The following is a 288358-nucleotide window of genomic DNA, read 5'->3' as shown; positions in this document are numbered from 1 at the left end:
GCTTACTTGAGTATAAATGCACAATATCCTTCATGTTAAAATGTGATATCAGTGGGGCGTGGCCAAGATGGCGGCGAGAGCGGATGCATTTTCGCGAGCTCTGCCGCTCGGGCCTAATCAAAAGCATCGCAACCCTGGATCGCTGTCCTCTGGGCCTCCCCCCTGTTCGTCGGGGGAGGCGAGAGACCGAGAGCATCCCAGGGAGGGGGTCCGGAGACAAATCACGGATGCGGGGAACCTGCAGTATCAGGCCTTTTGGCCCTGGTCCGCGCTCGCCTCTGACGAGCGAGGAACGCAATGGTGACGGCCGCGTGGTGCAGCCCAGCAGATGCGGGTGCCGTGGGCAGCCCGACGCGGCCGATGGAGGTGCCTGGCGGGGTCCAGGTGAAGGAGATGGAGATCGGTGGTGCCGCTGGGCCTGAGGGCCGGGCCCCGGGACGCACCTGGTGGGGTCGGCCTCCGGAGCCCAGAGCGGCCATTCCTGGGCCCAGAGCGGCCATTCCTGGGCCCAGGACAGGTGGAGGTGCCCCGATATGAGATTGGGGCGTCAGGGAGGCTGCGCCGGCCTGCCTCTTTGCTCCCGGTGCGGGGGCCTTGCCCAGCACAGTGGAGTGGGGCTCCCGGTCGGCGGTGTGATCGGCACGCGGTGGAGTTGCCTGAGACGGGGCGTGGTACGTGTGGCCAGGTTGGGCCGTGTCTTGAGCGCAGTGGCCTGCAGCGAGGGTGCACTGACCCGATCGGCAGGTAAAGGCCTGAAAATTTCACTTTTGCTGCCCTGGTCGAGGCGAATAGTTGTAGGAGATCACTGGGTAGTGCAACCTGCTTGCAGCTCGGCGAGGCCTGCAACGAGGTGGATGAGACCTGAGACCGGGGCCAATAGTCAGTTGGTGCAGGAGCAGAAGGGCCATGGCGTCCTCTAAATCCAAGAGGGATCAGTCGGTGAGGGACATGCTGACCAGATCCCATCCGGCGAAGAGTGGATGGGTTGAGGGGTCGGTGGCGACAAGGGGCTTCGAGGATCGTGGAGAGGTGGAAGATGATGGGGAGGCCCCGGTAATGAAAGGATTTCTCACCTCCTTGTTTGATTCACTCAGGAGAGATCTGCAAGAGCTTCGGAGGGGCATTTCCCAAGAGATGAAGGAGCTGCGTACGGAGGTCACGTCCCTAGGCGATCGAGTGGCGAATGTAGGGGACGGTGAGATCGCTCGGGGTGAGGAGGTCGAACATATGCAGCAGGAGATAATACGTCTTCTTGAGCAGCAGGATCTTCTCCAGATTACGGAGGAGGACATGGAGAATCGGTTGCGGCGGCATAACATACGTATTAGGGGAGCCCCGACTGGAGCGGAGAAGGAAGATATTGGAGAGTTTGTTACATCGTTTTCCGCTCGATTCTGGGCCCTGACGACCTAAGAGAGATTGTGCTGGACCGAGTTCACCGTGTGGGCCGTCCCGGGGAGACCGGGGGTCGTCCGGCTGAGATCTTAGCGTGTGTCCATAATTATGGACTTAAAGAAAACATTTTGCAGAGAACGTGTAACCTTTCCCAGGTCCAGTTTCGTGGGCACGCACTGCAGCTGTTCCAGGACCTCTCGCTGCAGACTTTGCAAAGGCGGAGAGACTTTTAACCCATCACAGAGCACTTGGTCTTATTCCTGGGGTCACCCCTTCCGCCTTATGTTTCAGTGGGAGGACCTGTGGCATCAGTTGAAAACGGTGCTGGAGGCGAGGAGGATCCTGCACTTGGAGGAGGCCGAGCGGGATCCGGAGGCACGTTTGGAGGAAGCTGGACGGGGGTGCCGTCGGTGGCGGCGGAAGGAGAGGAAGAGAAAATAACAGCGGCCCACCGCGACGGAGCAGGCATTGGAAAGACAATCAGTATTGAGCAGCTTGGCTTCGGGACCATTACCTAGACAATGGGTGACTGGGTGCTGCTGCAGTGGTTTGGGGTTGTGTTGGTTTTACCTTAGGTCTTAGGACCATAGGAGAGGGGCTTGGGTGGTGGAGTCACTGGATCCCATGCTACGAACTCTGGTTGATCTACTGCCCCGACGAGACTTTACCTCTTTGGAGATGTGTGTCGGAGGACTTCTTTGTTGTACGTACCTGTTGTGCGCTAAGGTTGTGTCTTGGTGTGCTTCCTCTGGAACTCATATGGATGTTGAACATGCTGGTTCCCTGCGAGTGGGATTCGCCCCAGTGTTGGTTTGGCCCTTGCCCCTTTGTAGTGTCTCACGTCCTCAGAGCGTAGTCGGTTTAACTCCATATGTCCTTTAAGTGTTTAAGCTTAAATGTACGGGGACTTAACAGCCCAGCTAAGAGACTGGCGGTCTTGTCTAGTCTTGAGAGATTGGGAGGCCATGTCTGCCTTCTGCAAGAGACACACTTATTGTCCAAGGATACATATAGAATGCATTCAAAGTGGTTCCCCAAGCAGTTTTGGTCCTCAGCCCCTACGAAACATGCTGGGGTGGCGATACTCCTGTCAAGGGCCTTCCCTGGTGAGGTGGTAGCTAGGATACATGAGGTACAGGGTAGGTTCCTGGCTCTCAGGATGAGGGTGGGGCCTATTTTGGGCAGGGGAGAGTTTAACCTGGTCATGGACAATTAATTGGATAGGTCTGGGCATCCCTTTGGGCAGACTGGGGCACTGTCTGTGGCCGGGAGGCAGTGGTTGGCTGAATGTGGTCTGGAGGATGTTTGGAGGAGGGCACACCCTACACTTAGGGACTATTCATTTTATTCTCTGCCTCTAAGATGTATACACGTATTGATTTTTTTCTGGCCTCTGCGGAGTTCACCTCTCGAATTAGTGAGACCACAATCGAGCCCCGGGCCCTAACGGATCATGCACCTATTACTCTGGAGGCCAGTTTTGATATGGGGCATATGGGGAGTCCGAGTTGGAGCTTTAGAGATACCATATTGCAGAGCAGAGCTGCTGAGGAGGCGCTGAGGCGCGTGATAGTGGACTATCTTAGGTTTAATGAAGATGGGAGTACTAGTTTGGAGACACTGTGGGAGGCTCTCAAATCAGTAGTCCGAGGGGAAGTAATGTCGCTCTCAGCTAACGATAAGAAAGCAAAGAAGGAAAAAAGAGCAGTGCTTGAGCAAAAAGTGGCGGCCTTAGAACGCTCCCATAAATACACTTGTGCACCTAGAGTATGGAGAGAGCTGGAGAGAGCGTGCCAGCAGTTGAAACGGCTAGACTAGGATAGGGCAGAATATGCGAAAGTGCGGCTTAAACACAAATACTATATTGGGAGCAATAGATGTGGAAGGCTCCTTGCGCACCGGCTGAGAGCGCATCACCTTATTAGTCTTTATGCAGATGATGTGATCCTCACCCTTGCGGCGCCCATGATCTCGCTGCCAGCCCTTATGGGGGCCCTTGAGGCGTTTGGTCAGGTTTCTGGGTTTCGTGTGAATATGCTGAAGTCACAGGCTCTTAGTCTGTCCACTTCTCCCGACCATGTAGAAAGCTTGAAGGCCCGTTATCCCTTCATTTGGTTGACGTCCCAGGTACCCTATTTGGGTATTGAACTGGGGACTTCTGCGGCAAAGACAGCGAGTTTGAATTATGCCACGCTAACTAGGGAGGTTTTGCTGGACCTCGGGAACTGGGGGAAACATAAACTCTCTTGGTTGGGCAGGGTGGCGGCAGTGAAAATGACTGTGCTGCTGCGCATACTCTGTCTTTCAGGCGCTTCCTCTGACTCCACCGTCTCGAATGATTGCGACCCTCCAGTCTGCGGTTCTGAAATGTATTTGGGATGGATGACCGGCGCGGCTTCCGAGGAATGTACTTTATCGCCCCGGGGGGGGGGGTTGGCCGTTCCCTGTCTTCTGCGATATTTCCAGGCTGCTCAGCTGCGCTTTCTTTTAGAGTGGAGTAGGCCACTCTCTGAGAAACACTGGTGTTTTATTGGTCAGGCAGTGGCGGGGTCTCATATCTGGAAAGAGCCCTGGCTCCGACGTCGGCACAGGGCGCCCGGGCTCTACTCCTCCCCGATCACGGGAGCGACGTTCCGTGTATGGGACGTAGTGGCACGACGGCAAGGGTTGACAACGTTTCCATCCCCTATGTCACCGATTGGTGAAAACCCTGACTTTGCGCCTGGCTTACAGATAGAGAGTTTTCGCCGTTGGTATGATGGGGGCTGCAAGAGGGTGGGGAACCTTTTCGATGAGAATGGGGTGATTCCTTTTGATCAGATGCGGGAAACGTATCGATTAACCGAAGCGGATAGACTGTTGTACTACCAAGTGTGGCATTGGGCCCTCATGCCGGCGAATAGAGCTTTGATAGATAGGCCGCTTACCCCGTTTGAGAGGTGGATAATCACAAAGAAGGACGATAAGCGGGTGATATTGGAGCTTTACTGATTTCTTTAGGGTGGTGAACGCCCGCCGAAATCTAAGGGACAGCAGAGATGGGAGAAGGAACTGGGGAGGGAGTTCACAGAGGAGGAGTGGGACAATATAAACTATAGAACACACCATACGGCCTATTGTGTTGCAGGGACAGAGACGGCATATAAGTTAGCTTCCTATTGGTTCTATACTCCAGCAAGGATAAATGCATGGGACCCCGCTAAGTCAGGCCTTTGTTGGAGGGGGTGCGGTAACACGGGTACATTGGCGCATCTCCTTTGGCACTGCCCCAAGCTACAGAGATATTGGACGAGTGTCTCAGACGACATTGATAAGGTGTTCAAGACGGAGATTCCTAGATTCCCATCGTATGTATTGCTGGGTTTGCCCAATCCTGTCACCTTCCCCCTTCGTTCGTTGAGGGGGCGACAGATGGCTTTAGCTCTCAATGCTGCCTTGCAGGCGATTCTTGCCCTTTGGGGCTCGGACAGGCTACCGACGTATATGGATCTTGGCTACAGAAGTTGTGGTTCATTTTGGCGACGGAGAAGCTTACTCTGGCTTCCAAACAGAGAGTGAGTGACATTTGTACGCTGTGGAGACCTTTCGTTCAGATTTCATTGACAGAGTTTACTGAGCTGACGTGCCCAGCATATCTGAGAGTTTTGGGGCTGACCTGAGAGGCCTAGAAGAGTGACTTGATCCATGGGGCCATGGGAGGGGCAGGGACATTATGGTGAATGAAGCTGTGATGGTGGGGGATTATAGAAGGGTGAAGCATGCATGCGAGGAAGCACGGTTATTTTATGTTATTCTTTATGTGGTTGCTCTGTGAAATCCAGACTGTTGTGCTTTGCCTGCCCAGAGGTCAATGTGAGCCGCAGTAGGTTGGGAGGAAGTTCTTCCCCAGGGTGAGTGAGGATGCTGCTAAATAATTCTAAATGCACATTATGGGACCTTTGGGGCATGCCATTAATGAAATGATTGGAGGATTACTACAGAGCTGTATTGTTTTGTGTGTTAAAATTTCTAATAAACAGATTTGATCCATAAAATGTGATGGCAAATGCAATTGGAGGCGACATTATCCACCATAGTTTGAGCATGTACAATTTACATTTCCATATTAGTTTCTGTGTTAGGCCTTTAAATGAAGGTCTGTAAGTCACCAAATGCTATCTTCTATGCCACTAATGTATTATTAAATTTGATCAACTTTGCGTGTGTGGCTTGCATTAATCCAGTTCGGAAGACCACCACACTTCACAGCTGTTGTTGTCACAAGATAACTTGATACGGTCCTTTCCACCTTGGCGCTATGCAAGTCTTCCATATGTGTTTCTTTATAAGAAACCAATCTCCAGCTTTCAGACTGTGACACTGTTCTTGACCTGTTTGAACTGTTGCTGCTCAACCTGATGAAACAAAGAGTGAACCACATCAGCCAGTCCTTTGCAATAATCCAGCACTAAGTCATCTGTTGTGCTCACAAGAGCATTTGCAGGTACTGCTTTTAACCTCATTGCACGCCCCATAAGGATCTCGTGCGGTGACAGTCCTGTCTTCCTGTCAGGGGTGCTACGCATGCTCATCAGGACCAGTGGTAATGCATCAGGCCATTTCAATGCTGTGGAGGCACAAACCTTTGCCAGTTCTGCTTTCAGTGTTCCATTCATTTGTTCCACCAATCCAGATGCCTCTGGTCTGTAACTGTAGTGCAATTGTTGCTCAATGTTCAGTGCTGAGCACAAAAACTTTATGATCTAATTACTAAAATGAGTTCCTTGATCTGATTCCAAAGAAGTTGGGAAGCCAAACCTTGGTATTAGTTCCCCAAGCAACAATTTAGCTACAGTAAGACTGTCATTCCTACGTGTTGGATTTCCAGTGGGAAACCACCAATACATTCTTCAATCCATTGCAAACAGGCATCACAATGAAATCAATCTGCATTCTGTTAAATGAACCTCTTGATATGCCTATCTGGCTCAAATTAACCACTGAGCATTTCCCTACATTCATTTGTTGATATGTAACACATCTGTAACAAACCGTTTCTGTAATCAACCTAAATCTGGGGTTATAGCATGTCTGTTTGACTGTACGAATCATTGCATCTCTGCAGAGATGAACTTGACAATGGTAATATTTAGCCACTGAGGTCAACAATCTGGCAACACAACTCTCCCTTCATTTGAAATCCAGACATCATTTTCCTCCCTTTGTTCACTACCTACTCTACTCTAACCTCTGTGTTCTTCCGCTGATGCCTCTTCCTGCAATCTCTTAATTTCATCCCAGATAGCAACCACTGACATCCAGAAACTATGATTTGTCTCACCAGTGTCACTACCACCCCCCGCTTTTCATTTAACGTGATGCAATGGAGTGCACAATATCTGGCAATTCGGTCAGCATAGGCATTGACCAATGGTATATAATCATTTGATCTCTAATGGGCTCTGCACTTCACAACCCCAATCTTCTTAGGTAACTGCAATGCATTAATTAAACTATGAATTCTTGCACCATTCCGAATGAGTGATCCTGATGAGGTCATAAAACCTCTTTGGTGCCATTACTGCCCGAAGTCATGCACAACACCAAATCCATATTGACTATCTGTGAATATTGTCACTTAGAGCTGCTCAGATACTTAGCATGCTCTTGTAAGAGCAACCAGTTAAGCTACTCGGGCAGAAATGACTCCTTGAAGCCATGAAGCTTCAACTACTCCTGAGACAGTGCAAACTATATAACCAGCTCTCAGAGTACCTTTATTGTCTCTTAAACAGGAGGCATCAACAAATACAACTTGACCATGCTCTTCCAAAGGAGTATCCTGTATATTAGCTCTGGGTTTGGTGCACAGTTCAGTGACATCAGGGCAGTCATGTTCCATTTCATTACCATCATTTGAATCATTAACATTTACAGGCAATAATGTAGCTGGTTCAGCACAGAACACCTTTCGAATGAACTCTGTAATGGGGTTTACCAAATGGTGGTTTGCTACTACCACAACCTGAACTGTCCTTCCAGAAAGGGGCACATTAGGGACTTTGGCAGATCTGACAGTAGAACGTGTTGCTCCAGTGTCAACAAGAAATGAAATGTCATGATCCATAACTCTTGCGTTCCCATAAGGATAACGTTGATCTTCCTCCAGTGAGGCACCCAACACACATTCTTCCTCTTCCGAACTCTCACTCATATATTCTTCACTCATCTGGTCATCACTAAAATCTGTCAATGGGTAGTCTGTGATTAACTGATTTACATTTGCTCTTTGGTTTGCATTCTGCTGAGGAACCATTACCTGTTGCTGTGCCATCGGAGCCTGGGGAATCTGCATTTGCTGTGGGGCTTGAATTTACTGTTGGGGAAATTGTACTTGTTGCAGAACTTGCATTTATACCTCTCCAGTAGAACCCTTCATATTTGGATTTCTGGCCCTTTGAACTCTTTGATTTTGAAATTTACAAATGTCAATGATCTGCGCAACACCACCACCCTGCACCAGAATATTTACGTTATCATAGGGACACTCTCATTTCCAATATCCGATGTTGCCACACGCATGACACAGAAGTATTTTCTTCATATTTTGAACAATAGCCACATTTGTATTTGGATACACTCGAATTCCATGACCTCTACCCATAAATTGAGATACCATATTTCCCTGCTGTTGTGCTCCCTGCATTCCTCATGCGTTCACCACTCCTTGCGATCTCTGTATACCTGCTGCCTGGGAAGATTTGATTTGGATCACCATTGACTTTTTTTCTTAATCTTTTCTGCTTCAATTCAATTTTGTCACTACAGTATTTTGTGTATTGCAATACTTCATCAATTGGTTTTCCCTGCAAACAAATCAAATGATTCCAAATCATATTGATATTTCAGGCTTCAATTATTGAACAAATCTGAACACAAAATGAATTATATCTCTTGGTTCAATAATCTCTGTGCCACTGTGCTGTCCGAATGCTTGTAACAATCTCTCATAGTAAGCATGCACAGACTCCTTTGTCTCCTGAGCTGTCCTGTCAATTATTTGCCAATCAACATCTTTCGGGGAAACTCTAGTTTTAAACAACTCAATCACCTTGTAATAGGGTTTCATCACTTCTTCAGATGGTGCACCTGTTAACGCATCTCTTGGCGGCATTCGCGTAGGCCAATCACTACTCCGCTTACACTCAACCCACAAATCTTCTGGAACCACAACTTCAACTAAAGTGCTCAAATCTTCCCACAAACACTTTGCAAGCTTGACAAACCTCTCCATTTGCTGGTACCATTCCACTGGTTATTCCCTCAACTTTGGGTAATCATTTGTAAATGAAAGTATGTCACATCTGCTCCATGGGACATGGGCAAAATTCACTCACGGAATTTCTCTCATTAGCATCATTTTTACAGGTCCCTCAGCCTGCTGTACGTCATTTAAAGAAGCAGTTGCTTTTTCTTCTGATCTCTTTTCTGTGCCCATCTGCCTCCCCATTTATAAATTTGCTCCCCATGTTTGAATGCTCTGAATCAAATCTTTGATATGTATTTTGATTCCAGGTGATCGCAATGTCTCTCTAATCAAATTCTAATCTGTAACTCTTCTTTAACTGTTTGGATTTATTCATCTTGATTTCATTTGATTTCTTGATTTCATCTTTCTCTGCTAAATTAGAAAACTTCTCATAAACCTATCCTGCTCAAAGTCCTTGCACATAAAGTGCAACTCATTTTCACTGTAAGAATCCAATCTGTCCAATTAAAGTGTTCCCTCAATCAATTCATTTAATTCCAATTTTAGCCTAGCCATGTTCAATATCTTCTCTCTCTCAGGTGTGTTTCCTGCAACTGATGCTTTACTCAGATTGTCTAACCATTCAGTTAGTTGTTGAGCTGTCAATCATTGTAAAAGCATATCATGAGTTTTATATATATAAGGTATAAACTGTGGAATATTACATGGAGCCATTATAGCTTGCTCTTGAGCCATCACAGATGATCCCATTGAGCATGGGGGTATAGTCACCGCTCGCGGAGTTTGAAAGGGGCAGGCGGTGTAGTGAAATATGTGTTTTTGAGCACTGACTTTGTGTTGCACCACTTTGCACCTGGATTAGCTGTCTAGTGTTCACCAGTTGCAGACTACATTTTGTATTCAGTTTAGCTGCCTATTGACTTTATCGTAGCATTAGACACTGCGATGTTAAATGTGTTAGTATTATTCCACATTGTAAACTGTGCTTGTTTTCTTATTCTTTCTCACTGAAGAGCTGGGATATATTATCACCGAACAGCTAGTACATAATATGGAGGAGGTAGGCCTTCGGCAAGATAAGAATGTACTCAGATGGCAGGGAATGGATTTGTTTTGATTTAGCATCTTGGGACTGTGGCCAAATCCCAATGTAACCTAAACTAGCCAGCATGTTTTGATTTGCTAAATGAGAGTTTTTTCCAGAAATCCCTTCTACGGCTCTTTAAGAAATAAAAAGATGGCCCTGCTCAATAGAGGTGAAATTTCCGAGACCTCGGTCAGCATTAGATGTCAAATGCCTGACACCAGTCCCTTGAGGGTGGAGATCTCTTTCTCGCAGTTGAACAGGGTCATTTTCTTGCTGGCATGTGAAAGATGAAGAGCTTGGCAGGCCCTATGGTGATTAATTTTTACTTCATTATTTGCTTTGCAATTCTGATATAATATAACCACCTATATTTGCTGTGTACATTGCAGGTGGGAATCATTTTGGTATATTTTCCTTTCATTGCTGTGAATATTTTTAAACGTGTGCTTTTAACATGTTAACCTCCTTTTTTAGGAACCTCACGGTGAAATAATAATTAGGCCCTCATTACAACCCTGGCAGTCGGTGTTAAAGCGGCGGTAATACCGCCAACAGGCCGGCAGAAAACAAAATGGGATCACGACCATGGCGGAAACCACTAACGTAGACAGCCACTTTAACACTCCGACCGCCACGGCGGTATAAACAAACACCGCAGCGGTAACCACCAACAGACAGGCGGAGGACAAAGTACCGCCCACTGTATTTCAAGACGCCTATCCACCACCTTTTCCGGGGCGAAACCAACGCGATCAAAAGCACAGCAGAAACAGTACACAGAAGGGAAAACAATCACCTCTCGACACCCAACGAGGAACCAGGACGCCATGGAGCCCGAGTTACAGGTCCTGCCCATGTTGGTGTATCTTCTCATCTACCAGAAGTACGAACAGCGACAGCGACGACCAAGGTGAGTACTGCACCTACAACACAGGGGAAGAGGGGGAAAAGAGAGTGACACACACATGCAACACGCAATACTCCCACCCCTACCCTCACCCACAACAACATACACACAAATACATGCAGCAACATTACATATTCCCCCCCCCCCCACCTGGAAGAACGCAAGGACAAAAGGAAATGATTGTAACCAGTGTAATCATGAAAAATCAGATAGTCAAAATTCAAAATTCAGTATATACAAATATGTACACCTACTACACAAGTCCAGATAGTGCACCAATCATTGTCCTTGGACCACTGGGCCCAAAATGCATGGGTGAAGCCCACACTAGATACCTGACTAGAAACGGAGAGAACACTGCTGGGGCATCTGATCGAAAATATACAGACACCTCAGGGGGTGTGGGAGGGGGGCACCTCAGCCAGATGAACGCACAACGCCACTGCTGCACGAGGGGGCTCTATGCCCATTGCTGTATCCTGCGGAGTGCAAAGCTACAGTCTCTCAAGTCTCTCCAGTGGGTGGTTTGCCCACTGCATTATACTGGGGAGTGCAAAGCCACAGTCTCTCAAGTCCCTCCAGTGGGTGGTTTGACCACTGCATTATCCTAGGGAGTGCAAAACCACACTATCTGAAGTCTCTCCAGTGGGTGGTTTGCCCACTGCTGTATCCTGGGGAGTGCAAAGCCAGTCCCTCACGTCTCTCCAGTGGGTGGTTTGCCCACTGCATTATCCGGGGGAGTGCAAAGCCACAGTCTCTCAAGTCTCTCCAGTGGGTGGTTTGCCCACTGCATTATCCTGGGGAGTGCAAAGCCACAGTCTCTCAAGTCTCTCCAGTAGGTGGTTTGCCCACTACTGTATTCTGGGGAGTGCAAAGCCACAGTCTCTCAAGTGGATGTCATTCTCCACTGGTTCTGGAAGGGGCCTTGTGCCCAGAGTGCTTCATCCTGCTAAGGACTGAGGTAGTGGATGTCATTCTCCACTGGTTCTGGAGGGGGCATGGTGCCCAGAGTGCTCCACGTGCAGTGTCGTTGGTACAATTCCCTCTCCTGGGTGTGCGTGCCACGAGATTTGCGAGGTACAGGTAGCATGATACGCCATGAAAGCAGCGACAAAGGCCACACTGCTGCGGCTTCGCTTTCCACCTGCAGGTGCAAACAGTGATGGAAGTCATGCCTCATGGAAGCTGCCCGTGTCCAGGAACTCTCCTCCAGCCTTGGACGACTGACCTCTGGGGATGGTAGCCATGTCAGCGGTGGTGCCACTGTCCGTGTACGTCGTGGGGCCGGTGACGGTGCTTGCGGTGGTGTCTGTGGCGGCGGTGCTTGTGGCGGTGTCTGTGGTGGCGGTGCTGCCGGCGGTGCATGGGTCAGCACCTGCTGAGGGACACAGCAGGATGTCTCCTGCAGCCTCGGATGGCCGCCCACGGGGGAAGAGGCTGGGGACTGTCGCTGAGGCTGTAGACGTGCCGGTGGCGGTGCAGGTGGCGGTTGTGGTGGCAGGGCAGCTAGCGGTGTTTGCCGCCGTACAGGTTGGTGTGGTTGTGGACAGAAGGTGTGACACTGGTCCCTCAGTCAGTGCCACCATGCCCTCTCCTGACCTACTCTTCTGCTTTTGGCCCTTCCCCACCTTTGATGGTGCCGCAGTTGTCTTGCCACTATCCCCTTTTGTTTTTGCTGAGCCCTTGGTAGCTGGTAGTTTCGGCTTCTCCCTCCGGGATGTGGGCACATTTTTCACCTTGGCAGGTGGCAGAATGTCCTTGCCCTCGCTACATGGCACACTGGCAGCCCTGATGGGTGGCGCACTCGATGACTCCACAGTTGCTGGCACCACTGTGCCTGGTGATTTGGTGGCTGAGGTGCTGGGCTGGGACCTGGAAAGCCTGGCCCTAGGGAAAGGGGGGGATGTGTAGGGAAGAGGTCAATGTTAGCCAGGAAGAGTTTTTTAGACACACTGGGACGGGAAGATGGAGGGGGTTTGGGAGTGGAGGAAGAGGTAGTGGTTGTAGGAGGTGTAAGTCTGCTGAATTTTGGTGAAGGTGCATTGGCCAGAGGATGTTGTGAGGTGGATGGCTGTTGGGTTGGTGTGTGCCTGCGTTTGTGTACTTTGGGTGGAGGGCTCACAGGCACACTGGGAAAGGACACAGGGGATGTGTGAATGATAGTGGGGGTGGTGGTTGCACGTGAGCGGTGTGTGGTGATAGGTGTGCTGGTGATGGAGGTAGTGGCTGAGGATGTAGTGCATGCAGGTGTGAGTGGAGATGAGACAGGGAGGAAGGAAGAGGACGTGGAGGAGGGGGACACAGTGGATGTTGGTGTCGCTGCATGGGGATGGTGCTTGTGTGAGTACCTGTGGGATGTGTGGTGCTTATGTTTGCCTGAGCCACCCTTGTGTGCTGATGTGTGTGGGTGCTGGTCTGATGGTGTGCTTGGGAGAGGCTGAGGTACTGGGATTGGGTCTGGGTGAAGAAGTTGGAGGGGGGAGGCTAGACACAGGGACAATGGCTGCCATCAGTGCTGAGGACAGAGCCTGAAATGCTCTCTGTTGGGCCGCCTACCCAGGATGAATCCCCTCCAGGTATGTGTTTGTTTGTTGCAAATGCCTCTCAACACCCTGGATGGCATTCAAAATGGTAGATTGCCCAACAGTGAGGGATCTCAGGAGGTCAATAGCCTCCTCACTGAGGGCAGCAGGGCTGACTGGGGCAAGGCCTGAGGTGCCTGGGGCGAATGAGATGCCCACCCTCCTGGGTGAGCGGGCATGGGACACACGCTGAGGGGCTGCTGGGAGGGCGGTGCTGGTAGGGGGGGTGGTGGCTGTACCTGTTGATGCGGTGGGCATAGAGGTACCCGCCACCGCAAGGAAGCTCCCATCAGAGGAGGAGTCGCTGTCACTGGTGTATGCTCCTGTCCCCGCCATGGAGCTCCCCTCGCTCTCCGTCCCACTGGTGGCTTCAGACTTCGTTGTTTCACCCTCCAGGGCCAAGTGGGTTGCAGCTCCCTCCTGCTCCGGTGCCAATGCTCCTCCGCCTGATGATGCTATTGCACACAAGAACAGGGAGGCCACAAAAAGGGGGGGAAAGACAGAAGAAAAACAGGTTCAGTTCATACAACACCATTACCGTTGCGGACGCAACACACATGGAGCAGCCCTCTGCACTATGCCATGCACTAACAGTTCCTAGAAATTTCACCTGACCATGGGGTACGAGGCCTAAGCCCAATTGCTGCAAACCTGGAAGTCACCGGAGCCTGACTAGGTGTAGATGGCTCTTACCACTAGTGGGGTTGGGGTGCCACATAGCCTGCCTCACAAGGGACCTTGCCTACCAAGTTCACCCTGGCCTAGGGGAACCCACTGCGCACTTCCACCACCCAGAAACCTCGTTATGCACGCAGAGTCAGCTGAATGAGAGTGTACTCACCCCCTTGTGGCTGCTGTGATCCCCTCAAGTGCCCATCCAACTCCGGATATGCCACCGCCAGGATCTGGGACATCAGGGGGGTCATGGTGCGCCGGACACCCCTTCCACGTTGGGAGGCCATCTCCAGCTGGGCCTCCGGTGTCTTCTTGCTCCAGCGACGCAGGTCTCCCCATCTTTTACGGCAGTGGGTGCTCCGTCTGTGGTAGACCCCGAGGGTCCGGACTGTTGAAGTAAGCCTCAGCAAGGCCTACTAGTGCAAGGGGTTCACCCTTCTCTGCACAAAATCCTCAGACCATATAGAAAGAAGTTGGCACAGAAACTGAAATAAAAGACAAAGTTTATTAAACCTCATGAGGTGGTACTACAGTTCAAATAGAACCCTTTGGTAATGTTTGAAGTAGCACACTGAACTAAGAGAGCATGGTCTTTTTATACCCACGCAGGGGTAAAAGAAGATGGTTCAATTATAGAAGCAAGACTTACCTACATATAAGGTCATATGGAAATGCACAGTCGACAGGTAGGAGGGGCTAACAGTTTTCAAGGACTAGTTGACACATTACTGTCTGTTACTGATTACTAACAGCTGCAGATCTTACTGGGCATGTGCGAAAGTGGGAGATGCTAAATATAACTTGTCACTAGACAGATTTTCAAGAGTAGTTAACAGAAAGGTAGGACAGAGCACATGGCGAGCACATGGCAGAGAAAATGGCTGCCATGAATACAAAATGGATTCCGCGAAATGATCACAATAGTTGCTAAATACAAGATGTCTTCTGCTAATGCTTTATCTAATCGCTATTAAATTACAACAGACGACCCTTTCAGCATTAGCTGAAGACATTCGTCTTTCTGGGATAATCTAAATATTTATCTTGTATATTTATGCTCATTTCAGCTATTTCCTTATCTAACATGTGTTGTGCTTTCATTTCTGTAATATTTCTTTTGGTAGGCATACAAGCAGTAATACACATGGAGCAGAACATTGGACCACACTGAATACAGATAAAGCATGTGAAAAATATTGCAATAATTACACAGGATAGTCAGTAGTTTCCAGCCCCAAGCGGAAACAAGAGCCCAAAACCATCCAGAAAAAGTCCAAGTACCAGTCTCTGTATGGATTTCTGCAGCAACTTTATGCAATTTAGATATTGCATCATATGCAAGGTGAGTGATCTGGAATAAAAACGCAGCAACTACTACCGATGATGCAACATGCACCACCTCGATCAGCTAATATCACATCTAGTACCATACGATTTTGGAGCGCTACAATCCTCGCAATTTGGAGTTCCTCGGTAATATTCCCAAGTGCCAGAGCTGCCTGATTGGTAACAGCTTCCACAACCCTAGTCAATCGTCTCACTTTCTTACTGTTTAATGCAGCAACCACAAAGGAAAACAACCCTAAATTAAAGTCAACATATTGTTGCAGGCTAGTGTCCGTTTGGTCTACCTCATTTGTACTTATTGTCCTTTTATATCTATTTTTAATGATGTCATTGAACAGTTTAAAATCTCGGTGATATGATGCAGGGGCCAAAACCACAGGGGGTAATAGAAAAGATACATATCACACACCTGACCACCCAACAGGTAGCTGGTAATATCCATAGTTACCACAAACAAAATATGTATTATGTGAAGCTGTAAAACTACTATTATTTACACCCTCAATAGTTAAAATAAAGGTACAATCGCTTATCCCCACTGGAATTTGCCCGATGCTACGTATACATAAATCTGCTTTAGTTTTTGTAACAGAAATCACAAATTGTTCTTTCTTGTCAGAGTCTCTTATATTTGTGAAGACATATGGTATTGAAACATTGTCCAGTTGATACTCTTCCCATTCACATATAGTTCCTTTGGCTTGAGGATACCCATCTTTGTTTTGGTAGCATACTTTATTAAGGCGAAAAAGAAGTCCGCCCTCTGTACGTTTTCCAGATGCAAACAAAAGCGTATACCAAGTTTGACAAGAACCATTGTGTCAAAAAGGAAGAGGAATGAAAGGTGTTCCTCCTTTCTTTTGATGCGCAGGTATCATTTCACATACCCAACAGTTAGTAGTATTTGTAGCATTATGAGTATGATGCAACATCTGAATGAAAGTATTATTGAAGTACGATTGACTATGCTTCTGCTCCTGATAGGGAAGCGTAAAGTAATAGTGATCCTCTGGTACTGGAGTAGTGGCAACAAAAAACTCATGAGCAGGAGCCTTTTTTTCAACAAACCAGGTGATTATTGCTATAACCACCAAAACAACAACAAACCCTATAGTACTAATGATCAGTTTGTTATTCATTTTAGCAACAGTGATACTCGACCCTTTCAGAAATTAATTAAAAACAATCGTTGGAGCTCTTATCCCTGGGCAGCCGCTGATTTCTTCACCACGGGCCAAGATGGGTGTCACTACTCTAATCCATGGCTGATCCCCCCCCCCTTGCCACATTGGCTCTCCGTTTCACTAACCCAGGGCGGTACCTCAACCAGTTTTCTCCAGCACTACGGGGTCTTTCCTCGGTCTCAAATTATATCGCGACACTCCAGAAATCGTATGGTCCGGAAAGAACTCTGCAGATTCCTCAGGTGATATAGCACGGCCTTTCTCCGTAGTCAAAATCTCTCGATGATCGGTCAGCACAGCAGGTTCCACCAAGGTAGGTAGCACTCTCTTGCAGTGAGTACTATGGACCCAATTCTTTCGGTTCGTCACTCGAACTGCTGTCCTTGTCGCAAGGAGCACCTGCTCTGGGCCTCGCCACCTTGGTTCCAAGCTGCTTGATCTTTCAAAGGACTTAATCATCACCTGGTCACCAGGTCGGAGTTCATGGCCTTCACCTGTAGATCTGTCAGGAAGTGCTTCTTGAACCTGTTGATGAACAGAAATTAAATTGTCGGTTATCTGTGCCAAATAATCATTCATCAGGACACAAGGTATATCATATACAGAATTTGACTTAGGAACTCCCCAAATGTTAATTGGCCTTCCAAACACTATTTCATATGGAGTAAGGCCTATTCAAGAGGGTGGCACTGACCTAATAGACATTAATGCCAACAGTAATGCATCCGGACAAGTTAAGGATGTGGAAGCCTGTATCTTCGAAAACTTCAGCTTCAAAGTAGCATTATACCTTTCAACGAACCCTGCTGATTGTGGGTGGAAAACCGCATGAAACTTCTGTTTGATCCCTAATCCTTTCAGGACATACTTAATAACTTCCCCAACAAAAGGAGGTCCGTTATCATTCCATAAAAGTCTGCAAACACCAAATCTAGGGACAAATTCTTTCAAAAGCACCTTCGCTGTGGTAATGGCAGTATTATCCTTTGTGGGGTACGCCTCTATCCTTTTACTGAAGGCACATACCACCACCAAGACATACTTTAAATTGTTGCAGCGTTCAAGCTGAATATAATCCATTTGTAGAACTTCGAAAGGTGCAGTTGGTGTAGCAAACCCTCCCGCAGGAGTTCGTGTCCCTTTTCCAGGATTTTATTGTAAACAGATCAAACAAGACTGTACTACTCTCTTAGCTGTACTGGAAATTTCTGGATGCTCCCAAACTTGCGTAAGCAACTTCGTTATTGTTGAAGCTCCAACATGTGCCAGCCCATGTGCCATCTGAACCATAAGTTGTACAACAGCTATAGGCATTTTTTATTTATCCATCTGCTTATTCCGCCAACAGCCCTCATCATCCAATTCTCCTTCTTCAGACCATTGCTCACGTTCTTTCACAGAAGCAGATTTCTGTATATCTAATACGTCTTATCTAGCATTATGCGAACGTTCAGCTTGTGACTTCACTACATACATAGAAGTAGTACTTGGCTACATCGCAGTCTCACGTGCTACGCGGTCCGCAATCTTATCGGTAACTCTCTTGTGTGCACTACATTTCACAATAGCTGTTTTCCATGGATATGTCAATGCAGTCAAGGTTATGCACTAATTCTCCGTGCATTATCTGCATCCCGTGGTATGTGAGAAAGCCTCTCTCCTTACAAAGCAAACCAAAATCATGAGCCACTCCAAAAGCATAGCGACTGTCTGTATGAATGTTCACACATAAGTCAGTACTAAGCTCACCTGCTTGTGTCAAAGCTATTAGTTCAGCTGCTTGAGCTGACTTCTGTGGTATACGAGCTGTCTTCACTACAGTGTGTATTGTGGTGATTGCATATGCAGCTGAGGTCGTACCGTCTGGCAACTTCAAACAAGACCCATCAACCCACAATTCCCCGTCTACATCTGGAAGGGGCGTATCTTGTAAATCAATACGATCCTTTGTCTGTTCTTCGGTAAGGAATATACAATCAAGTGTTTCTTGTGACTGAGGCTGAGTCACCGGATATGGCAACAAAGTGGCTGGATTTAGTGTTGCACATCTCTTCAGTGTAATGTGAGGAGTCAGCAATGTCAATTCATATCCTGTCAGGCGAGCGCTAGTTAAATGTTGTGTCTTTGTTTGATTTAAAAGAGCATCAACCGCATGGGGTACTAACACCAACAGCTTATGTGACAAAACTATCCCTTCACTCTGATGTATTGACACAGCTGTTGCGGACACTGAACGAAAACACACAGGCAACGCTCAAGCAACAGGATCAAGTACTGCTGAAAAATATGCACAGGGACGCTGCTTATCGCCATGTGTCTGTACTAAAACTTACAATGCACATCCATCTTTCTCATGTACGTAAAGTGCAAAAGACTTCGTGTAATCTGGAGTACCTAACACTGGTGCTGAACAAAGGGCTTGTCGTAGCTGCCAGAAAGCAGTCTCACATTCATCTGTCCATGGGAGGGGCATTGGAGTATCTTTAGTCAAAAGTGCTAGCAAACGTTGACAATGTGTAAAAACCCTAATATCCATTGCCTACAAAAAGAAGTAAGGAATGCACGAACATCTTTCTGAGTAGAGGGTACTGGTGTGTCTAAAATTGCTTGAATACGATCTGATGTAAGGGCACGGCCCTCCTTAGACAAAAGGTGACCTAAATAGGTTACCTTTGGTCTACAATATTGCAATTTCTTTCGTGACACTTTATGATGGTGTGAAGCAAGAAAAGAAAGTAAGGACAAAGTGCACTTTTCACATTGCTCAGGGGTATCAGCTGCCAACAAAATATCATCAACATATTGTATGAGAGCCACACCTTCAGGCAAAACAAAAGAATCAAGTTGTCGTTTTAACGCTTGACTATAAATACTAGGACTCTCAGTATAGCCTTGAGGAACTCTGCAAAATCTATATGATCGTTTATTCAAAGTAAAACCAAACAAATATCGGCTGTCAGGATGAATAGGGATCGAAAAGAAAGCATTCTTCAAATCTATCACAGAGAACGTAATTGCTGTCGGGGGAACCAAAATAAGAAGTGTTGTGATGTCAGATACCACAGGATATTGTGGTATCACAATCTTATTGACTTCTCGTAAATCAATAATGAATCGGTAAATACTAGTATCAGTATCCTTTTTCGGAATAGGAAGAATCGGACTGTTACAAATATTATACAGAACTTCCTCAAAATTTCCAACTGCAATAATATCATGCACAATTCGTGTGAGTGCTTCTTCGCCCTCCTGTGAAATTTTGTATTGAGGCAAACGTGGCAATACAGCTCCCTCCTTGACACTAATATGTACCGGTGGAATAATCATTTGTCCCACATCAGTATCTGAAGTATCCCACAAAGTACTAGGGATTGAAGCTAATGCAATATCCTCTTTAACAAGACAAACTCTTTCCATCACAGGATGATTATCACTCAAAATAACACGCACCCCTTCAGGAGAGCATCGTATTGTAGCCCTGAAATACTTGAGCATATCAAGACCCACAATATTGTCTGGTGTATTTGGAGAAAGCAAAAATGGACATGAAGCAGTAAATTTATCAACATGGAATGCAAGTGGTTGTGACAATGGGCTAGAGGAAGGTGTTCCATCGAAACCTCGATGTAATGGTTAAGCCAGACAGGAGAGCCCTTGGAATCAATTGTTTAGACAACGCGCTACGAGTAGCTCCTGTATCAACCAGAAACTGTTCAGTAGAACCCAAAACAAGTGCTGTAACATAGGGACCCCTCTGATCTACTGGAACTTCAACTGATTCCTTACCCCATCCTACGCAATCCTATGCATAAGCAGAATCTTGGAAATCAGGCTGCACATAGTTAGACATCTGGTATTGGTTCCGTCTATCAAAAGTGTTAAACCCATCCTGCCCTCATACATTAGCATCAAACCCTAGCATGATCATTCGTGCTTCTTCTAGGCCCTGAATATCCTGAGTGATTTCTCATTTGTCCCCGACCACGTGAATACTGCTGAACGCGTAGTGCTGGACAATTGGCAGCCCAATGCCCAAATTTCTTACAATACGCACACTGATCAACAGACAAATTCGAACGAGTGTAAGAAGAACCATAAGATCCACGTCCACCTCTATCACTACCTTTAAAAGGTGGATCATAAGCTTGAGCCAACATAACCTTCGTCTTTAATTCTTTAATCTTTTTATCCTCGCTACCTTTTGCTTCTAATTCCTGACGTTCATAATACTGAGCCATAGTCAAAAGAGAAACCGGTGTAGAGGGTAGTCCATGAACTTTCACTAGCTTTTAGACGACTAGCTATTCCTGGTAACAGATTTGCGACATATTTATCGACAAATGTCTGCCCGTATCATCTGACAATAACTGGCCGCTAAAATCCTGAAATGCTTCTTCAAAGCGTGTAAAGAAACCAGAGACCAATTCATCTGCCTTTTGCTTACAAGACGCTAAAACAGTCCAATCTATTTTTTTATGGGGAATAATCGTTTTTTAAAGATGCGGGAAGATCTAGAATCAACTGATATGGCTTTTTCGCAGGTTCCCTATCCCCGTCCATCTGTTCTAATTCTTTCCATGACGCCCCAAAAACTTCACGATCATCAACTTTACGAACAGTTCTCCACATATCTGGCGGTAATATCAATCCGAAAAATAAATCAATGTCAGCCAAAGTCATAGTACAAGAACTAATTGATCCCTCAACTTCCTCATAAAAGGCGGCTGGATTTTTCCGCGGGTCAGGTAATGCTGTTTTAAGTGCCATTACATCTGCCCTATTCCAAGGAGTATACACCCAATTATAAATAAAATAACCCTTAGCATCAACAGAAGTTTTATCATCACTTGTACCCAATCCTTTAGGAGGAACATACAAAGGCGCGGCCTACCGCATTGATTTCGCGTGAACTATCATAGTCTTATCTGTTCCGAAGATGGAAGCTTACACCCCGCTGGTCTGAGATGTCCGTGCAACTGCGTCCACAGCCCTTTTCTCCTCTTGCAAACGGACTGCCACCACACATAATTTCACCAAACGCCTGATTGCATCAGCCACCTGGGAAAAAATAAAAAGACCATCACGCATTTGCTTATGATCAGCTGCTACATCATCGGGCTCTAACTCATCAGATTATTTCCGAAATAGTTCAATAACTTCTGTACCAAATGCCTCAGTAAAATATAGCTGCTCCTTTTCCGTCCACCCTTTCATGTTGTCTAAAAGTTCAGAAGCAGAGACAACGCTACGAATTGTTTTACGAGCAATAGATCTAAGCTCAGACGCACGGTCAGCAGGCAACATAGAGCGACTGTCTCGTATCTTCTGTTGCTCCAAACCGGAGACCTCAGCTAACTCATGAGGGGCAGAAGGAACGACATACGGAGGTGGAGGGCGATCTAGTAACAAAAAATCATTGTGTAGTTTATTAAGGATAGGATAGAGAGGTTGCCTAACAGTGTATTGGCCAGTTACCTGTAATTTACGTTCTTTCTCTTCTAGCTCCTTTAAGTCATTTATTTCTTTCTTTCTCATTTACAATGCTTTCACATATACATTCTTCCACTGCTCTTTCTCAACCAAGGCTTGCTCACGCTTTACTCGTCCACGCACTTCTTTCTCCCACATTCTTACACAGTCAAACATATCTTGCCTAGACCTTCGCTTACACATACATGGTTCCACATACTCAATCTTTCGCAAATCAAATGACCCATGCATAGTCCAACGTAACTCAGGATCCGCACAAGTGTATTTATTCCATAATGTGCTGTACATTATAGGAGAAAGACCATGTTTAACATACATATCTCTATTGGGCGTCTCCTCTGGGGGTGCCGGTTGCGATTCTTCCAGTCTCAAATTGGTACCATTACAAAAGCAACACATCCTACGAAGTGCGCTAAAAACAGGCATAACAAAAATAGTGCAAATTATGCAATATTATAATCAAAGTAGCACTTAAGGTGTTGTTCAAATCAAAATTAAATTGGAGAAAATTCTCCTCATTACCTGCCTATATAAATTGTAATTTATATATCAATTCAAAGGACACAAATTGACTAGTCACCCAAAGCACAAGGGCCACAGTAAGTGATGCTAAACTTCATTCCCAAACAAAGGCATCAAAACCCACAGCAAGTGCCGTAAAACTGCTCTTACCAATCACAGAGCGTCCAGGTTCCAACTGCCAAGTTCTAAAATCGACCAAATGGTCACTGCATGACGAATGAACAAAAAGGATCTCAGTCGAGGACTGACGCCACCTGGATGGTCAAATCAGAAAGAAGGGAAAAACGACGTGGTTGCCAAGACTCGGGTCTCCTCAGGTACTGATCGTCCGCAGCGAGATCCCAATCCTTCGTCTCGACCAATCCGTTGGGCGTCAGTCGCCGATGAGTCCCTGTTTGGGTGCCAATTTGTTGAAGTAAGCCTCAGCAAGGCCTACTAGTGCAAGGGGTTCGCCCTTCTCTGCACAAAATCCCCAGACCATATAGAAAGAAGTTGGCACAGAAACTGAAATAAAAGACAAAGTTTATTAAACCTCATGAGGTGGTAATACAGTTCAAACAGCACCCTTCGGTAATGTTTGAAGTAGCACACTGAACTAAGAGAGCATGTTCCTTTTATACCCACGCAGGGGCTAAAAGAAGGTGGTACAATTATAGAAGCAAGACTTACCTACATATAAGGTCATATGGAAATGCACCGTTGACAGGTAGAAGGGGCTAACAGTTTTCACGGACTAGTTGACACATTACTGTCTTTTACTGATTACTAACAGCTGCAGATCTTACTGGGCATGTGCAAAAGTGGGAGATGCTAAATATAACTTGTCACTAGACAGATTTTCAAGAGTAGTTAACAGAAAGGTAGGACAGAGCACATGGCGAGCACATGGCAGAGAAAATGGCTGCCATGAATACAAAATGGATTCCGCAAAATGTTCACAATAGTTGCTAAATACAAGATGTCTTCTGCTAATGGTTAATCTAATCGCTATTAAATTACAACAGGATGTCCTTGGCAATGGCACGCCAAATACCCTTCTTCTGGTGGGCGCTGACCTAGAGGAATGGTACAGGGGGAAGGAAATTACTCACTCGTCCGGACCGTCATACTCATTGCCCACCAGTTCCCACCCATGCTCTGACGCACATACACTCACCATCCGCACATGCAGGCCTCAGCCCCCCCCCATGTATCTTCCATCCACACCACTCAAAGCAGGCATTGCCCATGCAGCATGCTCACAGTGTACTCACCTGTTTGTCTGAAGGACCGTACAGTTGCGTGTACTGGGGGAGGACCCCATCCACTAGTTTCTCCAACTCCTCCAAAGTAAAGGCAGGGGCCCTTTCCCCAGACACTGTAGACATCGTCGCTTCCAGATACAGGTCACAGCAGCACTTGCAGTGTAGGTCCTCTCCTGTTGAAGGTCAGGTATCAAGAGAGTGAACAGACAGAAAATGGCGGTCACGTCCACGGCAGTGCATACCGTCACCGCCAGCATACATCGTCATTGGTTCCTGGGACCCATAGGGCCCAATGTTAACCAATGCAGAATTGCCCTGCCGTCTTCGAACGCCCACCGCGATGGTGTACAACGCCAGCGCAGTAACCTCATATCCCCTTGTCCCACCTTACAGGTCAGGCAGCCGCCATTTCAGGGGCCACATGGGATGGATAATAACTGAGTCACACCTATCTAGGCCGGGAATACAAACAGATACCGGGACATTGCGGATTAATAACATTTCTGCAACTAACACATTGTGATATCTCAGTGTTGGATGACTCTCTGCTTGATAGGGCACGTCTGCTGGGGCAGGTGATGAGATGGCGGCATCCTCCGGTGTACAGACCCCTGGTGGACCTGTCGACAATGGAAGAGAGACACATCATATTCACATACAGACTTGATCGTGCAACAATCCTGGAACTGTGTGCCCAGTTGGAGCCAGACCTGATGTCAGCTATCTGCCATCCCACAGGAATACCCCCTCTAGTGCAGGTCCTGTCTGTACTCCATTTCCTGGCCAGAGGGTCTTTTCAAACAACAGTGGCCATGGCATCAGGGATGTCCCAGCCAGTGTTCCCTAACGTTTTGTCCAGAGTGTTGTCTGCCCTGCTAAAACACATGCGCAGGTACATCGTTTTCCCTCAGGTGGAGGATTTGCCCACAGTGAAAGGTAACTTCTATGCCCTGGGACATATCCCCAACATCATTGGTGCCATTGATGGGACACATGTGGCATTTGTCCCCCCCTGCAGGAATGAACAGGTGTACAGAAACTGGAAGAGCTACCATTCGATGAATGTGCAGATGGTGTGTTTGGCAGACGAGTACATCTCCCAAGTCAATGCAAAGTATCCTAGCTCTGTGCATGGCGCTTACATTTTGAGAAATAGCAGCATCCCTTATGTGATGGGGCAACTCCTGAGGCACCGTGTGTGGATAGTAGGTGAGGCCAAGATCCCAATACAGTTGACATAGGTGTCTGGGTATGGGGTTGTCCTTAAGGGTTAGTGTGTGTCTAACAGTTGTCCCTCGACATTTGCAGGTGACTCTGGTTACCCCAACCTGTCATGGCTACTGACCCCAGTGAGGAATCCCAGGAGAAGGGCAGAGGAACGCTACAATAAGGCAGATGGGCGAACTAGGAGGATAATCAAACGCACCTTAGGCCTCCTGAAGGCCAGATTCTGGTGCCTCCATCTGACAAGTGATCCACTATACTACTCACCGAAGAAGGTGTGCCAGATAATCGTGGCCTGAAGAAGGTGTGCCAGATAATCGTGGCCTGCTTTATGCTGCACAACCTGGTTTTGCGACGCCAGGTGCCTTTTCTGCAGGAGGATGGCCCAGATGGTGGTCTTGTTGCAGCTGTGGAGCCTGTAGACAGTGAAGAAGAGGAGGCAGAAGAAGTTATCAACAACGGAAACAACATCATCATGCAATACTTCCAGTGAGACACAGGTAAGAAGATGTCACTGCTTCCCACATCTCATACTATTGTTGGAGCTAGCATAAGTCTGTCATTTTCACTCAGTGTATGGACACTGACTTGTCACTTTGACCTTCCATTTCACAGATCTGGGTCCCACTTTGTGCCCTCTGCTATGTTTACTCCTGGCCTACAGCTGTGTAACATTGGTATATGCACAAGTAAATTGACATTGCTATATTTCATGGATGTTGCATTTACACATTAGTGAAAGCACAGTCTGACTCCAGATTGTTTTGTGATTGAAGTGTGTTCATTCCTGTGCAAATAAGTGGAGGGGGTTGTAAAATGGGCTGGGGTGATGGTGGAGGTATGTCCATGGCAGAGTCCTGTCTATTTGTTTCACAGGTGCATTGTCCAAAGGGGCATAGGAAGTGGAGCAATGGCAGTTTAAGGATGGACAGGATGACATAGTGGGACAGAAGGGTGACATTCAGGGAGGCCTTATTTCCTGGCAGGGATCTTGGCAATGTTCTCTGTCTTGTTCCTGGATCTCAGGGACCGTTTGCGGGGTGGTTTTCCAGCTGCAGGGGGGTGGGTGCTGGTGTCCTGTTGTTCCTGTGGCAGTGAATCCTGTCCACTAGCGCCGGCGGAGGTGGAGGGCTGGTCATTGTCCAGGCTAGTGTCAGGGGCCAGTTGGTGTGCCAAGGTGTCCCTCCTGGTGTTGAGAAGGTCTGCAAGCACCCCTACAATGGTGACCAGGGTGGTGTTGATGGACTGCAAGTCCTCACTGATCCCCAGGTAGTGTTCCTCCTGCAGCCGCTGGGTCTCCTGAAACTTGGCCATTTACGTGCCCATGGTCTCCTGGGAATGGTGGTAAGCTCCCATGATGTTGGAGAGTGCCTCGTGGAGAGTGGGTTCCCTGGGCCTAGCCTCCCCGTCACACAGCAGTCCTCCCAGCTTCCCTGTTATCCTGTGCCTCTGTCCCCTGAACCGTGTGCCCACTGCCACTGCCCCCAGGTCCCTGATCGTCCTGTGTTAGTGGGGTTGCCTGGGTTCCCTGTAGTGGTGGACACACTGCTGATTGACTTGTGCTGGGGACAGAGGGATGGGCCCACTGGGTGGGTGCTGTGCTGGTGTTTCCTGAGGGGGAGGCTCTGTGGTGGTTTGTGACTTTGTCAGGGGAACCGACTGTCCCGAGGTCCCTGATGGGCCGGGCTGGGGGCATCTTGATCCAGGCGTGCAGAGCTTCTGTCATCACTGTGGGTCTCTCCTGTGGGGGGACTGGATATGTCTGGCACCTCCTGTCCGGTGACATTGGGTAGGGGTCCTGTTGGGGTGTAAATGCATGGATATTGTATCTGTGTGTGCCATCTTATGCAATGGGTGAGTGACCCTCTACTCCTGTGCTTGCATTATTGGCTTGGTCCTTGTGTGATTGGTGATTTTGGGACATGAGTGAGTCTCTGTACTGGACATGCTTTGGTGATGGGTGTCCATGCATTGGTGTTACATGCAGGGTTTGGTTTTGGGTTGTGTGGGTTGTGTTAGTGGGGTATCTGTGGGTTGTTGGGGTGATGGGTGTGAGGGTAAGGGTGGGGGTATGTAATGGCATGCAGGTGGGGTGTGGGGGATAGAGTAGTAAAGATATGTCTTACCAGAGTCCAGTCCTCCTGCTACTCCTACGAGGCCCTCAGGATGCATGATTGCCAAGACTTGCTCCTCCCATGTTGTTAGTTGTGGGGGAAGAGGTGGGGGTCCACCGCCAGTCCTCTATACAGCAATCTGGTGTCCGGATACCACAGAACGTACCTTCCCCCGTAGGTTGTTCCACCTCTTCCTGATGTCATCCTGTGTTCTTGGATGCTGTCCCACTGCATTAAACCTGTTGACAATTCTGCGCCATAGCTCCATCTTCCTAGCAATGGATGTCTGCTGCACCTGTGATCCGAATAGCTGTGGCTCTACCCGGACGATTTCCTCCACCATGACCCTGAGCTCCTCCTTCGAGAACCTGGGGTGTCTTTGAGGTGCCATGATGTGGTGTGGGTGATGGGTGAGGTGGTGTCTGTTATGATGTGTGAGGGGATGTGTTGGTGCGTGGTGTTTGAGGTGTGTGGATGTTGTGTAAGTGATGGTGTTGTGTGTCTGTGGATGCTGGTGTTGTTTTAAGTTGTCTCTCTCTCTGGCCTTCTTTCTAAATTTTGTTTGTAAGGGTTTGTGGGTGATGTGGGTGTGTGCTTTATATTGGATTGGGTGTGTGAGTGTGGTGTTTGTATGTGTATTAGGTGTGTGTATTTCGAATTCTCCAATGTGGTTGTGTTTTGTAAATGTGTGTGTATTTTGAGCGCAGCGGTGTGTACCGCCAATGGAATACCACGGTTGAAAGACTGCTGCGTTGATTCGTGGGTCGTGATACTTATTCCTGTTGGTGTGGGTTTAGTTATCACCAGTTTATCACTGACCTTTGGTGTGGCGGACTTGTGTGGGTGTCTGTATTGTGGCGGATTCCGAGCTGTGGGTTGTAATACCTGTAGCGGAATTCCGCGGCCGCAGCGGTATGTTGGCGGTCTTCTGCATGGCCGAAAGTGGGATTTAAAGCCAGGGTTGTAATGAGGGCCTAAATGTCTTCTTTGAACTAAGAATTGCATTCCAGAGATTTTTTTCAGCTTGGTCATTAGTGAAAGCAAAACAGGTGGCGTGTGGCTGGGGGAGGAGAATATTTATGATATAAAAAATACAAATAGTTTTTAAAAAGCTTACATGCCGTGTCCTTCCTCTGTTCCCTCAGCAGGCACAGGCTCCCAGCCTTCCCTGCGGCCCATCCTAACACTGCATGAAAGCTGTGTTAGGAGTGGCTGGAGTGCCTAGCCAGGGTGACTGGCAAACGGACAGGCAGACTGGGAGCCTGTGCCTGCTCTCTCCAGCCCGGCAACACAGTGCCGTGTTGGAGAGAGCACAGTGCACATGTGTGTTTGGCCTGCCCGAGAAGGAAGGCCAAACACACATGCTCAGTGAGGGGAGTGCACAGTGCACTGCCCCTTGTCCTCGTCATCCCCCATGGCCCTGCCCCTTTAACAACGAAACAATCATGAACATAGTTTATTATCATTTTGCTGTTAAAGGTATGCAGCGGCTGCTGCTGGCAGAGGGCAACGATCCTCTGCCATAGCGGAGAAGCCGCTGCTGATGGGGGACATGTTATATTAATCAACAGATCTACTCTATTATATGTCTGTATTATATGTCTGATTAGAACCAAAAGAATTAATAGGGATCATGGTTGTCATAGTAGTGCTTAGTCTCTCCATCTCTGCATTAGTTCCAAAAGGGGAATTAATTGCTGGTACTGGATTTGGAATCTGTGAACCGTTCTCATTATTACTCTAGGCATACAACAAGACAACTGGACTTATTGTCACAGGAACTGTCAAGGCAACTAGTCACGACAAATTTGTTTGACTTGGCGGGAACACTAAACTTTTACCTTGACTAGTTAATATTGTACCAAGAGCCTGATTTGACTGATTTGGTGCAGCATTCTGTGGTGTCGTTACTGTAGAATACATGGGCATTTTCTGTCTCTGATTCACAATTTGTGCAGGCGTATGTGCATTAGATGTGGACTCATTCCTGCATTTTGAATTGGCTGTGGCATAACTGGAACTGTGACATCCGGGGCTGTATTAACAATTGGACCTGTTGGATAAGCCATTAGCAACTGTGCAACATTAGTAGTAGGTACATTAGGAGTTATCTGAAACTGGCTCTGTGCAACTGGGACTGTGGTAATATTTGGGACTACGGGCCAGATGTATGAAAATATTTTGCACTCGCAAACGGTAAAATCGTCCGTTTGCGAGTGCAAAATAGTTGTCTGCAATGCATGAAAGGCATTCGCAGACCACAAAGTAGAAATCGCTAAAATTGTGATTTTTAGCGTTGCGACCTGGATTTTGCGAATCGCAATTTGCGAATTGCAAAATCCAGGTCGCAAGGCAATGCTGTAAAAAATCGCAAATTGCGATTTTTTGCAGAATGGCATTTTGCACATGCAAAATACCATGATCTGCAACCAGGTGGTAACCTGGTGCAAAATTTAAAAATGCAGCAAAACTGCATTTTTAAATTGAACATGTAAAGCACACATGCCCTTTTGGCATGTGTGTACCTTACATGTTAAAAAAAAACATTTTGGGGTGCAGGAGAGGGGGCCTTAGGACCCCAGCACCCTGGCCTTTTGCATTTCCAAAATTGCGATTTCTGTTTCAGAAATCGCAATTTTGGAGATGCAAAAAATTCGCAGCTATGGGCCAGCAGGCCCATAGCTGCGAATGGGGCCAGTATCGCAATTTGTGATTCGGTAATAGCATTTGCGATTTTTAAGAAATCGCTATTACCAATTCGCAAATGTGATACATGGCCCTTTGCGAGTCGGTAATAGCGATTTCTTAAAAATCGCTATTACCGAATCGCAATGGGCCGTGATGCTACATCTGGCCCTACATTCTGACTTACTGATTCAACTGCATTATATGGTGGGGGACGATTCTGTAACAACTGAATTATAAATTCATCCTCTGAATTACTTTCTGTGTCTTCTACCTTTTTGTGTTCTTCTTCTGCAGGTTTCCTTTTGGCTTTTGGTTTAACACTGCCATCACCTTCCTGTGTAATTGCTGGGCATAACTTCACTGCATGCAATATGTCTGCTCTCCACATTCTCCGCGACTCATCCTATCTAGAACTTTCATAACTTTCATAATTAGATTCTCTAATACTCAAGTTAAAACTTTCATAAGGAAAAGCTAAGTTACCTTCCTTCTCAGTTATTTTACACAACTGATTTACCCAAACACATGCCGAAACTCCTCTTTCCTCAATTACTTCAAATGCTGGTATACTCTTAGGTGGAGTAGCTTCAACCCCTCTAACTGGAATAAAATCATCCCCACTCAGTGCACTCCTTAAAGCTTTGAAAAACTTCATTTTTACATAAATTTAATTCACAAACACAAATTCTACGAAACCAATAAGAAATTTTCAATCCCACAATTCCTTTTCAGAAGCTGTTCTCAACCTATAGCAGCGCAGTCTTTCTCACCAGGTCAGACCAAATGACGAACACCCACTTCACTTAGCAGCTTTGACTCACTTCAGAGCCGTCTCATACACCTTTCATGTAAACACCTAAATGTGAATATTGTGAGCACAAAAATCAAACCTGTCTGCTCACTACAGGTAGGATTCAAACGCACAAAGCTGTACGGAACTTTTGACTGTGGCTTTTCACACAAACAGCTACTTTTCTGACTAGGGCTTTCTCACAAACGCAAGTAAGACTTGACCCGCAAATCTCACTCCGGTTGATACCAGTTCTCCCTGTGCACTCACAATTCACCAAATACCAACCAACAGCTCACACTCTCAAAGAATCTACTGGTATTGTCGACAGAGATCAACCGACCCACACTTCACTGCCGACAATAAACAAATAAAGTGTCTCCATATACTTATGCAGTACTCCGGAGTCAAAGGCCTCGCAGGACCCGTAAACAACAACAATCATGTTGGTAATTTTTAGCACAAAGTGCAACATTCATGCCGAATCCCCACTCTCTTCCTTGGAGTATGCAAACTTCCTACTCATTCCATGTAGGGGGGGCCCAAGTTAGGCCCCCCTCATGGCACTTTAAAAAAAATACTTACCTGGACTTTCTCACCAACCAACCTATCCCAGCTCGGACCAAATGACTTTGCACTCACTTCACTCGGCAGCTTTGACTCACTTCAGAGCCTTCTCATACACCTCTCACGTAAACACCTAAATGTGAATAATGTGAGAATAAAATTAAACCTGTCTGCTCACTACAGGTGGTACTCAAACACTTAGAAAGCTTACGGAACTTTTGACTGTGGCCTTTTGCCCAAACAGCTACTCTTCCAACTAGGGCTTTCTCACAAACGCAAGTAAGACTTGATCCACAAATCTCACTCCGGTTGATACCGATTCTCCCTGTGCACTCCCAATTCACCTAATACCAACCAACAGCTCACACTCTCAAAGAATCTACTGGTATTGTCAACAGCGATCAACCGACCAACACCTCACTGCAGACAATAAATAAACCAAGTGTCTACATTTACTTGTGCAGTACTCTGGAGTCAAAGGCCTCGCAGGACCCGTAAACAACAACAATCATGTTGGCGATTTTTAGCACAAAGCGCAACATTCATGCCGAATCCCCACTTTCTTACTTGGAGTATGCAAACTTCCTTCTCATGCCATGTAGAGGGCCCAAGTTATGCCCCCGTATGGCACTTTAAAAAAAAATACTTACCTGGACTTACCTGGGATGTGTCCCACCATCCTTAGATGTCCTCCAGGTGTGGGTTGGGGTTGGGTGGGGGTGTCCCTGGGGGGCAGGGAAGGGCACCTGTGGGCTGTTTCCATGGTCTCTGACCATGGAAAAAGGCCCACAGGTCCCCTAACGCCTGCCCCTACCCAGGCGTTAAATAATGGCGCTAAGCAGGCTTAGCGCCATTATTTAAGGCTCTCCTCCTCCCGTGCGTGATTTTTGCACAGGAGGTTAAATAAGGCGCTAGGGCCTTTGAGTAATTTTTTGCCCATGAATGCCTACGTTGCGTCTCATTGAAGCAAGGTAGTTTTCCACTGGCAAAAACTTTACGTTAACTCCAATATTTTGATGCTAGACATGTCTAGTGCCCAAATATAAATATGGAGTTAAGTTTGCATAGGATTTGCGTTAAAAAGAAATGACGCAAATCCGGCGGGAAGTATAAATATACCCCTAAGTCTACTAAACATCAATACCGTTAAACACTCCAAAAGAATAACGTAAATTAGCAAAACTTCACTATGCACATTTACTTTGGATTTCAAAGCAGATGATGATGACATAAGTAAATAATCAAAATTCAATTAATAACATTCAAAGTTTAGGGTTGGGCCATTCTTATCACTAACACGAATTTGGACTTGCATGTGTGGGAACGGACTAACAGATGCCGGCAAATTAAAAGGAGAGACAAAAATAATTTGGAAAAATCATCTAACTAGGGTTGTTTTCTATAAAAATATGCTGGTGTAATTATCTAAGCTGAAAAGGAAACAGCATCAGGACAGTGCAGAAGACGAGCTGCAAATAGGCAAGTCAGCAGTACATTTTCTAATTGACTGCTACGTAAGGATACTTTCTCACGGTACAGAGGATGAGCTAAACATTTCTCGCATGAAGTTAATAACATTTCCGGTCTTGTTCGACAGCTAGAACAAATATTGTTACTTTGTTTGTCACTAAAACATCTTCTTCGTCTTCAATACAATAGAACATTCAACATCGCATCAGCAACCTAGGAAACATTTTAGTTCAAACCAAACAGAATAAGCAAGTAATTTTTCTCCACTGCTGCAAAATGAATCTTAAGGCCTAGTTTAGAAAGAAAGCCTAAATACATTAATACAATTAATACACTTATAAAACCTATTGCACACCTTACAATTTAAACAAATATGAAAAGCAAATTATTTTACTGCAAGGATTATTTATGACATATTAGAGCAGTTTAAACATGCATTTAGTTTTCTGCACACATGTAACTCAGGTTAATAAATTCCATTTAAATCAATATAAGTACGATCAATTCATGTCCATTGAACACTTAAATTTTTTATATTCATCTAATACAAAATACTTGTAATATTAATTCATGCCAGTAGCTTACTTGAATATAAATGCACAATACCCTTCATGTTAAAAAGTGATATCAAATATGAATGGAGGCCACATTGTCCACCATAATTCAAACGTGCATAATTTACATTTACATGTTACTTTCTCTGTTAGGCCTTTAAATGAAGGTTTGTAAGTCATCATATGCTAACTTCTATACAACTAATGTATTAGTAAAATGTGATCTCTACCAATGGCCACTTGCCCATTAGTATTTTCTGCTATGTCAAGAAGATTAATGACCATCTGATATGGTCGGTGGTACCCTAGCCTGGAATAAATCTGTGTTGCCAGGGCGTCACCAGCCAGTCAATGACCCTCCCCAAGCACACTGCCAATATTTTAGAATACAATTTGGCATTGGCATTAATCAGAGAAATAGGCCTATACAAAGCTGGATTATCAGGGGACTTGGCTTTTTGGGGACAAATAATTGTCAGTGCCCTGCCATGATGGAGGGGGTGTCTCATTCTGCTGTACACCCAAAAATAAATCTAGGAGAAGCAGAGATACTTATACAACTCTAGGAGGATTCTGTCAGGTCCAACCGTTTTGCTGGCTGCCAGGGAAGCCAAAGCATCCAAGACTTTTTCCAAAGCAATGTCCACCTCTAGTTCCCTATTTACCTCCGGTGCTACTCTCCCCCCATTCAAGTTCCACCTTTCTGCTATTCTGCCCAAATCAGAACATGAAACATCTTTGTGATACAGTGCTCGATAAAAACCCTAAAAAATCTTAATGATCTCCCTGGTATCAGTTGCATATGACCCATCCACCTTTTAATTTTCTCGATACCCTTCCTTACTTCCTTTTGTCTGGTCCATAGTGCAAGCTGTCTCCCTACCAAATCCCCATACTCATGACTCTTGTTTCTGTACACCTGAAACCTTTTTGCCTCCCTTTACGTGTGGTAGTTATAAATCTCAGTTTTAACTGCCATAATTTGGACTGGAATCTGCCCCTCCTCCTGACCACTCACAATCCTCTCTGTGTGGCTCTCTTTCAGCCTAACACGTTTGTCATACAATCCCCTTATTTCTTCCACCACCTGTTTCCTATTAAAGGCAGTTAGGCAAATAACTTCCCCTCATAGTCTAACTTTAAAAGAATCCCAGACCATCCCCCTCGGAGCCCTATACCTATTATGTTCAGAGAATTCAACCACCTATTTTCTCTGGTGCTCGATAAATCCCTCGTTTACCTGCAGCTTTCTGTCAAACAACCATTTATGCGGTGATTTGAAATTAACCTGGTCAGTGATTTCTAAAATTAGAGGGTTGTAGTCTGAGAAAAGCCTTGGCAAATTCTTAGAGGCTGTCTTATTAATCAGACTGGATGAAACCATAAAGTAATCTAGTCTAACGAATTTCCTATGTGGAGCAGGGAAGTACAAGTAGCTGGGGTCAGGGTTCTTTTTTGCCTCCTTCTGGTTAGAACTGTAAATAAAGCAGACAACCATCCTCACCCCCAATTCCGCAATCGTCCACCTGCCCCATTTATCCAACCTTGTCCGTTTAACCAGCCCCATGCTGTTCTTGACAAATATTGCAACGCCCCTGATTGTTGTACTCCGACTTGTGTATGCCTCTAGAGTATAACCCCACAGGGTTAACAGGCCCCTCTTACCCCAAGGAATATGTGTTTCCTGCTGACATATTATATCAATGCCAAAGTATTCCATGATTGCGGCCACCTTCTGGTGTTTCGCTTTATCGTTTAGGCCCCCTACATTAACAAAGCAGATCACTAGTCTACCCATTTGGTATCCGATGCACTAATCTCGGTCTTATGCCCAAGTCATGCAGTTTAGATGCTATAAAAAACATAGCCCTATATCCTACACAACTTGCTTTGTTTTTCCCCCTTTGGGCCACCTTTGTATATTCTATGTTGTCTGCAACGCTATTGCTGTTAATGTCTGTACATCCCTTGTCTCGTTGGCTGCTGTTAGCCATGCTTTCTTAGTAGTGATCTCTTAAGAAATTCAAACATTCTCCTTCACTTATATTGGTGTCATTTGAAGACCCTGGGCCATTGTCAAGGTAGTTTATTAACTTCCAAAAGCCGTTTGTCCCATATGGTTTCAGCTTTGTCCTTCTTAAGCAGCCAGACCTCTTTGTTCAGTCTTCTGTGATCTTGGTGGAGAGACGTTAGCAGTGCATGCTTCTGCGGAGCTCGGAGCAACTGACAGTTGTATTAATCCACGAGCTGATGACTCCAATTGATTTTTGCCACATTATATTCCTAGTGGGCGTGATACTCTTGCAGTTAAGAGAGGAATTTGCTGGATGCCCAGCTGTAAGATACTCGGTAAGATGTTTCCAAGCTTTTATTATGTCTGGCTCGCTAGCTATGGATTCATTCAGTTTTTCCACTGCTTCAATTGCCAGCTCTTGGATGTTGTTCGAGCTCTATTTGAGGCGTTTTAAATTTTCAGTAAAGGCTTCTGCCTGAACTGTCTGGGCACGGTCCAAGTCTGTTTTTTTTGGCACAAAGGTAGATGTTTTGTGGATGGTTATCACTGTCTGATTTCTGGTCAATCTTGAAATAAGCTACCCTGCTAAACATGTTGGCACTTACTATGGAGTAATCGTGGTAGGAAGTTGTTGTATCAGTGCAAACTGAATTAAGTTTCAAAGCTTTATTACAAACCCAAAATCAATGTAATGAATACGGTGCACAAAACTAAGTTATAAACGTACATGAAAACTATAGGCTGACCAAAACGCCAAAAGAGATTAAGGCCCTCATTTAGTCATTGATGGTAAAAACCACCTACCGCCGTGGTGACGGGCGCCATAATACCGTCACCGTGGCTACCATCCGTACGCCATATTATGATTACTGCCGGACTTCCACCACAAGAAGAGCGGAAATCCGGCAGTGATCATACTGGCGGACGGTGGTAAGCTGGCGCTGCTACCACCAGCACTGCCACGCCAGTTGAATGCTGCCAGCCGTATCATGACTTGTGATATGACCTGGCGGTGTTCTGCTGGCGGGTGCTGCTGGCGGTAGCAGCGCCCCTTCTCATTCCCTGCTGGAAGACCTCCTAGAACAAGGTAAGTCAGGCTTCTGACGGGGGAGGGGGTGTTGTGTGTGTCTGGTTGTGTGCATGAATGTGTGAGTGTGTGTGTGAATGCGTTTGTGTGTAGTGTTGTTTGCGTGGGTGTATGCATGCGAGTGAATGCATGTAAGAATGGTATGTGAGTGCGTGCCTGACTGTCAGTAAGATTTTGTGTTAGAATGTGTGCGAGCATGTCTAGAAGTATGTGTGTGTGTATGTGTGTATGCCAGTGTGAGAGACTGGGTGTATATGTGGTTCATGTCTAAGGGTGTGTGTGTGTGTATGGGTGGTGGAGGGGAGTAAGAGGATCGTAGGGGTTGGGAGGAGTGAGAGGATAGGAGGGGGAGTTTGGATGTAGGGGGCGTCAGGTGGGTGTTGAGGGGGGTGGGGGAGCAACCTACCGGTTACAGGTAAGGAATTCCCTGTCACCGGTAGGGCCTTGTCCAAGATGGTGGAACGTACGCAGGGAGGCATCCATTTAACATTATCAGCCTGGCTGGTCCACAAGCTGTCACAAATTTCTTCCCAACTTTGTCTTCCCTTCTAATTTGTGGATAGCTTAGGGAGGGCTGGGTATATAGAACTTTGTCATCATCCATATTTGCATCTTGAAAAAGATTCTGGCTGAAGTCACCTGTGATTATCAGGTTCCCCATCTGGGGGTCCCCTTCCCACTCCTTGCATAGGTTGATCAACTTATCCACTATTTTTCTTTTCCACCTTGGGTTAATGTAGATGTTTATCAAAACTAATGGGCTTTTCTGATGGTTGTCCCATTTTTCTAGGGATATCACCAACATCCATGGTTTGTTAATGTCCAGCACCGTGACTTTTGGGGTGACCAGTGCCCATTCCTGTACCTACCCCGGCCTGCTGCCTTCATCTTTGCTGCTGACGTTTCTTTAACTATGAGTTCCTGCCCTTATTGACTGCTCTTGGTCAGAGTTGGGTTTATGTGCCACGGTCCTTAACCCCAAACCATGTCCTCTAGAAGTGCTGGTAATCACCTCTTACCATGAACGCCAGGCTATTGATCACCTCTTTTCATGAACACACTGTGAAGTCGTTATCATTCCTGGCTTGGGCCCTTTTTATTAGGATCTTTAACATCTCCACTTTCCGTCAATGCCTGACATGAAGATGGCTAACGTGTTAAGCAAATCAACTTGGATGTCCATCTTACTGGCAAAATGATTTAGGGCCATATGTACCAACGAATATTCCCATAGACACAGAATGGGTAAAACCCTTTGCTACATCTGGCCCTTAATGCCTTCACTGAGGCTTACATTGTATTTAGAACAGCACTCCAGAGCACAGTAGGGGCCTTATTAGGATTTGTTAATTTTACATCCTCCGTGCTTGGCCCTGCTGCTTTTGGCAAACTCAGTTGGGGTGCTCCTCCGAAGCTAAACAAACCCCCAGTAGACTTTGATGATTCAAATTGATTTCCAAACAGACCCCTAGCAATGGCCGTTGGTTGAGCGAAAGTGGTAGCATAATTATGAGTGTCCAGATAGGCTGGAAATGAATTATACATTAACTTGAAACTGGAACAAACACGTGTTATATCATCTGTTACATCATCTATTTTGGGCATTAGGAAAATTGGAGACAGCTCAGATTTCAAAATTTGCAGCATAGAATTTTGCTGGTTTAACACAGTGACCACTGGAGACAGAGGGAGGCACGGCCTTCGTGGAGGTTGCTGTAAAAGTAATTATTGTGGCGATAGTTGCTGTCCTCTACCTGTGACCTTCCCTGCAAGCGTTTCTTCCCCCTCCAGCTGCTCCTAGTGGGACTTAAGTCCAGGAGATGTGTCATTGGCGGTGCCTGCAGAGGAGACAAAACCCTGTTTTCTCTCCTCATACAAGGACCAGAAATAGTCAGAGATATTTGAGGGCTTCAAACCCTTGGGGACTTCACCCCCTGTTGTTCCTGTTTCTCTGTTGTCAGGGGGGCCCCCAAAGAACATCCATGTTTGCCTCTGACAGCTGTGCAGGCGAAGATAGAACACTATCCTTACCGGCAGATTTGGCTATCACCTTTCGCTTAGTGCTTATTGCACTCGGTGCCTTGAATGCTATGGTCTCACACTTCCTTTTCCTCTGACCCGCTTGCACACAAGACCTGGTTCTCCCCGATCTCATTTTGTACTCGGGGAACAGGGTGTGGTGGAGGAGCTAGTGATGAATTCCAAATTCTCCTTATTCACTTATCCGCTGCTTGTGCGAACTTAGGTTAGCTGTGGCCCCCTTTAATATTGCTTTTGTTTGCTCCCCTGCACCTCTTAACGTCTTGTCACCCTTGTATGGCCCTATTTATTGATTTCTGTTAAGATCCCTATGAAAGCACTGTAGTACAGCATGATCCGCTTGATATTTTTCTTCTGAAGTTAAAACTCGTTGGGACTCCTTGAGGCTGCTAGCGCTGACACACCTCCCACTCAAAAAAGTCCTGCAGGCGTGGTAGCTCTGGGAAGCATGCTAAACGCTAAGCTGTTAATGTGGCTGCTGGTGTAGCTTGTGGTACTTTGTAGTGCAAGCGCCCCACAAGCGATTTTCCTTTGTTGTATTAGTCTGGTCCAGTGTGCGCAGTCTGTATAACAGTGCAATTAGGAGGAAAAACAGGGGAGAGAATTGTTTTGAATTTTAAAGGGTGCAAGGCGCAAAGGCACAGGGGGCAGTGGGGCACAGGGCAAAGAAGACTGGAGGGCAGAGCAGAGCAGCCTAACCTGAGCAAACCGCACCGGCCAAATGCCGGACACCTCCGCCCAGTCCGAGCTACCTGCACCCTAAACTTCCTTTCCCACCACTGCCACCTGAGACCGTTGCCCCTTACCCTGCCCTTGCTCATCCGTGCCTTATTAAAGCCACTTCTGGGCTTTCAAATCCACATCCACTCCATGCTGAGCCACCCCTGGCTCCTTTGGTTTCTCTGGCTCCCAACAGCTACCTCCTGGGCCATATTCCCTCATCGCTGCCACCGCCTCCCAATTACTGCGTGGAGAAAACAGAACGGCCTGTCCATCCATACATGACCTTGCCTGAGGGTGAGGTGGTGGTAAGGTGGGGAAGACATGGTCCTACAAACTTTAGCTTGGGACGGGACCAGGGGTCGGGGGCCAGAGGCTCGATACCTCCACCACTCCATTAAACAGGGGATGCAGAGGACTCAAAGCTTCTTCCTCCTCTGCAGCGCACAACGTTTACATGTCTACGTATAAAGGTTTGCTGCATTTGGGAGGTCTGCTCCAATAATTTCCAGTGGTAATAATGGATCATTTTAATCTGTGTCTTTCTCCTGTTGTGGTTGATAGTCTTTATAAGAATATGTTTGAAGCTTTTGAGATCCCTGTTGCAATTTTCCCAGATTGTCTCCTACAGGGGAAGACACAGTCACTGCTTAAACAGCTAGGTGAGGCTAGTTTTATATGACTAAATGACCGATTTAAGGGTGACATTCCAGCTGTACAGACTTTTTTACATGGAGATCAGAAGCATCCATTACACTATATATATTTTTATTCAGGAATGTTTTTTTGATCTGTGTGTGAGAGTTTTAAACTGCTAGAAATCTGTGGAAGTGATCGCTGTACACTGAACGGAGCTGAACTTTGCTTTTGTGCACCGCAAAGACAGTGATCCCCTTAGAAAGTTTCTTACCGAATCGCACATCTAGATGATGAGTATGTTGAATTATTGACCCATTATCATACTACATTTAGGCTGGAAGACTTTGATAGCAATTTGATAGGGTATAAATCTGTTAACACTGGAAAGGTAAATTGCTTGACTCCTGTGATTGGGAAGTGTAATGTACATATTTTACATGAGGGGGGTCCATCTCTAAAATGCCAACCATGGTGTGATTCACAGTGTCAGGCTCTGAGAAAGAAGATACAAAAATTAAGACAGGAAAAGGGAGTCTTAAAATGCCCAGAGGGTAGGGAAACCTTTTGCCAGGCATGTAACAATAATAAAAGTAAAGAAAATGGTTATTATAGAGAGAAATGGGAGGAGATGGTAGACGTATTACCAAAAAAAAAGACAATAAAACATTTTAGAAACTAGTGAAGATGGGTCTAAAAAACAAAATGGAATTGACAGGTGCACGGTTCCCGAGGAAGGCTGCTCATATTCCAGGTGTTTGGGCCTGCCCCAAAGAGAGCATGGTAAACTGCTTAAAAGCAATCTCACTGAACAGGATAATATCTTCTTCGAACCTGACGAAGGCAGGAGGCTCTGATAACTTACCTGCAGTCATTTTAAAATCAAATCGTAGTTGGTAGGCAAACTGCTTTTCACGTTACTGACCAGAACTGGGATTTTTCTGGATAGCTGGGAAGGAGCAGTAATAAAACCCATTCTTAAGAACAATGATCTATCTGCTACTAGAAACTATGGCCCTCATTACAACCCTGGCGGTCGGTGTTAAAGCGGCGGTAATACCGCAAACAGGCCGGCGGAAAAAAAAATGGGATTACGACTGTGGCGGAAACCGCCTACATAGACAGGCACTTTAACACTCCGACCGCCACGGCGGTACAAACAACCAGCGCAGCGGACACCGCCAACAGACAGGCGGAAGACAATGTACCGCCCACCCTATCACAACACGGCTATCCGCCACCTTTTCCGGGGCGTAACCAATGCAAATAAAAACACAGCAGAAACAGTACACAGAAGGGAAAACACTCACCTCTCCACATTCCACGAGGAACCAGGACACCATGGAACCAGAACTGCAGATCCTGCCGGCGATGGTCTTCCTGCTCCTCTATCAGGAGCTCCAATGATAGCGACGACGACCACGGTGAGTACTGCACCTACAATACAGGGGAGGGGGAGGGAAAAGAGAGTGACACACACACGCAACACGCAACACCCCCACCCTCACCCACAACACCATACACACAAATACATGCTGCAACATTACATATATGCCCCCCCACCCCCCCCTTGAATAACGCAAGGACAAAAGGAAATGATTTGAACGATTGTAATAAAAGCAAATCCATTAGTCAAAACTCAAAATCCAGTATATACAATTATGTACACCAACTACACAAGTCCGGATAGTGCACCAATCATTGTCTGTGGACCACTGGGTCCAAAATGCATGGGCGAGGCCCACACTAGATACCTGACTCCAAACGGAGAGAACACTGGAGTGGCATTACATAGAAAATATACAGGCACCTCAGGGGGAGGGGGCTCCATGCCCATTGATGTATCCTGGGGAGTGCAAAGCCACAGTCTCTCAATTCTCTTCAGTGGGTGGTTTGTCCACTGCTTTATCCTGGGGAGCACAAAGCCACAGTCTCTCAAGTCTCTCCAGTGGGTGGTTTGCCACTGCTTAATCCTGGGGAGTGCAAAGTCACAGTCTCTCAATTCTGTCCAGTGGGTAGTTTGCCCACTGCTTTATCCTGGGGAGTGCAAAGCCACAGTCTCTCAAGTGGATAACAGTCGCCACTAGTTCTGGAGGGGGCTTTGTGCCCAGAGTGCTTCCTCCTGCCAAGGATTGAGGTAGTAGATGTCTTTCTCCACTGGTTCTGGAGGGGGCTTTGTGCCCAGAGTGCTTCATCCTGCCAAGGACTGAGGTAGTGGATGCCTTTCTCCACTGGTTCTTGAGGGGCCTTTGTGCCCAGAGTGATTCATCCAGCCAAGGACTGAGGTAGTGGATGCCTTTCTCCACTGGTTCTGGAGGGGGCTTTGTGCCCAGAGTGCTTCATCCTGCCAAGGAGTGAGGTTTTGGATGCCTTTCTCCACTGGTTCTGGAGGGGGCTTGGTGCCCAGAGTGCTTCATCCTGCCAAGGACTGAGGTAGTGGATGTATCTCTCCACTGGTTCTGGAGGGGGTTTGGTGCCCAGAGTGCTTCATCCTGCCAAGGACTGAGGTAGTGGATGCCTTTCTCCACTGAAAGTGATGCTTCATGGAAGCTGCCCAGGCTCCAGGACCTCACCACCAGCCTCGGAAGACTGACCACTGGGGATGGCAGCTATGTCTGTGGTGGTGCCACTGGCTCAGTATGTCGCGGGCCGCTGGCGGTGCTTGCGGCGGTGTCAGTCGCGGCAGTGCTTGCAGCGGGCTCTGTGGCGGCGGTGCTGGTTGTGGGCTCTGTGGCAGCGGTTGCTGGCGGCGGGCTCTGTGACAGTGGTGCTTGCGGCCGGCTCTGTGGTAGCGATGCTGGTTGTGGGCTCTGTGGCAGCGGTGCTGGTTGTGGGCTCTTTGGCAGCAGTGCTGGCAGCCGGCTCTGTGACAGCGGTGCTTGGGGCGGTGTCAGTCGCAGCGGTGCTGGTGGCGGGGTCTGTGGCAGCGGTGCTGACGGCGGGCTCTGTGACAGCGGTGCTAGCGGCGGGGTCTGTGGCGGCGGTGCTGGTGGCGGGGTCAGTGGCGGCGGTGCTGGTGGCGGGGTCTGTGACAGCGGTGCTGGCGGCGGGGTCTGTGGCGGTGCAGGTGGCGGTCTTCTCCACCGTACAGGTTGGCGTCGACGTGGAAAGAAGGTGTGACACTGGTCCCTCAGTCAGTGCCACCATTCCCTCTTCTGACCTGTCCTTCAGTTTCTGGCCCTTCCCCACCTTTGATGGTAGCACAGGTGTCTTGCCACTCTCCCCTTTAGTTTTCCCTGACCCCTTGGCGGAAGGTGTTTTCTGCTTCTCCCACCGGGATGTGGGCAACTTTTTTAGCTTGGCAGGTGGCTGAATGTCCTTGCCCTCGCTGCTTGGCACACTGGCAGCCCTGATGGTTGGCCCACTCCAATAGCTCGCAGTTGCTGGCACCACTGTGGCTGGGGATGTGGTGGCTGAGGTGCTGGGTTGGGACCTGCAAAGCCTGGCCCTAGGGGACTGACGGGGTGGAGGTGTAGGGAAGAGGTCAATATTAGCCAGGAAATGTTTTTTAGACACACTGGGACGGGTAGATGGAGGGGGTTTGGGAGTGGAGGAAGAGGTAGTGGTTGTAGGAGGTGTACGTCTGCTGAATTTGGGTGAAGGTGCATGAGCTGGAGGCTGGTGTGAGGTGGATGGCTGTTGGGTGGGTGTGTGCCTGCGTTTGTGTACTTTGGGAGGAGGGCTCACTGACACACTGGGAGAGGAGACAGGGGATGTGTGAATCGTAGTGGGGTGGTGAGTGCACATGAGCGGTGTGTGGTGAAGGGCGTGCTAGTGATGGAGGTAGTGGCTGAAGATGTAGTGCATGCAGGTGTGAGTGGAGACGAGACTGGGAGGGAGGAGGGAGACGTGGAGGAGGGGGACACAGTGGACGCAGTGGATGTTGGTATGTCTGCATGGGTATGATGCTTGTGTGAGTGCCTGTGGGATGTGTGGTGCTTACGTTTGCCTGAGCCACTTTTGTGTGTTGATGTGTGTGCATGCTGGTCTGATGTTGTACTTGGAGTAGGCTGAGGTACAGGGGATTGGGTCTGGGTGGAGGAAGTTGGAGGGGGGAGGCTGGACACAGGGACAATGGCTGCCATCAGTGCTGAGGCCAGAGCCTGAAATGCTCTCTGTTGGGCTGCCTGGCCAGAATGAATGCCCTCCAGGTATACATTTGTTTGTTGCAAATGCCTCTCAACACCCTGGATGGCATTCACAATGGTAGACTGCCCAACAGTGAGGCATCTCAGGAGGTCAATAGCCTCCTCACTGAGGGCAGCAGGGCTGACTGGGGCAGGGCCTGAGGTGCCTGGGGGGAAGGAGATGCCCACCCTCCTGGGTGAGCGGGCACGGGACACACGCTGAGGGGCTGCTGGGAGGGCGGTGCTGGTAGGTGGGGGTGGCGGCTGTACCTGTTGATGCGGGGGCACAGAGGGGCCCGCCACGCAAGGGAGCTCCCATCAGAGGAGGAGTCGCTGTCACTGCTGTCACCTCCTGTCCCTGCCGTGGAGCTCCCTTCGCCCTCCGTCCCACTGGTGCTTTCAGACTCCGTTGTTTCACCCTCCAGGGCCAAGTGGGATGCAGCTCCCTCCTGCTCCAGTGCCACTGCTCCTCCGCCTGATGATGCTATTGCACACAAGAAGGGTGGGGGGAGACAGAAGAAAGACATGTTCAGTACATGCAACACCACTACCGTTGGCGGACCCTGCTGACACAGCAGCTCTCTGCACTACGCCATGCACTTATAGTTCCTAGATTATTCACATGCCCATGGGGTACAAGGCCTAAGCCCGATTGCTGCACACATGGAAGTCACAGGAGCCTGACTAGGTGTAGATGGCACTAACCTCTGGTGGGGTTGGGGTTCCACGGAACCTGCCTCACAAGGGACCTTGCCTACCAAGCTCACCCTGGCCTAGGGGAACCCACTGCCCACCTCCCCCACCCAGACACCTCGTAATGCGCGCAGAGTCAGATGAATGTGACTGTACTCACCCCCTTGTGGCTACTGTGATGCCCTCAAGTGCCCATCCAACTCCGGATACGCCACCGCCAAAATCCGGAACATCAGGGGGGTCATGGTGCGACGGGTACCCCTCCCACGTTGGAAGGCCAACCCCAGCTGGGCCTTCGCCGTCTTCTGGCTCCAGTGGCAAAGGTCCTCCCATCTTTTCCGGCACTGGGTGCTCCGCCTGTGGTGGACCACCAGGGTCCGGACGTCCTTGGCGATGGCACGCCAAACATCCTTCTTTTGGTGGGCGCTGACCTAGAGGAATAGTACAGGGGAAAAGGAAAATCTTTACCCGTCCGGACCATCATACTCATTGGCCCACGTTCCCACCCTTGCACTGACGCACATACACTCACCGCCTGCTCATGCAGGCCTCAGTACCCCCCGCATGTATCTTCCATCCACACCACTCCAAACAGGCATTGCCCATGCAGCATGCTCACAGTGTACTCACCTGTTTGTCTGGAGGACCGTACAGTTGTGTGTTCTGGGGGAGGACCCATCCACTAATTTTGGCAACTCCTCCGAAGTGAAGGCAGGGGCCCTTTCCCCAGAAACAAGAGCCATCGTGGCTTCCAGACTGAGGTCACAGCAGCACTTGTAGTGTAGGTCCTCTCCTGTTGAAGGTCAGTTATCAAGTGAGTGAACAGACAGAAAATGGCGGTCACGTCTGCGGCGGTGCGTACCGTCACTGCCGGCGTACATCGTCATTGGCTCCTGGGACCCATAGGGTCCAATGTTAACCAATGCAGGATTGCGCCGCGGTCTCTGACCGCCTACTGCGACGGTGTAGAACGCCAGCGCAGTTACCTCATATCCCCTTGTCCCAAATTACAGGTCAGGCAGCCGCCATTTCAGGGGGCCACATGGCATTAATAATAACTGCGTCACACCTATCTAGGCCTTGCATACACACAGTAACAGGCACATTGAGGATTAATAAATGTATGCAAATGACATTTTGAGATACCTCAGTGTTGCCTAACTCTCTGCTCGCTGTTCTCCTCCATAGGGCACGACCGCTGGGGCAGGTGATGAGATGGCGGCATCCTCCGGTGTACAGACCGCTGGTGGACTGTCGACAATGGAAGAGAGACACATAATAGTCACCTACAGACTTGATCGTGCAACAATCCATGAACTGTGTGCCCAGTTGGAGCCAGACCTGATGTCAGCTATCTGCCATCCCACAGGGATACCCCCTCTAGTGCAGGTCCTGTCAGCACTCCATTTCCTGGCAAGTGGGTCTTTTCAAACAACAGTAGCCATTGCATCAGGGATGTTCTCTAATGTGCTGTCCAGAGTATTGTCTGCCCTGCTGAAACACATGCGCAGCTACATCGTTTTCCCTCAGGTGGAGGATTTGCCGACAGTGAAAGGTGACTTCTATGCCCTGGGACATATCCCCAACATCATAGGTGCCATTGATGGGACACATGTGGCCTTGGTACCCCCACGCAGGAGTGAACAGGTGTACAGAAACCGGAAGAGCTACCATTCGATGAATGTGCAGATGGTGTGTTTGGCCGACCAGTACATCTCCCATGTGAATGCCAAATTTCCAGGCTCAGTGCATGACGCTTACATTCTGAGGAATAGCAGCATCCATTATGTGATGGGGCAACTCCAGAGGCACCGTGTGTGGCTAATAGGTGAGGAAAAGGACCCTATACAGTGTGAATAGGTGTCTGGGTATAGGGTTGTCCCTATGGGTTAGTGTGTGTCTAACAGTTGTCCCTCAAAATTTGCAGGTGACTCTGGGTACCCCGACCTGTCATGGCTACTGACCCCAGTGAGAAATCCCAGGACAAGGGCAGAGGAACACTACAGTGAGGCACATGGGCGAACTAGGAGGGTGATCGAACGGACCTTCGTCCTCCTGAAGGCCAGGTTCCGGTGCCTCCATATGACAGGTGGTTCTTTCTACTACTCACCAAAAAAGGTGTGCCAGATCATCGTGGCCTGCTGTATGCTTCACAACCTGGCTTTGCGACGACAGGTGCCTGTTCTGCAGGAGGATGGTCCAGCTGGAGGTCTTGTGGCAGCTGTGGAGCCTGTGGACAGTGAAGGAGAGGAGGCAGAAGAAGAGGATATCGACAACAGAAACAACGTTATCCGGCAATACTTCAGTGAGACACAGGTAAGAAGATGTCACTGCCTCACACATCTCATACTATTGTTGGAGCTAGCATAAGTCTGTCATTTTCACTCACTGTATGGACTCAGACTTGTCATTTTGCCTTTCCATTTAACAGATGTGGGTCCCACTTTGTGACCTCTGCTATATTTCCTCCAGCCCTACAGCTGTTTTTCATCGGTATGTGGACAATTAAATTGACATTGCTATATTCCATAGTTATTGCAATTACACATTTGTGAAAGCACAGACTGACTCCAAATTGTTTTGTGATTGATGTGTGTTTGTTTCTGTGCAAATAAGTTGAGGGGGTTGTAAAATGGGCGGGGTGGTGGTGGAGGAATGTCCATGGCAGAGTCCAGTCTATTTGTTTCACAGGTGCATTGTCCAAAGGGCATAGGAAGTGGAGCAATGGCAGTTGAAGGATGGACAGGGTGACAAAGTGGGACAGAAGGGTGACATTCAGGGGGGTCTCATTTCCTGGCGGGGGTCTTCGCAATGTTTTCTGTCTTGTTCCTGGATCTCAGGAACCCTTTGCGGGTGGCTCTCCATCTGCAGGGGGTGGGGTGCTGGTGTCGTGTTCCTGTGGCGGTGCCTCCTGTCCACTAGCGCCGGTGAAGGTGGAGGGCTATTCATCATCCAGGCTAGTGTCAGGGGCCCCTTGTTGTGCCAGAGTGCCCCTCCTGGTGTTCACAAGGTCCTGCAGCACCCCCAGGGTGGTGTTGATGGACTTCAGTTCCTCCCTGATCCCCAGATAGTGTTCCTCCTGCAGCCGCTGGGTCTCCTGAAACTTGGCCAGTACCCTTGCCATCGTCTCCTGGGAATTATGGTACGCTCCCATGATGTTGGAGAGGGCATCGTGGAGAGTGGGTTCCCTAGGCCTGTCCTCCCCCTGTCGCACAGCAGTCCTCCCAGTTCCCATGTTTTCCTGTTCCTCTGTCCCACTGCCACTGCCCCCAGGTCCCTGATTTTCTTGGGGTGGTGGGTTTGCCTGGGTTCTCTGTGGTGGTGGACACACTGCTGCTTGACGTGTCCTGGGGACAGAGGGATGGGCTCGCTGGGTGGGTGCTGTGCTGGTGTTTCCTGAGGGGGGAGGCTCTGTGGTGGCTTGTGCCAGTGTCAGGGGAACTGACTGTCCCGCGGTCCCAGATGGGCCAGGCTGGTCATCTTGATCCAGTTGTGCAGAGCTGCTGTCATCACTGTGGGCCTCTTCTGTGGGGGGACTGGATATGTCTGGAACCTCCTGTCCGGTGACATTGGGTAGGGGTCCGGCAGGGGTGTGAAGGCATGATTATTGCATTTGTGTGTGCTATCCTGTGCAAAGGGTGAGTGACCTTGTACTCCAGTGCTTGAATTCTTGTCTAGGTCCTTGTGTGATATTTGGTTTGGGGTCTGTGTGAGTATCTGTAGTGGACATGCTTTGGTGATGGGTGTCCATGCTTTGGTGTTGCATGCAGGGCTTGGTGTTGGGATGGGTGGGTTGTGATAGTGGGACATATGTGAGGTGTTGGAGTGATGGGGGTGAGGGTGGGGGTATGTGATGGCATGCAGGTAGGGTGGGGGATATAATAGTTAAGAGTTGACTTACCAGAGTCTATTTCTCCTGCTAGTCCTGCGAGGCCCTCAGAATCCAGTATTGCCCAAAACTTGCTCCTCCAATGTTGTTAGTTGTGGGGGAGGAGGTGGGGGTCCACCGCCAGTCCTCTGTACTGCAATCTGGGGTCTGGAGACCACGGAACGCACCTTCCCCGTAGGTCGTTCCACCTCTTCCTGATGTCATCCCTAGTTCTTGGATGCTGTCCCACTGCGTTGACTCTGTCGACGATTCTGCGCCATAGCTCCATCTTCCTAGCAATGGAGGTGTGCTGCACCTGTGATCCGAATAGCTGTGGCTCTACCCGGACGATTTCCTCCACCATGACCCTGAGCTTCTCCTCAGAGAACCTGGGGTGTCGTTGAGGTGCCATGATGTGGTGTGGGTGATGTGGAGGTGGTGTGTGTTGTGATGTGTGATGGGATGTGTTGTGTGTTGTTTGAGGTGCGTGGATATTGTGTGAGTGATGATGTTGAGTGTTTGTGGATGCTCATGTTGTTTCTGGTGGTGTCTCTCTCTGGCCTTCTTTCGAAATTTTGGTAGTAAGGGTTTGTGGGTGATGTGGGTGTGTGTTTTATATTGGATTGGGTGTGTGGGAGTGGTGTGTGTGTATCAGGTGTGTGTATTTCGAATTGTCCAATGTAGTTGTGTTTTGTAAATGTGTGTGTATTTTGAGTGCGGCGGTGTGTACCGCCAATGGAATACTGCGGTTGAATGACCGCCGCGTGGATTTGTGGGTCGTGATAGTGTGGTCGTATTCCTGTAGCCGTGATGGTGGAGGTTTTGTTATCACCAGTTTATCACTGACCTTTGGTGTGGCGGACTTGTGTGGGCGTCTGGATTATGGCGGATTCCGGGCTGTGGGTTGTAATAGCTGTAGCGAAATTCTGCCGCCGCAGCGGTGTGTTGACAGTATTTTGCACGGCGGTAAGCAGGATTTACCGCCAATGTTGTAATGAGGGCCTATGATTAGTCTGTTAGATTTTGGGGCTAAACTCGATGATGAAGGATTGGTTTGAGAGTAATGACCTAGTCCTTGCTGAACAGGGAGGTTGCAAAGAGGGTCACTGTATGATGGACCATTCCTTCAGTTACTAAGCAATGAGACAGAAGCATATAAAAGCCACAGGTACTCTTCTTTGTTTCTTTGCAGACTTCCATGCAGCCTTCAATTTAGTTAATCGAAATCTATTATAGACTAGATTGAGGAAAATGGGAATACCTAAATGTCTTTGGCTATCCTTGAAAAACTTCACTCGGAAAATTGGGCGGGGGTGGAGATTGGATATGAAGAGTTGGAAATGAAGGGTCTTCATCAAGGAGGATTCCAATAATTAATGATCTAGATAAGAGTGTGTTCTGGCACCAACCATATTATCTTTGTATATTGCTGATGGCTTTGAGAAAGGCTCATGTCTTCCACCCAAAAATGGGAAGAAGGCATGTATCTTGTCTCCTTTATGTAGATGACAGTAGATGATTGACACAGGGGATTCTACAAAGGAAACTTGAGGTTTTTAATATATATTTTGTGGCAAATGATTTAATAATCAATATGGAAAAAATTAAAATGGCTGTCTCTGAGAAGAAACCCAAACATTACACTTCGGCACTTAAAGATAGAACAGTAGAAGCACTTACCTCATTTGAGCACTTGGGCATGACATTTAACGAAACATTGTCTTGGAATTTGCACATGAAAGCAACAGAATCTCATATTTAAACTGCTGTGAGAGGGCTAACACAGTTTTAAAAAGAGTTTGCACTGCCTTCCTTTATTCCAGTATTCACTGCTTATAGGGCAATGGTGCCCTGCAATGTTTGTATGGGGCAGAACTTACATCCCTGGGTACAAATAATAACTGGGATATGACTGAAGGCAAATGTGTAAAACAGTACTTTGCTTCCTATAGGTATAATGACAGAGACAGTCGGAAGTAAATCCAACCCACAGTCCTGGAACTTTTTGGCACTGGACATATTTGCACTTTTGGTATAAACTGTGAAGTGATTTAGGCCAAAAGGTTTCAGATTCAGGTGCCATGGAAATCTACAATAGTGATCTGAAATGGACAAAAAAATGTAACAGCGCAGCTTTTTAGAATTGCAGAAAATCTGTATACTGCAGGGTTTACGGTGGTCCAGTCCCAGTTCCTTTCTAAAAGATATCTAAATGAATAGTGTGCAATGAAGTCAAGGCTTGATGACATACGCTGTTTAGCCTCCAAGAAATCTACCTGTCTTCTAACGGAATACTGGAGACAGATTCAGCTTACCAATACCAGACGAACACACAATCGCGTATGTGAATGCTTTTTAAAAAAATGTAGCGTGCTTTTAACCTTTTGTATACAAGTCTGGACATGGTCCACAGTAGGCTGAACAGGGATGGTCAAAGTACTTAGGAGTGATAGAGTATAAAGAAAATAGATGTCCATGCTAATGGAAAATATATATATATATATATATATATATATATATATATATATATATACACAAGTGTTTGTTTAACTTAAACCGCTACAGGCCGGGGGGAAGGTGGGAAGGTGCATGTGAATCTGCAGCGGAACATGCCACGAACAGATGTATACTGGGTAAGTGACATTTTCCATTCAATGGCATGTGTAGCTGCAGATACACATGCTATGCATAGACTAGAAAGCAGTTATTCCTCCCATAAAAGCGGTGGTTAGCCTGTAGGAGTTGAAGTTGTTTGAAATAATGTTCTTAGTACAGCTTGACCTACTGTGGCTTGCTGTGCTGCTAAAACATCTACACAATAGTGTTTAGTAAATGTATGTAGTGTTGACCGAGTAGCTGCTTTACATATTTAAGCTATTGGTATATTTCCTAAGAAGGCCATTGTAGCACCTTTCTTCATTGTGGAATGTGCTTTAGGAGCAACTAAGAGTTGTCTTTTAGCTTTAAGGTAACATGTTTGGATGCATTTTACTATCCATCTTGCTAAGCCTTGTTTTGAACTGGGGTTACCAGTATGAGGTTTTTGAAAAGCTACAAATAGCTGTTTGGTTTTCCTGAATGGTTTTGTTCTATCTATGTAGTGCATTAGAGCTCTTTTAATGTCTAATGTAAGTAGAGCTCTTTCTGCCACAGAATCTGGCTGTAGGAAGAAGACCGGTAGTTCCACTGTTTGATTGATATGAAAAGGTGATACTACTTTAGGAAGAAACTTAGGGTTAGTTCGTAGTACGACTTTATGTTTGTGTACTTGTATGAAGGGTTCTTCAATAGTGAAAGCTTGAATTTCACTAACTGTTCGCAAGAATGTAATTGCGACTAGGAATGCAACCTTCCATGTTAAGAATTGCATTTGACATGAGTGCATAGGTTCAAATGGTGGGCCCGTACATCGCATAAGCACTATGTTTAGATTCAACGAAGGAACTGGAGGTGTTCTGGGTGGAATGATGCGTTTTAAGCCTTCCATGAAGGCTTTGAGAACAGGTACACTAAATAAAGAGCTGTGCTGTATATTTTGCAAATATACGGAAATCGTAGTGAGATGTATTTTTGTGGAAGAGAATGCTAAATTTGATTTTTGTAAATGAAGTAAATAGCATACAATATCTTGTACTGATGCTGGAAGAGGGGCAATTTGTTTAGATTGACAGTAATATACAAATGGTTTCTATTTGTTGGCATAGCACTGTCTGGTAGTGGGTTTTCTTGCTTGCTTAATTACTTCCATTCATTCAGTTGGTAGTTGTAAATACCCAAATTCTATGACTTCAGGAGCCAAATCGCTAGATTGAGTGTGTTGGGATTTGGATGCCTGATCTGCCCTTTGTTTTGTGTCAACAGATCTGGTCTGTTTGGGAGTTTGGAGTGTGGTACTACTGACAGGTTTAGTAGTGTTATCTACCATAGCTGACATGCCCACGTTGGCGCTATGAGTATCAGATTGAGCGTGTCTTGGTGCAATTTGTTGACTAGAAATGGAATGAGTGGGAGAGGGGAAAAAGCGTAAGCAAATATCCCTGACCAATTGATCCATAGAGCATTGCCCTTGGATAGGGGTTGTGGGTATCTGGATGTGAAGTTTTGGTGTTTTTTTCGCTGGTGGCGAACAGATCTATGTCTGGTGTTCCCCATTGTTGAAAGTATTTTTGAAGTACTTGAGGGTGAATCTCCCACTCGTGTGTCTGTTAATGATTTCTGCTGAGAACATCCACTAATTGGTTGTGTATCCCTGGAATGTATTGTGCTACCAGGTGAATTTGGTTGTGTATTGCCTATTTCCAACTTTTTTGAGCTAGGAGGGAGAGTTGGGACAAATGTGTCCCTCCTTTTAGGTAATACATGGTGGTCACGTTGTCTGTTTTGATCAGGACGTTTTTGTGAATAAGGAGAGGCTGAAACACTTTGAGTGCTAGGAAGACAGCTAACAGCTCTACGTGATTTATGTGCAGCTGTTTGTGTTGGGCATCCCATTGTCCTTGAATGTTGTAATTGTTGAGGTGAGCTCCCCAGCCAATAATTGATGCATCTGTTGTAATTATGGTCTGAGGCACAGGGTCTTGAAATGGCCGCCATTTGTTTAGATTTGTGGAATTCCACCACTGAAGGGACATGTATGTTTGGCGGTCTATCAACACTAGATCTTGAAGTTGACCCTGTGCTTGTGACCATTGTTGTGCAAGGCACTGTTGCAAGGGCCGCATGTTTAGTCTTGCATGTGGAACAATTGCAATACATGATGCCATCATACCTAATACTTTCATGACAAATTTTACAGTGTACTGGTGACCGGTCTGTATTTGTGCTAATATATTGTGGAATGCTTGTATTGCAAGCGCTTTTTGAGTATTTAGTATTGCCCCTAAATACTGTTGTATTTGCGCAGGCTGTAGTTGTGACCTTTGGTAGTTTATTGAGAACCCTAGCGTGTACAGGGTTTGTATTACATAATGCACATGGTTTTGACACTGCGTATGACTGTTTGATTTTATTAGGCAATCGTCTAGATATGGAAAGATATGTATGTGTTGTCTTCTTAGGTAGGATGTGACTACCGCTAGGCACTTTGTGAATACCCTTGGAGCTGTTGTTATTCCAAAGGGTAATACTTTGAACTGATAGTGTTTTCCTTGAATGACAACCCTGAGATATTTTCTGTGCGCAGGATGGATGGGTATATGAAAATACGCATCTTTGAGGTCTAATGTTGCCATGAAATCGTGTTGCTGAAGTAGTGAGATAACATCCTGCAGGGTTACCATATGAAAGTGTTCTGACAGGATGTAAAGATTGAGGGTTCTGAGATATAATATTGGCCTTAAGGTGCCATCCTTTTTGGGAATGAGGAAATACAGTGAGTAAACTCCCGTCCCTGCTTGATTTTGTGGCACGGCTTCTGTTGCTTGTTTGAGTAATAGTGATTTGACTTCTTGCTGTAGCAGAGTGATATGGTCTGTGGACAGCCTGTGTGGTTTTGGTGGAATGTTTGGTGGAGTTTGTATCAATTGTAGGCAATAGCCATTGCGGATAATTGATAATACCCAGTTGTCTGTGGTAATGTTTAGCCAATTGTTGTGGAACTTTTGCAGTCTTCCCCCCACAGGGGAGTTGTAGATTGGAAATGAATAGCACAAGTCACTGTTTACTTTGTTGTGAGGCTTGTTTTGGTGTTTGATATCTTCCCCTCCCTCTGGTGTACTGGCCTCTATAAGTGCTTTTGAAACCACCTTGTTGGTATTGAGGTTGGTAGGCCGACTTTGGCTGTGATGTGGATGCCTCCGCAGTTTGGGCTCTAAATCCACCTCTAAACTGGGGTTTACGAAAGGATCCGCTGTATTGTGTGGTGTATAGTGCACCCATGGCTTTTGCGGTGTCTGAGGGCCTTATTTATACTTTTTGGTGCAAAACTGCACTAACGCAGTTTAGCACCGAAATGTTTTGCACCGGCTTGCACCATTTTTTAGCACCAGCTGGGCACCATATTTATGGAATGGTGAAAGCTGGTGCAAAGGGTGCAAAGGGTAGGGTAGCGTAAAAAAAAAAGATGTTAGGCAGGTTAGAGTCAAAATAAATGACTCTAACCAGATTAGCGTCATTTTTTGACGCTAAGGGGCATATTTATACTCTGTTTGCACTGAATTAGCGTAATTTTATTTTACTCTAATTCAGTGCAAAACGAACTCCATATTTATACTTTGGTGCTAGACCCGTCTAGCGCAAAATTTATGGAGTTAAAGTAATTTTTTAGAAGTGGAAACCTACCTTGCCTTAATGAGATGCAAGGTAGGCGTTCCAGTGCAAAAAATGACTCTCTGGCCTTAACGCCATGTTTATACTTCCATGCAAAAATGGTGCAAGGGAGGGAGGAGGGGTCAAAAAATAGGGCAAAGCTTGCTTTGCCCCATTTTTTAAAGCCTGGGTCAGGGCAGGCGTTAATTCGGTGCAAAACTAACTCCATATTTATACTTTGGTGCTAGACCCATCTAGCGCCACATTTGTGGAGTTACAGTCATTTTTTGGAAGTGGAGACCTACCTTGTCTAGCACCAAAGTATAAATATGGAGTTAGTTTTGCACCGAATTAGAGTAAAAAAAAAATGTCACTAATTCGGTGCAAACAGAGTATAAATATGCCCCTGAATCTTTCCACATTTTTTCTATAGCAGTGTCGACCTCTGGGCCGTAAAGTTTGTTTTGGTTGAATGGCATATTCAACACTGCCTGTTGGATTTCAGGTTTGAATCCCGAGAACTTAAGCCATGCATATCTCCTTATGGTTACAGCAGTGTTTATGGTTCTGGCTGGTGTATCTGCTGAGTCTAGGGCCGACCTAATTTGATTGTTAGTGATGGCTTGCCCTTCCTCCACTATCTGCTGTGCCCTCTTTTGTTCTTCTTTGGGGAGATGCTGGATTATATCTTTCATCTCATCCCAGTGGGGCTTGTCATATCTAGCCAACAACGCCTGTGAGTTGGCTATTCTCCATTGGTTTGCTGCTTGAGATGCCACCCTCTTCCCTGCAGCATCAAACTTCCTACTCCCTTTGTCTGGTAGTGGTGCATCACCTGACGACTGTGAGTTTGCCCTCTTCCTGGCAGCGCTTACCACTACTGGGTCTGGAGGTAGTTGCTGGGTATTATAAACAGGATTGGAAGGAGGTGGTTTATATTTCTTCTCCACTCTAGGAGTAATTATTCTTGCCTTTTTTTAGGCTCACTAAATATCTGGTCAGCATGTTTTAGCATGCCGGGGAGCATAGGAAGCGACTGATATGTTGCATGCGTGGAGGATAGTGTATTAAGTAAGAAATCATCCTCTAATGGTTCAGTATGCATGGTGACATTCTGATATGTTGCCACCCTAGCTGTCACTTGAGTGTAGCCTGTACTATCCTCTGGTGGTGAAGTCTTAGACGGATAGCAATCTGGTTTATTGTCTGGAATGGGGTCTGGATCATAAAGATCTCACAGATCCACATTGTCCTGCTGCGAGATTAAGACTCAGAAGAACGGTGTTTGCTCGGTTCGGAGACAGAACTTCGGCTCGAGTCTGATGGCTTCGGAGGGGTGGCCTTTTTCGGTGCCGAGCTAGTGGGTTGGTCACCGAGCGTTTTCTTTTGGGTCAAGCCATGGCCTTCCGGCAGTGGCATCCCCAAGGCCTTATGTTTGGGCTTAGAGGACACAGGGGCAGGCGTACTCATGTGCTGTCCTGCTGTGACCGATCTGTCCTCCTCAGAATCCTGGTCAGAGTTGGATCCTCGAACGGAGACTGCGGTCTATATGATTTCTTGCTCTTCGATGTCAAGATGTTCGGTGCTTTTTGATGCCATCTTGAGTCTCTGTGCTGTTCTGTCCCGGAGTGTCTTTTTCAACCAGAAGGATCTGCAGGTCTTTCCGATGGTCGGGTGAAAGGCAGAGACTACAGACAATGTGTTGGTCCATATAAGGGAATTTAGCGTGGCACCGAGGACAGAATCGGAATGGAGTCCGATCCATGAGGCTTCCACGCGGTCGGCCCGATCAGGCTCGAGTTGGGCACGCACGCCCCGTAGGGTGCGTAAAGATGGTTGTGTCGACGATACGGAAGTGTCAATCGAAGGTGTGATGCGATCGAAACAATACCGACGAGAAATTAAGAGTTTTCGAGGTTTTCCGAATCGAACTATGGGAGCGAAAGGAATCACGTCCGAACCTGATGGCGGAAAGAAATCAATCTAACGTGGAGTCGATACCCATGTGCAATGGAGCCGAAGAGGAGGAGTCACTCGATCCCATGACTCGAAAACACTTCTTTGAAGAAAAACAACTTGTAACACTCCGAGCCCAACACTAGATGGCAGACGTATGCATAGCATGTGTATCTGCAGCTACACATGCCATCAAACATATATATATATATATATATACACTCATCCTGGCTAGGTGAAACCTCTTATCAAATAGCAGAGCTGAGGAGATGGATAAGGTGAAGGGACCCACAAACCCAACCATGTTCAGAGTAGTATGCATCAAGGTAGAAAAAATCAATGCCGAGCAAAGAGTGTTGTTTTGTCCCCAAGTGATGAAGATGCCACACCACACCTAGAATAAGTGGTGAAACTGTGGCCTAGAGCACAACCCCATGATCTGAACAAAGCAAAGCCCACTCAAAGTGAGGCCAAGACATTCATTTTGCCAGAGTGTGTGGTAGCGGAGAAAGGGATGAAGCCCAAGGGAAGCTCACACATCTCAACAGCCCTGAGGCAGTTGATGCTTGAGGATGGTCAAAAAGATGCAGTGTGTTAAGTATCCAAGGCAATATGTCAATGTCTTCATGATCTTGTATGCCAGGCAAAGAAGGAAAGGAAGAAGACTCCTACCATGTGACCCCTGCCATGTGTGCTATAACAATTATAGACATCCTAAGAACAGCCCTCCTTGATACAAGGGCATTGGTAAATGTCATGGGTATTAAACCATATCAAGCGATGAACCCCAAGCCACCCCCTTTATGCGCACCAGAACTTATTCATATGGAGGGCAACAACTGCTGTTGATGGCAGAAGTGAAGGAAGCGATAGTTAGAAAAGATAACATTGAGAAACATCCAAGATCGTAAGCTAGTATTCTTTGCCTGAAGGGTACATGACTGGCAGTTTGAGAAGATAGTTATAGACCTCCCATGGTCATTGAAAGGTCTGGGATGCCTTAAAACTTAGGTCCTGATTTAGTTCTCAGCAGACGGGTTACTCCGTCCCAACAATGACAGATATCCCATCCATCGAAATATAAATCCCACAGGAAATAATGGTATTTATATTACGGGGGCAGGTTATTTGTCACTGTTGTGATGTAGTGACCCATCCGCCGAGATCTAAATCAGGCCCTTAATGATAAAACGCCATATAAATAAGACAATCTGGCTGACATCTCTCATGCACCAGTGGGTGCCATTCCACCTGCATTCCCTGGTAGAACTTCAGGGACTAGAACAGCTGGTGGTGGTAGAAAAAGTCTCTGGACCCACCCCATGGGTGTCACCCATGGTTGTGGCTGGAAACCAAAACAACCAAGGGCCATTTGTTTATGTATCAATATGAGGCACCACAATGAAGCAACATTTTGAGAGAGGCACCTGGCTCCTACAATAGAATATATCGTAGATTTAAGCTGGGAACAATGGTTCTCCAAACTAGACTTAAATGTTGTGTGCAGCCAGCTGATGTTATATCCAACCAGCAGGCACATCACAACATTTTCCACTCACTTGGGCAAAGAAGGTACAATTACCTCAACTTGGGGATATCATCTGCTGCTGAGGTATTCCAAAATGCCATTAGGTAAACACTATGTGGTCTTGAGGGTGTCTTAAACATCCTTGAAGATATTTTAATGTACTCAACAACTCTGGAAGAATGCTGTTTAGGTTAGCAGAGTACATGCTTACATCACACAACAAGAAATGCTCCTTCTTTAAAAACTAAATTGACTTTTTGGATGTGTTCTCGAAGGATGGCCTCCATGTGGACCTATGAAAAGCACAGACCAAAGAAAATGCCCCTATGCTTCAGAATGCCAAAGAATTATGGGGTTTCTTTGGCATGATAAATTACTGTAGGCATTTTGCGCCTAGCATTGCCACTATCAAAGAATGCTACAATGGCATACTTCAACTGTGAGAACCACACCAAGCTTATTATGGGTGCCAACCCTGTGGAATTGGGGGCTTTGCTGACTCAGTAACATGACCAGGGGGCCTGGGTGTCTATCGCTTATGTGGGCAAGCTCTCACAGACATGGAGACCCAGTATGCACAGAGTGGGAGGCTCTAGTCATCAAGTACAGTTGTCGCCACTTCCACCTCTACCTCTCTGTTAGGGAGTCTTGAGTGGTGCTGGACCACCAGCGGCTAAACCCACTATTCACAGGCACTTCCCAACACCCTCCGCCACAGATTGAAAGCTGGCCAGTTCAACCGTAACAATATGGCTTCACAGTGGTCTACACAAAGGAGGCTGGCAATCCTGCACATTATGGCCCTCATTACAACCCTGACGGTTGGCAGAGAAGTGGAGGTCTTGCCGCCAACAGGCTGGAGGTAAAAAAAATTGGAATTATGACCATGGCGGCTACCGCCATGGTCATCCGCCACTTCTCCGAACCGACCGCCATGGCGGAGACAACTGCTGGGCTGGAGACTTGGGTCTCCAGCCCGGCAGCCGTCACAACACCGCCGGCGGTATCATGACCCGGCTGACCGCCATGGATTTCATTGGGTTGGGCACCGCCATGAAATCCATGGTGGTAAGCACTATCAGTGCTAGGGAATCCCTTCACCTTGCTCCTCAATGTCAGAAAAGGTAGCCAAAACCAAGGCTTGGCTGAGAGCAAAGTTATGTTTCCAAGGGATGGATGTCACAGGGAACAGATAGTGAGAACATGCTATGCCTGCGAAATTGCAGTAGGAGCCGCTTCCCCTGCACCTATTATGATGAAGAATCCAAGCCAAACGCCCTGGTCCAAACTCAGAGTGCAGTTCAGCAGCTTCCCACATTGCCGAATGTCTATGATGATGCTAGATGGCCACTAAAAGTAACTCATATGTGAGATAGTCTCTTATATGGTGTTCCAAAGGATACAGCCTTTCCTAGAAAAAAATGCTTGCAACATTTGAGCTGCTGGCTGAAATTAAGAGAGAGAATGAACCCCTGCTGTGGCAGCAAGCTAATGGTAAGCCAGAGTGCTTCTGAATAAAACACTCTACATCAGCGTGGCAAAGACCTTTAGTGGTCTGCAAGGGCAAGATGCTTCCTAAAGTTGGGGTTGGGAGGAATGTAGGGAGCCAGCCCATGTGCCCCTGTACAAGAGTTACACTGTACACACCCACGAGACCGGGTGTAACTTAAGGGTTAAATAAAGGGAAAGTGAGCAGCTCTTGGTCACTCTTTTGAGGTTATACTTAGGTGTTTTGTGAGTACTCATGCTGCGATGAGAGGGCCTACCTGGCACCACTGAACCACCCACTCACTTCCAACAAGTAACTGTACCCCAACCCCCACTTTTATTACAGTGTTTATGTGCATATGTACTTTTTAAAAAAAATGTACATTTTAGTCTTCCCTTGAGTTTTTCATGTTCTTTGTGGCCCAGTGCGCTTTTTTATTTAAATCTCTTTATTAGAGAAGCTCCACAATACCCGTGTAATCATCCCACACTGCTCATTTAACAACTCCACCTGCTTGCTGCCCTCACTTGACTTCCATTGCAAGATGACCCCTACATTCATTTTGTCAAAAATATGGTGCATTGGTAAGTCCTTTTTTTTATCACTTGCAGCAGTTTTGAAGGTAGGAAACAAGTAAACAGCGAGGGACTGTCCTGGCTTTTCAATGTCACGAAAGCTAAGTGGAGACTTCTCTTGAGACTTACAGATGTTGATGCAGATATGCTAATTAGAAAGGATTAATAAATGTCTATGTGTTTTGATTAATAAAAGGTTCGTGGAGAAATTAATCGTAAAGAAAATAATGTGCACGTTTGAAAATGTGCCCTCGGGGCATGTCAGCCACTTATAAGAAGTTGTACTAAAACAACTAAAAAAGTTGTGCAATAATGAAAATATGTAAGAATAATGTAGTAATATGTCATATTAAGATGTATAACCTATGTTTTGCATTAATTTGTAGAATTAACTTAGTTAGGTCATGGCCTAGTCCTTTCCAGGCCTCACACAAGAAGCTGAATTTCTAGCGCACTGCAGAGAAGTCAGTGCATAACCTGACCTTGAACCACCCCATGTTAAAGTTGCTTAGCTAGACTTTTCTGCAATGTACCGACGGACGGGAGATGATGAAGTCAATTTGATACAATTATGTGTAAAGTAGGCTAAATGTACTTTCCCAGGACTTAAACAATGGGAGCAGTGACTGAAGAGGGACATGCAACATTTTCGCTACCTGAAGAGCTGGATGATGAAGACATCGTACAGTGGACCAATCCATGTACTGTGAAAGAAGAAATATTAGAACTTATAGATTTGAAAAAATAATATTATAGGTTAGAGTCATATCTGCCGATTGACTGACCAATTAGGAAATAGAGGGATGGACTGGAAAACTCTAATAAAATGTCATGACAAGGGGCTAAGAATTCAGAATTAGGGAGAGATGCAGGAGATGCTGATGATGTCAGGAGACGCGGTTCGAGATTCTGTCGTTGGGCTCATACTCCTGAGAGCCTGATGCATTGCTGATCTATTGATGACCTGAAGACGAGGACTGACTGTTGGTAATCCATTCTGTGGATAGGTAGCTATGCCAATGTGACTGATTAACTTTGTGCCTTTTCTTCTAGGTACCAACTGCGCTGTTTTATAGTTTTTCTCGTAGTTAGATGTTTTCCAAATTCATATTTTCTCAATTGTTTTGCATAAAGTCCCACATGCTAATGCCAATCTGGGTTAGTTAAGGGTCCTTCGGGTGACTTGACAGTGACAAATGATTGACGGACTGGTCTGCGGAACTCTGCTATTAATGTTGCTATATTCATCTTTATTGGCTTATGTAAAAGCATTCGATCATATGTTTTCTCAAGTCTTGATCAGATTGTGTTATTGGTGGTTGTTAATAACTAACTTTGAACTGACTAAATAAAGCTTGAGCTAACCAAATGCATTAGAATTGTAATTAATAGGGGAATAAAAATTGTTAACGCTTTATTGAGTCATGGTTATTCATGAAATTGTTGGTTACAATTGTTGATAAATTAATGATTCTCGTAGTGGTTACTGATTAATTACATTGATTATTGATGCCACTGGTCACTAAGTGATCCGGATACTCCATGCGATCCAAAAGGTTAATCGGCCTTTAACCGTCCCCTTGTAAGTTTACTTAGTAAGGACCAGGCGCGCTAGCACAGACAACTCTTCCCTTTTTGTCTTGTCCATGCCATTTGGGTCTGAAGGATCCCATCTTGTTCTCACAAAACTTTTGCTATACTTCCCTATACAATATAATATGTTTGCATATTTACCAAGCACAAACTAGTTGTTTGTCACAGTAGGAAATTGCTTTGGTGCTTTCTGCCTTAAGTACTATTGAAAACCTAGATAACCAAATATTCCCTTCTCACTCATCTACATAATTGTCTTAAAATCCTTCAGTCTGTTGTCTACCAAATGGCGTTGATTAAGTCTGTGCTTCGCGAAATGTTAATTTAACAATAGGGCTGCAATGTTCATCTATGAGCATGTTCATAGCTGACAAGTTTCCCAGATCCTTGCATGAAGGTCTACACCACTCCAGTTTTTTCCTTTGAATTATGGGTCTTGAAGTCATGTTTTAGAAAGGGATAAACAAGACTATAAGTCCCAGAATTCCAATAACAAACCTGGATTAGAGCAGCATATCACACATGGACCAGGGAGAATTGGCAGGGCTGCATGTTTGCACTTGTAAAAGCCTCTAGCCATGTGGCGCACTAGCAGTTTTTGGTAGCAGCTTGATGGTTTGTGGTGATTAGTGGTTACGGTGGTAGTTTAAGTTAGGGTTAGTTGTTCATTTTATGAGGTTTGAATTTTGTTTTTCTGAAATGGCAATTGTAGCAAAGTTGATGTCCCCTTAAGCCCAGAAATGACCTTCCCAGATCCTGAATCCCACTAGAAAAGATGGGTATGTTCACTTTTTATTTTGTAATGACGTTGTTCTTGGGGAACTCCGGAGTAAGCCTTTAAATACATTTCAATGTTCCTCATGCTCATTCATTTTAGGCCATTCATCTATGACGTTTTTAATTGTTTATGTAACCAGATGTGTTCTGACACTATCGATGAAGTGATCAGAGCGGTTTATAATTTCAGAGGAAAACATTTTATAATGCTATATTTTGATTTGTTGATGTATGGACACACTTGCTCACCCCATGCTGACTGTGGAATTTCCACTGCTTTCTATGGTAAAAAATGTATATAAAAGGCCCTTTAATTAGAAGTGAACCCGGCTTTTTATCTGGGCCTCTGGGGATACTGCTTGATGTTCTATCAATTTGTTGCACATTCTAGACTTGGATTAATTTTCAGATGTTGTGCATTGCTGCATCTATTTGAAACACTAAGATAATTTATGGTAAATCATTTTTAAATACAATGAATTTAATTATTGAACCTGACTATACTTTTCTCTTCTGTATTGCACCTTAATATTTTAATAGCCCTTCATGCGTTCCTATTTTACTGATCTCAAACATCTTATTGACTGTATTTTGAAATGCTGCATTGAATCTTATCTTTTGGGGCACTTTGCCTCATCTATTCTTTTTTTTTTTTTTTATTATTTTTTTATTTAGAACACACAGCGGGTTACATGTTTGCAACATAAAAGAGAGAACAAAAAAAAAAGCCGTGAGTACAACAATGTTGTCATGCAGGAGAAACATGCATTCTAATCAATAATCAATAATCATAGCTTCTGCTTTTAGAGATCTCATGTAAGATTACTTATTTAGTTAACATATTCTCGGGGCCCAAGAGCCATGCAGAGAAGGGTGCCCAAACTCTAGTGAGTCTTTTACCGGCCGCTGCTCCTTTTAGTTCATACAGGCTATTCTCCAAGTGATACATAGATAAAAGTCGTGAAAATCATTGATTAAATCGTGGGGGGTCTACATCACGCCACAGAGATGCTATGCAGCTGCGAAATACCGACATTGCTATGAACAGGAAGTATCTATCTCGACTATTACAGACTGCATGATCAACTCCCAGCAAAACCATCTGAGGTGTCAGATAGATAGTCTGTTTCAAGATTTTCTTCAATATATCGGATATCCCGGTAATCAAACTTTCCAGTTTTACACATTGAAAAAACATATGACAGAGATCTGCTTTCGGGCAGCCACATCGTGGACACATGATTCCCACCGTTTTACCCCAGCTCGCAATCTTAGCAGGTGTATAATATAAATTATACAATACCATAAAATGTTGAGCTTGCGGGCCCGCTGACAATAAAACAGTCCGTGCCATTTCGATAGACTCACAAACCTCTGTCTCTTTAGCTCCAACCCGTCCTTCCCATTTTTTAACAAATAAAGCCCGGTCGTCCTGTATAGCATTTAAGAGCAATGGATACAGGTTTTTAATGCCGCAGCTAGTGGGGTGTCGTGAAACTTCCATTAGCTTAATCTTGTCTATGTGCCAACCTTGGGTCATACTAGTTAGTAGAAAAGCTCTTATCTATAAACATTTTAAAAAGTCTGTTTTTTCCAGCGCAAATCCCACACTCAGTTGCTCAAATGATTTGAAGTGGCTGCCAGAATGAAAAAGGTCCCCGACTTTATGAATGCCCCGATTACTCCACCTCAAACAATAGTGGTCTTTAAATATCGCCGGAAGCGTGGGAGTAATTCACAGGGGAGTGTAGTAGCAGATTCATCCTATACCTATCTTGCGCTTAACCTGAGTCCATGCCTTAAATGCAGCATAAATTACCTTAAATTTAACCTTTTTTTAGTAGCTGGGTTCCAGAATCCGCAGAAAGACCGCATCTGCTTCTTTGCCCAAAATCAGGGTATATATCGAAGGGAGAGCATCTTGCCCGGATCTATCCGTAACATAAAGTGTCTGTGCATACTGAAGCACTGCTGCCGGATAATAAAGTTTAAAATTGGGAAGTGCCCACCCCCCTTTCTCTCTAGGAAGAGTCATATAGTGGAAAGCCCGGCGCGGCTTTGTATAGGACCAAATGAAGCTATTAACCAATCCCTCTATTAGTTTGAACCAGTCTTGCCCAATCTCTAGGGGGATTGTTCTAAAGAGATAGAGTACTTTGGGTAGAAAAAACATTTTTATCACGTTGCAGCGTCCCATGAGTGACAAATGTTGATTGTTAATGCAAGCGAGATCTTTCCTAGTCTTTGTTAAAATCGGGCCCATGTTTATTTTCACCACTTCGTCAAGGTTTACTGTGAGTTTAACACCTAAATATTGTACCTGTGACAGCGCCCGCTCATCCTTAAAATCTATTGAGTCGTTCACCAACATTTGGCATTTACTTTTGTTCAACAAATAGCCAGATCTTTTCCCAAACTGCAGGGCTTCCTGCTCTATTTCCAATATAGCAGTCCTGGGGTCCGTGGTCACCACCGCAATATCATAGGCATATGCTAAAATCTTAGTACACCCTCCTTTCAATGAGACTGGAATGATCCGATCGTTCCTGATCATTCTCCTGATCAAGGGGTCAATATATAGCGCAAAAAGCAGTGGTGAACACGGGCACCCTTGTCGCGTACCTCTCTGAATCCTGATTGAGGTCGACTTTAGCCCGGCAACTTGTATCGTAGCCTTGGTTTGTGGTAAAGCTGTTGAATTGCTTTAACAAACCCGGGACCAATGTTGTTTTTACGCAGGACACACCATAAAAAGGGCCAGTGAACTCGATCGAAAGCTTTTTCCGCATCTAGCAAGATTACTGCCATGGGAAGCTTGGCTGTTGCACTAACATCAAGTAACGTGATGACTCATCTTATATGATCTGCCGTGCTCTTCCCCGGGATGAAGCCATGCTGCCATGGAGATACTAAACCTGAGATTACCAAACTCAGGCGGCTGGCAAGTATTTTAGCATAGATTTTGGCATCGCTATTAATTAGAGAAATTGGGCGATATGAGCCAGGCTGAGTGGGTTCCTTGTCCTTTTTCAGAAAGACTACTATTTTAGCCTCCCCCCAGGAGGCCGGTTGAGGAGCCCCTGCTTGTACTTCAATAAATAAGTTAAGTAGCTGTTTACATATCTCCACAAAAAAAACTTTATAGAATTCTAGTGGAATTAAATCCCCCCCGCCGCCTTCCCGCTTGCCAAGGCGCGGGTTGCTATATCCAATTCTTCCAATGTCATAGGTGCTTCTAAAGCTGCCTTATCCTCCTCTCTTAACTGATCTGATATCTCATTGCCTGTAGCATCAATCCCTTCCTCTTCTTGGGGCTGTTCTTCCTGGGTATATAATTTTTGATAGAATCATCTAAAAACTTCCATAATCTCTGGACCGTTGTGTACCATCCGCCCCTCTTCATTCACTAAGCTTTTAATGCTCCCAAATACCTGCTTTTGTCTTATTCTTAAGGCCAGCTGTTGTCCCACTTTCCCGCTATACTCATAGCATTTCTGGTGATATACTAAAAATTTTGCAGCAGCCTTATCCATAAAAATCTTGGTGGCTTCTGCCTTAATGATATTCACCTCACACAGAATGTCTGAGATCTCTACTCCACTGCAGATCACTTCCCCTAATCGCTGCTCTGCTTTAACCAGCTTTGTCTGAACTAATTTTAACTGATCCATGCGTATTTTCTCCTTTCTTAACCCATAACTCAGGGTTTCTCCTCTGACAGCAGCTTTAAATGTATCCCAAACTGTCTGGCAAGAAGCAGAGTCCTGATTTATCTTAAAGAATTCCAGGATTAGGAATTATAATTTTTTGGATATACCCTGGATTGGCTAATAGTGCCCTATCAAATGTCCAAGATCTAGGCTGCGGGCCCTTTCTCCCAATCTCTAAAGCCAAAACCAATGGGTTGTGATCTGATATGATTCTAGGAAGTCTGTCGACTCTTATTTGGTTTTGTAGAAAGGCTGTCACAAAAAAGTAGTCTAACCTGACTAATTTCTTATGCGGGGCAGAGAAAAAGGTGAACCCTGAGTCCTGCGGGCAACACAACTGCCAGACGTCGATCAAGCCATGATTAATGGCCAATGACTGAAGTGCCCTAAAAACTTTATTCTTTCTACCCAGGTAGAGTGTTTGTTCCTGAATGGGTTCTTTATTATCTAAATGTATATTGAAATCTCCACACATTATGATAGGCGTTGCCCAAGTCGTAAATTCTAAATTAAGCCAATCCAGTATCTCTGGATCATCTGCGTTGGATCCATAAATAGAACATAGAGTGAACCTTAGCCCCTTAGCCGAACATTCCAACAGAACCAGCCTGCTGAGTTTATCAGCAAATTGTTTATGTATAACCAAAGTACTGATCCAAGTTAATATTGCGACCCCTCTAGTGGTTGTGTGTTGTCCTGTAAAAACCGCTAGCTTCCACCCATAAAACTCCATTAGCTGCTTTTGTGTACTTGGAATATGTGTTTCCTGCATACAAATAATATCGACATTCCATGACTTGAAAACTTCTCCTACAAGCTGCTGCTTTTTGTTATTATTGAGCCCACAAACATTCACTGTGGCAATACGTATTTCACTTTGCTGTCCCATTTTTATGGATGTTGGTCCTTCTGACATTATGCTGCGTGCGGTGTCAATGAGAAATATAAACACACAATTATTAAGAAGCAGCAGCCATAGTAATAATAAATGGAGCTAAGGCATAGTTGAGGCTTAGTTTGGGATAGGCCATGCAAACATGGTTCTGAACATCACAGATTTATTATTTCAGTAGCAATAGATTAATTTTTATTTGCAAATATTAGTTGAATCAGAAAGTAGTGTCATCACTAATGGTCAAATTGTAAGATGTTATTAGGTGATATTTAAGAGAATATTGCTAAAAACAACATTTTACTTTTGATAATTGTTAAACTGTTTTTTGACAAAGGTAGAATGGAATCTGGTCAACATAATGTGTTGAGGTGAAGACGGAAATGTACTAAAATGTGTGAAATATAGTGCAAAAATCTGCAGCTCTGCATTACATGAATAAACAAAAGAATGCTGCACTACGTTACTTTATGATTTTACAGCAATTATGTCATCTACTATGGAGGCACTAAGGAACATAGGGCATCACTTTGCTCTGTGCAAATGAGAACTAGGTTGTCATGCTACCAGTATACACCATGAGGATGCACAGAGTGTCAGAAAAGTTGGAGTGAAGCTAGTCATGATGAAATCATCTGAATACCCCAAAAGTATCTGGTTCAGTTAGTTGGAAGTATGAGGTCAAACCTGGAGTGAGCCAGGAAATCATAACCCTGAAGGAAAGAAAGGTGCATTAAAATCCACTGAGGATGAGTTTGAAATCCTTATCAGTATGGTAACAAAGAACTAAGGATGACTCAGCAAAGAAATAATCCCCCTGTGTACAAGGAGACAGGGATTTTTAATAATCAGACACAGAATATGTCTACTCTTCATAAAAGAATATTTACGTCACTTAGTACCCAAATTCTCAATAATTTTACATACTCTGTATACCACAAAGAGCACATCATCCATAAATATGCATGTATATATATATATATATATGTATATATATATATATATATATAATATATGTATATATATTTTATACCCAAAAAGTAATTTAGCGCACTCCAAAGATCCTTTAGGCAGATTTATTGATAAGAATAGCAACCACCAATGCGTTTCAACTCCACTTGGGTCTTGCTCATGGTTAATGAGTTTTTTTCATACCACCCTTAAATTGTGTGAGGTCATTATTACCGCCCCATTGCATTCTGTTATAGTAGTTTGACATTATACAAAAACATATATAAAAGTGAAAATTAAAGAATAAAATAAAAAATATCACCCAAATTAGAATCCTAAAGTTGAAAGAATGTAAAAAAAATATTAAATGACAATAATTACTTCTATATGAATGAGGCTTATAACCAATATTGCTCTCTGCATTTTAAACATGTTTCCTCCATTTTTACAACCGCTAAATTTTCATCATAAGAATATTATACATACACCTACTTGCATAATTTTATATTTATACATATATATATCTTTTTATATTCTTTTCATTCTTTCACCTTTTGAGGATAGGATTATCACTGATCTTATCATACTCTATTATCAAACCATGTATTGCTTATGATGTGATCTCATATAAACAGGAGAATATAAATCATTTCAGATCTTTCTTTGTTGCTTATCACATATTACAACAATTATTAATCGTTGAGTATCGGCTAAGTTCCTTTGCAAATAAATTTCAACATCACCTCAACAACGAAACTGATTGTTTAAGCATAATACCCTTCAATCTTTCATATCAGATTCAATAATAGATTATATCATATCTATTCTTACATCAAATTACATTTTATATTATCCATATCCTCCACATTTGAACAATAATTTAATTGCATGATGATTATTTTCCCAATTGGTGGAAACTTAGCAATTGTCAACAAATGATCCAATAATTTTTTTATAATCATTCAGTTCAATATTATACTAATCACTTTAACTGTTCATTGTTAGTATAGTTAGTTCATTATAAATATACAAAAAGTTCTTCATCCATGTTTAGCCCAAATGGGATATTTGTACGGAGTCAAATGATATATTTGCTTTCAAGTTGTCTCAACAGTAATGTTCTGTTTCCTCCACGTTCATTAATATTTACTTGTGCCAAACCAAAAAATGATATGCTTTTCCAATCTGTGGTGTGGCATTTGTTATGATGTCTAGCCACTGCATACCTCTGATCTTGATGTTGAATTGCTCTAGTTGTTCCAGTATTCTCTTCTTCAGTGGGCAAATTGGACTACCCACATATTGAAGTCAACATTCAAATTGGATCAAATATACCACAAATTGGCTATTGCAAGTAAATGTTTGTACAATGTGTACTTCTCTACCTTTATAATCCACAAGAGACTTCATATTCTTCGGAATTTGACATGCCTTACACTTGTTACATTTAAAGAACCCAGTTACACTTTTGTTTAACCAATCTGTTTTATGATGTTCTGCATAATGACTTTTGACCAACATGTCTTTTAAAGATTTTGATCTCCTTTAAGTTATTTGTGGTCTCGTTCCTATTATTTGTTTCAAGTCTTGATCACTCCTTAAAATGTTCCAATATCTTTTGAAACTTTTCTCAATTGTCATACTTTCTTTACTGTATGTTAATATTAGTCGCAGTCCCTCATGATCTTCTTGTTTCTCAGGGATCTTGACTTTATTATCAATCAAAGTTTGCTGATGAGTTATCTTTTTAGCTTTTAGTGCTCCCAATTTTACATTCACTTTAGGGTATCCTCTCCTGAAAAATCGTTGTTTAACATTGCTGAATTGTATATCCATTTCTGCATCATTAAACCAGTTTCTTCTAGTTCTCAAAAATTCATCAAATGAAATACTTCTTAGTAGTCGTTTAGGGTGAAAGCTTGTCCCATGTAATATGCTATTCGTGGATGTTTCTTTCCTGTATAACGTTTTATGTAATTGATTATTTTCCACATACACTTTAATATCTAGAAAATGTATTTGTGTTGAACTAATATCAAAGGTGAATTGAAGACCATAGATGTTATCATTTAATAATTGAAAATATGATGTAAAGTCTTCGTTAGATCTATTCCATATTATGAAAAGATCATCAATGTACCGAAGACACAAGACAATCCTATTCACAAATTCCAGATATTGATCTTGCCATGCTATTTCTCGTTCCCACCATCCCATAGTAAGTTTTGCCTAACTTGGAGATAATGAGATTCCCATAGCTGTGCCTTGTTTTTGCTTGTATACTTGACAATTAAACAGGAAGACATTATTTTGGAGACACATTTTCACCATCTCTATCAGCATAAAAAAAAAAAAAAAAAAAAAAGATGGGTATGTTCTCGGCGTACTTGTGGTAGTGTGAAAGTGGTAGGTTGCGCTTGCAAAGGGTTAAGCAAATCGCAAGTGAATTGTGATGTATGAGAGATAAAGTAGGGAGTTTGCGTACTCCAGTTGAAGGTTTAGTAGGAGTGTGCATATTCTGCAGTATGATAGTAGGGAAGTTGCTGCACTTCATGTGTGTGTGGTGCTTTATGCTCAAAGATTGTCCACGTGGTTGTTGGTGATGTACAGACCCTGTGTGGTCTAAGATTCTGGAGTATATTGACAAGTGTAGGAGACACTTGGTTATATGTTGTAATCTGTCTAGTTTAGTAGGTTGGTCGGGCGGAGGCTGAAAAGGAGGAATAGCCGCATGAGCGATAGTGCCATAAGTGAAAATCCGTAAGGTCTCTGAAGCGATTGTGTACCTTCCTGTAGTAAACCAGCAGGTTTGTTTCTAATTATTGGTTTCTGGTTAAGTGCTCACAATAATTTTGCATTCGTTTAGTGTGAGTTGAAGTCTGGGAAGACAAGCCGGAAGACTTTGTCAGCCACAGTGTGTGAGTGTGACGTCAGAGTGCGCAGCACTGGGATAGGTTGGTTAGTAAGAAGAGTCGCGGGCAGATTGGCAAGAAAGGAATCTTGGAAGTAAAAGTCATTTCCTTATTGAATCGAAATAACAACAGAGAAGATGAATTTTTTTAAAGCGTTCAAAAGTGCCATGAAGGGTGATTCTTACATCAAGGCAACAGTGGGGGAGCCGACCCCATGGGAAAATTCTCCGGCATATATTGTGATGGAGGAGCGAAGTGTCGCGCCATGACTTTGGTTGAAGCAGTGGTCCAAGTTGACAGAGAAATTGGGCGCTTTAGCGTTTCCAGAGTATGGAACATTTAATTTGAGAGTTTTGGATGAATTGCGAATTACATTATATGAGACAAAGCCATTACCGAGGCCAGCACAGTTTGAGGCTTTAGCGGTTTGGAAGCTGGTAGCCAGACAACAACAAGAGGTGAAATTTCAGAGGAGAATAAGGAAGGTAGAAAAGTCCTTTGCAGAAGCAAGGTGGGATTAGGAACAGAAAAAGTGGAGAACGGAGACATTACAGGGTGTTAAGTTGTTTCCTGCAATCACAGAGGAAGAAGAGTCAGAAAAAGAAGAAGCCGCTAAGAGTGATAAGAATTCAGGGAATAAGAAGAAGAAAAAGACTTATGTAGAAGAAGAAGATTCAGACGTTGAGGATCTTATTACGCAATCTGCCATATGCAATGCATGTAGGGGGTCCAAGTACTAGCTTTGCCCCAACTGCTCCAGCACAAGTATCGGGGACAGTTGGACCAGTGCAGACAGATAATCTACAGGTACAATGGGTAGTGCAGAGTATTCCTAATGCAGTGACTACTTCGGTGGTCCAAGCTCAGTTACACCCACCATTGATACAAAGAATCTATCCAGATGTACCAGTTCTTGAGACGACTTCGAACTTAGTGGTGCCATCGGAGCAAGTGGTTCTGATTGGTCCGAGGCCAATGCTAGTTCAGACTGAATCAACTCCAATGTTGTTGCCTCAGGCACAGCCACAGGGTTTGCCGAAGTTTATGCCAATGACAGGAACACAGTCAGATGTGACACCAGTGATGAATCAGACTATGGGAGTAACCCTTCCACAAAATGCGAGGGTCAGAACAGCACCAGATGCAATATCGCTACTGATTACTGTTGGTCCAGCGGTACCATTGTTTGCACAGAAGAAATCAATTGCACGAGAGCAAGGTGAAATGTCCCAGAGCTTCATGAAGAGGGGAGTGAGTGATCATGTGCAAGTGATATCGTCTATGGGTCAGACCTTCGATTAATGTAGACCTTTAATGGATCTTAGTCCACTTGTTGCGCTTCCAGATGAAGTAAATAGCCCAAGTGTGAGTCAAAACATTTGACACCGCAGACTCCAAGTGCAGTGGTACAACAGGTACCATTGCCAAATGCAAGTAACATCTTGTTACCGGGATTGACAGCAAGGCAGTTGAGTGAATGGTTGGAAAGTTTGAATACTCCTCGAAAACACATCCAAGGGTGAAGAGCAGATAAATTGTGTAAGATTAGCTACAAAAATAACTAAGGTAGTTGAGGGAACCATGGGAGTGAACAGATTGGAATCCTACACAGAGGAAGAGTTGAGGTACTTGTGTCCAAGTATTACAAAGGAGGTGAGCAAGATACATCAGAAATTGGCAGATCTGGCAGACAAACATGACATAGAGATTGAGAAAAACAAACATTTGAAAAGGAGTTACATCTTAGATTTTGAGGCGAAGGATTTCAAGCACATGAGGTCAGCAGGGATGAAAGCGCATCTAAAAGAATTATTGCAGAGTGCTCAGATTTGGGGAACATTAGAGAAGTGGGAAGGCAGATGCCCAAAGAAGAAGGATACACATGTCTGTTTGTTCATGTCCCATGGCACAGAAGTGACATACTGTCATTCATAAATGATTACCCAAAACTGAGGGAGAAACCAGTTGAGTGGTACCAGCAGACAGATAGATTTGTGAAGCTTTCAAAATGTCTGTGGGAAGACTTGAATACATTGTTGGAAATAGTGGTTCCAGCTGATTTGTGGGTTGAGTGCAAGCGAGCAGTAGATTGGTCGACGAGTGAACCGGAAAGGGATAGAGTTACAGGTGCATCATCACCTGAAGTTATGACATTTTATTATAAGGTGATCAAGTTCCTGAAGATTAGAATCTCGACTAAAAATATTGATTGGCAGAGAATTGACAGGACAGTGCAAGAAACTAAAGAGTCCATACAATTGCTTCCTTACCACTGTTCAAGGAGTACAGTGGTTATAGAATTAATTGAGCTGAAAGACATGTTTCACTTAAGTGTTCAGGTTCGTCAAAGGATTGAGACCAGAAATAGGGCAGATGATTAAGAGTCATCTGATTTGTTGGCAAGCGAAGCCGATTGATGAGGTGTTGCAGTATGCAAAATACTGTAGTGATGAAATTGAATTGAAGCAGAAAAAGCTGAAGGAGAAAGCAATGGTGATGCAAATTAAAGCAGCTCATACAGGAGTGTAAGGAGCTTTGGTGCAACAGATGCCGAAGCAACAGGAAACTGTTATGTTCCAACCTCAAATGAGAGGTAGGGGTGGTAGAGTCAACATGACTCGTGGACCAGATTTGAATACTGTAGTGGTTCAAAATGATGTGCAAGGGATGAAAAAGATGTTACCGTGTCATTTGTGCGGAAACGTGGGACACTGGAAGAGGGAGTGTCCGTTGATGGTGCAGGGTGGTGTTGTTCAGCAAGGTGGTGATGTCAATACATTTCAAACTGTGAAAGTTCCTAGAATGGGAGGACTTAATCTGAATGTTCAGAACCAAGTGCAGAATTTTCAACCCATGCAGCAGGTGCAAGGGCAGAGTGCACAACTAACACAGTTGCAACCAATGCAGCAGCAGGTTCCCATGGTACCTAGACAGCAAATGCAGCTACCTCAAGCCCCGATGGAACAGCAACAGATGATGCTTACTTAGCAGGTGATGTGTCAGAGACAGGACAGAAGTAATGACACAGCACACCAATTCCTATTACATAGTGAGAATGAAATAAACAGTGAATGGATGAGTATGAGTTCAGATGAAGAGCCATGTATGCTTGCTGCATCCTTAGAGGGAGATCAGAGAGGACCTTTTGTGAAGGGAAAAGTGATGGGTCATAGAGTCTCATTCGTAGTGGACACAGGAGCTACGCGTTCTACAGTAAGAAGTGCAGAAGTTCTGAACCTACCTCTTTCAGGCAGAACAGTTCAGGTTGTAGGGGTAGAAAACAGACAGTTGACAAATCCAATCACAGATCCAGTAGAGGTTGAGATTGGTAATTACCAGGGACTGCATAGGTTTGTAGCCTATGACTCAAGTCCGGTATCCCTATTGGGAAGGGGTTCACTGTGTAAGACAAAATGCTCTATTAGTTGTTCGGCTGCTGGAATAGAGGTTCAGACTAATAGTGACGATGAGGAAGAACAGACCACTGAAACAGCAAAAGAAAATGTTAATGAGGAATACCCATTGAGTTTTTCCCGATGTTTACTGTGAAAGAATTGCATGCAAACTTGCAGGGAACAGTACAGGAAAACGTGTGGGACCTGACATGTAAAGAAGTGGGCTTCATCAAGGGAGTGGAACCGATTAAGATCACTTTCAAACCGAATGTAGTGTTTCCACAGCTTCCACAGTAAAACATGGCACAAGATGTTCTGATGAAAGTGGCACAGATAATTGGAGATTTTCTGAAACAAGGAGTCTTGAAAGAAGTGTTGAGTAGTCCATGTAATTCACCGATAATGGGCTTAAAGAAGCCGTGTGGGAAAGTTCGCATTGTACAAGATTTGCGAAAAGTTAACCACATGGTGGTCTAGTGTTGTCCTGTACTGCTAAATCCAGCAGTGATACTGTTTCTGATTCCATGCGATGCAGAGTGGTTCACAGTGGTTGATTTGTCACAAGCTTTCTTTTCTGTGCCTTTTCATGAGCTAGTCAGTTTCTTTTTAGTTTCAAATTCCTAGACAGAGTCTACAGCTGGTGCAGACTTCCACAAGGGTATACGAAGTCACTGTCTCTGTTCAATCAGATCCTGAAAAAGAATTTGGAGTCATTGGAACTACTGTATCAATCAACTCTAGTGCAGTATATTGATGATTTACTGATTGCATCCAGGACAAGGGATGAGTGTAAGTATGACTCGATTGCCCTGTTAAATCATTTGGGAAAGTTTGGACATAAGGTGTCACCTTTGAAATTACAGTATTGTCAGAAATCAGTGAAATACGTGGGACACCAGATTGAGAAAGGGTCAAGGAGAATCTCCAGAGAAAGGATCACAATGATACTGCAGAGAAGTCCTCCGACTTCACAGAGAGATGTCAGAATGTTTCTGGGAATGGTACGGTATTGTTGACAGTGGATTCCAAATTTTGCTGAGATTGTTAAACCATTGCAGTAGCTGACACATAAGGAAGTTACAGACCCTATTATATTAGATGAAGATCAGATGAAAGCGTTCACTGAGTTGAAAGAGAGTTTGTGCAGAGCTCCAGCTTTGGGAATGCCTGATTACACAAAGCCATTCACATTGTTTTGTCATGAACGTGATGCTTGTTCTTTGTCTGTTTTGACACAGGTCCATGGAGGTGCTTATCGCCCAGAAGTCTATTTTTCGGCTACCTTGGACCCAGTCGCAGCAGCTTTACCAGGTTGTCTGCGTGCAATTGCCTCAGTTGGTCAAAGTCTTTCTCAATGTGAGGGAGTAGTGATGGGATACCCTTTGACGGTAATGGTACCATATTCTGTTGAGATTTTGGTGACAAGGACGAAAACACAGTATTTGACTGGTGCAAGACTGACAAGTTATGAGACGAGCATACTAGGTGCTCCAAATGTAACATTGAAAAGATGTACAGTGTTGAATCCGGCAACATTACTTCCAAGTGATACTGTTGAAATTGAAAAAAGAGGAAGACATCGAGCATGATTGTCTTGAGGTGACTGAATTGTGTACAAAACCAAGGCCTGATATCAGAGATACATGATTGGAAGAAAATGATCAAATTGTCTTTGTTGATGGCTCATGTCTCATAGATGGTACAGGGACATTGAGAGCAGGATATGCTGTATGCACAATCACAAGTACATTAGAAGCTTCCTGGTTTCGAGGTGTATATTCTGCAGAAGTGGCAGAACTGGTAGCTCTTACTAGGGCATGCCATGTCTCTGCAAGACTGAGAATCACCATCTATACTGACAGTCAATATGGATTTGGAATTGTTCATGATTTTGGTCAATTGTGGTCGCAAATAGATTTTCTAACCTCTACTGGTACACCAGTAAGAAATGGTGACAAGATAAAAGAGTTGCTGTATGCAATACAGTTACCTGAAGAAATTGCCGTGGCAACATGTAGTGTACATCAAAAGGCACAGGATTACATCTCACTGGGAAATGGATATGTGGATCAAGTCACAAGGCTTTGCGCATTGAACTGTATATCGTTTAAAGACAAGTGGGAATTAATGCCCGAAGAAGACAATACCTGTACAAGTTTTTTATTGAAGGTGATTGATACTCTGGAAGAGTTGAAAACATTGCAGGATAATGTTGACAATAAGAGAAACATCTCTGGGTTAAGTTCAAATGTGTCCATCGTCCTGATGAAATTTGGGTTTCTGAGGAGGGTCAGATGGTCCTGCCTAATAGTTTTTTTTTTTTTTTTTAAATGTAGTCCTCATTCTGTCACCCTCGCTTTGGTTGAGAGAAAAAAGAAAAGGCCGAGGCCTTTAAAGTATGCATCCAAGTGCGAGGTCCACAGCGCTGCTGGGCCGCCCCACCTGTTCTACACACTGCAATTTTCCCCACCGACTGCCATCGACCACGTCTTACTATTTTCTTCAGGACATGATCATAACCAAAGCAACACCCAATTAGGTGAGGGGAGTTTTAATCATTGGACTTAACTTTCGAGAGGAGGAAACCAAAAAAGAAAACAGCGAAACAAAAATTACACATCTAAACATACTCCAAACTTATTAACTACTGATAAGCATTTTCCCAATCCACCCAAAAATTGCCTCTTCTACTATGAGGACCACATTGTTCCATTTTACATAATCGATTTACTAATAATTTCCAGTCCTGAACAAGGGGGGGAAATGAGTCCTCCCATTTACAATATATTTCCCGTCTAGCCAAAAGCATTAGTACAAACAACAAACGCTCTTGCTGCACAGTCATTTTCTGACACTTTATATCTGGTTCGCAAACCCCAAACACCACCATAAGAAGATTTATTCTTAAGTTATCATCAAAAATTGCCTTAAGAGTACTTCCTATATCTTCCTAGTACTTACTCAAAATTGAGCATTGCCAAAACATATGAACATCATCTGCATTGGTTTCCCCACACCGTGGACAATTTTTATTGGATTTCCCAATAGCCGTTAATCTAGCTGGTTACCAATATACCCTATGTAATGTAAACAGATGATTCTTCTTCAGTCCCGCAGGTTTAATAGTACACCAAAACTCCGAACATGACTTTTGCCATAAAGACGTGACTTCTAGGGTAGGGAAAATCCTCCCCCATTTCAACACAGGGAGGGAAGAAACATCTTCTATTGCTTCCAACTGTACATGATACCAGAAGGCAATCTCTTTTTTAATACATGTCTGATTCAATTTCCCCTCCCACAAACTCCTTCCTATTTCTCCTACTTGGCGATACTTAACCCAACTGGATAACTGGAGATACTTAAACTTAGAAATTGTCCCACCTGTGCACTCCTGGAATGCAGACCAAGATATTAATTCGGAATCTTCCATAATCTGCCCCCATCTTACCACACCGCTAATTCTCAATGGAGTTGATAATTTATCCATAAGACAATCAGGAGTACCAGGTGAATCCCAGATGGGAGCAGAACTACAATAATAAGCTATCCCTAACACCTTCTGAAATTGTATCCAAACCTTACAGGCATGTCTGGGGATCTTCAAGCGCACCTTCTTAAAGTACTTTGGGTGTCCAAATTTATATAAAAAATTATCAGCTCCTTTCTCAAGATGTGCCATCAAAGCTCTCCAGACCGATGAATACTCTGACTTCTTGTTCAATAACATTCTAATATTCTTTAGTTGAAAAGCCAGATAGTACCTATAAAAATCTGGAGATGCTATGCCCCCCCACTCCTTCTTTCTACTTAACTTTTTCCATGATATCCTTACTCCCTTAGAGGCCCAAACAAATGAGGATAGGTCCCCCTGTAGTTTTTGAAACCAACCCACCTTAAACTCTAAAGGAATAGTATTAAATAAGAAAGTAAACTTTGGAAGAATGCACATCTTTAATATGTTAGATCTTCCAATTATAGAAAGTGGAAGAGCAGCCCACGCCTTTAGCAGCTTTTTAGTTTCCATATAAGCTCTATCAAAATTTACCTTAGCCACATCACTAAGATCAGTTGTAAACCGAATCCCCAAATATTTAATCTCCTGTTTAACTAAGGAAGAAACATAGGCCATATTCCAACACATAATTTCCGTCTTTTCTGTATTTATGCTGTAACCTGAAAATCCACCAAACTGCTTTATCAATGTATTAATAAGGGGTAAAGTACTCGCCACATCACTAGTATATAGCATCAGGTCATCCGCATATAATGCTACTTTCTTTTCCCAACCCCCACTCCGAAACGGGGGAATATCCCTGCAAGCCCGTAACAAGATTGCCAAAGGTTCAATATATAAATTAAAAAGCAAAGGAGACAAAGGACAACCCTGTTGAGTACCCCGACTAATCCTAAATTCCTGAGATAGCAAACCATTGACCAAGATTCTCGCAGATGGGTATCTATACAGTTCCCTAATAGCCCTAATAAAAGGCATTCCCACACCACCTGTTTCCATCACAACCTGCAAAAAAGACCAGTTAACACGATCAAAAGCTTTGGCTGCGTCGAAAGTCAAAACCGCTAATGGAGCCTTTTCTTGTACCGCTAAGTCTCCTGCGGCAAGTAACTCGTGGGTTAACTCATAAAGTTGTCTACCCTTCATAAAGCCCTTCTGATCTGGATGAACCAAATTACCTATAACTTTCCCCAATCTTCTAGACAGAATCCCTGTATACAATTTATAATCCGAGTTCAGTAATGAGATATGTCTGTACGATGAGCAAGACATTGAATCCTTGCCTGGTTTTAACAATAAGCAAATTATGGCTTCATTCCATGATTTGGGTACCTGTGTCCCCTCTAATAGCACAGAGTTGAATAATTCCAGTAAAATTGGAGTAAGTTCCTCCCCCAGTACCTTCTATAACTCATTTGGCAGACTATCAGGCCCAACTACCTTCCCTTTCTTCAAGGCTTTTATAACTTCAGCAAGCTCTCCCCCACTTATCTCACTACCAAGTAACTGCCTTGCTGATTCATCCAGAACTGGGAGATGCGCTTTTTTAAAAAATGCTCTAATCGACTCCTCTGAATTTGCAAGGTTCTCTGAATATATTTCTTGAAAAAAAGATACAAAGGCTCCCTCAATTTCAGATTGCTCAACACAAGGCTGACTTGCAGAGTCTAGTTTAATCGATAAGATATACCTTTTAGAATAATCTGACTTAACCTTCAAAGCTAACAATTTGCTACATCCTTCTCCGTATTCATAATGCGCATACCGACTGCTTTCCCACTTTAACCTGTTGCGATTCTCCACGAAAATTTTTAAGTCCATCCGAACCTTTTTCTCTTGACGTGCCAGTTCCTCTAGTTGCCCTTCCTTCCATTCTCTTCGTGCATTATGCATTAATACCTGTAAGGTATTTAAAGATGTTTCCATACCCCCCAACTTCTCCTTTTCTTCGCGACGCCTATAAGTCGCCAGGCTAACAAGCCTTCCTCTAATATAGGCCTTATAAGCATCCCAAACACACCATAAAGTTGCTGATCCTCGATTCAAGTCAAAATAATCTCTTGTATCTTTCTTTAACACCTCTACTATTGAGTCGTCTAAAAATAAAGAGCGATTTATTGTACTCCTAGTACCCAGACTCTCCACCTTAATACCCAGATGTAGTTTTAAAGCTGAATGATCTGAAAGGTGTGCTGAGTTGTGGGCTGCCTTTATCACATCTGGACATAGACTCTTATGTATTAAAAAGAAATCTATTCTAGATTTATGTCCATATTTTTTATTGTGGAATGTATATCTATCTCCTTCACCCCCTTTCCAGTGCCAGATATCTATCAGACCTAAGTCCTGCATGGCTTGCTTCACCTGTGACCTAGTTTTAGGTGAGTTAACCGTACCCCTGGGGGCGATTTATCAAGAGCAGGATCCAACAATATATTAAAATCACCTCCTAACACCACCGGATACCTAGCTAGAAGTAAAATATTGTATAATTCTTGAAATGGCGTCGGATCGTCTAAATTTGGACTGTAATAACCTGCCACTGTAACCCAAAAACCATATACACAGACTTCTACCACTACCCATCTACCCCTGGAATCTACTTGCACATTTCCTACCTTAAACCTTATAGAGTTTTTAAGCAAAATTGCCACACCTTTGACCCGCACAAGATTGAGTAGAGCATGCACTATATAATACCCATTTCATTTGTTTAAGCCAATTTTCCCACTCTTCTCGTTGTAAATGAGTTTCCTGCAATATAATAATCTCCTCCTCGACCAATCTTAAGTACTCAAAAATCTTCCTCCTCCTATGTACCACCCTAAGGCCATTAACATTCCATGAGAGAAACTTTAATCGTAAACTACCATACTTAGTCATTTTCAAAAAAAGAAGCCTGGTCACTATCCTCCCCCCTCCTATCTAACCAAATTATGAGGACTCTCTTATTTTTATCTTTTTGTACCCGCCTGCCCCTACACCCAGTGCCAAACCACCCCTCCACCCACCAAACCAGCACCCAACCAAACCCCCGCCCCCCCAGGGGAACCCTCCCTGCTTCTTTTAGGATAACCATCCTGCTAACCTTATTTGAGCTCTCCGTCGGACATGATTTCCCATTTCTACTGAGATGCCTTAATCTGCTCTATGAAAGCCCTGACCTCCCCCGGATCTCTCATTTTGTGCATTTTATTTCTCCACATAATACGTAGAGCAGCCGGAAACCTTAAGTGTACCGTGGCTCCAAGAGAACAGAGCTCCTGCATAAAATTCCCCAATTCCCACTGCCTATCCAACGTTGCTTTAGACACATCCGATCTCACACGGAAAGACCAATCTCCTTTGGAGAAAGTTCCAACTTTAAGGGCTTCGGATAAAATTCTCTCCTTGATTGTATATGTAACGAAGTTTATCAAAATCCTCCTGGGATTTTTCCTTCTGGGGTTCTTCCTGAACGGGTCCCGATGAACTCTTTGGATATCCTCCTTTTCAACGGAGCTAAGCTCGGAATAGCCTCCTTGATTAGAGAAATCACATAACCTTTAATATCCTCCCCTTCTAAGCCCTCAGGAACTCCCAACAGCCTAATATTGTTTTTCCTCATATTGTTTTCCAACAACTCCAGCTTGTCCTGCAACATCTTTTCTCCAGGTTTTAGCTGTGAAATATCCTTAGAATGTACCATCAACCGCTCCTCCTGGGCCTTCAACACAGCCTCCAGCTTACCCAACCGATCTGATAATAAATTAATTTTGCTCTCCAATACTTCACAGGCTTCCTGGATTCTAACTTGATTATTTTCTGAGATCTCAAACTTCTCCCTAATCTCTTTAATAAGAGAAATTAACAAATCCTGCACGTCTGTGCTATAAGTCGCTGAAACGGCTGAAGGAGTAACCTCTACTTCCGGCAAGGTTAGTGTAACGGAAGAGGCCTCCATTTGTCCTACTAGATCCTTTGCTAACTGATCTGACATATTACTATCAGAGCTCGCAGATTGTTTCGTTAACCCCAGACCACCTAAAGAAGGTTGAATGTCTGCCATACCCTGCGGGGGAAGGGTTGTATTCCGAAAATACCTAGTAATCAAAGACTCACTTTTCCCCGCAGGTTCAGCCCGGCCTTCCTCTGAAGAAAATTGGGCACCTCCAAGTGTAATACTGTGTGTTCAATCCCCCTCCTCACAGCACCTTTACTGCAAGCCTCAAAACCACTTTCACCTCTGTTTTTATCTATAGCCGTTGCTATAGTTACTGGTAAATGGGGATTAACACTCGCCCCCAGGGGGCCAGGCTTACCTTTCTTTGCACCCTCCAACTCACTGACCTCTGCCCGGGTGCCCCTGGGGCGACGCTTGGCTGGCGACATACACTGTGACGCTCCTATGCTGTCCCCAACTCCTCTTCTCGAACTTCCACTTAGGTTTTTCCTAGTCGAAAACCCAGGAGTCTCCGGTAGTCCTCCACGAAGAGAGCAGCGAGAGGTGTAGCATCTCCCACGGCGCACACCCCTCGCAGCCTCTGCCCATATACTGGAGTCCGATGCGTGCTTCAAGCACCGCTCCTCACCACTTTTCGCCGGAGCGCGCGTCTCCCCTTTCCTGTCTGCCGTTTTCTTAGTGACCCGTCCAGGGCCGTGCAACAATATGGCTAAAAAAAGGAATAAAACGTGGCCGCAAAACAACACGCGGCTTGGGAGCTCCCTGTCTGCCGTTATACTCAACAGCCCGTCCTGGGCTGAGCCCGAGTACAAATGCGGCAAAGAAACAATGAAAAACAACAAAAAACACGGCCGCAGACACCCGCGGCTTGAGCGCTCCAACGCTCCGCTTCGCTTCCTTGATCCTGGCGCCTAACGCAGCGTAACGCTCCGACGTCTTGCTTCCGACGGAGAGCTCGCGGACCAGCTCTCTAACTGGCCGCCATGTTCCCCTCCCGCAATCGGTCCTGCCTAATAGTTTATTGTCGCAAATGGCCAGGTACTATCACGGTCAGGCACATATTGGAAGGGATGCCATTGTATGATTGTTCAAAATTCACTGGTTTAATCCTAAATTCAGGCAAGCAGTGGAGGCAGTATGTCATCGCTGTATAGTTTGTTAGCAACTAAACGTGGGAAAGGGGACAATGGTGAACTTGAGCCACATTGGAAGAGCAGGAGGTCCATTCAGCAGAAGGTAATTGGATTTCATTGAAATGCCTGTTTGTGGGGGTTTGAAGTATGTGTTGGTGATCGTGTGTGTCTTTAGTCATTGGATTGAAGCATACCCAACAAGAAGAAATGACAGTCTCACAGTAGCAAAGCTGTTGCTTAGGGAGTTGATACCACGTTTCGGGTTTCCGGTCTCTTTAGAATCAGATAGGGGAACTCACTTCAATAATGAGGTGATTAAACTCTTATGTGCAGCACTAAACATCGAGAAAAAGTTGCATTGTAGCTATCGCCCAGAAGCATCAGGACTGGCGGAACAAATGAATGGTACCTTAAAATTAAGAATTGCAAAGATGTGTGCAGCTACGAATCAGAAATGGCCAGATGCATTGCCTTTGGTGTTGATGTCAATGAGAAACACACCCGACAGGAAGACAGGGCTGTCGCCTCACGAAATCCTCATGGGTAGAGCAATGAGATTATCAGCAGTTCCAGCCAATGCACTTGTCAATATTACAGATGATATGGTGTTGGACTACTGCAAGGGTCTTGCTGATGTGGTTCGCTCTTTCTCTCAGCAGGCCACCACCCTGCCACCCATCCACGATCCGGGCCACAATCTGAGAGCTGGAGACTGGGTCGTTGTCAAAAAGCACGTGCGCAAGACCTGTTTGGAACTGCGTTGGAAGGTACCTACCAGATGGTGCTAACTACTACGATAGCTATGAAATGTGCAGGACTCCTGAACTGGATGCATGCAAGCCATACAAAGAGAGTGGTATGTCCACCAGAGCGTGAAGAAGTGTTGTTGAGAGTACCAACAACAGTGAAACAGGTCGCCGCACCTGAGCCAGAAAGGGAGCCACCAGAGCCTGAAATTGAACCCGACCTTGTAGAAGATGGTTCTATCACCCCAGTAAGAGACGAGAGTGAGGAATTGCAGGAGGGTGTGCAAGAGTCCATCTCGACGGATACAGCAGGAGAGCCTAGCTCAGCAGAAGTTCTCCCAGAAGCAGACAGTGTTGAAAAGCAGACAGAGCAAGTGCCAGACCAAGAGGGCGAAAGGATTGAGACGGATCAAAGTCAAGGTGATTTGACTCCTCCTGAGCCCGTTGCAGGTCCATCAAGAGAAAACACCGTAGAAAAAGAAAAGGAGAAGAGTCCAATCTTGACAAGAATATTGACAGAAAGAACAAGAAAGGGAGATAATTTGCCTGAATCGCAGATTGGGAAGAAAAAGGAACTGGTTATAAATGAAACAATAGAAGAAGTAGACACTACAAGAAAGGAAGAATTAAATGAAGGAGAATTAAGTAGTGACCGAAGGTTGAAACGAAAGAGAATAGCAAGTCGACGATACGCAGGTCCTGAATTTGCATATGTAGCTACCAATGAATGGCAACATGAGTTTATGTCTTTTTGTTTTGATCGAGGAGTTCCGAGTCAGTATTCTGATGTAACCAGAAGGTGATCAAGAAGCTGAATTGTTGAGCTAATCTGACAAACTTACGAAGGAGACTGTTGAAAATGAAACTGAAAGAAACATTGATAACCTGATGACAGTTGAACACTGGATGTGACAAGCTGCTAATCGATTTTGACAAAGGAAGAGGGTTCCTGGATGTGAAACTGAACTGTGAGAAAATAATTTTTAGATTTTCTTTACTGCACTTTATCTAAGAGTTATTTCTGCTTTCTGATTCTTTAAAGATCATAGCTGAGCTAAATAATCAAGATAGAAATATTAGGCGCTGTAGCTACATGAGTATTGGAGTGGCAGTTATGTGTGGAATATTGTTTATAATAATGATTGTGGATATGTCTGTCCATGATATGAAAAGAGCTACTATTACTTCTACTCCTGAAACTACTACAATACCAGCTTTAGAGAGGTTTAAGTTACATGAAAAATAGTTGCATGATTAAACTAATGCTCAAGGAGAGCTTTCCTCTAAAGTTTTCTACTGATTGTTGAGTGAGTATGTTGAGACAATGGATGCGAGGAATTGTCTTGTATGTATGCAAATTCCTTCATCAGTAGAGGAAGGAGTTACGTACAATAGTCTTCCCTTAACTTATGGAATAAGCTGTAGTTTGCTGCTAACAAGGTTCTATAGCCAAGAGCACATACAGGATTTTTATTCAAATCATGATGTAGTGTTTTCATTTGTTCCTATTATTAGATACCTGAGTAAGGTGGCTAAAGAACAAGATATAGTACTAGTTAGAGGATTCTTTGAACCAACACTAACTTTTGGAACCGCATACGCGCACAGAAACAACTTGACATGCTTGCTCACACCTTTAGAAAAGAGCTTTATAGGGCATACTGATGATAGGAGAAAGGCATTGAAGGAGAAGTTAGAAAAGGGTTTAGAGAAAAGGACCTATAAGAATGATTATGTTTACACTGCTATTAAAACACAAGGGAGATTAGCATTAGATGCATTACACATAGGGAAGCTTTGTACATATAGGCCATAATCATGCACTGACACTTTATTTGTGGGAACAAGTGAATGTAGACATGTGTTCTTGTTTCAGAGTAAATGGACTTTTTATACTGAATGGTCAGGACCCTGCTGTTCCTGGAATCTACTATATTTGTGGACTTAATGCTTATTTCCTTCTTCCTAGAGGATGGTATGGGACATGTTATTTGGGGACAGATTTCCCTTAAATATATCAGATATATGACTTAAAGAAATTTCCGAAATTGACTGAATTACATCATAAGCGACAGAGGAGGAAAACCTCTTCTGGAGATATTTTTGGTGCAGTGATTCCTTCAGTAGGAGTCATTTTAAATTCAATCAAGATACGAAAGTTGTCTACTATTGTGGGTAACATGCTGACAAATTTTACAGGGGCAATACTCCTGTTAGATACCGAATTAGCTGCGGATAGAGCTATGACGCTTCAAAATAGGCTTGCTTTAGACATTCTCTTAGCGAAAGATGGCAGAGTCTGTAAAATAATGAATGCTAGGCATTGTTGTTCATATGTTCCGAACAATGATAAGGAGATAAGAGACTTACTCAATAACTTAACTAATTCTAGTAAGGATTTGAAAGAATTGAAGGAACCAGGTATTTGGGAAAAGATTGGAAAAGGATTTGCTTCTGTGGATAATTGGCTTAGTCAAATTTGGAATGGGGTTTTATTAAAAAGCGTGCAAGGAATAGTAATTGTGATTGTTTGCATATTAGGATTATGGGGTATATGTAAATCATGTCAAAGGATAAAACTGAAAAGATCTAAAAACAATCAGAGGAGGGAAGAACAAAAACGGGAAATAATTTATAGGGAAGACCTGAGAAGGAGGCAAAATACAAGTGAAACAGAACTGTGAAATCTTGGTAAAAGAAAGGTGTGATGACATATTTAGTCATCAGAGGAGGGACTACTGACACAGATATGTGTTCTGCCTTCCTACTTATCTCGTATCAGAGCTTACAGAACCTCTCTGGAATGCACTTCTGAGTTCAAAGAAGACCTTTATTGTTGTTAATTCTTCCCCACCCACAAGTTCTTGAGAGACAAATTAATAGACTTCAAGCCCACGTTCAAATGAGTAAAAGTAGCCGCAGCAATGAAAACAAAATATATCACAGTACTTCTCAGTTGCAATGTACACAGCAGATTATATATTCAATGCAAAGCATATAAATCAAAATGCATCACCGTATGAGCAAGTAGGACCTATCTTCAGCTTCATCTTTCTGGGGTCTGCAAGTTGATGACTCCGGTTAACTGCGAGAAAGAGATTATCTACCCACACGGGAGACTGGCAACTGGCGCCTAGTTCCAGCCTGAAGTCAAGCAGATTTGAATCTAAATCTCTGAAGCCCAGAGTCATCCTTACAAAAGCGTGCCCCCTCCTCTCAGACTCGGGAAAACTACGCAAGCCTTTGGAGACTGGCCAGATCTCCTAGACTTCTCCTCTTCCCAAGCCTGAGCAGAAAGGAAAACACCAAATGTACTCTCTCTTATCAGGTCTAGTCTGGTGTGAAGAAAACAGCTTGGTTCATCTTGTGGAAAAACATAGCTTGGAAAAATACAGCTTGGATTCTTAACTGCAATGTCTAACTCCACGTTAAAGGCAATAGGCAGCTAACCTAAATATCAAATGTAATGTCTAATATCATGCCAAAGCCAATAGGCACCTAACCTAAATATCAAATGTAATGTCTAATATCATGTCAAAGCCAATAGGCAGCTAAACTGAATACAGCATGTCAAAGCCAATAGGCAGCTAAACTGAATACAGCATGTCAAAGCCAATAGGCAGAATTCAGAATGTAATGGCTAATGCAATGTCAAAGCCAATAGGCGGCTGAACTGAATACAACAAGTAATGGCTAATGCCATGTGAAAGCCAATAGGTGGCTAAACTGAACAAAACATATAGGCCCTGATTCTGACTTTGGCGGGCGGCGGAGGCCGCCCGCCAAAGTCCCGCCGACAAATGACCGCACTGCGGTCAAAAGACCGCGGCGGCCATTCTTACATTTCCGCTGGGCCAGCGGGCGCTCTCCAAAAGAGCGCCCGCCGGCCCAGCGGAAATGCCCCTGCAACGAGGATGCCGGCTCCGAATGGAGCCGGCGGAGTTGCAGGGGTGCGACGGGTGCAGTGGCACCCGTCGCGATTTTCACTGTCTGCTCAGCAGACAGTGAAAATCATGGTGGGGCCCTGTTAGGGGGCCCCTGCACTGCCCATGCCTGTGGCATGGGCAGTGCAGGGGCCCCCAGGGGCCCCGCGGCACCCCCTACCGCCATCGTGTTCCTGGCGGGAGACCCGCCAGGAACAGGATGGCGGTAGGGGGTGTCAGATTCTCCCGAGCAGCGGAAAGTCGGCGGGAGACCGCCGACTTTCCGTTTCTGACCGCGGCTGAACCGCTGCGGTCAGAATGCTCGACGGAGCACCGCCAGCCTGTTGGCGGTGCTCCCGTGGTCGGTGACCCTGGCGGTCACCGACCGCCAGGGTCAGAATGCCCCCCATAATGTGCTACTGGTGAGCACTGAGCAACTAATATGCGCAGTGGTGAAACACAAAGTCATTGGTCAAACACAATTTATAGCATCACAATATGCTAATTAGAAATTATTAATAAATGTCTATGTGTTTTGATTAATGAAAAGTTCGTAGAGAAATTAATCGTAGAGAAAATAATGTGCATGTTTGAAAATGTGCCCACGGTGCATGTCAGCTACTTATATGAAGTTGTACTAAAATAACTAAAAATGTGTGAAATAATGAAAATATGTAGTAATATGTCATATTAAGATGTATAACCTATGTTTTGCATTACTTTGTAGAATTAACTTAGCTGAGGTTATGGCCTAGTCATTTCCAGGCCTCACGCAAGAAGCTGAATTCAGAAGTCAGTGCATAACCCGACCTTGAACCACCCCATGTTAAAGTTGCTTAGCTAGACTTTTCTGCAATGTACTGACAGACGGGAGATGATGAAGTCAGTTTGATACAATTATGTGTAGAGTAGGCTAAATGTACTTTCCCAGGACTTAAACAATGGGAGCAGTGACTGAAGAGGAACATGCAACATTTTCGCTAACTGAAGAGCTGGATGATGAAGACATCGTACAGTGGACCAATCCATGTACTGTGAAAGAAGAAATATTAGAACTCATAGATTTGAAAAATTAATATTATAGGTTAGAGTCATATCTGCCGATTGACTGACCAATTAGGAAATAGAGGGATGGACTGGAAAACTCTAATAAAAAGTCATGACAAGGGGCTAAGAATTCAGAATTAGGGAGAGATGCAGGAGAGGCTGATGAAGTCAGGAGACGCGGTTCGAGATTCTGTCGTTGGGCTCATACTCCTGAGAGCCTGATGCGTTGCTGATCTATTGATGACCTGAAGACGAGGACTGACTTTGTTGGTGATCTATTCTGTGGATAGGTAGCTATGCCAATGTGACTGATTAACTTTGTGCCTTTTCCTCTAGGTACCAACTGCCCTGTTTTATAGTTTTTCTCGTAGTTAGATGTTTTCCAAATTCATGTTTTCTCAATTGTTTTGCATGAAGTCCCACATGCTAATGCCAATCTGGGTTAGTTAAGGGTCCTTCGGGTGACTTGACAGTGACAAATGATTGACGGACTGGTTTGCTGAACTCTGCTATTAATGTTGCTAAATTCATCTTTATTGGCTTATGTAAAAGCATTCGATCATATGTTTTCTCAAGTCTTGATCAGATTGTGTTATTGGTGATTGTTAATAACTAACTTTGAACTGACTAAATAAAGTTTGATTTAACCAAATGCATTAGAATTGTAATTAATAGGGGAATAAAAATTGTTAACGCTTTATTGAGTTGTGGTTATTCATGAAACTGTTGGTTATAGTTGTTGATAAATTAATGATTCTCGTAGTGGTTACTGATTAATTACATTGATTATTGATGCCACTGGTCATTACGTGATCCGGATACTCCATGCGATCCAAAAGTTTCATCGACCTTTACGCGTCCCCTTGTAAGTTTACTTAGTAAGGACCAGGCGCGCCAGCACAGACAACTCTTCCCTTTTTGTCTTGTCCATGTCATTTGGGTCGGATGGATTCCGGCTGTTAGGGCCAACCATCTTGTACTCGCAAAACTTTTGCTATACTTCCCTATACAATTTAATATGTTTGCATATGTACCAAGCACAAACTAGTTGTTTGTTACAGTAGGAAATTGCTGTGGTGCTTTCTGACTTAAGTACTATTGAAAACCTAGATAACCAAATATTCCCTTCTCACTCATCTACATAATTGTCTAAAAATCATTCAGTCTGTTGTCTACCAAATGGTGTTGATTAAGTCTGTGCTTTGTGAAATGTTAATTTAACAATATTGCTGCAACGTTCATCTATGAGCATGTTCATAGCTGACAAGTTTCCCAGGTCCATTCATGAAGGTCTACACCACTCCAGTTTTTTCCTTTGAATTATGGGTCTTGAAGTCATGTTTTAGAAAGGGATAAACAAGACTATAAGTCCCAGAATTCCAATAACAAATCTGGATTAGAGCAGCATATCACACATGGACCAGGGAGAATTGGCAGGGCTACATGTTTGCACTTGTAAAAGCCTCTAGCCATGTGGCGCACTAGCAGTTTTTGGTAGCAGCTTGATGGTTTGTTTCCTTGGAGAACTGGTTATGTGGTGATTAGTGGTTACGGTGGTAGTTTAAGTTAGTGTTAGTTGTTCATTTTATGAGGTTTGAATTTTGTTTTTCTGAAATGGCAATTGTAGCAAAGATGATGTCCACTTAAGCCCAGAAATGACCTTCCCAGATCCTGAATCCCACTAGAAAAGATGGGTATGTTCTCGGCGTACTTGTGGTAGTGTGAAAGTGGTAGGTTGCGCTTGCAAAGTCTTAAGCAAATCGCAAGTGAATTGTGAGGTATGAGAGATAAAGTAGGGAGTTTGGGTACTCCAGTTGAAGGTTTAGTAGGAGTGTGCATACTCTGCAGTATGAGAGTAGGGAAGTCATTGAACTTCATGTGTGTGTGGCACTTTATGCTCAAAGATTGTCCACGTGGTTGTTGGTGATGTACGGACCCTGTGTGGTCTAACACTCTGGAGTATATTGACAAGTGTAAGAGACACTTGGTTATATGTTGTAGTCTGTCTGGTTTATTAGGTTGGTCGGGCGTCATCAACAAATCGGTGTGTGAGTTGAGTAAGAGAAATTTTTTCGACTGAGATTTGGTGAGTCCTATGTTCACCAGGACAGACCCATTGATCATTGAGAGTAAAATTAGCGGGTCCAATTTACTTGTGAATTTGGGAGGCTGAGAAGGAAGAATAGCCACATGAGCGATAGTGCCATAAGTGAAAATCCGTAAGGTCTCTGAAGCGATTGTGTACCTTCCTATAGTAAACCAGCAGGTTTGTGTTTGGTTATTGGTTTCTGGTTAAGTGCTCACAATAATTTTGCATTCGTTTAGTGTGAGTTGAAGTCTGGGAAGACAAGCCGCAAGACTTTGTCAGCCACAGTGTGTGAGTGTGACGTCAGAGTGCGCCGCCCTGGGATAGGTTGGTTAGTAAGAAGAGTCGCGGGCGGATTGGCAAGAAAGGAATCTTGGGAGTAAAAGTAATTTCCTTATTGAATCAAAATAACAACAGAGAATATGAAGTTTTTTAAAGCGTTCAAAAGTGCCATGAAGGGTGATTCTTACATTAAGGCGACAGTGGGGGAGCCGACCCCACGGGAAAATTCTCCGGCAAATATTGTGATGGAGGAGCGAAGTGTCGCGCCATGTCTTTGGTTGAAGCAGTGGTCCAAGTTGACAGAGAAATTGGGAGCTTTAGCGTTTCCAGAGCATGGAACGTTTAATTTGAGAGTTTTGGATGAATTGCGAATGACATAATATGAGACAAAGCCATAACAGAGGCCAGCACAGTTTGAGGATTTAGCGGTTTGGAAGCTGGTAGCCAGACAACAACAAGAGGTGAAATTTCAGAGGAGAATAAGGAAGGTAGAAAAGTCCTTTGCAGAAGCAAGGTGGGATTAGGAACAGAAAAAGTGGAGAACGGAGACATTACAGGGTGTTAAGTTGTTTGCTGCAATCACAGAGGAAGAAGATTCAGAAAAAGAAGAAGCCGCTAAGAGTGATAACAATTCAGGGAATAAGAAGAAGAAAAAGACTTATGTAGAAGAAGAAGATTCAGACGTTGAGGATCTTATTACGCAATCTGCCATATGCGACGCATGTAGGGGGTCCAAGTACTAGCTTTGCCCCAACTGCTCCAGTACAAGTATCGGGGGACAGTGGGACCAGTGCAGACAGATAATGGACAGGTACAATGGGTAGTGCAGAGTACTCCTAATGCAGTGACTACTTTGGTGGTCCAAGCTCAGTTACACCCACCATTGATACAGAGAATCTATCCAGATGTACCAGTTCTTGAGACGACTTCGAACTTAGTGGTGCCATCAGAGCAAGTGGTTCTGAGTGGTTCCGAGGCCAATGCTAGTTCAGACTGAAACAACTCCAATGTTGTTGCCTCAGGGTTGACCGAAGTATATGCCAATGACAGGAACACAGTCAGATGTGACACCAGTGATGAATCAGACTATGGGAGTAACCCTTCCACAAAATGCGAGGGTCAGAACAGAACCAGATGCACTATCGGTACCGATTACTGTTGGTCCAGCTGTACCATTGTTTGCACAGAAGAAATCAATTGCACGAGAGCAAGGTGAAATGTCCCAGAGCTTCATGAAGAGGGGAGTGAGTGATCATGTGCAAGTGATATCATCTATGGGTCAGACCTTCGATTGATGTAGACCTTTAATGGATATTAGTCCACTTGCTGCGCTTCCAGATGCAGTAAATAGCCCAAGTGTGAGTCAAAACATTTGACACGCAGACTCCAAGTGCAGTGGTACAACAGGTACCATTGCCAAATGCAAGTAACATCTCGTTACCGGGATTGACAGCAAGGCAGTTGAGTGAATGGTTGGAAAGTTTGAATACTCCTCGAAAACACATCCAAGGGTGAAGAGCAGATAAATTGTGTAAGATTAGCTACAGAAATAACTAAGCTAGTTGAGGGAACCATGGGAGTGAACAGATTGGAATCCTACACAGAGGAAGAGTTGAGGTACTTGTGTCCAAGTATTACAAAGGAGGTGAGCACGATGCATCAGAAATTGGCAGATCTGGCAGACAAACATGACATAGAGATTGGGAAAAACAAACATTTGAAAAGGAGTTACATCTTAGATTTTGAGGCGAAGGATTTCAAGCACATGAGGTCAGCAGGGATGAAAGCGCATCTAAGAGAATTATTGCAGAGTGCTCAGATTGGGGGAACATTAGAGAAGTGGGAAGGCATTTGCCCAAAGAAGAAGGATAAACATGTCTGTTTGTTCATGTCCCATGGCACAGAAGTGTCATACTGTCATTCATAAATGATTACCCAAAACTGAGGGAGAAACCGGTTGAGTGGTACCAGCAGATAGATAGATTTGTGAAGCTTTCTAAATGTCTGTGGGAAGACTTGAATACATTGTTGGAAATAGTGGTTCCAGCTGATTTGTGGGTTGAGTGCAAGCGAGCAGTAGATTGGCCGACGAGTGAACCGGAAAGGGATAGAGTTACAGGTGCATTATCACCTGAAGTGATGAAATATTATTATAAGCTGATTAAGTTCCTGAAGACTAGAATCTCGACTAAAAATATTGATTGGCAGAGAATTGACAGGAAAGTGCAAGAAACTAAAGAGTCCATACAATTGCTTCCTTACCACAGTTCAAGGAGTACAGTGGTAAGGAAGTAATTGAGCCGATAGACATGTTGCTCTTAAGTGTTCAGGTTCGTCGAAGGATTGAGACCAGAAATAGGGCAGATGGTTAAGAGTCATTTGATTTGTTGGCAAGCGAAGCCGATTAATGAGGTGTTGCAGTATGCAAAATACTGTAGTGATGAAATTGAATTGAAGCAGAAAAAGCTGAAGGAGAAAGCGATGGTGATGCAAATTAAAGCAGCTCAAACAGGAGTGCAAGGAGCTTTGGTGCAACAGATGCCGCAGCAGCAGGAAACTGTTATGTTCCAACCTCAAATGAGAGGTAGTGGTGGTGGAGTCAAAATGACTCGTTGACCAGATTTGAATACTGTAGTGGTTCAAAATGATGTGCAAGGGATGAAAAAGATGTTACCGTGTCATTTGTGCAGAAACGTGGGACACTGGAAGCGGGAGTGTCCATTGATGGTGCATGGTGGTGTTGTTCAGTAAGGTGGCGATGTCAATACATTTCAAACTGTGAAAGTTCCTAGAATGAGAGGACTTAATCTGAATGTTCAGAACCAAGTGCAGAATTTTCAACCCATGCAGCAGGTGCAAGGGCAGCGTGCACAACTAACACAGTTACAACCAATGCAGCAGCAGGTTCCCATGGTATCTAGACAGCAAATGCAGCTACCTCAAGCCCCGATGGATCAGCAACAGATGATGCTTACTCAGCAGGTGATGGGTCAGAGACAGGACAGAAGTAATGACACAGCACACCAATTCCCATTACATAGTGAGAATGAAATAAATGGTGAATGGATGAGTATGAGTTCAGATGAAGAGCCATGTATGCTTGCTGCATCCTTAGAGGGAGCTAGTCAGTTTCTTTTTAGTTTCAAATTCCTAGACAGAGTCTACAGTTGGTGCAGACTTCCACAAGGGTATACGAAGTCACTGTCTCTGTTCAATCAGATCCTGAAAAATAATTTGGAGTCATTGGAACTACCGAATCAATCGACTCTAGTGCAGTATATTGATGATTTACTGATTGCATCCAGGACAAGGGATGAGTGTAAGTATGACTCGATTGCCCTGTTAAATCATTTGGGAGAGTTTGGACATAAGGTGTCACCTTTGAAATTACAGTATTGTCAGAAATCAGTGAAATACGTGGGACACCAGATTGAGAAAGGGTCAAGGAGAATCTCCAGAGAAAGGATTACAATGATACTGCACAGAAGTCCTCTGACTTCACAGAGAGTTGTCAGAATGTTTCTGGGAATGGTACGGTATTGTTGACAGTGGATTCCAAATTTTGCTGAGATTGTTAAACCATTGCAGTAGCTGACACATAAGGAAGTTACAGACCCTATTACATTAGATGAAAATCAGATGAAAGCGTTCACTGAGTTGAAAGAGAGTTTGTGCAGAGCTCCAGCTTTGGGAATGCCTGATTACACAAAGCTATTCACATTGTTTTGTCATGAACGTGATGCTTGTTCTTCGTCTGTTTTGACACAGGTACATGGAGGTGCTTATCGCCCAGTAGTCTATTTTTCGGCTACCTTGGACCCAGTCGCAGCAGCTTTACCAGGTTGTCAGCGTGCAATTGCCTCAGTTGGTCAAAGTCTTTCTCAATGTGAGGGAGTAGTGATGGGATACCCTTTGATGGTAATGGTACCATATTCTGTTGAGATTTTGGTGACAAGGACGAAAACACAGTATTTGACTGGTGCAAGACTGACAAGTTATGAGACGAGCATACTAGGTGCTCCAAATGTAACATTGAAAAGATGTACAGTGTTGAATCCGGCAACATTACTTCCAAGTGATACTGTTGAAATTGAAAAAAGAGGAAGACATCGAGCATGATTGTGTTGAGGTGACTGAATTGTGTACAAAACCAAGGCCTGATATCAGAGATACACGATTGGAAGAAAATTATCAAATTGTCTTTGTCGATGGCTCATGTCTCATAGATGGTACAGGGACATTGAGAGCAGGATATGCTGTATGCACAATCACAAGTACATTAGAAGCTTCCTGGTTTCGAGGTGTATATTCTGCACAAGTGGCAGAACTGGTAGCTCTTACTAGGGCATGCCATGTCTCTGCAAGACTGAGAGTCACCATCTATACTGACAGGCAATATGGATTTGGAATTGTTCATGATTTTGGTCAATTGTGGTCGCAAAGAGATTTTCTAACCTCTACTGGTACACCAGTAAGAAATGGTGACAAGATAAAAGAGTTGCTGTACGCAATGCAGTTACCTGAAGAAATTGCCGTGGCAACATGTAGTGTACATCAAAAGGCACAGGATTACATCTCACTGGGAAATGGATATGTGGATCAAGTCGCAAGGCTTTGCGCATTAAACTGTATATCATTTAAAGACAAATGGGAATTAATGCCTGAAGAAGACAATACCTGTACAAGTTTTGCATTGAAGGTGATTGATACTCTGGAAGAGTTGAAAACATTGCAGGATAATGTTGACAAAGAAGAGAAACATCTCTGGGTTAAGTTCAAATGTGTCCATCGTCCTGATGAAATTTGGGTTTCTGAGGAGGGTCAGATGGTCCTGCCTAATAGTTTATTGTCGCAAATGGCCAGGTACTACCACGGTCAGGCACATATTGGAAGGGATGCCATTGTATGATTGTTCAAAATTGACTGGTTTAATCCTAAATTCAGGCAAGCAGTGGAGGCAGTATGTCATCGCTGTATAGTTTGTTAGCAACTAAACGTGGGAAAGGGGACAGTGATGAACTTGAGCCACATTGGAAGAGCAGGAGGTCCATTCAGCAGAATGCAACTGGATTTCATTGAAATGCCTGTTTGTGGAGGGTTGAAGTATGTGATGGTGATTGTGTGTGTCTTTAGTCACTGGATTGAAGCATACCCAACAAGAAGAAATTACAGTCTCACAGTAGCAAAGCTGTTGCTTAGGGAGTTGATACCACGTTTCGGGTTTCCGGTCTCTTTAAAATCAGATAGGGGAACTCACTTCAATAATGAGGTGATTAAACTCTTATATGCTTATGTGCAGCACTAAACATTGAGCAAAAGTTGCATTGTAGCTATCGCCCTGAAGCATCAGGACTGGCGGAACAAATGAATGGTACCTTAAAATTAAGAATTGCAAAGATGTGTGCAGCTACGAATCGGAAATGGCAGATGCATTGCCTTAGGTGTTGATGTCAATGAGTAACACACCCGACAGGAAGACAGGGCTGTCGCCTCACGAAATCCTCATGGGTAGAGCAATGAGATTATCAGCAGGTCCAGCCAATGCATTTGTCAATATTACAGATGATATGGTGTTGGACTACTGCAAGGGTCTTGCTGATGTGGTTCGCTCTTTCTCTCAGCAGGTGCAGGCCACCACCCTGCCACCCATCCACGATCCGGGTCACAATCTGAGAGCTGGAGACTGGGTCGTTGTCAAAAAGCACATGGGCAAGACCTGTTTGGAACTGCGTTGGAAGGTACCTACCAGATGGTACTAACTACTATGATAGCTGTGAAATGTGCAGGACTCCCGAACTGGATGCATGCAAGCCATACAAAGAGAGTGGTATGTCCACCAGAGCGTGAAGAAGTGTTGTTGAGAGTACCAACAACAGTGAAGCAGGTCGCCGCACCTGAGCCAGAAAGGGAGCCACCAGAGCCTGAAATTGAACCCAAGCTTGTGGAAGATGGTTCTATCACCCCAGTAAGAGACGAGAGTGAGGAATTGCAGGAGGGTGTGCAAGAGTCCATCTCGACGGATACAACAGGAGAGCCTAACTCAGCAGAAGTTCTCCCAGAAGCAGACAGTGTTGAAAAGGAGACAGAGCAAGTGCCAGACCAAGAGGGCGAAAGGGTTGAGACGGATCAAAGTCAAGGTGATTTGACTCCTCCTGAGCCCGTTGCAGGTCCATCAAGAGAAAACACCATAGAAAAAGAAAAGGAGAAGAGTCTAATCTTGGGAAGAACAAGAAAGGGAGATAATTGTCCTGAATCGCAGATTGGGAAGAAAAAGGAACTGGTTATAAATGAAACAATAGAAGAAGTAGACACTACAAGAAAGGAAGAATTAAGTGAAGGAGAATTGAGTAGTGACCGAAGGTTGAAACGAAAGAGAATAGCAAGTCCACGATACGCAGGTCCTGAATTTGCATATGCAGCTACCAATGAATGGCAACATGAGTTTATGTCTTTTTGTTTTGATCGAGAAGTTCCGTGTCAGTATTCTGATGTAACCTGAAGGTGATCAAGAAGCTGAATTGTTGAGCTAATCTGACAAACGTACGAAAGAGACTGTTGAAAATAAAACCGAAAGAGACATTGATAACCTGATGATAATTGAAAACTGGATGTGACAAGCTGCTAATCGATTTTGACAAAGGAAGAGGGTTCCTGGATGTGAAACTGAACTGTGAGAGAAGAATTTTTAGATTTTCTTTACTGCACTTTATCTAAGAGTTACTTCTGCTTTCTGATTCTTTAAAGATCATGGCTGAGCTAAATAATCAAGATAGAAATATTAGGCGCTGTAGCTACGTGAGTATTGGAGTGGCAGTTATGTGTGGAATATTGTTTATAATAATGATTGTGGATATGTCTGTCCATGATATGAAAAGAGCTACTATTACTTCTGCTCCTGAAACAACTACACTAACAGCTTTAGAGAGGTTAAAGTTACATGAAAAATAGTTGCATGATTAAACTAATGCTCAAGGAGAGCTTTCCTCTAAAATTTCTATTGATTGTTGAGTGAGTATGTTGAGACAGTGGATGCGAGAAATTGTCTTGTGTGTATGCAAATTCCTTCATCAGTAGAGAAAGGAGTTACGTACCATAATCCTCCCTTAACCTATGGAATAAGCTGTAGTTTGCTGCTAACAAGATTCTATAGCCAAGAGCACATACAGGATTTTTATTCAAATCATGATGTAGTGTTTTCATTTGTTCCTATTATTAGATACCTGAGTAAGGTAGCTAAAGAACATGATATAGTACTAGTTAGAGGATTCTTTGAACCAACACTAACTTTTGGAACCGCATACGCGCACAGAAACAACTTGACATGCTTGCTCACACCTTTAGAAAAGAGCTTTGTAGGGCATACTGATGATAGGAGAAAGGCATTAAAGGAGAAGTTAGAAAAGGGTTTAGAGAAAAGGACCTATAAGAAAGATTATGCTTACACTGCTATTAAAACACAAGGGAGATTAGCATTAGATGCATTACACATAGGGATGCTTTGTACATATAGGGCAAAATCATGCACTGACACTTTATTTGTGGGAACAAGTGAATGTAGACATGTGTTCTTGTTTCAGAGTAAATTGACTTTTATGCTGAATGGTCAGGACCTTGCTGTTGCTGGAATCTACTATATTTGTGGACTTAATGCTTATTACCTTCTTCCTAGAGGATGGTATGGGACATGTTATTTGGGGATAGTTTTCCCTAAACTATGTCAGATAGATGACTTAAAGAAATTTGCGAAATTGACTGAATTACATCAAGTGACAGAGGAGGAAAATCTCTTCTGCAACTGTGGAGATATTTTTGGTGCAGTGATTCCTTCAGTAGGAGTCATTTTAAATTCAATCAAGATACGAAAGTTGTCTACTATTGTGGATAACATGCTGCCAACTTTTACAGGGGCAATACTCCTGTGAGATACCGAATTAGCTGCGGATAGAGCTATGACACTTTAAAATAGGCTTGCTTTAGATATTCTTTTAGCGAAAGACAGCAGAGTCTGTAAAATAATTAATGTTAGGCATTGTTGTTCATATATTCCGAACAATGATAAGGAGATAAGAGACTTACTCAATAACTTAACTAATTCTAGTAAGGATTTGAAAGAATTGAAGGAACCAGGTATTTGGGAAAAGATTGGAGAAGGATTTGCTTCTGTGGATAATTGGCTTAGTCAAATTTGGAATGGGGTTTTATTAAAAAGCGTACAAGGAATAGTAAGTGTGATTGTTTGCATATTAGGATCATGGGGTACATGTAAATCATGTCAAAGGATAAAACTGAAAAGATCTAAAAAAAAATCAGAGGAGGGAAGAACGAAACAGAGAAAGAATTTATAGGGAAGACTTGAGAAGGAGGCAAAATACAAATGAAACAGAACTGTGAAATCTTGGTAAAAGAAAGGTGTGATGACATATTTAGTCATCAGAGGAGGGACTACTGACGCAGATATGCTAATTAGAAATTATTAATAAATGTCTATGTGTTTTGATTAATGAAAAGTTCGTAGAGAAATTAATCGTAGAGAAAATAATGTGCATGTTTGAAAATGTGCCCACAGTGCATGTCAGCTACTTATATGAAGTTGTACTAAAATAACAAAAAATGTGTGAAATAATGAAAATATGTAAGAATAATGTAGTAATATGTCCTATTAAGATGTATAACCTATGTTTTGCATTACTTTGTAGAATTAACTTAGCTGAGGTTATGGCCTAGTCCTTTCCAGGCCTCACACAAGAAGCTGAATTCAGAAGTCAGTGCATAACCTTGAACCACCCCATGTTAAAGTTGCTTAGCTAGAATTTTCTGCAATGTACCGATGGACGGGAGATGATGAAGTCAATTTGATACAATTATGTGTAGAGTAGGCTAAATGTACTTTCCCAGGACTTGAACAATGGGAGCACTGACTGAAGAGGAACATGCAACATTTTTGATACCTGAAGAGCTGGATGATGAAGACATTGTACAGTGGACCAATCCTTGTACTGTGAAAGAAGAAATATTAGAACTCATAGATTTGAAAAATTAATATTATAGGTTGGAGTCATATCTGCCGATTGACTGACCAATTAGGAATTAGGGGGCTGGACTGGAAAACTCTAATAAAAAGTCATGACAAGGGGCTAAGAATTCAGAATTAGGGAGAGATGCGGGAGATGCTGATGATGTCAGGAGACGCGGTTTGAGATTCTGTTGTTGAGCTCGTACTCCTGACAGCCTGATGCGTTGCTGATCTATTGATGACCTGAAGACGAAGACTGACTTTGTTGCTGATCCATTCTGTGGATAGGTATCTATGGCAATGTGACTGATTAACTTTGTGCCTGTTCTTCTAGGTACCAACTGCGCAGTTTTATAGTTTTTCTCGTAGTTAGATTTTTTTCAAATTCATGTTTTCTAAATTGTATTGCATGACGTCCCACATGCTAATGCCAATCTGGGATAGTTAAGGGTCCTTCAGGTGACTTGACAGTGACAAATGATTGACGGACTGGTTTGCTGAACTCTGCTATTAATGTTGCTATATTCATCTTTATTGGCTTATGTAAAAGCATTCGATCATATGTTTTCTCAAGTCTTGATCAGATTGTGTTATTGGTGGTTGTTAATAACTAAATTTGAACTGACTAAATAAAGTTTGAGTTAACCAAATGCATTAGAATTGTAATTAATAGGGGAATAAAAACGGTTAACGCTTTATTGAGTCGTGGTTATTCATGAAATTGTTGGTTATAACTGTTGAATAATTAATGATTCTTGTAGTGGTTACTTATTAATTACATTGATAATTGATGCCACTGGTCACTACGTGATCTGGATACTCCATGCGATCCAAAACGTTCATCGGCCTTTACACGTCCCCTTGTAAGTTTACTTAGTAAGGACCAGGCGCGCTAGTACAGACAACTTTTCTTTTTGTCTTGTCCATGCCATTTGGGTCTGATGGATTCCGCCTGTTATGGCCAACCATCTCGTTCTCACAAAACCTTTGCTATACTTCCCTATACAATATAATATGTTTGCATATTTAACAAGAACAAACTAGTTGTTTATTACAGCAGGAAATTGCTGTGGTGATTTCTGACTTAAGTACTATTGAAAACATAGATGACCAAATATTCCCTTCTCACGCATCTACATAAGTGTCTTAAAATCATTCACTCTGTTGTCTACGAAATGGCGTTGGTTAAGTCTGTGCTTAGCGAAATGTTAATTTAACAATAGTGCTGCAACATTCATCTATGAGCATGTTTATAGCTGACAAGTTTCCCAGGTCCATGCATGAAGGTCTGCACCCCTCCAGTTTTTTCCTTTGAATTATGGGTCTTAAAGTCATGTTTTATAAAGGGTTAAACAAGACTACATGTCTCAGAATTCCAATAACAAACCTGGATTAGGGCAGCATATCACACATGGACCAGGGAGATTTGACAGAGCTGCACTTGTAAAAGCCTCTAGCCATGTGTCACTGTGAAGAGAACATTCGGTATGATTGCTAAACCCTCTCAAAGTTCCCCAACAACGCATCAGCCAATATGGGACTATAAACTAGGACACCAGTTAGAATAAAAGGCTATTTTATTATGACAGGCAAGCAGTTGACCCTCTTTAAACATTACATCATCTCAAAAGGCCCATCTCACTAATACATAGAACAATCAGTTCCCAACCATGCTTAAACCTCCTCCCAACATGAAAAACCCCCAACCAAAACAATTCAAACATTCAGCACCACCCCTTTCCTCTCACTCACCACCTTGCACAACTGACCCAAGCATGCTCTCATGTGCTCCCTTTGCCAAGGTCCCTCCTGAAAGGCCCCAACTCTTCAGGCTCACTGCCTGAGCCCTGTGAGTGTCTGCTATCTGTCCTAATGTTCAACTACTATGACTGACACAAAACGTAACAATCATGCCCAACAAAGTGACCAAAATCGTTATGCTCAAAGAAAAAAACTAGAGAGGGGTTCCCCTAGTAAAAACAGCTAACTAGAAAGAAGTAGGTGGGGGTGGGATCGGCAGAAAACTCAGCCTACCAACAGTGACCACAAAACACTAACTGACCTACAACCCCAACAGATGTATGACAGCACCACGCAGGGCAGAATCACGCATGGCTTAACAACACGGTCAAAACAACGACTGGGTCTTAACCATACATGCCATTACCACGCATGACTTTACAACAAATTTCATTGTAAAAGCATGCTTAGTAAAGGTATATTTGGTAACGCTATGCGTGATTGTGTGATACAACCCCCTGACCCCTTTGCCCCCAACCTAAACCCTAAAACCTACCCTGTCCTAAGAACCACCCTACCCTGTCCTAAAAACTACCCGACCCCCTTACCTAAACCTTAAAACCTACCCTGCCCTGCCCTGTCCTAAAAACTAAACCAATGGTCCACCCCTACCCCTAACCCTAAAAGCTACCACGGCCTGTCCTAAAACCAACCCTGCCCTGTCCTAAAAACTACCCCAACCAAGCTCCTGCTCTAAACTCTACCCTATCCTCAAAACTACCCAGACACCCACCCTGAAAACTAAAACCTACCCCGTCGAGTCCTAAACACTACCCTGACCCACCCCATCCTAAACCCTAAAAGCTTTCCTGCGCTGCCTTAAAACCTACCTTGCCATTTCCTAAAATCTACCCCAACCCCACCCTAAACCCGAAAACGTACCCTGTCCTAAAAAATACCCCACCCTGTCCTAAAAACTACCCGACCCCCACCCGACCCTAAATCCTGCCCTGTCCTACAAACTACCCCGCCCCTTCTTTAAAATCTACCCTGCCCTGTCCTAAAACCGACCCCTGTTCTAAAAACTACCCCAACCCCGCCCTCAACCGTGAAATCTACCCTGTACTAGAAACTACCCCACCCTGTCCTAAAAATGACCTGACTCCCCTCCCTGAACCCTAAAACCTACCCCGCCCTGTCCTAAAAACTACCCCAACCCTAACCCCACCCTAAGCCCTAAAACCTTCCCTGTCCTAAAAACTCCCCCACCCTGTCCCAAAAACGACCCTGAATCCCTGCTACCACCCTGAACCCTAAAACCTATCCCACCCTGTCCTAAAAACTCCTTGCCCCCCACCCTGCCCTAAACACTAAAAGCTACCCTGCCCTGTCCTAAAATCTACCACACCCTGTCCTAAAAACTAACCTGACCCATAACCCGCTCTAAACCCAAAAACCTACCCTGTCCTAAATATTACCACAACCCCCTGCCCTAAACCCTAAAACCTACCCTGCCCTTTCATAATAATTACCCTCACCCTCGCCCTAAAACCTACCCTGTCCTAAAAACTTCCTCACCCTGACCTAAAAACTACCCCAAACCCCACCCTAAAACCTACCCCACCCTGTGGTTAAAACTACCCAACCCACCGCCCCCAACCTAAACCCTAAAACCTACCCTGTCCAAATCCTACCGTACCCTGTCATTAAAACTATCCAGCCCGTGCCCTAAAAGATACCCTGCCCTGTCCTAAAACCCACCCTGCCCTGTCCTAAAAACTACCCTGACCCCCACCCCGCCCTAAACTCTCAAACCTTGAGACCACCAGACTCATCCTTGTATGACCACCACATTATGACCTTGGGCGAGCTGTCATGGTTGGACCGGCGACACTGCCAGCCGGCAGCCTGATGGTCCCAGAAGTTGTAATCTGCCAGGGCACTGCCCCCGGATTACAAGTCCCCATACCACAAGCCTTTTCATGGTGGTTCATGGAAAGGCTGGCGGAATGGAGGCTTCAGGGGGCCCCTGCACTGCCCATGCACTTGGCATGGAGAGTGCAGGGGCCCCCATGCACTGCCCTGTCACGCATTCCACTGCTCGAATTACGGGCAATGGAATGCCCGACAGGTGCTGCTGCACCTGCCACACAGCCACATTGCCACCAGCTCGATTACAATTCAGCTGCAATGTTAAGGCCCTGTTCACCTCAGAGCTGGCATGCTGCTTCCGCCCTCTGGCCCTGCAGTGAACTCCAAATAGGGCAGGCGGTGTTTGGACCGCACAGGTGGTCTCTTGGCGGTATGAGTTTGGTGGGCAGCCTCTGCCACCCGCCAAACTCATAATGAGGGCACAAGTGTCTGTACACAAAAAAGTATTCTTTCTTGCTTTGTGGGCTTGCCATTTGAGCAGCCATGGTAATCAAAAACTAGTTTCACTGCCAACTAGTGTTTGTTTCCTGAAAAGAATAGATGAACCCCATCCTTTCTGAACAATGTTAAATTTTGATGTTACTGTGCTGAATAACTCCAAAACCATTCCCAGAATAATGAGGGTGCACCTCTCTATTCAGTTCAGTCCTTTCAACCGCTCTGTGCCTAACCGATCACCAGCATACTCTGAATGATGACAATTCAATCTAGAACTTATCCCCACCCATTTAGTCGAGAATACGTGTGTCCCTGACCAGAAACTTTTTAAATCATTCTTGGTTAGCTTAATACAGACTAAACCAGACATTTGAATGAAGTAGCTGTTCCCAAGATGTATTACAAGTATATCAGGACACTGCCACTTGGAGTCCAATTCCAATAACGCGGGCAACGGCTGCCCCCATTTCATCCTTCCTCTAACCCACCATTCAACTGAAAAATTGCTGAAAAGAAAGCATAAGATCCTTCCAAAAAGCCTCTTGGCAGCTTGTTTAACCTCCCATCTTATGAAAGAATGGCCGATGATCCACAATGAAAACACTGCCAAACACAGTCCTGCTACACAGTCTCAAAGAAAGAGAAAACACGTTACACTCCAAAAATGGAGGGTTTTCAACTCGCCTGATGTACGCAAACAACAATCTGAAGACCACCTTCCCAACCTCATTGTGTCCCTAAGTGAAAAACCTAATTAGTTTGCTTCACTTGCTGCCATATTCTAGAAGAATGTGCTCCAAAAAGCATAGCATCCAGGCCATTCTCAACTATCACTTTCCTCATCACAGCTAATAACTGAGACATCAGCAGTTTCGACCCACCTTTGTGCCAAAAAATAAAAAACTAACCTTGCAGTCCACTGTGCCAGGCCTCTCTTGGGCATACCAAATCCCCTTTGTATCTTAGGGCTACTTTTGCACCTTTTCATGTCTTGATTTTCTGATCCACAACCAAATGTATCCACCTTCACAATGACCCTCTGCCAACTTAATAACAGCCGTTGTCTTACTCCCAAACAATTTTGAAATCCTAAATGTACCGAAAAATAACCACAACATGCAAAGTTGTTTGAAACAACAGAACTTAAATGTAGAGGAACCAGCATCAGGCAACCCTATGAAAAGTAAAACTAAGTACCTCATCAATGGAGGATCCCTTGCCCTACTCACCCTATTTTTTAATTTAATCCAACCTTGTAAAACCCGTTGGCTAAGCTCACCTGCTGCAGGATCATACATCCATGAAACAAATCCATAAAACGCAATAACTGATAATTTACCTGCTGTGGTAGTGGCTCCAATACCCATATCAAAGTTTTGCATAATGAATTGCGCTACATTATCTCTCCGAGCCTGATCACCCTTTTGTCTTTGTAACCTACAGCATTCTCTGCTTTGAAAAAAACTCTTTCTGTACTGCAATATACTGCTCTAGTTCTGTCTTCTAATGAGTTCTGCACCAAATAGGCCACTCTCAACTGCCAAGTTCTCACACTGACTCCAGGACCGCGGTTACCTGCAAATCCGCTCTGGGCACCAAATCAAGGAATCTATGCCGCTGTAAACAAGACAAAGCATCCGCTATGTTATTCTTCACATCTGGCATGGGGTAAGCTCCTAAGACAATGCTGTTCATCAGATAGCCCTGCATAACATTTTTGTCTTTTGCTCTTTCCCAACTCACTAAAGCTACTATGGTTGTATTGTCCAAACCGAAAGTAACAGTTTTGCTAGACGGTGTTTGCCCCCATAAGGATAAAGCTACTAACACCGGAAAGAATTCCACAAAGGCTATACTTCTTCTTCCTCCATCCAGACTTTTGGCCATCTCTCCGAGCACCACTGCCACTTCCAAAACAAACCAAAGACATCAGCACCAGCTGCATTAGAGAATATCTGAATGTTCCACTGAAATTCTTGATCCAGTGACCACACTGCCACTCCATTGAGATGTTTGATGAACAGCAGTTAAGCCTCAACATGAGCATGCCTTGCTGCAGTAATGTGTATCTAATAATGAGGCAATTTCGCTCAAGACATAGCAAAGCCTAATCATCAGCAAAAGGCCCTACATGCTTGCACTACTCTGCCAGCAACATTCAAAACCTCCAAAAAATGCTGAACCTTTCTCAATTCCAGTTTTATGTCTGCGGTTGCCTTTTCTATCAATAAAATAAAATTAATCTGTGTATCTTAACCTATGGAAGCCTCACTTCCATCAGCATTGTGTCCAATTCAATGCCTAGTAACACTAACTTGGTCCTTCCATCTTTTCAGGCGCAAGTGGCACCTCGAGAACATTTACTAGTCATTCAAATCCTCGCAATGCAAATGCAGAAGCACCTGAACCTCTCTTACCTAGGAACAAAAAATAATCTAAATAATGGTTAACCAATTCATGTCCAGATGTAGTGTTAAAACACCACTGCAAGAAGGTACTGAAAGGCTCAAATAATTAAATGGCACAACCCATGGATAAACCTTTGTCAACAACTATATAGTCGTCAAACTGAATACTAAGCAAGGAAAAGTCCTCAGGATGTAAAGGAAACAAATTATAAACTGACTTTATGTTGCATTTAGCCAACTTCGTCTCTACACTGCGAGATCTAATCAGCTCCTTGGCAACAATGGCAATATCAACAGAGGCAAATTGAACTACTGTTCTTTCCTTTGCGAGGAATCTCACTGATAATCCTTCTGGCCAGGACAGGTAGTGGGTCATGTGAAACTCGCCCAATGTCTTCTTTTGGCACAACGCCCAAAGGTGACACTATAAGATTTTCAATTGGCCAATAATCAAGGGGGCCTGCAATCATATCTTAAGACACTTTTTGTCTAGTTTTTGTCATACAATGTGTTAGATTTCTTTTCTCTGCAAACATCCTGGCTCTTGGGCTTTGGTATCCCAACCTGAAACCTTTTCGAAATTCCAGCACCACATAACAAAGCAGCTTCCTTATTCACGTAGATATCCAGCAATAAGGTTATCAGATCAATAGGTGTAGAAGCTCTTGTTTCCATGTAGTGGTACTTGGACCTGCAGGAAAGTACCATCTTGCCTGGCATGTTACCGCCATTTTTACTGTATCTATGTTTGTTTTTGCCTATGTGTCACTGGGATCCTGCTGGTCAGGACCCCAGTGCTCATAAAGTATTCCCTGTATGTGTTCCCTGTGTGGTGCCTAACTGTATCACTGAGGCCCTGCTAACTAGAACCTCAGTGTTTATGCTCTCTCTGCTTTTAAAATTGTCACTGCAGGCTAGTGACTAATTTTTCCAATTCTCATTGGCACAATGGAAGACCCTTATAATTCCCTTGTATATGGTACCTAGGTACCCAGAGTATTGGGGTTCCAGGAGATCCCTATGGGCTGCAGCATTTCTTTTGCCACCCATAGGGAGCTCAGACAAATCTTACACAGGACTGCCACTGCAGCCTGAGTGAAATAACGTCCACGTTATTCCACAGCCATTTTACACTGCGCTTAAGTAACTTGTAAGTCACCTATATGTCTAACCCTCACTTAGTGAAGGTTAGGTGCAAAGTTACTTAGTGTGAGGGCACCCTGGCACTAGCCAGGGTGCCCCCACATTGTTCAGGGCAATTTCCCCGGACTTTTGAGTGCGGGGACACCACTACATGGGTGCACTACATATAGCTCAATACCTGTATGTAGCGTCACCATGGTAACTCCGAACATGGTCATGTAACATGTCTAGGATCATGGAATTGTCACCCCAATACCATTCTGGTATTGGGGGGACAATTCCATGCATCTCCGGGTCACCAGCATAGAGCCCAGGTACTGCCAAACTAACTTTCCTGGGTCTCTACTGCAGCTACTGCTGCTGCCAACCCCTCAGACAGGTTTCTGCCCCCCTTGGGCCTGGGCAGCCTGGTCCCAGGAAGGCAGAACAAAGGATTTCCTCTGAGAGAGGGTGTTACACTCTCTCCCTTTGGAAATAGGTGTGAAGGGCCTGGGAGGAGTAGCCTCTCCTGGCCTCTGGAAATGCTTTGAAGGGCACAGATGGTGCCCTCTCTGCATAAGCCAGTCTACGCCGTTTCAGGGATCCCCCCAGCCTTGCTCTGGCACGAAACTGGACAAAGGAAAGGGGAGTGACCACTCCGCTGACCAGCACATCTTGGATGTAGAGGTGTGAGGGCACAATGGACAGCTCTGAGTGGCCAGTGCCAGCAGGTGACGTCAGAGACCCCTCATGATAGGTGCTTACCTTTCTCAGTAGCCAATCCTCCTCTGTGGGCTTTTTAGGGTCTCTCCTGTGGGTATCTCCCAAGATAATGAATGCAAGAGCTCACCAGAGTTACTCTGCACTTCCCTCTTCGACTTCTGCCAAGGATCGACCGCTGACTGCTCCAGGACGCCTGCATAACTGCGACAAAGTAGCAAGAAGACTACCAGCAACATTGTAGCACCTCATCCTGCCGGCTTTCTCGACTGTTTCCTGGTGGTGCATGCTCTTAGGGCTGTCTACCTTCACCCTGCAGTGGAAGCCAAGATGAAATCTCCTGTGGGTCGACGGACTCTTCCCCCTGCCAACGCAGGCACCAAACTTCTGCATCACCGGTCCTCTGGGTTCCCTCTCATCCTGACGAGCGTGGTCCCTGGAACACAGGAGCTGGGTCCAAGTGTCTTCGACAGTCCAGTGGCCCTTCTGTCCAAATTTGGTGGAAGTAAGTCCTTGCCTCCCCACGCCAGACAGTAATCCTGTGTACTACGTGAACTGCAGCTGCTCAGGCTTCTGTGTACTTTTGCAAGACTTCCTTCGTGCACAGCCTAGCCCAGGTCTTCAGCACTCCGTCCTGCATTGCCCAACTCGCTGAGTTGGACTCCGACGCCGTGGGACCCTCCTTTGTGAATCCGAGTTGACAGCTGTCCTCAGATCTGCTAAGTGCCTGTTCAAGTGCTTCTGCGGGTGCTGCCTGCTTCTGCGTGGGCTCTCCGCGTTGCTGAGCGCCTCCTCTGTCTCCTCCTCCAAGGGGCGACCTCCTGGTCCTTCCTGGGCCCTAGCAGCACCCAAAACCTCAACCGGGACTCTTGCAGCTAGCAAGGCTTGTTTGCGGTCTTTATGCATGGAAACAACTCTGCATCCTCCAGCACGCCGTGGGACATCTTCTGACCAAACGAGAAGTTCCTGGCCCCTTCAGTTGTTGCAGAATCTTTGGCTTCTTCCACCCAGAGACAGCCCTTTTTCACCTTCATCTGGGGTTTAGTCGGCTCCTGCCCCCCCTGGACACTTGCGGGACTCTTGGACTTGGTCCCCTTCCTTTGCAGGTCCTCAGGTCCAGGAATCCGTCTTCAGTGCTTTGCAGTCAGTTGTTGTCCTTGCAAAATTCCATATCTCGACTTTACTGTCTTTCTGGGGTAGTAGGGTAACTTTACTCCTACTTTTCAGGGTCTTGGGGCGGGGTATCTTGGACACCCTTAGTGTTTTCTTACACTCCCAGCAACCCTCTACACACTACTCTAGGCCTGGGGTCCATTCGTGGTTCGCATTCCACTTTTGGAGTATATGGTTTGTGTTGCCCCTAGGCCTATTTCTCCCTATTGCATTCTATTGTGTTCTACATTGTTTGCACTACTTTTCTAACTGTTACTTACCTGATTTTGGTTTGTGTGCATATATTTTGTGTATATTACTTACCTCCTAAGGGAGTATATCCTCTGAGATACTTTTGGCATATTGTCACTAAAGTAAAGTACCTTTATTTTTGGTAACTCTGAGTATTGTGTTTTCTTATGATATAGTGCTATATGATATAAGTGGTATGGTGGAGCTTTGCATTTCTCCTAGTTCAGCCAAAGCTGCTCTGCTATAGCTACCTCTATCAGCCTAAGCTGCTAGAACACCTCTATTATACTAACAAGGGATAACTGGACCTGGCACAAGGTGTAAGTACCACAAGGTACCCACTATACGCCAGGCCAGCCTCCTACAGGACCCCCTAGCTCTTTCTGTCTTCCTGAGGGGGCTTGAGCTTTGCTGGAAAGTTCCCCAAAGCATTGGAAAACCACGTCTCCCTCCACATTTGGCACGCTCATGCTTGCACTTACATGGATTTTTGTTACAGTAACTTCTATTGAAACTCCAACATCAATTCCTTGTCCACTGCCCCAAGCACCCGCCCCCCCACACCCCTCCCACCAAAGGTGGGTCTCCACTAGGGTTACCACCTTTTCAAGAGAAATGCAACAGTCATTTGCTGTTGTTTAAATAGTCTGAAAAGGCCCAGACTTGATACTAAATAGGACTTTGAACACAATTGTATGTATTAGTTTGTAGCATGACTTTTCTTCTTTTGTTTAATTATTATTCATGGATCTTTAGCACAGGTCTAGAACACATTCAAAAGTGCTTTCTGTTTATGTTTGATGTTGGAAGTATATAACATAAGGGCTAATAATACCGGCTTTCGGTGATTTTTCTTATTTTTGTACTGGCCAGGACATTAAAATACCATTCGTGCCGGTAGAAAAACGGTCAGATAGCAAAACTAGTCTCCACAAAAAGGGCTCGTACTGCAGTGGTAACAACCTCGCCATGCGCAAAGCTGGGGGAGGCCTAGGGGTATACATTCATGCAAAACAACAGTTCATTATCAACCTCATCGCTAGGTTTATCTGGTTCAACCTCCAACCTTGCATGGAACTCCTCATCATAGAGAAGCCATGTCATTCCTCAAAATCAAATTATGCTTTCCTTATCGTATCCGTGTACTTTAACATACAAACAGATCTGGCTGCAAATTACTCAGAGCAAGCACTTACATAAATAAAAACTGCTGGTGTCCACGTGCCAATGTTAGTAGAAACCATTGGTCTTTGTGATAGCTCCCAAGCTTCTTCTTTAGACCCCTCTTTTGCTTGAATTTCTCTGTGCAGTAACATATGCATCAAAAAATTACACCGCTCCAGTTTTTTTTTGTGGCCGTACATAAATGGGCTCTGAAATGCATAGACACACCTTTATATGGCAAACCTTTTTGTACCTATGGCCCATCTTTTTTTTATTTGACCCAGCTTCTTTCCGTTCAATTTCCTTTTAATCTTTTTATAGTTTATTATCAGTTACCTGAATTGCTAGAGTGTGCACCTTTGTGTTTGTACTTACTGTCATTCCCACACGTCTGAGACTCACCTTCTGTACCAACGCCTTTGTCTTTATACATTATTGCACTCTCCTTTTGCTTTTGCTGTTTGTACTATCCACCATTTCCCGTCACATTCACAAATTATACTCACTTGTCTTTCTTCTTTCCTTGTTTTCTCAAAATCTTGTTTCCTCTTCCTATTCATAACTCAGTTTCGATCTTCACGTCTATCACCAATCTGTAAGACAAGTAACTGTCAGGAAAATTGGGCCGTTGACCCCGTCTTCTTTTCTTCCCCACCCACTGGTATTGGCACTGCACACACTTCCCAATCTCGTCTTCTTCACTCTCGTGGTCCAGTTCTTCCTCTTCAAAATCAGCAGTCTTCTCACTTATCAACGCACTCACACCAGTATGATCCCAGAAGAAGCGAATCCCTGAGATCAAGGATGGTTTCCATCTTGAAATGACGGTAGACTACAAATTGGTTGAACGACTTGAGGTTGATCACTGGACGCATCTTCTTGTTTTTCTTGTTTTTCTTCTGAATTCCTGGTAAGTGTTGGTTAAGGTACCACGGGAACCTTGGTTGCTGTATGATCGGCCAGCAAAGCGGTTCCTGCCTCTGCCGGCCCTGGAGAAAACCCGACTGGAAAATACCTTTTTTAAAGGTTGATGGGCTTTGTCCAGGGAAGCGAACGTTGCCACGTATTGACTCCCGGATCTGAGGTTGTCAAACTGACAAGCTTAGGGTCCAACATGAGTAATAGACCTTTCCTACGTTCATGGGTTATGGCACAATTAGCATTCCCCAATAAACAAACAGCTCTTTGTACCCACAATGACAACTCAATAGGATCCAGGATAGCACTGTCCAAGTGGGCTGCTTCCGCCATGTCAAAAATACGGGCTAGGGGGCCCACCATATCCAAAAGCTTATCCTGGCATGTAGTCCAGGCTTTGTCAACCCCCTTTCGAGGGTCCTTTCCAAATTTGGAAAAGAAGGTAATGAGGGAGGTGTCTTTAACGTGAGTAGTTGTGATCTTTGAAGGAAGAGAGGGACTTGGACACTCCGACCTGAGCTTTGACCTGACCTGTTTGTCAAGGGGAGAGCGTAACTTGGAAGTGAGGTATTCTGCCACATGATCCGCAGGCAACCACTCAGTAGAGAGCGGGTGCTGAATATCATTGGGATCGAACATGGGTTCACCCTCAGAGTCAAAAACTCCAGATGTCTTGGAACTCGAAAGAGTTTGAGTTTTTGCTTTCTTAGGAGGAGGGGAAGAAGAGACAGAGTCTCTATTGTCTTTATCGGAAAGATCCAATCCGGGTAATTATCATGCGCCTCATCATCATCAGTCTAAAATTTTTGAAATCACAATAGGTGTAATGTGTTTTGTTTTGGTTGCGCATTTTTTTGGCGATGTTTTTGAAAGTATCCCCTCCCTTAAAGGAGGCCTTTGAGGAACCGCTTCCTCCGCCTTGTGTGAGGAATCCTCACTGTTCAAAAGCATTGTCATATTTTTTAAAATTCCTCAACGCTCTCTACCTTCCCCCGCAGAGTGGGCCAGCATCGTCTTATTAATTGTACAAATGAATTCTGTAAAGTCTTAGGTAATTCATCCATTGAAGCAGAGACTTCTTGTTCCACTGAAGACTGGATAAAATCATTGAGATTTTCTTTAATCATTTCCTCCTCCTCTGTGGCAGCATGGGAAAATGGGGAGATATCCATAATAAACAGAATTTACAGGTAAAAACTAGCTGGAAAAGGTAAAGGAGCTTAAGGGGTTAACTTTCTCCTCACAGGCCAGCTGAAGAGACTAACCCCGCCTCTGGGCGGGGAAAGGCACCAGGAAACGAGTTGAGGATTGAATACGGCCCCTTGGCAGCCGTCGGAAGGTCCAGGACCTCAAAATCAGAGGCGTCAACGGAGAAAGGAATAAACGTGACTTGAAAGTGAGGTGAGGCAGCAGAGAAACGAAATCCTTTATTTCAGTGCGATCGCCGTATAAAATGGCGGTTGCGCTGAAGAGTAATTGGCAGAAACAAACATCGGACAGCGCGCGCGCTGGGAACAGAAATGCGGCTACCAGCCGAATATATTCAGGGCACGCAGCGCGGTGTGATAACGCGCTTACAATTAACAGCAAAGAAGCGAATAAACACTAATAACAGTTAACAAACATACAGTCTATCATATGAAGTATAAAGAAAATAGATACTTATCTTAACTGCGAGCAGCAAGAAAAGAGGGCTGTTCTCAGTCAAGATATGTATTATAGGGCTATTCTGTTGGTGATTGGTGGGTTACTTTGACTACAGTTTGCTTCCCATTGGCCACCTTTTCATTGCCTCATGGGAATTGTAGTTCTTGACTGCAGCTGCTGTTTAATAAAATAAGAAAAGAAATGCATATTAGGAGCCTCCGGTCTTGTCATAAAATTTCCATCTGCCTCCCTTTAATTTGGGTGCCGCATGACATATGCCGGCCCCTTTCTTCTGCTTGAGGAGGCTACTCACCTTGTGTCATAGCTAACACAGGTTATCCAGCACAACTGCCATCTCAGATATTGGCCTCCTACCACTCCTTACGCATTTACTATTGGATTAGACAAGTGGAGGTGAGCAATCCAACATCACAGCTGCTAATCTGCTGGATGCTGCCCTACAACGCCTCGAAATACCCCCCAGACCTGATCAATTATTCAGGGCCTCAGCAAATCCTTCCTGCCCACCTCTCAGACAGTCCACAACACTTACCTCACTGACTCTGCTGTCCGTGTCATATTCCCCACTCACTTTTATTCAACTCTCAAAGCCTCATAATCCTTTACTTGTCAAAACCGCTAAGACTAACACTTGTTATACTTCAAAAACTCAGACAAAAAATTAAGCCTACCTACAGGACAACAGCGCACTAACTGACCTATAACCCCGGCAATGTTGCCTAACTGACCCCCAAAATCCTACCTAGATTATGAAGTGGCCGATCCAGTGTCTCCAAAGGGTCCTGAAGTGTCCCTCTGGCTGAAGCACCCAAGGGGTGGGAGACGACTTTTAGGGTGTCCAACCCCCAGGGAATAATTGCTTTGCTTTATGGTATGTTGTTTATACTCAAAGACGTCTTTATGCTACCGAGGAATGTGTCTGCCTCTTGCAATGATTGCTGCCTTAGTTATTCCATGGGGAATAGAAGAGGCTGCCTTCACCACTTGTTCAGTGTTCAAAAGCGCCTATTTTATTTAACTATTATTCTGCGGCAGGTACTGATCTTGTACATGCATACCAAATATAACATATATAGTGGGGCAGTCAGCAGAATTCCTGCCAGATTGTCTGTTTAGTGCTCTACTGTAAACACTTCACTTTTTGTACAGTACTTAGTGGGTTTGAGATGCAAGGGAGAACTTAATTCTATCAGTTTTGAGAAAAATTAGCCTCTGCTCGATGAAAAATGCTAATATAACCGTTCTCCTCCCTGCTGGGCTGAATATTGCCTACAAGGCAACCGTGAGCCAGGCTGGCTTCCTTTAAACCATACTCATCAAATAGCTGAACCAATCAAACCCATTTGATTGTTTGACAACAGTGGCACATCAGTCTATAGTCAGAACCCCTTAATTTATACAACTTGTTTAGTCTGTGAATACGCTGTGAGGGCATAAGTCAAGTTTGTCTGGTAATGAGAATATGTTCAATATCAAGCATGCACAGTTTTTGTCATGCGAGGAAGCCAGGGTTAATCTGTGAACCCAGGCCTCTGCAGCCTCTGCTTTAGTATGTCTCACAAGCTTCTCATACATGAAATTTCGTTTTAACATTTACATAATAGCAAAGGCTAATTTCAACACTATGGCCCTCATTATGATGACGGCGGTATACCCTGCCGAATACCGGGCTGACTGTCGACAAAAGGCCGCCAGCACGGCGAAGCCCTCGCTGACCGTGCCGGCCCATTGGGAAACAGGGCCTTTACATTGACGCCAGCTCCAAATGGAGCCGGCGCCAATATGGCAGTGCGGCGGGTGCAGCAGCACCTGTCGTACATTTCACTGCCCGTAATTCGGGCAGTGAAATGCACAACGGGGCTTTGCCTGTGGCCCCCTGCACTGCCCATGCCAAGAGCATGGGCAGTGCAGTGGCCCCCAGGGGGGCCCGAGTCACCCATTTTGCCAGCCTTTCCCTAGCAGTGTAAACGCCAGGAAAAGGCTGGCGGAATGCTGACGTATCTGAAACGCCGCCACCGCCAGATTCATAATGAGGGCCTATGACATTAATAGTACCATTATTTTTTTAATTCATCCTGGTTTCAAACATTGCACGAATAAAGTAAGCTTTTAGGGTTGCAGAACAGAGTTTCTGCTATCCTTCAGATTTTGGAAAATGATAAGCTTGTGTCAAAAAGGAAAATGTACCACGAATTGAGCACTACCTTCCATGCGATTAGAAAATAACCTTTTGTTTCCAGGCACATGTATTTTTTTGTCTGACGTTTGATATGTGTATAGATATATAGTCTGCCCTTTTCTTCCACTGGTCTGTTAACCAATCTATATCATTTTGCATAGCATACAGCATGGGACAATGGGTCAGTTGGCTTACCACAATTTAGCCGCTGTCTATCCTTGCTGTGAGTGGTAGCATTTTGGCCGTTGCCCAGGGTCAGCTACTCCAAAAGAACGGAAGAGCGCCGCCCCGCCTGCTGGCAGCGCAGCAAACACAAAAAAATAAAATCGCATAATAATGCCATCCTTTTTTGCCACCAGCTCACGCTGTGGTGTAGAGTGCGAGCATGACGGCATGGGGTGGGGCTTAATTCTGTGACTGCAGGATGACTGCTGCCCCTTTCAGTGTGCATGTCGGATTGGCCAGCTGTCTTGCTATGACCAGCAAAACATGAACACTATAGACCCAGCAATCCCAGGGCTGTGAAAGAGCCAGGAGATTGGTGGCACAGGTCCCCAGCCTCAAAATGAGCGCTGGGTTAGCCTGTACCCACAAATCCTTGAGCTGCTCTCATGCTAGAAACAGCATGAGAGCAGCTTCAGGATTGGTTGGATTTGCATTCCACTGAGCAGGAAGGAAGTCCTTTCATTCCTGCTCATGGAAGCCGGGGGAAAAGTGGCCCACCAGGGGAGCTGCATATATGGAGAGGTGGCTCCATCACACCCAACTATATTTTAGCCCTCCTAGCTGCCACTGTTGTTGCCTGTGCACGTGTGCTTCTGCTTAGTAGTGCACTTCACAGCAAGGGATTGTGGGGCAATATTTTCCTTAGTTGTATTGTTTTTTGTTTTCAATATGTCCTGTTCTCACCCTGCCTCTTTACACAAAGCGAAAGAGATTGTGAATTTTATTTTCAGCACATCCTTTCAATAAAGTTATCCACACACAGTGGCCACCAGCAGCAAATAAAAGTGGTGGGGCGAATATTTGACCCACCGACATGCACTGAAAAAAATCAGCAGTGCCCTTATGCTCAATGCCAAAGCTCTTAATCATGGTCTGTTTTAAACAGTGTTTATAATGGCTCACGACTGAGAACACTGGAGTTAAGACTAAGGCACTGCAAGTTTATCATAGTGCCTGCCAGTGATTTAAATCAAATTTAAATACAAAAATAAAAACATTTATATACCCAGTGCCTAGGTGCTCCTCTTCGTCGGCAGTCTGTGACTCAAGAACAGGCTCCCAGAGCCTCAGCCTGCTCACCTCTACCAATCCAGGCTCTGCTCTCATGCTGCTCAGGCAGCATAAGAGAAGCACCAGGCTTGTCTTACCCGGGCTGGTTAAATGCTCCTTCAGGCACTGGGGGCCTTTGTCTGCTTTCCACCCAGCTATCTAAGACAGCTTGGGTTGAAGTGTTTAAAGAGAACATGACAGGCTGGCCATCGCAAGACAGCCAGCCAAAGTGACATGCACACTTTAAACGGAAGTGCACACTGTTCCTCCCTGCTGCTGACCCCGTCCTCAAACCCGGCTGCTAGCATGAAAAAGAGAACAGAATAAATTTGTTTTATTACCATTTTATTTTTCATGTTTGCTTCACTCGCAGTGGAGGGGTGACGCTACTCCACCCTAAAAGAGAAACCACACTGTCCAGGCAGCTGAAACGCCGATCTCACCCACCCCATGCTCAAAGTGAAAAAGGTTTTTGCTTATGCATCTTCTCTGCATTCATTCAAAAACGTCAGCCAGCACGCTGAAGTGCTGCTCTCTTGCTGCTCTTACAACTACTTAAATATGTAATTTCTGGTGAGGGTGATAGTGCTGGATACAAGCAGAGGCACTACAAATGTAAGCACAATTAAGTGCAAAACCTCTGCACCTGCTGTCCTCCAATCTTCCTAAAGTAACACTCAGCGAGAGACACAATGGGCACACCTTCCCTAGAACTCCCCTCCCTCTAACAACAAAATCCGCTACTCGCCCATATTCCCCTACTATTTGCCAAGTGGCAATACTCAGAAGGACTATTCAACAGTCCCCTGTTAAAAGGTCCTCATATAATTTCTAAAGCAGCTACAGCTCCATAGACCCACACTTCAATGTTTAGGGCTCCTCCCTTCAGGTTTAGGAATACACGTAATACACATGACCACTAGCTGACAAATGTGTATGCCAACTTCCACCTTGTGCTATGTAAATCGAGTGCTATTTCAAAGTAGATCCAGCTGGTATCAGCAACAATACACTCACAAAGCCATTCAGTGTTGTTCCTATCTATACTTCACAAGCATGCTCTTGCCATTTACAGGGTATGTAAGCATGGTTCAGGGTGCCACATATAATTGAAACATGACACAAGGAAAGTCTGTACGCACCACCTACCATCTGAATCTGAGAAAAGGTTTGTTTAGTGCTATAATCCAAAAATGGTATGCTGTTACAACCACTTTGTTTGCAACTCAGGATATGGACTTTAGTTCTACATCAAGTTAACTGGCATGTTTAGTGCCCCCTCTAGTTTACAGAACAGGTTCTGGATCTGAGCATCATCATGGAAAAGCCTATGCCTCAGCTAAGATGGCAAATTAGTGTGTTAGCAGAGCCAAAATAAAAGTGAGGATTCCAGTTTCACATGCTGTCAGGCTACTGCAGGTAGAGGTACGTGCCCTTTTACCATCAATGGGGCATTCCCATGCAAACAGAATGAACCACTGTTTGTCCTATACAGAGTTGTGAGAAAACAGTAATCACTGAAGAGGAGGGTGTACATGGTTTGCCCTCTCAACAACCACGCCTCACTGGGTCTTATTCTCTATTAAGGGAAGGCCTCTGCATACATGCATGATGTTCATGTGTGCTGAGGTTGAGGGGGGTCAAAAACGTTATAGCTTGCTATGGTGACACTAGCCTTGGGCACATTTTCTCTCGAAGCGTTCATGGAGCCTCTCTCCTTCCCAAAAGGAATCAAAAATACTTTGAGCATGTTTGAACATCCAGCCCCTCTCCGTGTAAAGTTTAGAACAGGATTGTACGAACTTTCTTTTAATTTAGTTGGCTATGTGCGGGTGACTACTTTGTCATACTATATGCAGTTTATTCAGGAGTATGACTGTTTATCTTTTGCCGTGTGTCTAGAAGGTTGGTTGTTCTCATAAGCCTCACTGACTGAGGTACAATGATTGGACCATGCTTTCCCAGAAAGTTCAATCTGTATTTAATTCTTAGAATCATTAACTGTTGAATGATAACCTTGGTTTAGGAGTGGCAACCTGAGTTTAGGGCCACACTTTGGGCATCCTGAAGGGATCCATATTCTGTATTATATTTTAGCTGTTTCCTAGGAACATTCATGTATTTGCTAATGTAGTAGACATGCCCTGAATAAAGGCTTCTAGAACGTCCCACACCAGGGTGGAGACACAAACATATTTGGGAGTGGACTTGGCAATGAAACATGTGACACCTCAGAAATGAGAGGCTAGGGTCCTTACAAAATAACTTCTGCACAATGGAGGTAAAACATATTACACATACACTCATATTCTCGAACAGAAAGTCAACAAATTTGTAAACAATTGCTGAATTATAATCTATGGTTACATTGTGACAATTTTTTTGTGAGGTCCAGAGGCAATTAACCGTAAAATGGACCCATTAATTATAGTAGCTGTGAGTAGTTTAAGTATTCCACCCCTCATTTTCTTCTCTGAGTAAGATGCCCTAGGTGTGATTGTTGTACCCAAACTTAGGAACCAAGCTTACAAGTGTTCCTACCTGCTGAGACCGAACAAGGTTGAAATCATTATGGTGTTGTTATGTTCTTGTCTAGAGGAGATATAGCCTGGCAGTTCAAGCCAAACTGTCCTTTAGGGGCACGACTAAGGGACTGAATTAGATATTGGTGGAAGGGTTACTCCGCCACAACGGTGACGGATGTCCCGTCCGCCAAAATCTAAATCCCATTGTATCCTATGGGATTTAGATTTCAGCAGATGGCATATCCGTAACCGTTGTGATGGAGTAGGCCCTTCGCCAATATCTAAATCAGGCCTTAAGTCTTATTTGCGTAGGGTTGATGAATGTCTAAGTGGAACAGTAGGCCAAAACAAAAACAAATGGAAAGCAGCCACAAGTAATTGCCAGTGGTTGAGATTAATTCAAAAGTTTCACTCATCATGTGTATGCTTTTCTAAAACTAACCTGACCTGAGCATGGAAAAACAGATAGTGATGATAGGACTTGGTCCTGGCACTTCATTTGCTTGGTTGAAGTACTAACACTCATTGGTTTAGTGTTCAACGTATTGGGTTTGGTGTTTGTTTCAATATCAAAGGGATGATTATAAGACTGAAAGAAACGTCTGCATCAATGGGTTGGCTTACACAGGGCTAAAAGAAAGTATAAATGGAGAGAAGCTACCATATAAAAGAATATAATTCTGATTTGTTATTTAAATATTTTTTAATTTATTAACTATTTTACAATACAATGTTTTACATATTCATAAAACTGTTACAACAATGTGTGCATCATTTTTGCCATAATGTAGCTGATTAACAAATGTAATTATTATATTAATACTAGATGCTACAAATAATAAAACACAGCTACTGGGTTCCAACTGAACCGTTTCTCCAAGTTCAAAGAAAGGTTTATTGGAAGTCAGCAACTATTATGTTCATTGGCCACAGACAGAAACCATGCTAAATGACTTCCTACATTTGCATATTCATCTTATAAACCCACCAATCATATGTATATCTTTCCAACACTGCAAAATCTTACACTAAATTGCATATTTTTAAAATAAGTCCTTTCACAGCAATACTGAACAGAGCACAGATACTACAGCACTTAATTTATAGGAAATTATTTCATTTTGAATTATATTAATGTTAGATCAGGAAGTAAATCCAAACCTTGCTGTCATACAAAGAGTCGAAAATATGGAAGATACAATTGCATTTTCACACACATTTAGTTTACTATTTGATCAATTTAAGTAGAAGAAGCGTCCCTACATTTTAGATCATATAAGTAAATGTATTTCAACATTCTGGCATCTCATTCAATAAAGCTAATTCATACTCTATATTTTGCCTACCATTGATTCAATTCAAATGTGTTTGACAGTGCCTATAAAGCCAATACTCTATAATGACATTATATATAACAGAAAATACATATGTTTGATCTATATGCTTGTTTCACTGCAATAACATAAAATATCTGTGTAATGCCAAAGCTAACACTAATCACAAAAAATGTTTGCTTCACTATTCCCAAATTACTTAAAGAAAAAGTAAGAAAGAATATTTAAAGTGGACGCCTATTCTAACATATCTTTTTTAATAAAAATACCAACTATGTGAAATAGGGGTGTTTCAAATATCATATACATATTTTTCTTCAGTGTTCATACTACAGCTGATCGTAACACAAAAGGCTGGAACTTCATTCAATAATGCCATCTTTGTTTGTGACAACGGTACAGTGTTGTGTGCAAAATTAAAAATTCCTTCAAGAGTTAAGCATGCATAAAAGAATGTATTACCCTAAAGCAGGGACAATTTTAGACAGTTCCACAACTTAAAGATCAAATATAGTTTGAGCTAGGTTTGAGCCTTGCATAACTTAACTTACCATGACTGTTTTGATTGGTCTAGACCAGTGGTCTTCAAACGTTTTAATGCCGTGCCCCCCCAGTTGAACAATAAAAATCACTGGGCCCCCCTCAGACTTTTTCACAATTATTTTAGAAAGGTGGCAATGTTTAAATAGGGCTAAACCTATTTAAACATTGCAGTTAAGTACTGTTACCTTTTTAAAACTGCAATAACATGCTTCTGCTTAAAACAAAGGCATGTAACTGTATATTTCTTTTGCCCAGAGTTTGGCACCCCCCCGGATCACTTTAGGCCCCCAAAGGGGGGCCCGTGCCCCAGTTTGAAGACCTCTGGTCTAGACAATTTAATTGTTTCAACAATTTTTAGTGAATCAAATTCTATTAATTATTTCATTTATCCACTTCTGTTTTGAGCCCGTGGTAGTGATCAATCACACTATTAAATGGGACCTTCAGATGAACACTGCAAGCCTCAACTATCTGGTGCAACAACTTCATATATCTATTGTCAGACAGGAGGGAAGATTGCTTTTGGGTGTGTGAATTAGCAGAGGAATGATGAGGTAATTGGGCAATTCCCAACTTCCCACCTCTAAATTATTTCATAGATGTTTTGGCAATATTTTTCCCTCTCCTACTTTGTCTTACTACATTTTGTGCATAACCAAGCATCATGTTGTTAAATAAATAGGACAACGACTTTACAACACTGGAACTTTAAATAATGTGGTACCATACTACTTCAGTCTTGTGGGGTTCTACTGCTTTTCCCTTGGAACAGCAGCATATTGCCTTCTCACAGGAATGGGAGAAATGCATTCCTTTGGTTTAAAGATTAAACAGTATGTGATATACTTTTGACCACCATTCAGGATGTACAGGGAGTGCAGAATTATTAGGCAAATGAGTATTTTGACCACATCATCCTCTTTATGCATGTTGTCTTACTCCAAGCTGTATAGGCTCGAAAGCCTACTACCAATTAAGCATATTAGGTGATGTGCATCTCTGTAATGAGAAGGGGTGTGGTCTAATGACATCAACACCCTATATCAGGTGTGCATAAATATTAGGCAACTTCCTTTCCTTTGGCAAAATGGGTCAAAAGAAGGACTTGACAGGCTCAGAAAAGTCAAAAATAGTGAGATATCTTGCAGAGGGATGCAGCACTCTTAAAATTGCAAAGCTTCTGAAGCGTGATCATCGAACAATCAAGCGTTTCATTCAAAATAGTCAACAGGGTCGCAAGAAGCGTGTGGAAAAACCAAGGCGCAAAATAACTGCCCATGAACTGAGAAAAGTCAAGCGTGCAGCTGCCACGATGCCACTTGCCACCCGTTTGGCCATATTTCAGAGCTGCAACATCACTGGAGTGCCCAAAAGCACAAGGTGTGCAATACTCAGAGACATGGCCAAGGTAAGAAAGGCTGAAAGACGACCACCACTGAACAAGACAAACAAGCTGAAACGTCAAGACTGGGCCAAGAAATATCTCAAGACGGATTTTTCTAAGGTTTTATGGACTGATGAAATGAGAGTGAGTCTTGATGGGCCAGATGGACGGGCCCGTGGCTGGATTGGTAAAGGGCAGAGAGCTCCAGTCCGACTCAGACGCCAGCAAGGTGGAGGTGGAGTACTGGTTTGGGCTGGTATCATCAAAGATGAGCTTGTGGGGCCTTTTCGGGTTGAGGATGGAGTCAAGCTCAACTCCCAGTCCTACTGCCAGTTCCTGGAAGACACCTTCTTCAAGCAGTGGTACAGGAAGAAGTCTGCATCCTTCAAGAAAAACATGTTTTCATGCAGGACAATGCTCCATCACACGCGTCCAAGTACTCCACAGCGTGGCTGGCAAGAAAGGGTATAAAAGAAGGAAATCTAATGACATGGCCTCCTTGTTCACCTGATCTGAACCCCATTGAGAACCTGTGGTCCATCATCAAATATGAGATTTACAAGGAGTGAAAACAGTACACCTCTCTGAACAGTGTCTGGGAGGCTGTGGTTGCTGCTGCACGCAATGTTGATGGTGAACAGATCAAAACACTGACAGAATCCATGGATGGCAGGCTTTTGAGTGTCCTTGCAAAGAAAGGTGGCTATATTGGTCACTGATTTGTTTTTTTTTTGTTTTTGAATGTCAGAAATGTATATTTGTGAATGTTGAGATGTTATATTGGTTTCACTGGTAATAATAAATAATTGAAATGGGTATATATTTGTTTTTTGTTAAGTTGCCTAATAATTATGCACAGTAATAGTCACCTGCACACACAGATATCCCCCTAACATAGCTAAAACTAAAAACAAACTAAAAACTACTTCCAAAAATATTCAGCTTTGATATTAATGAGTTTTTTGGGTTCATTGAGAACATGGTTGTTGTTCAATAATAAAATTAATCCTCAAAAATACAACTTGCCTAATAATTCTGCACAGTAATAGTCACCTGCACACACAGATATCCCCCTAACATAGCTAAAACTAAAAACAAACTAAAAACTACTTCCAAAAATATTCAGCTTTGATATTAATGAGTTTTTTGGGTTCATTGAGAACATGGTTGTTGTTCAATAATAAAATTAATCCTCAAAAATACAACTTGCCTAATAATTCTGCACTCCCTGTAATTGTGAAAAAATGGATTTTCATTATCAATATGGTCTACAGTTTTTCAGGGATGTGTAATTTTATCAAATCTATCTTCTTCTCCAAGTACAAGGTGCTGTTGAAATATATTTGTCTGGTCAAAACAAACACACTTATCCCATTTGCTCCCAAGCAGGGAGGTGACAAATTATGGCAATGTTCTCACTCATTACATTAGGGTGGTAGAAGCTTCTCAGAATTTCCAAGGGCTCATGTGATGACATGGTTTTGATTTTAGCAGAGGTCTGATAATTACACTTTTCTGGCAATACCGAATTTTGAACATATCACGGCTCGCTTTGTGTCACATCTCTGAATATTCGAAGACTCGGTTAATGAATGAGCTCTGTTTAGGACAGCATGAAACACATTGGCATTTTATGTCTGCTGAGGGATACAAATAAGCTGAACCAATGTGCTTTTAACACATCAGGATAGGCTTGTCTGTTCGAACTAGCACTTGACATTTAGAGAAAATACCTTCCATGTTTGGGGAACCGCCAATGAGACTCTGCCTTGACTGGGTGAGATCTCATTCCTCTAGCTCGGATCCACTTATATAGGTAGCCAGTGTAACAAAGGGTAGGTCAAAGTTTCCTTTGAAAATGTATTTTTTTTGTTTTTTTAATTACTTTGGCACCGTTTGTTGAATCTATACAACACTTTCTCAAAAGAGTACATCATATTTGGTTTAGCATGCCAAGTTTCTTTGATATCCATCCACGGAGGTCCTAAAAAGGTGGTGTAGGAAAATTGACATTTACCATTTTAATTCTCATAGCATTCTTTGCTTTCCAATACTAATAATACATAATAGAACTTTACTCAACCAAGTGGCTTGCTTGGTTGGTGTAAATCAGTTCCTTAGTTTTAGAGAATTTTACATTTGTACGAATTATTTTTGGTGGACTTGAAATGGTTAAATTAAACACATACCAGGACCGTTAATACAATGAAAGCAGAAACAGAGGTTGTGGAACAGAAATTTAAAAAAATATTCAAAACTGATTGGATGAGGACTGAATCTCAGCCACTGTAATTACCAAGTGACTGCATCTCAGTTTATCGTTATATTGCACACCATGCCACTTCAGTTTGGAGCCAGACAAATGCAAATCAGTCTTGACACTACACGGTGTGCATGGGACACACACACCTGGGCATATCCATCCCATTTAGGGTGGCACACTAAAGTATACAACATGGCGATTGATGGGATACTTGAATTATTTTCAGCCATTCGTAATTACTCAGTGGTAAATACTCGGTGGCCACATCCCAGACTGTAGCCTGGGCATACTTGTCCCACTCAGCATGACACACTAAAGCACACAGAAACTCCCTATCTGTGTAGCTGGACCCAAGCTATACCTAGCTGATGATCCCCAACTAGGGCAAAGCCGGTCATAGGTTATTTGTGTTCCATTTCAGGGTGGACCTGGCCTGACAGTTCAAACTGGACTGCTCCCTTTTGAGCAGGATCAAGACTGATTTGCATTTGTCTCGGTCCACACTGAGGTATCATGGTGTACAACAAAACTGGACTGAGATCCAGCCACAAGTAATTACCAATGGCTGAGAATAATTCAAGCTTTCCATTCATCAATTTTTGTATACTTTAGTGTGTTGCCCTAAGTGGAACGGGTACGCCGTATGCGTGTCTCGTGCACACTGTGTCACTGGAGTCAAGCTATACCTGGCTGATGAGCCCTAGCTAGGGTGAAACCGGTCCTATGTTGCTTGAATTCTGATTTAGGGAGGACCTTACCTAGCAGTTCGAGTTAGACTGTTCCCATTGGGCCCAGCCATGTGCAAATCAGTCTAGATCCTGCTCCAAACTGAGGTGGTATGGTGTTCAAAATAGTGAGACTGGGATGCGGGCCAGAGTAATTACCAGTGGCTGAGATTAATTCAAGCATTCCAACCACCACTTTTTGTTTCACCCCATAATGTGTATATGGGTGGATGTCCTGTCTGCAGTATGTAAAGTATACATGGACACATAACCTATCCACCATATTAAGAGAATAGAGATTGATATGCACTTTAAATAGGGAGGAAGTGATATTGCCAATTTCTGGTGGATGTAACAAAATCGCCGAAGTATAAATAACCCTTTAAAACACAGATTATCTCCTTACTACATGATATCCTACCCTTGCTTCTCTCATCTGCCTCACCCACTACATAGTCTGCCATGCTCAGGATGCCTACACACATTTACCTCCTGCCTGGGGCAGGTGATAAATGTCTGCATTCAACAAAATGTAATAGGGAATTCCATGCTGAATTCAGGCCAGTAAATCCAGTTGATCCCATTCCGATAGGTTTAACTTGTTGCTGGACAGTACTGATGGGGTGTCACTACATGGTACTGGTATTTATAAGTGTGGAGATTTCCACACCGCTACTACTGTGGGACTCGTAGTCAGGGCCTACATCTGCAATCCACTAATGCTACCTAAGGATATACATATTATTACACTTTGCACATTTATTCACTCCATTTGGTAGAGTGTTTGCTATTGACTTAAGCTGGGTAAACGTGTGAAACCTTTGCCATACTAAGGATATTTATGGTCTGCTTCTACCATGTGCAACCTACGGAGTTGATCAAAATGAAAAATGATGGTAAAGATTTTTGGGCAGCTCTCGCAATAGTAAGGTACTTACTGTCGATTATAGGGGGTGCCTGCTATAAGGTTCAACCGATTTCAGATAGCTGCCATACATTTGGAGTACTGATATAGTTTCTCAGGTGAGCAGATATCCTAACATAACATCAGGAGTGAACACTAAGTGGGCCATCTGTCACTGTTCCTACTGGAATAGGCGTTTCCATTAAGTGAAACCTCTCATGTATATTGAGTTCGGTTTCGTAATCAAAACACTTCTCGCATACAGTACAATGGTATAGATTCTCCTCCTTGTATATTCTTTTCTTGCCATAGGTGAGAGTTTTCTTTTGCATCTTAACATTTTGATCGTGTATCTGACGGTGAACTTCCAGCTCCAAACTAGCTCTAAACCTCTTTCCGCAATCGTTAGATTGAAACCGCCTTGCTTCCATGTGTAAATTCTGGTGCGCATTAAGGTCGTTCTGACTTTGAAAGCTTATCTCACATTCTGCACACCAGTGTGGATTCTCTAGATGGAAAGCCCAGTGTTTCACCCGATCGTCATCACTCTGGAAGGTTTTTTCACATTCTGTACAGTGATATGGATTCTCTTCTACTGTGTCCACTCGGTCACTTGAGAAAGAGTCCTTTTGAAAGAGTTTAGTTCCGCAGTTTGGGCAGCAGATCATATCCCTCGAAGTGTAGATGTTTCGGTGTTTAGCAAGACATTCATCAGAACTAAAGCTTATACCACAATTAGCACAAATATATGAACTTTCTAGAGTATGCATTTTAAAGTATTGTGATGGATTTTCCTTCATGTTAAAGCTGTTGCTGCCACAATTAAGTGGACACACTTGGTCCGTCGTAAACTTCAACTGGGTCCTAGGAGAACCCAGAACTTTACTATTAAACTTAGTGGAAACCCCTTTCAAATTTCTTGTTGAGCATCCCTGCTTGTAGACTGGTTTGAGGAGTCCCTTAATGGTTTCTTCTCTGCCAGAAGTCTCCTGAGGTTCTTTTAATGCTGTATTCTTCAGTGGCAGTGTTTCAAGGTGGTCTTTATTTATTATTTTCAGGGCTTTATCAACTGTGTAAAAAAAATAAAACAAATACATATAAAAAATATTTCTGAACATGATTACTAGACGACAACTAACAATGGCTGGGTCCTGTTGTATGACAGAATATCGAGGAAATAAACATTGTGTGGTCAGAATATCAGGTTAAAAATATTGAGAAAGTAAATGCAATGAGGCAACTATAGATTTACTATCCTTAACGCCCATCAACATACCTTGAATATATATACAGATTACCAAGGTACATATATGCGGAGTTAAGTTTAGTTACAGTTTGCTTACCCATAGAAACTTACCTTCACAATATGCTTGTCCTCAATATTCTTGACACAATATTTTGTCCACACAATATTTTTCTCTAATATTTGTGCATACTCCCTGGGTCCATATCTGAATTATGATATAGAGAGTAAAATACAAATAAAGGTCAAACAAGTACATAAGGGGGGGCACAGAAGTGTTGATTTCTGAATCACAGCTGTCTTACATGTTTTAATCACATATCAAAACCTGGTGAGGAAACATTTTGCTGCAAACATGAAATTACTAATATGCACTTTATGTATTTTGAATAGTTTGGAATTTTGCTTATAGCTCTTTGTACACCATGTAGTTATTTTTCAGAATTAGAAAAGCATTTTTTTCACACAGAAGTAGATAGAAACAGTTCTTGCACACAACCGCACTCCTCTGGTTTGCACTGTGCGTAGGCAGAAGGATTGCAATGAGTGCACATTGGAATGCTTTCCCTCTACCACCATCACTTCCCATGTATGACCCCACCCGGCACACACTAGAACACCTTGTCCCTGCCTGAAATGTCATCATGGTACTACATCTCCAAGAACAGTACTGGATGTTGGCACAATCTCACCAGGCAATGCGTGACATCGGACAAAAGTTGCAAACAGAATATTAGCCATGTATTTCCCAATCTTAATGTATATACAATTATTACTGGGATACTGTTCTGTGTACAGAACTGTATTAAAAACTCAATAAAAATATATTAAACAAAATAACTGAAACTGGATTTCAAGCTAAACAGAAATACTGTAACAAATTTGCCATGAGTGTAGATTGTATAAGGGACTTCATTGTGACACAGGTAAGAGTATGGTTGCACAGAAATAACTGGCAAGTTTGCATATAGAAGACAGATGATACTAAGTTTAGAGGATTCTAAACAACAACTCAATTTCCTCTCAACTTCTGAAGTTCGGCTGAGACTCCATTAACTGAGAAATAGCCTCTGCGGAGTGCCCCAGCAGGACTCTTAAAGACACATTTTGAATTTGCGAAGTACACCTGCGAACTGTAAGGATCTCTGCACCTGGCTTTTATGTACCTCAGCAGCCCTTTCAATTGCGTTGACTGGTCCAAACATTAATATTCTTTTATCAGAAATTGATTTTGACAGCTCTTTAGTTAATGTCTGCAATGTTTGCACACCAATCTTGCTGCCGAAGTTGGATTTGTGACTAATAGGAAGAGCACTAATTTATTTTAAGTTGGACAGAGAAGTGTGGCAAGGTTGTGTGCTTGTCCCAATTCCATTTATTCTGTACTGCATTGATTTGAATGCTCAACTTATCTCTACTGGCCAAGATATGGCAAAAATGGGTAACAGACTAATATGTGCCCTGCTTTACACAGATGATGCTTTTTTACTTTCATACACAAACCTAACAGGTTAAAAAAAGGTAGCTGCTGTTTTCATCAACTTTATGGGAAGATCTTGATATAAATTAGTCTAAATCTTATGTGATGATCTGTGTTCCCAAACCCAGCAAAACTAGAAGGATGGTTATCAAGAGCAAGTCCATTTAGAAGACTAAAATTTTTTTCAAATCTTAGACTCAGTTCTGAATACTTAGGTACTTGGGGCCAGATGTAAGTAGCGTTTTGCATGCCGCAAACTGCGAAAATCGCAGTTTGCGCCATGCAAAACTCACATTGCGATGCTTACTCCCATTTTGCACCGACTCGCAAAATGGGACTGCGACTCGCAAATAGGAAGGGGTGTCCCCTTCCTATTTGCGACTCGCACGGCGATGCTAAATTGCTTTGTGACTGCGAACGCGGTCGCAAAGCAATTTGCAGTTACCACCAGTGTCACACTGGTGGTAACCCATTCGCAAAAGGGAAGGGGTCCCAATAGGACCCCTTCCCCTTTGTGAATGTTGCCATAAATGTTTTTTTAGAGCAGGCAGTGGTCCAATGGGCCACTGCCTACCCTGATAAAACGAAACCAAATGGTTTTGTTATTTTTTAGTATTGCAACTCGTTTTCCTTTAAGGAAAACGGGCTGCAATACAAAAAAAAAAAACTGCTTTATTTAAAAAGCAGTCACAGACATGTTGGTGAGTGAGTGCAGGGAATCGCAATAGGGTCGCAAAATGCGACCCACCTCATTAATAATAATGAGGTGGGTCTTTGCGACCCCATTGCGATTCGCAGACGGTGTCTGAGACACCGTTCTGCATCCGATTTTGCGATTCTGAAATTGCGAGTCGCACGACTCACAATTTCCGAATCGCAAAATCGGAAATTGGTACATCTGGCCCTTGGTCCTCTGTTTTGTCAGTCAGAAGGAAATTGTTTCTACAATTCATAGGTGCTCTATAGACTTTACACAACAACATAAATCCTTCACTGTAGCATGTGGATAGATGAACAAAAGTATAGGCTGATTGTGGCAGTTGCACATATACAGAATTTTTCAATTTCCTGAAGGTAATTTTGCTTAAGGAAACAAGATCTTTATACCAGACTTTGGTTTTTGAATGTAACCACATTCGTTTTTTGGCATTTAACAGTCTCCAGAAACTTTGCAAAGCTTCTGCAATAACACTGCAGCCTATTTCAATGTCACTGAGGAGGGGATTCCTCCAGTATGGGAGAGAGGATCACACTGCACAGGAATCCTTTGCAACTATGTCCACCTTTCACCCCATATACTGTATGCAAATTAAAACCTTGCTGATGCATTTAACTTCAGGCTCTCCAGAGGACCCTTGTACCCCCAGAATTATTCAACTAGTTCCCAATCTGATAACCACTTTTTTGTAAAAAAGTTTATAATCAGATAATAATAGCAGAAGTTTTCTCCCAGCCCTGGAAGGAGGCTATTGTTATCCCCCTCAAAAAGACGTTAAATGGGGAGCAGATGACCTAAAGAATGTGCGTCTGATCTCGCTCCTACTCGCACTGGCTAAAATTTTTGAAAAGTACATGGACCAGACCTTGCCAAGGTTTATTGTCACCCACGACCTTCTGGACCCCTCACAGAATGGCTTCCGTAGAGGTCACAGTATCAAATCAGTCCTAGTTTCTGTGGCAGATTACATCCAGTGTTATGTGGACCAGGGTGGCACTGCCATCCTGTTGATGCTGGATCTTTCTGCAGCATTTGATACGGTATCCCCACCCCATATGGTGCAAAGATTAAACTAGGCTGGAGTAAGGGCTGCCCTTTTTCAGCTCCTCTGTGGCATGCCGTAAGGGTCTTCGCTCAGCCCCACCTTGTTCAATCTTTATGAGGCCCCACTAGCAACTCTAGCACATTAATTTGGCTTCCAGGTCCTGTCTTACGCAGATGACACCCAGATCATTGTTTCTATATCAGATGATTTGCTTTTGGTGGCAAAGAAGTTTAAACACTGCATACTGGACATGGGTATTTGGATAAAGGAGAACTGTCTTAAATTAAATGTAGAAAAGACAGAGATCCTGGTCTCTGGGGCACAGCACTCGTTATGGTCAGAGCTGTGGTGGCAAGAAACGTGTGACCTCCTACCCACGGCAGTTATCTCAGCAAAAAACCTAGGAGTTATTTTCATCAATACACTTACCTTTCATACACAGGTCAATGGGACTACTAGTACTTCTTTCTACATTATCAGGAATTTGAAAAAGATATTTCCTCTTATCCCAGTGTAGTTCAGAACTACAGTTGTTACTAGATTGATTATGGCTCGCCTCGACTACTGCAATGCATGATATTTAAACATTACCAAATCTTCTTACAAGAAACTCTGGGTTATTCAGAACGGGGCAGTCCGTTTAGTACTCAATATACCCAAACGGAGAGGTCTTTGCTCTCTTCACTGGTTACCTGTCACAAAGCGGGTGACCTTTAAAGCTCTTTATATGGTTCATAAAGCTCTGCACCTGCAGGGGTCTTTAGCCCTTGGGTCAGCATTTCATTGGTATTCTCTTAAAAGAAAGCCAAGATCCTCTTCCAGGAGGAAGGTGGTCATCCCTAGATTCCGGAAGACCAGATTGGGTGGCCGCACGTTTTCTGTAGCGGCTGGAAAATTGTGGAACATGTTTGTCACTCCAAAGTGCCAGGTTAGACTACCATTTGTCCTTCCATAAGCAATTCAAGACCTGGCTTCCTTCCTTCCTTAATTAGATCTTCTTCAGGCAACTTCTTACCATTAGCAGCACTTTGACGCCAATGGGCAAAATGCACTTTATAAATCCTAAATACAAATAAATACAAAATAGAAAATACATTATGCTTGTATTTGACAAACCTCCGGAAAACTTGTTGGTTGTGAGAAAAACATAGTATGTACAGTGTAGTAAAAGCTAGATAGTAAACACTTTGGTATCTATTTTATGACATTTGATTGAACAATGCAGGAAACTCTGAAGCAGGTGCATTTAACGACTAACTGCTTTCTGAGCTGGAGCGATATAGTTATGGATGTGCTGCGCAGTTAGAAGTGTGGCAGTTATGTTATGACCAATTTGCAGGCTTGAACCCTTAGCATTCACTTCCTATACAAGCTATGTACATCTTAGCAAAAATTCATTTAAGTCTTTTTAAGATGGCAGTTTTGCAGTTTACGAAAACTATTTTTTTGTCTGGTGAATACAGTTGTCTCCTTATTGTTGTTACGGTCATTGGACATTTAGGGGGTCATTACGACCTTGGCGGGCGGCTACCGCTGCCCGCCAGGCGGTAACCGCCGTGCGGCCGCCAATGCTGCCGCACTCACGCGGCCCCCATTATGACATTCTGCGCTGGGCTGGCGGGCGCAAACCAAGTTTGCGCCCGCCGGCCCAGCGGGAATGAGACCGCAACATGGTAGCCTGCTCCTAATGGAGCCGGCGGTGTTGCGGCCGTGCGACGGGTGCAGTTGCACCCATCGCGCTTTTCACTGTCTGCTATGCAGACAGTGAAAAGCTGGCCGGGGCCCTGATAGGGGGCCCCAGGACACCCCTTACCGCCAGCCTCTTCCTGGCGGTGCAAACCGCCAGAAACAGGCTGGCGGTAGGGGAGTCATAATCCCCAGGGCAGCGCTGCTTGCACCGTCGGGGCTAAAACGGCGGGAAACCGCCGGCCCCGGCGGTGCGACCGCGGCTCTACCGCCGCGGTCGTAATAAGGGCCTCCGTACCGCCAGCCTGTTGGCGGTACGGACGCCACATTACCCCTGGCGGTCTCTGACCGCCAGGGTCGTAATGACCACCTTAATGTGTCCTTTGACAAGCAAATGAGTGTAAGTCATCTGATCCACTGAATATGCAGCTGGTACAACAAGGATTAAGTAGGGCAAAGAGTTATGCCACACATTCATGTGGAAACATATGCAACTGCTCCAAGATCAAGAAATAAGCAGACGCAACCAGGACCTCCTTTAACTCCAATTGATCAGTGAACCAATAGCTCCACTACAAAAAATCTTCCTTAATCAGTCAGCCTCTGTGCTCCACTTTAAAGAAATACTCTTAGAGGATGAGCAAGAACCAGCAGAAGGGAATAAGTTAGAACTTGAGGGCTTAGACTGTTTCATTACCCTCTGACAAAATGCCTTTTTAAAATGATGTGTAAAGCTTACGTTAAGTATAAAGTATGCTAAACGCAAAAATTGTAGTAGGTAACCATATTTAAATGTTCTAGGCCTGTAAAACAGAGAACAAATGCTGTCTTAAATGTAGCATAACTGATGGTATCATATTAAATGAGAATAATACATTTAGACTTCAGGTCTGTTTTTCATGTTGTGCATAATGTTTTTATTCTCTTTACTGCAGGCGTTGCCATTTCAGAAGCTACTGTTAGCTAATGAACAGGCACTTGTTTTTATATTAGACAACTGATAGTAAGGTTCTCACTGTGAGGACGTGGAGATGACAGGAAGAATGATTCATTGAAAGATGTTTTTGGATCACAAGAGAGACACACTGAAACATTCAAGGACTCATGTCTGAAGGATAATTGTACTCTGGTGAGAAGATGGGGAGTAAACCTGTTCTCATCATCGCCAACCTTAGCCATCTATAAATGCCCTCAAATCCCACCGCAAATCATTTTTGCGGTGGAAAAATAATATTAAACAGATTTCAGAAAAACAAATGTTAGTAGTTGGTGCAGTGGAGAATAGTGACTTGTGTAGTTTTAGTGATGCCAGGTCACAGCCTGTGACAGAAAGCACTATGTATATGTGAGTCATTATTTTATACTTGCATTACACATAATATAAGCTACAAAATGTGCAAAACGTTTTACAATAAAATGGTGTTTCCAAAATATAGACGTTTGGTAATACCCAGACCATACAATTTGTTTACATAACTGTCCCTTTAACACCTCCTCATGGTAGTAAGTGCTATGTAAATACAATTACCATTAAAAGCACACACTTCACAGCTCATTTGTTAACTCTTTGCACCACCATTCAAAAAGAATAAATCTCTGTCTTCTCAAAGCTTACAGTGATTCGATCAGTTAAAGCCAGTACAGGCTCCCAATCATCCTTTACATTTGCAGATTACCCTTTATATTTGCAGATTAACTCGTAGCGCAGATTTGCATTTGTTTCAGGCAAGCAGACACCCTAGCAGGAAGCCTTGTTTAGATGCATGCGCAGCTTCGGTTTCACAGCACAGGACGTTTCCTTAATGACATCTCAGCTGAAGCATTTTAATTATCGGAATTAACCGTCCAAGGATTTTTTTTTTTTTCCAAAACAAAGCATTTTAGATTCCAGGCCAAAGTGAGGTTGGGGTTGTGCGCCCTCCTTTACATGACCCCACTAACCCCCTGGGGTTCTAGACCCAAAGATTGAAGACCTCTGTATTAGACTGAGAGATTGATCTCATATTCCTCTGGACTTCTATTCCCTCACTCTGACTAGAGACTCTACTCTGAGTTTCTTAAACTTATCTACAAGACAGGTTTTAGCCTATTTTTGTGTCTTCTGTTATTTTGAGCTGAACTTTATAGCCTATTATGTAAAAGCTTTAGGGTTATGCTCTGATTTCTCACCTCAGAACTCTTTACAGATATCTGAACTGACACCTCTTCCTTCTATTATTTAATCCTGATCTAATTAAGAACAGGGAATTTCTTCGAGGAAAATGCTTGTTGCATTATTACTATATTGACTGTATTATTGACTAATATAATGATTTACTTTATTATCAAATATCGATTGATGGATTATATTAACTTTTAATGAGACTTAGAAAATAATACTTTATTAACAGATGGATAACTAAAAGGCTTGAAAATGAAACCCTTTAAATAACACTAACTCTCATTATTAACTGAACTAGAAAATGTAATAATTGATCATGCTCATATGCTGACAACAGCTCTTTATTTCTCTCTGTCAACATCAAAGATCCATATGACCTAGGTATAAAGAAAACCTGGTCCAGCAATACTAAAGCTTACATCCACCAAGACTGTTTTTCAAGCATGGAGAAGCTGGGAATTTCTGCTGAGCTGATTAAGAGAGACCTAATATTTAGCTACTTCGACTCTCATTGTTTATTTAAACAACTTCAGAAAATATTCTCTGAACAAAATATATGGACTCTTTATAGGACGCTCATAACCACTTTCTGGAATATTTTATTATGTGATGTGCTGCTACATCTTATTAGTTCCAATTTGATCTCACTATTCTCATATCCACTAGAATCCTCCTAAACGCAGCTCGAATTATATCAGTTTTAGTGATCACATTCTTGACATCTGCTGAATGTAGAATTAAGTTATCTTCACAGAGTTAAACTCACTTTAACTGTCTCATCTTAAAACCGGGCATAAGGATATCAACTATATATATTTGTGCAAGGAGCTCTAAAGGCAGACTTAATAGAATCTGTGATAGATCTATACTTCTTTACCAGAGAGATTTTGAAAAGAGGCAAGAGCTGACCATGATGAGTTGGAAGAATGTCAAAGTAAAGCTTGTATGAGTTTATGTATTGTATGTGATGCTGAAATGTAAGAGATTTTGCTTTGATTGTTTCTCCAACTATTGACCTATATGATATGTCCCTTTCTTGAAGTAGTATTTTGAAAAATTGATCACAATCTCTTAATGTATGTGTGGAAGAGCTGGTAGGGGTAAACTGAACTTTGGGTCATATTTTACAGGAGAGTAAACTGAAATCAGTCCAATTGTTAACATTAGTTACAGGATCTCTAAATTTAAAATGTGATCAAATTCTACATCTCATAAATGAGTTAATATTTTGAGAATGACCAACTCAAATGCACAGTCAAATAATGCTCTTATTAGCTACAGCTGCAAAACGAGATCAAATACTGTGTATTACACTATTAACAACGCTATAACTGCATCCAGAGAACATACTAAGAATAAATAGGACTATGCAATGAATGGTGATGCTTATTACATTTTATGGAACAAATCACCTATGTGGATACAAAGAAAATTAGCAGAGGTAAAGCTCAAAGCATCACCATTTTGTACTTTGGGCCTGATTCGCAAAGGCCAACTTTCACATTTGTATAAATTTACTCTTTCTCTGTATCCTAAAACTGCAATTCAATAGTAACTTTACAACTGCTGAAACTCTGCATTCAGGGCGGAAAACTCTGCACATAAAAAGACAGATCTGTCCTGCAGCTGTAAAGTGTAAGCGTACACAAACATTGAAGTTTACCTTTGTGAATAAGAGCCTTTTTGATTTATTCCAGTTGGCTCCCTAGAAGAAGCAAAGTATGTCTGCAGAGTAGTTTGAGCACAGCCAACATTTTACATATTCTAGCCACTTAAAAACACAGCAGGACAAGTAGTCTAGGAAATGTTATGTGTTATTGAGTGAACATAGCCTGATGGACTTGGGCTTTTCAGTTCAGTATTTACTTACCCGGGTTGCATCTTGGAAGAGCTTCTCCTATTTTGGGGACATAATGATCTTTCAGATTTGTCTCTTCCTCTCCATCAGAACTGATTATTATTTCAGGATTAAAGTTTGAAGAACCTGATGAATTAAAAATAAATCCTCATTATGTTTCATTGTCAATGCCGGCTGCTCTAAAAATGAAATGTTAGCGTATTCCTAACAACTCTATAAAAAGTGTTTCAGTTACATTAATGTTATTATTACCGCCATTACAATTACTAAAACTGTTTATAATTACCATACTAATCAAATCAAACATTCAGCAATATTAACATAAATAATTAATCTTGATATTTTAGGTATTTATAAATTAGAAATCATTGTATTAATTATCACCATTAGCATTGAACAGAAAGCTAGAAAAAGCTCACATTTTCTGCCCAACGCCTTGTTATGCAGGGACAGTCATGTAGTGCAGTATAGGAAGTGGCATCCAAGCTGCCCCCTAACATGAATGTCCGAATCTAGGGGGTTATGTGCACTGCAGATGTACTCTTGCCACATTTGGATTAGGGCACATTAGTTAGTGATATAGCCTACCTGTTCGCTTAATAAGATTTGAAATTAAAAATATCTGTATTTTTCAATAAATAAGAGACACAAGTCCCTGAACATTCATACTCGGTTGGACTTTTTTGAAGATATTTCCTTCGATAGTAGGAAGCACGGGGTTCCTTGCCACAGGCTGAAATAATCTTATTCAAAAGAAATGTTAAAACATTCAGTGATTTAGCTCCAAATTAGAAAGCTATCTGCCCTAAACTGCAAAAGAACCACACAGATTTTAATTCAGCCCGCCAAGCTGGCACTAGCCATGCTTATTTGTTGCTAAATCATAGAATAATGCCAGTCATGGTTGGTTGTTTGTGGGAAGGACTGTAGCCTTACAGCCTTTCAATAAATCTCTTAATCCTGGAGAGAGAAAACAGTATTTTTTTAAACTTTGGCAACACTATGTATTTACTGTTTGTGAAACCTGCACAATCGTGCCTTTGTTTATTTCTCCAAAATTAGGTTCTGAAGTTCTCAAGAGGGGGGCAAGGAGGTAGGGTTGATAGTAGACTGACCTATTTCACAACTGCAGTTTTCTTTAAAGTAGGTTGGAAGGTCTATTTATAGGGATCCACTGGGTGTAGCCCCTTAGTCCAGTTTTACCTAGTAGATTGAAATCTAGAATTCCCAACACCACCAAACGTTTATTAGAAGGCATCGTAATTCATTCGGAATTAGAAGTATCTCCTTGTTGATCTCAATTTTTGGAAACTAGATGACATGTGTTTCGCTCCAGCAGATTGGCCCAAGACATTTTGCAAGGTTTCATTTTGGTAATTCACAGGTTGAGGAAAATGTAACAATGCAATGTTGTGGTTTGAAACAATAATTAAGAAGATATTTTTTTTCTACTGGTCACATTCACGGTTACCATCTATCAAGTTTCAAATCACAGTGTAATGTATCATTACTTTTTACGATTTATCAATCCAGCAAGTAATGGGCTTGGCCAATAGCATACTCTCACTTTGTTGGTGGCTCCACACTGAGTTGAGTCCATCTTATGCGCACAAGTGCTCTGTTCTGGTCTTACTCCCTTTAGCTAGAGATAGATTGCCGACCTAGCTGCTCCTAGGATCCTTCTGATGTGGCAGATACCACGAATTACAGCCTCACCACAACAGCATTTGCTTTTGGCCACTCTGTCACTCGTCATCACTTCACACATGGACTCCTGAGAAGCCATGATATTCTTGCAACCACTGCAAAACATCCAGATGACACACAAGAGACACGTGCATGCGCCAGAGCTGGTGACTTATGGGACATTTTATTTTTTCGCATCAGGATGCCAGAATGTAGAAATTTTAATTTACCAGGAGATAGTAGTTATAAATCAATGAAAACGTCATACTAAGATAAAACTCATTTGTATAAATTTAAGTAGTATGTAAATCAAATCCAAACTCTGCATTTTGGCATTTTACTATGTGACAGTGAACTAATAAAAACAAAGATTATACCGAGCGGGTCTTTCAGATGATTACAGTCTTCGCTTGTGGCCCCAAGGAGCTCTTTCTGACAGTCTCCAGAATCCTCATCCTCAGAAAAATAGAGTGTGAAGTCTCTTAGCACTACTGACACCTGAAACAAAAAAAAAGTCATTGATTAGCTCCCTAAACAAAAATCACAGATCTAGGAAATCGGAAAATAAAAGATCTTAAAACCGAGCCAAGAAACTACATAAAAACAGCAGGAAGTTCAGAGGAGGATCTGAAAGCAAACGATGAAGGGATGAACTCTAAATCTCAGAATGGACCAAGCCTGTTTAACCTTCTCCCATTTGTTGAATTGTTTAAACACCCTGTGTGGCTTAATGCACAATCATGGGGTCTCCCTTAAGGATGTAGTTAGGGGCCCCTAAGACTTTCACATATCTCAGGCTGAATGGGGGCACCATGAAAGGTGAAAGCCTGACTGCAGCATAGGGCTACAAACCTGAAGGCCATTTTATTAATAGAAATCTACTATAACGTATTGTAGCACACCTGCATCCAGATAATATTGTAACAAAACATTAATTTTATTACAAGACAGGAGGCTCATATTATGCGTTCTTTTCTTACTTTAATAAATACAGCAGCCAAGAACTACAGATCCCAGAAACCCTGGGAAAAAAACTACAATATCACATCACAAAGGGTGTAACCAATGACACATCGAGTACAAGTACAACGATCTTGACTGAGAGCAGCAAGCCCACTTTTCTTGCTGCTCACAGTCAAGATAAGTACTCTGCTCGCCTCATGTATTTTTATTATACTTCATTGTATTGTATTTATTGATATATATTTCTGCTATTGTCTTTTTCCTTTACCGTTTTGAGCCTCGCGCTCATTTGGAATGTTCTGCTGCGTGCGCTTGCTTTCCTGAGGCATTCCGCCTCGTTCTTCAACAGTTATTGCATCTCTCAACGGCTGTTGTGTGCCGCTTCGTTCCTTTTGGACGCGGGGCCTCAGGTGGTTTCATTTTCGGTGCAGAAAGGATCCCAAGAAAGGGGTCGATAGAGCTTGGTCTAACTGCCAGGACAGACATCTTGATCTAGTTGGTCCCTTAACAAGGATTTTGGATCTGGCCGAAGAGGCAAGAACGGAGAGATGGATCCTGAGGCAACTTTCCAATTGGGCGCAAAGGGCAATTTGCATGCTTGGCAATGCTAATGCTTATTTTGCTCAAGAAAGACGCAAGAGTCTTCTACTTAAAATTGACCCTAAGTTGAGTTCCTTAGCAACCAAAGAAGAAGGACCTAAGGCTGAAGGTCTTCTTTTTGGTGATTCCTTCATCGAAGAAATGAGTAGATACGTCTCAACCTGTGCCTCTATTGACAAGGCCCAGTCTTACATGAAGAAAATGTTTCCTCAATGGGTTTTTGGCACAGCCGGCAGAGGAGGGAGTCGCTTTGTCAGCCGTTATGCGTCACGGGGACAATACCTCAACCGAGGTTCCTTCAACCAAGACTCCCAGCAGGACTCCTATCAGGGATACAAACCCCAGTTTTATCCCCGATGTTTCCGTGTAGGCCACGGCAGGGGTTTCAGGCCCAAGGGAGATCAACTCGCAGGTAAGAACTTTCCGTTCTGGCCTTCCTCCCGTAGGAGGCAGACTAGTAAGTTGTTTAAATGTTTGGTTGTCTCTCACGTCGGATCCCTGGGATATTCAAACCGTCCAGGGTTGTTGCATAGAGTTGTATCAGCGTCCCTTCCAGACTCATCTTCCTCAACCTCTTCATTTTTCAAACGACAAGTTTCTGTTGGTTCAGGAGGAGATACAAGCTTTATTGGCAAACATGCGATAGAAAGGGTCTCCTTCCATCCTACAGGCTTCCTGAGCACTATATTTCTTGTCCACAAGAAGAACAACAAGCATTGTCCAGTCATAAACCTAAAACTGTTCAACGATTTTGTAGTGTATCATCATTTCAGGATGGAGACTATCCTTCATCTCAGGGATCTGCTCCTTCAGGGCGATTGGTTGGTCCGTTTTGATCTCCAGGACGCCTATCTCTCGGTCCCCGTTCATCCCGCTTACAGGAAGTTCCTACAGTTCCAGTGGGAAGATTCTTTCTTCCAATTCAAGACGCTTCCTTTCGGCCTGTCTTCAGCCCCTTGGTGCTTTACCAAGATTCTCAAGCTGGTAACTGCCTTCCTCAGAGGTCAGGGTGTCAGGCTCATTGTTTATCTAGACGACTTCCTTATAATGGACCAGGACAGGTCCCGTCTCTTGATTCATCTAGATCTTTGTCAGAATGTTTTGTTAAGTCTGGGTTTCCTCATTAGCCCTCAGAAGTCGGTCCTCTTACCTGCTCAGCAATTAGAATTTCTGGGGTTTTTAGTGAATACAGTTGATTCAATACTTCAGCTCCCTCAACAGAAAGTAGATTTGATAAAGAAAGAGATTTGTCACCCCTTATCCATTCCCAGCACTTCCCTCAGATCTTCGGCTCAGTTGGTGGGCTTTCTCTCTTCCTCCATTCAGGGCATTTTTCCAGGGCCTCTACATTACAGGGCCCTTCAAAGACTAAAAATCAGTCATCTTCGTCAAGCTCTTGCTTACTTAGACCCAGTCATTTTGGATTCTGAATACAGAGAGGAACTCCTTTGGTGGCTAAGTCATTTATATGCTTGGAATGGGAGAACAATTTTCTCTGCCGCCGCAGATCTTGTCTCAGAGTCAGATACAAGTCTGACAGGTTGGGGCGCAAGATGCAGTCAACTCAAGACTGGGGGTTCATGGTCCACTCTGGATTCAACACAGCACATCAATTGTTCAGAGATGCTTGCAGGTTCCTTTGCCATCCAGTCCTTTACAAAAGGCAGGGTAAGGTGCATGGTGCTCCTCCGGATGGACAACCTGTCAGCAGTCAGGTACATATATCGATTGGGTGGTACCAGATCCAAACCTCTGGCTTTACTGGCCAGAAGCCTGTGGGAATTTTGCCTGCGGAAGAACATATCGGTCAGAGCAGAATATCTACCGGGTGAACTCAATGTCGTGGCCGATTGGTTTACCAGGCATAATTACGACTCAAGCGACTGGCATCTGCATCCTTCTGTTTTCAATCATCTTTCTTCCATCTTTGGCTTAATGTCAATAGACCTCTTAGCTTCCTGTCTCAACACTCAACTTCCTTCCTTTTTCCGCTGGAGGCCAGACCACTTGGCGATGGCCACGGATGCCTTCCTTCAGTTATGGCCCCCTTCCCTTCTCTACGCTTTCCCTCCATTTCTTCTTATTGCTCGTGTTCTAGCACAAGTGCGCAGACAACAGTCATTCCTCATCTTGATCAATCCCTTTTGGCAGTCCCAACCTTGGTATCCGATCCTTCTGGAGCTATCCTCGGATTTCCCTATGTTGATTCCTCCCTTTTCCGATCTGCTCTTGAACCCCCAGGGTCTTCCTGATCCCCTGGTCATAGAGAACGCCCTTCATCGCATAGCTTGGAGGGTTTCGGGACTTCCTGGAGAGCCCCAAGAATTTCGGAGGAAGCTATCCATTTTATCCAGCAGTCCTGGGCTCCAGGCACAACGAAGGTCTATAGGTCTGCCTGGTTGGCCTGGTGTAGCTGGTGTTTGGACAGGGATTCAAATCCCATTTCAGCGGATGAAACCTTGGTGGTCAATTTCCTTGCCTCTTTAGCGTTTCACGGTAAAGCTTATCGGACCATTAATACATATAGGTCAGCAATCTCTTCAGAGCATATCAAAGTGGACGGAAGGCCTATTGGCAGACACCCATTAGTCTGTCCACTTTTGAAGGGAGAATGTTTTGCTAAACCTCCAACTCCTAAATACAATGTCATGTGGGATGTTAATACTGTACTTCGTCTTTTTATTGCATGGCCAGATAATGCTGATTTATCGCTCAAACATTTGTCTGCCAAGTTGACGATGCTTTTGGGTCTGGTATCCATTAAGTGTGTTTCTGATGTAAAAGCTTTAGATGTTTCCTCTTTCTGTTATTTCTCTTTAGGTGTGTACTTCCAGGTCAATAGATGCACCAAAACTAATTTAGCATCTGTGCATTATCCTTTTTTCCCCTCTTAACCCAAGCTGTGTGTTGGTAACTGTTTGAAGACTTACGTTTCGTGAACTGCAGATCTTAGAAGCATTTCCTCTTCCTAATTACTTATTTCCTTTCAGAAACCACATAAGCCTGTGTCTGCTACCACTATGGCCCTAGCGGGTATATCTACCCTTTCCTTTGAATGCTCATTCAGTGAGAGGGGGTGCGGCCTCTCGCGCCTTTTGGGCAGGGGCTGGGTTACACGATATTCTCAGATCTGCAGATTGGTCAAACTTTAACACTTTTAGAACATTTTACTGTAAACCTCTTGATCACCCATTAGACAATGTAATTCCCTTGCTTTGAACAAGCATAATATGAGCCTCCGGTCTTGTAATAAAACTGAGATTTTTCTAGCCTTGGTGTCTGAAAGGCTAGATTTTATTAAAGACATGGAGGCAAGTATTATCCCACCGCAGTTTCATTAACTCTCCCTGTTATTTCCTCTGCAGTTCCTCTACCTTCAACCAGCACTGCTACATCCGGCTGATTCACATTCAGGTTCTCTGTGTCTGGCATCGCCACATCAAAGTTCCTGGTTGCCAGTTTCTTCTGCTTCGTTCTTGATGGATTCCTTTAGGATTTCTTATTCTCCCATTTGACTTTCTATTTGGTTCTGATTTGGCTCTCAGATTCTTCTGACTGACTCTCGCAAGAAAAGAGGACTTGTTGCTCTCAGTCAAGATAGTTGTACTCGTACTCAATGTGTCATTGTGATGTGATATTATAGTTTTTTTCCCAGGGTTTCTGGGATTTGAAGTTCTTGGCTGCTGTATTTATTAAAGTAAGAAAATAACGCATAATACTCGCCTCTGTGTCTGTATTAAAATCTAGCCTTTCAGACACCAAGGCTAGGAAAATCTCAATTCACATACAGAACTTTCAAGATGGCTGACATTTATTTTGGAAATCTGATCGCTATTCCATCTATTGCACCATCTATGTTTGCAGTCTTGTTCCGAGAGCTACATTCTAAAACTTGTTTTTTATAAAACCTAATAGGGAATCACTTTTTACAGAATTAACGTCAGAATTTATGAATGCTTTACCACTTTTCTATGAATTAGGACCCAACCTATTATGGCCACCATAATTAGCAGCACTCTAGTGTTGCTTGCAGGAAATATGCAAAATGTATGACACAGGCCATAGACAATGGATGCTTGGCTGACGCTTGGTCCCGACTCTGAGGAAAGATACCTGGTGTGTTTGATTCACAATGGGCTAACTGTGTGAGTTCTTCCACACCATAGTATAGGTAAGTGCAGTGCAGGGGACCTCCCATTTTGATACAGAGCCCACAGACTGTGGTGCTACTTTTTATTGTCTTTTCATACTTTTTGCTTCAGAGCTGATTCCCAGCCAAAATCCAACTTAGGACTCTGCCACTGTTGGGCATATTTAACCAGTGTTAATTAGTGAGCACATATCTGCCATTTGGCTGACTATACTATATTTTTGTTCCTGCACTGCTCTTTTGAATCATTTTTTTTCAACTATTTTTTATCCATTTTTATCACTTTGTTAGAACAAAACTTGGCCATTTTTTCCTACCACAAAGGAAATGGTATGTTTTAAACATATTCTCCTGGATTTTGCACTTAGTTAACAACATTCACACATTTTCAATACAGTTTCTAAGCACCGCACCATACAATTGGAGTGAAACATGTGTCTTTATATTTGTTCACTCTATTACCCTTAGTAACTTATTCATACAGGAATACCTTTAATTCTCGTTTTTTTCATTTAGAGACATCTTAATGGACCTCAGATTCCACAAATACACGATGGAAACATTAGCACAGTTCCACTACTCTTTTATAATTTACTTCCCACTTAACCAACTACTACAGATCATGGATATGTTGTTCAGACTGTTTTATAGAGTCGAGTTGACACACATTTGTTTCCCATGTGGTTATTGTAACAATAGGTTCAGACTAATAGTGATGATGAGGAAGAACAGACACCTGAAACTGCAAATGAAAACGATAATAAAGAGTACCCATTGATTGAGTTTTTCCCGATGTTTACTGTGAAAGAATTGCATGCAGACTTGCAGGGAACAGTACAAGAGAACGTTTGGGACTTGACAACAGGTAAAGAAGTGGATTTGATTAAGGGAGTGGAACTGATTAAGATTACTTTGAAGCCGAATTTAGTGTTTCTGCAGCTTCCACGGTATAACATGGCACAAGATGTTCTGATGAAAGTGGCGCAAATAATTGGAGATTTCCTGAAACACAGAGTTTTGAAAGAAGTGTTGAGCAGTCCATGTAATTCACCGATAATGGGCTTAAAGAAGCGGTGTGGGAAAGTACGAATTGTGCAGGACTTGCGAAAAGTCAATGACATGGTGGTCAAGTTTTGTACAGTAGTGCCGAGCCCAGCAGTGATACTGTTTCAGATTCCATGCAATGCAGGATGCTTCATAGTGGTTGACTTGTCACAACCTTTCTTTTCTGTGCCTCTTCATGAAGACAGTCAGTTTCTTTTTAGTTTCAAATTCCTAGACAGAGTCTACAGTTGGTGCAGACTTCCACAAGGATATACGGAGTCCCCGTCTCTGTTCAATCTGATTTTGAAAAGTCAATGGAACTATCATACCAATCGACTCTAGTGTAGTACATTGATGTCTTGTTGATTGCGTCCAAGACAAGGGACGAGGGTAAGTACGACTCGATTGCCCTGTTGAATCTCTTGGCAAAATTTGGACATAAAGTGTCACCTTTAAAATTGCAGCACAGTCATGATACTGCAGAGAAGTCCTCCGACTTCACAGAGAGATGTCAGAATGTTGCTGGGAATGGTAGGTTATTGTCGTCAGTGGATTCCAAATTTTGCTGAGATTGCCAAACCATCACAGCAGCTGACACACAAGGATGTTACAGATACCATAACTTTAGATGAGGATCAGATGAAAGCGTTCACTGAGTTGAGAGAGAGTTTGTGCAGAGCTCCAGCGTTAGGAATGCCTGATTATAAGAAGCCATTCACATTGTTTTGTCATGAACGTGATGCTTGTTCTTTTTCTGTCTTGATACAGGTCTATGGAGGTGCTAATCGCCCAGTAGCCTATTTTTCAGCTACTTTGGACCCAGTCGCAACAGCTTTACCGGGTTGTCTGCGTGCTGTTGCCGCAGTTGGTCAAAGCCTTTCACAATGTGATGGGCTACCCATTGACAGTAATGGTTCCTCACTGTGTTGAGATTTTACTGACAAGGACGAAAACACAATATTTGACTGGTGCAAGATTGACAAGGTATGAGACGAGCATAGTAGGTGCTCCAAATATAACATTGAAAAGATATACAGTGTTGAACCCAGAAACATTACTTCAAAGTGATACTGTTGAAATTGAAAAAGATGAAGACATTGAGCACGATTGTCTTGAGGTAACTGAGCTGTGTACAAAACCAAGACCAGATATCAGAGATACACGATTGGAAGAAAATGACCAAATTGTCTTTGTTGATGGCTCATGTCTCAGAGATGGTACAGGGACATTGAGAGTAGGATATGCTGTATGCACAATCACAGGTAGATTAGATTCTTCCTGGCTTCGAGGTGTATATTCTGCACAAGTAGCAGAATTGGTAGCTCTTACTAGAGCGTGTCATGTTTCTGCGAGACTGAGGGTCACAATCTATACTGACAGCCAATATGGATTTGGAATTGTTCATGATTTTGGTCAGTTGTAGTCGCAAAGAGGTTTCCTGACCTCTAATGGTACACCAGTAAGAAATGGCGACAAGATAAAAGAGTTGTTGTATACAATACAGTTACCTGAAGAAATTGCCGTGGTGAAATGCAGTGCAATTCAAAACGCACAGGATTACAGGATATGCAGATCAAGTCGCAAGGTTTTGCGCATTGAACTGTATACCATTCAAAGACAAATGGGAATTGATGTCAGAAGAAGACAACCCATGTACAAGTTTTTCATTGAAAGTGATTGATACTCTGGAAAAGTTGAAACATTGCAAAGTAATGTTGACAAGGAAGAGAAATGTCTTTGGGCCGAATTGAGATGTGTCCAACTACCTGATGAGATTTGGGTTTCAGAGGAAGGTCAGATGGTCCTGCCAAATAGTTTATTGTCGCAAATGGCCAAATATTATCATGGCCAGGCACACATTGGAAGGGATGCCATGGTTAGATTGTTCAAGATTGACTGGTTTAATCCCAAGTTTAGGCAGGCAGCAGAGGCAGTATGTCATCGCTGTATAGTTTGTCAGCAACTGAACCTAAGAAAGGGACAATGGTGGACTTGAGCCACATTGGAAGAGCAGGAGGTCCATTCAGCAGAATGCAATTGGATTTCATTGAGATGTCTGCGTGTGGAGGTTTGAAGTACGTGTTGGTGATTGTGTGTGTTTTTAGTCAATGGATTGAAGCATACCCTACAAGAAGGAAAGACAGTCCCACAGTAGAAAAGATGTTACTTAAAGAGTTGATACCACGTTTCGGATTTCCGATCTCTTTAGAATCAGATAGGGGAACTCACTTCAATAACGAGATGATTAAACTCTTATGTGCAGCACTAAACATCGAGAAAAAGTTGCATTGTAGTTACCGCCCTGAAGCATCAGGACTGGTGGAACAGATGAATGGTACCCTGAAATCAAGAATTGCAAAGATGTCTGCAGCTACGAATCTGAAATGGCCAGATGCATTGCCTTTGGTGTTGATTTCGATGAGAAACACACCTGACAGGAAGACAGGGCTATCGCCCCATGAGATTCTCATGGGCAGAGCAGTGAGATTACCAGCAGTTCCAGTCAATGCACTTGTAAACATTACAGATGATATGGTGTTGGACTATTGCAAGGGTCTGGCTGATGTGGTTCGCTCTTTCTCTCAGCAGGTGCAAGCCACCACTCTGCCACCCATCCACGATCCAGGGCACAACCTGAGAGCCGGTGACTGGGTCGTTGTCAGAAAGCATGTTCGCAAGACTTGTTTGGAACTGCGTTGGAGGGGTCCTTATCAGGTGGTGTTAACAACTACGACAGCTGTGAAGTGTGCAGGACTTCCAAACTGGATACACACGAGCAATACAAAGAGAGTAGTATGTCTACCAGATCATGAAGAAGTGTTGTTGAAAGCACCAAAAACAGTGAAACAGGTTGCCGCACCTAAGCCAGAAAAGGAACCAATAGAGTCTGAAGTTGAACCAGAGCTTGTGAAAGATGGTTCTATTACCCCTGTAAGAGACGAGAGTGAAGAATTACAGGAAGGTGCGGAAGAACCAATCTCAACGGATTTGTTGAAAGAATAGAGCTAAATTATTGCTGTGTTCTTGTGAGGCCTCAATTAAATTGTCCTCCACGGGAGATTTTAAGATTTCTTTAAATAGCTGGAATATCTCCTTTGAAGAATTGGGAGATTGTTTTATCCTAGCCGCATTATTGGTCCTTTGCGCTAGTTTAATTTCTGTGTGATAGAGTCTAATGGCTTTCCTGTAGTCCTCCTTTAGTGCCGGTTCATAAGTTATCCTCCAATTTCTTTCTAAAGATCTGCATTTCCTTTTTAGGGTTCGTAAATGTGGTGTGAACCAAGGGGTGCCCATCTTCTGGCACCTCCCTGTTTTCTTACTATAAGGAAGTAGAGTGTCTAAAACATCTTTGATCCAATCGTCAAAAGTGTTTGCATCAATATCCTTTGTGTCCAACAGAGCTGGTTTACTGTCTATCAGGGTCTGGTCCCAGTCGCTGGCCTTAAATTTGTGCCAGCATCTGAAAGGTTGACCTGATAATTGCGTGGAACTTAAGTTGGGCGATACAGCTAAATTGAGGGTAATTAAAAAGTGATCTGGCCAGGCTAATGGGTGAGGGGCTTGGAAGCTAAACCCATCAGGTTACTAAAAACTAGATCAATAGTGTGCCCTTTCTCATTAGTGGGACCTCTGATTAATTGATCCAACTCTAAAGACTCCACCCCAGCCAAAAGAGTTTTAGCTGCTGTATTGTCTAAATTGTCTGCATGTAGGTTAAAATCACCTAAGATTGTGAAATTTGTTTTTTTGCTGGATAAATCTGCCATTAGGTCGAGAAACAAGTCTAAAAAAGTATCTGGTGGGCACGGAGGGCGATATATCTAGACTCCTGAGACCCTGAATTGGGGGTTTAGAGTCAATGAGAAGAACATACTTTCGCACTCAGTAATCTGAAGTGGCCGGAAAGTGGCCTTAAAAGATTCTTTGAAAATAATGGCGATTCCTCCCCCTTTCGAGGTGGTTCTGTCAGATCTAATTATTTGATATCCTTGGGGAAGTGCTAAGTTGACATTCGGTGCAGATCCTTCGTGTAGCCATGTCTCAGTAAGAAACAGGGCTGTGGGGGAGAGGTCACTAATTTATGAGCTGGTAATGATCGTCAATTAACTAGCAAGAAGACAATGTTAGGCTGCGACTTGGGTACTACCCCACTGTTTCTTCCATTAGGGTAGTCCAATGACAGGATGGACAACACCACTTATGGTCACTCAGGGTAGGGCAGGTTTGGCAGAGATCTGCTGGGGGTGGCATAGGAAGTTGTAAAGTCTCAGAAGAGAAAGTAGGACCCTTTATTTTGTATAACTTGGGGACCTAGCCCCTGGACCCATCCTGGTGCGGACGGGCGCAGAGGGGCTTGCCTTAGGCACACTTCAGTGCTGCGCACATCCGCTTCGCAACCGCAGCATCGCACTTAAAAAGCGGTTCTAATGTAAATTTGTCAGTGACTAGAATGCCAACCCTCCAAGATGGCGGCCAAAAAATGTGCCACCACCGAGGGGGGAAAGATGGCAACCGCTATATATAATAGCCTTGGTCTAATGAGGGTCAGGGGGCCGGAGAGAGTAGTTATGGAGACCCCAATTAATAAGCCTTGGCCACTGAACACGGGCCTTAGGGCGACTAGGTATAAACATTTAAAAATATTACAGCATAGTTAAAAGGTAGAGTTAAAAATCTGCCTTGCATCTGCACCCACCTATTAGGGAAGAGGATGGTATGGGACATGTTATTTGGGATAGTTTTCTCTAAAATGTTCCCTAAAATTTACCAGATGACTTAAAGAAGTTTCTAAAATTGACTGAATTACATCATAAGCGACAGAGGAGGGAAACCTCTACTGCAATTGTGGGAGTTATCTTTGGTGCAGTGATTCCTTCAGAGTCATTCTGCATTCGATCAAGATACAAAAGTTGTCTACTATTGTGGATAACATGCTGACAAATTTTACAGAGGCAATACTCCTGATAGGTAATGAATTAGCTGTGGATAGAGCTATGACGCTTCAAAATAGGCTTGCTTTAGACATTCTATTAGCGAAAGACGGCAGAGGCTGTAAAATGATTAACTCTAGGCATTGCTGTTCTTACATACCTAACAATAGTAAGGAGATAAAAGACTTAGGGCCATATCTACGAACACATTTTCCCATTGACACAGAATGGGAAAAACCCTTTGCTACATCTGGCTCTCACTGACTAACCTAACTAAAGTAAGGATTTGAAAGAATTAAAGGAACCAGGTGTTTGGGAAAAGGTTGGAAAAGGATTTGCTTCAGTAGGAAATTGGCTTAGTCAAATTTGGAATGGGGTATTAATTAAAATCATACAGGGAATATTAATTGTGATTGCTTGCATATTAAGATTATAGGGTTCATGTAAATTATATCAAAAGATAAAATTGAAAAGATCTAAAAATAATCAGAGGAGGGAAGAACGAAACAGGGAAAGAATTTATAGGGAAGATTTGAGAAGGAGACAAAATATAGCAGAAACTGAAAAAACTTGCCCACGGGGAACGGCAGCCATTTATACGAACTTGTACTGAAAGGGCTAAAAATGTGTGAAATAATGAAAATGTATAAATAATAATGTAGTAGTATGTCATATTAAGATGTATAACATATGTTTTGCATTATATTGTAGAGTTAACTTAGCCGAAGTTGTGGCCTAGTTGACAGGCCTCATGCAGAAGCTGAATTTCTAGCGCACTGCAGAGAAGCTGGTGCGTTGAACTGTCCCTTAACTGCATATGTTAATAAAATCTGCTTAGCTAGAATTTTCTGCAATGTACCGACAAACAGGAGATGAGGGACTAGGATATGTAATCAGTTTGGTGTAAGACAGACTCAATGTACTTTCCCAGGACTTGAACAACAGAAGCACTGACTGGAGAAGAAGATGCAACATTTTCGATACCTGATGAGTCGGATGATGAGGACATCATTCAGTAAACCAATCAATGAATTGGGGATGGAGAAATATTAGAATTCATAGATTTGTAAAATTAATATTATAGGTTAGAGTCATAACTGCCGATGGACTGACCAATTAGGAATTAGGGGGATGGACTGAAAAACTGTAATAAAAAGTCATGACAAGGGGCTAAAACTTCAGATGCGAGGGGAGAATTGATGATGCCATAAGATGCGATTCGAGATTATGTCATTGGGCTCATGCCCTTGAGGGCCTGATTCTTTGCTGATCGATTGATGACCTGAGGATGAAGAGTGACTTTGTTGTAGATTCATTCCGTGGATGGGTAGTTATGACAATGTGACTAGTTAACTTTTGTGCCTTTCTTTCTAGGTACCAACTGCACTGTTTAATAGTTATTCTCTTAGTTAGCTATTATTCCAAATTCATGTTTCTAAATTGTTTTCGCATGAAGTCCCACATGCTAAATGTTAATCTGGGTTAGGTAAGGATTCTTTGGGTGACTCCGACAGTGACAATGATTGACGGACTGACTGCTGAACTCTGCTTTTAATGCTGTTATATTCATCTTTGTTGGCTTATGCTGAAGCATTCAAGCATATGTTTTCTCAAGTTCTGATTATATTATATTATTGGTGGTCATTAATTAACTAATTCTGAGCTGATTGAATAAAGTCTGAATTAACCTCATGACTTAGTATTGTAACTAATAGGGGAATAAAATTGATAAAATGTATAATCGAGTTGTGGTTATTCACAAAATGTTGATGTATTGTCTCATGCTTAATGATTCTCTTAGTGGTTATTGATTGATAACAGTGATAATTGATGTTCATTGATTACTACATAGCTAGGATACACCATGCGATCCAAAAGGTTCATCGGCCTATACGTGTCCCCTTGTAAGTTTACTTACTAAAAACCAGGCACGCTAGCATGTGTATTTGCTTTAAAACAGTTGAACACTTGATCATGTTTAATTCTTACTATAAGATTCAATGCACCATATATCACAGAAACCTAAATATCCGATAAATAATAGATTTTTTGAAAGTTGCCATTTTTTGCCTAACCAAATTTGTGTGTCTGCCACTGTCCAGGGTCACGTTGCTGTGAATGGCTGTCCTGTGGTGTTCTGTGTGTTCCTTTGAGACATGGAGACAAAAGGTCTTTGGGTGTGAGGCAGAGTGTCGTACTGCTGAGCTAGATGTCCTGTCTGGGAGTTGTACTCATCCCTTCCTGAGCTTCAAAGGGTAGCCTCAATAGTTACCCACACCCCTTTTCTGACTTATAAGGGATGCCTGCCCTGCTCCCCGAGAGGTACCCCCATGGTCCTGGAACCTTCCTTCTCTGGTACCAGTGTCTACTCCTCCTGGGCTCAAGGTGAAAATACAGAAGTTTTAGTCTCTTCGCGACCATGAAACTGTCTTTTTATGCTAAACGACTTCCCGCAATGCGCGCTTAACTAATCGCCAGAGGCAACTGCTCATCTGTTCTTTTTGCATTTGTCGCCTTAAGTGGGAAAGGTATGCCCAGACGTGGGTCCCGTGCTCGTTTTGCCACCGGATTCAACCTAGCCTGGCTGATAAGGGGTGACACCTAGAAACCGGTCCCAGGATACTTGTTTCCAGTCCAGAGAGAACCTGGCCTAGCAGTTCAGGCTGTACTGTTTCCATGGGAAAAAGGGTCAAAACTGATTTGCATATGGCTAGATGCAAACTAGGGTGGCATGTTGGGCAAAGGAATGATGTATTTAGGCCCAGATCTCTGACTGTGGGTGAATGTTAGACTTTGTTCAGCATTCCGTTCATCATCTGTTCATTTTGCATAGTTTTGGTAAGAGGAATGGACGGGAAGACCGTCAAGCTTTCCAATAGCCAGTGAAAGGATAGTTGAGAAGGAGGCAGAGATGGAATGTTGCTTGTTGGCTGTGCTGGGTGTTAAACATTTGAATGATAGCTCAGAGAGAGAAAGTTGCAGGAAGCACATGAGCAACATGAGGTGTTGAAAACAGTGGTGCAGTTTCTGGTGATAGGTTGTCCAAAAGAAAGAAATTTACAATTTGCCCCATTGTTCTATGTCCAGGTATCAGATGAACTGATGGTGAAAAATGGAATTCTGAAGCATGCTGACAGATTCATTCTATCTGAGAAGTTGAGGTTGGTGGTTATTGCCAATGCGCATACGGGGAATCTAGGGGAATCTAGGTTCCACCTAGAGTGCACGGTTGGTGCCGCGTTCTGGTGGCTAGGTCTTGACAAAGAGGTGAAAGACTACATGAGCACTAACTTGTAGAACCAACTGATTTTGTCTCATAACTGTGTTCAAGTTGTGAACACACAGATGGCAATATTTCTGGTTTCAGTGGGGTTTAAGTATTTCAAAAGTTTGTTTCATCATCACCAAGCAAATGGGCAGGTCAAGGGTAGAAACAGAGTTCTAGGTAAATGCATTCAACGTGCTTTAGTGAAGAAATGTGACATGTTATGGGCTGTTCGCTCCTTGATGTGGTTTTATCCAACCATACCTATTGGAAATGGGGTTCCTGGTTGGCTAGGGTATGCACCTCAGCCAGGCAGTAACCACCACTCTAGTCACGACAAGATGACACCTAAGATAACCCCTGCTCACCCCCTTGGTATCTTGGCATTAGCAGTCAGGGTTATTCCAGAGGCAATGTGTAAAGCGTTTGCACAACACACCCAACCCAGTGACACAAAAAATACACCACAAAAAAAGAATTCACAATGTTATATAAAAATAAACTGTATTGCACAATAATCATTAGACCAAAAACAACATAAACCAGTAGCACCCTGCGAAGCACGCAGTAGGCAGAACATCATCACTACGAATGCAAAAATCATGAGAAACATTTCCATATTGAACATCTCATACCACATTACTTACTTACCCTACTGCCTGCAATGGGAATCCCTAAATATATATGTTACCCCAACAAGGCAAAAACAACATATATTGTGACATCCGATCATGGAATGCGGCAGTTAAGACTAGGTAGAGAAAAACATGTGAATTATCTAAATATCCCTGTAGCACCCAGATCATTATTACAGTGATCTGATACTATCTGAGATATTGGTTCTTCAAATCAAACATGTAGATCTGGTGCACTTGCACCCCTATTAGGATCGTTATGGTAGCTTCGTGCTGAAAGGCTACCTTCCAAATATAGGTTACAACACTCCCTTGAAAATGCCGTCACCGCCACACCGTAGCAAGGCTAAGTTCTCCTAGGACAGCACCAGGCAAGGAGAGGGGGGCATGTGCCTTCTGAGAAGTGCAGTGATACTCTCCTCTGCTCTTCCGCCAGGCAGGTCTCTAGGTGAGGCTGCTGCCCATGAGCATGTAGTGAAGCAGTACCTCTCTGGCGAGGCTCCTGAGTCCCTCATGGCAGTATGGCTGTCCCGGAGCTAGAGTTGGGGTAGTGCGGGCGTCGCTGGCGTCTTCCTCGTTGCCCCAGCAACTCTCCTCAAGACGAATGCGGCGTCACTTCCCGGCTGATCCAGGCAGGCTCCGACAGAGCAGGGGGAGGTGGCTGGCTGAACCAGTTGACGTGGCCCCTTTAAAGGGGGGCTCCTGTTAAGTTGCGGTCCAGGGTTTGGCTGGGTCTGCCCTGCCACAGCACGGCAGCCTCCGGAAGCACGTCATGTTCCCCTCACAACCGAGGTAGGGGGAATCCCTCACAAATGAACGAAGATTATGAGGCGTTTTACCTACACTGAAGCAATAACTAGGAAAGCACTCCTCACAGGCTGACCTACACTAAAGTATAGCGCTCCCCAGGCGATATACTTGCAAACCCATAAAGCAATTCTCAAGCATGGTGTATAGATGATACCAAGGAACAGGGAGCAGCGCCCTCGCTGGCTTCCAATGAGGCACTGAAGGAGGACACAAAAGGGGCAGGCAGGCCAGCACAACTAGGGAGGTGATGGTTCCTCCTGGCATCACAGCAGTGCCATAACTAGGAAAAAGCCAAGGAGTAGGCTGCCAATGGGGCAAGAAATAAAGAAGCAATCCTGATGAGTTCTTTGGGATTACCCAGCGAACACCAGGCAGCAGGGTCAACAAAAGAAGAGCAGCCCAGATGAGTCCAACATGCTGTTTAGCAGTCCCTTTGGCAGAGATTTGGTCCCAGTCCCAAAAAGTGCTCTACCATCAGGGGGCAAGAGCCCTTCTACTTATACTCAAAAAAAACTTTGCTCGGGGGTAACTTCAAAGGATACCTTTCAAATCAAGCACAACACAAGACCCAAGGCTGTAAGGCACCAGAGATATAAGCACAGAGAAATGTCCACTTTCTAAAAGTGGCATTTCTAAAATAGTAATAAAAAATCCATTAGGTTTTCTAATTACCATTCCAAACATACTAAACATGCCCAAGCTATTCCTCATAGATCAGAAGATATCACTTAGACATATGCCAGGGCATTTCCAATACAATCCTATGAGAGGAGAAGCACTCACAGTAGTAGAAACTAAATAGGCTGTTTGTCACTACTAGGACATGTAGTGCAAAAAGATATATGTCCTACCTTTTACATACACAGCACCCTGCCTATGGGCTATCTAGTGCCTACCTTAGGAGTGACTTAGGTGTAGTAGAAAGGGAGTTTAGGACTTAGCAAGTAGTTTGACTTGCCAAGTCAGTGCAGCAGTAAACTCTGCATGCAGGCACTGCAGTAGCAGGCCTGAGACAAGTTTGAAAGGCTACTCCTGTGGGTGGCACAATCTGTGCTGCAGGCCTACTAGTAGCATTTAATTTACAGGCCCTGGGTACATGGTATACCACCTTACAAGGGACTTATAGGTAAACTGAATAAGCCAAACAGGTGTAAACAAATTTTACCAAATTGTAGGGGAGAAAGAGTACATGCACTTTAGCACTGATTAGCAGTGGTAAAGTGCCCAGAGTTCTAAAGCCAACAAAAGTCAGAAAAATAAGAAGAAAAAGGCAAAAAGTTTGGGGATACCCCTGCAGAAAGGGCCATTTCCAACAACACCTTACTTAGTAACTTAGATGTATTTGTTTGAATTCTTGCTGGGTTCGGACACCATTGTCAAAAGTGTGTGCAACATGGTTATCAAAGGAAGAGTGTACCTGCACACGAAATACACAGTTTACTTAGGGCCAATACTGACAAAGCTTATGATAAGGCAAAAAAACACATCTGATTGTAAGCACAGTGTGTAACCCACTGATCTCTATATGGGTCAAGAGCATGTCAGAGTGTTTCCAAAGTCTCTATAATTCGGTCTTTGGAGAGTCAAGCAACACAACAGAAGCAGCCTTTGCAATGGACTCTACATGACTCCAGCAATGCTACTTATGGACCATTTGAACTTTGGACAGTAACCACAAACTATTCAGAGCATCAGCAGCGCCACCTATTCTGTGCTCGTTGGTCAGGACTCCATCAGCTATGCTGTCAGAAGATCTTGGACATCTATACACTAGTGTTCATGCCCTTTCTCACATCATGTTAAGCTATGAACTCAGGTGAAGGTGTCCTGTTGTAGCCAGCATTTTTCATCCAGTTGCCTACTGCTTTCCTGCTGATTGACTTTGGCCTGATAGTTTCACAATGTGCCCTGTGTGTTTATTATGTTTATTTCCACTGTTGAACTCTAACTTTTTCTTTTAGTTTTAGAGAGGGACAAATGTGGTGTCCTGAAGACACATCTCAGTAACATAATGATGATTGTAATTATCATATAGATGGGGCACCATGGCCTTTAGTGGAGTGGTCAAATGAAATTGGTAAACAGGTTACCACTTGTTAGTCCTGACAGCCTCAGGTTGGTCTTCCACCCAGCTTTATACCTACCGCCTACACTTTTCTGACCTCGTTTTTGCTGGACAAAGGACTCTGTGCACTTTTCCACTGCTAAACAGTGCTATAGTGCTGGTACTCTCTCCCCTACACATGGTAACGTTGGCTTATTCCCAACTGGCATATTTAATTGACTTATATGTTCCTAGTAAAGTGTTCCTACATGTACCCAGGGGCTGTAAATTAAATGCTACTAGTTGGCCTGCAGCACTGATTGTGCAACCCACTTAAGTAGACCTCTAACCATGTCTGAGGCCTGCAATTGCAGAGCCTGTGTGTGCAGTTTGATTCTGCCATGTCGACCTGGCAAAATAACCCTTTTGCCAGGCTCAAACCTTCTCTTTTTATGGATTTAAATCACCTGTAAGGTAGGCCCTGGACAAAAGTAGCCCTCTAATCATGTCTGAGGCCTGCAATTGCAGACCCTGTGTGTGCAGTTTTATTCTGCCATGTCGACCTGGCAAAATAACCCTTTTGCCAGGCTCAAACCTTCTCTTTTTATGGATTTAAGTCACCCCTGGACAACCCAGAGGGCAGGGTGCAATGTATTTAAAAGGCAATGCATGTCCTACAGCAATGCCTACCTTTCCTATAGGATAACATTGGGATTACCTTATTACATCTTCTAAGTATAATCCACAATCTGGAAGAGATCAAATTTGGCTTTTCCAGTATCACAATTTAAAATCACAAATTATGGTAAAGCCCGATTTTAAATTACAATTCTTAAAATATAACTTTTAGGAAGTTGGCATTTTCTTACTTTAGCCATTTGGTGCCTTCTGCCTTTCTCTGATCACTTGTCCTTGTGGGAAACAGTTGAGATTTGTGCATTTCCTCTAGACAGCCGCCCACAATGGGAGCTTTGGTGTCACCTGATGGACTATCCTGGGAGGATGGAAGGGAAAACCTGGAACCAGCTTCACTTACAGCTGAATAGGCTGTGTCCTGTCTCCACACAAATAGCTGCATAACCCCCAGTAGTGAGTTTGGAGCCAAAGAGAGAAGGGCAGGACCTCTGTGCACTTCCAAGGCCTGTCTTTGAAGTCTCCCCCCTTCAAAGGCCCAGACGGGTATAAGTACTGGACCTCTGACAGAACCACTTGAGTACACTTCTGGACCTTTGGCTACTCTTCCAGGAGGAAGGACTGCTGTGCTGCCAAAAGGACTGCCACTCTGCTGGACTGCCACTCTGAAGGAGCTGCTGCCTTGCTGTGTTCACCTTCTGCCTGCTGCCCTCCGGCCCGGAGAGGAAGAACTGAATCTGGAACCCTTCTTGATCCCATGGCCCCAGGGCCCCAGAGTGACTCAAAGGACTAGTCTGCAGGCCTCCTGATCTGTGCCTCAGGGTCATAACAGGATCCCCACAGCTCCTGGACCCGTCTTCAACAAGCTCCTGACACCCAATAGGCACCTCTCAGATACTAGGCCCTTGAAGTGCTCTTTTTGCTCTTTAAGTCCAGCTTTTGGGCTCATCACGAATGGGCCTGTGCACTTAGGAACCTCTTCACTCACCTGAAAACCCAGCATAAGCAGCTGTACTTTTGTCTTTTTGCACAGCATGTACTGAGACTCCAGTCCGTCTGTCAACAACATATGGCACGTCTTCACACCCCGCCGACCATCACCAGCGACGCTTTCCTTGCTCCCAGCAAACTTCTTCCCCGCAAATGGGACTCTTGGCACAATTCGTGAGATGTTAAATTTCAGTGGTAATAATCTTGGGCTATATCTGACTTGCGATCCATTGCGGTCAGCTTGAACTTTTGACTGTGACTCAGTCTAGCGCGACCATATACTTGCAGTTTGTGCTGCCTGTTTTTAGGCACTATTCTACAGTTTATTCTTTAAAAATTCATAACTCTGGTTCTACAGACGTTTGACATTTTGGTCTTGTTTTATTTATTAAATGTTGCTCTAGTTTCCTAACCTGGTCTGGAATCTTTTTGCGTGATGTTTTCACTGTTTTAGTGTTTGAATGTTACACAAATACCTTACACACTGCCTTGAAGTTAAGTCTGAGTATTCTGTGCCAATCTACCAGAGGGTGAGCAAAGGTTAATTTAGGGATTGCCTGACACCTACCATGACAAGAATTGTGATTGCTGTTTGACTAAGGTTTACATTCCAGTCAACCAACAACCCAATTTTTAACACTGCTGGATTTGAGAATAATTTTGAGTGAGTCACTAAAGAGTAGGCGAGCAGACATCAAGATTTAGGCCCTCATTCTGACTTTGGAGGTCTTCTTGAAAGACCTCCGAAGCCGCTACAGCCAGCATACCGCCAGTGCTGTCGTTATGCTGCCCTATCAGGAGTTTTACGCTGGGCCAGCAGGCAAAAACAGTGTTTCCGCCCGCTGGCCCAGTGGAAAACTCACCAAAACACTGACGTAGGCACGTAATCGAGCTGGCGGCAATGTTGTGCGTCGGGGGCGACAGCTCACGGCGTGCATTTCACTGCTCGTAATTCGGGCAGTAAAATGTGCGACGGGCTGTCCATGGAGGCCCCTGCACTGCCCATGCCAAGTGCACGGGCAGTGCCGGGGCCCCTGTGGGGCCCCCAACACCCCCTTTCTGCCAGCCTTTGCATGGCAGTGAGACTGACATGCAAAGGCTATCGGAAAGGGGACTCGTAATCCCCAGGGAAGCGCTGCCCTGGTGGATTGTGACCGCCAAGACCGCCAGGCTAGCGACAGGCGGCAACCTGTCGGTGCCGGCGGTAGGACCATGGCCCATCTGTCACGGTCATAATAGGGCAGTCGGACCGCCCTGTCTGCAGCGGTCCGACCATCATCGCGAGTGTGGTGGTCTTGAGACCGCCACACTAGTAATGAGGGCCTCAGTGAGGATGTGTTGTTGCAGGGAAGGTTATAGATTTGTTGTTACTTCAGGCTGCAGTAGCATCAAGGTTGGGCTTCCAAGCCAATAGTAGGAGGTAGACGGACATCAAAGAACATGCTGAGCTCATTATTGACTGTACTTTTTAGGTTGGTGGGTGAGGGCTAGGTTGAGGGTGGAGGGGCTGCAGGAATATGGTTGTATGTTAAATCAGGGAGAGGATGGCATTGATGTGCGGGCTGCAGCGGTGACAAGGGTCCGGTTTAGAGAGACGCTGACTTCTCACGCACATGAGGTTTGAAAGCTATGGAGGAAGGTTATATATTGATCAAGAGGGCTTTATGTTTCATTGAGTCATTTTTGCTGGATGTAGGTTCCTGTAACAGTGATAAATTTGTAGGGAGATCAGGAGCAGAAAAGTTATCAAGTCAGCCATGTTGATGGAAGCCTTGCTGCATATAGATCTTGCATTTCACACACACATGGCAGAGTCAGCATACAGTTGTTGGTGTCACTGGGAGATGTTCAAGCCCAATGGGACAAGATGTCTAGGCTGTGGAAGAGGTTAGATTTTAAGAGAGAATAGTTGTAATGGATGTTTCTTTTCACAGTTAGTAATTTGGTTGAAGAAGAGATATTAAAGGTGCCAGCAGTAAGTGGCCCTTTTACCAGAAAATCTGGTTCACTGTAGTTCACATGCCAAAGTCAATAAAATTTTAACAGTACAGATTTGCCCTGGCATTGAGTGTCTGTATGGAGTCTCTGTTATTAGATTTTTCCTCTTTTTATTAAGTCCCTTTCATCTTGTCTGATAGTAGGCATTCACAAATTATGTTTCTCGATAAAGACACCCCTTCCTCCAGTTTTGCATCAAGGCTAGCCCCTGTGCTGCAACCTGTACTTAAATATCCATATTGGCACAAGCAACCCCAGCCTTCTACAGTGAACACTGATAGGAAGAGAGCAAAACAGACACAAACTGAGGCCCTAAAGAAAAAGCTAATGAATGTGCCTCGGGGGAAAGCAGAGAAGACATGTTTCATCATACCTTCAATTGTCTTTGAAGCACACCCAAAAATATAGATCATGCAAAACAATGGACATGTAGCCATTGGAACCAAACCACTTAGAAGTATGCACAATGTAGATCAGAACCCTTAAGACTATTTTGGATTTAAACAGAGAGCAGGTGGTTTGGTTGTGAGGAAAAGGTGGTTGAGGTAGACAGCGAAGAAAGCCAGGATGGCTACTAGGTACCTCAGGGGAACCACCCACAAAAGGACTCTGGTGGCCTCCCTAAATTAAAAGTGAGGAAAAAGAAATGTTATGATGATACAGTTACAAAGCTGCTGGCGCTGCCCCCTTCCAAAAATGATGAAAATGCGTGGCACTCTAGCAGCAGGGGAATTTTGATGTTTCCTGGAAAAAGGTGTGAAGATTCATACATGACAACTATGTCAGTTGTGTGTCTGTGGTACTATGAGATTTGGACTGGGAGGTGTGAGCCATTGCTGCATTGGGAAGTAAGAGGTAGTAGAAAGAAAAGCTGCATCCATGACAGACTTGTAAATAATATGGCCTCAATAGAACAGACATTTTGGCTCGGTTGTACAAAACTGAGATGAACACTGGAGCACGGTCAACACGTTTGACATGCTCACAGAAATTCAGCTGAAGAAGTGTACAAAGGAGATGAGAAAACGGAGGGACCCACAGAGACGTAGCCAACATGGCAGTAGCGAGGGACTGTGGCTAAAAAGGTGAGCCATGGGGACAGGAAACAACTGGGAAGATTAAAATAAGATCACATGAAACTGCCAGCTTCCTGGAGAGAGCACTATTTTAGGGGAAATGGGGATTTCAGAGAGAAGAGGTTGGAGCTAGCATAGAAATTAAAAGAACCATGTGGAAGAGGTGAAAAAATAAAATACATTATGCATCCCATATTGTTTTGAAGAGATGAGAGAGTTGGTGAAGTCATCCACAACCTATAACAGGAGCTACAAATATCCAAAGTGATGACTGCCAGAGAGTATTACTAGAAGCAAGAACTTTCATCTTACCATACGCTATAACCATCTGACCTTCTGTAAGTCTCTGAAAATTTTCTTTCCATTTTTACCATTGTTATATAACTTCCTTTCCTATTTCCCACCGTTTAAAATTCCTTCTTGAGCTCTGGAACACCTTTTCAGTTCACAGAGATTTAAACGTTAGTGTCATTGTCAGGTGCATATTTAAAGGGCGGCAAACTTTGAGAGTTTGTTTCCATTTTCCATCTTTGGAAGCTTTGCAACCTTAGCAAATATGGTTAAGTTTAACAGAAAAAAACCTGAAGGAACAATGTCCTGCAAATGTAAGTTTTGTGGGGAAGAGAAAGTAGCAATAACATGGAACATTGCCCCTTCCCAGTGATGCAGTACAGTGTAGATAGTTTACTTGATGCGCTGCACTGTGCCACCTTCCTAAATGTCTGTACCCTAGAGTCATGTGCACATAGTGGAAACAAAGTACAGATACATGTAGCTAATAATTTCACATACTGACATTTCTACACTTATCTGTCAATCTCAGTAACTACCGAATATCTGTGAGCAGTAATGTGTCACTCTACTATATGTGACTGAATGGAACCACATCATCTTCACAGGTTATGGAATCACGTCATGAAACGAGTGTATGCCAGATAAGTACATATTAGTGCAAAGGCTACACAATAGATAATTGTGAGATGAGTGTCTCCTCAATGGGCACCTACCCATGGTATCCGTCAAATGTTCTCATTTTGAATGGTGTGATAACAAATACTGTGGTAATGAATAAGTGTGTCACACATGTAATTATACTTTTATGTTGTCCAAAGTTAGAAGACCAACACTTGAAAAAGTCCATGCAAAGTCCATGTGTGGTGTGCAATTTAAGTGTAGGCCCCAGAAAGTTTTAAATATGAATATTGTGTGACTTTGTGACACCACCAGTACAAACAAACATATGTCTCACCGCAACTGGCAGACTAGGTACAGTCATATACAAAGGGATTAAGCCACATTGACATATGTAAACAATGTGAAAGTTCACCTGTTTTGTAGTGTAAGTCATCCAATTGAAATGCATATCAATACAGCAATGTGAAACATACAAAGTTTAACACAGTCCTGTAAAAATGTCATACATCAGTCATGATTTAAATTCAACCTGTTAAAGGTATTACATTGTACTTGGGATACCAATGTCAGCTTTCAGTGTTCACACGCAATGATGACAGAGTTAAGGCATAGATACACAGATTCCCCTACAAGTTACAGTCTTAAACATAAATGTAAAAACCAAAGTACCGTGTCAAGGTTTGTAGTAGACGGCTATTTGTAACAACATCGCTATGTCCCACATAAAGATAGCCCACGTTGCAAAACATATATGTCAGTCAAAGTGCACCATTACAACTTCTCAGTCAAAAACAATAGCTGAAGGCTGCCAATAAATTGTTTAACAACTGTTTGAAATGCTCCAAGTGTGAACCAACATCATATGTTAAAGTAAGTGTAAGTGAACTTTTAAAAGGCTGTGGCAATGTGATGTGGGCCACCAAGAAAATCAGTGGTTTGAAATGGACATATGTATGTGTGAGTGTCTAACATGTTGGTCATGTCACTACCAACGTAGGGTGGACCAATTGTAAAAAAACTCTGATGAATAATCTTCCACTTTACACAAGTAGTGACTTTACATAACATGAAGTGATCAAGATCATCTCTAAATACACATCGCAGTAAGCTACTGCAGAAACATGGAAGTCAGGATGCAGTGATGTCTTAAGTATCAGGCCTTGCTATTACACAGAGAACATGACGATACATGTGTAAGCCTATGTCCAACTGTATATGCAACATGTAAGAAATCTGTATGAGTTCTTCAGAACACATAGCACACATGGACAAGAATGTTGCTGAAACAAAGAGCAACATCATTTACATACGTAATTTATTTTTGAGTTTCAGCTGACCAAGGATATGGTCTTCAGCCTTGGGTCATGGCACCAATAGCATATCCCCATACTGACCAAGAACAACAGTACAACCAGACACTGGTCAAGACCGTAACACATTTTTGGTGTGCTGAAGTCCTAGTTTAGATGACTGGACTTTTCAGGGTGCAGATTGCTATACTCTCCCCCTGTGGGCTGCAAGATGATACTAGCCTATGCCATCTTGCACAACATCTGTGTAAGGACAAAGGTCCCATGGATATCGACCCAGATGAGCAGTACCCATCGGAAGAGGATGAGGATGATTAAGGGGAGATACAACAAACAGTGGCTGGTAGTCGGCAATGTAACCACATAGTGCAAAAGTTTTTTTCTTGACATACTTGAACTTTGACAGACAAACAATCTGAAAAAGAGATAAATGTTCAATGTTAGAAATGGGGTCTTTGGTTGACAGTCAGGTTACCCCCTGTTCAAGCAAGGACCCTCACTCTAGTCAGGGTAAAAAAGAATCACCCTCAGCTAAACCCTGCTTACCCCCTTGGTAGCTTGGCAGAGCAGTAGGCTTAACTTCAGAGTGCTAGGTGTAAAGTATTTGTACCAACACACACAGTAACCTAATGAAAACACTACAAAATGACACAACATCAGTTTAGAAAAATAGGAAATATTTATCTAAACAAATCAAGACCAAAACGACATAAATCCAACATACACAAGTCAAGTTATGAATTTTTAAAGAATAAACTCAAAAATAGCACTTAGAAACAAAAATGCTTCGATGAGGTGTTAACACGGCGTCGTGACGGAGTCATTCCCAACAAGCGGACGCCAGTGGCGCCGGACACGGAGTCGCGTAGACCACCAAGTACAGTACCTTTGGTGAAGAGTGAAAACAAGCCGATGCGCGAAGTCTGGGATCGCGGCGTCTGTGCAAAACGTTGAATCCGTGCACTTCGAGCAGCGTCGGTCACGACGTGGTGCGGCAACTTCCACGGAGTCGCGGACTTCAGCGGGGCTGCCGCGGCATCGAGCCAGCAAAGAGCGTCGCATCCCAGCGAAGGTCACAACGTCGGGTGCAGGGGCCGTCACCGTCGTTCGAAGTCGATTTCCTTGGATTTCCACCAGCTTTCCTTTCAAGGGCCCAAGGACTGGATAGGGCACCACTTGTCAGAGCAGGAGTCTCTCCAGAGACTCCCTCCAGGTCCTGGCAGAGAGAAGTCTTTGCTGTCCCTGAGACTTCAAACAACAGGAGGCAAGCTCTAAATCAAGCCCTTGGAGAATTCTTCACAAGATGGAAGGCACACAAAGTCCAGTCTTTGCCCTCTTACTCTGGCAGAAGCAGCGCTGCAGGAAAGCTCCACAAAGCACAGTCACAGGCAGGGCAGCACTTCTTCCTCAGCTATTCAGCTCTTCTCCAGACAGAGGTTCCTCTTGGTTCCAGACGTGTTTCTAAAGTCTGTAGTTTTGGGTGCCCTTCTTAAACCCAGTTTCTCCTTTGAAGTAGGCCTACTTCAAAGTAACGTCTCTTTGGAATGTGAAATCCTGCCTTGCCCAGGCCAGGTCCCAGACACTCACCAGGGGGTTGGAGACTGCATTGTGTGAGGGCAGGCACAGCCCTTTCAGGTGTGAGTGACCACTCCTCCCCTCCCTCCTAGCACAGATGGCTCATCAGGATATGCAGGCTACACCCCAGCTCCCTTTGTGTCACTGTCTAGTGTGAGGTGCAACCAGCCCAACTGTCAAACTGACCCAGACAGGGAATCCACAAACAGGCAGAGTCACAGAAATGGTATAAGCAAGAAAATGCTCACTTTCTAAAAGTGGCATTTTCAAACACACAATCTTAAAATCAACTTTACTAAAAGATGTATTTTTAAATTGTGAGCTCAGAGACCCCAAACTTCACATGTCCATCCGCTCCCAAAGGGAATCTACACTTTAATAAGATTTAAAGGTAGCCCCCATGTTAACCTATGAGAGGGACAGGCCTTGCAACAGTGAAAAACGAATGTAGCAATATTTCACTGTCAGGACATATAAAACACATTACTATATGTCCTACCTTAACCATACACTGCACCCTACCCTTGGGGCTACCTAGGGCCTACCTTAGGGGTGTCTTATATGTAAGAGAAGGAAAGGTGTAGGCCTGGCAAGGGGGTACACTTGCCAAGTCGAATTTACAGATAAAACTGCACACACAGACACTGCAGTGGCAGGTCTGAGACATGATTACAGAGCTACTTATGTGGGTGGCACAACCAGTGCTGCAGGCCCACTAGTAGCATTTGATTTACAGGCCCTGGGCACCTTTAGTGCACTGTACTAGGGACTTACTAATAAATCAAATATGTCAATCATGGATAAACCAAACACATACACATTTTGTAAAGGAGCACTTTGCACTTTAGCACTGGTTAGCAGTGGTAAAGTGCCCAGAGTAACAAAAACAGTAAAATCAGAGTCCAGCACACATCAACAACCTGGGGAACAGAGGCAAAAGGTTAAGGGAGACCACACCAAGGATGAAAAGTCTAACATTCAACATTAAACAATATGCCTGAATTCAATCTTTGTGTAGGTTTTTATATCACAGTCACAGTAAACATCAAGGCAGTCACATCTCGTCAACTAGAACTAGGGCTCAACAGGTTACAATCATGTCATCAGATCAACTGAGTAACATGGGGCCATGCCTCTCATTAATCAATTCCATCCACCAGAATTGTAATGTGAAGCAGTGTGGTGCATTAAAGGGAAAGGGCAGGCATGCAACATTACCAAAGCAAAATTGATCATAAGTTTCTCATGCACTTAAGCAGTCTTGCTGAGTTCTGCATCAGCAAAGTGTGTTACAGATGGCACTCAGTGAAGTTTGGAACATAAACCAACAAGTACCATACCTGCGACCAACCTCACATTGTACTGTATTTCACCAGTGCAGTAACATTCAGAATGGCTGCAATTTGCCTGAACTGATGTGGTTGCAGATACTATCAAATATAATGACAGTTGTCATGACAAAGGCCTGGTGTCAGCTGAACATGTAAAAGCTTTCACATGGAAAGAACACATAAGTGCATGCAGGACTGTCCTCAAAACACAGCACGTGACCCAATTTCTGGTTACACTGTCAGACATATCACATCCTGCTACAGGAGATAGTTGACATAATAGACATATATTGCACAGCAATGCAATTATAAATGAAGACTATTAAAAAAACAATACAAGCAGATTACATTGTACAGTATTAAATTGGAGATGATGTATGCTAACTTCGGAACACCAGAATAATACTGAGATGTCAAGTTTGTGATTTCCCTTGGATAAAAAGTCAGACAAAACTGTATGTACATACACACACTGCACAGGGCCAAGTTAAGTGATTTTGAAATGAACTTACCTTTGCATGGCAAGAGTTGTTTACCTATGACCATAGTTGAGAGGATCACAAATGATGTATCATCCCAATGGGGAAAGGTGTATGTTGAGTGTGTGCAATTACATATGCTTGTGTCAGGGAATGGAGTATCCTTTGACCAGGAGATGCACACTAAGGCCTACCTACAGAGTAGATGTACTGCTAGTAATGTTGACAGACGTAAGACAGAGATCATGTGTGTATAGCAGCATTATGTTATTTGAACATCACCAGTTAAATTGGCTATTTGACCATGTCACATTGCAATGATGCCTAATGGCTCAGTCACCTATTTTCAAGGTCTGTTGCTGTGTGGCACACTCACCCTGACCAACATCATGTTTTGTGAAATTTGTTTGCATGATAATACCTTGTGCAAAACATGTGGGCATATGCAAAACATACACAACATAAAGTTTGCAATGTGTAACAGTGTACACATGCTGAGATTGTGTATGCTACTACAGTGTGTTCAGCTTCAGACCCTCCACCACAGTCCAAAGTCATGACTGAGTGTGTATGCTGCACCTCATGATGTTTGTTTTCTTCCCTTTTACATATGTGGATCACAGTATAGTCTACATATTGTCCTGTGATTGTAAACAGATGGGCATATAATGGGCATGGCCACACAGTGCAGCACAAATAGTCTCCATCCGGCTCAGCTATGTTTGCAAGCAAATTGAAGAAATGTGTTGTATCTAACAAAACACTTCAAAATCTTCTCTTTTGCCCTATGTCAGGGCTGCCTTGGTTTCCTAGGCCAAACAAAAGCACCTTTGTACCATGACGCATCGATGCAACTGTTACATGCAGAAATGTATGTTACAGTGACAGTGTGTTTTACTATATGGGGCAACACTCTGTCTACACCGCAACTACCTACCTTCATTCAAGCATACTACAAACCGCCAAATAAACAAAAACTTGGAAATGTCTCTAGACATTACAATATTTATGTGTTCATCAAATAAATATTTTGTCAATCAACATTTCACCACTAAGAAGGTAAAAACTCACACATAAGCAAACTATGATCACTGATAAATCATACAGTAGAAAAAAATCAACCTGTCAGGTAAGAAAAGAAGAGCAAGGAAAGTGAGCCAGAGGTGTGTTTTCCTGCACTGCATAATTTCCAGTTGCCTGATCAGAACCAACGCATCGATCAATCTGCGCATCACATTGCCCTCACTGGACAGGTCCAAAGCTAGGCATCAACACTAATACATTAAAAACAATGCATTGTGGCTAATGCATTGTGGATTATTCCCACATTGGCAACTTCTGCACCGATGCATCAGAAAAAACTACGCATTTGTAAAAAGTGGACCGGATACATCCAGGAAGCGACGTAATGAATGTGTCAGGCTGCAAACTAGGAAGTATGAATTTACTTTCAATTTCTCTTACTCTCTGTTACTGTGTGCTTGGTGTTGGATGTGTTTTGCGAGTGTGTGAAAGAATGGCTAGTGTTTTGGTCTTGTCAGTGTATGTTTTGTCCATACTTTGTTTCTGTGTCTTCCATATTTCCTCCTCTGTCGTGTCGTAGTAATATTTGTCTTTGTATTGTGGGAGTTGGTTATTTTGGGGCTTGTTTGTTAGGGGAAGTTAGAGCTTGCTGGTGGTTTAATATTTGGGTGTAGTGTTTTTGGGAGGCTTTAAAAAATGTCTTGGATGGATAGAAATCTCCCTAAGCCAGAGTTGGGAAGGCTTATATGGATGATAGTCCATTATCTGCCAAGGTTTGAGGCTGGGCAGAGTGAGCCAAGGCTACCTTGCCAAGGTGATGAAGGACAGATGAACCGTCAGAAAATCTTCAGAGTAGATTGAACTACCGTACAGATGAAACACTGATGAGCTGATGTTGTAGCACTGGACTCCTATGTCATCGACTTTCTTGGACTAGAGATTGGTGGACCTTTAGTTATGTAGTTCTGTCTGCATTTTGTGATGTACCTTTATCAGTTATGCCAAACATAAACATGGATTGTACTTCATTAGTGTTTTTTTCCATATTGCAACATGTATATCAGGATACATTTATTTATGGAGATGATGTAAAGTAAGGGAACTTAGTGAGCTTCAGGGTGCTTATGTCAATCAAAAGTAAAACAAGCACAGGTTAAATTGCACAATTCCCAAACCCTGCCACAAGGGGGCATTCAGTAGTTAGTGGGTTATACCTATAACTGAAAAACCAAGCTATAGGGGCATTTCTTTAGGTAACCTACCGAAATGACTAAGGGATGCTTACAAATTCCCAGAACACGCAATGCTAAGCTACAGATCTATTTCCTTAAAGATTGTATGTGTACTCCTCAATGTGTGCTGCATTGTGCGTCACATGTAAACAGATTGCTGACTCATGAATATTTACATGTGCAGAACTGTGTGTTTTTCAGTTCAAACAAACATTGTACATGCTGAGAAGCCATGCAGCCTTACACAAAGTTGAAGCGTACAACAGCTTACTACTACTAAGGATTCTCTGCACTAGTGCCAGTACACACTTCTTTGGCTTCTATCATGTTACATATGGTGTAAGCCTGCCCTTTTCCATCATGGCTATACTCAGGTTCTCCTAGGGTCAATCATGTCACCCATGTTTCATGGCACACTGGGGTCAGACATTATACTGCTCAGCATTACTAAATAGATCACATCCTTGAGGCATGTCATGATGGGTACATCTAAAAGTCTGCACCCAGCCAGCTCAGACCTGCAGGCGGATTAGATGCATTGAATAATCTGGGCATATTGACATATGTGTGTACAAGCTGTTGTGTATTTCTGAAATACTGGGATAGCATAGTTTGTTTTGCAAATGGGAAAGCAATATTTACAATGCTATGTCCTCATTCATGTGCCTATGTGGATATCTTCCATTCACCAGGGGAGAGGTGGACTCCTTCCAGGACCCCAGTGCTACATGTAAGTATTATAAGTACATGTATGTACCATTTTGATGTCTGTGTTTGATAATTGTGAAATGTTACATTGTGATGTGTGGTGGAAGGTAACACTCAGTTACCATCAGTTAGCTGTCAGTCTATGCACCAGAACCTGCTCACAGATTTGTTAAGAATGATCATGGACTACAATCTTTGCGCCTGTAAGTGATATATTAGCAGGCCCACAGGAACGAAACATCTTTAAAAAAAATTGATAATGGAACATCTATTGTCATGTTGCTTTGGGCACAGTGATCATCAGTTGGCACAAACTCTATATGTGTTTCACGTAAACACATTATCTAGTACAAAAAATGGCACAAACCCAACGGTTCTGGAGTCCACATATGTCATAGCACGGTCGTTTCTGTTTTGCTAAGCAATTCTGGGCAGGGATTAGTTCTATATGTCCAAAATAGTGCATGATACAGGGGCAGATGGTGTGCAGTATTTCTTCACAGGCATTGTTGCCAAGCACGGACAGGATAGGTCCATGTCATGGCATCAGATTCACACACTGTGTGATTATAAACATATGTTCCAGCAACATGCGGCCTAATGGGTTCAGACATGCGGCATGCTTTAGTGCTCTCCGGATAAGACATTTCAGTTTTACTGACCACTAAGGGTGGGCAAACATACCTGCTGTGTCACACATAATATGTTTGTAGAAAACAGAACTGTACCTGTAGCAGTGTGACAAAACTAAAGCAGAAATATATAAACATGTATGCCAGTGGCTTCTGCATTGCCATCACAATCTGTTCACATTTGAATATGGTAGTTGCAGCATATGTTTTTGAAGTGGACCTACATCTTCATAAGTAAAGTATTTGGGCCATGGCAGACAACAAATGACATGCATTCATGTGTTTCGTCATTACTGGATGAACATATAGATCTACAATGTCTTACCATGAGTTAGGTCTGTTGTAATCCAACCTCAGTGGTACTTGAGCCTCCCCCAGAGTTATGGTACGAGGGTCCATGCAACATATCAAAATTATTTAGGTCAGATAAGTAGTCCGACAAACACACTAATGAGATGCTATGTAGAATTTATGATGTATGTATCTGAATGCAGCCTTGGGATGATGTGTGTACATAAGCAAGTTTAAGTATGACTCTGAATGAATTTCCCTACAAGTCTGAAGCTGGAGATACTTGTTACACTTCTATACAATTACCTCGAGGTGCAAGTTAGTAACGTTGCCCAATCATGGTCTAAAGCAGGCATATGACAACCCCCTATCCATTTATTAACTATCTGACACAGAGTAAGTGAAGCCAGCAATTTGTGCAGGCTGGTGATACTCCAGATGGGGTATGCAAGGCCAAGCCACACTGCCTGGACTGTATAGCCTTACCCACTTACACTTATGTTGATGATCAATGATCAGCAAATTTGCATGATGCAGCTCTAAGGGCCAGTTGTATGAAAGCTTTTTGCATTCGCAAACGGTGCGAATGCCCATTTGCGAATGCAAAAAGCCATTTCAGAATGTATTAAAGGCATTCTGAAAGCAATTTTAAGGAATGGCTAAAATAGCGATTCCATAAAATTGCGACCCTGTTTAGAGTGTCGCAAATTGCGACTCTCTAAATAAGCAATGGCAAATAAGGATTCCTTATTTGCGATTTCTCAGCACATGTAAGAAGCAATTCCTTAATGTGAATTGGGCATTAAGGAATCGCTATTTACCACCAAGTTGAACTTGGTGGTAACCATGTGCAAATTTTTAAAATGCATTTAAAATGCATTTTTAAAATGTACATGTAAAGCACACATGCCCGTTTGGCATGTGTGCACCTTACATGTCCTAAAAACCTTTTTGGGGTGCAGCAGAGGGGGCCTTAAGCCCCTAGCACCCTGGGGTTTTGCATTTCCAAAATTGCGATTTCCAGTTAAGAAATCACAATTTTGGAAATGCAAAAAATGTGCAAATATGGGCCTACAGGCCCATAGGTGAGAATGGGGCAGGTATCGCAATTTGCGATTCGGTAATAGCATTTGCGATTTTTAAGAAATCGCTATTACCGAATCGCAAATTTGATACATTGCATTTTGCGAACCAGAAATAGCGATTTCTTAAAAATCGCTATTTCCGACTCACAAAAGGCCTTCTTGGTACATCTGGCCCTAAATCCCAAATTTGGTGAAACAGGCCCATGTGTCCAATTTTAGATATGGACATCAAGAGGAGTGTGAATTTTTGTCCGGTATGATGTAGTATTTATCTCACTGTGACTACTGTTACATTCCATGCACTCAGACAGATGGCACCTAACTCAGTTCTCCTGGCCCAAGTACCAGATGTTTCTGCAGTTACAATATATTGTCCATATATCCATCTCTATCGCGGGTATTGGTCTAGTCAGGGACATATGATTGTGTTACTGTGTCAGACTATGTCTCACACACAACATGTACATGTACTGCATGTGCTAACTATTTTTTCCATTTTCACCCTAGACTACATGACAGCTGACGAAAACAGAACATTTTAAATGCAAAGTGATCATTGCTGCCATGTTAAGAATGTCTCGAAGGCATACAGAAAGATGCACAAACTACATGAACATGCAAAGGCAGTAGGGTCCGGGGATGTACCTCGACCAACCAAACCTGCAACACCAACATCTGCCACTAGCCAGGACAGAGCATGCCCAAGCCAGCAACAGGCACCCCCAACACCTATACAACTGGCTACCCCTGCAGCCACACAGCAAAGACTCACACGGGCCAGGAGCCCCAGAAGAAGGCAATCTGTATTCCGCTATATCATCATAAAGGAACTGAGAAAGGTCAACCAGAAACTGACCACCTTATGTGTGAGGATGACTAACATGGAGGAGGCCATGGACCAGCTATCCCAACTTGTCTAGACATTTTTAATTAACATGTTTTATAGTTCATTTTCATAATTTAGTATTTCAATAGTTAAGGTAATAGTTAATAGGCTAAGTTTAGATTAGTTATGTTTTAGATTTTTATATTTGTAAAAAACTACGATATACATATATTTGTTCACATTTAAATGTGTAGTTAGTTTATGTATAGCTATAGTTGATGTTTGTATTGTGTCACTTTATGTGTGTTAAGGGGAGGGGTGGGATCGTGTTTAACATGTCGTTTGTGCTTAGTATTTAAGTAACTGTAGGAGAAGTTAAGTTAGTGTTAGGTAGTGTTAAGGATAGTTAGTTTAGGATAGGTAGTTTTAATTTTATTACATATATATAGCTTTAGTAAACCATTTTACACTTTCACAACCTTGTAATTATTGCATTATTGTGATTTTATAACATTGGCTATGTTGGTAGAGTATATGATGATGCTATTGCCCTGCAGAATTTAAAGGTGTAAGTTATTTTGTGAGACGCCTATGGTCAACAGGCAGAGTATTTCACATAGGAGTAATTTAAGGACTATTTGACAATCTGAATGCTTTGTAAGTGGTTGTATTAGAGTGATTTGACACACAGCCCAACACAGATACTCGCCTGCTGTAGCAGTGTGTGAGAAAGAGACACCATGTGTAAGTTGGATGAATTTGTGACAACTTACTGGATATGGGCTGTCTTAGAACACACACTGGTACCTGCGGCTAACACACACATACACACGGGAGCAAACGCCCCCTCGCCTTGCACCATCCTGCACTTAGGTACTTGTTGCAAGCTTGTTACAAATACTACTTGCAATATTTTGAACACACAAGTTTACCATTTCCTCTTAGCCTGGGGAGGTGTTGCGTTGTACCTGGGTATGTGCTCTTGTCTCTAAATCTGTAATGTGTGTGTATTCTACTACTGATGTAATGTGTGGTTACACTCAATACATTTGAGTTTTCTCTGGGCAGAGCAATACATTTGTCCTACTTATCCCAGAGGACCTTTGTACACTATTTATCATTAGTAACTGGGCCTCTCAAAATATGATTTAGCATTTCATGCATACTGGTGTGCATGGTGTTGGACTGACCTTCTACATCCTGGTGCAGTTTAGGTATGATGTAACTTCTGAAGGAGTCTGGCCATGAATACCTCCATATTGTCAGCGCAAGCATATTTAAAGTCCTTTAGGGTCTCTTTAGTGCGAACATTGAGGCTATCATACGTGCTTGTTGATGTTTTTATGTTCCCAGAGCTAGAAATATGTGGATGAGCGACACAAATTCATTGGCTCACATGCCTCACAAGGCCCATTTTGACAATGTACACATTTATGTGTTTAGCATGGCCTTTTCACTGTGTGCCATTCCAGTCACTGAAGCTTATTTTCACACCATGACTTTCAATTGGTAGACAAGACATTCCGCATATTGCAATGGATGTACATGATGTTTCGGCATATAAAACAAGAGCAGGCGATAATGTCTGTAGCTCAATCTCCTTGAGATGCTAAAAAGTAGGTTGTGTATGTACACACATACCATGGTATAAGTAGTCATTTCTGGAAGAGACATCCAAAACTCAGGTTTATAGGAGTGAATTTATTTACATGTGTGTTTTGGGCACAATAAGCATACAACACAAATATTGATACTTTGCAAATGCTGTCCAGACAGAATTCCATTTGGGGGACATGTCAGGCGCCATATAAAGGTGTTGAGAATCTTGGTGAGGAGATACAAATTGCCATTAAGGAAGGTAGACCACTTCACAAGTCCAGAGGTGCATAATAATTAACAGGTGCACAAACCAAAAGTGACAGTTCTGGGTAACAAAAGAGGTATTGTGATGATAGACACAGGACCACTGGGGAACTGTTCAGGGAGCATAAACACATGTTACCTGCCAGTTCTATGACTGAAATTGGAGAAATCCATATATTCCTCCTCTGATAGATGTTGTGCCTCACTTGCAGTTGGAGGTGTTTGTGTGGGAGTCAACCGAGGCACACACACACACACCAGAGACAGAAGATGTGGTTCCCCTGTCCCAAGCAGCATTTGTCTGTACCAGTAAGGCAGTTAGCAAATCCCTGACAGGGGTCTGGTGGCTTCCCAACAAGCGACTGAGGTCACCCATTGTTGTTATGTAGGAGTACAACTTGCGGTCCTTGGATTCCATGATGTTACGGATGACCCCCAGCTGCGTGGTTATTTCACTGCTGTCTGACGTAGAGGGCTGATGTTGTTTACCCTGAATCATGACACCAGCAATGTCAGCTAGGGACTCATCAATCAAACAGAGCTAAGTGTAGGTACCTTCAATAGCCTTAGTCATACCCTTACTGAGGGCTCCAACACCTACGGACTCCTTCTAAGGTGCACGCTATGGTCTCCATGCCCACGCGCACCTTATCAGCCATCCACTGCAGGACTCCTACCACTCACCTTTTAAAGACAACTTGGTGGTCCTCTGAGTCTTCAGCTGTGCTTGGACTGGCAGATGAGGCATTTTCTGTGGGTGGTGGTTCATCTGGAGACCCTGCAACGCTGTCATCACTTGCCAAGTAGTTAATCTGGAGACCCTGCAACGCTGTCATCACTTGCCGGGTCCGCTTCACCCCCCTTGAGGACCTTGCAGAAAATGACTGACTGGTTTCTGGTGAGAAGGTGGAGCCTCAGACCACAGAGGTGGATGGGCATATTGAGCCATTACCTGCCAATGAACCCAATATGGTCTGCGTTCAGTATGTGAGTGTTTGCTTGAGCCCAATTACCCTGAATCATCCCAGTCCTGGCATGGGGATAATCTCATATTGCCTGTATCATGTGACCAAGGTGTCAAGGTCCTCTTCTGGAACACTGCAGGGCTTACTAGTAAAATGGACTGTAAAGACGGAGTCAGATTTGTTTGTGGCTACGATTTAATATTTTTTCAGGAAACATGGGAGACCAATGTTCTGTGGCCGGATGGGTTCTACCCTTATCACGTTCCCACTGCCCTCTCACCTTCCGACCAAGCTAGGGTGTGGCTTATGACCTGGATTAAAACTACCCTGGAAAGCAGAGTTACTGTTATCCCTTGTAGTTCTTCGCTGTTCCAAGCAATGCTTATTAGGTGGCTTGACTTTGTTTTTGTTCATTTTTATAATGGTACTTAGAAGTCTGACTGTTCTGTAAACTTTAATCTGCTCCATGATTTCATTTAGGTCCTTGAGACCAAACTGCCCTTTGTGCGCAAGGGGTATGAAATCCTCCTAGGTGGCAACTTCAAAGCTAGATTGGGATTGATGCAGGTGGAGGAGGTCCCAAGAATGATTGCTGAGCCTGACCACCTGCACAGAGATAAGTAGGGTCATGCCCTGTTGCTATTAAGTCCTGGCGTACGGTGAATGTCATTGAGATCTGTGACCCAAACTATCATGCCAAGACCACATTTGAGAGGGTTGATTACTCCTCTGTAATTCATTATGTTTTCGTAACTAGGTCCCTGTTAGCCAAGGTGAAGGGGGCTGCAATAGTTCACAGTATATACAGTGATCACAACCTCCTCTGTTTACTTCTCCATCAACCAAAGGGCGGGGGCCCCCAAGAGTATCACTGAGGTTACCCTATAAGTTAATACCCAGGGCTTACGCTTGGCCTGGAGAAATGCAAATTTGAACACCTTTTTTTCCAACATGTGTCTCTTACATCTTTCTCTGGTATCCAACTGCCCTTGCCGAACTAATAATTTTAGGAAGCGAGCAGGTTCTTTTGTTCAACTGAATGTAGAAATTAATAAATCCCTTATGTAGCCTAGTAAACCTGATCGAGTGGAGGCCAGGTGGTTTAATCAGCCCTGTACGGTGGCCTTGAAATGACTGCATGAGGCTCTCAAAGAATCCCCATGGGATATTGGTAAAATCAGAAGCTGCAGATTACAATATAAGTAAGGCCTTCAGAAAAGAACTGCAAAATGAGATATGGGGCAGTCTGATTAAGGCATGCAGGCTGAAGGACACCAGGGCTTTTTGGCACGAGGTTAATGGGGCTAGGCCCCTAGAGCCCAAGCCTAATTCAGTAATTATGTTAATTATTAAAAGAAGCCTTGATCGACCACTTCAAGGCAGTCTATAGTTTGAGGGCCAATCACTGCTACACAGAGGAGAAGCTTGTTTTCCCTCTAGCTATTAATTTTACTTATGAAGAGATCTTGGGAGCTATTCTGAGAAGTCATTCCAACAAAGCCCCAGGCCCTGATTGAGTCCCAATGGACCTCTACAAATTGGCTCCAGATTTTTGGGCTCCCCTTATCTGTAACTCTAGTAATATGATTTGCAAAGTAGCCATTCTCCTACTTGGCGCTCTGTGGTTTTGTGTCTATTTTCGAGAAGGGGACCCCCTTATCTCCAGGGTGTTATTGTCCAATATCAATTCTGGATTCAGCAGTTAAATTAGCCAAGCGTGTTATTCTGGAACGCCTTCTCTCATGGCTTGAAGGGACTGACACACTATCAGAGGTGCAGTATGGGTTCAGGGAGGGGCTTGGCACAATTGAGAAATGTACAAACTTGTATCTTTTGGTTATCAAATATATGATTGTTAAACAGGACTTGATCTGCCAGGCCTTCATGGACCTCTTGCGCACTTTTGACAGTGTTGTAAGATCTGAATTGTGGAAGATACTCTCAGATCTCAAGATGGATGCTGATCTGGTACAGTTTTAGAGAGCCCTTCATTTTGATCTGTCAGCCTCTGAGAGATATGGTCTGCTTGGGAAGAGGACTGACAGCTTTAAGCTGGGCCGTGGAGTGAGGCAGGGCTGTGTTTTAGCCCCTATACTGTTTCTCCTGTATATAAATGACATAGGAGCAGTTCTTTCCTGTGCCACTCCGGATGTCCTCATGGTTGGCAGGAAAAAGTTCCAGTCCTACAATACGTAGATGATGTGGTATTATTATCTATAACTACTAATGGCCTTCACATTCTAGTTCAGGAATTTGTAACCTTTATGAGTTCTCTAGGTTTGGCCACTAACCTTTATTATAGTTTGCAACCAGAATAACAGCAGGATGTAGGGTATTGCGCTGAATGGTCAGCCTGTTGCCCAGGTCTCTGAGTTATCGTACCTGGGGGTGGTTATGGATGCCAGGGCTAGCTGGAGGCCATGTATTACTAGGGTAAGGAGCAGATTTGTTTGTGCAGCAGGCTGCATCTTTAACCTAGCTAAAAACATTGGCAAAAACCTGTGGCCCATCTTTTGGAAGTGTATAAAAAGAAATGTCTCCCTATCCTGAATTATGGTGTGGGTAACTGGCGGTATGTGAAAATGAGTGCTCTCCAGGTGAAGCAGAATAAGATTTTAAGGAGACTTTTTGGAGTACCACCCTCGTGCTCAACTTTTATTGTTCACCAGGAACTGGGGATGGAGTACTCAGAGGACGGTATCAAGCTTGCCTCTTTGCTGCTCTGGTGCTCCATTTGACCTAACCTCCATGCTGTGTTAAACAAGAAAATTATATCTGACTGTCCGGGGTGTGATGAAGGTATGAGAATCACTTGGCTCGGCTACATAGACTTTATTTAATAAACTAGGCAGGCCGTCCCTTTTTACTGATGCATCTTATATACAGAAGTCGTGGGTCAAAAATACCTTGTTGGACATGTCCAGTTCATTGAGGGAACGACTTGAGTTTGAAAAGCAATCTGTAAGGGACTATGCGGATGTTCACCCCTCCCCCTTTATTGAGTGGGTGGATAACTCCTAGGATAGGTGACTGCTTACTAGATTCAGGCTGTGTTTTGTGAGGTGGGGGTTTCCTTTGTGCCAATTTGACTTAACTAAGGTATTTATATGCCTGTGTGATGAAACCTCTCCACAAAGTCTCTTGCACTTTACTTTCTTTTGCAAGTTGTTTTGAAGACTTTACAATGTAGTTCCTAGTTCCAATTATTCACTGCACAAAAAGGGGAGTAAATCTGCTGCTGCAGCTCTGCTGTAATTACACCAGCTGGACTCCTCTACTAATTGTATGAATATTTGTTCTTTTTTTAAATGTGCTCTTAGCAGGAGAAAATCCTTACTGTTTTGATATGGTGTTTATAGCTGTTGATGGCTTGATAGGCACCTGTTTATGAACTTTAATGGATGCACTTGTTTTTTTTTAATTTTTATTTATTATTTTCTTATCTAAACTGTGTATCATGCTGTTTGTATTGTACTTACTTTTATGGTCACTTCCTGTGGCCAAAATAGAGTTTCTGATTTGCTTTTATTTGAGTGAATTAAGCCAAGTTTCACTATTTAGCTTCCCAGATAGGTATCTGTACATTGTTCACACAACTACTGTGTGACAAGGGAGTCATTTGTGTGTCATTGCACACAGTGCAAGGGAGTTACACAGCTTGCTGGCCTGTCCTGGCCAAAAGGGTGAGTGCAAGTAATAACTCCAATTAGTATGTAGCAGGGATTTTTTTCCAAAGGCATGGCTATATTGATGTAATGTTCACTTACTGACTCTAGAACATTGCACCCTGTCACCAGGGTGCTTGCATTCCCTCTAGTCATTACTTAACCCACAGCTACTGACAGCAAACTGTCAGTTTGCTCAACTATTTTTTTTTTTACACTCTGCCTTTCACACTGTACAGCACACCCATCTGCCTCGCACAGCTGCATTGCATGCAATTTGTGCATTCATGTGAGCAAGGCCTCATACTTGACACCGATCCACACAACTCTACAAATAAGCAGCCTTACAACACTGCAGGACTGGGTAAAGGCATGTAGTTACCATGGTTTACTTATTTGTGTGTACTCCTGTGACTTGCTAACACACACATCTCTGGAGTCCAGACCAAAAGGCACTATGAACTATCTCTGAAGGGGATATGCTTTCAAGTTTGTAAAAATAAAAAAAATATGTTTATCAACATTTTGTAATTTGCAATTTGCCCTCTGCAGTTTCACACATCTGTTAACTCAGCCCTGATCAGCTGTACATGGACATGTCTTCTCTGTCATACATCATTTGGGCCCAGGGCCAGGACTTACTCTAAGACACTGATGACACCCAGATCTTACACTGACTCTCTGGACACACAGACTCAACCAATATTAGGTACAATATATTACTGGTCAACAACTCTACCCTGTATGTCAGAACTGTGGCTCATGGCGAACTTTACAGGAGAATAGTGATGATATTATGTAACATTTACCTACCCTGGTTGCCAACATGACTAGCCCCATACACATCAACCTCCAACCATCCCTAAACCATGCCCATCGTCCTAGACAACTGACTCATCCTGTCACTTCACATTTCCCTGTTTAACTTCCCCTTTCTTTGAAATATGTAGGACAGTCAGACTTTTGCAGTTAAGGCTGCCTCCTGACACCTGTAACACACGCTGCCAGGCCCAAATCACATTTACAGGGTTGTGCACTAATGCCCTCTTTGACAACATCCATTCACAGATTCTACACAAGTGCAACACTATCAAAAGGAAGCTGTGCATGACTGTCACTGAGGATAGCTAGTCCCACAAACATCACCCTCTCCTTAAATCCAATGCCTCACTATTCATACCTACTGGCAGTTCAATGTGCTCTAATACAACTACATGGCAGTAAACTACCAGTGACACATCAAACTCTCATACAATCTATGAATCCAACAAACAATTGTGGCCCTCTGGTATGTATCACTAGCATTCTTCCCCACCCCCATTCTTCATTTATACAGGACAGGCGGTAGTGCTGTCTCTAACCTGGCAGACATCTTTGAGATCTGAACTAGCACATCAGGAGAGCAGTGTACATTGTGGTTATTGCTAGTGACTGTAGCCATGGCCCTTCACATGAACCTACTGGACACTCCACATACTGCCACCCTGGATCCTCTCTCAGGTGAAATGTATATTCTCTGGCAACACCATTCCATTCTTTCACACTTCACTTATGGTTGGGTAGCACCAAGAAACACATTTGCCTCACTGTACAAAGGGACCAGTGGTGTCACAGTAAGGTTGGGTAGGTTTCTCCTGTCCATGCATGATGTGCTGCTCCATTCCAGGTTTTTTTTCTAATTGTGGTACCTGTAGCCATGGTCACTCAAGTTAAACATTAACCCACAAGCTGCAGTATTCAAACGAAAACCTGGACTGGGCCTGCACATCACACATGGACATGATAAACTTGGCAGAGCTGTAAAGAACAAATTTTCACCTGGCAAAAACAACTGACATTTATGTGATGTATGGTTTGACACGTAAAACATTCCTGCCCTTTCCCTTGCACACAGCACAGTTCAGTGCAGCAAAGTGTGTAGCTTCACTACACAGTTTGACAGATTTATTGCCTGATCAGCATCACTCTTGCACCACCCAATGTAGTGCAAGTTCGACACAAGGTTTAAGTGAGATGAGGCCATGCAAGGGCCCCTTGCAATGCACTGTGTGGCTTCATAAATCTCAAGTGATGTAACCATGCAAATTCCTGCATTACATTACTCTGCACCACGGAGGCATTTCTATGGCTGTTGCTTGGCCATTCCTACACAACATCCATGAATTTTGAAACATTCCCAGATTTACAACCACCTTTTAAATTTGGGAATGCACCAAAAAGATATGCCTCCCCAGGAGAGGAGTAACATTGGTAAGTATGCTTTATTTCTTCTTGTTTTTTTCTTCTTTCTATGTGTGCTGCATTCCGCTGGACACCCAGAAACAGCAAAAAAAGAGCCTCTAATGATTGTTTTTGTGCAGGAAGGTGTCCCTGCACAGGGGGAAAGGACAGGAATGTCCCTTTTGAATAGATATGAAGCATTCCTGTCCTTTCTCTGTGACATAGGGCAGCGCTCCATGGTGACTTGCTGTGTTGGCCTGCGCCACAGAGCCCATATATATTGGGCAACATGTTTAACCATACTGTTTATTGATGACACTTACCATGTACATCACCGTAGTCCTCAACTGCAGCACTGTCCTGTCAGGCAACTTCTACCACCAACTCTCTTGGGATGAGTGACACCACCTGCTCCTCTATTGGGTCTCCATGTTCTCAAGTCCGCATTGCTGCCCTCAGGTTCTTGGCCAGTTTCTCATGGTCCTGCACTTATAATTAGGCCACCTTTTTTCAGAGCAGACACAGTCCTTTTTGTTTGGACAACACAGTTGATCTAATCTACTATGGACTGCCAAATGGCTTCCTTCTTCCATAATGGCAATTTGGAGGTGACAAAGAAAAGGTGTTAATTGTTTGTCACCTCATCTATTAGTATTTGGTTCTTCTCACTGAAATTGCTCTTCCTCTGGACATCTTGGCTCGTGTTGGGGTTGTTGCCCTCACTGCATGTGCCTGCTGTTCCCTCCATTTCCTGCTATTGTTTGCAAAACCTTTTTGAGGAAATGCATTTTTTGAGTCTTTTGTGACGCAAATCTGATTTGTGGCACAGAAAATTTGCTTTACATGCCGCAAATGAGCTTTGCTTCACTTTTAAAGCAGAGGTATTATGACACTGTGCCACATCTTTCCCACTGATGGGTCAAAAATGTTGATGCAGCCTGGGACCTTACAACATGATGTGGCATACCGCAAATACACACATATATGTTGTTTCAAAATGTTGCAGCTCAAGGTTTTCTGACACAAAACTTTGTTGCTGTAGCAATGCACCTCTTCTCATAAATCTGGGCCTAACTGTGTGGCCTGAAAATAGGGATCCTGGCTAGCCTTCTCATTGTTTTTCATGGCCCATGTTTGGGTCTATTTAACATCACCGAGCCCAATACAACTTGCACATCCTAGCAGTTCAGGAGGAGTCCACGAATGAAAGAGCCTGTCTGTGCGCTACCATGCTTCTGAAGCTCAGGGCCTATGCATGATGCAACCAGAGTGAGCTGGTGAACTTTGAAAGTGGAGGGGTGCAAATAACAATCCTAGCATGACTTTCTTTGATTTCTTCCAGCTGACTTTTTTTTATTGGTGAGAAAATGTGCTTTTTACAGCTCCATTTTCACATGCATGTGGTTACATTCCAAATATTAAGTGGCATGAATGAAATATTAAAACACTTTTGTAGAGTCCTGGCAAGTATAACCTTCCGTAGATGTGTTGTGACTCACGCTCTCCAAAAAAACGTTAAAAGAACAGTGGGTTTCCCAACATAATATACTTGAAAAGTTGTATGTTATATGTATTACAGGTCGTTTATGCAAGGTAATATGGCCCCTATCAAAGGCTATAAAAATCACAAGCCATAGACAACAGAGACACACAAAAACGTACAGGCTTAGGGAGCAGTGCCATTACTCAAATGATCACAGGGCCAGAGAGATTACATCTGGTCAGCGATCAGACACCAGTAGTGGCAATATCATTAATATATATGATACATTGTCTTCATTGACATTAAGAAATAGCCATGGCAGTGCCCTCTGATACAAATGAACTAAACTCATATCTCCTTATACACAAAGGATCTCTTCTGTTTGGCCAAGTGGATATGCTGTGATAACATCCCAGGTTCTACAGTAAACTGGTAAACTGCTAAACCACCTATGATGGCTCAGATTTTGCCTAGATGAACCTGGCAAGAGCTTAGTATGTCAATGCACATGCTGTAAAGTCTGGGGTGCTTATCGCAGGTCACTTGTCTGAGTCTCAGCTGGATGTCTCAGCCTTTCAACCTTGAGTAAAATAGCATGAACACTGAGGGCCAGATGTTGGTTCAGGTTTGCGATTACCAAATAGCGAATTTTTGTGATTCACTATTTGGTAATCGCAAACGCCCATGTACTAATGTCTGTTTAAAACATTGTGTGGGTCGCACTGGGTTGGAAATAGACCTACTTCATTAATATTCATGATGTAGATCTCGTTTGTGACTCACTGTGAATCGCAAAAATCACAGTGATGATGGCCTGCTGGTGTCAGCAGACCACCGTGTCTGTGACTGTTTTTCAGTATAGGAATATTTTAGGTTGAGCATAGCAGTGCACAAGCGCTGGTTTTCTGACCTGTTGTTATCTATCTGTGGGCTTTAACCAAACCCACCTCACGCCCATCACTTTCATTTGTTCCTGGGCTTGCCTTTAAAAAATCCCTTGATGTCATTGGTAAATGCTTTATGTTTGTACCGCCTTGAGGCTCTTTTGTTATGCCATGCAGACTGACCTGTTACACAAATGATTGTGCAATTCAGCCTGGGTGAACTACTTTTTAGGGTCGAGCCTGCGTTGCATGCGCTCGCACATGCGTATCGCAGCGAGACGCTTTTGTATTTAGAAAAGGGCTCGAAGCCCTGTCAACTTCACGTCAGTGTTTTTTATTGGTTCGTGGGCTTGCCTAATAAAATCTGCTTGCTTTCATTAGTCGAAGGCAAGCATACGTCATGCCTTTTCCGGTGGCTAGCCCTCCTCGAGCGCAGCGACCAAGTACAGAAAACATGCGAGGCTTGCTGTTTTCCATCGGGCTCGTGGACTACTTTTTCTCTAATTTACGAGCGCGATCTCGCTTGGCAGAAGTCGAGCGCTTTACATAGTTAATTTCACTTTTTCGGGTTGTGTACACAAATTCACTTTTGCCCGATAGGTGAAAAGTCAGGTTAGGAGTTTAAAACGCGATCAGCTCTAACATGAGCAAACGCGAGACCCGTTGCATTGTAAATGCTTGTTTCTTTTGTGCCTTCCCTTCACGCTCCATGGCGGCAATGGCGCTCACAGCGGGCAAAGCACAAACTCGATCAGAGGTATTGGAGCTCTCGTCACATTGTTTACACTGTTACCTAATCGCAGTCATTTTAATTTTGCTTTTGCCTTTCCCCTTCGAACTCCACGGCTTTCAAAATCCCTTGTAATTGGTAATTGCTTTAGTAAAAAACACAGAAATCCTCAATGCGGCTCTCCCAGCACAGTAGGAGAGCCAGTACTACAATAGTCAATGCTTCCGGGAAACTCGCCCCTTAATACTTTGTGGGGCATTTCTTTTAAAGAATATTTTTGCTCATAACTCAGCCTGTGGTGGTCGTACAACAATGGGACTGCCACCACACTGTTCAGCACAATGCATGCTTTCTGTCAAGGTTAGTGAGGGCCCCAAAATAATAACCACCATTCAGTGTCTTGTTAAGCTTTCTCATGGTTGTTTCTTTTGTTTTACAGCTGGGAGTAGTTTGTGTTCTAAGGGCCTTGTTTGTAAATAGTATTGCAGTAGACCTGCTACGCCTGAAAATGTGTAAGGAACTGCATTCTGTAGGGACTAAATATATGGCTACACTTCATTACTTTCTGCCATTCTCTTTTCATGTGGTTATGCTTCTAGGGGCTAACTATATGGTTACATGACCATGTTTCTTTCCAATGTTATTTTTATAGTGGTGTCCTCTAGAGGCTGTTCTGAACATTATAGTCAAGATACTACAATATTTGCCGCATTCGGAAACTCATCCTATAATTCTTTGCATGGCATTATTTAAAAAAAATATTTTTGCTCATAACTCAGCCTGTGGTGGTCCTAGGACAATGGGACCACGTTAAAATGTTCACCACAACATGATCTTTCTGTCTAGATCATCTCTGTGTCCCCACATTAGGTTAGTGGGGACCCCAAAATAATAATCCCTCACACCATTCAGTGTATCTTTAAGCTCTCTTATGGCTGGAACTTTTGTTTTACGGCTGGGGGTAGTTTGTGTTTTAAGGGCCTTGTTTGAAATAATATTCCAGTAGATCTGCTAGACCTTTAGTTATATGCAGGGCCACTGTAATTATATGGCAAGAAAAGTCCAGTTTTGCATTTACAACGCCAATAGCTCTAACTCAACCAAATGGTAGACCAATTGCATTGTAAATGCTTGTTTTTGAAATGCAGCCCATTTTCCTTAAAAGAAAACAGGAGGCATTTCAAAAAGAATAATGAAAAGTTTTCTGTAGGAACATTACCTGCTTTTACAAAATATTTTGTGGGACCTTGGGACCTCTTCCCATTTGCGAATTGGTTACCACCTACTTGATGTAGGCAATAAAATGTGAATGTTGCATTTCGGTCACAAAACATCCATAAATACCTCTGCAGTTTGGTATCAGGAAGGGACACCCTAAACACGCTCCTTCCTAATAACGATGTGGAAACTGAATTTGCAGTTCAGTAATAGGTTACCAAATCGCAAATTTGTACATTTAAAAATGCATTTTCCCCGTCGCAAACGGCCCAATTCTGAGAATCGTACCATTTGCGAATGAAAAAAAGCTTTGTACATGGCCCGGAGTTGTAGAATCATAACACTAGCTGATGATGAGTCTAAGGGAGCGCTGTTTCAGTAGCAGAAAGAGTAAAAAGTGAGAGACTCTGCAGCTGCTCCTAAGCCTTCCTTAGCAAAAAAGTAGCACATGGGACTTACCATTACTATACCCATGAAAATGCGCAAGTCACCTCTCTGTCCACAAGTTCTGCTATTGAAGAGCATGGCAATAGAGACAAATCAGCCACCAAGCTGGTATGGGGGAGACCAAATATTGGACAATATCAGCATCTCTGGTGCCAACTAAAACTTAACAGAGAGGCCAAGAAGCATGAAAGGGCGCATCATTGCACAACTGGATTTTCATTATCATGCTGATCAGGTAATTCAATGGGTTGAGCCTCTGTTGCATACTTTTCAGTGACCTGCATAGCGTGTTTCATTTCTGGCAAGGAAGGCTCACCATTGTGTAATCCATACAATGGCTGCCATTACAATGGAGGAAATACTTCATAGGAAGGACAAATCTTTTTGAGCGTGCTTCATAATTCATCACAGGTGCAGGGTTTCATGGAAACGGTATCCAAGAACCTGTTACAAATTAAGCCCGGTGGCACAGTGTTTAAAGCACTATATAACTTTAACAATGGACTTCGTTGTGTTAAGTGTACAAAAATGTATTTACTTTTTTAGAAAATCGCTTTGTTATCAATGCGCGATTTTCATTAATAGTTATTGGTATCTATGCAGACAGCAGCCAGTATCCCATTGCTTTTCTTTCATTGCTTTTCTATGTGGGCTCTGGCAACACATATTTATAAAGGAAATGTATTCTGCTCTGACTGATTGAAGTGTCCAACCAATTAATACAACAATACCAGTCACGTCACTGGCAAGCAGGTAACAGGTCTGTTAAAAGCCCCTTACCATAACACTGAACATAGGAAACTTTTTTGTCAGTAAAACATTATTTGTTTTTTTCCTTTAGTATATATTTTTGAAACTTTTACCAGCGTTCTTGCACTCTCTACCAACAATCCCCCATCCCCTAACAATTCAAAACGCCTTGTCAGGATGGCTAACGTTCACATTTGCATTGTACTCTGATACACACATATTTAAACCAACATTCTCTCGACATATTTAGCACCCAGACAACCTACCTCTTCCGATGTGCAGTTAGTGATTTTTGACTCATAGTTCACAGCTCAAGGTTAGTCCAAGAAGCTTCCAGCTGCAGCCCTAGTACTGGCCAAGATGGCAAAGGGCCACTCGGCGCCAGGCCTCAACTAGCTACAAACAATGTAGATTTTCTTAGTCATTTATGAAGGAAAGTCTTAATTTTATTAAAGACAGGAGGCAAGTATTATGCTTATTTCTTGCTTTTATTTTTAATTGCAGCACAGTCAAGAACGAAAAAAGACCAATCCCATAACGGCCAGAGGGAAGATCTCAGCCAATGGGAGCAAACATTGACCAGAAAGGGCCAATCAGTACACAACATAATCAATATACACCTATCTAAACCGCAAGCATTCCTCTTTTCTTGAGCGAGAAGTCTATGAATAATTAGAAAACACACAAAAAATTGAACTAATTAACAGAATAGCCAATATCAAAGAAAAACAGTCTTGAGCAAGATGAAGATCAGCGTCGGGAAACTGGAACCGGTTTGTTGTGGAGATCTTCGGAACACAAGGAGTAACTTGAGAAGACCACGAGAATTCAACAGGCAGGCCCGATCTTCATGCGTTATTTGCTGGAGTGGTGGCAGATAAAACTGTTGGGTGGGAAAGAGTTATGGTTAATATGATCTTGTGGTGGGATAATACTCGCCTCCGTGTCTTTAAAAAAATTAAGACTTTCCTTCATAAATTACTAGGAAAATCTACATTTTATGTCAAGACCGGAGGCTCTTATTATGCTTCTTCAAAGCATATCAATCACCATAGAAGAAACTGTATCAATTGGTTTGCAATAAAAGGTTCGAAAGATACTATCATTAGACCAATCAGCCGACCTTAGAATGTCTTTTATCCGAGATCCAGCCCAAAAGGCCTTAGAAGCCGTAGCCCCCCTGGAAGAGTGAGCGCCAAATCTAGAATTATCGATCCCCGCCAGGGACATGACCCACTTCACCCAACGGGCTAAAGTGGGAGATGAAACTGGGGTGTGAGGTTTTTTTAAAGAGATGAGTAGTTGGGAAACAGAAGACTTTCTAAGATGTACTGTCTTTTGTTTGTACACTTTCAAACAATTTCCCACGCATAGTTTTGGTTGATTTGGGAAGTAAGGATAAAAAAAAGAATAAATATTTGTTTTGGTTCGCCTGTAAATTTTGAAATGAATACCTGTGGGAGTGAAATGACAACCAGAAATGTCTAAAGCTTTGACATCTGATAACCGTTTTATAGAAACTAAATATAACAACATTTAAGCAAAAAGCATCTTAAGAGATAAATGATAATTATCCGACCATGAAAGAAACTGTTGTAAAAATACATTCACATCCCACAACTCACTATATTTAGGAGTAGGAGGATTGGAAAATTTTAATCCCTTCAAAAGACGGCAAATAAGGAGGTGTTCCCCAACTGGTTTCCCATTGACATGGTTTTTGATTAAGTGATATCGCAGAACGATAGAGGTTGATGGTTCTAAAGGACTTACCTCAACTTGTTTGGGCTGCAAAAAAATTTGCGATTAAGGATATATCTGCTGAAAAGGGATCGCAAGATTTTCCCACACACCAACTGTGCCTCAGAAACCGGGCTGATTTGTAAGCTTTTGTGGTTCCGGGAGCATACGCTTTAGAGATATAATCCGAAGCTCACTTTGAAAATTGCTGAATAAGATTGGGAAGACCCGTTATCTTCCAAGCCAAAAGGATAAGAGAATTGTTGAGAATCAGATTGTGAGGATAACCTTCCAGATTGAGTAAGAGATGAGGGAACACAGGAAGAATAATCGGAAAGTCCATGGTTAGTTCTAGTAGAGGGGGATACCATACCTGCGATTGCCAGAGGGGTGCTACCAGAATGATACAGGCCTTTTGACGTCATACTTGAGAAAGGACCCTGTTGAACATAAGAAAAGGTGGAAAGGCATAATTGATTGACTAAGACCAATCTTGTTGAAAGGCATCTTTTGCTAATGCTAGGGGATCCGGTCTCCAGCTGAAAAAATGAGGCAGTTGAGCATTCAAACGTGATGCGAAAAGATTTATGTGTAGAGGACCCCATTTGTGAAGTAAAGTTTTCAAGACAGAAGGATAAAGCTTCCAGTCGCTGGAGTCGGTCAGAAATCAGAGTTCCAATCTACTACCCGATTTAACTCTCCCAGTAAATATTCTGCCTAAACCGATAACTTTTGATGTAGGCAAAATTCCCAAAAGCTTTTGGCTAACTCCGCCAAAGGTTTGGACTTTGTACCTCCCAGGTGATTGATGTATAGGACAGCCGATAGGTTGTCCATTCGAAGCAGAATGGAACAACAGACTTTGTTTTTTGCGAGGCTTTTGATCGCAAAGGAGCCTGGAAGCATCTCTAAACATTTGACGTGCAATGAAGACTCCTGATGAGACCATGTACCTCCAGTCGATATTTGACCAGACTTTGCGCCCCAGCCCGTTAGACTTGCATCTGATTCTAAAACAAGGTCTGGGGCTGATGGAAAGATAGTCCTGCCGTTCCACGCGTCGAGGTGGTCTAGCCACCACTGGAGTTCTATACGCAATTCGTGGTCTAGAAGACTAAATCTGAATAAGCAAGACACTTGCGAAGATGACGAATCTTTAATCTCTGAAGGGTGCGATAATGGAGAGGACTGGGAAAAATCGCTTGAATTGAGGAGGAGAGTAGACCTACAATTCTTGCAAGTAACCTTAGGGAGACGGAAGCAAGGAGTAAAGAGCGGGTTATCTCTGATTTTATCACATTTATTTTTGTTTCGGGTAGTTGAAAAGTGGCTTCTACTGAATCTATGAGAGAGCGGAGAAACTACAATTTTTGAGCTGGGACGAGCACTGATTTATCTTTGTTTATGAGGAAACCCAAGTCCATCAGGAAAGAACAAATCAGATGCATTTGAGAAAGCAGGGATTGAAGATTTTGCCCCATTATCAGAATATCGTCTAAATAGATGATGAGACGTATACCCTGTGACCTGAGATAGGTTACCACAGGCTTCATTAATTTGGTAAAACACCAAGGACCTGAAGAGAGACCGAAAGGAAGGGAGGAAAACTGTCATGTTATTCCTTGCCACTGAAGTTAAAGAAATTTCCTGTGTTCTGTATGAATAGGAATGGTAAGATAAGCATCCTGTAGATCCAATTGTTTTGTTGGAGGGTATCTCTGAGATGTAAGATGGTCTCCATTCTGAAGTGACGATATATTACAAATCGGTTGAAATCTCTGAGATTTATGACTGGTCTCAACTTTTTGTTTTTCTTGAGAACTAAGAAGATGGAGCTTAGAAAACCTAGATGATATAGTGAAGTGTGTTGAACTGCATGTTTTTGAAGGAGGGACTGAACATCTTGAGATACCAGAGAAGTAATTTCTGTTAAAAATGTTAATGGAAGGGGATGATTTGTTTGAAAAGGAGTGTAGTAAAACTTGATAGAATAACCCTGAACTGTATTTAGAACCCAAGGATCTGAACTTATTGATTCCCACTTGTGAAGAAAAAACTTCAGACGACCCCCCACAGAAAGATGGCCAAAAGGTAGACTTACTTGCTGGTTGAACAGACCTGTGGAAACATTGGTTCCTTCCTCTGAAGCCTCTGGCTCTTTGGGGATAGAACTGGGGGCCGAAAGTCCTGTGAGGTCGAATTGTAGGAGACTCTGAAACCCTGAGATCTTGGGTAGCGGCCGGTAAGGCGACTCCTTCCTCTACCGGCGCTGGCAAAAACACGATTGGCAAACACTTTCTTTAATGATTGCTGAGCTTTGTCCAATGATGAAAAAGTTGTGACGTATTTGCTTAATTCTTTGATAAAGGAATCGCCAAATAACAAGCCATCGGCCTTAATGCCAGGATCCATTGACGCTAGATTTGCTAGCTTGGGATCCAGTTTGAGGAGTAGACCTTTATTCCTTTTGTTAGTCATTGCTGAATTAGCGTTACCCAACAAACAGAAAGCTCTTTGGACCCATAAAGACAATTCTTCAGAATCAATTGCCAAACTGTCCAATCTGGCAGTTTCGGCTAAATCAAAAATTCGAGCCAAAGGACCCCCTACATCCAGCATCTTATCCTGGCAAACAGACCATGCTCTTTCCGCCCCTTTTCAATGGGTCTTTGCCAAACTTTGTAAAGAAAGTCAACACAGAAGGATCTATGGAGGGAGTAGCGTGATATGAAGAGGTAAAGCAGGTCGTGGACATTCAGCTTTACATTTTGCCCTGGTCTGGTTAACTAGGGGCATAAGTAATTTTGCTGAGATATAGTCTACCACATGAGATGACGGAAACCATTCCATAGAATTGGGATGGTGAATGAGAGTTGGGTCAAACATGGGATTACGCTCTGAGTCCAAAAGAGATTTGGCTGCAGGAGTATTGCTGAAAAACACCGGTTTTTGCTTCTTAGGAGGAGGTCCAGACCAAATATCAGAGATATCATCATCATCATAATTATTATTATCAGAATCAGGGTCAACATCATCATCCGTATCCTGGATGGAAGAAATCACAATCTTTTGTGCACTATTATCAAAATGCGTAGTTTTTCTTTTACTTTTTTCTCCTGAAGCTTTCCCCTCTTTATTAGGAGGCCTAAGAGGAACTTTGTCCTCAATCTCGTATGAGATAGATTCACCATCCGGAAGCGCAGATTTTTTAGGGGTTTGATGAGTTTTAGAAGCCACCATGGCTTTGCGCTTTCTGCATTCCCCCGCAGATAGGGCCGATGTAGATTGAGACATTAAAGATAATACAGGATTTTCTGGATTTTTTGTGACCCTGTTTATGGACAATGAAACAGCTTTGGCAACAGAAGACTGAATAAAAGCATTTAAATTAATTTTGAACTCTTCCTCACTGTCATTGCCTTGAAAGGCATTAGAAAAATCATTTTTTTGTGAAACAACAACAAAATAATGAGAAAACAAGAATATGAAGGGTTAAATTGAAGGAACAGAAGAGCGGGTGTGTTCAGAGCAAGGCCGCGCCACTTCTGAGGGAATTCCAGGAAGGGAACGTCCAGGGACGCCACAGACAGCACACAGAGCATCGTTAGAGTCAGCCTGATGCGATGCCGGGAACAAAAGTTAATTGAAAGCAAACAGTTCTAAATATAGAACTGTTGAACGGCCTGAGGAGAAAAACAAAAGTGCTCCTGAAGCGAAACGAGGCTTTTGAACGCCGGCAATAACGGAGCGACGCAGCAGATCCTGGAAGGCACCAACCCTGACGGCAAGTAGGGGAAATAATCACACACTTGAAACGCCGAAGACAAAGTTAAATAGAATGAACAAAAAGGTAACGTAATACGAAATGATTATAAACCCATTTACACATTGAATATATGTGAACCACATGTGAGGAAATATAGAAAAAATATACTTATCTTGACTGTGAGCAGCAAGAAAAGAGGAATGCTCACGGTTTAGATAGGTATATATTGACTATGTTATGTACTTATTCGCCCTTTCTGGTCATTGTTTGCTCCCATTGACCGAGATCTTCCCTCTGGCTTTTATGGGATTGGTGTTTTTTCATTCTTGACTGTGCTGCTATTAAAAATAAAAGCAAGAAATAAGCATAGCGTTTGCTCGAGTTAGAGCTATTAGCTTTGTAAATTCCTAACTGGACTTTTCTTGCCACATAAGTTGAAAATGAAAAGTAAAGCAGTTGACAGCAGCAGGTCAATCAAAGAGCCAAGGCCGCTGTGAGCACGAAGGAGGACCACAAAAGGAAAAAGTTTGCTCACATTCAAACCTATGGGCAGTCCTACAATAATCCATGCAACAGGGTCGATGTCCAAGGCGGTAACAAAACCGCCCCAAGGAGGGACAGAGGTAAAGCATTTACCAATATCATCAAAGGATTTTTGAAAGGCAAGCCCACCAACAAGTGAAAGTGATGGGTGTGAAGTACCTAAAAACAGCCATGACTGGGAGTGAGGATGGGGGTTCTGAGATGGCATAGCAGGATGAAGAAGGGGACATTTTAAGGGCGGCGAGGACAAATATGGGGGGCTGGGGTTGAGGTGGGTATAAAAAGCGCTGACAGAACCTGAAAGCAGGTCACGCTAGGCAGACACTGGGGCCTCTAAGGCAGCTTGACAGAGGAAGCAAATGACACCAGTACTCACCTCGACTTGACTCACGGCTCTAATGGGGTTTCTCAGATGATGCTGGTAAGTTTCTTAGATGATGCTGGTAAAGGAAGGATGGAAATACGGGCCCACCACTAGCCTAAAGAAGCGATAATAGATCTTATTGAAAGCTCCCAGCTCCGATAGCAGTTAAGTTGTACACTCTGAGCCGGTTTGACATAGCTGCTAAATTTTCAGATTGCTTATGTGTGACATCTCCAACATTTAAGTGTGCGTATGTGTGAAATTTCAGTACTTTTCGCATTACACTTTAACCGGTTCTGTGCCGCGGACGTAATGGATTGGCCTATATTGATTAGGCCGATATGCCTCCGCGGGGGGCAGAAGTTACTAGACACCAGGGATTTTTTTTTTTTTGGCGTTTGTTTTGTTTTAGAAGGGGAGCGACCCCTTAGGCAAGGGTCGCTCCCCAGGGGGCATTAATTTTATTAGTTTTTTTCTGCCCCCATCGGCCTAATATTGCCACTAGACACCAGGTTTTTTTTTTTTCTTATGAAATGGGCATAAGGGGAGCGACCCCTTTGGCAAGGGTCGCTCCACTGGGGGCAATTTTTTATTAGGCCTTTTCTGCCCCCCCTGGGGGCAGATCGGCCTATATTAATTAGACTGATCAACCCCCGGGGGCAGAAGCCACTGGACACCAGGGATTTATTTTGTTGTTTACATTGATCCCTTAGGCAAAGGTCGCTCCCCTGGGGGGGAAATTGTTTTTAGGCCATTTCTGCCACCTCTGGGGGCAGATCGGCCTATTTTTATTAGGCCAGTCTGCCCTCAAGGGAGGCAGATACCACTAGGCACCAGGGATTTTAGTTTTTGTGTTTTTTTTTCAGAAGGGTGGCGACTCCTTAGGCAAGGGTCGTTCCCCTGGGGGGGCAAGTTTATTTTAGGCCATTTCTGCCCACCTTGGGGGCAGATCGCCTATTTTTCTAAGGCCAGTCTGCCCCCAAGGGGGGTAGAAACCACTAGACACCAGGGATTATTTTTTTAGGGCCAATTTCATGCAAGGGGAACGACCCCCTTAGGCAAGGGTCGCTACCCTAGGGGTCAAATTTATTTTAGGTGATTTCTGCCCCCCTTGGGGGCAGATCGGGCTATTTTTGTAAGGCTTATCTGCCCCCCATGAGGAGAGGAAACCCCACCAGGGACGTCTGTTTTAAAAAAAAGAGGGTAGGGGACTGGCCATACCCCCACCCTAAATAAATGGGGATAAAGTTGTACTGCCCACCAGTGGGCAGATGGGACAATTACCCACGATCCACTTCTGGGGGGAAATTTGTGGCTCCTCTCAGATTCCAGAACTTTAGTCACCGAAATGTGAGGAATAAATGTTTTTTGGCCAAATTGGATTCTGGGTAACAGAACCTGGTGAGAGCCCCACAAGTCACCCCATCCTGGATTCCCCTAGGTGTCTACAGTAGTTTAAAAAAATGCACAGATAGGTTTCCCTAGGTGCTGGCTGAGCTAGAGGCCAAAATTCACAGCTAGGCACTTTGCAAAAAACACATCAGATTTCAAAGTAATAATTTGATGTGTCCATGTTGCGTTTCCTGTCGTGGGCATTAGGCCTACTGGTGCAAGTGAGGTACCATTTGTATCGGGAGACTTGGGGAAACACAGAATAGAAGAACAAGTGTTATTGCCCCTTTTCATTCTGTACATTTTTGCCTTGCAAATGTAAGGCAGTGTGTAAAAAAGACGTCTATTTTAGAAATGTACTGTAATTCACATGCTAGTATGGGGACCAAGGAATTCAGAGATGTGCAAATAACCATTGCTTGTCAACACCTTATCTTGTGCCCATTTTGGAAATACAAAGGTTTCCCTCATACCTATTTTTCACTCTTTATATTTCCGCAAATTGAATGCTGTATACCTGATATAGAATGAAAACTCATTGCAGGTTGCAGCTCATTTATTGGCTCGGGGTATTTAGGGTTCTTGATGAACCCACAAGCCCTATATATCTCCACAACCAGAAGAGCACAGCAGATGTGACATTATATTGCTTTAAAAAATCTGACATCTCAGGAAAAGGTTACAGAGTAAAACTTGGAGAGCAATGGCTGTTCTTTTACCTCAATTTCAATATTTTTTCATTTTAGCTGTTATTTTCTGTAGGAAAACCTTGTAGGATCGACACAAATGACCCCTTGCTGAATTCAGAATTTTGTCTTCTTTTCAGAAATGCTTAGCTTTCCGGGATCCAGCATTGGTTTCACACCTATTTCTGTCACTGACTGGAAGGAGGCTAAAAGCACAAAAAATAGTAAAAATAGGGTATGTCACAGTAAAAGGCCAAAGTTGTATTGAAAAATGTGGTTTTCTGATTCAAGTCTCACTGCTCCTGAAAGCTGGGACGATGTTGATTTTAGCACCACAAACCCTTTGTTGATGCCATTTTCAGGGGAAAAAAACTCAAGACTTTTTCTGCAGCAATTTTTTCCCATTTAAAAAAATAATAATTTGCTGTATTTGTGCTAATTTCTTGGTCTCCTTCAGGGGAACCTACAAACTTTGGGAACCTCTAGAATCCCTAGGATGCTGGACAAAAGGAAGCAAATTTGGTGGGGTAGCTTATGTGGACAAAAGGTTATGAGGGCCTAGGCGCGAGCTGCCCCAAATAGCCAAAAAAAGGCTCGGCACAGGAGGGGAAAAGGCCTGGCAGGTAAGGGGTTAAGTACTGCTTGCTTCTCCTCTCTGACAGCGTTCTCATCATTAAGAGGATTTTTTTCAGTGTTTTTATATAGGACGAACTCGACCCAAAGGTATTGGAGGGCTTTACATGAGCACCAGCTACATTACACAAACTCAGATTTATTTTTTAGACTGTTGGCTGTAAAGGATAGATAGCTGAAGGAAGAAGAGGAGGAAAAAGGCTTCAGTTACAGTTATGGGAAGGGACGGACATGTGAAATCCTTTGTCCCACTAAAATTCCTGCCTCCTATTCTCATAGGCTGACAAAATCAAATGTCAGCCAGTCAGAGGAGGAGGCATGATCTTGGAAAAATTTACTCAACCTACATAACAGATCAGGACAAGCCGATTACTCGACCGAAGCCCTGGAAATGTGGCTGCTTTCGGCAGTGGCTGGTTGCCTTCATCTCTTCCTCACAGACTGACACTGCACATGTGAGATTTGGGCGATACTGAAGTCCTCCACCTCATATGCACAGCATGTGTTTGTACACTGCTGTGCTGGACTGCCACTTCCAGACTGGGCAGTATGAGTACCACAGGCCGGTCTTCTATTATCCTCCTTTTCCTTCCTATAAAACTAGTGGGGTCTGCCCCAAAAACCCTTATACTGCCCCTAGATGCAACAACTGTTGATGAGGAGTGCTATACACTACATGCAACACATCATAATACTAGCCTCTCATCAGAATCCTGGCCCCTCATCCTACCTAATGCCTCTGCATGTTACAGCAGGTGTTCGTAGGAGGCTGGCCTGGTTTGTAGTGGGTACCACAGGTACTTCCACCTTATACCAGGTGCAGTTATTCCTTATTAGTGAAATGTAGTCAGTGTCTAGAAGCCAGGCTGTCTAGAGGTAGCTGTAGGCAGAGCAGCCAAGGCTGAACTAGGAGACATGCAAAGCTCTTGCAATACCACTGTAGTCACACAGTACTTACACACATGAAAGACAATACTCAGTGTTACCAAAAATAAAGGTACTTTATTTTAGTGACACAAAGCCAAATATATCTTAGAGGCTATACTCCCTTAGGCAGTAAGTATTATACACAAAATATACACTAGTAACTAAAATCAGGTAAGTAAACCGTCATAAAACAGTGCAAACAGTGAAAAACACTATTGATTGCTATGGGCCATGGGGGAACACAAACCATATACTAAAATAGTGGAATGCGAATGTCGGTTTCCCACCTAGGCAAGTGTAGTGTGTAGAGGGGTGCTGGGAGTGTAAGAAAACACCAAAGGTAAGTAAAATATCCCACCCAGAGCCCAGGAAAGCAGGAGTATAGTACAGCAAGTTTTCTAAGAACACACTAGAAGTCGTGATAAAGGAGGATGCAAAAACCAAGCAAGACTGCAAGACACCAACAATGGATTCCTGGACCTGAAGACCTGTGGAGAGAGGAGAGCAAGTCCAAGAGTCGCTGAGGAGTCCAGGAGTAACAGGAGCCACTGCTAACCCGGATGAAGGTGCAAAAGTAAACTCATGGTTAGAAGAAAAAGTTAGAAATGCACCAAAGAAGACAGCTGCGGGGTCCTGCTTGGTGCAGGAGATGTCCCACGTCGAGTAGATGAATGCAGGCTGGTTTTCGTCGCTGGATTCCGCCAGCAAGCCTTGGCTCATGCAAGAAATGCGTTTGGCGGGAAAAGATGCTGCCCGGGCCCAGGAGAGAACTTAGGATGAGGAGAGAGAGGGGGCTTTCACCACTTTAAAGAGCCATCAGAAGGCCATGCAGCACCCATAGGAGTCCCAAAACACAGGGACAAGGGAGTTGCAAAGGACCATCGTCGAAGCACTACACAAAGGGATACCACGCCCCCGGACAACAACTCAGGGAGCTGAGTGTTGCATGATAGAGTGCTTGGGACCTGGGCTAGGCTGTGCATGAAGGATTTCTTGGAGAAGCGCAGAGAAGCCCTAGGAACTGCAAAACATGCAGTGCACATGGGTACTGTCTGGCACGGGGAGGCAACCTCTTACCTCCACCAGATTTGGACAGCTGAACCTTTGGACAGTCAGGGTCACTTTAGTCCACTGCCTGTGCTTCTAGAGTATCCCAACACCTTGGAATCCAAGATGGCAAGCCCCAGGGACACTCTGGAGGAGGTGATGGGGTGGTGATGGACAGGGGAGTGATCACTCCCCTTTCCTTTGTCTAGTTTTGCGCCAGAGCAGGGACTGGGGGTCCCTGAACCAGTGCAGACTGGATTATGCAAGGAGGGCACTATCTGTGCCCTTCAAAGCACTTCCAGAGGCTCTGGGAGGATACTCCTCCCATGCCTGTAACACCTACTTCCAAAGAGAGAGGGTGTAACACCCCGTCCCAAAGGAAATGCTTTGTTCTGCCGTCCTGGGATTGGGCTGCCCAATACCCAGGAGGGCAAAAGCCTGTCTGTGAGGTGGCAGCAGCTGGGACTGCAGTGGAAACCTCAGAGAGCCGGTTTGGCAGTACTGGAGGTCCATGGTGGACCTCCCCAGGCTGTATGGAATTAGCCCCCCAATACCAGAATCAGATTGGGGGTACAATTTCCAGTTCCTAGACACCTTACATGGCCATATTCTGGGTTATCATTGTGAAGCTACATATATGTACTGACCTATATGCAGTGCATAATGGCAACCCCGCACTCACGAAGTCTGGGAAATTGGTCCTGGACAATGTGGGGGCACCTCTGCTAGTGCAGGGGTGCCCTCACACACAGTGACTTTGCACCTAGCCTTCAGGGTCTGAAGGTTAGACATATAGGTGACTTATAAGTTACCTGGTGCAGTGAGAATGGCTGTAAAATAGTGTGTGCATTATTTCACACATGCTGCAATGGCAGTCCTCAAGAAGTGTTTGCCTGGGCCTCCTATGGGTGGCAAAAGGAATGCTGCAGCCCATATGGATCCCCTGGAATCCCAATGCCCTGGGAACCTAGGTACCATATACTGGGGACTCATGAGGGGGGTTCAGTGTGCTAAATTAGAGTGAAATACTGAGTTATCAGTATGTAAGTATAAATTTAGAAACAGAGAGAGCATGAGCACTGGAGTTCTGATTAGCAGTACTCCAGTTACAATTTAGAAAACAGTGAAACGCACTGACAAGCAGGCCACAAACCATAAGCACTGATGGCAGAATTTGAGGGTAACATGCCAAAAAAGATGGTACTTTCCTACATTGTGGCTATTCACTGAGATGGTGTGGGTCTCTGCAGCCAGTCAGTCCGGTGAGCAAGCAGCTCCTTTCCATTAAGCTGCCTGTTTCCCACCACCAGAGGGCACTGCTACACCAAGTGGCACCGCACAATTGCACGGTGCTCTGGTGGTAGTGATGGTAACCCGTGCCTGAACAAGTGTACTAGACCTACATACAAAGAGAAAGAGAAAGTAAAAAGGAAAAATAAAAAAAACAAATTCCAGAGACCACCCCACACAGTTGTCCAGTTTAGCTTGACAGGGGACAGAGTGAAAGTGTGCGTAACCATTTCCTATGTTATGTAGCTATACAACCACCAACCCAGCACTACATGTCCTATGCCACCATTAGACTAAGAAACTACACAAACAGATCCTTGAACAGTGCGGGCAGATTAGCATTGATGACCATATCTTTTCTGCGTGCCCAAGATCATAGAATCAACACTAATTGCATCCATCTCTGCCCTTGAAACATTCATTGTAAATGAAGTCTGTTGTAGAGAGAAAGACAAAAATTACTGTTTCTGGCTACAGGGGTCGATGATACCCAGAAGCACCCTCTCTTACTCTATTTAGCCGAGGAAGGCATAAATAAGACGCCCTGCACTCTGCAAGAGGCGGGGCCTCCACACATATACAGTTCCATGGTCACTGCATTAAATAACCACTTTGAGGCAATGGTCAACTCAGACCATGAACGCTTCCTGTTGACTCAAGTTCAGCGGAGCACTGAGGAGTCGGTGGATAGTATCTCTGCCCAACTCAAAGAACTAGTGAGCACAAGCGGCCTTCGCAATGAGGCAAAAGAGATGCATGCACAACTCATCCAAGGATGCGTTCCAGCAAAATTCAGTGAAGAGATCGTCCAAGAACCAGAGAAGCCCCTACAAGTTATCATAATGCTGGGAAGTTCCAAAGATCTGTCTGAAGCCAGGGCCTCACACATGGAAGCAACTCTACAAAGTTTGATGAAACAACAGTCAATAAACCAAATTGCCAAAGGGCCAACCACGAAGGGGTAGGACTAACACACAACTGTTGGAGCATGGTCAAGACTTATTTGCATATGGCTGGGTCCAAACTGAGACGTCGTCGGGAGAAAAGAACAATGGGCTGGAATGCTACACTGGGTGATTACTGCACGCATTCTTCCCATCAACTTATGTTGTGTGACGCAACCACATCATCCTTGCGGACATTGCCAATGGTCATTCTGACACACCAGTGAGTGTTCGGTAAAGGGGAAGATGCGCAGTGTGTGCCAAGCTTGTTTTTTTATAAAACGTTTTATTGTTTTTTCCATAATGCAAAGCACAACAGCAGTTAGATTGCATTGGCACCATGAAGTCTTAAGATTGCCAGGTATTTATACAATTTTGCAGCTTCAATGCGGGTTGTCTCTCCCTGATCCCCCTAGACCCACCCCTTCTGGCAATATTAGGCTCAAGTGTGTGCTGTACCGGTCGAGTGACCGGGGTCATGGAGTGAACCTCGAAAGGGTTCGAGTTGATTTACCCTGTACAATGTCCACAATAGCTTGTTATGCCTTGGGGACAGGCTTGAGCCATATATTCAGGCCGCTCTAGACTAAGGCAGCAGTCTAGCCCTCTCTTCAACCTCTCTAGCAAAGCTTCAGCAATATACCAACCACTCGAGTGCTCTTTTGTGCCATGACCAATCCTACCCACTGGAGTGCTCTTTTATGTCTATTGCCGTCTATATCTTCTGTGATAATATAAGTAAGTAAGTAAGGCAGTCTTGGGGTTCCTGAGGAGAGTGTATCCCAGGAACTCCCTCAGGCACACAAGTATTCTGTCCCAGAAGGGCTTGAGAATTGCATAGCTGCAGACAGTGTGTAAAAAAAAAAAAAAACTCCCATGTGTGAGGTGCACCACAGCTATAGCTGTGACTCAGCTACCCCCATTTTCCAAACCTTTTCCTTCATGAGGTATTATCTGTGGATATATTTCATTTGAAGAGCACAATATTGAGGCTAGGGCAGCCTCTCTAGGGAACACCATAGCCTCCTGCCAGTCATCAGTCAGTTCACCTAAGTACCCAACCCATTTCTCCCAAAGGTAGTCAAATGTATCCAGCGTTTAAACCACAAGTGATTTATAAATGAAAAATATTTTATGCTCTCTGTGATTTGTCAGTAACACCTTCGACTCTAATGGGCTGTATTACAGGAGTTCTTCCAAGACGTGGATGTAAGGGGTTGTGATCATATTCAATCCGCAATTCCGAGAAGGACTTCATAGCAGCTGAGAGAGTAAGGTTGCCCAATTTAGAAATGCCTATGAGATCCCATTGTTTGAAACAGGCAGACTGACTACCTGACGGAGCTAGGTGCTCAGACATAGAGGGTCTCCTGTGTCAAGTGCCAGGACCAACCAAGGACCCAAAGAGTGTCGCCTCAAACTGTGAGTACCAGTTGTGTGACCAGAAGAATTTCCTGTGGAACCATCCATACAGAAAGTGCGATAGTTATGTTCCATTGCTTCGCCCACCCCTCGGGCACATAAGCTGGGCTCTCAAACCCACCAAATGACCACTCATTCAGGACCACAAGCTGCAAGGCCCTTTAGTATGCCCTAATGTCCGGCATGATGTCAGAAGTTGCCATCCCCTGTCGAATGTAGATAGAAAACATTTTGTCAATGGGATCATGGGATGCCAACTGTTCCGGAGTAAACCCTGCATTATTGCGTTGAGGAAACCAAAAAAGTATCTGGGGATTGGATATGAAAAGTGCTGCAGTTGGTATAGCAGCTGCTGAGATCCACCATTTTAAAGTTAGTGTGCAGCAAGCTTAATCATTTTGCCAAAGTATGTTGATAAAGGTAGCCCTAAAAAAACACTCACAACAATGTGGTGAATGCTGTCACCCCGGAGGTTTGAGACAAGCACTGAAAATGATGCTGAAGACATTGACAAAAATTCCAGGTGCTAGTAGGGGGTGGGTCCGTCACAGCGATCATTGACACTGAAGCATCTAGTAATGTGATGGACAAGGTAACATAGGAGCAACTGCTGGATCAACCTTTGATGAAGTATTTTGCCTGTGGACATCCTAAACCTCTATCACGAGCATGGGTGTTTGTTGCCAATATCTCATAAGGGCACTGCAAATCCATGGTGAAGATGTTACCTCCAAAGAGACTGGCATGTTGTGCTGCCAGAGTGTCCAACGCCTACAACTCATCTGGCTAGCATACAGTGTGCATGCCAAAGAACTTGGTAGTCTCCTAGAAAAATTCCCTGATGTTTTTTGAAGTCATTGGATGCCTGAAGGAAAAGTCTATGGGCCTCATTTGGACCTCGGCAGTCTTTTCCAAAGACCGCTGAGGTACTGCCGTGCTGAAGACCGCCAGTGCAGGTGACTTTCCACACAGCCTATCATGACTGCTGGCAGCCCTCTGCCCTTTTCCGGACGGAGAGCCGCCAGCAGCCATACTGGCGGTCGGCGGTGAACTGGAGGCTGCGCCACCGCCACGTCATCAGAACACCGCCCCCACCGAATCACGTCACATGATTCGGTGTGGCGGTGTTCTGGTGACGGGGAGCTGGCAGCGGAGCAGCCCCCATGGATCCCGTTCCCTCCCGGAGGATCACTGGACCAAGTAAGGAGATTGTCCGTTAGGGGAGGGGGGTGTTGTGTGCATGCATGGGGGTGTGCGTGTGTAGAGGAGGTGTATGTGTGCGTGTATGCATGCAGGGAGTGTGTTGTGTGTATGGGAAATGTGTGCGTTTATGTCTGTGTATATGTGTGCGTGTATGTGTGCGTGTATGTGTAGTAGTTGTGTGAGTGTGCGTGTGGGGGTGTCAATGTTTTGGGGAGAGTGGGGAGGGGGTTCCTACTACCTTTGGGGGTGGTAGGGGGGTCGTGGGTGTGAGGGGAGGACTCTGGGGAGGGGGAGGGAGGTGGGGAAGACCCCTATCAGTGCCAGGAAACGTATTCCCTGGCACTGATAGTGCCTACCGCTATGGATTGCGTGGCGGTACAGAACCCCGCGAAATCCATGGCGGTATGCAGGGTCATGATACCGCTGGCGGTGTAGTGACAGCCACCGGGCTGGAGACCGATGTCTCCAGCCCAGCGGTCCTTACCACCCTAGCGGTCGGAGTGGATAATTGGCGGTTTGGCATGGCGGTCACCGCCATGCTTGTAATTTAATTTTTTTTACTGCCGGCCTGTTTGCGGAATTACCACCACTACTCCACCGAAGCCAGGGTTGTAATGAGGACCTATGTATGGCTAAATATTGACAGATATGTACAGCCAGTGACCCTTAGACACTGCAAGATAGCATTCCACCTCTGACCGAAGGTGAAAAAAGAACTTTGCAAGCTGGAAGGGGCAGACATTATCAAAACTGTAGGATGACCCACCTCCTGGGTGTTGCCCATAGTCGTCACTAGAAAGCCAAAACAGGGGGTGTGGCCAGGATGGCGGCCAAACGGAGGCTTCGTGAAGAAGTCCACTTCAGGCCCATTAAAAATCCTACTGAATCCTGCTTATCCAGCCGTCACTTTGAAGAGAACACTACCCACGTGCACCCGGCAGAGAGTGGGCACCTGAACACTGTCTGTCCCAGCAATGACCAGGAGGGAGTAGGCGGCTCAATGGTATGGCCCTGCTCATCTGTTTGAGCTCGCACCTGGGAAAAGCCTGCCATTAAAAGCACCCTGAGCACACCGGGAGATGGGGGCTCCTACGGAACCTGATTAAGGACACATGCCATGGAGACAGGCCTGGCTGACCAGCAAACTTGCACACTCTTGGTGGGGCTTACTTTGACTCACAAGGCAACCATAAGGTATTGAGAACCTCCGGGGACTGTGGTCCTCCTGCCTATCTCCCCCAAGCACGTACCTGGCCCGAGGAGCAGGCAGCCGCTATCTCCGAGCAGTGACAGGACTGGACCCTGTGGGGAACATACACTCACAGGCGGCAGTACCAGCGCCACCTTCCGTAGCGCTGTAGGAGGTGCGGAGGGGGAGTAGTGAGAATATGCGTGGCTCGCTACTGAGAAGCAGGGTGGAGATCCTGCCGGGAACCGGCAAGGAGATTCCTGGTATCATCCTCTGAGAACGTGCCTCAGACTCTGCAGCCACAAGGGGGATTATGCTGATGAGTGCAGGCCTGGATGGGCCCGATTTGAAATTGAGACGTTGCACTGGGCCTGACTGTGAGGAACAAACTGCTGGCCTCCTGCTCCCTCCCAGCTGAGCATTCCTTTTCACCCAGTTGGCTGTCAGCCATCTTTCCCATGTAAATAGCGATGGCCTGAAAATAATTGCGCCTGGGGAGCCCACTCATCAACAATTGAGGGCCCCGATTCCCTGGTGGCTGCATGGGACTACGCCCACACCAACCAGGAGGCATCACCCGCTTTGAAGTGCCCTAAGGGACTGCTATGGCAGATGCTGCACTTCCTTGCTGTTTGGGCCAAGACTTACACCTGTGCCACCTCTTTCTCCCTTTGACTAGAGGGCCCTCCCCACACCGATGAACATCTACACTGTGGAGTGCTGTGGGACTCTTAGGTCGACTGCTTCCTCATGTAGGTCTACGAGGTACTAGAGCATGCATACAAAAGGCACCTGTCTGCAGCTACGGACCAGGTTACATTGGCGTTGCCCTGTTGGGAGAGCTGAATCCACTGCTTGATGAACAACACCTTAATGGATTACACCAAGATACAGCTTTATATTAGCACAATACAAGTACGTGGCAGTGTAGCAGTCGCGCTTCACAAGCAAGTACTGTGTCCAACATCTTCTCTCTCATGAGACCTAAACCCACTGCTTGTACCTACTCCTCTGTTGTTATGTACTAGCAATCTCTTGCCCTAATTGAGCCAACAATGGCCTCCCCTGGCATTTGCCACCTCCTGAGGATCTATGTACAACATCACTGTTATTCTTAGCAGTGGGCTCCTGCAGGAGTGCCGTTCCCCGCCCTCCCACACAGGCACGGGTCCCACATCTTCTCTCCACCTCAGGATGTATGAACTTGAATGCACGCTAAAGGCATGGCCCAACTCTCAATGGAAGAATCCAAATTTGGCGAGTGGCTGATGCTTTGCTTCCGCTGCCGCCGGGGTAAATGAATAAAAGCTATATTCACCAAAGACCAAGCAGCCAGAGGAACAGACCAGAACACTGCAGGAGGCCACTCAGTACACCACAAATTCCTTTACAGTACTCTGGGAGGAACGCCTCTCGAAATCTGGCTCTTACACGGGGGGCTCCAGAACTTTACCTGCGGATTTAACTCTGGCCCAGAGATCACTCCACACACAGCTGATGATCTATGAGGAGCGGCTATCAAACTGCTCACAAATATCCCTTGCTGATAACAGCCATGAGTGAATAAGTGCAATGATCTTAGCTACTCAACAAATAAAGCACAAATAGATTTTGACTTGAACAAGAGAGCATCAAAATGCAGCGGATCAGTGCCTACTGGGCATTGTAATGCTATCAAACCGTAGATCAAATGGGCCTAGGAGTGTGCAGCAAGATATTCCTGGACTGCCGTGACTCTGGGGCCCTTTCTTTGGGAAATGGATGTGGAACTACATAATTAGGGCTGAAGCCAAGAGGGAAAACCCTTCAGAACTTCTGCGACCCAACAAGAGACTTCCATATGGACACGATTTACCCCTTGTATGTTTTCTATTGCATATGTTGTTTATTTGGGGTACTTGGCGGGAGGCTCAAATACACCTGCCCTGGGGGGTATTAATTAGCATTGTTATGTTTGCTATTTCATGTTTCTTTATGCAGGGCCATGGTGTGCTGATGGGAGGGGAAAGGAGATGTCTACATGGTCATCGCTAGGGGCGGGGACCATTTGGGATGTATGATTCATTGCCTGTTCCATGTAATACAGGCAATCACCATGAGTACACACACCTACACTATAATGTACTGACATGGAACGTGTGAGGTTTGGCAACCGCTACCAAACTCTATTGAATTCATGCATATCTCAAAAGCTATCATAACCATCTTGTTAGTTTACACAAAAATCCCCTCACTGACACAGAGCTCTGGAAGCTCAAATCTAAGTGGCACTGACAAGTATAGAGCACATCCTCATTGGCATTCGCCCAGGGAGTAATGGAGCCATACAATGCGGACACTGGGGCTAGATATATAGTGTTGGAGGGACTACTGAATGGGTCACCCCTGACACTAGTGGGAATATATGCACCCAACCATAACCCCAGAGAATTCCTTGATACGCTTACCCCTGCACTCTTTCAAGACCCGACAACGCCCTGCCTGTGGGGTGGAGACTTGGTGGTGACTTTAACTGCATACTAGATGTAGATCACGATCGATCCCCCCATTGCAGGATGCGGTGAGCAGAAGGCTATCACATCATTTTGACACATGGCTCAGGATAGAGGGCTCCATGACTTGTGGCGCATTAGCCATCCTCTGGACCGCGAGTACTCCTTTTATTCTCTGGTACATGATCTCAATACCAGGATCAATTTTATCTGTGATTCTGTCTGCCTCGGAGAAATGCGTATATGCTCAGAATACCTGGCCCACACTTATCTGTCCACGGAAAGCAGAACTGCAATGGGGCAGACTGCGCCCACGTATTCCTACATGGCCCCTACAGTCCTAGGCGCTCTCTGACCCCCAATTTTGGGAGGAGCTTTCTAGGTGTATCGCACACTACTCTGAACATAACAAAGACTTGACCCCTCTTTGTGCCACAGAGTGGGATGCTCACAAGGTGGTGGTGAGGGGCCGCTTCCTGTTGGCTACCTGGGTAGTGAGGTGCGTGTTGCACGATGAAATGATGTCATTGGAAAAGGAGCTGCACCCCTTGGAGTGGGTAGTGGTGGCCCAGACGATCGAACCTGATCGTCTTTGGGAACTTTGGAGGAAACACAGGGACGCAGAGACATGGTTATGCAGGCAAAACTCTAAACACTCACCTGGCTCGATTGCATGCCGAGGGCGATTGCTCAGGCAGACTATTGCCATGGCTTGTCTGGGAAGAACACTAATGTACCCCGTTTGGAACTATTAAACTAAGTGAGCACTCCTTGGCCACTACGAAAGTTGCTATTAACAATACCTTCCATGACTATTATGGCACACTGTTTGCCGTGATTCCGTCTACTGCCCCTGTGCAGTTGGAGTCTTTTCGGAGTGACCTTCCTCCGACTTGTCTGTCCTCCACTTCAAAAGGCCGAACTCGATGAGTCCATCTGACTTGAGGAGCTTAGGACTGCTGTAAGCCAGATAGCTCAGAACTAAACGCCAGGCACAGATGGACTACAGGTTGAGCATTACACCATATTCTCTGCACTCCTCACTCAGCCCATGCTCAAAATGTTCAATGAAGCGCAAGCTTGCAGTCAGCCTTCAGACTCACAGACTGAGGAGTTGGTAGAAGTCAATCCCAAACCAGGACTTGATCCACTGGATGTGCGGTCCTGAAGATTGTTATCCCTCCTCAATCTTGACTGTAAGGTGTTGGGTAAGATCTTTGCAAACAGCGTCTTCCCACAGAGCAGGCGCTAATCCACGAAGACCAATCTGGATTTATTCCAGGCCGTAGCACCTTCCTCAATATGGGGCGTCTCCTGCAAATTATCCACAATACCTCTCAGGCAGCACACCAAAGGATTGCAGTATCCCTGGACATTAAAAAGGCTTTCGATACTCTCAGCCTAGAGTTCCTATTAACAACTGTGTATTATGTGGGATTTCGACCGGGATGCTTGAGATGGATCCGTACCTTGTACTCCAGGAACTTACTCGTGGAACTGATGGTTCTCTTAGACGAATTTATGGACGTCTCCGGTCTTCAAGTGAACTGGTCTAAGTCTTGCCAGTTAACCCTTGTCCCAGTTCCTGCACTCCTAAGGGCTGCCCTCTCAGAACACCAACTTAAATGGTCTTACGAAACATTCAAATATCTGGAGATACAATTATATCACCCTGAGGGAGCCCTTAAAGAAGGCAACATGGGCCAATCTCTACACTCCATCCATGGATCACTCCCCTTCTGCTGTTCCCTGCCATTCTCCCCACTGAGATGTGTGGCAATAGCTAAGATGTTGATACTTCACAGGTTGCTATACTTCTTTGCTGCACTGCCAATAGTGATCCCCAGACCTTTCTTCCATTAACTGAATGGTATGCTGAGCTATATTATGCTGTTGCACTGTTACAGTGGCTGTTACATTGGTTCAATGGATCCCCTAGTGCGGAAGGAACAACAGAACAAATGAGACTGGGCACGACCAGTGTGTAAAGTTTGTTGTCTGACTGCACGTGTCCCCCATTGAGGGGCTCTGGCTTGATCACGAGGGCTCTAGTGTGCTGGCACCGATTTATACAGGGCAAATCCCCCACTCTACCTTTTTCTCCCCTGATTTCCTTAGCCCAAGTGCCGTGCAAACACACGTTGACTGTGCGCCATGACTTCACTCCTTCAACTGCGGCTGGGTTGGTGAACGTGGGAGACTTTTTTAATAAGGGGTCTTTTATGTCCTACGCAAACATTATGGACACCTAGTCGATGGAACTGGGGCGCTTTATTCCAATTATGCCATCTAACAACTGGTGAGAAACACCAGGGGAGCTGGCGAAACAGAACCCCCATAATCGTCCATCCTCCATGTTTGGCTGTCAGGGGCTGGCCAGAGCCAAGCTATCTCATTCCTGTAAGAAACATTATCCATAAGCACCTTTACAGACATGGAGGGAGGGCTCAGTCACAGGAACACGGTCCTCACGCAGTCATGAACATCGAAGATGTGGACACGAATCCTTCAACAAGGGAAAGAGGTATTACGCAACCCCAAATTCTGATTTACCCAATTCAACAATATACACCATGCAATAAGCATATGTTCCCTACATCTATACCTGAAAGCCCACACTGCAGGTTATCAGAGGTGCAGTTCTACCATTTGGCGTGGGACTGCCCCCACCGTACTGCATTTGGCAGGAAACTGCTGCTACTATGGCTGAACTGATGGGCCACTCGCTGACCCCCACTCTTGAAGCCTGCCTCCTTGGACTCCGCCCTCAGGCCAAAGGGGTATAAACACTTGCACAGGTTTATTAACCTGGCATTCATACTATTTAAAAGGCAAATTGAAATGCAGTGGAAAGCACCCACAACACCGGACACTACTAAATGATTCCAGGTATTACTACAGTAGGCCCAAGCGGAGGCGGCTATACTGCACTCCCTCCGAGACAAAGGAATGGCATTAGTGGGTGGCGGGAACTGGGATGTTTTTGTAGTGAACATTGAGGCCAAATATGACACCCGCCCACCCTGAGGAAGTTACTAGACACCACAGACATACTAACTCACACATTGGTTACACTGTGAAACTTCATCCCCCACATTGCTTGTACTTAGGTAGTGTTGTGTCACGTGTGGCGTACATGGGGCCCTTAACCATGTCCACCCCTGACTGCTGTGGCCACCACTGCTCGTACTACTAGAGTATGTTACTTGCCCTCACCCTCCAATGACATTCAACATTCGGTCCCTCCCCGCTCCCAATTTGCAAGACTGTACGTTCTATATGCACGTGTTGGTTTTTATCTCATTTGTTATTTCCTATATAATGTGCCTGCAGTTTTAATTAATTTATGTAATGCAACTGTTAAATTTACCTGAATTTGGGGGGAGCTTTCTCTTTTCTCTTCTCCCTCTTTTATGCTATGTTTTTGCAGTTGTTCAAGTTGTTGTAAAATAATTAAAACAGATTTGGCAAAAACAATAGAAAGCCTAAACAATCCAAGGCAGAGAGATTGTGTTTGGATATGGACCTCCCCCCCAACTTGGCCACCAAACATGAAATGCATCTCACCCCATCCATCAATGACCTTGTAGGTGAAATCAGTGGCCCCAATTGGTTCCCCAAAGGGCACCTCAAGTTGGAATACTACCAACTTCTGCTATATCAAGCATCTAGTTTCATCAAAATGTTTTCTACTCATGCTGAACTATGTTGCTACAAAAGGCTCAACTTCAGCATATCGGGTACAGCAGAGATATTTCAAAATGCCATAAGGGAAGTACTGTGAGGACTGACAGGGGATATCAGCGTCAGTGACAACATATGTCAAAACCAACACCTTAAAAAAATACTCCAAAGGCTCCAAGAGTGCAGTGTAACACTCAGCAAAAAAAGTGGGAATTTCTTCAGAGACAAGTGACATTCCGTGGATGCCTCTTCTCCGGAGTGGGAGTAGCCCTAGTCCCTGCAAAGATGAAGTACATCCAAATAGCAGCACCTCCACCACATTGGTGGCAAGGGGTGCGGCACCTCCTTGGAATGTTCTACTATTGTGGTGGCTCATAAAAAATAAAAAATAAACAACCAATCTCACAACCCCTTGCATGAACTCACAAAGTCATCTGTCTCTTGGGAGTGGTGAGATGCCCAAGATACAGTATTCCGACACACCAAAAGGGCTTTATCAGCAGAAGCCACCGTAGACTTCTTTTACCGGCAGAAAACAATCAGAACTGACAGTAGACACCAGTCCTACAGGATTTAGGAGGCATCCTGTCACAAAGGCAGCCATGTGGAGAGTGCATTGGAGGTGTATATTGCCACAGCGCTCACGCTTATTATAAACAAATCGAGAAAGAAGCAGTCACCATACATTGGGAGTATTGGCACTTTCACCTGTAATCATACATACATCCCTTTTGTCATCCCTACTGATCACAAACCACTGGTCTCATTTTTCAAGGGGTTATCATCAAAATGTCCCCCACATGTGTAAAAATAGATAATCCAACGGAAAGAGTACCCTTTCACAGTGGAGTGCAAACTGGGGTCTCACAATCTGGTTGACTACCTCTCTCAACATATACAAGACTAGCCACCCCTGATGAAGGAAATGCAGCCAAAGACAGCAAGGAATACATTTGGCTTTTAGTAGAGAAGTTTAAACCTATGCTTATTCCTCTGGAGGAAATAGTGAAAGCCACTTAGCACAATGACTGCTTATAAATGGCCATTTAAGCTATCTCCACCACAACCTGGACATCCCTTAAGAGACACCTAACCCAAACAACTCCAGAAGCCAGATAGGCGATGGAATCCCTTCATCGTGTACAACACAATCTGACAATCTCCGAAAATAGGTGCCTCCTGAGGGGACACAGACTAGTGATACCCCAGGACCTCACCAATCAAATCATGAAGTTATCCCATGCCAGGCATCAAGAGATCATGAAAACAAACAACTGACTTTGTTGGAAACTGTGGTTCTCCAGATGAGTGAGAGGGTAGAGCAAGTGGTAAAGGGGCGTCATCTATGTCAGGCCACAGGAAACCATAACCCATCATCATCCGTTATTACTGAATCTGTATGAGCCAAGCTATTGTGATTGCAATAGTAGACTTCAGGAGTCTTCTGGATGGAAATCACACGCCAGTCGTGGATGACCTTTCAAAATACCCAGAGGTTGAATTTGTCAACATCACCTCAGCTGAGGAGGTGATATCAAAACAAACAGGAGAAAATAATAGCTGTGGACAATGGACCATCCTTCCAAGGACAAGAAATACCTGTGTAACTAGAGTCCTTTGGAGTCAAGTACAACAAGGTAATACTAACACTAATGGGTAAGAAAAGTGATTTATGCACACCATCACCAAAGTGATCTGCATTGAAAGAGCTAGTCACTACAACACTGAGTGGGTCATTCGCTCATTCCTGTGGGAGTACCACCAAACTCCTCACGCGACAGCAGGACAACCCAGAGCCAGCCAGCAGGGGCAGAACTGTCAAAAAGACTGTACCACACTATCCTAGCTAAAGCCCAGAAGTTATAAACAGTGGCCATGTAACCCAGCATTAACACCAGGCTAAAGACTAAGTAAGTCATGAGCACCGTCCCACCCTACAGGTGGGTGACTCAATACTTAGAAGAAACAGACACACTGAGAGCACTGTCCAGCTATTTTTCACACCACTGCCATGATATAGTCAAAGGACACCATGATGACAACTCAGAAAGGTATATAAGAAGTAACACTGATCTCGTCATTCTTTAACAACTGATAGGTCCACCTTCAGGCCCGGAGATGATGGTGAAGAATGGGGCTTTGGTATATCAGAGTCCCTGGGAGAGTTGATCTTAGCTCCAAGGGGAAGTGAGGAGCCCATGTGATCAGAAGGATCGCAAGATGAGACACTGTTGGAACCAGGAACATGAGTAGCTGCAGAGTCCACCAGGTTGTGCCCACTCCCAAACATAAGGAGAAGGGGTTCCCACCCGAGGTTCCATCTACCTACCAAGCTAACACCTTTTGAAACGTAACAGCACTATGTGGTTTGACCCACCATGTGCCAGCTACCAGATAAATGTATATGTGTTTCTAAGCTGTCTAAGTTCACTGTGCATGTCCTGTGTGTTCTGTTTTATTAAGGAAGGATGGTAACCTTTGCCAGCACGAATGCACTAGTGCTGTGGCCTAAGAGTAGGGTTCCTGGCCAGCCTCCTCTCTGTCTTTCAAAGACCATGGTTTGGCCCGATTGCCACCAGTGAACATAATCAATGGCCCCCTGTGCTGTTTGGAATGGAGAGCTGGAATGAGAGAGTGTTGTCTGTGTGGTCCCTTGAGCCACCATGCTGGTGCAGCTCACGGCCAACATGTGATGTGAGAAGGCCCCCGGGGCGGGTGCACACACTCTACAGTTAACATGTTCTTTGTTTTGTAACAAGAGAATAACGAACATGTAAACTGTTGGGAAAGAACATTGCACAAGCACACACATTGAGCTCAAATGTTGTCTAGCAAAGCTAGGACAGGCACATCACAAATGTGAATTCCTTCAAAAAGGCATGTGGCGAGTTTCAAACGGTCAGAGTAAATTCACAGAGATAGCCCTATGTACACCAGTAGGTTCCAGAGGGACAGCCTGCTGCACTTACTGCCTCTCTCATATGCAATGGTCCTGCAAACCACCCTTTAGCCAATGGGTATCCTAAAGTGCATCAGGGGTGAGAAAACAAAGGATACATTAAATGCACACACATAACATGTCCTATGAACCAAGAACCGTCTCACAATATCTGATGTGACATCCTGATACCTATAATCCTGAGGAAGGCACCTCATTTCGCAGGGGCAATTTTTGAGCATCAAAACATGTCAAGGGAAAAAAGAAGCAGAGTCCATTCCTCGACCCTCCTATTTGTAATCTGGTCGGAGTGACACATCCCTAGAAACATGTGAGCACATCCACACTCAGTTTTTAATGTAGATCTAACAGTTTAACAAAGGGGGAACACAAATCATGACATACAGGACATAACCTCACCAAAACTAGGAAACCTGAAAATGAGATAGTGTATGTGAACAATAGTGCTCTCAGATGCTTCGCAACTGCTAGATGTACAACCCACTGATCAGGCACATCACACTGTGTAGGAGAGGGTCCATCATCCTGCTTGAGTATATGAATGTATGTTAATTCCAAAGAGATTTGGCTATTTTTTCCAAGAGTTTTGTACTTCTTCTAAGTTTCTGTCTCTTTACGGGGAACATACAACAGTCATTTAAGTCCTCTCACTCCCTCTTTAGTGCGTCAGTTACCAATGTTGTACCTGTGTGAGAAACGTGTCATGCTCCTCCTGTTAGTGCCACCTGCCCTTTACTTATTCTTTGTGTTAAGAAGGTTGTGCTCATGCTTTCCATGTTGTGCCTTTATTGTGTTGTGAAGATCAACATTAAACATTCAACTACACAACTAGACCTACAGATTTGCATTGCAAAAGCTTATTTTAATGCATGTGAATGAAAGGTTGAACTCGTGCAAAATATGTGAGCAGAGTTTGTTTTTGGTTTTATCAACAAAAACAAGTCATTTTTTAAATGGACTATACAACTGTCAAATTTTAAAACATAGCTGAAATGTGGCTCTATGTCATATAATTGACGTTGGCTGGTTTTAGCAATTTAGCATGCAGCACTTTGCAGGCTGGACTTTGAGCCTATAATGACAGCATGCTGATTTACTAGGAATTCCAGAGTGCCACTTGATAGACAATTGAAATGCAAAATGCAATCTAGTTCCTGACTATCTGCCTTTATTTCTTGTAGGTAATTAATGACCAAACAGCACAGAGAGTTGGAGGGTAGAGACAACTTTCCAAATGAAAATGCAAGCATCTCACAGCTAGTGGTCATTAACACTCCTTAAAAAAATCTAATAAACATACTAACAAGCATTGGCAAAGCCAATAGGTCTAGCCTATGCAAGAACTGTTGACTTTGTTAATGTGTCTGACCCATGTTCTACACCAGCGCGGCTGCTGTACAGCATGACCAGACTTTAGTGGCACAGAGAAGAGCAGAATGGAGTAAAGTGTTGTAGGGTAGAGTGGGGCAGTGTGGAGTAGAGTATCTTAGAGTGGGGTGACGTAATGATCATGGAGTGGCGTAGAGTGGAGGACTGTGGAGTGTCATAGAATGGAGTGTCGTACAGTGGAGTGTCATAGTGTAAAGTGGTGTAGAGTGAAGCAGATTGGAGCAGGGTGGAGTGGTGTGGTGTGGCTTGGAGGGGCACAGAGAAGAGAAGAGTGGACTGGGACAGAGTGTTGGTGAGTGGGGTGGCGTAGACTGGTGTAGGCCCACTAGTACCATTTAAATTACAAGCCCAGGGTACATATAGTACCACGTTATTAGGGACTTGCACATAAATTGAAGGTGTCAGTTGGGTGAAAGACAATTTTACCATGTTTACGGGAGAGAGCACAAGAGCTTTAGCACTGGTTAGCAGTGGTAGAGTTCACAGAGTCCTAATGCCAACACAAATTAATTCAGAAAGACAGAAGGGATGAAGGAATGATGTTTAAGGGTGACCCTGAAGAAAGAGCCAAGTCCAATGTGACTCCCTCCAGCCAAAAGCTAGGTTAGACTAATCAGTACTTGATAGGGTTATCTATTTATGTAATAGAACATGGACAGTGGGCCTATTCTGCAGCGATACTTGTTACTTCTAACCCCCTCGAACAGCCCAGAGAGTTGGATGCAACTTTCCAAATCAAAATGCAAGCATTTCACTCCTTAGAAAAAGACAAACTGGCATACTAACAAGCATTGGCAAAGCCAATATGTCTAGCCTCTGCAAGAGCTGTTGGCTTTGCCAATGTGTCGTACACCTGGGTGACTGCTGTACAGCACGTCTAAAAGTTAGTGGTGTGGAGATGAATGGCATGGAGTGTGAGAGAGTAGAGTGGTGCAGAGTGGACTTGAGAGGAGTGGTTAAAGGGTCGTGGAGTGGCATAGAGGCGAGGGTCACAGGATGGTGTGGAGTGACCTAGGGTGCAGTGTCACAGTAGAGTGAAGAGTTGTGAGTAGAGTGGAATGGCGTGGAGTGTTATGGAGTACATGAGTACAGTGGTGTAGAGTGTCTTAGAGTGGAGTGGCATAGAGTGGAGTAGTGTCATCGAGTGGAGCAGGGTGTTTTAGAGTGGAGTGTGTAGAAGAATGTGGAGCGTCATAGAGTGGAATGTGGTAGAGTAGAGTAGAATGTTCAAGAATAGACTGTCGTAGAGTGGAGAAGTGCAGAGGGTAGAAGAGTGGAAGGACAAAGTGGAGGTGAATCAAGTATGAGATTAGAGTGGAAGCGCGAAGAGTGGAGGGTCGTATAGTCTTGTGGCAGAGAGTGGAGTAGCATAGAGTTGAGAGGAGTATTGTAAACTGAAGTGTCTTATAGTGGAGTGGAGTGTTGTAGAGGGGAGTGGAATAGAGTGGAGCGTCCTTGAGTGGCGCAGAATAGAGTGGAGTAGCATAGCACAGAGTGGCATAAAGTGTCATAGAGTGGATCCGAGAGGAGTAGAGTACAGTAGAGTGGATTAGAGTAGAGGAGGGTAAAGTGGACTGTCCTGGAGTGCTGTGGAGTAATGGAGAGTATTTTGGTGAAGAGTGCTGTAGAGTGGAAGGGCCTAACAAGAAGGCATTGAGATTTGAGAAGCAAGTAGAATGGTGGGACAGCATAGAGTGGAAGGTTGTAGAATGGAAGGGCGTTGAGTGGAGGGGTGTGGAGTGGGGTGTCACAGTGGATTGTTCTAGAGTGGAGTAAAGTAGAGTGATGTATAGTAGAGTGGTGCAGAGTGGAGTGACGTGGTGAAGAGTGTCGTGGAGTCAGAGTAGTGTTGTAGAGTGGATGGGCATAGATTGGAGGGGCGCAGAGTGGAGGGTCGTTAAAAGGAGGGTTGTAGAGTGAAGTTGCATAGAGAAGAGTGAGTAAAGTGTTATAGCGTGGAGGACGTAGAGTAGTGGTTCCCAACCTGTGGTCTGGGGACCCCTGGGGGTCCATGAAGCATTCACAGGGTTCAACTGCTTAGAAAATTGAATAATATTAACAGATTAATAAAGTGTATATAAAATAAAATGTGTTATCATTTGTGTATGTTTGAGGAATGCTTGTTTCTGTATTTTTTCTCTTTTGTGTTGCATTGCAAATCATTGACAACGTTTCGGCCAGGATCCCCAGCTTCCAGTCATAACTCAGTGGGGGGGTCCTGGATTCCCAAATTGATTCAGTGGGGGTTCCAGTAATTATAAACTGGGGGTCCACAGAAGTCAAAAGTTTGGGAACCATTGTTATATGGTCTATGAGAATCATGATTTGAGGGATGTTCTCTCCTGATCTCAGGGGGGAAGTGACCACTTGCTTTCAACTTAGTTTACAGTTTAAAGTCAAACAATTGCGATTAACATTTAGAAGTAATTGAAATGTGTATATTTTTTTAAAAATATGTTGATGGTGAATGCAAGTGTGTGCATGTAAATAGAAATGTGTTCACAGAGTGATGTTATTTTATAATGTCAGGGTGACGTATAATGTTTAACATATGACTGAGAAGACCGATTTTTTATTTTTGAGGACTAGTGTAAGAACTTAAAAAACATTGAGTAGACAGATTAAAGGCTAGATTATAAAAGCTGATAGGAATACAGTGGACTATGGAGACTCTCTTACAACACATGCAAAAGACCTTTCCAGGTGATCAGAAAAAGTTACAAAAGTATTGTAAGGAGTGGTTTAGGCCACTCAGAAACACATGTATACCTGCCAAAAGACAGGACATTTGATGATAAGAAATTAGAACACATTTTTTCACATCTCAAGAGTAAATATGCAGGGGTAAATTAAAGAAGCGAGAAGCCACCTTAGCTTTATGGTGAGTCTTTTTTGAAAATTCTAAGGACTCCTAAAATGCCGACACATCTAGTACCAGGTCTACTTTCCCACCTCCATATGACTCAACAAATATTTCTCCCAAGGTAACTGGTATTTATCCATTGGTGCAGCTACAGGAAGCCGCAGTGGGATTTGAGAATCCAAAGGTTGAGACTCCTTTACAATCTCTGAAGGGATCCCCTAGTGTTGCCACACAGATGTCAAATACCGAATACAAAGGTACTCCCAGACAACAAGTAAGGCTGGGTGACTCTCAAATTTTTCAGAACAATTAGAAGCACGGTCCACACTACATTTAGAGCCAGCTTCTCCCCAAGAAGATAGAGGTGACGAGCAGGGTCAAGGAGACAGTGATGATCAGTCACTTGTTTCAACTGCAACACTGAATTTGTTACAGAAGAGAGATACTATAGGAAGGGTAGTTAAGGAGCAGATGTCTGCTCCACAACGGAGAGATGTAGATGATGCTAGATGGAATGAAGGTATAGACAGGACTGTTAGTATGGTGAGATGGTCATGGTGAGATGGTCATTATCCCGAGAAAGAGATGAGGATTTTAGAAAGACAGAAGATAACCAACCACCTTGGCAGAAGTAGAAGGGAAGTGTGAAAGGTTCACCAGAGAGCCTTCAGGAATGGTTATCACAAAGTGGGGATAGAAGAAATGCGTGGGAAGCAAGGAGATAAGAATATTGTGCTAATTTGTCAGGACAGATTCGGGGAAACTGTTGAAGGATGGCAAATAGAGTAGAGTCAATACATAGGCATATAGACAACACGGGTAAAATACCTGGATCTCCAGAGGCTAGGCACGCTACTTATGACATTAGCAATTGAGAAAGGCCCCTTATCAATCTTGACTATATGAAGGGAGGGATGGGATTGCCTAATCGCACCAACAATAGAGAAGGTGAGCAGGATGCGTTCTTTAAAACTCAGAAACCTCAAGCAACAGAGCTTAAGCAGTTGTGATTTCATTTCAGGGAACACATGGTGAGTCAGATCCCAGGATGAAATCTTATGAAGTTATAGGAGGACTGACACTACATGATAAACCAATGCAGCAGATGAGTGTTCTCTCAGTTCTACATGGCACTAATATTACCCCTAGTGAGATAGTCACAAAAGGGTAAAAGAGTTGGTACACTGTTTTGCCCTACATGTATAATTTAGCAGGATACATAAAGGCCTAGCCTCGCAGATGAGTCCATGGCCACAGGAAGGGTCTTTTGTTTCATGTGAAATGGCAGATAATGAGGACTGCATTCTTTATAATGAGAGAGATCCAAATTGGGAGTATCCATATATGCAGAAATGTTTACGTGTGTTCCAAAAATATGCCAGCCAGCAAAAACCCCAACACTCTGTTATTCCCGTATTACAGATACGCATAGGACCTGGGGCACCTCATTATGTTCCTTGGTCCCAAATGGAAAAGGAGAATCCTAAGAAGTTGTTACTGCTGCTTATAGAGGATTAGGTCCTTTGAGAAGCAAGCATCACCCTGGCAATAGGTGACATAAAGAGTTTACTAACTCTTTTATAGGAGATGAGACAGATACTGTTTTCCATAAGGCTGGAGTGAGAAATGTTACCCTGACCGAGGCTAGGTATGATTGTTACACCTTCAGTTTAGTTCAGACAGTTGTCTGGGATCAGCTGAGGAAAATGTATCCTGACAGGCCAGACATCAGGCCCCTCAATCAGTGCTGCCGAATGAGGACCCCACTCGAAACAATGGATTCAAGAGCTACGTCCGGGTTGGCAAGTAACAGGGGGAAATGCTATATTGTTTTATAATGTAATGAAGAAGGGTTTGCCCTCTGATGTGCGTGATAATACTGATTATATAGTGCTGTTGGAAGCCAAACCCCAGACAGAGATACAGGGACATATAATACATTTTTGTAAAAAGAAACAGGAGAAAGACAAAGGTAACAGGGAAGGCAGTAGCCACGTTTGTGCACCAAATGTTGTCTAAAAAGGGAGAAATGGAAGGGGCTGTAATAGCAGCAACCAATCAGATTATTGCAATGTCTGTGAGAATGTTCCCAAGCACCGCCCAACACAGTTCCCAAAACAACAGGATAGTGTAAGGGCAAAAGGAAGTAGCAGAGGAAGACAAGGCGGTATAGGAAGGGGCAGGATAGGCCCCCAGAAGATGGATAAAACATTATAATTATTGTCATAGATATGGTCATTTCATTAAAGATTGCAGGACAGTGGGGTGAACAAAATGGAAGAACAGTGGTTTAGGGTAAGCCAGGGAATACAGTAGCGCCACCACAGTCAAACCCACAAATAATATATGTACCTCAGACGCCACTACAAAATGTTCAGCTTCAAGTACAACAAATACAGCCACAGCAAAGTTACCAAGTACCTCCAATGGCAATCCACCTCAAAGAGGACAGGGAGGTGTGATTATAAGCGGGGGGCTTAAAAACACATTGCATGGGAGGGTATATGCAATAAAGGTGCCCACAGATCAGTCCCAGGGGTCCAGTAAGTGACGCACAGGCCACATGAGGAACCCACTCTGAGGGTAGCTATTAATAATAAGTATGGATTCCTCATAGACACAGGAGCAACCCGATCTTGTACAAGAGAGAGAGACCTTTCACTTTCTAATAGATCGATGAACACAAGGATTCTCTGAGGTGGTAATGAGGGGTCAGTTTACTAAACAAGTGGAAATGGAAATAGGAAGGCAGTACTATTACGGTAGTTTACTATTCTCTCCGGCTTCCCCAGCTAATCTATTGGGGAAAGAGCATATGGCTAAACATGACAATTCATTTTGAGCCTGTTGGCACTATGATATTTTCTACTCCTGAAGTTCCTCCTTTCAGGATCATGGATGTAGCAGCAGAATATTCTACTGGAGATCAAATTAGAGCCAGACCCACCGATATAGAAGCATTTACTACCGCGGTAAACACAATAATAGCAGAAACACCAGAGTTATTGGGAAGGAAGTTTCAGTTACCCAAAGAGTTCCTTTTCCGACAGCAAGGGCAAGATTCTTGGATATTTGACAATGAGTTGATACTGCAAATAGAGACCGGAGCCAGGTAAAATGATCAAGTAAATACTGGATAATCATTTGTTTGATGAGGATTCTAAGAAAACGGTTATAGTCTGTCAGGATGACATACCATTAAAGACAATATTGGAAGTAAGGATGCTCGCACTGGGTAAAGCCTTTGATTCTGTTAGGGATGCTGATCTTTCCCAAGTACCAGACACATTATGGACTAAGGGTCCCCATGATGTAGGCCTTATTTGTACTGCTACTTGTAGGAGGCTGGACTGGCTTGTAGTGAGTACCAAGGGGTACTTGCACCTTGCACCAGGCCCAGTTATCCCTTATTAGTGTATAGGGTGTCTAGCAGCTTAGGCTGATAGATAATGGTAGCTTAGCAAAGCAGCTCAGGCTGAACTAGGAGACGTGTGAAGCTACTACAGTACCACTTAGTGTCATATGCACAATATCATAAGAAAACACAATACACAGTTATACTAAAAATAAAGGTACTTTATTTTTATGACAATATGCCAAAGTATCTTAGAGTGTACCCTCAGTGAGAGGATAGGAAATATACACAAGATATATATACACAATAGCAAAAATATGCAGTATAGTCTTAGAAAACAGTGCAAACAATGTATAGTTACAATAGGATGCAATGGGGAAACATAGGGATAGGGGCAACACAAACCATATACTCCAAAAGTGGAATGTGAACCACGAATGGACCCCAAACCTATGTGACCTTGTAGAGGGTCGCTGGGACTATTAGAAAATAGTGAGAGTTAGAAAAATAACCCTCCCCAAGACCCTGAAAAGTGAGTGCAAAGTGCACCAAAGTTCCCCTAAGGACAAAATAGTCGTGTTAGAGGGAGAAGGCAAGGAAAACACAAATCAGTAATGCAACAACGATGGATTCCTGTCTGAAGGTACCTGTGGAACAAGGGGACCAAGTCCAAAAGTCACAAGCAGCTCGGAGATGGGCAGATGCCCAAGAAATGCCAGCGGTTGGTGCAAAGAAGCTCTTACTAGGCTGAAGAACTGTGAATACTGCAGGAACGACAAGGGCTAGAGACTTCCCCTTTGGAGGATGGATCCCCCACGCCTTGGAGAGTCGTGCAGAAGTGTTTTCCCGCCGGATGGACGCCAACAAGCCTTGCTACACGCAAATCGTGCGTTTGGCGTTTTTGGACGCTGCTGGGGCCCAGGAGGGACCAGGAGGTCGCAAATTGGACCTGCAGAGAGAGGGGACGTCGAGCAAGACAAAGAGCCCTCACTGAAGCAGGTAGCACCCGGAGAAGTGCCAGAAATAGGCACTACGAGGATGCGTGAAACGGTGCTCGCCGAAGTTGCACAAAGGAGTCCCACGTCGCCGGAGACCAACTTAGAAAGTCGTGCAATGCAGGTTAGAGTGCCGTGGACCCAGGCTTGGCTGTGCACGAAGGATTTCCGCCGGAAGTGCACAGGGGCCGGAGAAGCTTGCAAAGTCGCGGTTCCCAGCAATGCAGCCCAGCGAGGTGAGGCAAGGACTTACCTCCACCAAACTTGGGCTGAAGAGTCACTGGACTGTGGGGGTCACTTGGACGGTGTCGCTGGTTTCGAGGGACCTCGCTCGTCGTGCTGAGAGGAGACCCAAGGGACCGGAAATGCAGCTTTTTGGTGCCTGCGGTTGCAGGGGGAAGATTCCGTCGACCCACGGGAGATTTCTTCGGATCTTCTGGTGCAGAGAGGAGGCAGACTACCCCCACAGCATGCACAAGCAGGAAAACAGTCGAGAAGGCGGCAGGATCAGCGTTACAGAGTTGCAGTAGTCGTCTTTGCTACTATGTTGCAGGTTTGCAGGCTTCCAGCGCGGTCAGCGGTCGATTCCTTATCAGAAGGTGAAGAGGGAGATGCAGAGGAACTCGGCTGAGCTCATGCATTCGTTATCTGAAGTTTCCCCAGAGACAGAGACCCTAAATAGCCAGAAAAGAGGGTTTGGCTACCTAGGAGAGAGGAAAGGCTACTAACACCTGAAGGAGCCTATCACAAGGAGTCTCTGACGTCACCTGGTGGCACTGGCCACTCAGAGCAGTCCAGTGTGCCAGCAGCACCTCTGTTTCCAAGATGGCAGAGGTCTGGAGCACACTGGAGGAGCTCTGGACACCTCCCAGGGGAGGTGCAGGTCAGGGGAGTGGTCACTCCCCTTTCCTTTGTCCAGTTTCGCGCCAGAGCAGGGGCTAAGGGGTCCCTGAACCGGTGTAGACTGGCTTATGCAGAATTGGGCACATCTGTGCCCAACAAAGCATTTCCAGAGGCTGGGGGAGGCTACTCCTCCCCTGCCTTCACACCATTTTCCAAAGGGAGAGGGTGTCACACCCTCTCTCAGAGGAAGTTCTTTGTTCTGCCATCCTGGGCCAGGCCTGGCTGGACCCCAGGAGGGCAGCTGCCTGTCTGAGGGGTTGGCAGCAGCAGCAGCTGCAGAGAAACCCCAGGAAGGGCAGTCTGGCAGTACCAGGGTCTGTGCTACAGACCACTGGGATCATGGAATTGTACCAACAATGCCAGGATGGCATAGAGGGGGCAATTCCATGATCATAGACATGTTACATGGCCATATTCGGAGTTACCATGGTGAAGCTACATATAGGTAGTGACCTATATGTAGTGCACGCGTGTAATGGTGTCCCCGCACTCACAAAGTTCAGTGAATTGGCTCTGAACAATGTGGGGGCACCTTGGCTAGTGCCAGGGTGCCCTCACACTAAGTAACTTTGCACCTAACCTTTACCAGGTAAAGGTTAGACATATAGGTGACTTATAAGTTACTTAAGTGCAGTGTAAAATGGCTGTGAAATAACGTGGACGTTATTTCACTCAGGCTGCAGTGGCAGGCCTGTGTAAGAATTGTCAGAGCTCCCTATGGGTGGCAAAAGAAATGCTGCAGCCCATAGGGATCTCCTGGAACCCCAATACCCTGGGTACCTCAGTACCATATACTAGGGAATTATAAGGGTGTTCCAGTAAGCCAATGTAAATTGGTAAAATTGGTCACTAGCCTGTTAGTGACAATTTGAAAGTAATGAGAGAGCATAACCACTGAGGTTCTGGTTAGCAGAGCCTCAGTGAGACAGTTAGGCACCACACAGGGAACATATACATGCACACCTATGAGCACTGGGGCCCTGTGTGACAGGGTCCCAGTGACACATACATATAGGCCACAAACCTATGAGCACTGGGGTCCTGACTAGCAGGATCCCAGTGACACATAACAACCATACTGAAAACATGGTGTTTTCACTATGAGCACTGAGGCCTGGCCATCAGGATCCCAGTGAGACAGTGAAAACAGTGACAAACACCCTGACATACACTCACAAACAGGCCAAAAGTGGGGGTAACAAGGCTAGAAAGAGGCTACCTTCTCACACAACCCCCCCCCAAACGAAGGACAATAAGGCTAACCTTGGCCAGTTGAGACTTTATTGTCTAAGTGGTGATAAGTAGAGAGTAGCTCTGCAATAGACTGGTTACTCCCTTTATCATCCACTATATGGTTACTTCCCTGTGGGGATGTAAACCACCCTGTTTGAAGTTTTTTAGCTAAGCAACAATGTGAAGATGTATTTTCAGAGTTTCTATCAGTAAGTTTTAGTTTAGAGCAGTGGGAATTGTCCACTGAACCTATTTGTAGTGATGGAAATGCCAGACAGGGATGCTGTCTCAGAAAAGCCATGGCTGGGCAAAAACTTTGTCCATTTGGCTGGAAGAGAGAACAGGGATGCTGTTTCTCTTGAGTTGGAGCAGGGCAGGGATGCTGTCCTATGAGCTCCACACTAGGGCAGGGATGCTGTCCTAAGTGTTGTGAGGCAGTACAGGGTTTCTGCACTAAAGTTTCTCTGGGAGGGTTGGAGGGATGCTCCATGTTAACTAAAATGGTGCTCTTTTTGTCACCAATGTTAGTTATCCCACAGAGAGGTACTTCCACCTCAGGGAGTCCAGCTTTGCCAGCTGATGATTCCCTTGGAACAGGTGCCACCCCAGGAGAGGTTTCTCCCACCACAGGAATAGTATCCTGAATGGTAGGGTGGTTAGGGGATACTGTGATACCCTTTTTACCTGTTGATGGAGAGGGATCCTGAGTTTTCAGGCCTTCTCTCCTTTGCTTTTTCATTTCACTTGAAATGAGAGGGAACAATTCCTCAGGGATGCCCAGCATGGCTGCATGGGCATAAAACTCTACATCAGCCCAACCTGAGGCCTCTAGGTCATTACCTAAGAGACAGTCTACAGGTAAGCTAGGTGATACCACCACCTGCTTAGGGCCAGTAACTCCACCCCAACTAAACTGAATTATAGCTAAGGGAAGAAACTTAGTGGAGTTATGGACATCAATAATCTTATACTGTTGTCCAATGATGTGTTGTTCAGGAGGCACTAGGTTTTCAGTCACCAAAGTGAAACTGGCACCTGTGTCCCTGTAGGCCAAGGCCTCAACACCATTTATTGAAACTGTCTGCCTGTACTTATCCATTGTAAGGGGACAAGCAGCCAGTGTGGCAAGGCCAGTGCCACTAGGTGTGACAGAAACTGTCTTGGGACTGATTACATCAGTTTCCACTATGGACCCATAAGTGAACCCAACTACACCCTTTGCTTGACTGTTGCCAGCAGTCCCACCACTAGTACCACTACTGCTAGGGGCACTAGAGCTTGATGTATTAGTGGTGGTAGGCTCAGGGGGTTTACCTGGACAGGACTTATCCCCTGGCCTATGGCCTCTGTTCTTACACACAAAGCACCAAGGCTTTTTAATGTGTGCAGGTTGGGAAGAAGAGGAAGAATTTGTTTTATCCCCACCCTCTGAAGAGTGTTTAAGATTTGAAGTGGGATCTTTGGTTTTACCCTTATCCCCATGCTTATCTTGAGATTTTTCACCATCTTTCTTCTTATTGCCATCTTTGTCACCCCCTGTATGAACTTTTCTGTTCACCCTTGTTCTGACCCATTTGTCTGCCTTCTTTCCCAATTCTTGGGGAGAGGTCAGATCAGAGTCTACCAGGTACTGGTGCAACAAATCAGACACACAATTATTAAGAATATGCTCTCTCAGGATTAAGTTATACAGGCTGTCATAATCAGTAACTTTACTGCCATGTAACCACCCCTCCAAGGCCTTCACTGAATGGTCAATGAAATCAACCCAGTCTTGTGAAGACTCCTTTTTGGTCTCTCTGAACTTTATCCTGTACTGTTCAGTGGTTAAGCCATAACCATCCAGGAGTGCATCCTTAAGAACTGTAAAATTATTGGCATCACTTTCTTTCACAGTAAGGAGTCTATCCCTACCCTTTCCACTAAATGATAGCCATAGGATAGCAGCCCACTGCTTTTGAGGGACATCCTGTACAGCACAGGCCCTCTCAAGTGCAGCAAACCACTTGTTAATGTCATCCCCCTCCTTATAAGGGGGAACTATCTTGTGCAGATTCCTGGAATCATGCTCTTTTGCAGGATGACTATGGGGAATACTGCTGCTGCCACCATGGGTATCTAAACCCAACTTCTGTCTTTCCCTCTCTATTTCTAAAGACTGTCTATCCAAATCCAGCTGTTGCTTCTTGAGCTTCAGTCTGGTTTGTTCCACTCTCAATCTATTGAGCTCCCTTTCTAACAATCTGTCATCAGGGTGGGTGGGAGGGACATTTCTAGATACAGAGGTATGATGGGAATGAACAGAAGGAGACCTGTCCCTTACAGAGGGCACCCTAACAGCTTGGCTACCAGTATAATGTGAGAGCACATCATCAGTATGATGTGATTCAACCTCTGTACCAACTATGCTAGACTGTCTAGTAATGGGCAGGCTGAGAAGTTTCTTTCCTGAACCTTTTCCTGGGGGAGTCCCTGGATCAGATTGAGAACCATTAGCTACTTTTTCTACAGATTGGGCACTTATGGCCTTATCTTGTACTCTAAGCATATTAATTAACAGTTCTAAAGAAGGATTCTTCCCTACACTCAAACCTCTCTCTATGCAGAGACTCCTTGCTCCTTTCCAGCTAAGGTGATCATATGCAAGTTTGGACAGTTCAACTTTTTGGCCTGTGCCAGACATTTTTTAGAGAGAGTTAAAGTGATAGACAAAGAGAAAAAAGTTTTCAGAACTTTTTGGAAAGACAGAAAAAAACTTTTTAAACTTTTAAGAACTTTTTGAAAGTTTAGAAGTACTTTTCAGCACTTAGAAAAGAGTGAAAAGAGGAAATGCAAAAACTTTTTGGCTATGTGTATATACACTGACCTTGTTTTGTATATTTTTCTCTTATGAAAAGTACAATGACAAGAGTGGTAAGTAGTCTCAAGCACTTATCCCACCACTGCACAACCAATGTAGGAGGCTGGACTGGCTTGTAGTGAGTACCAAGGGGTACTTGCACCTTGCACCAGGCCCAGTTATCCCTTATTAGTGTATAGGGTGTCTAGCAGCTTAGGCTGATAGATAATGGTAGCTTAGCAAAGCAGCTCAGGCTGAACTAGGAGACGTGTGAAGCTACTACAGTACCACTTAGTGTCATATGCACAATATCATAAGAAAACACAATACACAGTTATACTAAAAATAAAGGTACTTTATTTTTATGACAATATGCCAAAGTATCTTAGAGTGTACCCTCAGTGAGAGGATAGGAAATATACACAAGATATATATACACAATAGCAAAAATATGCAGTATAGTCTTAGAAAACAGTGCAAACAATGTATAGTTACAATAGGATGCAATGGGGAAACATAGGGATAGGGGCAACACAAACCATATACTCCAAAAGTGGAATGTGAACCACGAATGGACCCCAAACCTATGTGACCTTGTAGAGGGTCGCTGGGACTATTAGAAAATAGTGAGAGTTAGAAAAATAACCCTCCCCAAGACCCTGAAAAGTGAGTGCAAAGTGCACCAAAGTTCCCCTAAGGACAAAATAGTCGTGTTAGAGGGAGAAGGCAAGGAAAACACAAATCAGTAATGCAACAACGATGGATTCCTGTCTGAAGGTACCTGTGGAACAAGGGGACCAAGTCCAAAAGTCACAAGCAGCTCGGAGATGGGCAGATGCCCAAGAAATGCCAGCGGTTGGTGCAAAGAAGCTCTTACTAGGCTGAAGAACTGTGAATACTGCAGGAACGACAAGGGCTAGAGACTTCCCCTTTGGAGGATGGATCCCCCACGCCTTGGAGAGTCGTGCAGAAGTGTTTTCCCGCCGGATGGACGCCAACAAGCCTTGCTACACGCAAATCGTGCGTTTGGCGTTTTTGGACGCTGCTGGGGCCCAGGAGGGACCAGGAGGTCGCAAATTGGACCTGCAGAGAGAGGGGACGTCGAGCAAGACAAAGAGCCCTCACTGAAGCAGGTAGCACCCGGAGAAGTGCCAGAAATAGGCACTACGAGGATGCGTGAAACGGTGCTCGCCGAAGTTGCACAAAGGAGTCCCACGTCGCCGGAGACCAACTTAGAAAGTCGTGCAATGCAGGTTAGAGTGCCGTGGACCCAGGCTTGGCTGTGCACGAAGGATTTCCGCCGGAAGTGCACAGGGGCCGGAGAAGCTTGCAAAGTCGCGGTTCCCAGCAATGCAGCCCAGCGAGGTGAGGCAAGGACTTACCTCCACCAAACTTGGGCTGAAGAGTCACTGGACTGTGGGGGTCACTTGGACGGTGTCGCTGGTTTCGAGGGACCTCGCTCGTCGTGCTGAGAGGAGACCCAAGGGACCGGAAATGCAGCTTTTTGGTGCCTGCGGTTGCAGGGGGAAGATTCCGTCGACCCACGGGAGATTTCTTCGGATCTTCTGGTGCAGAGAGGAGGCAGACTACCCCCACAGCATGCACAAGCAGGAAAACAGTCGAGAAGGCGGCAGGATCAGCGTTACAGAGTTGCAGTAGTCGTCTTTGCTACTATGTTGCAGGTTTGCAGGCTTCCAGCGCGGTCAGCGGTCGATTCCTTATCAGAAGGTGAAGAGGGAGATGCAGAGGAACTCGGCTGAGCTCATGCATTCGTTATCTGAAGTTTCCCCAGAGACAGAGACCCTAAATAGCCAGAAAAGAGGGTTTGGCTACCTAGGAGAGAGGAAAGGCTACTAACACCTGAAGGAGCCTATCACAAGGAGTCTCTGACGTCACCTGGTGGCACTGGCCACTCAGAGCAGTCCAGTGTGCCAGCAGCACCTCTGTTTCCAAGATGGCAGAGGTCTGGAGCACACTGGAGGAGCTCTGGACACCTCCCAGGGGAGGTGCAGGTCAGGGGAGTGGTCACTCCCCTTTCCTTTGTCCAGTTTCGCGCCAGAGCAGGGGCTAAGGGGTCCCTGAACCGGTGTAGACTGGCTTATGCAGAATTGGGCACATCTGTGCCCAACAAAGCATTTCCAGAGGCTGGGGGAGGCTACTCCTCCCCTGCCTTCACACCATTTTCCAAAGGGAGAGGGTGTCACACCCTCTCTCAGAGGAAGTTCTTTGTTCTGCCATCCTGGGCCAGGCCTGGCTGGACCCCAGGAGGGCAGCTGCCTGTCTGAGGGGTTGGCAGCAGCAGCAGCTGCAGAGAAACCCCAGGAAGGGCAGTCTGGCAGTACCAGGGTCTGTGCTACAGACCACTGGGATCATGGAATTGTACCAACAATGCCAGGATGGCATAGAGGGGGCAATTCCATGATCATAGACATGTTACATGGCCATATTCGGAGTTACCATGGTGAAGCTACATATAGGTAGTGACCTATATGTAGTGCACGCGTGTAATGGTGTCCCCGCACTCACAAAGTTCAGTGAATTGGCTCTGAACAATGTGGGGGCACCTTGGCTAGTGCCAGGGTGCCCTCACACTAAGTAACTTTGCACCTAACCTTTACCAGGTAAAGGTTAGACATATAGGTGACTTATAAGTTACTTAAGTGCAGTGTAAAATGGCTGTGAAATAACGTGGACGTTATTTCACTCAGGCTGCAGTGGCAGGCCTGTGTAAGAATTGTCAGAGCTCCCTATGGGTGGCAAAAGAAATGCTGCAGCCCATAGGGATCTCCTGGAACCCCAATACCCTGGGTACCTCAGTACCATATACTAGGGAATTATAAGGGTGTTCCAGTAAGCCAATGTAAATTGGTAAAATTGGTCACTAGCCTGTTAGTGACAATTTGAAAGTAATGAGAGAGCATAACCACTGAGGTTCTGGTTAGCAGAGCCTCAGTGAGACAGTTAGGCACCACACAGGGAACATATACATGCACACCTATGAGCACTGGGGCCCTGTGTGACAGGGTCCCAGTGACACATACATATAGGCCACAAACCTATGAGCACTGGGGTCCTGACTAGCAGGATCCCAGTGACACATAACAACCATACTGAAAACATGGTGTTTTCACTATGAGCACTGAGGCCTGGCCATCAGGATCCCAGTGAGACAGTGAAAACAGTGACAAACACCCTGACATACACTCACAAACAGGCCAAAAGTGGGGGTAACAAGGCTAGAAAGAGGCTACCTTCTCACACTACTCCATTCAGAATTACATTAAAGGAAGGTGCTAGACTACCTAGGGTGCGAGAGTACCCCTTCTCCCCAGCAGGCCCCACCCTTGTGAGTACAGCCATTCCCAATGGGGTCGCAAATTGTGACCTACATCATGAATATTGATGAGGTAGGTCTTTGCGACCCCATTGGGAATCACTAAACGTGTTTGAAACACATTTGTACATTTCATTTGGCAAGCCTCTAATTACGACTCGCAAAAAATCACAATTAGAGACTGGCAAAATGAAATGGACATACATCTGGCCCAAAGTTCAGTCCTGTCAGAAGGAGGTCCATTACTTAGGACAGTTATTGTCAACTTCTGGTCAATGAGTAACTCCTGAGCGAAGTCATATAGTGAACCCTGCAACATGTCTTGCTCATCCTATATTAGACTCTGAGGATTATGCGCATGACTGTGAAACATATATTACTAATAAATCCAGTAATGCAACAGAGGATACTGTTCTCAGTAGTATTGTCTATTTTGTTGATGGTTCCTCTCCTATTGATCAGGATACTGGAGTCACACACACAGGAATGACATTAGTCAGAACACAACAGCATGATTCTTCCGGAACACTCCATATAGTGGAGCAGTTCACACTACCAGCACCTTATTCTGCACAGGCAGCAGAATTGATAGCCTTGATAGCTCTTAAGTAAGGAATAGGAAAAGTCATTAAGATGTATTCAGATTTGGCTAATGTAACTACCGCCATATATTCCAGCATTATGAGTTGGTGCAGGAGAGGCTTCCTGAAGTCAGACATGAGTTGTGTTATGCATAGGAATCTCTTAGAGACTTTAATAGAGGCACCTGCTTTACCACAGGCAGAGGCAGTTGTGAAATGTGTGGCACATCCAAATGGACAGGATTTGTGTCCAGGGAAATGCATTAGCAGATTGGGCAGTTAAAGACGCATCTCATCACACAACCGGTCTTTGCCATTGGGTTCACAACATGTCCCTGTTTTAGGGGCCTAGACAGCCTTGTCTTTGATTCTGAATCAGACTCTACCACAAATACTATTACACCTCATTAGGCTGAGACAGGGGGTTTACATCTTCGAGAGTTACAGGAACCTGCTCCATTGCATGAGAAACAGCTATGGGAGACTACAGGGTACTCCATGGAAGGGGTGTTCTAAACTATAGACAGATATCTACAGGTAAACCATTGATGTCGCAGTCTTTATATATGTTAGCTCTTGATCAATTGCACTTATCAGACTGTACCTCGAGATATCATTTGTCTATGCAAATACAACAAGAATGATTTGTTCCCAACTTGTATGATATGCCTGCCGTGTATATTCATAATTGTACTGTTTGTCGACAATTCTCTTTAAATCCCACATTAAGAATGATAAATTCTACCATACAACAACCACAAGGTCCTTTTAGGGCTCTCCCTCTTGACTTTGTGGACATGATAGAGAGGTGCAACAATTATAGGTATCTCATAGTTATGGTTTGTCTTTTTTCCTGATAAATTTAAGCAGGACCGTGCGTTCACTGTGATGCTAAGTCAGCTGCTACAGTTCTGATTCGTGAGGGTGATACTCCGCTGGTGGAATTCCAGAAGGGATAAAATCTGATAAAGACACTCATTTTCCTAATGTGATTTTCACACATCCCATAACAATGTTAGGGATAAAGCATAAACCATCTTCTATTTATCAACCACCAGGGCTGTGACACTGTTGAGCACCTAAACGGCTTACTGAAGAATAAGATCAGCATGCCATGTGCCATGTTGCATAAGAAATGGTTGTATTGCTTACCATCAGCACTATTCTCCCTTAGGAACACACCTAGTTCTGATCAGCACCTGACACCCCATCAGAGAGTGTCAGGAAGACTTACGAATATGCAAATACCTGTCCTAGAAGTAAGCAGGCCTAAAAAAATCATTAAAATGTCACTAGACCTGTAGGTCGAGTAACTTGAATAATCTACTCCAACTGCCTGTAATGTACTTGACCAGTAAACAGGTCTCAAATTGTGTGAACCTAGGCAAATATTTTATTTTACAGTTGCCTTTTTCTTCAGTCTCACATATGACTGCACCTTCAAGTATGTGAGTTTAGTATTTCTTCTGTAGAAAAAGAACCTCTTTTGTTTGATTAAACAGACTGAACGTTTGCTCTATGTATAATACAATTTTAGCCCATATACAGGGTACATATGATCCATGACTTGCCTCTTGGTTTAAGGGCCATACGGGGCAGGAGTGTTTCTCAGTTTATGTTTAAACACTCACTTTTAATAAATATATATTACAAGTAAATACAGAGAGTACATTTGCAAGAAATGCCCAAAATCATTTCCACTAACTTGAAGCTTTAATGATAAAACTATATTGTATTAACAATAATCTGTGCAAATTGGGTTTCAGAAAACATATGTATCATTTGTACATCACCAAGTAAAGTGTTCTGATTTGTTTTCATCCTACTATTTTTTTTATCGCGCAGAAGTACAAAAAATGGTCTTTCACAATTGCTAAAATATATTTTCAAATGTCTGTACAGCTGACTTAGTTATTTAAATGTTGTGTGTTATGAAAAAACAACACCCTACAGCCTTTCATTTCACATACTTTGTACAGCAGGTCAGACAGTTCACGTTACAAAACCCTGGAATTCTGCAGTCAGAAGGAAAAATAATTGTAAGACAAACTAAACATTTAGCTCTGTCTCTGAGCACAGAGCAAATGTGACAAGATAAGATGTTTTAAAGGCATCTGTATTGCTCCTTCACTTTCTGACTGGACAGAGCCCCTATTCTTTGTCAACTCACCGGAGGGGGTGAGTAGGTCCTAAAATAGCTTGTCCTAATAATATATGACTCACCATAGCGAGTGGGTGAGTAGATTTCTTGAGGCCTGGTAAGGTACAGGGAGAAAGTACAGCTGAAATTTTGAATGATGAAATGTATTTCTATCTGAGTTAACAAAAGTTTTAAAGTTAATTTCTAAACAGGTAACCAAGGGAAAGCGTGCCACTGCTGATGGCGACCTCTCAATTGTGCACATAGACACCTTTATTAGGCAGCAAAGTGCATGTGAGGAACTTTGTCTGGAAATGGAAAGATCTGAAATTCAACAGTCTTTTTACCGCAACGATAGTCATTCCCACTGCCATCAAGGTAGATCGCAGGAAGCCATGGATCAATCTGTTGGATGTTCGGATGAACCCTGCATCATGCCAAATACAGCCAGCAATGTAAATGGAACACGGGGTGAAGATTGTGACTGTAAACACTCCCCTTTGCTTATGGACAACTTTTTGAACCAGCAAAACGAAATTTATGTATGTTTTTTTTTTTTTGGTCCTTTGACACTATCATTTCTACTATTGCTTCTTTATAGTAATGTATATTTTAGTTCTTATTTCAAACACCTGCAAAAAGAACTATCAACTCATAATAACATGCCTCATAATATTCATACTAGGTTGTTAGATAACGTGGTATCAACACGTCAGACATAAGATTAGAAAGTACCAATGAATCGTGCTTTGTGTGCTCATTAATTCTTCATGCCACAAGATCAGATAGGTTACACTTAACTAAAGAAGTTCCCCCAGGCACAACTGTATATCTTTTACATCTCTAGGCTTGAATGCAGCCAACACAAGTTAGGGTAGTAAAATGTCTATATAATGCTACAAAAAATGATTCCTTTGCAGACGTTTTTCGATCCTCACAGGCAGGCCGGCAGGACAATAAAGGATGAGATAGCACAAATGAAGAAAACAGGTTAACCTAACACTGCAGGATGGGTACACATGGTTTTAGGTTTAGGGTTTTTAGGAATAACATGCCCACCCATCGAGTGCAATAGTTACTTAGTAAATCATTTACCTCCACACTGTGCTCGTAGGCCAGGATTTAAAGTTACTGGATCAATTTATGCCCATGATCAATGGCATTCCGATACTGAAGTTTCCTGGATGGCCATGTTTTAATGGAATGGTACTGATATTAGTCAGGATGCAGTAAAAAAAAAAAAAAGTGTGTGCATATACAGGATGATAACGTTGCCTGACACACTCGGCAAGACAGTACAGTAAACCTTCAGACAGTCATGAAATTAGCATCTGTGTCTTTACGTTTCAGAGGGAATGGCACAGTTATTGTACGACAGAATATCAACTGCAGTGCCACAATAGATAACACCGACATGCAGGGGATCACCTCCAGCCTCATGGAACATTATTGGCAGCGTGGAGAACTATTGTACGCTCATGTACTGCTGAACTAGAGAGGCCTCTGTTCACTAATGACTTTACATACACCTTGGTAATTCCGGGAGTTAACCTTTCTATGCTACATGAACACCTTATGAGCCGTCTAGCGATTCTGTTACATCATCAGTGAAGAAGAGCTGCAGAATATTACAGCACTTCCGCTTGGAAGGATGTTTGCCAGAGTACAGATTGTTTAATGATTCTCAATTATTTTCTGGAAGTATTTTGTTGTTTGTTCAGGCAAAGGCAATTGCTTGATTGCTACAAATAACTAGATGGGAACTTCTGAAGACAATTAATACCACGAAAGATAGATTTAATGTCATAATGGAAGAGCTGTGTGCCCTGACAATGATAGTTATGCAGCATTGTTATGTACTTGACTTTATGACGGACATGGAAGGAGGGGTATGTGCCAAAATAGGCACTGCTTCTTGTACCTATGTCACCGCAAATGATGCAGACAATGGAACTTTGTCAGAGGCTATACAAACTTTGCATAATCTACAGAAGAAAATGGTAGATAAAACAGGTGCCCACAATAATTAGATCAGCTGTGGTTTGCCTTACTACCATCCTGGATGTTGGGACTGTTAAAAGCTTTATTACCAGCCCTTGTGACACTGATTGATATGTTGTTGTAGTCAATCGATTATAGCATGTTGTAGAAGAATCAGTACAGGGGCGGGAGAGTGTTTAAGTCAGGACACCTACAAGAATAGTAGATACTCAGGGCAATAAATATCATCTAGTGCCAAGTGCAGGCTTAAGATTAGTCAGTAGTTGAAATATACACTAGAGAGGGGAATATTAGAGAGGAACAGAAATGTGAAGACTCTGTGCTATCACAGACATAAGAAGAGAGAGTTAGAGAATTATAACTGGTGAAAAAACAGTGAAGGCCTAAGTTCCACAATGATGCAAGACGAGTGAAGAGTTCCCTAGAAAATACAGTGCATGATCAGCAAGGTCTTAGGTAACGGAAGTCCTGTGTTTGTGAATTTATGGTCACAGGATACAAACATGTATTCTTTGTTCTTGATAAATTGAAAGCACGACTGAAAGAATATGAGTAGGAGATAGAGTTAGCCAAAAGTACACAGAATCTGATAAGAAGTCTTGGGAGCAGAGCAATAAAACACACATGCACACATACACATGCAGACAAAAGAAGCAAATAAATGGTTTGTTAGGCATTGTTAGAATTACAATGACTAATGCGTAGAGAAAAGATTAGGAGTTTGAGGACAAAGGTGATTTGATGTTTTTGTAACAAATATGTAATTATTGAGTAACCTATTATTTGACCTTTTGTAAAAAAAAAACATTGATCATGTACTGTCATGTAACTATATAAGTGGCTGTCTGAGGGCAGTTATTTGAGACTAGCTGTATACCTGTGTGGGCATAGCTATTCTCCTTGCTGCAACAGCAAACCTGCTTTTGCATTGCCAATAGGAGTCCTGTCTTTCTTTATTTCAGTTTCCGTACAACAAAGGCAACCTCTACCAAGCCACCAGAAGGGGCAACCACCCTCCAACCATTATCATGGAAAGAGCCCCTAAAATTCCATGGCACCGACCTAGCGTGGATTTTGGCAGCTTCCCGGATGGCAGGCATTTAATGCTAGTCATCGATGACTTCCCGAAATACTCAGAAGTTGAGATCGTGAAGACCATCTACACAAATGAGACAATCACAAAATTAGAAAAACTTGTAGCCACTCAAGGCCTTATAAAGGAGCTCCGCACAGATCAAAGGACAAAACCTTTCCAACTACCTTGCGGCCCATGGGACCAAGTACCACAGGATCACCTCCTGATGACATCAAGCCAAAGGACAGGTCAAAAGGCCCATCACATAGGCCGTTTGCATAGCCCAGGAAGAGCAACTGTGCGTGGAAAGGGCCATCTATATTTTTTTGAAATACTACTGCCTGACCCCACACAGCACCACAAGGGTAGCACCCAGCATCCTTTGTTTCGGACGAAGGGTTGAGGTTGTTATCCCACAACATCCGATGTGGGAATAAACCTTAGTGCCAAACTGCCAAGCTCACTCCCGCTGGAGAGAACAAAACCATTGAGTATCACAACGCAGGTGAGCCAAGGTCACAAGCCTCTGCATAGGAGACTGGGTGCTAAGAAGAGACAGACATCCAGGGAGTAAGTTCTGACTCCTGTTTGATTGCCACCTGTGACGAGTCACAAGGAACTATGGTGTGAGCATCTAGAAGCCGAGATACAGTCACCCAAATGTTTCCTACTTCACACCTGTTGAGATCAGTTCGGGGAAACCCTAGGGATCCACTAGAACCAACAGACAAGCACCTCTCTGAAAGCCTGGATAACCTGGAAGTGGACAGCCCACCTGTTCTCCATCCAGAGGGACCAATGCCACAACAGTACCCCTTGTTGGACCCCAGCCCAACTGTGCCATCTGCCCCGCCGACAATAGATAGGAATACTGAAGGACCCAGCCCCAAACAAAAGGAACATGACCGTGGCTCCCCAGGTATATCTCCAGCAGAATCCAACTCCGACCCAGCAATTTCGTGACCATGTGATGGACTAGATGGAATTGAGAACAGGCCGGAGCAGTCATGGCACTAGACTGCCAGAATTATTTAGCCCGAACGGGCAGAGTTTTGCTAATATTATGCCCTTCCACGGATCTGTTGAATGTTTTCATGATTGCCAACAAATAGTTCTGTAGTTGTTATTCTTGTTAGTTATTATAAAGGTGGGATGTACAGTTGAGGGCAAGGGTCCCCAATACAGCAACCCCGGTCTCATGTGGAGATCTGGTTTGCCCCAGGGGTCACATGACCCAAGGAAATAATAAACAGGTGGAACCGTGCTTAGGCAGTTCTGTGCCAGACAGCGGCAAGTGTGCAGGCTGTTCTTGTGTGGGTGTGACCACATACCTGCATGGAGCACCCCGGGGCCGGCCTAGTCACCTGGCTTCCCTAGAACACAGCACAACTCTTGGTAGGAATTAACAGTCTAGTCAAGAAGAGCAAAGACTTTGTGGCACTATCTCTTCTTAGTTGTCAGTAGAATAAATGATGGTTTGCACAGACTCCTGCAGCAGACATGCAGCCTCCGCACCAGTTGGGATAAAAGTAACTGGTGGACCGCGCATCCTCTGTGATATGGTCTGCACAGACTACAAAGGTAGTCTTCAATGTTCAGGAGATCACCTAGAGCTGAAATAATGGTGTGTCAGACTAATGTCCATAACATACTTGTTTCAAAGAAGCAGAAAGGAGAGAGCTACATCTACTGAATTACTCGACAAACAGGTGCCCTTTTCAATCCCAGGTATGGTAGATGGCAGGATCAGTTAAGTACAGCACTATCAATGTCAGCGCTCACAGTTTTTAAAGATGTAGTACACACGACTTCAGGGTTCATCTGTAAGAGCTCTATATTGTGTGACAAATTATTTTAGTGTGGTAATGCAGCGATGGTAATGCATTTGCATTAGTCTGACCCCTAGCCAGTGACAGATGGTAGGGCTGCTTACTTATTTTTCAACTGCGATAATATCTACAAATCTGGCTAGACTATTGTTTTTTAAAGAGCTAACCTGACTAGCACGCTGCACAAGGCCTGACAGCGTTTCAGAGGGTCGCTCCACAAGTGCCAAGGCCAGTGCCTGAAATAGAAAAATAGAAGTGCAGGTACTCTGCCCAAGAGTACCTGCTTGTTTCTGAGAGGTAATGGTACTCTCTAATTAAGAGTATTACGTTTTTCCCAATAAGTGCAGGTACACTCCTTCTCAAAATGAAAAAAAAGTGCTGTTACTCAATACTGGACAGTACTGGCCCATTTAAAGCACTGAGCGGGATACACATCGCATGTGACGTGTGTCCTGCTGGACGTTCTGGGGCTCGCCTGGCACGTCACTGACTTTATTGCTGGGTTTTGTTAGGGTCACCTGGCATGTGAACTGAATGCTGCTTGCACCTTGTCACGCGTGACCAACTTCCTCACAGCTAACCGGTCACTTAAGAGGTTCAAACTACCAAGCAGCTGACTCAGTCTGCCCCAGCTGTACCTGGGGATTTAGGTGGAGCTTACCAGTTAACATAGCTGCATTTACTTGCTGTTTATGTAGGGTGCCCAAAACCTTAGTGTCATCAGTGTTGCCAGATTTTAAAAGCCTTCTATAGCCCAAAGCTGTTGAACGACCAGCCCAAAGTAAGCCCAAATGAACCGGTCCCAGCCCAAAAAGTAGCCCAAACTTTTAACACTGAAATAATGCAGTCGTAGGCTGAAGCAAACATTTTAAAGCATAAATCTAATTTCTAATGTAAGCAAATATGTGAAACTCACAGTGCCTAGATTATTCATTGCATTACACACGCCGGGCAAGTGCTTGGTTTCAGGGCAGACAATTGACTCTTTGGATTTGTCATGTTTTGAAATGAGGAATGAGCCAAAGGATGGCAACTCCCTCGTATTTGAGGTTAAATAAGAGGTATGCTCTAGCTTTCAAACTGGTTTTATAATACAGCAATAACTCACCGATAACAGCAAAAAGTTATACAACCCCTCATACTTACTCAACTTTTCATGCCGAACTCAAGTTTGTGGAAACCAGACCCAATGCTGTTTTCCCTTTGCATTTTACAGTTCAAGTCCTGTTAATCCCAATATGTCAGCCCCAACATGCAAAGATAATATTTGCTACATTAGCTCAGTCATTAACCTATGATAATCAACACCCCCCAAATGGATTCAAAGCACAACCTTTGTTATTTTCGCTGCCTTTCAGATGCACACGGTAGATAAAGGTGAAATGCAAGTAGCCATCTAGCATTCCCAGTGTGTATCTGTAGTCTGCTTTACTACTGTTCTACTTTCTGGACTTTTCATTAAATGGGCAGCAGACCAACATTTCACTCATTTCCTGCCTCCTTCGGACGTACTCAGGCACTACCCCTACACTTGTTTTAGCGGGCTACCTCTACCCTGGACAGTGGAGGTCAACAGGGCCCTGCAGAAAAATACATCCTTGTGTGAGGTGAAAAAGGCTGTTTGTGTGAGGCGATAGACAAATTGCTACCAGAGGCCAGAACACAGTGACCCAAACTCCGTGAACTTGAACTTAAATTATTGATAAAGGCTAGTGTTTTGTGTCAAATGCAAGCAATGGCTACGCTGAGCAGAGCATGACTACAAGTGATGTCAATAATTTAGGCACTAAGATCACGAACAGAACCATGCAGTGAGGCTGTGCACTGACCATGTACCCTCATTTCGCTTAGCTCAGCCAATGAGACCACATTTGTGCTTGCACTGCCTGCAACTGGAGTGGAATAAATGAATAAATCAGCTGAGCACACAGCTCAAAGTGCATTAAAAAAAAGTATGGGAACAGTGATGCTGCATACAATGGGGCAGGGTTAAACGTGTGGCTAAAAAAAAAAATATATATATTCTGTGTCAGGCAGCCACATACATAACTCATGCCTTAAAATAAAAAAGTTAAGTTAATCACTATATATTATGAAACCTTTATTAGTTAATGCACTGAAAGGTCTGTGTGTAACCAAAAAAACACAGAATTAAATCTTCACTACTGCAATGGAGAATTGTGTGTTGGGCAAATGTAAGTCATTAGGTTAAACTTGCATTACTGGCAGTATAAGACAGACTGCTACCAAACATGCAAAAAGGTTTCAGATAAAATGGTTTAAGTAATACCCAAACTGAATGATTTATTTTTATTTAAATGCCCTGCAAAGCACACACTGCACAACTCAGCTGGTAACCCCCTTGCATTACGAGACGAACACAATAACTCTTTGTCATCACCAACCTTCATGTGATTCCACCCAGTGCTTAATTTGTGCTTGTTGTTTCCGGTGCAGAGCACTGGCACTTATTTTTGAGGGACTGCACTCTTTTTTCCTGCCTCAAGCATTTACTGCAAGCAAAAGACACATATGGGAAAGACGGAGGAATGCAAAAATTAAAAAGAGCGCCAGAAAGGGAGAGAGCAGAAAGCTGCAGGAGTGAGGTGAAATGGCTTAAAATGGACTAAAGAGGCCCAACATGGCTTTAGGATTACGCTGCCCTAGTATTCCGTGTTTGCACATTTAATTGCAGCAGCTGCGTGTTTAAGAGGAGAGCTGTGGACACCGGCATGTTTTTATTTACAAATTAAGAACTGGCTGTGCCACTCATTCTTTTTCAATCCTGCCATGCTTTAGATCCTATGCACTCTCAATCCACAATTAGTCCCTGAATATTAAAAATAAGGAATACATCTACTCACAACAAGTCACAAAGGTACAAATTGAAGGACACTTACCTTGTCTTACGCAGCTGCGCACCAACCGGCCGCACGTCAGTGTAGGTAGGGGACGTAGGTAGCACCTACACAACAGGAAGGGGCCAGGGGGGGTGTCTCCCCTCTACCGGGACCCAATCACGCACTCTGGGGCTGGGCGCTGGCTGTAATTTGGGATCCAAGGCTGAAGAGCACAACAAAAGAGACTTTTCCAGGGGCGTGGGGGGGGGGCACCACACCTGTGCAGGCTGAGGGCTGAGGCTCACGGCAGGGCCCTAAAAGAGAAGAGCCACACACCAGAGGACACCACCACGTGCGCATCGCAGCCAGTGAGTAAACAGTGTGCCACACACTAGCTGACTCGCTCGCTCCTCGCTCACCACGTGGTGCCCACCCACGCAGGCATTTCAAATAATGCCACGGGGGCAGGCCAATACTTCTTGGCAGGGCCATCACTTGGTAGCGCTTTCGCGCGCTACTAGATTGATGGCCCTCTGCCCCCATTAGCTAAACACTGTGGGGAGCACTGCGCGGCTGGCGGCTGCTGTGTGTGCGCCGCGCAGTGTCGCACCAGGGGGCCGTCAATTGGTAGCGCTTTCGCACGCTACTAGATTGATGGCCCTCTGCGCCACTGAGAGCTCCGTGATGTACGGCTGCGCTCTCAGTGGGGCAGAAGGCAGTCAATCTAGTAGCACGAAAGCGCTACCAATTGACGGCCCCCTGGTGCAACACTGCACAGCGCACACGCTGCTGCCTGCTGCTGTGTGTGCGCCGCGAGTCCGCTACTCGCTATCTCACGTGGCGGGGCATGGCCGGGGCAGTATCTCCGGCGGCGCCGCCCCGCAAACAATTTTCCGCACACAGGGCTAAAAATAGCCCAACAATCAGGCTCCCGCAATTGGGTTTTTTTCCCCGCACAAATGGGAAAAATATCGCTCATTTGTGCGGGAAATCACCCAATCTGGCAACACTGAGGGCCTCATTATGACCCTGGCGGGCGGCGGAGGCCGCCCGCCAGGATCCCGCCCTCCAAATTACCGCGCCGCGGTCAAAAGACCGCGGCGGGTATTACGAGTTTTCCCCTGGGCTGGCGGGCGGTTCCAGTAAAACCGCCCGCCAGCCCAGGGGAAAACGACCTTCCCACGAGGATGCCGGCTCGTAATCGAGCCGGCGGAGTAGGAAGGTGCGACGGGTGCAGTGGCACCCGTCGCGTATTTCAGTGTCTGCAAGGCAGACACTGAAATACTTTTCGGGGCCCTCTTACGGGGGCCCCTGCCGTGCCCATGCCATTGGCATGGGCACGGCAGGGGCCCCCAGGGGCCCCGCGACCCCCCCTACCGCCATCCTGTTCATGGCGGCTTTCCCGCCATGAACTGGATGGCGGTAGGGGGGGTCAGAATCCTCATGGCTGCGGAGCGCACTCCGCAGCCATGGAGGATTCCAAAGAGCAGCGGAAAGTCAGCGGGAGACCGCTGACTTTCCGCTTCTGACCGCGGCTGAACCGCCGCGGTCAGAATGCTCATTGGAGCACCGCCAGCCTGTTGGCGGTGCTCCCGTGGTCGCCGCCAGGGTCAGAATGACCCTCTGAGTGTCATAAACCTTAACATTTAATAAAAATAGAAAAGGGACTGCAATTTTATTTCAACCGAGCACGCAGAATGAAAGCGCTCTTCAGCATAAAATTACAACAGAGGACTAAGAACATAAATACAATGCATGTTAATTAAATTGCTTTTTTATAACAGCTGATAAATCTCCCGTTTGGAAAACATAAAAAGAAACCTCCCACTATTTTCTGTCGACCCTCTCTAAAAAGCGGGACATGAGATAGGCTTACCGAAATCTGTCGGGACAGCTGGTGCAAAACCGGGACTATCCCGACAAATCCGGGACGCCTGCTCATCCTTTCGATATGTGGCAAGTTGCATGTGAATGACTCATCCGTTGCCCTATCGGCTTTTTTTTTTGTCAAACCTCAACTATGAATAGCTGTCCAAGCAATGATGGCCGCGCGGGCAGACCGACGTGTGGCGGCCTGAATTCTATAAAATACCCAAAGGCATCCGATTTATAGTAGAGTCATTTCACCCCTTGACGAGTTAGTCCCTTACCTGTTTCGAGCTTGTTTTGGACATTTTCCTTCCTTTCTGAATCGAATGGATGAGAAATGCGCGCAATTTTAACAGCTGGATTGCGCACAGATAACACTCCGGTGAAGGCCTCGGGCAGCCGATTTACGCGATGCACGCAAAATATATTTCGTTTAATGTCCTCATCTCGGGGCAGTCATTTTCTTTCTCTTTAGACGAGTTTGAAGTCTGATTTCGCTACATTCATCTTGCTTTTAATGGCCGAGAGGAGGGTGGTGGGGGAAGGGTGGGTATTCTTTGTTTTGAAGACAGCCCTGGCAGAGGGAGGGTAAGTGGGAGGTTGATGGGGGAGGGTGTAATATGCACACCAAGTCATGGTTAGCAAATGGGAACCATAGAAGCTTTTCTGCCATCAATTATTTCAGAAAAACCGAGCCCATTTATGTTTTAATCTAGACAATGGATGACTCACGTAGACGCAGACTCTGATGTGTGCCCGAATATCACAACATTTACATCGAATACAATTTTATAGTAATTAATTTAATATATATATAGTTCATATATAATTCGCATACCGATTATATCGTTTACATAATGCAACATGGCATCCATTTTCAGACGATAAACACGAGGTTTAGTATTTCAATCAATTAAAAGGAGCGTGTAGGTAATATTTTGTTATCCACATTAATAACGAAATTTCGCATGTCATTTACTGCACGACACTGCCAAAGGTCCTTGTCATCTGTCGACCATAACCAGTTATGCTTTTTAGACAACAGCACTGTGGTTTATGAGATATGTAGTTTTGCTTTTATCATAAATCCCATGTGGTAGTCCTGTTGCATTAATATGAGATGAGTTGAGACCAGTTAGCAAGGCACGAATCTTCACTCCAGGTGAGGAGATGTGGATGGTTAATGAACCCGGGTGCAAAGTCGCACGCCAGTCGCGTGGCTTTAAATAAACACCCGGAGGCGGTGTGGCACTTGCAATACTTTATTCCTACAATTATATCCGACTCTCTCCTGTTCCCGCCTTTCACCTCTTATTTATGCCCTCCCCTCCATCATCCTGGTGCGATCCATCTCGCACCTCCGGCAAGGGGGGCGTTCTTTCGACCACCACTTCCGAATCCGACGTAGTGGTGTTGGCCAGTTCCGCCGTCAACATTACATCTCTCCCCAACGGGGAAGAGAGGAATACATTTAAAATGAAACAAAACCAAAATAGAATGAGATGCTGCCATTGTCTTTGTGGCTTCTGGCAGAACCCAGTGCTTTCCTTTCTTGTTGGACGTCCTCCTACTAGAGTCAGTCACATGCATAGCCTGCGTATCGCCGAGGGGCCTGGGTTATGCCTCAACATGTACCTCCCTCTCCCAGACCGATCTGACACCAGGATCCCTTCTGCGCTCTGGGTGGGTGCCGTTGCTCCTGCGGGTTGGTTTTGTGCTTGTTCAGCTGTTGGGCAAATTGTATGGTGTTCTGAGGTGTTTCCCGCTTCTCCGCTTGTGGACTCTGGGCATGTGGGCTCCACATCTGAGACTGCCCTTTCATCTGTGTTGCTCTTGTAATTTTCGCTGGGTGTCGTTTGGGGCAACCGTTTGAAAAATGCCACGTTGCGGGTTACTGTCTCTGGTCCTCGCCGGGCTGTCACCATGGTGCCTTTCACGACGATCACAGTCCACGGCCTTGTCTCAAAAGGTAGGCCGAACTTTCCTCCTGGGTGGCGGTCTTTTACTAGGACAGTATCACCAATTTGCACCGTTACCTCTCGGCTCTCCGTTTCCTGGAAGCATGTGCATTAGTGCTGGCTCTCCTTGCTGCTGACCTGTCTGGCAGCGGTGGTTGTGTTGCCCAAGATGGGTGATGCGGGATGGCATCCGTTACTGTTCTCCCGAAACAGAGTTGACTGGGGGTGGCTCCGGTGGTGGCGTGAGGCGTGACCCTGTACTCCCTTAGGAAGGCGTATATCACTCTTTCTGGGTTCTCAGCTTCTGCCACAGCAATGCGGATGACCTTGTTCAGGGTTTTAACGAATCTCTCCACCTCTCCATTTGCTTGTGGCCTTCAGGGTGTGATGCGCCGATGTTGGGTGTTTGTGGATGCTAGGAAGTCCGCCCATTCACGGCTGTTGAAAGGAGGGCCATTGTCTGTGTGGCTTCTGCCAGAACCGAGTGCTTTCCTTTCTTGTTGGACGTCCTCCTACTAGAGTCAGTCACATGCATAGTCTGCGTATCGCCGAGAGGGGCCTGGGTTATGCCTCAACACGTACCTCCCTCTCCCAATCAATCGATCAATGTAAAGAAATGGCTCCCTGTTGCAGTTACCCCCCACTTTTTGCCTGATACTGATGCTGACTTGACTTAGGAGTGTGCTGGGACCCTGCTAACCAGGCCCCAGCACCAGTGTTCTTTCACCTAAAATGTACCCTTGTCTCCACAATTGGCATAATCCTGGCACCTAAGTAAGTCACTTGTAACTGGTACCCCTGGTACCAAGGTCCCTGATGCCAGCGAAGGTCTCTAAGGGCTGCAGCATGTCTTATGCCACCCTAGGGACCCCTCACTCAGCACAGATACACTGCCTGCCAGCTTGTGTGTGCTGGTGGGGAGAAAATGACTAAGTCGACATGGCACTTCCCTCAGGGTTCCATGCCAACCTCACACTGCCTATGGCATAGGTAAGTCACCCCACTAACAGGCCTTACAGCCCTAAGGCAGGGTGCACTATACCACAGGTGAGGGCATAGGTGCATGAGCACTATGCCCCTACAGTGTCTAAGCAAAACCTTAGACATTGTAAGTGCAGAGTAGCCATAAGAGTATATGGTCTGGGAGTCTGTCAAAAACGAACTCCACAGCACCATATTGGCTACACTGAATACTGGGTAGTTTGGTATCAAACTTCTCAGAATAATAAACCCACACTGATGCCAGTGTTGGACTTATTAAAAAATGCATACAGAGGGCATCTCAGAGATGCCCCCTGTATTTTACCCAATTGTTCAGTGCAGGACTGACTGGTCTGTGCCAGCCTGCTGCTGAGAGATGAGTTTCTGACCCCATGTGGTGAGAGCCTTTGTGCTCTCTGAGGACAGAAACAAAGCCTGCTCTGGGTGGAGGTGCTTCACACCTCCCCCCTGCAGGAACTGTAACACCTAGCAGTGAGCCAAAAAGGCACGTGTTACAATGCCCCAGGGCACTCCAGCTAGTGGAGATGCCCGCCCCCTGGACACAGACCCCACTTTTGGCGGCAAGTCCAGGGGAGTTAATGAGAAAAACAAGGAGGAGTCACCCACCAGTCAGGACAGCCCCTAAGGTGTCCTGAGCTGAGGTGACCCCAGCCTTTAGAAATCCTCCATCTTGATTTTGGAGGATTCCCCCAATAGGAATAGGGATGTGCCCCCCTCCCCTCAGGGAGGAGGCACAAAAGGGTGTAGCCACCCTCAAGGACAGTAGCCATTGGCTACTGCCCTCCCAGACCTAAACACACCCCTAAATTCAGTATTTAGGGGCACCCCAGAACCTAGGAAACTAGATTCCTGCAAAAAAGAAGAAGAGGACTGCTGAACTGAAAAACCTGCAGAGAAGACAGAGACACCAACTGCTTTGGCCCCAGCTCTACCGGCCTGTCTCCCCACTTCCAAAGACACTGCTCCAGCGACGCGTTCCCAGGGTCCAGCAACCTCTGAAGCCTCAGAGGACTACCCTGCATCTAGAAGGACCAAGAACTCCCGAGGACAGCGGCTCTGTTCCCCAAAGACTGCAAGTTTGCAACAAAGAAGCAACTTTGAGAACAACACACGTTTCCCGTCGGAAGCGTGAGACTTTGCACTCTGCACCCGACGCCCCCGGCTCGACTTGTGGAGAACAAACACCACAGGGAGGACTCCCCGGCGACTACGAGACCGTGAGTAGCCAGAGTTGACCCCCCTGAGCCCCCACAGCGAGGCCTGCAGAGGAAATCCCGAGGCTCCCCCTGACCGCGACTGCCTGCTTCAAAGACCCGACACCTGGTAAAGCCACTGCACCTGCAGCCCCCAGGACCCGAAGGACCTGAAGGATCCGACCTCCAGTGCAGGAGCGACCCCCAGGTGGCCTTCTCCCTTGCCCAGGTGGTGGCTACCCCGAGGAGCCCCCCCCCCTTGCCTGCCTGCATCGCTGAAGAGACCCCTTGGTCTCCCATTGATTCCTATTGCGAACCCGACGCCTGTTTGCACACTGCACCCGGCCGCCCCCGTGCCACTAAGGGTGTACTTTTAGTGCTGACTTGTGTCCCCCCCGGTGCCCTACAAAACCCCCCTGGTCTGCCCTCCGAAGACGCGGGTACTTACCTGCTGGCAGACTGGAACCGGGGCACCCTTTTCTCCCTTGAAGCCTATGTGTTTTGGGCACCACTTTGACCTCTGCACCTGACCGGCCCTGAGCTGCTGGTGTGGTAACTTTGGGGTTGCTCTGAACCCCCAACGGTGGGCTACCTTGGACCCAAACTTGAACCCCGTAGGTGGTTTACTTACCTGCAAAAACTAACAAACACTTACCTCCCCCAGGAACTGTTGAAAATTGCACTGTGTCTAATTTTAAAATAGCTATATGTCATTTATGTGAAAACTGTATACGCTATTTTGCTAATTCAAAGTTCCTAAAGTTCCTAAGTGAAATACCTTTCATTTAAAGTATTACTTGTAAATCTTGAACCTGTGGTTCTTAAAATAAACTAAGAAAATATATTTTTTCTATACAAAAACCTATTGGCCTGGAATTGTCTCTGAGTGTGTGTTCCTTATTTATTGCCTGTATGTGTACAACAAATGCTTAACACTATCCTCTGATAAGCCTACTGCTCGACCACACTACCACAAAATAGAGCATTAGAATTATCTCTTTTTGTCACTTTGTTACCTCTAAGGGGAACCCTTGGACTCTGTGCATACTATTCCTTACTTTGAAATAGTGCATACAGAGCCAACTTCCTACAATCAATCAATTTGTAAAGCGCACTACATACCCGTGAGGGGTTCAAGGCACTGGGGTGGGGGGGGTGCTGCTACTGCTCAAAGAGCCAAGTCTTGAGGAGTTTTCTGAAGGAAAGAAGGTCCTGGGTCTGTTGTAGATCCGGCGCAAGGGTGTTCCAGGTCTTGGCGGCGAGGTACAAGAATGATCTGCCGCCGGAAGATTTGAGTCGGATGCGGGGGATGGAGGCAAGGGCGAGGTTAGCGGAGGGGGTGCGCCCAAGGATGAGGACCTCTGTTTTGTCCGAAATCAGTTTTAGCCAGCTGTCTCTCATCCAGTCAGCGATGGCTTTTAGTCCCTCGTGGAGGTTGGTTTTAGCGCTGTGTGGGTCCTTGGTGAGGGAGAGGATGAGTTGGGTGTCGTCGGCGTAGGAGATGATGTTGAGGTTGTGCTGGTGGGCCACTTGTGTGAGGGGGGCCATGTAGATGTTGAACAGCGTCGGGCTTAGGGATGAGCCCTGGGGTACGCCGCAGATGATGTTGAAGGCTTTGGATTGGTACGGGGGGAGGCTGACTCTTTGGGTTCTGCCGGCGAGGAAGGATGCAGTCCATTCGAGGGCCTGGTCCTGGATTCCTGCTGCATGGAGGCGGGATTTTAGGGTGTGGTGAAAGACGGTGTCAAATGCGGCTGATAGGTCTCGGAGGATGAGGGCTGATGTTTCTCCATTGTCGAGGTGGCTTCTGATGTCGTCTGTGGAGGCGAGGAGGGCAGTTTCGGTGCTGTGGTTGCGCCTGAAGCCGGACTGCGAGGGGTGGAGGATGTTGTTGTCTCCGAGGTACCGAGTGAGCTGAGTGTTGATGATTTTCTCGATGACCTTCACTGCGAAAGAGAGCAGGGAGATGGGCCGGAAGTTTTTCAGGTCCTTGGGGTCCACCTTTGGTTTCTTGAGAAGGGCGTTGATTTCGGCATTTTTCCAGCTTTCTGGGAATCTTGCAGTTTCAAAGGAGATGTTGATGGCTTTCCGTAGGTGTGGTGCGATGGCTGTCTGCTTTGTTGAAGATGTGGTGTGGGCAGGGGTCTGATGGTGAGCCGAAGTGGATGGAGTTCATGGTCTTGCGGGTTTCGTCGTCGCTAATGTTGGTCCAGGAGGTCAGTCGGCTGGAGTGGGTGGAGTTTGTGATGGGTGGGGTAGGAGCGTCCGGAGCGTGAGGGGAGTTGAAGCTGTCGTGGATGTCCGTGATTTTTTGGTGGAAGGCGGTTGCTAGGGCGTCGCATAGTTCTTTGGAGAGGGTGATGTCGTTGACGGTGGCGTTTGGGTTGGAGAGTTCTTTTACGATGCTGAAAAGTTCTTTGCAGTCGTGGGCGTTGTTTTCTAGGCGGGTTTTGAAGGAGGATCTTTTAGCTAGCCTGATGAGTTGGTGGTGTTTGAGTGTGGCATCCTTGAGTGATGTGTCGTTGTCTAGAGTGCGTTCGAGTAGCCATATTTGCTTGAGTTTTCGGCAGTGGCGTTTGGAGGCTTGGAGGTCGTCGGTGAACCAGGTGGCTTTTTTGTTGATGTGGTTGTTGGGGGGTTTTCTGAGTGGAGCAAGGCGGTCAGCGCAGTCGTTGATCCATATCTTGAGGTTGTGTGCCGCGTTGTTGGGGTCGGTGGGGTTGACAGGTGGTTTCTGGGCTAGGGCGTTGGTTAGTTGAAATTCAGTGACTTTGCACCATCAACGGCGTGGTGGTTGTTCGGTGAGGTGGTGTTCTGTCTGTTTCTTGAAGGTGAAGTGGATGCAGTGGTGGTCGGTCCAGTAGAGTTCGGTGGTATGGTTGAAGGTGACGTGGTTGCTTGTGGAGAAGATAGGGTCAAGGGTGTGACCGGCTGTGTGGGTGGGTGTGTTGATGTGCTGTGTGAAGCCGAGGTTGGCGAGGTTTTCGGTCAGGGTGGTGGAGTTGGTGTTCAGGTCCCCAAGGAGGATGTAGTCCGTGGAGGTGAGTACGTGGGTGCTGGCCAGGTCGGCGATGGCGTCGCTGAAAGGTGCCCTTGGTCCTGGGGTCTATAGATGAGTGTTCCTCTGAGCCTGGTGTTGGGGTCGGTGCGGAATTGGAAGTGAAGGAGTTCGGCGGCGCTGAAGGAGTCGTCCAGGGTGGTTTTGACTTCGAGGGTGGCTTTGTGGACGATGGCTATGCCTCCTCCGGTTCTGTTGGTGCGGTCTCGGTGCGCAACTTTGTATCCGTTCGGGATGGCTATGGTGATGTCGGGTGGTGAGGAGTCGTTCCACCAAGTTTCGGTTAGAAAGGCCACATCCGGGAGGTGTAGTCGAGCAGGTCCCAGACTTCGATGGCGTGCTTGCGTGCTGAGAGGGTGTTGAGGAGTATGCAACGGAGGTCATTGGTCTTGATCCTAGGGGGTATGTGGGCTCTGTTGCAGGTGAAGCTGCAGTTGTGGCAGGAGAAGGGTCCGTGCGTGCTCTTTGGAGAGGCCTGGAAGCAGGTGGTGTCTCGGTTGTTGTTGAGTGCGCGGAGGGTGTCGGCGTTGTAACGAATACTGACGGGGTGGCTGTTGCCGGGGCCAGGGGTTCTGGCGCAGGGCGCGGTCCAGGCGCAGACGGGCACAGACGGGCTTGCCCCTGGCGCGCGGCTGCCATAAGAGGAGGGCAGGGTGGGAGTGGCAGATGGGAGGCGGGAGGGCCTAGCGAATGAGAGGGCTGGGGTTAGGGCCGCAGGGGATGCAGCGGCGGGAAAAAGGAAAAAGGAGGCAGCAAGGAAACAGTGAGAAGGAGGGGGGAGGCGGGAGAGGCCGCAGGGGATGCAGCGGCGGGAAAAAGGAAAAAGGAGGCAGCATGGAAACAGTGAGAAGGAGGGGCCGCAGGGGACGCCGGGGACGCAGCGGCAGGGAAAAAGGAGGCAGCAAAGGAACGGCATGGAGGTGGCGCGGAGCGGGGAGCGACCTGCCTGCAGGAGTAGGGTCAAAGGTTGCTCCCTGCTACCGCGCCGCGGCTACCATAAGAGGAGGGGAGGGTGGGAGTGGCAGCTGGGAGGTGGGAGGGCCTAGCGAATGAGAGGGCTGGGGGTTGGGGCCGCAGGGGACGCAGCGGCAGAAAAAAGGAGGCAGCAAGGAAAGGGTGAGAAGGAAGGGGGAGGCAGGAGTGCCGCAGGGGACGCACCGGCGGGAAAAAGGAAAAAGGAGGCAGCAAGGAAACGGTGAGAAGGAGGGGGGAAGTGGGAGGGGCCACAGGGGACGCATCGGCGGGGAAAAAGGAGGCAGCAAAGGAACGGGATGGAGGTGGCGCAGAAGGTGGAGCGGGGAGCGACCTGCCTGCAGGAGCAGGGTCAAAGGCCCTGACCCAAAGACCGATCTGACACCAGGATCTGTGCGCACCTCTCCGAAGAACCCATGGGTGGCCATAAGCTTTTCGAACTTGGGGATGACTGTGTGGGCAGATGTTGAGTGCACCACCTCGACTTCCGGATAGCGCCAGTAGTCGTCCATAACTATGATCATATATGGGACATCGGGGAGGCTCCCTAAGTCTGGGCTTACGCTTTGCCCTGGTGCTGAGGGTCCTTGCTCTGTGAGGACCGGTGCTGGGGGGTCTGGGTTGCTACTGGCTTGACAGACGAGGCACCTTTTGACTGTGTCTTCCACACGCTTGTCCAACCCTGGGAACCATACCTTGTTCCTGAGGCGGGCCTTAGATTTGACAATGCCCTGGTGTGCCCCGTGCGCGAGGGACACAGTTCTGGCCATCAGGCTGGATGGAATTACCAGGCGGAACCCTCTCAACAGACAGCCCTCTTCGCTCACCGAGAGTTCATGGCGTATGTTGAATAGTGCATGTAACCAGCCTTGGGCCTCTTGTGTGCGGAAGGTGTCTGGGCGTTGGAGCAGCCTCCAGTCTCCTGTCCGGGTGGCTGCTATGGCAAACTGTGCACATCCGTCCAGGGTGGTGGCTGTTAACACTTCAATGAGCCTTATGGGCAGGGGTCAGGCTCGCTCTACTACCAGCCTCACATATTCTTCTGTTTCTTGGGCTTCTTCCACTTCTTGGGGTGTGGCTGGGCGGGCGTGTCTGGACAGGAAGTCTGCAGGGTTCTTCATGCCCGGTTGGTATTCCAGTGTGAAGTCATACTCTTGGAGCTGTAGGATCCATTTCTCAATCCTCGGCGGTGGCTTTGAGGATGAGCCTTTGAAAAGGGGTAGTAGTGGCTTGTGGTCGGTCACCACCGAGAACGGCTTGCTTTATAGGTATAGATGGAAATGGCGGCACCCCCAGTGGATGGCGATGGCTTCCCGTTCAATTTGCAAATACCTCTGCTCCGTTGGCGTGAGCGTGCGGCTGGCAAAAGCGATGTGGGCCCACTCTCCGCAGTCTTGTTGTTTTGCCAATACCGCTCCTAAACCTGCGGGGCTGGCGTCGACTACTAGCTGTCAGTGGCGAAGAGGGTCAAAGAATGCTAGTGTGGTGTCGGCAGAGAGTGTGCTTTTGGTGGCTTGGAAAGCATTCTCTTGCTCTTCACCCCATTCCCATTGGCGGTTTGCTTGAGTGAGCTGTCATAGGGGCCCTGTGATGTCTGCAAGGTTTTTCATGAAACGGCTGCAGTATGTGACCATGCCCAAAAAACTCCGGACTCCTCACACTGATGTCGGTGCTGGGGCTTCTTGGATGTCTCTAACTTTTAGGGGGTCAGGTCCGACCCTGTTTTTGGAGAAGCGATATCCGAAGAAGCAGATTTCTTGTTTCAGGAATTCACATTTATCCCGGTGGAGTGTTAGTCCTCGTTTTTTGTAGTCTGGCAAATACGGCTCACAGTCTCTTTAGGTGTGTTTTGACGTTGGGGGCGTGAAATAGGATGTCATCGCTCACGTTTAGGACTCCCGTGAGTCCTTGCAGGACTTCTTTGATTGTGTGTTGGAAAACCTCTGCTGCGCTAGAGATGCCGAAATTGAGTCCCTTGTATCTCCACAGACCATTGTGGGTGGAAAAGGTGGTTATGGGCCGTGACTCGGGGTGCAGCATGATCTGGTGGTATCCTGACCGGAGGTCCATTTTAGAGAACCAATATGATCCTGTTAACTCCCTGAGGATATCATCTATTGTTGGGGTCAGGTGTCTCTCCCTTTTGATTGCCAGATTTGGCATGCGCATGTCGATGCAGATCCGGACGGCATCAGTTTGTTTGGGTTTCCTTTCGACCACGATCGGAGATACCCACGGTGTTGGGCCTGAGACTCCTTCAATGATCCCTGCCTGTTCCAGGACTTTGAGTTCGCGTTCAACTTTGGGGCGCAGGTGGAACGCTATTCGGCGATGTCTGAGCGCTGTGGGGCTGACCGAATCGTCAATATGGAGCTGTAGTGGGGGCCTCTTCAGGCAGCTGATGCCCTCAAACAGTGTCTTGAATTCTTGCATTAGGTCACTGAGTGCATTTACATGTATGCTAAATGCGAAATGTACGAGGTCGAGGTCTTGGGCAGTTTGGCAGCCGACTAGGAATCCTGCACCTTCTTTGGAGATGTAAATTTTCGTGGCTTTTCTGGTAGCATCATGGGAGATTTCCGTTGTGAATGCCCCTGCTATTTCTAGGGGTCGGCTGTTAACGAATGCAAAAGCCTGTATGTTTGTGGGTCGGAGTGGCGGCAATGGTTTTGGCAGATTGTTGTATATACCCATGGTCATTAGGTTGATGGAGGCACCAGTATCCACCAGTGCTGGTATTGGAGAGCCTTGGACAATGACTTGGCATGTGGGTAGGTGTCGGTTTCCAATGGCGTGTATTACGTGGACTGTGTGTTAGTCGTTGTCCATGTCACTGCCTGAGTCTGGGTCTAGCGTGGTTTTGACCATTTTGACAGTCTTTCTTGTGGTGTTGGTCGCTGGTTTTGGTGTGGATCTGCAGACTTTCTCAAAATGGTTGGCTTTCCCACATGCGCTGCACGTTTTGCCCCACGCTCGGCAGGTGGTCGGATGTGGTGCCAGGCCGCCGCACCACTTGCATGGTCTGCCTCTTAGCCTCCCTTTGTAGTTGTCTCCTTTTTGTCGCAGTGTGTTTGTCGTCACTGCGCTGGCTGCCTCTGCTTTTATCTGGGCTGTTGGCGCTTGTTCCATGTGGGCCGCTCGAACCCACGACAGTTCTTGAGATCGTCCGAGTGTGAGGATGTCTTTCATTGGTATGTTCGGTTGCTGTAGGATGCGCTCTTGGAGTTTTGACGACGAGCGTCCTTGGATGAATTGTGCCCTGATTTCGTCCTCTTCGTCGGGCAGTGTGCAGGTGCTGGCTAATTCCTTCAGCCTGGCATAAAGGACGTAGACGGACTCGTCGGTTATTTGGCGGGCTTGGCGTAGCAGGAGCCTCTCGTAATCTGGGTTTGCATAGGGCTCAAAATGCACAGTGATTGCCCCTTTTAGGGTTTCGTAAGTCCTTGGCCGCGCTTCTGTTACGGACTTGAACACTTTGTGGATGTCTGCTCCCCCGATGTGGAGAAGAAGGGGTCTGCGCCTTTCTTTTTGGACATCTAGGGCTTCGAAATACGTTTCGAGGCGCTCCACCCAGACTTTCCATCTCGCGGCTTGGGTGGGGGGTGCACCTGTGATGGTGAAAGGTTCCAGTGGTGGTATGCCAGCCATTGTGAGGGGCACCTGGTTGCGGTGAAGTAGCGAGTGTAGGCTGGGTCTTTATTGCAGTTCCGCCAGTATGTGCAGGCTTGAGGATATAAAATATGCTTTATTTATTGTTCTTTATTTATTTTATTTTTTTCTGTGTCCTTCCTTCCTTACTTTTGTTGTCTTGAAGAGGAGAGGAGGAGACTTGTGAAGTGGCAAGGCTTGTGCTTTGTGTGTGACTTCCTTTTGAACAGTCTTTGTAACGTAGTTGTTGAAAAATGCTCACACTTCTTTTGGCATGCAGACTCTGGGTGCGAGGGGTTAAACTTGGAAGTGGCAGGGCTTGTGATTGTGAGTGACTTTCTTTTGAACAGTCTTTGAGAAGTGGTAGTTGAAAAATGCCCACTCCTGCTTTGGCGTGCAGGCTCTAGGTGCTGGGGGCTGAACTTGCGTGGTTTGCAGGGCTGTGCAGCAGTGCGTGTGAAGCGAAGAGCTGGGTTATATCTGGGGGCTTCCTCACTGTACACGTGCGCACGCCCGGGCGGGGCGTGCTCCTGCAGGGTATTCTTCTGGGCGCGTCCGGCGCCGATTGTGGCAGTGCCGCCGGATCCGCGATATCAAATGGGGCAGCTGCAGAGGATGAGCGCGGGCATTCGGCCGTGCGCGCAGCCCCTCCCGGTGAGGCCGCTGTGTGGAGCTTGCGACAGTGTGGGTCGGCGGCTCGGGGAGGCAGCCGATCGGTTCCTCCGAGGTAGACGGCCATCCAGCTTCCATCTTGCTGTGCCGGGGGGGGTGTGTGTGTCTGGCGGGGCCCGGGCTGTCACTCGGTGTGCGTTTGGGTGGTGTCACTACCAGTCACGGTAGGCCCACCTTTGTCACCAATTGCAAAGTCACGCGGCAGCCACGCGGCTTGAAATAAACACCTGTAGGCGGTGTGGCACTTGCAGTACTTTATTCCTACAACTATATCCGACTCTCTCCTGTTCCCGCCTTTCACCTCTTATTTATGCCCTCCCCTCCGTCATCCTGGTGCGATCCATCTCACACCTCGGGCAACGGGGGGTTCTTTCGACCACCACTTCCGAATCCATCGTAGTGGTGTTGCCCAGTTCTGCCATCAACATTACACCGGGGTATGAATTCCTTCTGTTCTCTAGTAGACTCACTCACGCCTGTGCAGCTGGTTGATAAAGGTAATTGTGTAACCTCCTTTTCGTTGTCGCATACCCAGCGTCCCACATTTTTAACAGTCATCTGCTCTAGGGAAACACAATACAGAGATCATGCAGTGTCCCTATAATGAGGTAATACGCAACCCTTTCAACTTTTACTGTAGAGAGACAACAATGTCTCATCTCAGGTGCGAGTGCTAATCCTGTCCTTGCTTTTTTTAGTTAGTGTAACAGTGTGCCAGGTGATAATAAGGACTCTGAGACTCGAGTGGGTGAAAGTGGTAATTTATTTATACTATGTTATAGTCTTTGATTTTATCAACAGTGTAGGGCTGGTGTCTTTTGTCCCATAAAGTGTTGCTCCTTTCTTTTCTTCCCAGCTTCCCTCTTGACCGGCGAAGATGTTCTGCCGTACTCCCAGACGCACCGGAAAAGGAACAAAATTGCAGTTAAGTCAGGGTCATGTATTTTACCAGATCTTAGCAGGGTTAGACAAGAGGAGGAGAGAGAGAGAGAGAGAGAGAGAGAGAGAGAGCGAGATAGGCCTCCCGGGTGCGTGTGTAGTAAGGTATGAGCGAGGGTGTATACAGTCACCTCTTTGTGCCTCACCGTGAAGAAGAACTTTATTTTAAGTGCTCTTTAGGGTACATTCCTTAACAAAATTAAAGATATGTGTTTAAAGTCCCTTTCCTTGCCTCTCCTTGTCACTTCCCTGCTCCCTCCAAACCGCTCCCTTTTTCCTCCCTCTCTGCACCGTCCCTCCCCTCTCCCCTCCTGCCGTAGCTCTCCCGATTTACTCTAAGGTTGTCCTTTAAAAAAGACCGTACCATGTTCAGCCACGTCCCTCCTGGGGCGTGGCGGTCTGTGAGCGTGTCTCCGGTCCTTCCCTTTCTGCCTGGATCAGCTGCTTCTTTGAGATCCCTGTGGTTCCCGGTCCTTCGCTCGTCGTCCGCCTTCTTCGGTCTGCCGCTCTGCGCACTTCCTGGCTCCTTTGCGTCCTTCTCCTCGACAGACGTGTGTAGTCCGTCCTCTCTTTTTGTGTCCGAGAGAACCCGGATATCCGGGTTCTCGGGGAAGGTGTCGGCCTTGTTGATGCCAAGGCTACGGGGCACGCCGTCTTCGTCTTCCTGGATGCCGCGCGGGCAGCGCCAATCGGAGGCTTCCTGAGCCGGGTTGAACGACAACCGGCTACACACCCTATCCCAAGATCGGGACTGATACAGTACCACAGGATCCGGAAACCGAGAGAGAAAGTCGGCGGGGCCTTGTTGAGTACCCGGAATATGTTGGATCTGAAAGGAAAAGGGCTGAAGTTCCATAAACCACCAAAGTATTCGGGAGTTGGAATCCTTATGAGAAGCTAACCAGGTTAAGGGGGCATGGTCCGTAAACAGTACAAAAGGGCGGCCCAGTAAATAATATTTCAGGTTGTCCACCACCCACTTAATAGCTAAGCATTCTCGTTCGATAATGGGATAATTACATTCCCTGGGTAGCAATTTTCTACTGATGTAAACAATAGGGTGGTCTTGTCCCTCCTCGTCTGGTTGTGTGAGTACAGCCCCTAACCCTACATTGGAAGCATCCGTGTATAGATGGAAAGTTTTGGAAAAGTCAGGACACTGTAAGACTGGCTCTGTAGTGAGGCAATTCTTCAATTGGTGAAAACTGGATAATTGTGTATCTGATAAGGCTTGTAATTTCGACGGGTAGTGTTTCTTGAGGAGATCAGTGAGGGGGGTGGCTAAAGTTGAATATTGAGGGATAAAACAACGATAATACCCCACTTACCCCAGGAAGGAGCGAAGCCCTTTTTTGGTAGTGGGTATGGGAACCTGTTGGATGGCCTCTACTTTGCTTTTCTGTGGACGTAGCTGGCCTTCCCCTATGAAGTATCCTAAGTATGCAATGTGATTGTTCCCCAGATTGCATTTCTTCGGATTGGCTGTGAGACCGGCCTGATGCAAGGTGTGGAAGATGTCATGGAGGTGTTTCAGATGGTCCCCCCATGTATTACCGAATATTACAATGTTGTCTAAATATGCGGCGGCGAAAGATTGGAACGGTTTTAACAGGTGGTCCATTAATCGTTGGAACGTGGCCGGAGCCCCATGTAGACCGAACTGTAAAGTGGTAGAGCCCTGACTGGGTGGAAAACGCTGTTTTTTCTTTATCAGCTGGTGCAAGTGGGATTTGCCAATATCCCTTTGTTAGGTCTTGACATATAACAAGCTTTCCCCAATTTCTCTAGTAAGTCGTCAACTCGGGGTATGGGATAAGTGTCAAATAGGGATATTTCATTCAGTCGGCAGAAGTCAATACAAAAACGGATGGAGCCATCAGGTTTTGGCACTATGACCACTGGGGAGCACCACGGGCTCGTTGAACGTTCTATAACGTTTAGTTTTAGCATCTTTTGTACTTCTTCTTCAATTAGGTGTCTACGGGCCTCAGGAATACGGTAGGGTTGTAACCTTATTATTTTTCCCTCAGGGGTTCTTATGTGTTGCTGGATTAAATTGGTTCTTCCTGGACTTCCTGAGAAGAACTGTTGATGAGTTTTAAATAATCCCACAAGCTGGGTCTTCTGACCCTCTGTAAGATCGATATTGATATGGGGCGTTTCCACTATCTCCTCTGGTTTTGTAGGATACATTTCTATTCCTAGGGGGGTTTCAGGGGTTACTAAAAAACCAGTAGCTGATGTTGGTGGGGTCCCAGTAGGTTCTTCCCATTTTTTTAAAAGGTTGACGTGGTATATCTGTGTTCTCTTGGGGTGTTGGGACAGTTCGATCAGGTAAGTAACTGGGGATATGGGTTTTAAGATGGTGTATGGGCCCTGCCACCTGGCTAAGAGTTTGTTATCGGAGCAGGGTATTAATATTAGGACTCTATCGTTCGGCTGAAAAGACCGGGTTCTCGTTCCTTGATCATAATATCTCTTTTGATTAATTTGAGCATTTTCTAAGTGTTTACGGACATCTTCCCATACGGACTGTAGGTGAGTTTTCAATTTGTGTACATAGTCTAACAGAGGTCTTTCCTCCCCGCCCTTTTCTTCCCACAATTCCGCTGCCATGTCTAATAGACTGCGGGGTTGTCTCCCGAAGACCAGTTCAAAGGGGCTGTGTCCTGTGGAAGCCTGCTCGTGGGTCCTTATGGCATATAGGACTAGAGGGAGCTTTTGGTCCCAATCACGTCCTGATTCAGAGACTGTTTTCCGTAGTAGTGTCTTGATAGTACGGTTATAGCGTTCGACTAGGCCATCCGTTTGGGGGTGATAAACCAAGGTTTTGAATTGCTTGATCCCAAGGATCTTACAGATATTATTCATCAGTGAGGACATAAAGGGCGTTCCCTGGTCAGTCAGGATTTCCTGAGGAAATCCAACCCTAGAAAAGAAAGTGATCATCGCTTGGGTCACTGTTTTAGAGGTCATGCTAGAGAGGGGAATGGCTTCGGGATACCTCGTAGCATAATCAACTAGGACTAATATATATGTGTATCTTTTTGTGGAGGGCAACAGGGGACCTACCAGATCCATACCAATCCGGGAGAAGGGAACATCAATGATAGGAAGGGGTTGAAGTGGCGCTTTCCTGTGGGGTCCTGGATCTATCAGTTGACACCGAGGAGCATTGCGCACAGTATTGTCTGAGTTGAGCATAGACCCAGGGCCAATAAAATCTTTGCAATAGGTATTCCTCGGTCTTTTCCCTACCATAATGTCCTCCGCCTGGTTGGTTGTGTGCCAAAAAAAGGACCTGTACGCGATATGGTTCTGGTACTACTAGTTGTCTTTTCTCAATGTTGTTAGATTTTACGACCCTATAAAGGAGATTATTTTGGATAAGAAAGTAGGGACCCACCTCATTAGTGGACTCTGATTTTGTGGTTCTCCAAGCATGACATAATGTCGGGTCTTCTCGCTGACTGGCTCGAAATGACGGGGAAGGGATGGAGGTATTGGCAACCACTTTCTCTACGACCTTTCCTTGTCCAGTGGCTTGATATTTCTGTTTTGCTTGTCTCTTTTCTCGTCTAGTTAGTCTGATGCGACATGGGTTATTTTCGATGTGGCTATCATGAAATGGTGCTTCTGTCCACCAGTCGGCGGACACGGTTCGAGACTTGACCCTGTCTAAAAGCTCAGGGAACTGTATATAGTCCGTTCCCAGAATACACTCCTCCACTAATCGGTCCATAACCCCAACTGGTAGGAGATCCTGGTTCTCTTCCCACTCTATGTGCAAGAGTGCCAATGGGTAGTTATTTTTGTCCCCGTGTATGCAACAGATTGATACCCATTGATTGGTATTTTGATCTGAGTAATTTAATATATCTGCTCGCACCACTGATTGGCTGCACCCTGAATCTATGAGGGCTAGGATTACCCTTCCATTTACTTTAATGGCTTGTTTGTACTTGGGATTACCCCCACCGGTACACAAGACCCTCCCTCTAGTGACCCCGATTAACATGGGTTCCGCTCTTTCCCCTTTTCTCGGGCACACTCTGGCTATGTGGCCCCACTCACCACAGCTGTAACATTGTGGTTGCTGCATAGGTGGTTTTTCTCCAATGCGGGGTGGCCCTGTTTCTTCTGGGGATTTCCGTGAAAAGTTCCTAAAGGGTACAATAGCCGGTTTGGATGCTATCTTAGGGCTAGGGTTCTTGAAGTCGACCGAACTATGTAAGGCACAAGCTAAGTTTCTGCTCTCCTGGGGATTGAGCTGCTCAATCCCCAGGAGAGGAGAAACCTGTCTATGAGGTGGCAGCAGCTGGGGCTGCAGTGGAAACCTCAGAGAGCTGGTTTGCCAGTTCTGGAGATCCATTGTGGAGCGTCCAAGATGCATCAAATTGACCCCCCCAATAGCAGATTTGGATTGGAGGTTCAATTTCACAATCTTAGACACCTTAAATGGCCATATTCAGAGTTACTATTGTGAAGCTACATATATGTAGTGCAAGCTGATAATTGTGTCCCCACACTCATGAAATCTGGGAAATTGGTCCTGGACAACGTGGGGGCACCTTTACTAGTGCAAGGGTGCCCTCACACACAGTAACTTTGCACCTAGCTTTCAGTAACTGAAGGTTAGACATATAGGTGACTTATAAGTTACCCGGTGCAGTGAAAATGACTATGAAATAGTGTGTGCACTATTTCACTCAGGCTGCAGTGGCAGTCCTGAAGAAATGTTTGTATGAGCTCCTTATGGGTGGCAAAAGAAATGCTGCAGCCCTTAAAGATGCCCTATGTACCATATACTAGGGACTTACAAGGGGAGTCCAGTGTGCCAATTAGAATTTGAATATGGAGTCGCTAAACTATAGTGACACATTTGGTAAACAGAGCGAGCATAAGCACTGGACTTCTGGTTAGCAGAACTCCAGTGACACAGTCAAGCATACTAACAACACACATTGGCCACAAACTATGAGCACTGGGGTCCTGGCTAGCAGGATCCCTGTGAGACAGTAAAACACACAGACAAATAGGTCTTAAACTATGAGCACTGGGGTCCTGGCTAGCAGGATCCCAGGGAGATAGTAAAAACACACTGACAAACACTGACAAACAGGCCAAAAATTGGGGTAATCATGTTAGAAAGAGGTTACTTTCTCACATAACTCCCCTCCCCCAAACGAAGGACAATAAGGCTAACCTTGGCCAGCTGAGGCTTTATTGTCTAAGTGGTGGTAAGTGGAGAGTGGATCTGCAATAGAGTGGTTACTCCCTTTATCATCCACTGTATGGTTACTTCCTTGTGGGGATGTAAACCACCCTGTTTGGAGATTTTTAGCCTAGAAAACAGTGCAAGTGTATATTCTCAGATTCCCTATTTGTAAGTTTTAAAGTGCGGCAGTGGGACTGTTCCACTGAGCCTATGTCAAGACAGGACTGCTGTCCTAAGGATGAGAATGCTAGACAGGGATGCTGTCTCAGTAGGGCCATAGCTGGGCAAACAGTTTGTCCATATGGCTGAAAGAGAGAACACGGTTGCTGTTTCTCTTGTGTTGGAGCAGGGCAGGTCTGCTGTCCTATTACCTCCACACTAGGACAGGGCTGCTGTCCTATGTGTTCAGAGGTAGTGCAGGGCTGATGCACTAAAGTTTCTCTGGGAGGATGTAGGAGGCTGGCCTGGTTTGTAGTGGGTACCTTGGGTACTTACACCTTATTCCAGGTCCAGTTATCCCTTATTAGTGAAATGTAGTAGTGTTCTAGCAGCTTAGGATGATAGAGGTAGCTATAGAAGAGCAGCGTAGGCTGAACTAGGAGACATGCAAAGCTCATGCAATACCACTTATAGTTCACACAATACTCATACACAAGTAAAAACAATACTCAGTGTTAACAAAAATAAAGATATTTATTTGGGTGACACAGTACCAAAAATATCTTAGAGGCAATACTCTTTCTGGAGGTAAGTATTATACACAATATATACACTAGACACCAAAATTAGACAAGTAAATAGTCATAGAACAATGCAAACAATAGGAAATACCATAGAATGCAATGGGAGAAAATGGGTCTGGGGACAACACAAACCATATACTAAGAAAGTGGAAAGTGAATCACAAATTCTCCCCTAGACAAGTGTAGTGTGTGCAGAATCGCTGGGAGAGTAAGAATACAGTAAAGGTAAGTAAATTACCCCACCCCAGAGCCCAGAAAAGCAGGAGTAATGTACCTCAAGATTCTTAAGGACACACTACACATTTTTGGGATGTTGCAGCAGCCAACCAAGTCTGCAAAGAACAACTGCTGGATTATTGAACCAGAAGACCTTCAAAGGAAGGCGACCAAGTCTAGAAGTCAAAAGAAGTTCCAGGAAGGACAGGAGCCCCTGCCAACCCAGAAGAGGGTACAGAAGAAGAGTCCCCTATTAGTCGAAGACTGCAGAAATGCACCCTAGGAAGATGCCAGCGGGTTCCTGCATGATGCAAAAGATGTCCTACGGTGTGAAGATTGTTGTAGATGAGATGTCGTGTTGGAAGGCGCCAACAAGCCTTGGCTACGCCAAAAGTACGTTATGCATCAAAATGGAGCTGGATGGACCCAGGAGAGACCTGGGGGCCTCAACTCTGTGTGAGGAGGAAGAGGGGGCTCTCAGCACTTTAGAGAGCCCTCAGGATGCCAGCCAGCACCCCCAGGAGCTACAGGACCCGGGTTCAAAGGAGATGCAAAACGTGGTTGATGCAGCACAACTAAAGAAGGTCCCATGCCGCTGGAAAACAAATCAGCAAGTTGCGTATCACAGGATGGAGTGCTGGGGACCTGGGCCAGGCTGTGCACGAAGGAATTTTGCAAAGAGTGAACAAAGGCCTCAGGAGCCGAAGAAGACGTAGTACATAGGGATACCAGCGCTCTCGGGGAAGGCAAGGTCTTATCTCCTCAAAATTGCGTCAGCAGGACCTCAGGACAGTCTATTTCGATGATGTCCACCCTCTGTGTCCTTAGGAGCACGCTCTTTGCTCTGAGAGGAGTCCCAGGGTACTGGTCGTCATCTTGGAAGGTGCCTGCTTGGAGCAGGGGAGTGACTCCGTCACTCCACGGGAGATTTCTTCAGTCCTTCTGGTGCAGGATGAAGACAGGGAGTCTCCAGAGCATGCACACTGTGGAAACTGTTGCAGTTGCTGACTTGGAGCTGAGGTTGCTGAAGAAAAGTGTCTCTTGTAGACACTTTGTTGCAGTTACAGTGTTTCTTGAAGCAGGCTGCGGTTGATCCAAGGTCAGAAGAGTCTGAAGTTGTTGCAGAGGATTCCTGAAAGAAACCTGCAAGCAGAATCTGAAGATAACCCACAGGAGAGACCCTAAATAGCTTGAGAGGGGGATTGGCTACCTTATCAGGTACAGACCTATCAGGAGGGATCTCTGACATCACCTGCTGGCACTGGCCACTCAGAGCACTCCAGAGTGCCCCCACACCTTGCAAATCAAGATGGCTGAAGTCTGGGACACACTGGAGGAGCTCTGGGCACCACCCCTGGGGTGGTGATGGACAGGGGAGTGGCCACTCCCATTTCCTTTGTCCAGTTTCCCACCAGAGCAGGGGAGAAGGGGTCCCTGAACCGCTGTAGACTGGTTTATGCAAGGAGGGCACCATCTGTGCCCTTCAAAGCATTTCCAGAGGCTGGGGGAGGCTACCCTCCCAGCCTGTAACACCTATTTTCAAATGGAGAGGGTGTAACACCCTGCTCTCAGAGGAAATGCTTTGTTCTGCCTTCCTGGGACTGGCCTGCTCAGACCCCAGAAGGTCAGAGCCCTGTCTGTGAGGTGGCAGCAGCTGTAGCTGCAGTGCAAGCCTCAGAGAGCTGGTTTGGCAGTACTGGGGGCCATGGTGGAGCCCCCAGGATGCATGGAATTGGCTCCCCAATGCCACATTTCAAATGGGGGGACAATTCGATGATCATAGACATGTTACTTGGTCATAGTCGGAGTTCCCATTGTGAAGCTACATATAGGTATTGACTTATATGTAGGGCACACGTGTAATGGCGTCCCGCACTCACAAAATCCAGGGAAATGGCCCTGAACTATGTGGGGGCACCTTTGCTAGTGCAAGGGTGCCTTCACACTTAAGTAACTTATAAGTCACCTATATGTCTAACCTTCACTTGCTGAAGGTTAGGTGCAAAGTTACTAAGTGCAGTGAAAATGGCTGTGAAATAACGTGTGCGTTATGTCACGCAGGCTGCAATGGCAGTCCTGTGTAAGAGTTTGTCTGAGTTCCCTGTGGGTGGCAAAACAAATGCTGCAGCCCATATGGATCTCCTGGAACCCTAATGCCCTGGGTACCTAGGTACTATATACTAGGGACTTACAAGGGGGGGGTCCAGTATGCCAATTGAAATTGGTAAATGAAGTCACTGGCCTACAGTGACAAATTTAATAGCAGAGAGAGCATAATCACTGAGGTTCTGATTAGCAGAGCCTCGGTGACACAGGCACTGCACAGGCATACACATTAGGCCATAAATTATGAGCACTAGTGTACTGGCTAGCAGGATCCCAGTGAGACAGGCAAAACACACTGACATATAGGTTTTTATCTATGAGCACTGGGGTCATGGCTAGCAGGATCCCAATGACACAGTAAAAACACACTGACACACACTCACAAACAGGTCAAAAGTGGGGGTAACCATGCTAGAAAGAGGCTATTTTCTCACAGAGGGCTGGAGGGTTGCTCCAAATTTACTAAAACAGTGCAATTTTGCACATCTGGTTTAGTGGTTCCACAGTGAGGTACTTTTACCTCTGGGAGTTCAGCTGTGGCAACTGTGTGCTCCCTTGGTACCGGTTCCACCCTAGGAGAGGTTTCTCCCACCACCAGAATGGTATCCTTAGTGGTAGGGTGGGGAAGGGATACTTTTATACCCTTTTTACCTGTTGGTGGAGAGGGATCCTGAGATTTCAGCCCTTTTTTGTTTCCTTTGCTGTTTCATTTCTTTTAAAAAATGTTTTTTTTTTTTTTTTAGAGCAAGGTGGATACCGCGTAGCTGAAGCGTCTCGCCCCACCCACTCTGAACGTCGGCAGACCGCAGAGCACGGAACGAAGAGTGGCTGCGGGAAAGCCACTCCCCTATGTATCGCGCCCCCAGCTTGCCTCCGGAATTGGATCTACTCCAACTGAAGCAATCAGTGGATCTTGCCAGCGGGAGGCCCCCGTCGAATTCGGCGGCACGGGGAGACGAGGACAATGAGGACCGGATCGGACAGGGCCCAGCAGCGAGTAGGGAAAGCGGAGTAAGTCTCGGCTGCCGCTGCATCATGGATTGAGCGCGCCCTCTCCTCCGGTAACCAGCTACAGCGCTACAATCAGCGACGGCCTCCTAGGCTTCACCATTGAAAAGCAAAGCAAGTAAGAGGGGGAATGAAGGGGGACATAGCTGGACTCGCCGGGCCTGATAAAGACATCAGGCTCACTAATTGACACTCATTTAAGAAACATATCAAGGCGCTAGACATTTTAAGTAATTTGGGAACACATTAAATGGTCAGAGCACTTACTAAAAGGGCTGCAAACTGGGAACAGCCGGACACTGCGTACTTTTTTGCCATAATTTTCACTGGCTTATCATTGTAAGCAGTTGCAGGTGAATATTTCAAGCCGGGGCATGCTCCCCCCAAACTAATGTTTACATTAACATTAAAACAAGTGTTTGGGTAATGGTGGTGAGGGAGCTCTAATGATACATGCCATTCAGCTAGGTATAGCTGGCCACCCTCGCACGCCTCGTCAGACCGTGAAGTGTGTTTTAAAGAAGGTGCTACAGAACGTGATAACAGCCGCAACAGGATTAGTAGAGTTGGTGAAAACACTTCCTAGCACCCTGAAAATTAACATGGCGCCGAAAGCTGCCTGGAACTCAGGCGATAAAACTGAGGGAAGCAAGACTACGCGTGCAGGGAAGGCAAAGGAGATTCAGCTGGAGCAGCCAGACGCCCTATCACGACAGCGGCTAAATTAAGTGGGAAAAACACAACTAGTGTCGGTAGAAACTTCAAGAATGATGACGGCATGACTCCCCCTCTGGAAGTTAGGGGGAAAGGCAAAATCCAGCCCACAATCACATCCTTTCTTGCTGCAGAAGTACAAGAAAATTACACTGAACATATGGTGCCCCCTCCAGCAAACAGTCTATCTGTGATAGAAGTGGTGCCTTCAGGAACCAATAGGGAGAGGGTTTCCATTGAAACTAATAAACCTCTCAGAAGGGCTTCACAGAGCGACATCTTGGACAGCAGTGTGGTGACAAAAAAGAAGAGGGGTGGATCCCCTACCAGTAGAAACGGACATCAAGCACAACGGTCTAAAATCCCAGCCGAGAGGGAGGCGGTTGGTGACATGAATGATACAACCACTACACTGTGTACTGAGGGCTGGCAACACGTGTCTCCAAAATTGATGATAGGAGGTAATGAAATTGAAAAGAGCTTAAACCCCCCGGACTGGGCTGAAGACGGCGGTGATAAATTTTATTTTTTAACAGAGGAATCTGACTTCAGCAGTGAGCATGACCTAAGCGAATCCGGCAGCAGTATATCCTCCGAGACGGGGGACATATCATCAAGAAAAAAGCCTACAGTGCGGCAGCAGCAGCGACATCGTAAGCGCACAAAAGTGCGTCTGGTCCCAGCGAGGGCACTGAATCTTCTATGTTTACTGACAGTAAGACACTTAAATGGGATTACTCAGGTATTAGATTAACAGATACACCTACTGCAAATGATCAACAGATGGCTAACAACAATTCGGACGTAAATACAGGCGGCCTGACATGAAGCACATGTATTGCTAGTGGCGAATCAAGGATGCTGCAATCAATATATAATTCAATCAAAGAACTTCAAACAGAGACTAGGATAGAAAATCGCCATGCAAGGGTCGCTACAAAGCGCCTTCAAGGAACAGTCCGCAAAGTCGCAAAATCATGCACTGAAATCGAAGCTAAGCTAAATACAATAGAGGAAAGGACAGCGGTGGTCGAAGCCGATGTTGAGGCCCTAAGAGAACAGTGTGTGACACAAGAGGGACAATTGACTGATGTAATGTCGAAATTAGAAGACCACGAGAATCGACAGAGAAGAAATAACTTACGTTTTTTGGGCATTAATGAAGGGGTGGAAGGGACCGATATCCAGGCCTATATTATTAAGCTTCTTCGGGGGACCTTTCCGGAGCTGGCCAATTGGGATTGGGAAACTTAGATTCAGCGTGCTCATAGGTTCCTGGTAGCCCGACGAGACGGAGGGCATCTCGCAGAACCCAAATACTCTAGAGCCCTCTTAATCTTTTTTGGAAATTACTTGCTACGACAGGCCATATTTGATAAAACACGTCCAAATGCCCCACGCAGTGTGGAAGGGATAACCTTTTTTACGCGGCCAGATTTTTGCCATACAGCTGTTGAGCGAAGATGGCGGATTCGACAGGTAAACCATTTCAGGATAAGGGAGGCGAGGCCTATCTGTTGGCCACTGCCCGCTTAAAAACAGTGGTGAATGGGAAAGTAAGAGTATTTACATCAGAAGTTCAGGCAAAGGAGTATTTAATGGGGCTGAAGGATGTCCAAAAGTGAGGAGGAGTCTCTCAGTAATATAATCTAAGGGACAGATATGTGAAACTAATGTGGCAGTTTGGGGGCGGGTGGGCGGCACACATCTACACGACACCAACATTCAGGCCAGTGGTGGTCTGATTGCTCAACAGGTGGGGGGTGGCTGTTTGGGAGAGGGAGGTTCCAACCAGACCATGTGGGGATGGACTGGGGTGGGGGGAGGGATTTGGGGAAGAGGAGGGAAGAGGGTCACAGAAGGGTGGTTTGAAAGAAAAAAGCAGGAAAGAAAGGGATAATGTGATCTGCAAAATTAACTGGGTAGAAAGAGAGAAGAAGGGTACCCGAGGTATGATTCAAACAGATAGAGAAGTATTTGGAGGGGAAAATAGAAGGAAAAAAAATGACTAGGTTTCGAATAGCATCAATTAATATTTGTGGATTAAATGATCCCCGAAAAAGGCGTAAAATTGCAGAATATTTAAAAATTCTGAGGGCTGATGTTTGTTGTTTACAGGAGACCCATGTGGAACATAATAATAGTGGAATTTTAGGCTCACTAGGTATGAGGATAGTGGTTTGTTCTGAACAAGACGTTAGGACTAAAGGGGTGGCAACATTGGATCGGAGCAATAGATTGAAATATGTAAGACAGAGGGCAGATAGGAATGGCAGATGGGCGATAGTAGAATGTCACTATGGAAAAGGCTGTTTTAATCTATGTTCTTTATATGGGGCAGTAACAGATGACCCTGTCGTAATGGATTTTTTGGTAGTAGAATTAGCAGGATGGCCCCCCTTACATTCTTTGTAGGGACTTCAATTTTAATGGCTCCTGGGATGGACTGCAGGATTTATTAGTTACTACATCCATGGGCGTAAACCTTGGGTATATAATGCGATGGTTGGGCTACAAAAGGAGTTAGGGCTGGTGGATGCTTCGGTAAAGTTAGGTGAACCAGACCCTGGGTATACTTATTTTTCGGCCCCTCATGTGAAGCTGGCTCGGCTTGATTTTTTTCTGACATCTCCTGAGCTGCTAGCACTTGCCAGTATGGAATTATATCCGCGGTTTATGTCAGATTATAACCCACTAGTATTGGACTTGGATCTAGATGGTCTCGAGAATAAGATTAAGAGATGGACTTTTGAAAGAGGGCTTCTTAAAGACCCTGAATACTGTCTCCATATGAGAAGCTGGATAATCGAATTTTTGAAGAACAATCAGGGGACCGCTCGCTAGAAATCGTTTGGGATACCTTAAAAGCTGGAGTGCGGGGGGAAACCTTAAGCTTTAGCCTCAGGAAACAGAAAAGTATCCAAGTTATAATGAAGGATGCATACATGAAGCTTAGAGCTGTAGAGAGGCAGCTGATTATTGCTATAGAAAGGGGGGAAGATATAAACAATATTCAGGAGCAGATCGCTATTGTAAAAGCAGCAATAAATGAGGCTACTGCAAAGAGAATAGCAGAAAAATATTTGGCCAAACACTCTGAAGAGTACGAATACGGTGAGAGGTCTGGCCATCTGCTAGCTGTAAGGACACACCATAGAATAGCAGCTGGGGTCATCAGAGAAATTAGGGATCAACAAGGGCGAATAGTAGTAGATGCGGATGGGATCAGGGAAGTGTTTCAGAGGTATTACACGGAGCTATACAACACTACATCTTCTCACTCAGAGGTAGAGATGTTGGAATTTCTTAGCTCTATTAGGACTAGTAAACTGTCAGATGAAGATTATTTGAACTTGGAGGGACGTATTGATAGCTCGGAGGTAGAAATGGCAAAGAGTGACCTCTCCACTGGCCTCCGGTCCCGATGCAATTCCCCTAGAATTCTATAAAAGCTTCAAAACACTTTTGCTCCTGTTGATGATGAAATTATTCACCCAGGTGCAAAATGGTAGTAAACTCCCGGCGTCTTGGGACATGGCCAATATGGTGGTCTTTTTGAAGAAAGGGAAGACTCCACAGAATCCAGGCTCATATCGGCTGATCACGCTGATAAACTGTGATGTAAAAATGTATTCAAAAATTCTCGCGCCCCGATTATCTTTAATAATCAAGAAATTGGTAATACCCAGGCAACACGGGTTTGTTCCAGGGAGAGATACTACCGAACACATTCAGAGGGTTATCACGCTTTTCGATGCCACAGAAGTGGCGGAGGAACCCATGGCAGTCGTGCAGTTAGATGCTGAGAAAGCATTTGATAGGGTAAATTGGAAATATTTATGGCAGGTTATGGAAACTTATGGGTTCAGGAGAAAATTTATCTTAGCAATAAAAGCTATATAGAGGTCCCCTGGGGTGACAATACAGCTAATGGGAGGGCAATCTGAGTGCATTCAACTGAGGCGGGGTACTAGACAGGGGTGTCCATGCTCCCCATTACTGTTTGCTATCTATATAGATCCCCTGCTCAGACAACTAGAAGGGAATTATTTGATATTGCCAGTCTGTAGGTTTGGCTGGAATACAAAAGTCTTGGCATATGCAGACGATATAGCCATTATAACTTCCAATCTAGATGTGGCATTGAATGAAATTGAAGAGGTGACGAGTAAATTTGGGATATTTTCTGGCTATTTGCTAAATAGAGCAAATCGCAGTTGTTTTCCAATAGACATCTGAACACACAGGATAATCGGAGGGTCGACCACGCAGTATATCTTGGCATCGACATTACTCCAAGGGTAGGAGAGATTGTCAATCGGAATTTAGACCCGATATTGGTAAAAGCTAAATATGATATCAGTAGATGGAATAACCTTCATATGACTATAATGGGAAGGTGTAATATAGTTAAAATGATTCTTCTTCCTAAATTGCTGTATATTTTTCGTGCTATCCCATTGAGTTTTATAAAGTCCCGGTTTGAGGAGATAGATCGATTGGTAAAGAGATTTATCTGGGCATATGGTAAGTGTAGAAGGGCGGGCAAGTTTATGTCTCTACTTCGGGAAAAGGGGGGCGGTCCTTCCCAAATATGAAATTATATCATCTTGCAGCAGCTTTTCAGTATATGCGCCCATTATTGAGAGGGAAGATGGATAAAACTGGAGTAGATTACTGTCCAAACATCTATGAACTGTTGGTGGGATCAACAGCAAATAGATGTTTGTTAAGTTTTCATGAACCTGGGTATTATAAGAAAGTTCAATATAAGGTATTGGAGGCAGCCTATAAATGTTGGCGACCATGGCGGCAGAAGAATGGGCTGGGAAGATTTAAATATTACACTATAATAAGCAATAACACGTCTCTGCCTGAAATATTTAAGGATAATTATGCTGCAAAATGGGCTTCTTTAGGTATAAGAAGGCTAGGAGATTTTTTTGATGATTTTGGGGTTAAGACGTTTGAGAAACTTCAAGAACAGTTTGGACTCGAGCAAAGGGATTTTTAAAAATATTTACAGATAAGAGATTTTTTGAGTAAAAAAACAGGGGGGGCTCAGGGATTCAAAAGCAATCTATTGTTGGAGGACATTTTGAAAAAAATCCAATATAACAATTAAATTAATTTATTCATTTTTGATGTTAGAACAGCCCAACGATCTGGAGAAACACAGCAAGAAGTGGGAGGGTAAAGTTGTAGATGGGGGTATTAACTTCTATAAATCATTGAAACTGGGACACACCATGCTACTTTCTTCCTCGTTCCAAGCACAACATTACAAGACAGTGTTTGGTTTATACTATACACCAGCCCATCTCACTAAACAGGGTAGACTACAAGGGACAAACTGCCCAAGATGCAGGATGTTTGGAGCCGATATCATCCATATGTTTGCCACTTGTGGGAAATTGACGATATTGAAAGATGGTATCCAACTTGTGTTAAAAGGAGTAGTGGGATATGAAGTTGATCTCACCCCTGAGATATTGATCTTGGGGGTTGCAGGGGAAGTGGGGGAACGGCACAGAGCTTTTATCTTCTTGGCTATGGCGATCTATCGATTGTGCATCTCCTCTGCGTGGTTGGACCCATTACCCCCATAGTGGCAACAGTGGTTGGGCAAATTACTGTCCGTGTATCATCTTGAAATTGCTCTGTACGAACGGAAGGGGAGATCGGCTAGAAGAAGGGGGAGAGTAATATGGGGACAATTTCAAGAATGGATTTTGGCTCATTAATAGGTGGCTGGGGTTAAAAGTCTGCCCCCCCTACATAATGGAAACTTTGTCTGCAATTAGATTATGTATCTATCTTTGATTTCCTATGTTATGGTTTGATGTGGTGTATGAATGTAACTATTTCCCTTTCTTTTCCGAATTAAAAAAAAAGCTTTTTCATTTTACCAGAAATGAGAGGAAGCAATTCCTCGGGGATACCCAGTATGGATGCATAGGTACTAAACTCTACCTCAGCCCAACCTGAGGCCTCTAGGTCATTTCCTGAGGGGTAATCTACAGGTAAGCTAGGTGATACCACCACCTGCTTAGGGCTAGTAACTCCACCCCAACTAAGTTGAACTACAGCTAAGGGGAGAGACTGAGTGGGGTTATTGACATCAGTAACTTGGTACTTCTGTCCAAGGAGTTGTTGTTTAGGTGATACCAAGTTTTCAGTCACTAAAGTGACACCAACACCTGTGTCCATGTAGGCCTGGGCCTCTTCACCATTTATTAAGATTGACTGCCTGTGCCTATCCATGTTAAGGGACAAGCATCCAAGGTGGCAATGCCAGTGCTACCAGGTGTGAAAGAAACTGTCTTGAGACTGTCTACCCCAGTTTCTATTATGGTCCCAAAAGTGAACCCAACTACATCCTTAGTTTGACTATTGCCAGTAGTCCCACCACTATTACCACTACTGCTAGGGGCACTAGAGTCTGATGTATTAGTGGTGGTAGGCTCAGGGGCTTTACCTGGGCAGGACTTATCCCCTGGCCAATGGCCTTTACCTCTGCACACATAGCACCAAGGCTTTTTGTGATTGTGTGAAGAGTGAGAAGAAGATGAAGGAGTTTTATCCCCACCCCAGAGGAGTGTTTTGGACCTGAAGAAGGATCTTTGTGTTTACTTGTATCCCCATGCTTGTCTTGGAATTTTCACCATCTTTCCGTTTGCTGTCTTTGTCACCCCCTGTATGTGCTTTTCTGCTCACCCTTGTTCTGACCTTTCTTACCCAATTGTTGGGAAGAGGTCAGATCTGAGTCCACAAGATACTGATGCAAAAAATCAGACACAATTGATCAATATATGCTCTCTCAGAATTAAGTTATACAGGCTTTCATAGTCAGTCACCTTACTGCCATTTAACCAACCTTCTAGGGCCTTCACTGAATAGACTACAAAATCTGTCCAATCCTGTGATGACTCCTTTCTGGTCTCTCTGAAGTTTATTCTATATTGCTCAGTGGTTAAGCCCAGGCTATCTAAGATTGCACTTTTGAGAATGTGATAGTTATCTGCATCATCCTCCCTGACAATAAGGAGTCTGTCTCTCCCCTTGCCAGTGAAATACAACCACGGGATATCAGCCCACTGAACTTGAGGGACCCTGTGAACTTTACAGGCCCTCTCAAGTGCAGCAAACCACTTATAGATGTCATTCCCATCTTTTGTAAAGGGGAACAACTGTGTGCAGATTTCTGGAATCAAATGTAGGTTCCTGGAGTTCCTGAAACTGCTGCTGCCACCACGGGGAACTTACTTCAACTCCTGCCTTTCCCATTCCACAGGCAGGGATTCCCTGTCTAAGGCCAACTGTTGCTGTTGTAGCCTGAGTCTGGCCTCCTCTAACCTAATCTTTCTGAGTTCCATATCTAAGGACTGGTCCTCACGGTTAGAAGTGTGGGATGCTTCTGAAACAGAAGTAACATGAGAATTGGCAGAGGGAGATCTTTCCTTAACTTGAGCCACCCTAGTGACCTGGCCTCTAGGTGTGAAGGGAGCCCTACTGGTGTGTGATCCCTTCCCACTCCCAGCTACACTAGGGGGTTTGTTGACATAAAGATCTGTGGAAGGACCATCCCCAGGATTATCAGTATGCTCCTCTGTGCCTGCCTGGTTTGACCCTACCTCTGCCTCCCCCTGTGGCTGTTCCTTACCAGTGCTAAGTCCCTGGTCATCCTTCAGGAGAAGATTTAAGAAGCATTATTGGGTTTCTTCCCAATCCCTAAACTCCTTTCTGCGCAGAGACCCCTGAAATGTTTAAAGTTTAAACTTTCATATGTTGTCATCACAACTTTAGGGGTAGCTTCTACACCAGACATGTTGAAAGAAAGAGTTTAGGAAAGAAAATAAAAAGTTAGTAGACTAGTAGGCCTAACTTTTTTTTAAGAGATTAGAAAACGTTTCAGAAACTTTAAAGTTCGTTTGCAAAGTTTTGAAGAACTTTCTAGAAAGTTAGAAATTACTTCTAGGTACAGTTATGTATAGCTCTAAGTATTTGAGCAAGCTTTTCTTGTGAAAAGCACTAGTAACAAAGTGGTAAAGCAATTGCAAGTACTTATCCCACCGCTGCACCACCAATGTAGGAGGCTGGCCTGGTTTGTAGTGGGTACCTTGGGTACTTACACCTTATACCAGGTCCAGTTATCCCTTATTAGTAAAATGTAGTAGTGTTCTAGCAGCTTACGCTGACAGAGGTAGCTGTAGTAGGAGACATGCAAAGCTCCTGCAATACCACTATAATTACACAGTACTAATACACACTAAAAGACAATACTCAGTGTTACCAAAAATAAAGGTACTTTATTTTAGTGATACCAGGCCAAAAATATCTTAGAGGCAATACTCCTTCTGGAGGTAAGTAGTATACACAATATATACTTTAAACACCAAAATCAGGTAAGTAATTAGTCATTGGATAGTTCAAACAATAGAAAATACTATTGAATATAATAGGAGAAAATAGATCTAGAAGCAACACAAACCATATCCTAAGAAAGTGGAATGCGAATCTCGAATTCCCCCCTAGACAAGTGTAGTGTGTAGAGAATCGCTGGGAGAGTAGGAAAACCACATAGGTGAGTAAAATACCACACCCAGAGCCCAGGAAAGTAGGAGTAAAGTACTGCAAGTTTCCTTAGGACACACTACAAGTCGTGATTAGAGTTATTGCAAGAATCAATCAAGACTGCAAGCAACAAATGGTGGATTCCTGGACCTGAAGACCTGTGAAGAGAGGAGACCAAGTCCAGAAGTCTCAGAAGATTCCAGGAAGGACAGGAGCTTCTGCCAACCTAGAAGATGGTGCAAAAGAGGATTCTCCGGTTAGAAGAAGTCTGCAGAGGAGCACCAAAGAAGAAGGCTGTGAGTTCCTGCATGATGCAAAGGATGTACCACGTGGAGATGTTGGATGCAGGTGAGTTGCAGCCCTGGATTGGTCCAACAAGCCTTGGTTCAAGCAATGTCGTGGATTGCGTCAAAATGGCACTGCCTGGACCCAAGAGGGACCTGGGGGCCTCAACTCGGACTGAGGAGGCAGAGGGGGTTCCCAACACTGGAGGGAACCCACAGATAACCAGGCAGCACCCACAGAGGTCCCAGGACACCGGGACAAAGAAGGTGCTAATTGTGCTTGCTGCAGCACTACAAAAGAAGGTCCCACGCCGCTGGAGAACAACTCAGCAAGTTGAGCATCGCAGGATAGAGTGCTGGGGACCTGGGCAAGGCTGTGCACGAAGGAGTCTTGCAAATAATGCACAGAGGCCTTAGGAGGTGAAGATGATGCAGTGCACAGAGGTACCATCACAAATGGGGAAGGCAAGCTCTTACCTCCTCCAGTTTTGGACAGCTGGACCTTAGGACAGTATGTGTTGAAGGGGTCCACCACCTGTGTTCCAAGGAGCAGGCTCGTCACCAGGAGAGGAGTCCAAGAGAACCGGGCGTCTTCTTAGAAGGTGCCTGCTGGAGTAGGGAAGTGACTCCATCACTCCATGGGAGATTTCTTCAGACCTTCTGGTGCAGGGTGAAGGCAGGGAGTCCCCAGAGCATGCACACCGTGGAAACTGTTTTAGTTGCTGGCTGGAGCTGAGGTTGCAGAGTCGAAGTAGCCCTTCTGGATACTTTGTTGCAGTTACAGCGGTTCCTGGAGCAGTCTGCGGTCGATCTGAAGCAGAGGATTCCTGCTGGAAACTTGCAAGCAGAATCTGAAGAGAAACCCACAGGACAGGCCCTAAATAGCCCTGAGAGGGGGTTTGGCTACCTAACCACGTATGCACCTATCAGGATGGGGTCTCTAATGTCACCTGCTGGCACTGGCCACTCAGAGGCCTCCCAGGTGTTCCCACACCTTGGAAAACAAGATGGCTGAATTCTGGGACATACTGGAGGAGCTCTGGGCACCACCCCTGGGGTGGTGATAGACAGAGGAGTGGTCACTCCTCTTTCCTTTGTCCAGTTTCGCGCCAGAGCAGGGACTGGGGGTCTCTGAACCGGTGTAGACTGGCTTATGCAAGGAGGGCACCATCTGTGTCCTTCAAAGCATTTCCAGAGGCTACCCCTCCCAGCCTGTAACCCCTATTTCCAAAGGGAGAGGGTGTAACACCCTCCTCCCAAAGGAGATGCTTTGTTCCGCCTTCCTTTGACTAGGCTGCTCAGACCCCAGGAGGTCAGAACCCTGACTCTGAGGGGGACGAGCTGTAGCTGCAGTTCAAACCACAGGGAGCTGGTTTGGCAGTACTGGGGGCCCATGGTGGAGCCCCCAGGATGCATGGAATTGGCTCCTCAATACCAGATTTGGTAATGGGTGGACAATTCCATGATCTTAGACACCTTACACGACCATATTCAGAGTTACGATTGTGAAGCTACATATAGGTATTGACCTATATGTAGTGCACACGTGTAATGGCATCTCCACACTCACGAAGTCCGGGGATTTGGCCCTGGACAGCATGGGGGTACCTTTGCTAGTGCAAGGGTGCCCTCACACTTAGTAACTTTCCACCTAGCCTTCAGTAAATGAAGGTTAGACATACAGGTGACTAATAAGATACTTAAGTGCAGTAAAAATGGCTGTGAAATAGTGTGTGCACTATTTCATGCAGGCTGCAGTGGCAGTCCTGTGAAATGGTTTGTCTTAGCTCCTTCTGGGTGGCAAAAGAAATGCTACAGCCCATAAGGATCTACTTAAACCCCCAATGCCCTGGGTACCTAGGTACCATATACTAGGGACTTATAAGGGTGGGTCGAGTGTGGCAATTGGAATTGGTAAATAAAGTCACTAAACTATAGTGACTAATTTGGAAGCAGAGAGAGCATAAGCACTGAGGCTCTGGTTAGCAGAGCCTCAGTGACACAGCTAAGCACTACTGACAACACACACATTAGGCCACAAACTATGAGCACTGGGGTCCTGGCTAGCAGGATCCCGGTGAGACAGGCAAAACACACTGACTTATAGGGTTTTCACTATGCGCTAGCAGGATCCCAGTGACACAGTAAAAACACACTGACACACAATCACTAACAGGCCAAAAGTGGGGGTAACCATGCTAGAAAGAGGCTACTACCAAATAAAGAAATAACAGTTACTGTCTTGCGGTGAGAGTAAGAATAAGCCTCTCCCCATCAACGGCAAAAATTAGTGTCAGACAGATAGGTTCTGTCAGTGGTGGATCAGGGGTATCAGGTAGAATTCTTTTTGCTCCCACCAGGTCCCTTGTATCAGCAAACACCGATGCCCAAGGATCAAGTGAGGAGCTGGGCTTTGACTTTGGTAGTCGAGTCGCTTCTTCAGAAGGAAGCAATACTGTTAGTTTCCAAGTCAGAAAGGGGAGCTGGGTTTTATTCCTGTTTCTTTTTGGTGCCCAAGGTAGATGGCAGTTTCAGTCTGTTGTTGGATCTGAAGTCCCTCAACAGATATGTGAAGAAGTGTTCCCTCAAGATGGTGACTCTGCAGAGGATCCTTCCTTTGGTGCATCAGGGGGATTTTTTCATGACTCTAGACTTACAAGACTCTTACTTCCATTTGCCAGTTTTTGCACTCTCCCAGATGTTGTTTTTGGTTTGCTGTGGCAGGGACAATTTCAAGTTCAGGGTGCTGCCTTTCAGCCTTTCCCCTTCACTTTGAAACTTCACAAATGGCACATTTACATTTACTTGGGATACAAGTCCTTCCCTACCTAGATGACTGGTTAATTGTGGATTCTTCTCTCTCTAAGGTAGAGGAATATGTTGTCTGGGTGTATAACATTCTCAAGTCCCTGAGATTTCTGTTGAACATTTCTGTTGAACAAAGTCAAATCACAGCTGTGTCCCACCCGCCAGAAGAAAATCATTGGAGCCCACTGCGATCCACATACGGCGCAATTCTTTCTACTACAGGATCTGATGATGTCTCTTCAGCAACATCTCCAGTCTCTTCTTCATTCTTAGTCAGCTTCAGCTTGTCAGTGGGTAAGGGTTCAGGGCCTTATGTCAGCACGTACAGCGTGGTGCCTTGGGCCTGTCTCCATTTGAAGCTGCTGGTACTACATGTTCTGGCTAATTGTTGCCAGATACCCTGGCTACAATCTTCCAATTCCAGTGTCTTGCACAAGTACTCAAACAGAGGTGAGGTATTTGATAAAATATCTACTTGTCCATGGGACAGGTTGCTTCTTAGATCTACCTGTCCTGTGAAAAAATCTACTTGTCCCTTTGGTGCCACGTAGTGTGGTGTCAAATTATGGCAGCAATCTCATTATATAAGTGCTCTGATAATAGCCTCTCTGATTATGCCTGGGCTTCTACTATAGGAGGGCTTGAATACTTGCAATTTCAATTCCTAGTGTAGCAATTTCCTTATTTTGCCACCTTTATGCAGATCTACATACTGTGGCTGGAGGAAGCAGTAAACAATAGTTCCAGAGCTGGAATGCCTTTGAGTCTGCAAACCTACTAACTTGCATGTTTTAAGGATTTTCACCAGCTCTTCTCTAATCTTTTCTCATGATGAGAAAGGTTGGAAATGTACTCCTCACAATGGCAGAAGTTGAGGTTCTTTCAGGGTTGTGGAAAAATGTGGTTGGAGGGAAAGTTGACTTGTAAACCCTCAATATATTTTCACATCAGCAAATCTACACATGCATATTTGCTTGTGCTAAAACACAGTTCACAAATATTTTCTAGCAGTACGATTTCCTGGTCTACTTCTGTAAGTCCTTCTGTAAGTCCTTGTTAATTCATGAAAGTCACTAATTCAAAGACATATACCATGGGTGCACTTTTGTGACTTTCTTTAAGAATTGGGCCCGTAATTAGGTCTGGCGTTAACAAAGACATTTTGATTTTATTGAACTTCTCTTTCTCTATCAGCTGGCTTTACTGTGAGTGATTGCATTCTGCTCTTCCACAAGAAGCATATTAGCACACAAAGTAGTTTTGTTCAGTGTGAGGAACTACTGTGGCAATCAGTGGTGTAACAAAACTGGAGCCCCCCCTGCAAAGAACATGGAGCCCCCCCAACCCCAAATCCATACTCACTTGGGGCAGGTGCTGTGCTGAGGGGGCCTGCAGGGCCTTTTTTACTCCACTGGTGGCAATGGGTGCTTTTTGAGTCCAACAATTTTTTTTTGCCAGTGTTTGTTATAATGAGGGCCAGGCAGCTGTAAAATGTTACAAAAACCATGTCCAAACAAGACAGATATTAATCAAACCAAAAGACTAAAAAAATGACGGATCGGTTTGCTTTCCCAGTGCGTGTTTATTTTCATGCTTCCCATAATCTTGTTGAAAATGGCTACAATGATTTTCCACTAGGAATATTTTTGGGAAATACCAGCATGCATCAACACACTCTACTAAATGATGCTTCAAAGAAATAGCACCTAAAATGTCATAGTGGCAAAATGTTATTTTTCCTACTTACTTTTTTCTGAACATTTTGGCCCTATTTATACTTTTTTAGTGCCACATTCGCATCATTTATTGCTGCAAAAGCAGCGCAAACTTTCCAAAATACAATTGTTTGTGCCGATTTTGCCTCAAAAAACGCCGCAAATGCAGGGCTAAAAAAGAATAAATATGGACCTTTATTTTGAAAACAAAAAGAATAATCACTCTTGCTTACAAGTAATTGCATCTAATCAAAGAGCATTCTGGGTGCATTATACTTAGCCTCAATTGTTAAACTTTTCAAACTTGTGTACACTTTTTCTTTTTTTACTGGAACCACTGTCAGTAATACAGTGTGACCTTAAAACGTTTATTTACAGCGCTCACCCTAACAATGAAGGCTTTCCATTGATTAACCATAAATACAAGTTCGAACAGCATTGATATGGACATGGACATGCACATTACCTCAACTGCAGACAGTTCCCTTCCCTGGACACTAACAGCCAAAATTTTAGTGCTGCAGGGTGTTGGGTTTACTTGTTCCAAGGACAAAATAAACATGAAAACTTGTTACCCTTGTCCCCAAAACAATATGTGTCAGGCAATAGGAGTTCTACATACCTGTCAAAGCCTTCAATGGTGGTCATCTCCTGAAGGAGCCACTATAGTTGATTCTGACAACAGATGTGAGCAAGTGGGGTTAAGGTGCAACCTTAGAAGAGAGAGAGGGGGACAAGACAGTAGGTCCTGATCGGAGGCTCATTTTTTATTCCATTGGAAAGAACTGGCAGCGATTTGCATGGTGCTTCTCAGGTTTGCTCCAGAGATAAGGGGTCAGGCAGTTCTTGTGAGGACTGATAATCAGGAGGTGAAGTCTTACATGAACAGGTAGTGTAGTGTGGTCAGTTTTACGTATCCTTTGCGCATTTGCTTCAGGCTTTAGGCCTTTGTGCATTTTTGCCCTGGATGTATTTTATTCCTTTGCTCGCAGCTTAGAGCCCTCCGTGCACTTTGCTCTAAATGCTTTTTATTCGGCTTCGTACTGTTATTTTTCAAATAGCCAGTTCTACCGTCTAGTTTTATATTTCATATCACACTGTTTAGCCTACTTCAGCACTGGAGTTCTCCATAACACATTCTTGTTCACTCTGTGCTTCAGTTAAGGATACAGTCTGGTACATTGCCGATAGACGTGGTAGGAGTTTAGTCTTTGGCATTCCTGCATAGGGACATTTTGTGATCACGCTGACATGTTAGTTATAAAAACACTTCCTTGTCCCAATACACGCAAGAGGGAGATTCCGACCAGGGAACCACAACTAGACGTTGACTGCCTCGTTGCAGATGCTGAACCAAGATCACAGGCCTTTGTTCAGGTATGAGGGCTGATGTCTCCCGAGGGATTCAGAAAGGCAAGTTAGAAGCTTAACATACTGTGCTCGAAATAGAACTAGCAGAGGGAGAGTAGAAACTATTAAACACCATGATAGCGTTGTTCTTATGTTTTACTCTCCTGGTGACTATTTCAATCCTACTGTGTTGTATAGTTCTGGTTATTGCGGCTCACGTCTTATTATCTAAAATGCAGTCGTTTTATTAAAACCTTATATAAAACTTATACTGCCTTTGTCATTTGTATATGAGATCATACTGTAAATGAGAGAGTTGGTTTGGATCTGAGTGACCACGACTTCCCTGAGAAGTTCCAAAGATGTCATGTGCTCGGCTGCCCAATCATCTCTTCCCTTTGGGAGAAATGAGGCACTGCTAGTTAGCCGGAGCAAACCCGGATTTAGGGTGACAGAGGTCCTTCCAAGTGGGTCAGACTCAGTCCCCCACACCGTGAACGATCCTGCTGCCTAGAAATCCAGTAGTCTCATTTAGGATAATGAGAGCCCACGCGACATGGCGCCACCAACGATTGGTCTGGCTCTAATTTTTGGGTCCGGCTGACTCTCTCTGTCTCATATATATTTTGACTCCTCAGTTCCGTAAGCGGAGACGTCCGTGGGGCTGAGGATTTACGCCGCCACGGGATAGGTACATCCTATTACTTAGTGGTCGGTTGTTCAAGCTTGAACTTTGAAAGGAAAAATCCCGTTATTGGTGTGCCTTCTCTGCCCAGGTGCTGTTTTTCTCTAGATGGCGAATCCTCTAGTGGTGCACGTAGCACTTAATATGCGCCAACCTCTCACGGGACATCTGTTAGCACATGGACTGACGGTCCAGGGGGGTCCAGTCACTTTTGTGGTGGACGCCCATGAAGCCTATAGAACTGAACATTTTTATTCTTGGGTCGTGTTTCCAGCAGTTGATGGGGGTACAAACACTTTTCACGAATACACTGTTGCGAATGGCCCTGGACAGTACAGGGCTTATGCATACTTAGAGATACCTTTATCTTATCAAGAACACCATAATTGGCTTGATGGCGCCCTCCCACACACAGTAGCACAAGTAAGGTTAGGTCCACTGAGTAATGATGGTCCAACCTGGCCTCTATTGGCTACTTACACACCATATCCTGTGGTTGCTACATTGGCAGTGGCTGACATGCGTCGTTTATATATAGATTTAGCAACTACATACAGAAGACTGGTTCAGTTTGTAATGCAGGCATTAAATACTAATGCAGCGGTTGCTGCTCCGGCGCACCCACAGGCAGTGGTTCTGGGTATCAATCCGGCCACTGTACACTCAGTTATGGGTAAGGTGCTGGCTAAACGTGAGGAAACTCCATTTTGTCTGGCACAAAAAATTAATATGCTGGAAGCAGTATTTCCCCATACGGGACCTCAGGATAAACATAGAATATTGACGATGTGTGCCGTATGGAATGGTTCCTCCGGTGGACCTTTGTAATACCTGGGGCACGGTGTTTGCCGCGCTCTACACTACAGCATACGGTACACCAACATTAGCTAATTTGCCGGAAGTGTTTAAACAAATTCAAGATGAATATGGGGCTGCCCCGCCTTAGATTTAGGCATGCAGTTGATGGGCAATTTTGCCGCGGTTTCTTCTATTATTTTGAGTAATCTCAAGGGAGAGGCAGTAGCACTAGCAGTGCGAATGTATCTTCGGGATGTTCCGCAGATTAATCAAGAACGGGAACTCCCGAGAATAATAGCGGAAACATATTCTAGTATTGGTCGCGATAGCCTAGGGGCTAGACCACAAAAACCCCAATTACAGGGTAAAAATAATAAAGAAAATGCTAAACAACAGCAACCTGAGGGTAATAAGAAGCGCTCGGAAAAGAAACAGCAAAAACACCTAAAAAAGATGGGGGACAGTCTCCGCAACCGGAGACCCCGCAGAATAGGTATAATCTCAGGAATAGGGATAATTTGAAAACGCCTGATAGATATCAATATACTGATACACGCCAATCTCGTTCCTTTCAGGACTCCTCGGACAAGAGAAGTGAGAGAGGTGGGCGGTCAGAGCGGAGAACTGAGTACTTGAAACCGAGACAGGAATCACAACGCTCAACGGAGGTTTCTATTAAACAGGAAGAGAAACCACTCCAACAAAAGCAACAATTCAAAAAGAAGAAGGTGGCAGCAGTCTCCATTAGACATGCCACTCAAGAAGAGAGTTCTCTTGACGAACAAGACATGGGCGTTGGCACTGTTAGACAGCGCGGCAGAGGTCACAATAGTTCGCCGGAGTCTTCTAGAGCATCTGGAGGTGAAAGCAACTGATGACTTCATACAAGTCGAAACGGCAGCTATGCGTGTCTCTGATAGAGTATATGAGATTACTTTGCAATTAGAAGGGGACATTGACCGCATTGTACACGCCATCTTTTGGGACCATGTGGAAAAATCATATGACGTTCTGCTGGCCGAACAAGATTGGCCACCTGACTTTGTTCGCGACTGTCCGGTTGGGGAGGAGGTTATTACACCTTCATTCTCACCACTTGTTCCGAGAGAACTAGCGGAGTCCTATAGTAAATCATGGGCTCTGGCACAGGCCCCCGCACTATATAGAAATAACGTGGGGTGGGATAGACAATCACCATATCATGTAATTCCAATAAAGGGCGAACCTCAGCCGCAGTATCATATCAAATTTGAGGCAAGGGCATCGGTTAGAAAAATTCTTACGCAATTGGAGTACCAGGGTGTAATTGAGCCCTGTGTCTCGCCGATTAATAATCCCTTATTTCCAGTTGCTAAACCGGACCATTCATATAGGATAGTGGTGGATTACAGACACTTAAATGGACATACACGCACATATGCAATACAGAATTCACACAGCGCAGCGCTTATGAATAATATAGTGCGTAAAAAATACAAAACAACATTAGATATCTCGAATGGATTTTTCTGCCAGAATATAGCGCCCGAGAGTCGGGACTATACCAGTTTTAGTGCGTTTGGCTCTCAAAAAAAGTTTTGTTGTTTACCTCAGGGATGTAAGAATAGCCCAGGACTATTTTCGGCTTGTGTAACTGAAATTCTGCACGAGTTGGACTCTGAGGCGTTATCATATGTTGATGATATATATTTGACAGATGATGAGATTCTGCAACATCTAAGGCGGGTAGCACGCATTGTTGTGGGATTTGCTGAAATTGGCTATAAGTTTAATTTTAAGAAATCAAAGATTGCCTTCCTCAGCGTCATTTTCCTGGGATATGAGTTGTCGAGTGAGGGCAAGAGCTTGGCGCCACATTTTTGGGAGAAATGTGCTCAATTGCAGCCTCCTAATACGGTTTGGAAGCTCCAGTCGTTGTTGGGATTTCTGAATTTTGGCAGAACTTACATTCCTGATTATGCTATGCGTATAAAACCCTTATACGAGTTGATTCGACCAAATTTTTCGAGTAGATTTTGGACGATTGAGCATACACATATACTACGAGATTTGCAAACTGATCTCTTAGCAGTTAAACATTTACACACACGGGACAATAAAACACATTTAGTGATCAGGGTGATACCTGGGGCTGTTGGGTTTACGTCTGTCACCTTTAATGAGGGTGAGACAGTCCCGATAGCATACAAGTCCCACTTGTATTCTACTGCAGAACAACGATTTGCACAAACTGAGAAAATACTCACAGCGGTATAGATGGCTGTGATTAAAGAAAGACCTCTTGCCCAGGGCCAACGCATTGTTGTTGTTTCTCCGATTCCGGCCATAGAGGCTGTTCCAAAAGCGAGTGTTCCTAATTCGAAAGCTTTACACCCGTGATGGATACAGTGGGCTACGTCTTTGACAGCCACTGATGTAGATTACATATTTGACCCTAAACTGCAGACTCAAGAATTTCTTCAATATGAAATGGAGTACCCAGCTCCCGCTGGCACATTGCCTATTGACCAACATCAGGTGGTCATGTATACCGATGGCTCTGCGCAACCAGCGGTTGGGACTAAACTGCAGTATTCTGCTGCATGTGCAGTGGTGAGCGGCACTATGGAGGGGGAAGTGTTCTGCCCCCGACATACTTATACACAAACCTTGGGAGATTGTACGGCACAGCTGGCTGAGCTGAAAGCTCTATTGTTAGCATTGGAACACGCGGATCAGGCGACTCTAACCTTGCTGGTCTGTGACTCCTACTACTGTGTTCAGTCTTTCAATGAATATCTACACTACTGGAGGTTGAATGGGTTCAGAGATTCTAAAGGCAACACCATTAAACAAAAATTGCTGTGGGGTAAGGTTGCGGATCTGAAAGAAACGCTTCCTAAAGTCCATGTTGTACATACACTTGGGCACCAGCGCGTTGGAATACACGTTGCTGGGAACACTTTGGCTGATGAAGCCGAGAAGTCGGCAGTGGCTGTTGCCACTGTGGCCGCAGTGACTCGTTCGAGTTCCAAACCAGACACAGAGATTTCGGCTGCCATAAAGGCTACGGCTGAAGGCACGCCCTTTCCTAAAGGATTCCCTTCTAAATATAGTTACTGCTTGGGTGGTACGCTAAATGCTGTTGTTAACATTCCAGGCATTGGTGTATGTGAAATGCCCAATAAAATTGAGAGACCTTGATTAATTTCTGCAGCACATGAGGGGGCGGCATCTGCACATGCTGGTGTGGCTGCCATTATTTCACTATTACAGGCTCGTTACTGGTGGCCTGGTCTCTATAAGGAGACAAAGCAGTATGTCCTTTGTTGTGACGTCTGTCAACAAACTAAAGCTTCGACAGCTAGCCGCCCGCAGCAGACGCCCCTTCTGATTTCAAATAAACCTTTACAGTGTGTGTACTTGGATCATTGTGGTCCACTGACGACAGATAGTGCATACAAATATATTTTAGTTGCTGTAGATTCGTGCTCCAGATTTGTGTGGGTCTGGCCACAGCGCTTGGCTGACGCTCGGACTGTTATTAAAGATTTGCGCATCTTTGTTGATACATTTGCAGTTGCGGCTTTTCATTCGGTCCAGGGCCCTGCTTTTGCCTCTAAGGCATTCAGGGACACCATGGCTTCGTTGGGGGTCCAACTCCAATTCTCTTCTCCATTTCATCCTGAGGGAAATTCTGTCGTGGAGCGTTTAAATCGTGATTTAAAGCAATCCTTAACGGCCAGAGTTATAGGTACAGGTCGTAGTTGGCTAGCCCACCTGTATGTAGTACAAGGAGCACTTAATAACTTGCCTAGAAGGTCCCTGGGGGGTCGTACTTCATATGAGTGCGTGTTTGGAATACAAATGTATGTTCCTGATCTAGATGGTCCTGGTGTGGAGGCGGCAGATACGCCCTTTGACATAAATGATTGTGTCACTGTTTTGCAGGATTTACAACAATTCAGTGAAGATAGCTCTTCTGCAAGTGCTGCCTCCTCAGGAATTAAGGATGAGCCAGTAACGCCTACTGGTTGGATACACAGGATTGGGGATGTAGTGCGTGAAAAGGTCGCAGTAAAGAAAGAATTTGGTCCTTCTTATCGAGCACCAGTCCCTGTGTTAGGGGTTAGCGGCACGAGAACTGTGATTTTACCGCTGCTGCACGGGGCCAAAGGAAATCACTTAGTTTCCATTGATAATGTCAAGTTACAACATGTGGCCGATTCTGCACAGCAGACCAAGAGGGACACCCAGTAGTTCCGGAATCCCTCTCACTACTGGGGAAGAAGTCCCGCTGCAGGTGATTTGCACCGATGCTGTTTCCTCTCCGAGCTTGGGGAGGGTGGAAGCTGATCTTGCGATTGTTCCACAGACGTCGATTAATTTGGAATCTTTTGATCAAGTTGCTGTACGTTCTACTGATGTTTCTGAACATGTGGTTTACAGTGTGCCAAGGTGAGAGCCTCCATCTGCTTCTTTGTTCACGGTTGCACCTTTTGCAAGAACTGCCTCTGGCTGCTTCAACGACACTGATGATGCTGTGTCAGACTCCTCGTCCTCACTATCTTCAATCCGAGGTCCACGTAAGCTGCTGTGTTGGCTTAAACGCACATATTTTGTTTTTCCTTGGAACTATTTGTGGCTTTTTATGGCTGTAATGACTCTTTTTTTGTGGTTGGGATTTGTGGTTACTTTCTTTTTAGTAATACATGGTCATTTTCTTCCTGAACGATCTGACATTGAGCACGTGGAGACAGTGTTGAAACCACATTTTTCGTCTCATATGGTTCGAAGAGACTTGTCCAATGTGAACATTTCTGCAATACCGATTCTGGATGGGATTGTGTGGGATAAAGTAATGTTTGATATATATGGTCCCACTGAATTGATTAAAATACCGTATGTTCTCAAGTTATCAATGAATGATATCGTTATAGCAGGCATTGTTTCTGATGATTGGGATGTGAAGACAGTAGATTCTATGCTGACAGATTTACAATATTATACTGTCTACGATGATGAAGATGCTTACCTGTTTAGAGATAATCATGGTGACATGTTTTGCTACAATTATTATGGACACCACTTTATTCATAAAGCAAGTAGCCCTAAGACAATATTTGATTATGTGCAATGGGAGCATTGCCCGACTCCTCCACAGGGGAGTTCTAAAACGTATTATGATAAATTTGCGTATTTTTCTGGGCATAATCAACAGAATGCTAAGTCTTACTATTTTAAAGTTACTCCGTATGCTAATAAGCAAATGTTATTGACCGATACTAAATTACTGTATTCAAATTTGTTTGTATCTAAACTTTCGGTTGAGGGGTATGAATATTGGTTTAAGGCTGTTGATTTAAAAAGTGTCTGGGGAACGAAAAATTGGCAAATGCAAGGCAGGGACACATTATTTAGGGCATGTATTATCCCTGTGCAGATGATTTTCCTCAATGACACAGTACAACAGACTAGCTGTTTGGGCTTGGCAACGATTAGAGAGTTGAATTTGCCAGGTATACCTGTCCCTTCCAAATTGAACAATTGGCAGCGATATGTTAATGCCACGTTTAGTGAGTTTACACACTGGGTCCAGAATGGTACGCTTAACACTTCATTGATACATCCGGGCGGGTGGTTATTATGGCACGTAGACACTAATAAGTGTCATCAACGTTTTGTCACCTCTTCAGAGGGGTTCAGGACTAGTAGGGCAGACCCTCGCTACATATCACCAGAACATGCTGATATCATACCTACATATAGCGTGGGAAAGCTTTGTCAGCAATGGTTAAAATCATCCACGCTGGATGCAGTTAAATCACATCTCACGTTGCTGTCTAATGATACTGACTTGCATGATTTTTTGTCAGGACCAAAGATGCCACGGAAGAAACGTTTTTTAT

General features: G+C 44.6%; 1 protein-coding gene across 1 annotated transcript; it reads right to left on the bottom strand.

Moving 5' to 3' along the window:
• Window positions 1-120165: 120165 nt before the first annotated feature.
• On the bottom strand, window positions 120166-243343 carry LOC138261628 (zinc finger protein OZF-like). The gene is made up of 4 exons (XM_069210757.1): window positions 243091-243343; window positions 138889-139009; window positions 136838-136951; window positions 120166-127703 (listed from the first exon to the last, which is right to left on the bottom strand). Exons 1-4 carry the CDS (start codon window positions 243112-243114, stop codon window positions 126778-126780), a joined length of 1185 nt encoding a protein of 394 aa, XP_069066858.1. The 5' UTR covers window positions 243115-243343; the 3' UTR covers window positions 120166-126777.
• Between the last annotated feature and the right edge of the window lie 45015 nt (window positions 243344-288358).

The sequence above is a fragment of the Pleurodeles waltl genome, chromosome 10 (assembly GCF_031143425.1).
Source record: "Pleurodeles waltl isolate 20211129_DDA chromosome 10, aPleWal1.hap1.20221129, whole genome shotgun sequence".
Lineage (NCBI taxonomy): Eukaryota > Metazoa > Chordata > Amphibia > Caudata > Salamandridae > Pleurodeles > Pleurodeles waltl.
This window is presented reverse-complemented; position numbering and strand designations above follow the sequence as displayed.

Excerpts from the sequence above, each read along its gene's own strand:
- LOC138261628 (XM_069210757.1), bottom strand. The coding sequence starts at position 243,114 with ATGTCCAAAACAAGCTCGAAACAG. Across the intron at positions 139,010-243,090 it reads CCAAAACAAGCTCGAAACAG|GTGTCAGTAGTGCTAAGAGA; the intron begins GTAAGGGACTAA and ends TTTTTGTTTCAG. Across the intron at positions 127,704-136,837 it reads TCTTCCAAGATGCAACCCGG|TTGATAAAGCCCTGAAAATA; the intron begins GTAAGTAAATAC and ends TTTTTTACACAG.